The sequence below is a fragment of the Oxyura jamaicensis genome, chromosome 1 (genome assembly GCF_011077185.1).
Source record: "Oxyura jamaicensis isolate SHBP4307 breed ruddy duck chromosome 1, BPBGC_Ojam_1.0, whole genome shotgun sequence".
Classification (NCBI taxonomy): Eukaryota; Metazoa; Chordata; class Aves; order Anseriformes; family Anatidae; genus Oxyura; species Oxyura jamaicensis.
In genome coordinates, this window is record NC_048893.1 from 109,152,250 (window position 1) to 109,396,694 (window position 244,445).

General features: G+C 43.8%; 5 protein-coding genes and 2 long non-coding RNA genes across 16 annotated transcripts; 4 read left to right on the forward strand and 3 right to left on the reverse strand.

Moving 5' to 3' along the window:
- Positions 1-5,984: 5,984 nt before the first annotated feature.
- On the forward strand, positions 5,985-22,272 carry SLC5A3 (solute carrier family 5 member 3). 2 transcript variants are annotated; one of them, XM_035315704.1, is made up of 3 exons: positions 5,985-6,064; positions 15,353-15,486; positions 19,297-22,272. In XM_035315704.1, the coding sequence occupies exon 3, from the start codon at positions 19,599-19,601 to the stop codon at positions 21,738-21,740; it is 2,142 nt and encodes a 713-aa protein (XP_035171595.1). In that variant the 5' UTR covers positions 5,985-6,064; positions 15,353-15,486; positions 19,297-19,598; the 3' UTR covers positions 21,741-22,272. The 2 variants fall into 2 exon arrangements, with proteins under 2 accessions (XP_035171595.1, XP_035171594.1); XM_035315703.1 differs by lacking the exon at positions 15,353-15,486.
- Positions 22,273-28,973: 6,701 nt separating this feature from the next.
- On the forward strand, positions 28,974-52,169 carry MRPS6 (mitochondrial ribosomal protein S6). 2 transcript variants are annotated; one of them, XM_035315706.1, is made up of 4 exons: positions 30,473-30,563; positions 35,958-36,067; positions 39,794-39,933; positions 51,540-52,169. In XM_035315706.1, exons 1-4 carry the CDS (start codon positions 30,488-30,490, stop codon positions 51,718-51,720), a joined length of 507 nt encoding a protein of 168 aa, XP_035171597.1. In that variant the 5' UTR covers positions 30,473-30,487; the 3' UTR covers positions 51,721-52,169. The 2 variants fall into 2 exon arrangements, with proteins under 2 accessions (XP_035171598.1, XP_035171597.1); XM_035315707.1 differs by lacking the exons at positions 30,473-30,563; positions 35,958-36,067 and adding an exon at positions 28,974-29,084.
- A 16,038-nt stretch (positions 52,170-68,207) lies between these two features.
- LOC118157266 lies at positions 68,208-85,120 on the reverse strand. The gene is made up of 3 exons (XR_004746598.1): positions 84,570-85,120; positions 75,105-75,108; positions 68,208-68,217 (listed from the first exon to the last, which is right to left on the reverse strand). It is a non-coding gene; the product is annotated as an uncharacterized LOC118157266 (long non-coding RNA).
- Positions 85,121-97,399: 12,279 nt separating this feature from the next.
- KCNE2 (potassium voltage-gated channel subfamily E regulatory subunit 2) lies at positions 97,400-204,841 on the forward strand. 7 transcript variants are annotated; one of them, XM_035315709.1, is made up of 5 exons: positions 149,517-149,834; positions 151,787-151,831; positions 154,627-155,465; positions 156,956-157,018; positions 202,998-204,841. In XM_035315709.1, the coding sequence occupies exon 5, from the start codon at positions 203,016-203,018 to the stop codon at positions 203,391-203,393; it is 378 nt and encodes a 125-aa protein (XP_035171600.1). In that variant the 5' UTR covers positions 149,517-149,834; positions 151,787-151,831; positions 154,627-155,465; positions 156,956-157,018; positions 202,998-203,015; the 3' UTR covers positions 203,394-204,841. The 7 variants fall into 7 exon arrangements, 5 of the variants coding, with proteins under 5 accessions (XP_035171599.1, XP_035171600.1, XP_035171601.1 ...); XM_035315708.1 differs by lacking the exons at positions 149,517-149,834; positions 151,787-151,831; positions 154,627-155,465; positions 156,956-157,018 and adding exons at positions 97,400-97,681; positions 101,801-101,931; XR_004747652.1 differs by lacking the exons at positions 149,517-149,834; positions 151,787-151,831; positions 156,956-157,018; positions 202,998-204,841 and adding an exon at positions 186,200-191,234 and having other exon boundaries at positions 154,317-155,465.
- A 418-nt stretch (positions 204,842-205,259) lies between these two features.
- On the forward strand, positions 205,260-213,816 carry SMIM11A (small integral membrane protein 11A). Of its 2 annotated transcripts, XM_035315714.1 has the most exons (5): positions 205,260-205,347; positions 205,779-205,840; positions 209,990-210,086; positions 211,681-211,856; positions 213,621-213,816. In XM_035315714.1, the coding sequence occupies exons 3-4, from the start codon at positions 210,066-210,068 to the stop codon at positions 211,846-211,848; spliced, it is 189 nt and encodes a 62-aa protein (XP_035171605.1). In that variant the 5' UTR covers positions 205,260-205,347; positions 205,779-205,840; positions 209,990-210,065; the 3' UTR covers positions 211,849-211,856; positions 213,621-213,816. The 2 variants fall into 2 exon arrangements, with proteins under 2 accessions (XP_035171605.1, XP_035171606.1); XM_035315715.1 differs by lacking the exons at positions 205,260-205,347; positions 205,779-205,840 and adding an exon at positions 209,884-209,902.
- A 6,929-nt stretch (positions 213,817-220,745) lies between these two features.
- On the reverse strand, positions 220,746-222,171 carry FAM243A (family with sequence similarity 243 member A). Its single transcript, XM_035315052.1, has one exon. The coding sequence runs from the start codon at positions 221,773-221,775 to the stop codon at positions 221,014-221,016; it is 762 nt and encodes a 253-aa protein (XP_035170943.1). The 5' UTR covers positions 221,776-222,171; the 3' UTR covers positions 220,746-221,013.
- Positions 222,172-226,189: 4,018 nt separating this feature from the next.
- On the reverse strand, positions 226,190-232,086 carry LOC118160745. The gene is made up of 2 exons (XR_004747654.1): positions 231,973-232,086; positions 226,190-228,299 (listed from the first exon to the last, which is right to left on the reverse strand). It is a non-coding gene; the product is annotated as an uncharacterized LOC118160745 (long non-coding RNA).
- Positions 232,087-244,445: the final 12,359 nt, after the last annotated feature.

Genomic DNA, 244,445 nt, shown 5'->3' on the forward strand with positions numbered 1-244,445 from the left:
ATTTATAGAGGTGTTTCCTTGTCATCTTTTATCCCTGGTAAGCTACCATTTGCAACCTGAGTGCTCCTCCTCCCCAACCACATCTTGATTTCCACAGCGCCAGAGCCAGTGCCTTCGTCTGGAAAAACTGGACACTGTCAGAGCCCCCTGACCCTCCACCACCACTCCCATCTCCATGTAACCGTGTTTGACCTGTTCACGGTCCTGCCTGGCAGAGCCATTAACACACGTGCAAATGAACAGTGGTGGAGGGTCCCTGTGAGAGGGCCAGGTGAGTCACAGCAGCCTTCCCACGCCACCTGGGATTTGGGATTTTGGTGGGCAGGACACTTCCTGGGACATCAGGCTGGACAGCAGGACACCTCTTCCTCCTCTTTCTGCAGAAAAGAATTCCCAGCCTTAAATACTTTTTGTTACCTCTTGGGTGCAATGGTTTCGGGATGGGCTTGGGTTGGAAGTATCTGTAGTTTAAGGTTTTGTAGATTTTGACAACGCAGTTTGAGACAGTTAATATTTCAACTGAATATTTCAAGACATTGCTATGCTCTCCATTCAGAGCACTTTATACATCCAGCACCAACTGAATTCAGTTTCAGCTGGGATCATTCGTCACTTCTGCAAATTAGACCACAAAATCTCAATTCAGATACCCAGAAACTAGGAGCATGAAATTTATGGCCACCTGCAACAAGTGTGGTTTAACCGACTTATCCAGCATTACAGAAGAACTGTGCAGCAAAGGAGGGATTGAATCCATCCCTAAGGCAAAGCTCAGCTGTTTTAACCAGGAGTTCATCCTTCTTCTTCACATGGTCCTTTACCGTCACTTTACTGCACATCTTCCATTTTCTGAAATAAATGTGAAAAAAATCATACAGATAGCGGCCTTTTCAACTAGGTAGCTCCTGACATAGCTCCAGAGCAGCTCCACCCTGAGAAGTAAATGCAGAATAGATCCCATGGAAAGAATAGTATGCAAGTATATTATTTGCAATTATCTGAAAATGCATATGCAAGTGAGAGGAAGGATAAAATTACACACATTATGTGGTATTGATTTTGCAACCTAATCCTCATTTAAAGAAGATTTTATATGTCCAATTAGCTAGCTTTTAAAAAAGCAAACAGTAAAAAAAAAAAAAAAAAAGGAAAACCCCTTCCATCATGTGGCATCATATTGTTGTAAATGTCATTAGGGCTGGAGCCTTTAGATCTATGGCAGGGAGCCCTGCCACTCTGAACTAACAGGGAAGCTGATAAGAGCAGTCGCTTGTCATCCATGTGTGGACAGGGGCAATATTAGACAAATTACTTTGTCAGGAGATTCACGGGTATTTGCTGACAGAGGATTGGTGGCTGTGGGTAGGTGGGGAATCCAGATGTGCATTTTTATTAGAAGCTCTGAAGTGCATGATTCTGCCTGTTCACTTCTGGCACGGTCCATTCAACTTCTTACTGCCCCATCTTTCTCTTAGTCTTCTTCAAGACTGCCCTTTCTGAATCCTAGTTTTACTCCATCCATGCTTACTTCCCCTCTCCTTTCCCCCCTTTTATATCCTCTCCTTAAACCCTACTCCCAGTTTGAGAGCATCACATCCCAATCTCCACATTCCTTCCTCCTTGTTCCAGTCATCTCTGCTCTGGGCTCTTTGCCCCAGACTTTGTCCTTTTTCTTCCTTGACTTTTCCTTCATTTCTTTCTCAGCTCTGTTTCCTTTTAATCCTCCCTCCAGGGAAAACCCTGCCCATGTCTCTAAGAGCTACGTTCCCACAGCTCCATCTATTACTATCATCTCCTTCTCTTCAGCCTGGCTTGCTCATCTTCTCCCTCGGATCAGATGACTTCTGGCATTTCAAAGCTCTGATCCAGCTCCACCCATCACTTCTTTGGAGTAGGTCTAGACCACAATCACTACCATGCTGCAGAGCCACGCAGGTATTCCCACGATGGCTTTGTATGAGCTAGTTCACCTCCTGTTACTGCAGGTATTCAGTGCTCGGCTACAAACCCTGCCAAGAAGGTGAGCAGATATTAGGGAGAAGAGGCATGTATCTGTATTTGTATCCAGATCTGTATTTGTGTTTGTATCTGTATCTACATCCCTGTCTGTGTCTATAGACAAACATGAGTACAAGCAAACAAAAATACACTTGGCAGTGTATCAGTGTATGGCAGATCTCTTTCTACAGGCAATTCCTGTTTTCTACTAACGCCTCTGAAAGTCTGCTCTGATTTGGAGTTCAAGATGGGCAACATCCTAGTACTAAACCTGTGATAAATTTTGATTTTGGGTTGATACTGTGTGAAGTATCACAGCCAGAAATTAAAGCTTTGATTAAGAGGAGAGTATTGGCTTTTCTGTGGTGCACAGAGTCCGTGTTTCACAATGAGGTATACTCCATCATAAGCAAGAAATCACAGAAGCACAATATAGTTATGCTCAGGCTATTAAAGATCATCTTCAGGTTTTAAAAACACACAACACATTTTCTTTTATTTTTTCCCTTAATTCCTACCATACTGGAGCAGCTTCTTCATCAGAAGTCTATGAGATATACGCATGACATTTTTGAATTCCCAAAAACATTTCCAAAAGCTTTTTCAGAAGATAGGTTTTGTATTTACATATGCATACAGAATGCATGAGGACGTATTTTTATCCTGTGCTCTATTAGAAAGAGTGATGTTACTCATTAATGCTCTCCGTGCTGCTGTTTGGCACAGGGATGGGCATGAAGGACGCTAATGGGTAGAAAGGACAGCTTGCCTTTGTAGCACCCTCAACCTCCAGCATGAAAAAGCCATGACTCAGGCCTCTCAAGTCACATATTTACACTTATTACTTAAAAAAAAAAAAAAAAGAATATCGGGGGGTGGGAACGGTTCGCGTTTGCTTTCTGAGTACTCAGGGCACGGTCACTACATGTTTCTTGGACCTTCCTCTACAACTGTGTGCTTTGAAACGGTAAATGAGAGTTCCCTACAGTCCTTGGATACTTGTGGTTAGTGCTCTGAGGACCAAACCAACCTGTGAGATTCAAGGTAGCGTGGACACACTGCATCAGCAGTGAGAAAGTCAGAAAGCGTGAGGAACTCTCACAAAGATATGGGATGTCGCATATACACGCAGTAGCCAGCTCATGAGTGAGTGTGCACAGCTGGATGTGGGCATGGTGCCTGAGACCAGAGGCCCATATACGCATGGTATTCAGACACAAATTGCTAATCACAGTACCTGTGTTGCTAATATGCATATCAAGAGAATCCTCAAGCACTGAGATCTCTCTATACATGGGAGCACATATCTGGGAGTGTGTTTGTGAGATCTCATGCACAACCATGCTGTGTGCATAAACAGATCTCAGGCCCAGATGTAAATGGACTCAGGCTGTCTTCTGTTGGTGGGGTCTTGGGATGTTGTGGTGAAGGACATGTGTGGGTGAGGTTCACGAAAAGGGAAGGGGGGCTTGTTGGCCACATGCAGAGGTGTATTGGTGGGGCTTGGATGTGGAATGTAGCTAAAAGTGCATGTGAATGGTGAATATAAATGTATATCCAACTGAGATTAAATACTGACATTTGAGTGGTACTAGAAATTTCAGTATATAGACTTGGGGAGTTGCATGAAGTTCTGTGTGAGAAGAGAAGTTGAATGTGTTTCTTTTTTTTTTTTTTTTTTTTTCTGGAAGATGGGTGTTTTAAGCAGGTAGAGCACAGGTAAGAGCAGCAGGGGATAGGGGTTCCATTCCATGGGACGAGAACAGTGTGTTCATGTGTGACTACACCATCAACAGCAGGGTGGGAACTGCTATCTGTTCGTGTCCATGTGGCAGGGGTGCCTGGACACTCTCCCCTCCACTGGGGACCACCATTTGCAGACTATGTGGATTTCCTCTGGAATAACTCAGGCAGCTGTTCAGGACAACAAGGAAGCTCACTCCACGCAATGCCATATAAAAAACAACCAACCACCACCAGCAACAAAGAAAACACAAAGCAAAATGACCCAGGGAAGGCTTGTATGTGGTAAGCACCAACAGGCAGTAAATTATACCTGTCAGCTGGCAGATTGGCAACTACTGCCAAAGCACAGGTGTTTACCTGAGCTGGGGGCTGTGGGTTGGGAGTATGTGCAAAGACTTGTGCACAGGCAATTTATCCTGAACAGCTGACATCTTGTAGTGGTGCACAAAAGTGTCTCCTAAAACAAAGCCCCTGTGGGTGCTGCCCCACAGCACCTGTAGGGAATGACCTAGAACTCGAGTTTGGAGAAGAGGAACGCCCGCAACATTACCAGTGCTGGCTGTGCTGCAAGTCGTTGTGGGAAAAGTTTTCATTTAGCAGTGCTTGCATCTTGGGTTCGTTTTACCAGCTACTATGTCATCACTGTGCAAACAGAGCAAAAGCCAGTTGATGGAATTTTTTTTTTTTTTTTTTTTGGGGGGGGGGGGGTCGAGACAGGCAGGGATGGGCAGCTGAGGCCTCTCTGACTGGGGTGGGGCTGTAGGCAGGTAGTCTGAGTTTGTGAGAGTACACGTCAATTCAGAGCGAGGTATGAATTCCCCTTTCATTTTAAGAGGAGGTTAAAGATGTACGTAAACAATGAGGAAGAGGTTAGGCACCGTTGAAGGGCAGGGGGCATGGGATTTCCAGCAAGTTTTGGAGAGAATATGGACATGGTGTACAAGGGGACAAGGGTATACAGAAAGAAGCCGGGGTTCTGGGATATTTCATTAAAGTTTTTTCAACTGGAGATCTGCCTTCTTCCCTGCCTCCTCATCACCTTGAGTCATGGCCGTCAGGAGAGGTGAGATGTGCCACCTGGTGAGCATAGGCAGGGCCAGGCCAAGAGAGCTTCAAAATCCAGGGCAGAAACTCAGCACGAGGTCTCTCTTCAGAGCCAGCTCTGTGCTGTATTTCTGGGATGTTCTTAAACGCATGTGTGGGATTAGGTGGTACCCCTGAGGCACATTTCTATGCTGTGGAGAACAGAAATCTTTCTCAAGCCCGCCTGACCATGCCGTGAGGCTCTTCCAAGGTGCCTCTTCTGGGGCTGTGGGTGCTTGTTGACTGGCAGCACGGTCAGGGCTGGAAGCTGGTGTCTGGTGACCCTCCACTGGGGTCACCTCCATTGGCTTGACCTCAGCTTAGGTGTCCCTCAGGCACCCAAGCACAACCACAGCAGTCACCAAGTGCATCAAGAAAAAAATAAATAAAAAAGGACAAAAAAAAAAAGAAAAAAAAAAGCTAACATTCACTGGGAGTGACCCCAACTCTGCGGGCATGAGGACACCACAACTCAAGGGCAGTGAGTTTCCCGCGAGGAGCACCGCGGCCACGTCAGAAGGTTCTGGAAAGGCACCTGGGGGACCCACCCGCGGGCACCCTTCGCCGTGCCCCCACCCGTGAGCGTGGGGCCGTGGCCGCAGCCGCCCGGCCGTGGGCTGCGAGGCATCGCCGCGCGGTCCCGGGTGCCGAGAGGGGGGAAGAGGGGGGCGGTCACAGTGGAAATTTCCACTCCCTGCAGCAGCAGCGGCGGCGGCGGCAAGGAGGAAGGCGGGCGCAAGCCCGGAGCCGCCGCAGGGGGGAGGCGCGGCTCGGGGGCCCCCCTTCTCCGGCGTCCCCCCCCGCGTCCCTCCGCCCCGCTGGGGGCCGGGGCAGCCCCCGGGCAGGAGGAGGAGAGGGAGGAGGAGGAGAGGGAGGAGGCGGGCGGGAGCCAGCGGCCCCCCGGGCGGGCGCGTGCGGGACCGCGGCGGCCGTGGAGGCGGCGCCATCGGCGGGCAGGGGGCGGAACGGCGGAGCCTGCGCAGCTGCCGGCGCCCTTTAAGCCGCGCCGCCCGCCCGCCCGCCCCGGTGTCTGTGCAGCCTGGGAGCCGCGCGGGCAGGAGTCGCTGCCGGGGACGCGCCTTCCTCTTCCTCCTCATCTTTCCCCCCTTCTCAGGCACCGCCGCCCCTTTCCTCCCCGCTCGCTCTCCGCATCCCCACTCCTCCTCCTCCTCCCGCCGCCGCCAGCCCTGCGATGCCCCGCTATGAACTGGCTTTGATCCTGAAAGCCATGCAACGGGTGAGTGAGGGAGGGGAGGCGGGCGGGAGGGAGGGAGCCAGCGGCGCCCGGCGGCCCCCCGGCACCTTACAGCCTCCCGGGGGCTCCTCGCGTCCCCCCCCCCCCGTCTCCCTGCCCCGGCCCCTTCCCCCGGGGCGCCCCCCCGGCCCTCCTCCTCCTCCTCCTCCCCCCCCGTATTTTGAAGCGGAGTTGCGCAGCGTGCCACAGCCTCCCGCGTGCGCCTCTGTCTGCCCTCTCCCCCCCTTTTTTACCTCTTTATTTTTGTCTTATTTCCCCCCCAAATGAGTTGGTAGCCGTGCACCTAGCAGCATAGCCCACGCAGGTCTCAAGCCCGAGCACCAGGGTCTTACTCCCTTATATCGCCCTCCGTACCCCTCCCCAGCCCCGTTGACCCTCGCCCACCCCTCAGCCTCCCCCGTGGGGTGCCGTGGGGTGTCTGGCTGACAGCCTCCCCAGCGGGCCTGACCTCGCCTCAGCGGAGGCAACACTGCGGGCATCCCCTTGGTGCGGGCAGGAGGCTGCCAGCCCTGCGCCCCTCCGGCCCTCGGAAGCCTCCAGACACCATTTTTTAATATATCTTTTTTATTATTATTATTTTTTTTTAGCGTAGTTAGTTTATTTAACGTGCTTATTTTCCGTTGGTGACACCAGTTGAGCTCTGCTGATAGGGCTGGCCGTATCGCCCCTCCGAAGGGCTGCTGGCCGCCGCTGCCTTCGGTGGCGCGGCGATAAGCCGGGGCGCGAGGGAGCGGGGTGACGCGATGCTCTTCCTCGGGCAGGAGCTGGGCCAAGGGTGTGCGTGTGGACCTGAGCGTGAATATTAATAAAATGGAAGCATCTCCGTCTAGGTAGGACCCTCTTTTTTTTTTTTGGAAAACAATAGCTGGTGCTGGTCCTTCGCCAGTCCTTCTGCAGCCTTTTGTTTATCTGCCACCTTCCCGCTTAATATGCGGTGCTGGTGTGGGGATGTAGCAGCACTTCTGCTAGCCTGCAGCCCTTCTGATCTCACCCGATGTGAACATGCTTGCTCCTGCGTTTAACCTTTGTTTACATGAACACCTCTATCCGCAGTAGCATATCAGGAAGCTAAATAGCATTGCTCAGTTTCTCCCGTAGTTACGGGGGCACGTCTTCATGCTTTACATGTGCTGCATATACTAGTACATTTCCATTCATTTTACATGTAGCATCCACATGTCAGGGTTGGCTTTTTTTTTTTTTTTTTAACTTGGCTTAACTGCAGAAGCTGTAGTAGACTTCTCAGGTGAGTCCCCTAGTGGAGAAATACGGCAACTGGAGCAAATCTGGTGGCATCGCTGCACCACCTCATGGAGCAGCGTTCAGCCTGGCAAAACGCACTTCTCTTGGTGGGCATGTGTCACAGGGTGACTTCCATCCCCGTCCCCCCAGTCCACGTGTAAGCCGTAGGTAAAGTGATGAGATGCTTTCTGTATACACGCTGCTCATGTGGGAGGTGCACTGTGCTGTGCAGACCCTATAAATGCAGAACAGGGCAGAAGGTGTAGCAAATCTGACATACTGAGACACCAATAAACTGACTGCTCTGAAAGAATGCCACTGAGTGATATGCTGGTGAAAAGCATCTTTGATTCCAAGTGTTTGAGCACTGAGATGCAGGGATAAGCTTTTAGTTGTAAAATGCTTCTAAAGAGCCATTGATGCACTCAGGATTTAACATCTGCAACCTTTTTCTCTTTGACTCTCTAGTACACTCTTTCCTAGTAGTAGATGTATCTTAATGTGTCCTTTGTGGCAGTGGTAATACACTAAGTTTTTCTTCAGGAATACTGCTGTTTCTAACCTACCTTTGGCATAGTTCTAAAGTCTAGGGAGTTAATCTCTCTGTTTTTTTTTTTTTTTTTTAAGTATCTTACTACTGTTGCCTTTCTTGAGTAATGAAAACACTTGAGGAAAATTTCTGTACTGGTTATATTCTGCGCAGTGTTGCTGCATCCTGACAAATGATCCTAATGATCCTATAACAACGCACAAATTGAAGCATAATGCTAATTTTAATTAGTCAAAACCTGCATTCAGTCTGAAATTACAGTGCCTACATACTTCTTTCCTATAGAAGCTGGAGCTACCCTATGCAGTCCTGAATAAATTACATTGCTTCTTAACGCTAGTGCTCTCCGATACCACGACCCCAGGCAGATGTTCACCATACTAGCGTGTCGGTCCCTCTGTGCTGTGGCTGCATGCTCTAATACCTCCTTCAGTCTGAGACTGGAGCGAGTGCTGGCTCTTTGCTTGGTGTCTGCGGTATTCCTCCTCATCTGACAGCTCCCCTGCCCTGCAGAAAAAATAAGCCCCTGCAGCCTGTCTTTCTTACGCTTTTAGCACTGTTGTTAACTCCTGCGGGCACCCCAGCAGCTTGAGCGCAAACCTTTGCAGAGCTACAGTCTGGTAGGCTTTCACAGCTCTTTCTTGGGAGGCAAACATCGTGATTCTACGGGGTTTCCCCCGCCCACAATTGTTTTTAATAGTTGCCTTGGCATTTTCGTAGATCTAGGCAGAATAAACTCCCCCCCAAATCATTTTTGTTGCTTTAAACTCCCTTGCTCCCTAGTACTACCTGTGTCTGAGGCGGGTTCAAGTCATTCTTCTCTTGCACGTGGCTTCTGCTGGGACTGCCGGAGTCTGTTGTGCAGCAGCAAGGCTCCTCCGTATCCAGCTAGCCTCGGTGTTGTTGCAGAGCCCTCTGCTAGGAGGGCCCCATCATGACTCCACAGTCCTACCTGATGCTCGTGTTTCCATTTCTTGGCAGATTTCCTCAGTCTCTTCAGCTTTCCTTTTGTTGTCTTAAAAAAAGCAGTACCCAAAAGCCTGGGGGGCAAGGGGAAAAACTTAGACTTTTCAAACTTTATCACTGGTAGCCTGCATATACTCATATCAAAAGATGACGACTTTATTCTGAAGTCAAAGCTGAGCAACCATTCTCTGCCCTGTTTTGTAGGTAGTGTATGATCAGGTACTTTTACTACAAGTCTCATTTGTAGATTGCTCGTGCACAGAGTTCTCAGTCAGTAAAGACCCTGGTCTGACTCTCAAGAAAAAACTAAATAATAGAAATCCCTAAAAGTGCCCCCAAAATAAATAACTTAAAACGTGCAAAGCCCTACAGCATTTCTTTGTGGCTTCACTGTCTTTGAGAAGCAGCTGCAGTGGGAGATCTGGATTGTATTGCTGTGTGTTTGAGTACGAGGAGATGCTTTTGGAAAAAGAAGGATGTGAAGCCAGTGAAGTGAAATAAGTGTAACTTATGGTGGAAATAAGGAATTCTGCCTATGTCTGTGGCTTTTTACACTCAAAATGCCAGTGACAAATAGCATGATGAGCTTGGAGAGGTTGATGGCAGGCTTGTTACTGGTTATCAGCAGCACACAGGCGTGTGTAAAGACACACTGCCAACCTTCTAGAGCCGAAGTCAACACTGCAGTTGCGGGGAGGGTAGAGATACGAAGTGAGGACATAGCTGTTCATGTTCCAAACTTCACTCTCCGTAGCCAGAGATGATTTTCTAATTATTTCTAACTTTCTCCCAGGAGAGCAGCTTTCAGCGGGGGGGTTCTGGCAGGACAGGGCCGCCAGCAGGAAGGGGCAGTGACCTGATAGCAAATTTGCAGGAGCTCTCCCTTTGGGGAACGGGTTGTTTTCCAGGCAGGCTTCCTCTTGCTGCCCTCCTGATCCAGCCAAAACTCCCTTGGGAGCCTGGGGAAGGAAGGGAAAGGGAAGGAAGAGCTGGAAATGGCTTCCTCGTGCTCTGCTGCTGTTGAGCAGCCTGACAGGTGGGCGGCAATGCAAGGAACCTTGCTCCGAGCCTCGGCCACCAGGGACCACGGGGCAGAGTGGACAGGGACCCCCTCACTGCTCTCATTGCTGCTCAGCTCTTGGAGTTTGGGTGCCTGTCCTTGGCCAGACAGCACTGCAACTGCAGCTGAAGTGTCTGGGCAGTTTGAAGACTCTCCTTATAGAAGAGTATACTCACTGAAAGTGAGAAAGTGTGTTGAGATTTCACAGGCATTGTGGTCTTCACCCGCAGCAAAGGACAAATCCACAGTACATACCTCAGTCTGATCACCTTGTTTCAGCAAAGCCCTGGGCTTGGGGACCCTTCATGCCCCTCTGTAACATGATGGTGAATCCAGCTCTCAGTCTGGCTAGCGGGTTCACACAGTGTGGCTGGTGTTCAGCACCTGTTTGTTGCCTTCTGAGCAGGTTGCCTCGTTTCAGAAATGCCCTACCTGCCTTGGAGATCATTCAGCTATTTTAAGAAAGCCAAAGTAATGGGCAGTAGTGTTGCTTGACATCTTGACTGTTATGCTTAATTGCTGTGTAGGCAGCTGCAGCCATTGGGCTTTTGATTTCTGCTAGGAGGAAGGTGGGGGAAGCGGAGAGGGCAGTAAGCAGGCTGGTACTGTTTTTATTTTCTTGCCTCTTTGGTGAGCCTACCTGTTCCTGCAGCTGAATTATGAGTGCAGATTTTCCTGCACACTCTTCCTCCCCTTCCTGTGCTTGGCTGGGGAGGATTTGTGTGCTGGGGGAGGTGCTGGAAAGAAGACCAAATAGTTGGAACCAAAAGAAGATTGGAAAGCCACAGGGTCTGCAGTTGACTGTCCTGTAGTGGTCAGCCTTTTGTTTCCTGCCCTTAGCGTTTCTGTCAGAATTGCTGGAGTTGACCTGTTGGGAGAACGATACCCTCTTGGCTGACATTTCCCGTTTTTCTGTCTTAAGACCCAAGAATAGCCTGTCTTTTAAGTTTCTGCCAAGTGTGGGATATGTGCCTGGCTTGGATATGGGGGAGGTAGAGGATTATTCTCTTCTACGACGTAGTTTAAACCTTTTTATAGCCGATAGTTGTTAGCAAGATGAATTTGGCAAAGTTGTCCAAAGCGAGTACTAAGCTGATGGCAGGAATAAAATAGCCAAAAGCCTCTTGGTTTAGACAGGCTTCTTCAGCGACTGAACGTGTGTACTGGGATGCCCCGGCTAACTCTGCACCTCTTGTTCCCTAAGCTTTCAAGCCATGAGCCTGAGTGTTGAGGTAGGATGGTGGGCAGGACCTTGTGCCTGTGCTGGGACAGACAGACTTTGGTGGGATTTGGCTAGCTGCTCTTCAGCAGGCAGAAACGGCGGCTTAAACTTTAAGAGTTCCTCTCTTTGCCCCTGCTACCTATTCAGCACTGTGCTGTTTCCTCTTGGCTGTGCATCTCTTCGTTTGCTCACTGTGTGTATGGATTTACGTACACTTAGTGCATATGATCAGGGAGGTGCTTGTAAAATGAACGAAGGAGAACCTGGTGTGTTGATAAAACCATGTCATTGCGCTTTTTTGTTGTAAAAACCCTCAAAAGTGACTCTTTTAAAGATGTCCATTATATCAGTTTGACTTACCTGCTAAACTAACTCGAGTCTGAATGTATGTATACACTTACTTTCTTATCTGTAACGATGAGAGTTCTTGCTGCCTTACAAATTCTTTCAGGAGCTGATTTCTCAGAGTCCCTTGTTCCAGAGCCGTAATGCCGGCGGTTTCCACCGGAAACTTGCTTCAGGGGTTGTTGTCTATTGATCAAGTCACTTGTCTTGTTTTTGTCAGACTCCAACCAGAGCAGGTTGTCAATTTTTTTGATCCACAGCTGCTCAGAGCTCCTCTGCTACAAATCTCTGGTAGTGTAAATGTTGATTATGTGCAAACGGTTGTCTGATAGTGCTGCCTGTATCAGCGTCTGTGCTGTTTAACTGAGAGCATAAAGAAGCACCAGGTTATTCCCTTCAAAGCTGCCTACCTGCCGGACCAGCAGGGCTGTCTCTGGTGTGCATCCTGCAGACGAGGCAAGAATGAGGTGAAAGGGGGATTCAACGAGGGGGAGGACAGATGGGTGAAATATACCTCGTCATGAAGAAGTGGGACAGGAAAAAATGAGAAGTAAAAATTCAGAAAGCAGAGCAAGGTTTTTGCAAGCTAAGGACCTGTGCTGTGGGAACACCAGTTCAAATACTGGCGCTGGAAATGAGAGACTATGGAAATGCATTGCTCCTGGTGCGGAGACGGAACAGAAACAAGCATGGGGCAGCAGATGGTGCAGAGTGTCATGAACTCTGGAAATTTGAATGGGAGGAACTACACAAGAACTGATGTTCTGCTATTTCTTGCCTTTTTTTTTTTTAATAAATTTGTCCTGGTTTGTCCTCTTGCAAGCCGGGCTTTGTGCTTCAGTTACACAAACGTTTAAGGAATAATAAGTAAAAGCAGAGGTATATGCAGAGCATGGATGGAGGAAGGGGAATGTTTTAAATGATGCTCTTGTGTTGAGATTGTCTTAAAAGAAATTCACTGTAGGTAATTACAAAGAATAGTACTAGTTGTTCTTTAATGCCTCATTTTGGTGTCTTGAAATGCCTTAGAAGGATCAGAAATCTAGCAAGACCATCAGCAGACTAGGAAGCTTGGTGGAAGGCCCCTAACTTGAATGCTAGGATATATGCCCATGAAACTTCAGTTTCACCTATCAATTAAACTTGTGATGCTTCATGTTGTTGGAAAGATGGTGGGCAACCATAAATGTGATAGGAATATGGCAAAGTCCTGAGTAAGCTTAATGAGTGTGTGTTTCTTTTTAGTCTGGGAAACTCTAGGAAGAGTCAGCTTCCTCTTCTGCCCAGTTGCATGGTGACTCTCACTTCCAGTGCTCCCTTCTCTTTCTTCAAGTAGATTCTGAAGTCCCTACTCTCCTAGTCTAAATCCTCTTCAAATGGGGTGAACCAAGACATTTTTCTATTTGAGTTATGTCAGGTACTTCCGTTCCTGGTGAGTGCTGGTAACCACCAACTGGATTGCATCTTTGTGCCTTGCAGCTGAAGAAAGTTATCTTGAGTAGTGGTAGAGAGAAACATTTGCATTCTGATGGTGTGCTTTTTATAGGATGGTAGCATCTGTCCTATGCCCCTTATTATGTGGTCCCAAGTCCTCTGTGGAAGTCAAATACTCGCATCTATTCTGTTGGTTTTGGTCTTAATCAATAACTACTTCATTAAACTAATTTATCCACAGATAAGTAGTGCTCGCCAGTGAAAATGTTGGCACTGCTGAATGTCGATAGGCCACCACAAGAAGGAGTTTGAGTTTTCAGGCTCTGTGTTCCTCCACAGCTGCCAACATAGTATATCAGCTGACATCTTTACAAACTTACCTGGCATGGCAAATTCTGCGTGGTGCCAGAACCTTCTCCCTTTTGCCGTTTCCTGGAGGAGGCACCCTTCCCACCCCAGTAAAAATGGCTTGCGTTCCCTGTTTGCCCTACTGTGCTCTTTACCTAGTTACTGTTGACCATGTGCATTCTCTGTACCCTCCTTCCTCTTTTGCTTCCAGTTCCTGTGTAGGAGGAAGAAGGTCATGTGTCTATCCGGAGTTGCAAAGGAAAGCGTGGTTTTCTTGCTGAGGGAAGGAGCTGCCTGCTCATAGTGACAACCCATCTGTGGGCATCTGAGCCTCGTGTCCATCTGCTGGAGTTTTGGTGAAGGCATGAACGATTCTGCTAATTTGCCAGAGAAGCATGGTCCAGTCCCTCAGCGGTGCTGAGCAGCTGTACTTTCTACTCTCTTCAGGAACTGATTGATAATATCTGTCACCTGTGTAAACATCAACCAGTTCTTTGATGCGATAAGCAGAAGAGGAAGTCCCTACCTACGTGTTTTCATTAAACTAGTAGTCAGTTTAACGTAAGCTGATGGACTAGTCTTCTTTAAGACATGAGTTAGCAGACTACAGTATGCTTAGGTAGGCATGGAGCAGATGGTCTTTCTTTCTGGTAGCCCTCTGTTTTAATAAAAAGGAAATTTCTCCTTCCTTTCTTCTTTCCTTGCCTTCCTCCCCCAAGGTGTGTGGAGTTTTGAGAAGAACAGTAGAAACAAATAATATATTACTCCTGGCACAGTGCTGGGGATTTATGAGGAAAGAAGCCATCCAAATGTGAAAGCCACAGGCAGTGGCATGAAGTGGCTTGCTGAGGCACTGCTAGTGATGTAGGTTTCAGAAAATAAACCATCTTCCTCTTGCTTTGTCATTCTTTAGTAGCCTTGTAGCTTCTGCTGTGCTTAGAAGTGCTGCATAAGCACTACAGTAATGCTGCATCCTCTTCTACTCATTTTTTCCCCCTTAATTTGTGACTTGGTGGGGGAACTAAAGTTATATGCTTTGAGGACAGAAGGTTGGGAGAGAATATAATGTGTAAGTATATAATATAAATTTTAAAATAAAAACAACAACTTGATCTACTGTGCTCATGCTGTCAGTCATACTGGCCTTCAGCTTCAGCTGGCCTCACGATACTCCAGTTACAACTTCTGTAAGAGACTGCAGTAGCATTTCATTCCTGACAGGCAAGTGCAGCACACCTCTCTGTAGAAAGATGCATTTCTCTGTTTCTTCTGCTGAACTGTGTGCTGTCAGGTTACTTATTTCTCTCGTGTTTCCTTCAGTCCTTTAGAAAAGAATGTATTATGGAGCAAGCTTCTTTTTCTGATGCTGCTGTAAAATGATGAAGAACAGCATTGGAGTGATTCCTGAGACCCCAGACATAAAAGCACATTGTGTTTGTGGTAACTCCTTTGAGTGGCCGACTAACCTGAACTTTGCTCCTGGAATTAGACTTTTATGGTGGCAGTGATTTACACAGGTGCTACAGAGAGGCACCTGTGTTCTCCAAGGCAGCAGAAGTGTTAATGTAGGCTCTGCAGCCCCAGACTGGAACTATGTGGCAAACAGGCTGAGCCAGGCAGCTGCTGATTTGGGTAACTGTAAGGCAGTACTCCTCCACTCCAGCACGTTGAGTAGAAGTGATGTTGCAGACTTTAACTCATTTATTAGATGCTAGGGGTCCACTGCTGCCTCTGAGTTTGCCTTCTTCCTGTGAGGTACTGTGTCTGTGGGTGTGATCTCGCCTGGCCCGTCTGACCCAGTTCCTCATTTTTTAGGGCAAGTCCTGAAACTCAGTTCCTGGATGTTTAGGGTTGCATTGAGCAGCCCCTGCTTTCTCAAGGGCATGTGCTACATTAAGAATAAGTTGATGCATATCAATTTTCAATGAAGAACATTTTGTTATCCTTTTTTGTATTTTAGAGTTCTGTAATAAACTGTAATAAATGGAATAGAGGCTTTCGGTTTTTTTTTTTTTTTTTTCTTTTTCCTGAGAGGCTGCCTCAGACAACCTTGTGTTTACTATGGAGCACTGAACAGGTAGGAACTTACTTGCGTTTCTGTAGCAGGTAGCCTGCAGTTTGAAAAGGACAGACAACACGCTCGAGGGGTTGAATGTTGTGCAGGCCTGCTCAAGGTGTGAAATCGTGGAGAAATCAGGTGTTGAGCCTGGCAATCTGGGTACGTTCTGCTTATGCAGGTGAGTTGTTCCATGGGTAAAATGCTGCTAGAATGAGTTGCATACCCCTGGTTAAACAGGTGGGAATAGAGAAATGCTATTTCTGAGAAAGACACTCAAAGCTACTCTGTAGTCTATGTACAAAGTTAAGTACATCATTTGCTAACAAGTGAGAGTGGAGGCTACTGTGTGTGATACATGGCCATCTGTATCCTCAAATTAACCCTTACAGCTTTGATCATTAAGACTACCTCTTTAGCTGCCAGCGGAAAGGGAAGTAAACTGGGAAGCTTCCCATCTGTAGAGAAGAGAAATAGACTAAGCACAAACCAAATGGTTGCTTCAGGGCTAGAGCAGCTTGATTCTGGCATATTTAAAGGCCCATCTTATTAGAAAAGCACTGTGGAGAAAGTTTTCCTTTAAAGCAATCATATGAATTTCTCCTAAAAATCCCACCCTCAATCTGCTTCGCATTATCTAGTATCTCTTAAGGGAATTGAGACTCTTCTTTTCTTATAGCATGGACTGCCTGTTGGAGAGACATGAGCATTGTTTCACCAGAGTTGTAGCCTTCTATCTTCACACAAGAGGGAAAAACATTGTTTTGCGTCTTTGATACGATCCAGCCAGAAAACAGCTCTAGGGAAAAAAATCACAGTCCTTGGCAGCAATGCTGTCTTTCTGTCCTTTTTTTTTTCTTTTTTTTTTTTTTTTTTCCTGTCAGTGCCACAGTGTATGCTGCTCTAATAACTTGAGATTAAACTCACATGGGGTGTCTCAAAAGTCCTTCTCAAGACTTGAGGTCATAACTTGCTGAAAGTTCAGAGGGACGAGTCTCATTTTCATAATGAAAAAAAAAAGTTCCAGGGTTATTTTAGAATTAGGTCTAATAAGAAACTGGTACAAGAGGCTACTTTAGTACAGTAATTTAGTGACAGTGCAGCAAATTTGTAGGGGCTACTGAAAATTTTCTACCTTCCTCCTAGAGCAAGCTGAACCCTGCAGATTTCAGATGTTGATTACAAAGGTGATGGTACAAAGCCTCTGTAGACTGCTTGTTTAAAATGCATGATTTGGCTGTACCTTCCAGTGGAAAATACTCCAGAAACCTCACGTATTGTTTATTTTGGTTAGAACTAGCCCGTAGTAGTTTGGCGAGTATCCTAATTGAGAAATGTCACAATTTATTCAAGGGCAGCTGCATCTTCTACTTACGCATTTTTCAGAGGGATTGAATGTGCTTGTAATAGCCATACTGTGAGCTGGGTACCTCTTCTATCAGATGGATGTAGTTTCATGGAACATTTTCATGATTTATATATGTCACAATATAGTATAGTTATGCAAGGTCATTGATTAACCTACAGGGAAAATGCTGGGAAGTGAACTAAAGTTCAAGTCCAACATTTTTTGGTAACAGAGCAGGACAGTAGAAGAAGGAGAGTATAACTTCTTACAATTTCTTTAGCTTGCCCATTATTCTGACTCTGTGTAGTAGTTTTTCTTGTTTTCTACCATGTCTCGGTTATATCTCTCCTTCCACTTCCCTTGAAACGCTTGCATCGTTGGCGTAAATGTTAGAATGTGGTTGCACTTGAAAACTTAAGGAAATGTAGCAAAAGAAGCAACACTATTAAAGTGTTACCTGAAAGTGCTTAAGAGCAGGAATAGTGTGCACCACTTATATCTGATGGCACCATACGATCTGAAGTGTCTAGAATTTTATGTTGGGTTAAACTAAACCGTGGAATAGACCATTTAACTTCTGCTGCAATTGTGGGTGGGGATAAATATGAATTCTTCTATGGAAGAATTTAAAATACATCTGTGGCTTGAGGCTTATGAGCACGATAAATTTAGCACACTACTGTAATCAGTCCATTTTGTGCCATGTCTCTGTAGTCTCTCATTATTGGCTATAGCTCCCACAGAATGAATATCTGTATTCTCATGTGGGTTTGTGGTGGTGGTGGGGAACCCTTATTATCTTGTTCTGATTCTGAGCTACTGCTGAAAAACAGCCAGCTCATACAAGTAACATGATTGTGAATTTCTCCTTAAGGCTGAAGTTGTGGTTTGCTGTAAGCTCTTTTTAAAATACATCTGCCTTAATGAGAAGTGTGCGTTCCTATGTCAGCACCTTTACTGCCATCAGTAAGACATGAAGTAAGGCAGAGGGTGTGTGAATGCATGTTTTTCAACCTTAACTACAGCTTAGTATGGTCTATTTGAGAATGTGTACTGTTTTTATTTAGTTTTAACAAATGAATATACTACAAGGGTGCTGAACAGGAAACTGCCCAAATACTGGTACGTTATCTCGGTGTTTGTATTAATCAGAGATGAATTAAAGGGGAAATGAGAGCTTCAGTGATTCTGCAAGTGAGATGGAAGGGGGAGTATCTAAAACTGATGCTTGTAGGACTTAGAAGGCTGACAGACGTTATGGTCAGAACAGCAGCTGGTGATTTGTATACCTAGCTTTGTCAGTGTGTGGGAAAGAGGAATGGGGTCAGGCCCTGTTCTTAATAAGCTTGAATACCAAGGCTGTGCCTGTTAGGTAATGGGAGCAGAAAAACTTCGTTCAACCCTTTGTAAACCCATTAAATGGTTTTGGATGGGCATAGGTAAATGATATTTTCCAACATGAAAATAGAAGATAGGAACATCCTTTCTCCATGGGAGAGACAGGAATCATAGTGCAGCTCTTTAATCCCCTCTTCCTTTCCCACCTTCTTGGTTATTTGCCAGCAAACCTTTTTATTATTCCCTTCCCTCCACTTTGAGTGCTGCAGTCCTGGTAGTTTGAGTTCCTATGTTCACTGACGTGCCTTGGTGGAATGAGGTATGACTGGGGGGTTCAGGAATAGAACAGCAGGGTGTGCTTGGCTTCCAAACTTTTTGCCCCTGAGGTTAATGGGATCCTCTTCATGCTTGGGTGCAAAGGGGTGTTGCTGGGAACACCACTTCCTGGTATCCGAGCAACTGGAAGCTGCCAAAATCCATCTGGTTCTTCCTCCTGGTGCCTAGAGTGCTCCCAGAGGATCCCAAAACCATGCAGGTGCAGGTATCAAAAGGCATGTGGAAGGCAGAAATACCCTAAAGCTGGATGTCAGGCACAGTTTTGCTTTTGTCATCTTGCTGAATGGGACTTTCTTCACTCTGTGTGTGTGGTATGCATGAAGAGCTTTCAGAATAAAATGTAACCCTGTTGTGATAATCTGTACCCCAGACAGGTGCAAACTTGCTTGAATCCTGCAGAATAACCTCGATTCTCCAGGGGATTTTAAGTGTATGTTGTTTTTTGACAGCATTATGTCCTCACTTTGATACTAGTTCTAGCAGCCAGCTGGTGTTTCCAGTGCATGCATTGACATCAGGATCTATCAGGATTTGTGGGGAGAAGTGCTAGAGAAATGCAGGAAATGATGAGCCAGGTTAAAGTTCCTTTGTGTTTTTCTCTTTCCTAAGATTGTCTGCAAGGAGAAGGCATTTTTAGTGGCTTGAGAAATAGACTTGAGAGACTGTAAAGTAACGAAATAATAAAAATGCATTTGTTTCTTGCCTTGTTCTGGGGAATTTGGGTCATTTCATAGTCTGGAATTGCCGCGCCTCTTAACGTACTTGTTAAAGTTGACTTATAAAAGGAATTCTTAGTTTTACAAGTATTTAATTTATGTGTATTATGGATTGCATAAATGCAGCAGGGAATATAAGGGGGAAAATCTGTGGTGTTCAGTGATTGTTTTGCTAGACTTCAAATTTTTTCTCATTACTTCATGAAATTCTTCTCTAATTCAATCTTTGTCTTTTGTCTTTGCTGCCTTGCAGGGTTGGTACAGTAGGCCTCACTAAACTTAGCTGCAACTAAGAATTTCTCCTACATCAACTGAGTTAAGGCTGATGCTCTTGTGGAATGTGGATTAAAAGTGCGTGCTAAGTTCCAAATTTCCATTTGAGAAGCGGAGAAAGTAAATGTACCACAACCACCAGCATCAGGACAGCAAACCAAGGGACAAAGAATTTGATCCGCAGTGTTGATATATGTTAACTGGTTCACGTGTTGCTTAAGAGACGTTTGCTGGGGGGCGAGAAGTGGACGTCAGCTGTGCGAAGTCATTTTGTTTACAAAAATGAGGGCTTCTTTGGAAACAGCAGACATTGCCATTGTGGCTCTGTACTTCGTGCTTGTAATGTGCATAGGTTTTTTTGCCATGTGGAAATACAATCGAAGCACCGTAAGTGGCTACTTCTTGGCAGGGCGTTCTATGACCTGGGTAGCTATCGGTGCATCTTTGTTTGTGAGCAATATTGGAAGTGAACATTTCATTGGGCTCGCAGGATCTGGAGCGGCGAGTGGATTTGCAGTAGGTGCATGGGAATTCAACGCCTTAATGCTTTTGCAGCTTTTAGGATGGGTCTTCGTCCCCGTCTACATCCGGTCAGGAGTGTACACCATGCCTGAATACTTGTCCAAGCGTTTTGGAGGGCATAGAATTCAGATCTATTTTGCAGCGTTGTCTCTAATTCTTTATATCTTCACCAAACTTTCAGTTGACTTGTATTCAGGGGCACTTTTTATTCAAGAATCGCTAGGTTGGAACCTCTATTTGTCAGTAATCCTCCTTATTGGAATGACTGCGCTGTTGACTGTGACTGGAGGTCTTGTGGCTGTCATCTACACAGACACCCTTCAAGCTCTGCTTATGATTATCGGTGCCCTCACACTTATGATCATAAGTATTCTGGAGGTTGGTGGGTTTGAAGAAGTTAAAAGAAGGTACATGTTAGCATCACCAAATATTACGTCTATCTTGTTAACCTACAACATTTCCACTACTGATTCCTGCAATGTGGACCCAAAGCCTGATGCTCTTAAAATGTTGCGCGAGCCAACAGATGAAGATATTCCCTGGCCTGGATTTCTGTTGGGACAGACCCCAGCTTCTGTCTGGTACTGGTGTGCTGACCAAGTCATAGTTCAGAGAGTTTTAGCTGCAAAAAACATTGCTCATGCCAAAGGATCCACTCTGATGGCAGGCTTCTTAAAGTTGCTGCCGATGTTTATTATAGTTGTCCCAGGGATGATTTCACGAATACTGTTTGCAGATGATATCGCCTGCATTAATCCAGAACACTGCTTTCAAGTCTGCGGGAGCAGAGCTGGATGCTCTAACATTGCCTACCCACGGTTGGTGATGAAACTTGTACCAGTTGGTCTGCGGGGACTGATGATGGCTGTGATGATTGCTGCACTGATGAGTGACTTGGACTCTATATTCAACAGTGCTAGCACCATATTCACGCTTGATGTCTACAAACTCATTCGGAAGAGCGCGACGTCTAGAGAACTGATGATTGTAGGAAGAGTCTTTGTGGCGTTCATGGTAGTTATAAGCATTGCCTGGGTCCCGATAATCGTAGAAATGCAAGGCGGTCAGATGTACCTTTATATTCAAGAGGTAGCAGACTATCTGACCCCACCAGTGGCTGCTCTGTTTCTTATGGGTATATTTTGGAAGCGTTGCAATGAACAGGGGGCGTTCTATGGTGGAATGGCTGGGTTTGTCCTCGGCGCGATACGGTTGGTACTGGCGTTTATCTATCGTGCTCCGGAGTGTAACCAGCCGGATACTAGGCCAAGCTTTATCAAAAACATCCATTACATGTATGTCGCTACAGCTCTGTTCTGGATCACTGGGATTGTGACCTTTATAGTGAGCCTGCTTACGCCTCCGCCTACAAAGGAACAGGTTCGGACAACCACTTTCTGGGCTGTGAGAAACAGGAATGTAAAAGAGAATACTGCAAAGGGGGAGCTGTACAAAGTGCAAGAAAAGAACATCTTGAGGTGCAATGAAAACGCTAATCATATCATTCCAAATGGCAAATCTGAAGAAAACATTAAAAATATTAAGCCTGAGGATATCAATCTTCTGGTCACTTGCAGAGATGACAGCAACCCAGTGATTTCTGTAAGTCACTCTGAAGTTGAGACACCAGTTGATTGCTATTCGAACGGACAAGCAGCTTTGATGGGTGAGAAAAAGCACGAGGAAGAAACTGATGATAGAGAGAGACATTTGAAATTCATAGATTGGTTCTGTGGCTTTAAAAGTAAAAACATGAACAAGAGAGCTGTTCGGGAGATCGAGGAAGAGACTGTTTGTTTACAAATGCTGGAAGAGACTCCAAAAGTTAAGCTATTACTAAATACTGGACTGGTCTGTGTCTGTTCGCTTGGAATATTCATGTTTGTCTATTTCTCTTTGTGAGTGAACAGTGAACTTTTAAGGGTATGGCTAAACATACAGAAGTTGATACAGGTCTCTGGAATTTTTTTTTTTTTCCAAATAACATAACCGCAACCCAGGCATTGTTTACGCTATAATTGTAAAATCAACTCAACTTTAGCCTATTTAGAGACCATTTGAGACATGTTGTCCTATCTCTGCTGAAGGCAGAATGTGTTGTGTGGTGTCTTTTCCTTTTCCCCGTTGTCTTTTTTCTTCTCTTTTCCCTATTTGCAGTATTAACCTTTTCTTTTTCCACGAATACATGTATAAATATACCAAAGGCAGGCAGGTGGCTGTGTTTGAAGTCAGGCAGCCCTAGAGTTCAGTCAACATGAAGGTGAAGATAACAAGTAATCATTTACCTATGTGTAAAATCTGAAACGATTAAAGCTGTGTTGAAAGATTTTTAAATGTAAGGCTGTGATACACATTATTGTATAGTTGTTCTTTGTAACGTAACTGTGTTACCTTGGCCAACTTAATACATATGAATTTTGCTCACAGCTTCTAGTTATTTCAGTTTCTCAGTTCTCTTCTGGCAACAACAGGATGATATTTTTCTCATCTTGTAGTATTTAAAATGTGATACCTGTCAATAGCTTTCTGTCATTTTTCCCTGTAAGAAAATGTTTGTCTTTTTTTTTTTAATTTACTGTTAATTCCATTACTGAAAAATTAGTATATTTAAAAACAACACCCTGGAGATAACAAACTGTCAATGGGAGGAGGGAAGGAATTATCTTTATTGGACATCTGTAGTATGTTGAAAGATTATATATTCAACCTTGTCTGTCCCCAAACCTTCAGCCTTGTATTGTCATTGACCTAATTCGGGTTAGCCTCTTTGTGGAGAAAAACCTACACGTAGGTTCTACCACAAGGGAGAAAGAGAAATGGGAGGCTTGCATGTCTTCAGTTTGGTAAACATGCCAAAAAATAACTCTTCTTCTGTGATGTATGTCTAAAAGAAAATATTCCACAGCCCTACCACTGCTGAGTCTGTAAGGACAAAAAGAAGTGGGAAGGGAGGAGGAGGCTGGGGGAAGAGGTGTAAGGGGTCCTTATTTTCCAGAGTCCTTTTACCTAATGCCTTCCCCCACTTCTCCTTTCGCTCCCAGACCTTTTTTGAGGAATGAGTCACAAGGGATTCTGTGTCAGGAGATGAGGAGTGACTGCAGTAGTAATCTGTGCTGGCATTTGAGGACTCCTCAAAAACAAACAAACAAACAAACAAAAAACCAACAACCCAAAAACCTGAACCTTTTCCTGGGCAGTCTCAGGTGGCTAGTAGGTGTTGAGGCAGCAAGGGTCTCTCCTCCCAGAGGACAGTGACGAAGTCCTCCAGTTCTGTGGGGTACATGTGCTGGCGAGTCGAGGGGGTCCAGCAGACCAAAAGGCAGCAGAGTGAGGGTTTCGTACACTGCCCCCTCAGTAAAACAGGAGGACCTGTTCCTAACCTGGGTGCTTTTGCCCTTACTGGAAACCAGCAGCAGTCAGCTTGGTAGCCATTGCTTAGCCAGGCTGCGGCCTGGTTATGTGCTTAGTTGCAGACTGGACAAAGTCAGGGGCTGGTGTCAGGCCCTGGGGCCTGCTGACAGAGCGTGGCCGTACACCTATTACCCCACAAAACTGCCTCCAAAATTAATTCCTGCAGCTGTCTTTGCTCCTGAGCTTGTCTGGGGAATTGTATGGGAGAGCAGTAACTGGCCAGGCCAAAAACAGCCCAAGGCATTGTGCCGACTGTGTAACGGTATAGATTCAAGAGTCCAGAAACATCTCCTTGGCAGTCTAATTTAATAATGTAAACTTTAGAAGAAGTTCTGTAGAGATGAAATTTGAGTTAATCTTGCCATTGACTGCTGGAGAAAGTTTGTTTTCCATTACAGTGGTCCTGTAAGCTGCAGGCTGTGTAAATAGCTTATAGGAGTATGATGTATATAATGCACGTTTTCAGGTAAACTGATCAGTGTCCAGTTTCGTGGGAGATTTTTTGTTTTGAAATCAGTTGAATCCAATTAGTTCTAAGCCTTTAATTAGAGGATGAGATGTCTGACTTCTGTCTTCTTTTAGTTGTTGCCACTGGAAAGTAGAGTAACTGGAAATAAGGTAATAAGTGTCAGGGCTGCGTTGGAATATATGGAGAAGAGGAGAGTTACCGTACCTGAGTCTTGATGTTAATACCAGTGTGACAAGACGTGTTTTCTTAGTTTGTGTGGCTGCCTTCATTCAGAAAAAAAATTAAAATTCTTTTTAATAGTACTAGGTAAAGTCCTAGTATTTGAAGTATGTTAATGGAATCTCAGTTCATTATTGGGGGGAACTGGGAAGGATGATATATGTAAAGTAAGATATAAAACATAATTGTTTCTGTGCAGGATAAAGTAGTCTAGGATGAAACTTTACTGATCATAGTGGAGTGAAAGATGAATTTGGAGGGTAAGGATAAGCCTCAGATCAGCAGTATCTCCTTGAAAAGCCTAGGATCCAGAATGTCAGATTTGACACAGGGAAAGAGGTTCACATGCCAGGCACTGTCCCTTACTAACTCGGCATGTCTTTCCATCAGCGGCTGGTACTTGGGTTTTCCAGACCAGTCCTCTTGGCTCTAGTACTAACAAATGCATTACCACCTAACCTGTGAAGTCAGGTTAGCTCAGGGACCCTGTTGCTTCATCCTTGCTTATTTTTCCAGGGTGCCTTATGTGGTTATGAAGCTGAAGGCATAGCTTTTATTGCCACCTGAATAGCGGCTTGCTTATAATGTCTTTTCCCTGGTTGTTTTTCCTCATTTCTTCCCCCAGGCCATTTGCTGTTTAAACAGAACTCTGTTTAAATAGTTAATGCATAGGATGCATGTACCCTGGGCAGTATAACTACAATCAGATCCATGATGAAATTGATTCTTTGACCATCATATGGAGTCACAATCCTTCCCAAATGTACAGTGCAACATTTGACTGTTGAATCTGAGATACTCTGTATTCAAGTTAATATATTCTTTCTTTTGCTAAACTAACAAGTTGCTGAATTAATCACAGTGATAATTGGCAGGCAGTCAGAATCTCTAAGAAGTAATACTTTGCATCCCCCCACCTTTCAAACTGTTATTGTGAAGAAGCTTTTAAGCAAATTGTTTCTCCAGTGTTTTTTCTCTTATTTGAAAACGTTTCTATGCTACTCTCTGCCTAACATCAGCTTCTTCAACTGTGTTCTGTTTGTAAGTCTTAGAGGTCGTAAAACTTTCTAATATTCTTTGCTGTATGTAACCACTTAATGAAAACCCTTTACCCAAAAAATAAATTAAAAAAATAATTAAAAAGGCTTCAAGCAAACTGTTGGTGAGCAAATACCTCACCTTGAGTTACAGACTACAGCGTAAGAAGCTGCTTGAGGGTTTTTTTTATAGCGTAAACATGCCTTTGCTAATTTTCTGGTCATGATCTTCCTAAAACCCCGGTTAATATGTTTTGGTTCGAGCACCAACTTTTCAGTCTGGTAAAACCACATAGTGTCTCCCATAATGGACAATCGGTTCCATAAATTTTAATGACTGGCCTCCTCCGAGGTGAGACTGGCTAGCTGCGCAGGGGTAGAGCCAGGAGGACACTAGGCTTCTGTCTCTGCCGCGAGGGGTTTATTTATTGCCTTGAACTTAGAATGACAGTCTTGAAAAAGTTGTTTTGGAATGACACCTTTTTTGTTGTTATTCCCCTTAACTTATTTTTCTGTTAAGATATTTGAATCTTCTCCCAGAAATTTGTTAGAAGCCTTTTATTTAAATAAGAAAAAAAAAAGTCAAAAAAAGAAGGCTTCTTGAGCACTTAATAGTACATTCTGGGAGACTGTTCTTATTTAATTTTTTTAAATGAATGATTTGAAGCTATTTTCTGCCAAAGGTTTTTTTTAACTGTTGTTTTGTTTTTGTTTTTCCTGTTAGCTTTTGCTAATACCTGAAAGGAAATGGTGAGAGTTTTGTAAGAAACTAAAATGGCCTACAGTATACCCTTTGTGTATTTTTTTACTTCTCCAAATCTGTGTTTCCCTTTTCACCCTTATCCCAGAAGGGCCAGCATGAGACTTCTGATGCAAGTCATGAAAGTACTGTAATTGAGTAGTGGAAAGCATTTCCCACAAGGTTACAGTGAAGTGGGCAGAGCCATCAAAGGATCTCTGCATGAACACTTAAAGCAGAAGATGCTTACAACTTTAAAACATACAGCTTTATTTTTTTATATATATATTTTTTTTAAATCCTAAGATAAAGGAGGTGTTGGGAGATGCTCCCTTTCAGAGAACAGGATTCGTGGAAGAAGTTGGAGTTTATAAGCTCCAACTCTTTTGAGGAAATCTTTGGATTTAGCATGTATAGCAAAGCAAAAATACTCATCTGTTAATTTGGTATTCTGTATGTTCTGTGCCCTTAAATGTAATTGTTTTGAAAATAAAACTAACCTTGTTACGTGATGTTAAAAAGCAAACTCGTGTGCAATGTTTTAAATTTTTTTTAAGAAAATGTTTGTATATAATTAAATGGTTTAATGTGCTTTAATTGGCCTAAGGTAAAGAGTAGTCCTAGAATGTAAACATATATAATTAGGATTTCTGATTTCACTGTGAGATCTCTGAACTCTCTCTCTCTTGTTTTGCAAAGTGGTTTGTTTTGTTTACAAAACACTTCCTATGATTTCTTTTATGGTGTTGGTTCAAAGGCATTTGCTTCACTTCTGTTCTAATATTGAATTCATGGTATAGTGACATCTGGTGACACTTAGCATTATCAGTTTCACTGTGTAAAGTCAGACACTTTGAGCAAAAATGGTAATGATATGACAATTCTCTGTGTCTATGAATACACGTTTTTAAATGAGGTGGTTATAAAAATAGTTGCTGTGCAAAATGTTAGTAGTCTTCTTCAAGAAGAAAGCAAATTTTCTAATATCACTAGAGCAGTCTCTTCATTCATCTTATTTTTGAAGCACAGTGTCAAAGTGATGCTGCTTTACCTTGTATCTCTGATATGTTTTTTTAAATATCTGTGAAGTATTTTTTTGTTGCTGTTGTATTTTTCTGCAGATTTTATATAAAATACCAGTTAATGAACTGCCTTTTTTTTAAACTATTCAACTAAAATACATTTCAGACCAAAACCAAATGATATCATATAGCATTTGAAACCTGCCTTTTTTCCTTGTCCCTTTTTTTTTGTTTGTTTTGTTTTGTTTTGAAATAAGCCAAATGGGCATGTAGATAAGATCGCTATAATGGATCCAGGTCTCTCTTTTGGTAAAGTGTTATTTAAAGGTCTATTAAGATCTTATAAGACAATATACTGAAAAAATTATTGTAGTAGGAATATAGTTTTAGAAGTGTTAATGAGATTAATACAGCTTAATTATACTTGTAAGTTGCTACTGTCCATAATGACAAGCTTTTTGTCATAGAAACGATGTATGATAAATTAATTTTGGTCTAGTGTATAGAATTATCATATTGCTATAAATCTTTGAAGTAAATCTGATGCAAATTTTCATAGTTAGCATTGCTGGCCCTGTGTATACTGTTCTTTGTATACTGTATGCATATTATTTTGCCTACTGCATTAGTCTTCAAACTAAAACTCTTGTTAGAGAGTATTTGGATACTTCAGACTGTGTTTCTTGCAGTTTACATTCCTTTACCATGGCATTTTGTCCTGTCTAAAAGTATTGTATGGAAATGTTTAAAACTTCTGTACAAAGTTTCAATAAAAATAGAGGAAAAACCAGAATAGATACTTGTGAAGCTATTTTGGAGAACCTGTACATAATTGTGTCTCACAGATTCTTGCCTGTGATAAGCCTTCCATCCCTAGGTAAGAATACCTCCCCTGCTGCTGAAAGGCAAAACCCTTGAAGCAGGGCATGGGCATTTGGTTGGAGGAGTAAAACAAAGAGAACAACCACAACAAAACCCAAGTCCTTTAAAACTTCAGCAAGAACTTAAGGATCCAAAATATGGTTACAGAATTTGGCTGCCAAACGTAAGGCCAACTCATGCTGTGAGATGGGTGGGTGGTCTGATCTGCTCTTGCAACCAGGAGGTCAGGATGCTAGCAGGGGAAGGCTAGCCGCCTGACGTACCTTGCAGAGCAGCAGCTTACGTGCAAAACAACTTATGGGTGAGCCCTAATTTAGCAGCTCAGTCTTGCTGGACATAGTGTAAAACCACATTTTTTCTCCTATAGGCCAGCTGTTGCTGCGTTAACCAGTTCTTGAATGGGACAGGCACCTTTAGTCTTGGTACTGGAGTATACTTAAATACCTGCAGTTGTGCTGCCAGTACCCCTCTGGGACAACACCAGCCTGTTTTCCTTGGTGGCTTTCTTCTGTTCTACTTCTGCCTGTGATCTAGAATCAGTCCTGGTGCCTGAGCCCTCCAAGGAACCTGTGCTGATGGTCATGCTCTGAGAACGATGAGCATGATGCTGTTTACTGCCTCAGAGGAAGCAGTTACAGCTTGTAAGAGTCAGTGCTTATATCTTTGCCTTGGAGCTAGGAGGGATATCTACTCATGATTTTTACTTGAAAAAGATTAAAATAGCAACAGCTCTGGAAGAAGAGACCAAATGTGGGTCTTATACTTCTCTCCCAGTCCTCCATAATGACATATTTGAGCTAACAGACATGGAAAGTGTGGTGTGAATCATGACTTCATAGCCCAGGGAAGAAAATTCAGCAAGAAAGGGGGGCAAGCCTGGTGATTAAACACATGTGGAATGGTGTCCAAGGGAGCTGGAAAAACTAAGGACACCAATCACAGATTTTCAGCTGTGCAATAAGTGTTGCATCCATCAACATTATTCTTGATATACTCTTTTGCTGCCATGTTTTAAAATAAAAGTGGAAGCTTGGCTGTTGTTTGTTAAAGGAAGGAGTCTGAAACATCACTGGAGAGGAAGGTTTGGGCACAGAATGAAAGATAAGTAGAGCTTCATGCCTGCAGACTTAGTGTAGATTTGTGATTTCCATGAGGGAGTGGAACCCTCACGTTTTTATTAGCTAGCTGTTAATTAATTGGTTATCTAATTAGCTTATTAGGTGATTATTCAGTGAGCAGCTTTCCATTTCATTGATTTTAAAGGAGGTTCAAGAAGCCTTTGTCACCAGCTGGTTCTATTTGTGTTAATTAGCAATCACTCTCTCAACCCCCAATTTATGGATGCTTGTAGACCTTAATACTTCTTTGGGCATGGAGTCCTGGCCCAGGCAAGTTGTGGGCGCATTTTGCAAATGCTGCAGCAGCATTTATTTTGAGGGTGCACTGGAAAAACTCAAGGAGATGGTGGTAATGAGTACTCTTTGCCTATTGGCACTAAAGTGAATTCTCCCTCCTTGGATGTGGTTGCCCTAGTTTGCGCTATGTGTGCGTTGTGCCAGGAAAGTCAGCGAGGCAGAAAGTTTGAATTTGGTGCTTTTTTTCCCCTGCCTGCCTAGTAAGTGTGTTTAATCAGGGTGTAATTTGCAATTTTTTTTTTGATGTTTTTTGAGGAGTATGTAGACTGATAGGGATAAGGTGATGCTTTGATTTCATGGCTGTCATGCTTATAACCCCTCAGCCGGTCAATTATTTTTAATACTTACCTAAACCATGAAACTAGTTTTGCAAATTAGCTTTGAATATCTCTATATACATAAGTGTATATATAAATATACATGTTGCGCATAGGAGAATTTCACCAAGAAATTGCCAAGGTTTCAGTTTCACTTATGCATACCAACTGGTCGAAACAGTGTGATTTCCACCCTACGTGCTATTCTGGTTCACAGTCAGGGACAGTTAATTTTCTGCAAAAGCAGGAGTATTTTAAACCTACAGCCATGGCCCCACACACTTTGTAAAGTTTGTTACTTATTCAGTGTTTTTCTTAGCCCTGACACTCATCGTTATATAGCACTAAGGATGACTACGATGGGTATAACAGCTAAGTATTAGGAATCAGATCTCCAGTTCTAGTCCTTAAGATTTCTTTCATTTAAGGGCTTAGACTAGTCTGGTGCTAACAGCACACCCTCAGCCTGGAGTATTTGGGGCTTCATGGGAATATATCCTAAGACTTGATGGCTACAACGGATGCTTTGGGTGGTTGTGTGTAATTCTCCAAGGACTGGGCTCTTGCTGGAGCTCTAAGGCTGGAAGCCTTTGACCAGGAAATGTTGAAATTAACTGTCTGCTGCCTTTTGCAGCTGTGACTCTATCAAACTAGCATTTGTCTTCTGTATGGTGTGCAGTACCAGCCTCCTTCGCTGCTGTGCATGTTTCCCCCAATTACAGAAGTGTGAAAGCTGACTTGAAAAATACCTAGCGTGCTGAAAGTGTCCAGTGCAATTATGCTGAAAAACCCTGTGGGTTTTGAGCTGCCTGCGTGTGTGTTGTGTCAGACAGCGAGCTGGTCCCTGCAGGGAAAAGTACCAGGCTCGATGTCACCTACCCCAGGCTGGACAGGGAGGCCTGCATTGTAAATGTGATGTTGCATGCTGTTTGCAACACAGCGAAGCCCTTCTTGTTCACGATACCTCTGACTTTGGACCTGAAGTGTCCCGGACAGCAAAGTCACAGCAGCAACGTGACAGTGGTTTGATTCACCTCCCTCCCCTGACTTGCACAGAAGCTAAGGAATCAAGGTGATGGGCAGCTGAAGGAATTGCTTAGCTGTGCGTGTTCAGGCAGTCTTTTCCTTTCAAACACTGATGGTAAGGGGGATAAATGGTTTTGGCTTACCTTGGAATAGAAGCCATTGCTTTTGGACCCCTTCTGTCAGTATCTGTAAGTCTTCCAAGCTGTAGTTAAATAAATGTAAAGAAGAAAATGAGAGAAAATACTAGGGGAGCGAGATATGGACACATACATGCAGTGGAAAGTAAGGAGATGGAAACAAGGATGAGAGAAGTGATATTGGAAGAAAGTGCTTTTCTGAGAATAGATAGCTTAAGTCAGAATTAAAATTCTTACTTGAAATTAGTCTTGTCTTGAGAAATTTGATAATGTGGATGACATTCTTGGGAGGTATGTAAGTCCTGACTTAAGTCTGCTGATTGTATGAATGGCCAGTTATGTAAGCAGCAGCCTATTTTTGTAGGAATCAGGTCTTATTAAGCATCATAGTAAGTAAAATTGCACCAAAGGACCTCTTATTCAGGGGAGCCATAACCAGCTTTCTCAAGAAAGCAGTAATGTTGGAAGATGGGGAGGAAGAAAGAGCAAAACTTTTCTCTGTGGTGTTTAAAATCCTGATCTAAAAATACTGTTGTGAATTGGATTTCTTTTTCACATTTGTCTAAGAATGACTTGATACAGATCTTTATTAGATTAGGCTGGGCAGTTTAGTTTGGCTTTACATTTTGCTTGTCTCAAGGTTTTTTAAAGTGGAGGCTGGGCAATTCCAACCCAAAAGCTTGAGGAATCAAAAGGAAAGTTTGTGAAGTCAGAAGTAGTTTCAGTTTTGTATTATTATTATTTTAATTGGCAGTTGATAGCTCTGGGGACAAGAATTGATTACCCAAATTGGCAAATTGTGCAACCACGTATCTACTCTTAATGTACTCTGGTGGAGGTTTACCAATGAGAAGTACTGGGATGGTAGAAGAAGCTTCTTGACTGAGGTTTCAGCTTTTGTATCACAAGATCGGAGAAAACTTCTGTTCTTCTCACTTCCCCCATTTTCTGTTCTTACTGTTATCTTTTTGTTCTGTTCATTAGAATGCATTTGCTTTTTCATCTTAAACCTGACAAATATGGAAACAATTGAAGTTGTAGGTGAATGTGTGCTTTTTTCCTTCTTTTTATTTTCATTTTTTATTGTTACTATTTGAGCTTATTTAAGCTTAATGAATATATAAAGTAAACCTGATGAAACGTGCTCCATATCTAAAAGTCATGAAGAACAAAGCTTACTTGTAATTTCTGGTAAGTAGACTTTAGCTGATCAGGAGCATTAGATTGAAATCTATGTTGTAATTTATTGTGGTTGAGAAGAAGAGGCTAAGTTTCTAAGTGGCATTGTAAAAAACATGGTGCTCAAGTAGTATCCAAATATTAAATTCAATGGTTTCTAATAATAAACCACTGAAATGGCCCTGCATCACTGGGGATTTGGTTGTAGTTGGCAAAGTTGTTCAGTTCAGACTTACAAGACACCTTCTGGAGTTCATTTAAGAAATGATAAGAGCTGACACTTTCTAAAATGACCTAATTGTAAGCTAAGTTCATTGGTGAGACTAAACTGTTGAATTAACTTTGATCTCAAACATTGAGTTAAAAAATATTATGGAATTTAGATTCTTTGAAGAAGAAAGGTGGATTTGGGGACAGAGGACAGATATACAGCACTTTGACTTTAAAAGTTGCTTCCTTTGCATCCAGGTCCCAGGGCTTCACATTTGTATCAGGTGAAGTAGATAATGCCTTGGTTTACTCTCCGTTACGATGCAGTGAAAGAGCTGTTTTTTGGAGAGATGCAGTGTTGCATTTAATTCAGACAGAGCTAATTTTGGTCACTCCCCCAAACTTACTTTTAGAGACTTGCCATCTATAACTTCACTACTTTCCAAATCCATTTCTAGAATAGTATCATGCCTTCTTGACCAACAAATGTTTGGTGAAAATATTGTTCTCGGTTCTGTCATTTGTTCCTTACTCTATGTCTGGAAAATCATACTGTCATCGTTAGAGAAATCTGTTCCTACCTACTGCTGCTGTATGCCCGGCTTTCCCTAGACAGTTCCCTCCTCACCCCTGCCTGGCTCAGAACTTCCAGTGAGGTGTCTGGAGTCATGGTTCTTGTTGCTTGCTTTCCAGAGACCCTACCTATTATGCTCAGAAGTCACGTGCAGGTCATTTTTAGGATGGGTGCAGTACGGCTAGCATGCTTTCTGTTCACTTGATGTACCGCTTTGATCTTTTCTGAAGAGTACATGTCCTTCAATGGTTGTGCTCTACTCGCTGCTGCTGTTCTGTGTTGTTTATGCTTTTACGGTAATTACAGCTTTGCATCTTGCACCGGGACTTCAAGTTTGATCCCTAGGCAGATAAAGAACTAACCTGTCATGAGCTGGCTTGTATGCCTGGTACGTTTTTTGCTAATATTAGCGCTATTTTGTTCTTTGCTGTCCATTCTTAATCCGCTGATTGGTTTTTCATCTGACTGCTGCCTCCTGTTGTGTACTAAAGGAGGGTGCGAGAGTTGAATGACTCTCCAGCTTCCCCTTGTTCCTCATTGTAAAGTTCATCATCTTTCTTTCTTGTTGGTTTTGGCAAGTTCACAAATGAATGTGTTTTTATCATTTTCGCTAATAAGTTTTTAGTATTTAATTACGTATTCAGTAATGATATGGACATGTTTTTCAGTTTTACTGCTTTTGAATTGCAGTTTTTAAACAAAATTTTTGCATTCTTTAATTTCCGCCTCAATGAATAAGCTCAGAATAACTTTAACTGTTTGATAACCAAAAAGACACAATTTTATGCTACTACTACTACACTGAAGGGAATTTGAGGACTGATGGATTCGTTTTTGTTTGTAATTTAAGGAGGTGTGCCCACCGGTTTTTAGATGCTTTTTATTAACTGAGTGAGTAGTCAGAAGAACTTGAGTATTGTCCTAACTGACCCTAAAACTAGGCATTTGGTGTCTGTTTCCTGTTCTACCTCTGAAGACTTTTTTTAGGAGAGCCATGGTAGCTTGAGAAAACTTTTTTAGCCAGTTCTGTTTATTTCCATCCTTTTGACTTTGTCTCTTGAGCTCCCTCTGGCCAGCTCACTAGGTGGGACATTGAACAGTGGTGCGATCTTTTTAGATGGCTCTAATTCCAGCTACAGTTGTCCTTTCCTTTAGGATTGAGTGGATGGGTCCTTGGTTTTTAGGAGACATCAGCATTACAAAAGCTTTTTTTCAAGCTCTTACCAAGTTTCTGGTCTATCTCAGAGATGCTTCTTGTAGCTTCATAGCTGATGAGTTCATTCGGCGTGCAATAGAACAAAGGATACTTTCCCATCAGTATGTTGCCCAGTTTTTCAGTTTGCCATTTTTTTTCCTTGCTGGCTGCCACGTGAGTTCTTTACAACTGATGGAAACCATACTATAGTTTTTACTCCTGCTGGTGGTGTATAATAACTGTTATTATACTGGTGTATAATAACAAAAAGGTTGTTGATGCGGTGCTTTGGTACTCGCTGGTTATTGCTGTGCGTTTGTGGCTTTGCTCTTGGGTTACAATTGCCTGGGTACCCCCCATCTGTTCCCATTTTTGCAATTTCTTGAGATCTTGAAGAAGTCTGTGCATTAAATAGCTTTCTGTTCCCTCATGACATTTATGATACGCTGAAAAGAGCTACAAATTTGGTTGAGCTACCTGAACCAATCTTTGACCTGGGGTGGCTTTGGGGTGCGTGGAAGAAGCGGTGCAGCGTAGACAGGCCTGACTGACCTGGAGAGCAGTCAGCTCAGGTTTGCATGGAGGCTATCTGCATTTGCAGGTGGTGGTGGCAGTGCTCTATGAATGTGACCGTATGGCTTTCAGAGCTGGGTTTGTCCATTTGTTTGGTGTGATGCCATGTTGTGCTATAGGGATTTACCAGAGAAGGGCACTTGATGTTACTGCCTACCCCCAAAGACTGGACAGAAGAAAGACTGGTGAGGAGAAAGGGACAAGCTGTAGGTATGGGGAAATGCCTAGGGCATGGTATGCGGCTGTGGTTTGTGTGATATATGGGGCTGTGCATATCCTCTGGGCCCATGGGAGTAGCAGCTTTTCAAATAAACTTAGCTGGATTATTTATGGAAAGGCGCCCGCTGATCTTGTGGCATTGGCAGCAGCAGCACCAGGTTCATCCTGGTAAATGTGGCCACAGCATTCCTCATCTCTGGAGACAGCCAGCCCTCTGCAGAAAGTGTCCTTTGTAACGTGCCTCTGCTGTTTTTGCTTGGTCAGCCAGCTTGACTTGCTAGTTGACACGCTTCCTCTGGGCAGCTCTGAGTTTAAAAAGTGCAGGGATAGAGGGGTGAGGGAGGTAGATAATGGTCCTTCAGTTACGTTTTCCAGGGGCAATTTTCCAAGTAAATGCACTTGGAAAGTCCACAGCAACTTCCTCCATCTCCATTTCACAGCTTTGGTAGGCTCAGTAGATCTGTACCTCTGGGAATAAGGTAGCTCACTCATGACCAAATGATGGGGAACTGAGTTCACTAACAAAGTTCATCAAGTTCACTTAGGGTGAACCCATTTGAAAGGGCTTGATTATGCACCCAGGAGGGTGAACAAGAGCTAGAATTACATACCAGGGCTTACACACTCTATCTAGCACTTCCTGCTCTCCAACATGGGTATTCTGGCACCGACTGCCATTTTTCTTTTTTTTTTCTTTTTTTTTTTTTTTTTTTGTTTTTCCCTCCGTGTTTCTCCATATCTGTGGTACTGGAATTACTGCTGGCTGTTCAGGAAAAAAACGTTGTGGCTCCTGGGTTGGGAGCCAGGCAATACCATTTCCTATGTCCTCAGCTGGTCTGGCTCTGAGGCAAACCAAGGAACCTGTGTCTGTGGATATTATGGTTAGCAAAGGCTAGCCTATATATAGTTTGGTTGATGGCTTTAGGCAAGCTATGATAAACCATGATCTTTTTTGGAGAGGAGGAATGAGAGGGATTACAGTGACAAGCTTTCAAAACCAACAGTTTGTTTTCAAAGTACTTCCACAAATGGGGAGGTTGCAAAAAAGCGTAATATTTTACAATCCCGAATGTAGAAATCTGTGGCTTTCTTTTCTTGTTCTTTTTGTTTTGTTTTGTTTTTAAATATATAGGACTTTGTCTTAGACTTCATTGTGTTTAGAAACAGCACATCATGTTGGACATGCTGCCACTCAGGGAATGTGCTGATCTGTTGGCATGTATAAAAGAGACAAAAAGCTTATGTGCCATTTGAGGGTAGGAGGGATGCAGAAGAATAAGCTTATCCAACACCGTTTAACTCAAGTATGCACGGTTGTTACAGCAGGGTATGTCAAACAAGTCCACAGCTGGACATACAGCTGCTTCTATGAAGGTCTCAATCAATTACGGTCTGTTTCGAACAGAGCTCTTTTTATGGATCAGCATTTTTTATTTGAGTGGGAGACAAGCAGCAACAGTAAACTTAACGGTATTTTTATTCATTGACCTGACAGATTTCTCCTGTGATAATTGCCTGAGCACCACGAAGGCTTCTGCAACCGAAGCATGCACAGCAGGCACAGCAGGAGAAGAGTTGAATGGCAGATCCCGTTGCTTTCCAAGTGTCTGTTTCCCAGCCTAGCGCTGGAAGCTCTACAGGTGTGCTGCAGCGCACAAAATACTAAAGCTATTAGATTAGCTGCCCTTTCTCTCCTAAAACTGCTTTTTTCATTGTTAATATGGGTAAGTAAAACCCTAATGATCAGTGTCAGATTCTCGTTTTGAAGTCAGAACCTTCTAGAAAGAAATATTTGCATTGGTGCTTGTTTCACAAAGGCAGCACTTCTTGTTTTTTCTCTTCTTTCTTGAAGCCAGGTTTCTTGTATGATTCTTAGAGCATGAAACTGTGGCTAGCACTAGCACCTCTGTTACCCTACTTTTTGGCTTGTCTGCAACACTGTGAAGCTGCTGCTGTTGCAAACAAGGGAGTCTCACCTGCAGCTCCTGGTTTAGATGGGTTTGAGTGCCGAGACTGTGTGGTGATGGAACCAGCATAAAACTGTGTCTAGAGGATGACAGTGTTTGGACTAGCTTCTCACACCTTTGTGCCCCGTAAGTTGAGCCAAAAGAGGCATAAGGAGCTTGGAAAAACAGTTCTTCATGGGGAAAGTCTTGAGAGGAGCCTCAGCTCCTCTGCTCATACCCCTTTCTTAGACCATTTGTGGAGAATGGGTCCAAGTAAAGCAACGCTGTTACCTTTCTGTAGCTGTCATTTATGTTTCTTCAATAACAGAAATAGTAACAAACACTTTCTGCTGTGGTAAAACAAAAGATGGGTGTGGTGGAAAGTAAGAGGTTTATGGTCGTTGTTGAAGATACTGTGAAAACGCCACTTGATCTACTTACTTGGCTTTCTAGAGGGCATGACTTGTACATAGTCTTCTACCTCATGTCAATTTTTTTAAGGACTCTTAAAATAACGAAAATATCAAGGAAGATATCCAGCATTCAAAAAATATCAAGTTACTGTCCCTTGTTACTCTCTGCTGTTTCAAGTAAGTACCTTCAAAGAGAACCCTAGCTGGGCAAGCTGCTGCAGCTTTTGGTTGCTAATATGCCACGATAACACGAGGAGGGATAGAACAGACCTTGAAAACTGTGTCTCTGGCAGGCTCTGTACCTCATTAGCAAAATTCTGAACTTATTTTTAAGAATGATCCTATTGTGGAGTTCAGTATTTTAAATTAAAAATTAAAAAAAAAATAAATCTGTTCCTCACTTTCAGTCCTGTCAGCCAACAGGTGTCACAGTGACCCTTCCTTCCTAGTTCTTGAGTATCATTCAAAGAAATGAGGCAGTAACATCCTGTAGCTGTTGCTTTCCAATGCTTCTCTGATAGTATTTGCTTGTCCTTCTAGGGTTTGCAGAGAGAGAAGTCTGTGTGTGACTGGTTGGTGGTCATTGTCAGACGTACAGAGAATGGAAAACAATGCAAAACACAAGCATATGGAGAAGACTAAGAATCCAGCCTTGGAGGATAATGCTTGTTTTGGTGGGATACTCGTATTTGAATATAGTTTTGCAGTAAGCAACAGTATTTGAGAGATGAGGGAGATTTAAAGGAGGAAGAGAAAGTATTAGTGTGGTCACCATCAGCTGTCAGTCAGCATCATCAACTGCAGCACGAATGTGTAAATGCCTACATAACTTCACAGAATTTATTTGATCCTATTTTTTTTTAGCAAAGTAAGCCCTGTATAGTTGTGGTCTACCTATCCATCTGTCAGTCTCTCTTCGATAAGTTTTGAACACCCTGGTTTTGTTCCAGACAAGCTTGAAGGAGGAGCTGAAGTCGCATTCAGACACCTGTAACATCTGTGGAACAGCTTGCTTTGTGGCAAGAGGGCAAAAAAGAGCTGTATGGAAACCAAGAGGGTTCTCCATTTGGGGAAGGAGGTCCTAAGCACGAGAGGTGCTTTCTTGGAAATTTAATGAGTACTGATGGATGCAACAATATGAAGTCAACTGAAAAATAATGTTATTCCTGTTTTTTGAGCTAAAGCATTATTTAAATTAATATAGTGTAATCCAAAGCTCTCTTAATAATCTCCTCATCCTAATTTTTCACACTGTGACAAGAGATCCTTTAGTATTTCTCTGTTGTGAGAAACAATAGTTTTAATGCCTCGAACTTTGGCAAGGTAGTGACATTTCTTCAGATGTGAATGTCTGGTCTCTGTGATGGTTTTACAACACAACCTAAACATACATTGGGGAAAAAAATCCCAGGCATTTTTGCAGACCTCATAACTTTAGGCTCTTTGTGTTGAAAATAAATTTCCCAAACAGGTGAGGGGGAAATAAAATTTCTGATTGATAGGAGCAGTGAAGTGCAGACTCTTGACTGCCACACGGCAATTAACTCATGGAAATAAGGAATCATTTCAGACCATCTGTGTGTAGGGTCTTTCAAAGAGCAGTCAACATTGCAGCATGTAATATGTTGAACATCTTTGCTCTGCATCTGGAGGCTCTTCCATATCACCTTGCATCCTCAGCAAAAGGAAAGAAATTCCATGTGCCACAGGACAGACTGCACTGCATAGAATGAGATTCTGGTACCACCTTTTTCACCAATTTCCATTAAGGGATCTGGACATTAAACAACCCTTAGGTGTGCATCTCTACTTTAGACTCAGGAGACTAATTTTCAGTCATCTTCTTCATGAAATGATCGAAGGATTACACAAGCTTTCTCCTGGCTGAGAAAAGACAGTGTAATTATTATGGTGGCGTGATTTCACAAAATACAAACTACTCAGAAAATCATCTCTTTCATTACTTTTTCATTTACAGCAATTACCATCTTACCAAACGGGAGTATATGTTGAGGTGAAATGTTGCAGGGAGCAGAGAAGGAAGCTGTGTGGTTTTTGTTTAGATGGATGTCCATTTATTTTCCTTTCTTTGTAGGATATCTGTTTCTTAAAATGCTTCATATCACTGAGACTGTACCAAGTTTGTAGTTGTTTTCAAAACATTCCAATTTATACTTTATTAATATTTTTCATAGATATTACTGAGTGTTGTTACAGAAATGATTCGGCACTCTAGAGCTCTGTTATGCAATAAGCAAGAAAATATTTCATCTGCTTTACCTACTGCATTTTGGCTGCCTGTCCCTCAAACTTGTTTTTCTCAGGAGTAAAATCTCTGCGTGTTAGTCTAATTACTGCATGTCAGTTCTTTAACTCTTAAAAAGGCTCGTATGTCAGCTGTGCAAAAGCAATGAGAGGTGCAGTGACTTAACCAAGGGTCCAAATATCTATTACACGTGTGCAGTAGAAATGACAATGCAAAATGAATGTGGTGCTGATTGTTGTCCCTATAGCAAGCCACAGATTGGTGTTCACCCCAAACTCTTCACTTTAAATGCTGTGGTGAACAATATTAACTAGCATCAATGATCCAGGGACCTTAAATTGCTCTTTGCCACGTGTATTTACTCATACCTGTGCAAGGGTCAGGCAAGGTGATACCAGGTGAGTTAAAGCCATTAACGATTTCCTTTTTCCTGTTGTTTGTTGTTGGGGCCTGCCTCTGAAATCGGTGGAAATTTTGCTGTTGCCGTAATTCACAGAGGAATTGGCTGTTTGTCAGCAGTTTGTTGTTTAAAAAATAATAAGAAATAAATGTTTTCCTTGGGAGCAAGTACTTCCATTTTGCCATCTCAGGTTACTACATGCTCCCTTCCAGCACTTAGCCAGGCAAGTGCATGCGTTGATTGTAATTGCATAATAAGAATAACCAGATTTGTGTATATTTCCTGCTTTCTTTTTTTCTTTTCAAGCCTGAGACTGCAGCTGTGCTGAAGCGCACTGTTGAGGCTCTCATGGAGAAAGGAGCCGTTGTGAGGAACCTCGAAAACCTGGGAGAAAGGGCTCTGCCATACAAAATCTCCAAGCACAAGCAGCGCCACAGAAGAGGAGGGTATGCACGATGCGTTTTTCCTTAAAACCCTTTCAGTGCTCATTTAAAATGTCCACAAGCCACTGTCATTGTTTGGTCTTCCTCATGCTTTTGGGGAGCAGATGTGCAACGTGTGTCGCCTCAGCAAGGCAGATCGTGCTCCACTTGAAGTGTTTCGTGCTGTTTCATTTCGAGTGCTGGTAGCTCCTTGTTCATGTGCAGATGTCTTGTGAGCTCAGGCCTCGGGACTGCTTTCCCCAATGTACACAATGTTATTTTATTAGGCCGTTTTTACGTAACTGTTTTTCCAGGCTATTTACTGATAAAAGTCTCACTTAATCTGCTGGTTGCTAATTGGCAAGATTGACTCTTTTTCTCTAATGCATCTGAACTAAATGTTGATTACCATACGCATCCCGTAAGACTCACTCGTGATTTTGGTACGGCTTTAGCTAGAGATGACCACATAAGCACGACTGGCTTGTTTAGAGGAGAAACATCTCCGTTTGTCCCCACAGAGGAGAACTGGGACATGGGATGTTGGCCTTCTCCTGCGAGGCAGAGCAGAGGTGCCACGGCCTTCTCCCCTGACCGCCAGTGCTGGCGTTTTGTTGCTCCTTGAGGCTACCTCCGAAATGGAAATGGATGCTGGCTCTCCGCGAGGGTTGAGAAATGTTGCTAAGCAACCCGTGCTGCGCCGGGGCTGCCTGCAGTAATCAAAATAACAATTAGCCGCACGCTTCTCCTCGTCCCCGTAGCACAACTGGGCGTAAGTGGACCTGCTGCCTTCCTGGACGGGCCTTCTGGCACCGGCTGGCGTGAGGTGACTCCAAGGAGTGCATTTTAGGAAGCCTCCCGAGGGTGCCCCACGGCTTTGCTCTCTTTGCTGAAGACTCCTTCCTTCTCCTGCAAAGTGGGAGCTGGCAGCTGGCAGATAGAGCAGACGGACAGTAAGAGGAGGGAAGGGAATCTCCACGGTGTGCCTGTTACTTACCCAAAAGCAATGTCACCGTGGCCACGGCTGTCTTGTGCTCTTGCTTCATGGTGTCTGTGATTGTCTTCAAAACATGGCTTGATCCCCAATAGTTTTGCATTTTAGGATGAAGTCTGTTCTGCATGTGGGAGTTAATCAAAGCCTTGCCTCAAGACAGAAATATTAATTACTTCATCCATACAACATTAAATTATTTTCAGGCTGATTCAGCAGGACAAGGAGTTGGTGTAACTGGTACTACAGGTGGGGAGCAAAGGCAGAGGGACTAGATTCCACTCATTTGGGAAGCTCAAGTTGAGACTTAGCTTCTAGTTTCTTTTTTCTACAGCACTAAGCCCTTTGAAACACTTCACCACTTTGGATCACAGTTTCCACTTGGCTTGGGTGGCAATACTTCACCGTCAGGGCTTGGGTTTTTCAGCAGGGAAAACAGAAAAAGGAGAAAACCATAATCAGGCGTCACAAGAATTATGTAGAGGTGAATACAAGCCATTTCTTGAGGGTATCTTTCAGGCATGTAAGCTAGCTAAACTCATTTATTACAACAGATTACCTGTTTAATAAGCAGAAGGAGGGGATCAGTAGACTATAATAATCATCTTCGTTGCAGTGCTGAGAGCACACACATTTTGTTTTCTGCTTGAGGTGGGGTTTTAGTGACAACTAATTGCCATCATGTTTTGCAACATGGGTGTGAAGCCATCAGATTTATGTCACCATAACTGTTGTTTCTCCACCTCCCAGTTCAAGTGTCTCTAAATTAATTTAGCAGTCGTTTTGCTTGCCCTGGATTTGGATTCTCTGTATATGAATATGGCAGCTCCCTGCTCTAAATTGTTTGACTTCCTAAAAGGAAGTGATTAAAAGTAGGTACTACAGGAAAGGATAAGGCTGTTGTTCAGAGAGTTCAAATTCAGGAGAAACAAGATATTACAATGGGAAGCAGCAGGCAGTTTCAGTACTTGGTAATGTGGGAGAATGCATTTGTGTAGATATCCCAGAGAGGCTGCAGTTTGGTGTACAGCTATGGTGGATTCCTGATTTGATATTTTGTGAGGTTCAGAGAGTAACTTACTCAGAATATGAAGCAATCTAGGAATAGGAAGTGAGAAGTCAGTTCTTTATCCACCTCGTAAAATCAGTCAGTTATGTTTTACAGCATCTGTAAAAGTAATCTCTTTTTTAACAGGACAATATTAAAAAGAAAGGGGAAAAAAAAGCTCTTCAAGATGGTTCAGTAAATGCACTTGTGAAAAAATCCTAACATCTTTTCTCCTTCATAATGAATTTTTAATTCTGCCTGTTTCCCCTTTAGTACCAAGGTGGTGTATTAAATAGTATAGTCTCTCACCTTTTCCTTATTCTGGGCCTTTTCTGAAGTAACTGAAAGGGCTTCTGTGGGAGTGCAAATGAGGCTGTGTCTATGGGGAGAGAGTGGTGAACCTTTCAGAGCTTTTCATTTTTTGGGGGTGGGGAGACTTTTTTTTTTTTTTTTAGGTTGGTGATTCTCAGCAGAGCTTCAGCTAGTTTATTTTCTGAGAACATGGAGATGCTTGTGGGCTTAGGATGCACGCTGAATCCATTACTTCCTTTGACCTCCTGGCTGGTTTTACTGTGTGAAAATTAAGGCAGTACAATATTCATAGCATAGGTCACAGCTTAATAGAGTGCATCTCTTGCCCTAGCGATCACTACTTGAACCATCTTCCTGTCACTCAGAATGGCACTGAATTCCCTCAGCTGCATGGGAAAACAAAGTGATTTTCCTAAACAGCCTGGTTCCTTTACAAACGCCCAGGGTTATCTCGGCTGTTCCCCTTACCTTGACTCAAGGGCCATCAGCCTGGCACTGCCAGCTGCTCACAGCTCTGCTGAGACGTGCTCTGTGGCATGTGTAGTATCTATCATCCCTCTCCCAGCCTTTTGCTGTGCATCTTTTCATTTAGTTAATTTTACCTGCAGTTCAAGTCTTTACAGTGTATCATAAAACCGAGTGATTGACGGAGAAAGAGGTGCAGTGCACACGGCAAACCTGCCACTGGGCTCCACTAGGTTTCTGTAGTGTCTTTAGTAAATAGTAAGGAATTAACCTAGAAAATGCATGGTTTTAAGTCCACAAGCAGGTACTCTGTATCTTCAATACAGATTATTTTCCTCCGAGTTCTATGGTGTTTTCAGCATCATCTGTCTCGGGTATACAGCGTTACAGGCACATTACAAATTTACGAGTATCCAGGACGCTTTGCAGATCGATTGGCAGCAAAGTTCTCATTCTCTGTAAAGCTGAGATTTTTCAAAGGCTGCCATAGGGGGGACTGTGGCCCACAGCTGTCACTGGAATGAACGGTTTTACTCCACCAGCAGCTTTGGAGGCCTCGGATCACATGTATAATTGACTTGTTTCTTCTCTGGAAATGGTATTCACTGAGCAGGTGGTGCATGTGCATTGAGAGTATATTAAAACAAATTTAGGTCTTTCTCTTAAATGCATCTTTCTTTTGACAGAAAACACCTTCCTTTTTTAGAGACCTAATGTTGACAAGCTTTGAATTTAGATAATTATGAAAATAGTATGTTTCAAGAACCGTATGGGTACATCTGAAGAGCAAAACTTTTAAATTGTTGGTGTACTGATATTTTAAACTGAATTAAAGTAGCTGCTAACTCACAGTACTAATTGCTGTAGCAGAATGTTGTTTTGGTTTTAAAATATTTAAGAGCATGATTCAAGCACATTCTGTAGCATATCACAAAACTGTAACAAATGCAAATTCACCTGATGGATGAGTGAAATGCAACACAAGGACACATTGGTTCCAGTGTGGGTTAGGTATGGAAGTGTACTTGAGGCACTGAGCCTGAGTGACTTGCCCGTGGCAGTCACATCTCTGGAAAAAAACAGCTGAAGAATGTAAATAAGGATTCCTGGCTGTATCTCCTAATGGGCAATAGATTTGTGCCAAATATTTGTTCTGCTAGCCACTACTTGTTTCTACTTGTTTATCATTTTTAATGAGGTGTACTGAAATTGCTTTTAACACAGTGGCACGTTTTTTAATACTGTATCACACGTATCAGGAGGTGCTTATTTCTGGAATAAACAAAAGTGAACTGATTTAAATAAGGTGTGTATTAGGATATGAATTCAAGGAATGTTAAACTTTGAATTTGTTTGTTGTTTAAAAGGATACAGAAGCAATGAATCCCTCAAAGCTGCTTTCAGATAAAGGGTCTAGACCAGGGCTTGGTGGTGGCGTTACCGAGCCATTGCTGCATATTTGGGCAGTGCTGAACTGGAGGATATTGCAACTGCTTGTAAAATGATAGATCTCAGTGGCACAGTCTGTGGGTTTGCACTTTGTGGCGTACCTGTTTTCTTTGGCCTCACCAGGCTATGCCTTAATGATACGCTTGTGGCACTCTGTGCTTCAAGGCATCAAACTGAGGAGCTGGTCTGGGGGAGGCAGTTGGTATGCCAGATATTTTTACTTTAGGGGAGCTGGTACATGGGAGGCTGCGAAACAGATCTTTACAAAATGATTCAGGCACTCCTTTGGGAAGGTAGTGGCTCAAACTTTTTGCAGACCAGGTTTCTATTCAACTGGAAGGAGATGTGACAGGGACTCCAGGGAAAAGAAAGTGGTCCAGTGTAATTGGGGTTTGATTTTGCCTTCCATTTGGTATCTTGGTATCCACTAGAGATTTGTTGTGAGAGTTAGTGTGTGTTTTTTTTTTAGTTTGTTTTTGTTGTGCATCAGCCTGGTCAGTGCTCAGATATAGTGCCATTTCATAAATCAGTACAGCACCGTGGTCTTCCCCTTCCACTTTGTTCTCTGTATGTGTGTGCTTTTCCCTACTAATCTACCCGTAACATGGTAATATTTTTAGACCTATCTCCCTACACTTTTGACTGTTTAATTTTCTTGATTTGTGAATTCTCTAGCTAAACTGAATAATTCTGGTTGTTCCTAACGATTTCTGTGTTCTGTTTGCCTGTTTTCCATTGCCTTGTTTTCTTTTTCTCTTTTAAACTTTGGTTTTTGAAAAGACAGCAGTGTTCTTTTGTCATTTGCTTGCTTGTATCTTGATCTTTTTGTTTTGCTGTTCGCTCCCAGTTATCTCATCAACCCACTTGTTCTCCGAAACAGCAAGCTCAGGTCTTACTTCTGTACGTGCTGAGTTGTATTTTGGGAGCTTACCTTAACAAGTGCATGGGGAATTTTCAGTTGGAGGTGTGCAAGGATCCTAATGATTGCTGGGATCTGTGAAGTAGCACGGAATGCGTATATACAAACGTATATACCTGCAGCACCTGACCAGATCAGACATCAGGAAATTGAGGTTGCAGTTTGAGTTGCATGGTGGACATGTTTGTGTGACAATGGGAAAACTGCAAAGCAAAAGAAAGTAGATGCTTTCCTAAGGATGCGTGAGGTTTTTAGGCTCTGCAGTGCTGTGATTGCTCTCCAGGAACTGGGAGCAGCTCACCAGGCTTCAGTACCAGCATCCCCTCTGCGATGGAGAGGAAGGCTGCGTGCCTCCCGCAGGCTGTCCTGGCCTTCCCACAGCTCACTCCCAGCTTCTCTTGGTGGCTAAGGGTCTGAAGCAGTTTCCCCTCCTGTTGAAGCACCTTGCGTTTTGACTCTATTTTGTGGCACGTGACTTAATGGTCAGTGCCAAAGCTTGGGCTTGGGAAAGAAGGAGCATGAGTATGCCTAATTTCTTTGTGCCTCAGTGGCCTAATACACGAGAAATAGATAGTTATTAAGATGAGTCTTTCAGTAATGGAGCATAATGCTCTTTAAGAGATCTGAACATTTTCAAAACGTATCTGTGTAAATTGTTACATGTTCAAACTTTGACTCTTTCTGTAAAGTATCTAAGTTCGGGAACTGTACTTACACAACTTCATTTTAAACAAGCAGCTTGTGACAGAGTAGTATTCTTTGAGGACAAGAGATGCTAAATTGTCATCCAGTAACCCATGCTGTCAGGATACAGTTTTACAAGTAAAATAATAGTTACCCATCAGAGTCATTCTCAGGAATGTTCTCACGTTTTAACACACCATCTCTTCCCCAATAAAATATAAGCTATCATGTAGTGAAGGACTTCATCCTGCAGGTAATATACCAACATGTGTAGCTTCGCTCAGGTAGACCCACTTGATTTTCATGGCTTCTGAAGGCCAAACAGGGGCAAAGAAAAACAGAGGAAGGAGGATGCAAACTTTCCTTTTATAACACTGCCAGACTAAATTTATAGTTAATGTACAACCTTTGTGTGATTTTTGTTCAGATTTTAGAACATTTTAATGTGTTTCAGCAAAAAGGAGTTCTGGATCTGTGATGTACTGGGATGAGAACAATGAATGTTTGAGTATTAGGCATGTTTGTAGTATTTTCTACTAAATTGATTGTCTTCTTCCACTAGATGGGGCTTTCTCCATTGATGAGTTGAACCATTACTTTTCCTTCAAATGCTTTTGTCCACATTCATGTGTAAATGTGCAACTGCCTTGGGTACCAGAGTCCTGAAATGTTGTTTTTTTGTTTTTTGTTTTTTTCTCCTCACCTTATCCTTGAGGGTGCGATTTGCAGTTTTGAAGCTTTTTAGCAGAAATGGCACAGTACAGTAGTTTGTGATGCTGAGGTGCCAGCATCAATTATGCTGAGGTGCCAGCATCCATTTCTCGTGTGTAGCATCTTTATGCAAGCATGTTTATTAAATGTGATGGCTGCACTAAATAGTGGTCTTGGTCAGGTGGGAAGCAGTCATTTTTTTTAAAAAAAAAACACTATGAATTAATACTTGCTGTGTAACTGCAGCTGTGCTCATAGCAAATCTGCAGACTTTTCAAATGCTGCCCAGTGAGCGTGACTTTTCAAATGCTCTGAGTAGGTCAGGCCTGTTTCTCTTTAGCAGTGAAACAGAATTTTTCTGCAACATTGCAAAATGTCTTTCTGTTATTTAATTAGCCTAATAACAGGTGTCTGGGTATAGAATTTGGCAAATGAAAGTTCTGAAGAATGTGCACAGTTTTTTTTAAACAAACAAACAAACAAAAAACAGTATTCCCACCCTCCCCCCCAGTAATGGTTGATTGTGAATTATTTGTGTCATTGCTGTGGCACAATCTAATTACTAAGGCACTAGCTTTTGGTCTTGATCTGGAACTTCCCAGTTGCTGTCCTTGTGATTTTCAGAGGACTTCCATCTATTCCGTAGGTGTGTTTTATCAGCTGGAAGTAGTAACACATGTTTTAGTCCTTCCAGCTACAAAATGATAGTCCTTCAGAGCATAAACTCACCTACCTGCCCTGCTGAGGAAGAATAGTGACCACAAGAGCCACGAAGAAAAGCAAACTAGCTCTCTTGAAGAGCAACGCAGTGGTTCCAAAGATGAAGTGGGCATTCTGGTAGGAGAGCAATTTCATTAACAAAGGATTACTCTAGTGAGAACGACTGTCCAGCTACTTCCATGAGAGTGCTGCAGCTTGCTTTCCTCCAGACGGTTTCTTGTTTCCTTCTGGGATGCTTTAGTTGTACGTTTTCTTGCCTTTGTATCTTCCACCCTCCTACTGGGGAAGCTTACTTAGACTTTGTGTTGCTGTGTAAAGGAAAAATTTAAAGGAAAGATAGCTAATGGAGTTTGAGCTTATCACCTTTAAGCATACAGATGTTTTCTGGGCACAACAATGGGAGCACACAGCCTCTTCCAAGTCCACTGCAAGTGTGCTTTTTCCCTCTGTTCCGCAGGCACACTGAGCATAGCCTCAGAGTCCATGTTCCAGGAGGATTTAAAAGTGAGTGTTGATCCAGGTGCCTTTCAGGGTTCTTTGAAGTCACAGACTGTCCATGTGAAGGCAAAATATACAAGCATCCATAGGACTTTAGGATTCAAATTCAAATGATTTCTGGCTTGGATATATTAAAAAGGATACATGAAACCAGGCATTTTTTCATATGCAAAGGCATGCCCTTCTTTTCCTGAAATCCTATGATTTTTCTCTTTTTTTTTTTCAGTTAACGCATTGTTTCAGTACCTTTCAGTGGTTAGGCTGCTCTCCTGTATTTAAATCATCCTTCTATTTACAGTGGAGCATGATGACAAAAATAACTGTGGTCTCATAGTGAATCAGTGGAATTTTCCTGCATTTCTCCCCCGATGACTTGGCTGACTCCTAGACAGCCTGAACGCTTCTGCATTTTTGCTTGCAGGAATGAGGTAGTTTCCCTCCTGCATTCCTGTATTTTTCCTCATCTTTAAGTCTCGCTGGGATTTGCTTTTGTTTACTACGCAAACGGTAGCGGCAGCGTGGCGTATCAGGTCAGAGATGGCCGGCTGAAATTAAGGTTACCGCATGCTTTATGGAGAGTGGGCTTAAAAAAAATCTCACAGCCTGATGGCAGCTAATTTAAATGCGTGTATTTGGAGGGAAGGTGCTCCAGATCTCCTCAGAAATTGCATCGACAATTGCATTTGGTTGTTTTGCTTGCAGCAGTCAGTTTCGTCTCTTTCTTTAATGAAAGAATAATATATATATATATATTTTATGCTGGCCCTGTTTTCCTTCCCTCTTTTTTTTGGCACAGGGAGGCAATCACTGCTTGTTACGCTGAGGAACGGGTGTTGTTTTAAGAAGTGGCATTGTCGCCAGTGACTGCAGTTCTGTACCCTCAGATAAAATACCTATTCTGCGAGGAGTCATATAAAGATATGCTGCAACAGCTCATCCTCCCTTCCCCCACTTCTCCTTCAGCTATCAACAGTGCGTCAGTGGAAATTTCCACCCTTTGCTAATGTGAGAGAAGGCACAAAGTTGCAAAGCAGCCTTTTGAGAGGAGGAAAAAAAAATATTGCCGTTTTAGGAACACAATGAAAAGCAGCATATGACTTGAAAGCAGAAATGAAATGAAATTCTGGAGAAGTGGGAATAAAAAGGGACGGCGAAGAGCACGGGTTGCAATCCGAACAAATGCTCTCGTGAACCAACTGCTCGGGGAAGGGGGCAGGAGAGTGGTGGTGTATCATCAGCTTGAATTTCTCCCCCCATCGTCCTTCTTATTAGTTGCAACTGATTGAGAATTTGGAAGGGTTCTTCCAAAGGAGAAGATTTAAGTGGCATCTGTTAAATTTACCAGTGGCTTTTAATGGCTTTAACAGATGATGCAACTTTCCCTTTTCAAGGGGTGTGCATCCTTCAGAAGTTGCTATGCCACAGTTTTACTGAATTGTCCAAGATTAAAGCTCGTTTCTCTCCCTAAACTTTTAACCAGGTGACAAATCCCATTTTCTGGTCTCCAGAAAATAACAGGCAGCTCAGCTTTCCACGTAAATTAAGCTGATTCCTGCTCCATGTGTGAGGATTTGCAAGGGCGACCAAGCCCACCGTATTTCCTCCAAATCCTTGTTAAGGTGAGCTTTTTCTGCGTCTCGTAGCAGCCTTCCTGCTGCAGTCAGAGGAGCAGCACCTTAGCTGATGTGAACTGGCACTGGTCCCTCAGCTTCTGTGATGCTCAGCCACAGCCCGTGCCAGCCGGGCACCTCTTCTGGAGGACTGGTTCCTTCCAGGCAGGCTACAGGGAGATTTCTTGCCGTCGGGCCCCTCACACGTGAGAACTCGGTGCTTCGATCTCCTTTTTCTGAAAAAGACTTCAGACCTGAATTGCGGCTATTAATATACACGCCTGCGTAAGAGGTTCGGGATTGGGATGTCTGGCTGAAGGGAAGCTTCTTTGCAGCGTTTTCCACGTGTGAATTCCATCCCTGTGCAGCAATCCAGCACACAGTGCTTAAATCATTCCTGACCTGGTGGGACTCGTCTGTGTGTAGTATATCTTGGTGTTACTTGTGCAACGCATTTAGTTGGGTGAAAAAGAGCTTCACGTGGGATAAGCAGTGTGAAAAACATGAATCTGTCTGTGGTTGGTGACCCCACCTCCTGTATTTCCTTTTCAGCTTCTTGTTTTGGGGACTTAATCCTCAAAGATTGCCTTTATGAAGGGGGACTGTGCGGTGTGATGTTCGCCCTACAGGTGTCTTTATAAGAATCCGTACCTCCAGCAGGACAAAGTCCCGCTAGGCACAGTTTTTAAATGAAACCGTGATGCTTGATCCTGCTTGGGTATAAGTGATTTAGAAAACGGGGTCCTTGGCAAATGTGTAGTATGACTTTGTTTAGAGGATATCACTTTGAAGTTATACTGATGCTTCATGGGGAAGTGTGTTTGCGTGGACTAGAAGGAAAGATTCAACAGGAGGATGCATAACAATTAAAATGAAACATCTGAGTGGTGAGTTCTGTCCTGCACACCTAGCCTTCAGATTACTGCTCGTCTTCGAAACAAGGTGGATGGTTAGATGCCTTTCATGAGATTCCTGAGGCAGTTGTGGTGTCTTTTTACAATAGTTTAGTTAGTGCCACGCCCAACACAGACTGGCTTACTAAAATGTTTTTGGGTTATGGCTCTATTGACAATGGTAGTTTATTCACAAAATTTCAAGGGAGGACGGATGGCCAATGACATGGCTTATGCACCAGGATGATAGCTGGCACTGGGTCACTCATAACTTGGAGGAGTGGTAGACGTAATGTTGCAATGAATTTGAGGTATATTTCATTTTAAGAAATGGGATATGAATTTGTGTGTCTGAGATTGTCAGTGTGCCATATTAGTTGTGCCCCATACCTGAGGTTGCATTGCTCATGAAATACAGCAGGCCTCTTCACTTGTTTGAGGATACTGGAGTTCTAAAAGCCTCTTGCAAATTAAAATGGAGCTCACGAAGAAGGTGCAGTTCTTCAAAGCAATTTATTGCAGAAATAATCTTGGCGACCTAAGATATTAATGGGGAGCAGCGTTCTCCTTTCTGTTCGAAGAGGTAGTTTTTTCCTTTGCAGATGTCAAAGGTAGTCGTGTGGTGGACACAAAGCGCTTACCTGGTGTGCTGCATTTTGTACAGCCGTGTATGTGTGGAAGACCTTTTCAGTCCTGCCAAGATCAGCAAGACAGTATGCTTGTCAAGTGCCAACTGTGCAAGCTGGCATGTGTCTTCAGCTCCTGCCCTCAGATTGAAAATTTAAGCCACGCTCGCATTGGAGAGGTGCCTAATTTGGCATAAGTCCATCTCTTTGAGTTTGTTTTGCTGTTTTTTTAAACGTTTATTCAGCTCCAAAACAGAACTTTAAAGAAATGTGTCCATATACACGTAAGCTTGAGGTGCTTCATGCTGACATCTGTTCCCCAAAGAAACAATGCCATGAATTCAAAGGAGATTAAGTGTTATAACTGAAGTGAATGTGCTACTTTACCTTTTTTTTCCCCAACTATTCAAATCAAGATGCATAGATGAATGGAGCAGGTACAAGAAGAGTAAGGTCTCTTTAATGTCCTTGCGTAATAAGTGCTGTGCAACAAAGAAAAGTTCAGGCTGAAGCTGCTTGAGCTGAACTCTTCACATGTGAAATCAAAACAATACCGAGCTTTTATTTAAATCAATTCTGGTAGAAAAAAAAATAAGAAAAAAAAATAGAACTTTTCATTTAAGAAGTCCCACAGAACAGCTATTTGGATTACAGTTGTAGTACAGGTATTTTGTTTTATTGTGTGTATGTGTTTCTCATTACAGGTATTTTTTGGTAGACTTAGAGGGCCCACCTTCCATTGTATCGACCATGATGGACCATTTAGGACGTGATATTGATGTGATTAGACGTGCTTTTATAAAGCATCCTGTATCAAAGACAGAAGAATGCAGTGGCATAATCCCAGTCAACACTGAAGACAAACTAACTGCCAAGAAGAAATGAATATTTTAAATCGCATATTTGAAACTTTTAAAAGATTTTTTAGTCCTGCTTTTGAATACAATTGTGATAATTAGTGTCCATCAAAAATTATCACTTTTAGCCATATTATGTGTGTGGTATAGTACACTATCTTAAGTTATTGTAACATTTGAGGTTTCTTTTTTGTTTAAAATAACTTGAGTAGACTTGATCTGTTTGCTTATTTTGATATACGACAACTCTGAAAATTGATTTTCTTTTCCCTTAGAGCATTACATTGATAAGATTTATCCATCATCAGAATGCTCAACATAGCATTCTTTTCCAAAGACAGATTACTTAAGAATGTGTATTTACATAAGAGATTAAGAAGTCTACGGTGTAATGTAGCGGTATAGTATGTGATCTGTTTGAGGATTTTTCTGCTTGCTTTTGGAAAAAAGGTAATAAAAGTGTGCTTAAAAATAAAACTTGACTCCTTTTCTGGTCTTCAAAAAAAAAAGTATAAGAAAAAATTGCTTACACTGCCAAAAGACATGCCAAACTCCTCTTTAAGGTTGTATCAGAACTCTGTTCAAAGTACAGGTAAAGAATTATTCAAATAATTATACAAAATTATACAAAAAGCCAAGAATTTCCAAGTGGCATGTGAAAGAATAACCATGCATCTATATGAACAGAAGAATAAAAAATGTTTTATTTCACTGTCAGCCAGGCCCAGGCTGAACATTCAAACTGAGAAAAATGTCAGGAAAAAAGTCTTGACATATATTTTGCCTTTTTTTTTTTCCTCCCCTAAAAACAGGAGAAACAGCAATGCATATGAAAGGTTATGTTACTGTCATATGACCTCCTCCTGGTCTGACATACAAATTCAGTAGTTTCTAGAGGATCTCCAGATTTCCCCCATGTTTCTGAAGGAATGCACTCACCCTTTATCATGCTGAAGGAGCGTGTGTCTTTATGGTAATTTTTGTAGAAAAATGAAGTTGACATCAATCCGTTGTTATGCACAGAGGGTGTTCTCTACCTGAATGAGCTTCATCAAGAAACCTTCTCTGGCACTCCAATGCTAAATGATGCCAAAGGGAGGGCCAGTCCAGCAGCTGAGGTCAGATTCCCAGGGAACCGTGATGGGTCTCGTTGGTGTGACTGCTCTCTGGTGTGCATGGCTCTTTTTCATGGATGATGATTTTTCTTTTTTTTTTTTTTTTTTCCTTGGATAAAGGACTTCAGGGGGAAATGAAACTAGCTTTTCTTCAGAGTTTTTTCTTTTAAGGAAAACGTAAGGTAGCAAAATGAAAGGAAATTTTCTGTGTGTCCATTTTTAGGAGATGTGAACGTGTGGTTTTTTTTTTTGTTGATTTTTTTTTTCTTCTGTTTTTAAACCTGCTTTTCTTTTAAGAGCAGACTGTCACATTTTGTCTCTTTCCTGGAAAAAGGCACACTTTTAGTAGAGGAGGTACGCTTTTTTTTTTTTTTGCTGTTGCCAGTATTGATCATGTGGCTGCTGTGCACCAGTGCTTGTTCCAGACAGAGCTGCTCGTATCAATAACTTTTGCTTGTAGGGCAGACCTTCCTTCTATACAGGTGTGAGCTTAGCTGGGAGGAGCTGTAGGATTGAACATCTGTGCTATGAATTGGGATCCCTGAGCTGCCCTTTTTTTTGGCCCGCTGAAAATTCAGACTGACAGCTTAGAAAGCACAAACTACAAATAGGGAAATATGTAATGCTTTAAAGAATGTGATTTACGTGAGTTTATCAAGTTTTTCTTAACAGAACGCAAATGAAAACCTATAGCTTCAAGTCTCACCAAGATTCCCATCCTCCTTCATGGTTTCAGTGTTTTGTGGCATCAGTGCTTCATTATTTTTATCACATATTCACATAACAAATTATGGATGTTCTTTATGTAAAACAAGACAGGTTCTCTTGTGTCACCACCTATGCAAGCTATTCACCTACACCTCTCCCCACCTTTTTTAATTTTTTCTTTTTGGTTTGGTGACCAAATTGGGTATTAGTTTGTTACTCTAATGCTTTATTCCTTTTAAAAAAAATGCTTTCAAATCTAGCTTACACCAATTTCCCTCTGACATTTATTTGAATAGAAGGAGTATATAAGCTTTCAGCCTCACAAAATGAAGATTGGAAACAGAGGCTGTACAGCTACAGATGTTGTATGTTTGTCTTTATTCAATTCCCTATAGCGTAGTATTAAATCTTGCATTTAATTTGTTCCAATTTTGATGTAGGTGCCCACATTCAGTAGGAAAACCCTAGCTGCTCATTAGGGGTGAGCCTGTCAGCTTATTACCTACGGGACATGGGATGTTATTTTTTGTGAAACAGGACATTAGGTCAGCCAGGCTTTCATGTCCCTGTGGGTCCCATTTCTGATCTGAACAGAGGATGCCAAGAGCAGAAGACTTGGGTGCCTGAGCCCGGCTAATCCCAAGAACGGATCGGCAGCAGTGAATCTCCTGGAGCCTCAGCTGACCCCAAAGAAACACAGCAGTGCCCGCTCAGAGGGACAGCAGTCTCCGACAAGCCACAAAAAGCACGTGGAGATGTTACCAATCCAGTTCTCTGGTGTTCTGAAGTACTGAACGTGCAAAGGGGGAAGACTGAAAATCTTTGCCTTTGGGATGGAAATAGTGACCACTGAATTCAGCGGCCACAAGCACTGCAGCTCTTGCAGGGCTGGTGCGTGGTTACACAAGCACTCGTGCTTTCTCAGCAGCAGGATTTATTTATAAAAGGTCTGCTGAATAGCTGGCTCTTAACTGGGTGTACTATTTTCTTCATAATTGATAGTTTCTAATATGAAGAGATTTTTTTTTTTTTTTTTTTTTTTTTTTTTAATAGGGATTGGGTGGGGGAGGATGAGGAAGGAGTCTTGGGTTGCAATTTGTTTAGCCCAGTCAGCCACCCAGACTGGTAGTTAGCTATTTCAGGAAAGTAATGCAGAACAGTGCGTGCATTCTCTCTTGGTAGCTATAAATGCCAGAATGGGCATTGGATTATGTCAGAAGATTTGAGCAGTTTTGGTTTTGGGCAGCCCGAGTTGTCCCTAACTATACCTTGAGCAGTCACAAATTCTCCCTACAGAGAGAGGGGAGATCTCAGCACGTCTTTGAGATGTGGTGGGGGTTCATTTTGCCTTTCTGATAGCTGTTCTGTCCCACTGGACTCTTTATCTCCAAGAATAAAATTTCAGGATGCTATGTGGTGTCAGTGGAGAGCCAGGAGGTCAGTGCAGCTGGACCGTGGCAAAATAATAAAATGTCAGCCTCCACTTTTGGCATTCCCAAAGGCGTAAACAATTTTAATACCAGTACCTTAAATTTTATTTATCTGATAATGAAGCTCTTCCTGCCTTTGATCGTGTTCCCAAGTGAATAAATGAGTAGTTTTATACTCCTAAATGCTCTGTTTTTCTTGTGGACTGTGGAGATGCACTGAGGTTGGTAAGTATTAAAGTAACAACTGGCAGTTCTCCTGCCTCAGAAATGTTTTCTGTTCTCTCTCCTACCTTCAGCAAACAAACGAGCACAAGTGGTTTCATGGTGAAGATCTTAGGCACATCTTCAGTCACTCATTTTTCCCGATTTTCTCTCTCTCACTCAGCTGCATCTTGCACTGTGCTGGTTTCTTCAGCAGGCGGAGGGCACTGCAGTGTCAAAGCACTTAGCACTCTGCTTGCAAAACCCTTGGAGTGGCTTGACCCTAGGAAGTTTGTGCATGCAGCCATTTGCTCCCACTGACCCAGAGATCAGTTTCTGTTCAGTAAGTCGCTACATGGTTGTGAAGGAAGACTTCAAAATTTAAAGCAGTCCTGTTAAAGTCACAGATTTATTTTTATTTTTTTTCCCGAGACTTAACCCATCTGCCACATTTCGTTCCTTCTCAGAGTAGCATTTAGGATCTGTCCAGCACTGCCAGTGTTTCCAGCACAAATGTTCAAAAATCATGAGGCAATCCCCACAGATATTTTGAAGTCATGGCATGTAATCATGGGCTTAAAAATAATGAGCACTGATTCAAATGCGAGGTTCTTTTTATTGGCCTTTTAGACTTTTGAGCTTTTATGATTCACTTTCTTCAAACTTTTTGGCTGGCATGATTTTCACATAACATCTGACTGAAGAGCATTTAGAATAACACAGCTATAGCAAATGAGATTCTTGATAAATTCATTGGGACTGGTGCTATGTCCCTACACCCACTGAAACAGAACAAGGGAAATTAAAAAGGGGATTGTTATTTTGTCCTTCCTACAATTCTGAGCTTCAGATAACCATAGAAGTGCGAATTGATGCGGAGCCAAAACATGCATTTTCCCAACTGCTGCACAAAGGGAAGATTAAAAATGTGTTATTTTCTGTGACCTACGTAATGTGTCGCTTTCTTAGTGCTGCTCCAACAGACCTTTAAGCACAGGCAGGCTGCAGCTGGTGGACTCCGTTAGGCTAACGCCGCTCCTCTGTGCACAGCTATTTGTGCAATGCTGCGGAGGAGGGGGAGAGTCACCACTTATTGAGTGCTGGTTAAGAGGGGGAGTGATGCATTGACAGATTCCAGTGCTGGAGTATTCAAGGTTGCCTCCTAAAAGCATTTTTTAAGGGGAGGTAATGTTCGCTGTAAACCTGGGAGAGTTTTCATCCCTGTTATTTTTGCATTGTGCTCAGGCTGCCTAGCCAACCTTGTCTGGAGAGTGCTAACTTGCACACAGAAATGCTGGCTTACTAAAAGCTTCAATGTGTTGACACTGGGGACAGTTTTGGGGGTTGCGCAGTTCCACTGCGTCGGTAAGAGGCCTCTCGCTGAGTTCTGTAGGAACAGAGGAATCCTGACCGTAAGATTTACTTTCTCCTAAGGGCAAGCCACCTTGGTAGGGCTGGCTTCACCTTGAGTGCAGCCATGGGGTGAGGCAGGGTGGAGAAGGCTTTTGTGGCGTCCTCTGATCTCTCAGGCTGTCTGCTCCAGTGCTTTTTGAGTGCGACAGGCAGAATGAAAATGTCACACGTAATCTGTGTCATCCGTATGCATTTGTACCTGAGACAGAGATGACTGGGGAAAATGTAAAGAGCAGGATGTTTATTATCTTATTAACGCATGGGCATCGTTCCCGTTCTCTTGCTCAGCGAGTGGGAATGTCATGCAAGAAATACACGCACTGCTTAAATGTCAAGGAGGTAGGCACCTCAGAAATGCTAGGATCCATAGCGGTGTCATGGAGGGGTGAATGGGGCTGAGTATCTCATTCAGAAGCAGTGGTCATAGCGGACCACACCGGGTGAAAGGGGGAAAGGTGGCAAAGGAGCAAAGGGTCTGAGTGGAGAAGCCGAAGGGACCTGTGCTAAGTACAGGCCACAGCAGCACGTAGGAATGCTGGGGGGAAGACACCAAGCGCATCCCTGCCTCCTGCCCTGAAGCAATCCGTGTGTTTGCACAGAGGAGCACTGGAAGCAGCTGGTGGGTATGGGTCTGTGCCCAGCTTGTTCAAAGTGTAGACACAAGACTTGTGCTGCATCAGCACGCTGGAGGAGAATCAAACCAAAATTGTTTGATCCTCCAACTTGCTAACTACGAGGCAGGGTAGGATATTGCCAGTTGTACCAGCCGCTGGAAAGTGCAAATGATTTGCTTTAGTAATCCCTGTAATCCCCTATAAATAATGCCCTCCCCTATATTGATGAAAAAAATTACATAACAGCTACACCCAGCCAAGGGGGAAAAAATAAACGAATAAAAAAAAAATCATCCAGTGCACTCGTGATACTGGTCAGCTTCATCTGAGCCGCATTAGGAGAGCTTAGGATCGCAGCCAGAGAAAGAGGGACTATCATCAGGAAGGAAAATCTGCGTAATCTTCGGCTGGAAAAGCAGTTTTTAAGAAATTCCAGACCCTGAGGCTCTGTTTGTTGTGCCGTATGCAGGCCACGCTGGAAGGTGGGGCATTGGCATGCTGGGTCATGTTCAGCTACTTGTTCGTAGGGACTTTGAACCTGGGGTTCCCGCTCTGGTCTCTAGATCAGCTGCACCAGCTGTGGCGTGGTGGCTCTTCCATCTTCCGTGTGCTGGAGGCGTGGGCCATAGGGTTATGCTTTATGTGTATACCATAGGGTTATGGAGTGTGTAGAGAGGCAGTGCCTACAAGGGCTGGAGCTACACCTTCCTTTGTCCTCCACCTCCCAGGAAATGCTCCCCCACCATCCTCTGCTACCCCTGCTTGGACAAAAAGATCATCTTGTCCAACTTTCCCCCTACCACCAATGTTACCCACTAAACCATGTCCCTAAGCACCACGTCCAACATTTCCTTCAGCCTGGCTTTGTAGCTTAGGATTCAGGGAGGTGGAGAGGGCTTGCGTGGGATGGGGAGCAATGGCCTTGCGTGTGACAAAATGGTGTCAGGACCGTGTGTGTGGTGCCTGGAGGGGCTTGCTGTGCAGCCAGCACTGCCTGGGCTCCACATGGGTGGAGGAAAGCCATTGGCCTGGTGGCTGGTGTGGTCTTTGCTGAGGACGAGCAGCAAGTGGGACTCGTCCCTGGTACCAGTACGGTCCCCATGCACTGGTGCACGGGGACACGTGGGACCTTGGAGGAGCCATGCTGTCTGTGGTGGGACAGCGAGCAGTTTGGGTGTGCAGTGGTTTGGCCTGTGCTGTGTTATCCTGCGGGTGTAAGGGATTTGAGCAGCTCTGGGACAGCCACTTAAGAGGTTCCCAGCCTGTCATGCCAGCAGAGGGGCTCTCATCATATCCCTGCAGACAGCCCGAGGCCAGGACAGCATGGAGGGTCAGGGAAGGGGCACCAAGCAGGCAGCGCAGACGCAGCCTGTCCTTCCAGTTGAGGAAGGCTGTAGAGGGTTTCTCTGAAGGCTTTCTGTGCGCAGTGGGTGAATCACCGTTGAGAAGTGCAGCAGTTCTTCTTGTGTAGGTCTGTGCTTCTGGCTTCTCCACAGCCTCCGCTGGCACTGAGTAATCGCTCTGAGACGAGCGGGGCCGATGACTGTGAAGAGGATTGTAAATCACAGCGTTGCAATCACTCCTGCATGTGACATTCCTGTTGACCTCTGGGGACTCTAAAAACAGCTGTGGTCTAAAACCCCCGGTTAATTGCATTGTGAAAATGAATTGGTAAGAGCAAGAGCCCCCTCTGAGTGTTATTATGATTTGAATTACATGGTCTTTAAATGCTGGCATTTAAAAAAGTACAATAGTGGTCTTCCTCATGTGAGAATCCACAGAAATGTTATGGGTTCTTTTAATGGTAAATGTGGCCAACCCACTGAAGCCAGTTGGAGTCCATGGTATATGGCTTTACCAAAAGTATTTGCTAAGGTATTTTTGTAACGATGAAAATTAAGAAGTCCAGATGGCCAGCAAGGTATCTCATTCCTGGAAACACATGCATATGCTTTGTTTTATCCCTATGCCACTGATTTTTTCTTGGATCTGGGGGAAAAACATCTATTTCCTTTGGATTCCCCTATTGATTTCAGTCTGACTGCTTACTTGCACAAAGCTAAGCACATACCTGAAAATTTCCAGGCCCAGCAACTTGCGTCATGGCATCCAGGACTGAAAATCAGAGCTTTATGTAGAGTTCTTCCAAAAAGACTTCTACCAAATATTCATTGAAAAATACTCATTTTTTGTTTGTTTGTTTTTTTAAATCCTGGAAATAAAGTCTAGCAGGTCACTGCGTAGCACTTATGTGCTCCAGATGTCAGTTTCTCCTTAGGCCTAGGTGAAAATAAAAATCTTAGAAATTCTCACTGAGAGTTCGCCTGCTTTGATACCTATCAGTACTAGCAATAGAGTTCTTAAAAAAAAAAAAAAAAAAGAAAGAAAAGAAAAGAAGAAGTTGGCATAGAAAAGGCTCTCTGGGTGGGCCAATTAAGTTTAATGAGTTTTCTCCTCTTTGCTATGTGTGTCCACTATCTGAAATTAACTTGTAGAGTTCATTTGAGAGCCTTCTGAGGTTTATGGAAAGCCTGCTGGTTTCTCTAGGCTTGTGTGTTTGTAGGCATGCTTAGGGGAGGATGAAGACTTTTTCTGATTTCTAGTAACCCAGTACCATTTGTTTCTGACACCTTTTCTACATTTTATTGTAAAGAAGTTCAATTATACCTTTTTTAGTTTGAGGTTTATTGTCAGGAAACAAACCGCTTCAAACAGGATATATCACTCCTCTTGCTGTTGTAGGAAACTGCAATTCAAAGGTATTGCACTTACTTGATTTTCAAGCTGTTCCAGGTGTCTTCCTATAATAAGATTAATTTTCCCATATTCTTCTACACTTCTCTCTTCGTCATGCATTCCTGAATTAATTTCTTCTCTTTTGACTTCTTCTAATTGAGCTCTTCTATCACCATCCGTGGCCACTGAGCTGTCTGAGGAACTTTCTGTCTTAACACTGCTAAGATGTCCTCTGCAGAAATTATGGTGGATCAGGTAAGCTGCACAGCAAGTCTTTGAAACATTAAAACTGAACTCTCCTGGCATCATAGAGTCACAGACAGCTCAAGGGCCAGAAAGTGCCTTAGAGCATTTAGTTTAATCTACTGGTTATCACAGGCTCTACTTACTGCCATACTCCAAACAGTTATGAGTTGGCCCAACAAGTTCGGTTTGGCATAGATTCTCTCTCTGAATGGCAGCCAGACTTGAAATGAAGATTTCAAGTGAAAGCTAATCTAGTCCCTCCCCTGGAGAGTCTCTTCCACTGGTTAATCACTCACACTGTAAAATATGAGGGTTGTTTTTGCCCAGCTTCCTACAACTTGCCATCTGTTTGAAAAAGGCAGGTTCCCACTCTGGGGTTTGAGAAATACATAGATTTACTTTCTAAAATGCATATTCTCCTTGTCCCATTGACCTTAAAAAAAAAAAAAAGGTTAAAAAAAAAAAGGGGGGGGGGGGGAGATGAGATGTTGTTGATGTCTTGATTTTTAGGTACTGGGTTTTTCCAGATCTGCCCACGGTCTTTGATACCCTTCATACTGTCTCTGGTGTTGTTCTTGTTGACAAGATTCTCCACATCCTCCACTGGTAGAAGAGTGGAAGAAACACAAAGTGGAAGGCATAAGCCCAGAACAAAGGAAGCCCAGGGCACTGTGCCTGTCCCTTCAGCAACAGAAGTCAAATTGTGATCGTAAGAACGCTTGCTTCTAAGTCTTACACAGCTGATGATTATATTTTTCTGATGTACAGCTTCCCATTAGAGTGAACAGTTTTATTAGACACTTTTCAGAAGTCATCTATATTTATACAGATACTAAGTTTATTTGTAGCTTTGTACATATATACGGCAGATAAGTATATACGTTCCAAGAGTCTTTCCCTGGAGGATCAGTAGAAGGCAACACATCTTATTTAACAAGAGAAAAAGGGAGAGAATCTGGGAAAGTAAAAAAAAAGATGCAAAGACTGGACTAAGGGAAAAAGTGATGGCCAAACTTGACATTTTTCAAAGGAAAAAATGGGAAGACTTGAAGCAAAGGAAAATAATAAAATAGTATGAGGAAACACTTGACTAAAACAACCAAGTACTCCAATCAGAGAAACGAAAATTCAAGAGCGACTGAGGAAAGAAATTATAGAAAACAATCATCCAAATTATGGCCTTCATCACTCTTCGATTTGATTTCCTAAGGTATCCATAAATTGTTTGAGATTAAAGCATAAAACACAGAAAACATATGCAGTGTCTGGTTATTTCAGGCCTTACGTTCACACTTGAGCTTCACATTCTGTGTGTTGACTTTCTCTGGCTCTTACCTGGACTGCAGCAATTTGCTCTCTGGGCAGGAAAGGTTAGGAGCAGGGAATGATTAGCTTACACTCAAGCTCTGCTTCTATGGGCACATCTGATGCTGCCAATTCACACTACTTACGCCTCCAAGTTCATGTCTGAACTCCAGGCTAGCCACCTTGCCTGTGTGGACAAATCCAGGTGACTAGAGATGAGTATTTACTACTACAGCTGAGAGATCTGCCTAAGAAGTTCCTTGTGTGTGCTGCTACCTTCAGTTTGCTGGCAAAGAACTTTGTCAGCCTCCAGGACAGGCTTCTGCATTCCGGCTGGTGTGGCCAAGAAGACCCCATCCTCTGCAGATGCTGCCAGTTGGACAAAAGAAGGTAAGGACACAGAGTAAAGTGTGATGGCAAGAACCTGAATGGTGATAGAAGGCTAGGCTCTTGATTTTATACCTAATGACCAGGTATCTGAATCTAGGTCAACCTCTCCTGCCACAGATTGCTCCCCTTTACACTGGAAACTCTTTCCTTAGACTGAAATCCTGGTACTTTTTTGGAAAGCTTAGGCTTGCTCACTTGGCTGGGGACAGATACTAGAGCTTTAGGTTCACTGTAAAGCAAAATGTTTTCAAATGCTTGTCCAGCAGTACGAAGTTAACCAAAATCTGGGCACCAAGGCCTGTAAGCCAGGTTCTGATGGTCTTCTGAGGCCTTTCCACAGCAACATGTCTGTGTTTTCTGGCTTTTATACTTACTGCCCATCCACTGTCTATATGCCTAAAGCTGCTTGCTGGCTTATGCACACCTGCCTAGCATTTTGTTCTTGATATTGTGATATTCCATTTCTGCATTGGTCTGCTTTCTTCAGCCAGTTGTAGAAGATGCTGTCCCAGTCTACTGACAATTGACCAGAGGATCACGCTTTGTCTTGTAGCTAACTACAACAGGGAATGTGCTTTGGGAAGGGTCACTCAGCTCCCATACTTTGTGTGGAAAATTGGCTGGAGAGGGACTGGCATCGGGGTGGTCTGAGAAGCTCTTAAGGTTGAGGAATGCCCACTGCAAAGCAGGCAATAGTAACTGTGGTTATGCCTATTAGTCTTTCTTCAGAGAGTTCATTCAACTCCGAGTTTGTAAGTTGTTCAGCCTGAGATATCTGGAATTTAGAGCCTCGCAGGCATGCAGATACATGGCTTCACTGGAAATGGCTTTCTACAAATCTTACAGAGCCAGGACATGAGCGCCCTGCATGAAGTCTGGGTCAGTATGGTTCCAGTATGACTATGCATGTTCAGATAAGCCTTACATGTGGCTCTGTAGGATGAATACTGAAAAGCTACTGTGTCCCAGCAAGGGCAATGAAGATGCACAAAGGCATGTTGTTATTTTCCTTAAATTATCTACTGACTTGCACTGATGCTTAAAAAAAAAGGTTTTATTTCCTCTACAGGGCACCTGCACTTCAGGAACAGGCAGAAATGAGCTAACGTGTATGTGTGCATATACAGATTGGCAGAACCAGCTAAGTTTGTAAAACTGAAAAACACTTGAGGTGAAAGGCTGTATCTGAGCATGTGCCATCATAACCTGTATGAGCTTTATAAACACACACATATAAAATTAACTGCTTATTTTGAAAGCAGGTGCCAGACCTTCCCTCCATGTAATGCTCTGTCATTCTCAGGTTGTGAAACAAAGTCCCCATCATTACTGTATGTCCACAGCTGCACTTAGGGTAAGATTTGTTGCACTGATGGGAGATGTTACAACATACGCAACCCTTCTCCCATAAAGCCACCAGCTATTAATGAGATGCTTTCCTGTTAAATCAGACATAATATTAAGATACAGATCTTTATATCCTCCAGCTTCCAACATTTATTTCCCCTGAGAAGTTGTGGGGTTTTGTTTTCACTGCCAGACACCAGCTCCAACATCAGCCCACTGCAATGTCTATCTGGAGCAGACTCTCCAAATCCAATCTCAAGCACAGCAGGGGTCTCCTTCTGGTGATGAAGCTATTTTCTCTCTTCCACTCTTCATTAGGAGAATTTCTTTACTTTATGTAAATGAGCTTCTTAACATCTCAAGCTGTCAGCAAAGGGGAGAAAGAAAGAAAACAAGCACCCAACCAACTCTGACTTGCTCCCTGCCAGTACCCTACACCATTCACGAAGGGTAGTAACAGCCATGTCCAAAACCCTGATGTTCACTCCAACATGGGGCTGGACAGCCAGCAGCAGGAGGGTGTCCTGGTTGTATGGTGGTTTCAGAGCACACAGAGATACGGGGAAGGTGGCCATGATGTGACTGAGGCCTGGTTGGCCGCTTCCCAACAGTGGGGACTCTGGGAACTTTGGGATCTACTGGCCACCCATTTGGACCTGAAGTTTTAAATAACCCCAATTTAAAACATGTTTATTTTTATTTATTTATTTATTTTAGTTGCTTAGGACACCAGTTAAATAAGTTCTGGCAGGCCCTGAGGGACAGGTGGGGGCCTGATGGTCCTGGAGGACGTAATGGCTGCCACGTGCCACTGTGTATATTGCAAATGGCAAATGTTGAGGTCCTGCACAGAAACCCGGGCCTTTTTCTTTGAAACTCACCTGAAAGAAATCTGCCGAGTGGTTCAGGCAACAGAAATGCTTGAGCACTCTTTGAAAAATGCCGATATTTGAACGCGTTACTTAGTCACGGGCCTGGGACTGATTTTGAGGAGCTGCTGGTGGCCTTATCTTCAGTGAGGAATGTGCTTCTGTGTGACTGTTACTCACAGGTGGATTTGCCTCTTTTGCATGCTTCACAGCTGCGAATTCCAGCTTTATGTTTTCTTGGAGTTTTGGCAGGTCCCTGATGGGTCGCTGTGTGCAAATTGGAGTGGGTGCACACCATGTCGGCATTTCTTCTTCCGTTGCACAGGCACCAGCAAAGCTACAGAAGTTGCAGAAAAATGTTTACCTGCAAACACAAAAAGTCAGGTAGAAACTGTTCACTGAATTGAGTTACTTTGTGCATTTTAAGTACTTGGGCAAATTACTCGGGTATACGCCCAGTATATTCCAGATCACCTGAAGGTTATTAGAGAAAAAGTAAAGATAAGGTATGATTGTTAATTAGTAGTGACACAGAAGTGTTTAAAAAAAAGAGAAGTTTGACATATATATATATTTTTTAATCCCTTTCTTCTCTTTGTGAAAGACATCTTCTGAGCCTTTGTTTTTTTGCTATTCTCACAGAAGTGATTCTATCAATTTCAAAGAAAAATGCTTTCATCAGTAAGATGGAGCCAGATTTGGGCTCAAAAATTGCAGCAGAATGAAATAGATTGCTACTCTCTTCCTCCTGCTGCACATTTTGTTTTGGAAAAATAACATAATTTTGTATACTTGTAATGTTATTTTTATTTCAAAGTATTTTTATTGTTTTATTTTGTATTTTTCATTGTTTTAAACTATTTCTAGATATTGTATATGCTGTTAGCATTGATGTAGTGCATACAGTATGACATGCAGTTCAAACATTCTATCACTTAGATTTTATTTTTTATTTTATTTTAAATGTAATTTAGAGTAGCTTCTTCTTAGTGCTGACTGAAATATTTCATCTTCCTTTCTTTCTGTGTCAAAGCATCAAACTATCCTATGAGAGAAAAAAAGTTGTTTTGATCAGTACTAGGCAGCAACTGCCCTTAATGGTTTTAAAAATAACACTTTTTGGTTGAATAGAAGGATATTTACATTATGATATGTCATATTATGACATGTCAGTATTAGTCAGTGCATAATTCTATTGATTAGTCATGGAATATCAGGAAAATATGAAGTGAGAAAACTTCTATAAAATAGAATATGTTTTAAAATTAAAATTCTAAGTCCTGAAATTGACTCTGGAAACAACATGCCTTTTTTTTTTTTTTTTTTTCCCTCTAGGTTGTCCATTTATTGAGAAATTGCTGAAACATTTGGTTTCATGCTTGGATCAAAACCAAATTTCAAAATGTCAGACTTCAATGAGAAATGATCTGAGTTTCAATCAGCTCTGAAATGAATGCATGTTGTTGGAACTACAGTCACAAGATGATCTCAGGTCATGTTCGTGTTCGTATTTTATGACTTTATACCGCTACAACAATATTGCATAATATTAGAAGCCATCATACATGGAGAATTTTACTTTTTTGAAACTTGCTTGTAGAGATTTTATGAGTACAATAGAGTTTTATTTATGGTAGAATTTAAAACCACTACAAAGCTCTATTCAGCATCTGAGACACAAGGCCAGTTTTAAATATGTGCCTAAGTTCCTTTTGACTAAAGGAATTCAAATATGAGCCTACACATAAGAGGCTGATTCTGCTGAAAAAGCAACCACAATCCCCTGTCCTCTCCTTTCCAGTGAATACTCATGGTATTAATGCCAGTGTAGCTGTACACCGTGCCAAGCTGATCTGTCTGAAAACCAACCTGACAAGAAAGAAGATCTGTTTACAGATAAATCAGTTCCCTCATCTGTACCACTATCTGACTTCTTGAGTTCTTGGTGCACGAAGGCCCCAGGCAGAGCGAGCAAAAGTGTGCTGATGTGCTGTGGGGTAAACACAAGAGCCAAGCAGACTCAGTCAGTGGCAGCATAGACTTGTATTGATTCAAGTAACCATGTAAGCACAGCCTAAGTAACTTCAAGCTTTGTTTACTTGTGTTCATAAGACTGTTTGGGCATACTGGTTCCTGGCTAAAAGAACAAGTACATACACGCTGTGTGAGAGCGATGGTTACAGATAAACATAACACCCATTTCCTCCACCCCCAAACAAACAATTTCAACGTACGTATCCTTTTGTGGCCAAAAAATGTGCACATTGAGAACGGAAAAACTGGAGTATCATGTGATAGCCAACGTCTATCTACATTTAACTCTTTCTCCGTCCCTCTCCAGTGGCAGTGCCTGGTGAACTCGAACTGCTCTCTGCCTGTCCGTTAGATAGCTCCCATGCAGCATAAGCAAATGAGAGTGCTGATGTTTGCAGGCCCTCTTCGTACATGGGAAATAAGATATTGATCTCAACAGATAAGGCCTTGAAACTGCTGGAATGTCCCCAAAGATTGCTTAGCTTCACCTCTGAGTGGTGGGGCCTCTACTTGTCTGCTGCCCGTTGAGTGGTGAGAGGAGGTGAACGTGAGCGTCACCTCGGCAGCCATTAACCTTAGCCACATTTTGGAGTTTCTGGTGACTGTCAGCATTTTTACCCTTGGGTCCTTTAAAGCTGGGACAAGTCACTAATGCTTTGCAGAATGTCCAAGAAGAGATTTCAATGAGAACATGCTCTCAGTTTACTCTTCTGGATCCTCTTGGCTTAGCATTTAGCACAGTGGGCCTGGAAAGATTGATTCATAAGACCAGAACTCAAAACATTTTGTCCACCATCACATTAGAAAGCATTAACAGTACTTACAGTTATTGGTGTTAGATAATTGAACAGCTATATTAGAATTGCCTTGCAATTTTTGTGTACAGTCAATCTGTCCTATTTATGGTGCAGAGAAATGCTGTCTTGACCCCTTCCCACTCTTCTAAGCCTGTCTCCAGCTATTTCTCAAGCCTCACTACATAAAGAAGTTATTTTTCCTTGATTTGATGGCATAGTTGCCTGTGTGAATACCCCTTAACCTGTTCCAATTAGAGTACGTCTGCTGTGGCAACAAAACCCTACTGCATAAACTGTTTAAATTAACTTAGCTTGTTCTGACTGAATTTGGCAGATGGAAGGGGACAACAGGAGGGCAGTGACCTGTAGTGGCTTCTGTGATGCTGCCTCTGAAATGAGGTGATCAGGGCCTTTTTGCTGCTGTTCTTGTACCTCTGCTTAGGTAGGAAGCTGGGATGATAATCTCTCTGTGTTGTTCTGCAGGCCATTTCTTCTACATCTACAGGCCGAACATCTTAGTATTTTGACTGCTCTCAAACCCTGAGTCAGGGTAGCCTGGACTCATCTGAAGTGGCATGCATAGCCCTTTGCTGAGCTGATGCAGTTCTGGCAGTTTTCCCTGCAACAAGGAAAGACAGTTTTCTCTACACTGTTCATTATTCATGAGCATTACATTTTACTTGGCATCATATAACTGTTGTCTATCCTTCTGGAAAATCTTATTGCCTGACTAACCTAGATGACTGTACGCTGTTTGGAAATGTTGCTGCTTCCCTGCATATGTACCTTTCCAGGTCATCAGCACTTGTCTTTAAAGACAACAGCCCTAGTATGGCACCAGAACACTCTCATTGTCACCTTTGGCCATGAGAAAAATTGACTACTGATTTTCGTCATTGTTTCCTGCTTTTAGATGCAGTTTTTTCTGCATGGGAGTACCTCTTCTTACAGCCTAGGATCATTTTGTGACTGCAGACCATGGGCACCTGAGAGACAGTTGCTGTGTTACAATGGCATGGAGATGCTTTGCAGATCAGCTGATGAGAACTGCCTTATTAAACTGGAGCAATTCTGCCACATCTGTCCCACACCTGTGGTGACTTCGTCAGGGCTTTTCTTGGCAGTCTTTTGAGTACCTGCAAAACTTTGTCAGTCAGTTCTCCAGTACCTTTACTTCTACATTCCAGAAAACAGATGACCCAGGAGTTTTGTACGACAGAAACCAATTCTGTTAGAAATGATCATGTCTAAGTGATATTCCTGGGGACATCTTGCCCCCTTTTTACACTGTTTTAAGCTGTGAGGCCTAGTGGTCTGTAACTCCGCACCAAAGCTTTCTTTAAAAAAGGTACAAACCTGTGTTGTCTCCCCAGCTGTTGAAACAGGGAATGTTTCCAATTAATTTACTTCTTTAAGAACCTGACTTGACTCACACAGAAGTTTCCCCTAGACAAGAGGGTAAACATAGAAAGTGGGTGCTCTTTAAACCCATTCTTGTGCCCTAGCACAAGTCACTACTATTGATGCATTCATCACTTAGTCAGCTGGAACCTGTATTGAAAAATGCAGATTTTGGATAGTTACCTGCCTCCTCAACATCTTTAGTGCTAAAGATTGGTGCAAAGGAGTCTTTTAGCTTTTCAGAAATTGAGTGTTTACCTTAATTGTTTTGCTAAAGGCTCCCCAGCTGAGTGAGTGCTCAGGTTACTTCACACATTTCTCAGTTCAGATTTCATTTCAAGATTTGGAGTAACATTTGTGTAAATGTTAGCACAAAGTGATGTCCAGTAGGAGCAGACCTGCAAAGCAGAACAGCTGGTGCTGATGAAGATGCAGGATCCACACACACTACAAATTTCAAGGGGATTTTATTTTAGATTTGTTCTAGCCTGGTCCTGTAAAGTGACCTCAACCTAGCAACTGCAGCACATTCATTGCTCTCCCTGTGTACAACTTATGGTTTAATTTCATCCAACAGGAATCCAGTTTGTCTGCTCTGAGATGTGAACGAAACATATTAAGTGAAAATGATGAGATTTCCTTCAAAAGCATGCTGCTGATCTGAACTGAAGCGCTAATGCAGACAAAGCCTTAAAGGACCTCTAGCTGATTTGTTTTAATACCTCAGGCTATTTATTTTTCAAACTCAATTTTGGCTGTTCTGATTTCTCTCTTGTTTTTTCGCTCACAGTCATTTATCTTTGCCTTCATTATGAGTGGTTTTCCAAACATGCAACTGCATGTTAGCCTGGCCTGAATAGCCTCTTGAATCTTCCCATTTAGCCATATGTTGTTTCCTTAGGGCCTTTTATTAATGAACTCTCATTGGTGATGATTCTGTGTTGGCCCCAGGTGGCTTGTTACTTTTCCTTCTCTAATTTCAATGATTTGTGAGTCTGAACACAGTACCTCTCCAGTCCCACCCCCTCCCCCTTGCACTCCGTGTAACAATTATACATTTATGAATGCATTTGTCATAGTTGATTATCTAGGACTTACAACATGCTTGTTTCACAAGTGTCATTTCTACTCTATTGTTCCTTAGGTCCTTGTTCTCATTTGCTTAGAAGCAAGACAGAACAAGCAATTACTGTCAGCTGCTTTGCGACTGAAACGAGGTGACCAGCTTTCTGAACTAGTCCAGGAGACGGAGCGGAGCTAGTGCTCTTACCTTGATGAAGAACTTTACTGAAGCCCCATTTTACACGCAGTCTCACAGCAGCATGAAGGATGAGTGTTGGGAAGGCAGTTTAGTAGGTAGGAAAAGTCACCTCAAAGTCAAGTGGCCAGAAGTGGATTGAGAACTCCTGAACTAAGTGCTATTTATTCTCATGGTAAGGTCATAGAAGATATTTGGAGCTAGACCTTACTGTCTCCCTGTTGCCACAATACTTTTAAAGTTCACTTTGAAGACTGCACATATTCATTTTGCAGGTATATTTGCATATTCCAGCCTGGCAGTTGCACGCACAATTAGATGGCTGATTATATGTGAATAATCCACTGAGTTATTATCTCATTTGTGCTCAGCAATGGGGAAACTTAGGCAGGTATTATTATAAGAACTGGATTCTTTACTAAAAAATTGTTTTAGTTCTGGCATTTTTCCTGTCATCTTTTGCAGCCTGTGAAATCAAGAAGTGCATCAGCTGTCTAAAAGAAGCCTAAATTTTGACTCCCCAATACAGCCATGTTTAACATCAAAACAAAATTGGCTAATTATGAACCTGCCTGCTGGAGCAGCTTAGCCGAAACCCTGTTTGTGTGCATGAGAACTTTTTTTGTGAGCACATGTGACCTGGTTCTCAAGGGTACAGGGCACCAAAAAGACAGTTCACAAAATTCTGGTTTTGGCCTGACTCAGAAATTTTCTGCAGTGAAGACACCCTTTGGCAACAAACGTGGTCTGGCACTTCTTCCTGGTGAGTTTGCCAGGGATGAGGTGTCTCTCAAAAGGAGTCACTCCATCAGATCCTTTGCCCCCTCTGCACATTTTTGCTGATGCCAGGGCTTTTTGCAGCTTTGTGGTGGAGGTGAGCCTTGCTGATGTAGATTATTTGTGTATCAGAGGGGCTGCAGGACAAAGTGGATAATTTTGGCTCCTGCTCTTCCTCCTTGGCCCTCCTTAGGTACCACTGTGTCTTTTGATCTAATTCCTGGGAATGCGGTCTGAGATAATTGATCCCAGCTTTGTTGAATATGCTCAGCTGCTAATTAAGGCTCAGCAGGCAGAGAGATCTAGTGCAAATAAGGTGTACCTTGTTTACTCCTTAGCCAAATGGGTGTAGTAAAGGGAAGTAATGCTGATTCAGGTACTGCAATCTGCTCCTCAGACCACCGGCTTCGCACCCCTGTCCATCTTGTCTGAACGTTTCACGTTGTTCAGTAGGAAACCTATGGCAACCTCAGATTTCCCTTACAGCAGAGACTTTACTAAGGCAAAATTGAATTAGTCTGTCCCTTGCTTCTTTATGGCCTGATTAATAGCTCTCATGGCAAATGGATTATGGCTTGCTAATGTTGAATTTTTTTTCCCTTTTAATTTTTTTTTTTAATGTGAGAAATTTCAGGCCTTATATCCCCTCTCTTAGCTGGGGGGTTTCTAAATGAATGAGATATCACTTGAGGTTGAAACCTAAACTACTTCTCCCCTCCCTTACCCCCAAGGAGGGAGGGCTAGTTGGATTAAGCTAATCCTCTTGACTTGAAACCTCATTGACTTGGATATTAAAGGACATTCCAGATGGGACCACACTAGGAGCTCTGTGCTCTGTTCTGGGCGTCGCAATACCAGAAAGGGCCTCTTCTCACTTCAATTTTTCTTGTAATGTGGGCTGTGCGGTGCTGTAGGGCAATGTTTGACCTAAAAATGAAGGAATTATTTTCATATGTCCCCAATAGTGGCACTTTCAGCCATTGGTGAAGTAGTGTCATCTTAAAACAATTGATTAGAAGAAGTGGTGGCATCTTTCCCAGAAACTGCACTCCCTGGCATGAAACCATAGGACGTTTCCTTGATGTAATAGACTGCATGTGGGAACTGCAAGGGTACAGCGGGTAAGTTGAGTCTGGATTCTTTTCAACTAGCTGAACCTAGGAAATTAGCTGGGAACTGACTGCATATGACTCGGTCAATGCACTGAGTAGGAATGAATGGAGAAGGACTACAAACTTGCCGTGGCCTTTTTTTTTTTTTTTTTTTCCTCCCCCAAGCGCTTTTCTGAGCTAACCCAGCTACATGCTCGGGACATCCAGCCAGCCAGGTGACCTACTGTGGGCTAATGGAAGGGGCCGTGAGGGTTTTAGCTCAGTAGCTGGTGTTTGTCTGAGTAGCCTAGGCTAAAACACCACAGGGCAGACTCAAGGCTGTAAGGTGCGCAGGGCAGGGGTGTGGGCTGAAGCTGGGTCTACTGGGCACAACAGTTTTGTGGTTGAAATCATTGGGGCTCTGCTGCGTTGTGATGAGTATTTCCCGCAGCAGAGCAGCAGACCTTCCCTTGTTTCACAAAGTGCCATCCACATTTATGTTGTTAAGCAAATAATGCAGAACAACCCCTTGAGGTGTTTTCTTGGGGCTTATGAGTAATGGAGGAGCTGCAAGCGGACAACACAAACAGTTATTCTTCTCTCTGCACCCACCACAAGTTGGTGTGAACTTATGCCAGTGCATCTGGGCTGCTGCTGAGCAGGGATAGTGTTCTTGGCTGGGACAGCGCGGTACGTGTAATCTTATTTTAAGATTTGCTCTGCTAAACATTTAGATTCCCTTATTGGGACTACTGAGAAAACAGAAGCTTAATCTCCAGGGAAGTGCAACATTTCCACGGGGCTGAACCACCTTCCCTCGTTCCCTCCTTCTTTCTTTCCTCCCTCCTCCCTTGTCTGCTTCGCAGCATGCTGTGGAGCGAGTTCAAAAACACACACTGCGTGGAGAAAGTGAAACTGTCAGTGCATTAAAATGGGTAGCCCAGTGTAGAAAAACGTGGTAAAGTCTAGCTGCAGGCAGCAAGGCAGGGAATTAGCCTCGTGCTGCTAAGAAGTAGATGTGTTTTCCAACAGAAAAGAAAATTGTAAATCTCTGTGATATGACAGAAATCCTCTCTGGGATGGAGATGCATTTACGAGGGCAGCACAGCATCTCTGTCCCTCCTTGGCCCTGGCTCATACACAACGTGATGATTAAACCAGGTTGTGAAAAACAGATGTGTCAGGGTGCAGGAGGTCTGTGGGCTCTGGGAAGTCCTGTTCAGTTTGCAGGGGATGCAACTGCCTTTCCTGGGGGGCCTCGGCACTGCACCCGTGTGTGGGGAAGCTCCCCGCTGAGCTTTGTTTGCTTTTGCTCCGCGTGGTGGGGCGGCTGAGCAGCGAGGAGTTGGAGGGAGCTGCGTTTAGGGAGCAGGGCTAGCTGATATTCTGCCTGCGTGTGATACCTAGCTAGGGGCTGACAAACCTCTGGTGGGCTGTGCAGAGGGTGTTGTGACTGTTTTGCAGGTGCTGAGGTGAATGCGCGTGAATATCATGCTTTTTGGCTCCCCTTCTTCCTCCTCCTTTTGCCTGGCCAAAGTGACCTGGCCTCTGCTACATGAGCTAGGCTCAGTCTTGCCCCTCTGGTCACGAGCAGCAGTGTCAAGCTGAGTAACACTTCCTAGTACCAGACTTGGCCCACTGGCTTTTGGGTTGCATTGTATTCAGAAGTTTTCTGTTGAAGCCATTTTCATGCCATCGCAGCCCAAGAAGGCACCGAGCTTATCAGAGAGCTGATCTCATAAGATTCAAGATTTACATGAACTCTCATCCGACTGTTTGTGGGATTTGCAGTCCCTGAACTCCATAAACACTTTGCTTCTGATTCAGTCTTGACCTAGAGCTTATCTAGAGGCCTGAATCCTGCCAGAGGCTAGCTCTCTGCCAAGCTCAGACAGTGGAAACTTTAGGTTACTTAGAGACATGAATATGGACTTAACCACAGCAGCAGACCAGTGCTTTATTTCTGGAGCTTCCTCTTTTCACTGAAGGCCACAGACAAGACTGAAAAAATAAGGCTGTCCTTGGAAAGGATGTGTGTGTTTCTATTTGTCCTTATCTTCACTAGCATAGCTGTTTAGTGTCCAGAGAATGATCCTGTTCTTTTCAAAGAGATGCTTGTGCTATTTATCGCAATGGCTTTCTGTTGCAGAAAATTCCCCAGATTGGCTCTGGAGCTCTTTGAGAATTATTTCCTTTTACCGGTTCCAAATGTATGGAACTGTAATCTCATCAAGTGTGTGCTTGTTGCTCTTGTGTGGTATTACGGTGCTTGGTAATGTGGATATTAATGTGGGTATTACTGTCTTCTGATCAGCAGCAAAGCACAAATCTGTTGACTAGCAAATTACTTTCTCCAGTTGAATGGAGTTTTTCAATCTTTCTGTAATCCTGCTTTAAAATCTCATCAACTCGAATGATTTTTTTAATATCATTTATATCTAGAAAATTGAAATCTAGAAAATAACATTTTTTACAGAGAGTAGTAAGTTAGAAAAGTGCCATTAGTTTGCTATGTGAAGTGTGACCATATCATCATACACGAATGGGCATATTCGTGCTGTATTTTTCAAACAAAGTATCAGAATGGAAGTCCTTCATTAAATTACTCTTGAAGTTTAAACTTGCAGCTAAATCTCTTTCTGACCAATCTCTAACAATAGAGCACAGTGTAATCCATGTCAGCTAGAGGCAAGCTCTTTGAGGATGCTTTGCACTTCAAAAAGGCCATCGAGCAAATCTCAATTTTTGATGCAATTGGCTACAAAGTTTAAGTGTGGGTTAAGCATCATTGCAGTTTTGTTTTAATGGCAGAATAAGTCAAACAAAGAAAAAGCTTCTGAACCCAAAGGCTTAAGCTAGTTTTCTGTTTACATTGAGAGCTCGCTCTCCCTGCTTTGTACACCAGACTTGTTGGCTCAGATGTGTCACATAAAATAACTGTGAAAAAGCTATCCTGACATCTAGATCAGTTATGCACACAGCTTGTTTGCTGACTAAGAACAGGTCCTGTGTAATTTCAACCATGGTGTAAGCTTCAGGTCAGTAGTGGGTAGGAGCTGGCAAAACTAGCATGGTGAGCATGATACACTCATTTTTGTTGCACTACTCTATGCCCTTCCATTGGTAGTTGCTGTTCTAACTCATGCTCTCATCTTCATCATATGGTAGTTATAGCCCACTAGGGACTGAAGCATAAACTCATGTCATACATCTGTGGCCTCAGGCCCCTGAATCATGATGATGAGCTGCCTGAAAACCTGGATCTGGGATTTACCCAAACAGTGCTCTGTTTAGCCTGGTGTGTTGCCTCCAGCAGCCATTTAAAATGCATGTATGTATGGCTTGCACACCAAACCTGCTATGCACGATGTCAGTGATAATGCCTAACTCTCTTAGCATCTTTCCTCAATAGTTCTCAAAATGCTTACAAATGACGCCAATATTGATGTCCCTATTCCACAAAAGAGGAAAGGGAGACCTGGGGAACTAGAAAACCTAGCCGCAGTTGCTGTGCAGTTTGGTGGTACAGCTGGCAACAGAACCAGCTGTCTGGGATCTCTACCCTGCATCCAGTCTGTGAGGTGCACAGCTCTGAAACAAAAGCTGGTTTAAACACACAGGCTCCTGTTCACTCAGAAGTTAGGCATGGCCAGATTCAGTGCAGCGTTATCTGCCTTGACGTGCCTATCTTGTGCAAATATACAGTGCCATACAATGGGATCACACAGGGTTTTTGAACAGAATACCATCTGTAGAATGGGATTATTCCTCCAGAGATGAATAATAATGGTGTAGCGAAGGAGACTGCTGCCTGGAGTCTCATCGCTTGTTGCTGAAGTAGGAATACCTGGAAGGTACAAAAAATGGGCTTGTGGGTGCTGGAAGGGCAGCTGCCTGGTAAAGAAAAGAAAGCCTCATGCTGGCCTACTCTGGGCTAGGCCATTGTCCACGTTCGCTGCCACAAAGCCTCTGTGTGATCCTGGGACAATCATTCATGCAGCCACAGGTGGTCATGAATGGCGTGTTCCTTATTTCCTGAATTACTTGCAAGCCTAGGGGCTCATTTGAGGCGCATGCAGAGCTGCTGCCAATAGTATGCTACAGAAAGCAATTCCTGCCTATTTCAAATTGGGCATCCACTCTGACCAGACACTTTCATTGCTTCAATTTCCTAACGAGGGAATAATATTGTCTGCCCTGCCCTCCGGGAAGCGTTGTGAAAATAAATGAATTGATGTTGTGCAAGCACAGAGAGCCAGTTTTTCAAAGGTGTTTATTCAAATACAGTCAAATATTTAGGGCAGTATACCAAACACTCCCAGCAATGCTGGTCCTAATTATTTAAAACTCTATTTAAACATCTGTCTGCATTCTTGGGCTCCTGAAAAAAACACTATTGAGTCTCTAGGCCTTGGAAATGCTAACACTGTGAGTGCCACCGAGAAGGAAATAAGTAAGGAAATGAATGAGGCTATATTTAAGGATATAAGCTAAAGGAAATTTACAGTGAGAAGTAATGGCTTTCTTCACAGACTGAGGGATGTAGATAATGTTTGTCAGTGAAGTTAGGGGAAAACAAACTATTGAATAAGTGTTTGCTAAGAGGTCGTGGCCCATTCCATGTGTGGAATGAGACACGGGGCTGAAATAACCCGTTAAAACCCCAGTTAAAATGACTGTCATTAAAAGCTGGATTGGAGCACAGAGTTGTAAGAGGCAACAACAAGCTGTAAGTTTCAACAGAGTCATTTTATCTGCAAATGCTTTGGTTGCTTAGAAAGTCAAGGAAAGTGATCCTGTGTCCAGTCCTCCGAATGCCGAGGCTGGGACGTTGAGCTGCGCAGGTATCTTTGCAGCATGTGTACTTACACTAGCAAAGAGTAGTATACAGCTGCTATTCCCGGTCTGCCCTGCTCAGTGCTCAGCTACACGCTGACCCTTTCTTTGGTGCTGCTTCATGTTCCTCACCTTTCCCTTGTCCTTCCTCAGGCCCTCTCTTTGCCGACCCACTGTCCTGCACAGTCCCAGTCTCTGCTTCTCAAAGGCCTTACCTCGATCCTGTGGCTCTGCTCGTTCTCCTTAGTAAATTTATAATCCACTCTTCCCTCAGGAATTACTTTCGATGCACAGCACACGCCAGTTTTCTGTCTGATATGCCTCTCCCATGATTTCTATTTGTGTCCTGCCTTAACACTACAGGCCTGTCGGCCACCCACTGTGTTTTGTAAATGGTAGTCTCGTTCCTTGGGCTTCTGCTTTATTCTTGGTCTCCTCCTGTCCCCAAACCTTTCTTATCTCAGTTTCTTTGCCTGAACAGGCTCACGTTTCTCTGTGTTGCATATGACACCAGTAAGATCTGACTCCCCTCACTTCCTTTTCCTTCTCTGTCCTCTTTCCCTCCCCAGCTGCTCCCCTCCCAGTGTCTCTGTCCAGTCCTTCAACTCCAGCGTCTTTCTCCTTGCCTCTAAACTCCACGTCCATTCCTGTGTCTCCCCTTCCACTGTTTCTGTTGCCTTCAATGGCTCCAACTCCTGCCCCTGCCAGGCCCAGACCCTGTCCCCCTCACCCTCGTGGCTGCCAGTCACAAGCTCTTTGCCTTGTGGCCCCAGCTCCCCTTTCCCATGTTGGCTCCAGCTCCTAATCCAAACAGCTCCTTTCCTGATGTGCTCCAGTCCTTTCCTCCAACTCCATGTCATAATTTCTCTCATATGTCCTCCAAGCCCTGTCTCTGAATGTGAGTGTTCTCTTTTTTCTTCTCCCTAGGCCTTTTTCCTGAGTCCCTCTACTGATGGACGCCAGCAGGGGCAGCATCAGAGTACAGCAGAGCTGTCTCCTGCTCTCAAGTCTGGTGCCCTGCCTCTTGCCAGCCTGGAAACGCTAAAAGCAGCCTTTGCAAGCTTTTCTTGGTGTTATCTACAGTCTGAACAGCATTAAGAGCTGTGGAAGGAAAAGGTTCAGAGGGAGCAGAGCTGCCAGAAGCATTAGCTGCCAAAATTGAGGAAGTCTCTTCTAAGGGTGTGTGAAGTGTGGTTTCTCTTGAGATTTATGATTAGTCCAAATTCACTTGGATTTTTATGGCAGAAGGTACAGCCATAACAGAAATAGGCTAAATTTTAAGCTTCTGCTAAATTTTAACATTTTCTCCAGTGGTATGAGAGTAATAACGTTCTTCAGAGGAAAGTTTATCAGATTTTTTTGCTTTCAGTGGTGAGGAATTTATCACCTCCAAATCTCATTCTGGGAAAGAACGCAATGATTTTGGCTAAGCATTTTTAAAACAAACAGCAGAGAGAATCCCACCTTGGTTTAGTGCTTGTCATATAAACTTTCATCCCAAATTGTTAAAGTTCGTCTAGGTGATGTGTGCACAAAAGCAAGGTGTTATCACAGATATGCTTTGCTGTGTCACTAGCTGGCCGTTCCTGCTAACCCCGGTTGGAATTTGTTAATATTGTTTCATTTCCTAGCTTTCCCCTTTGCAAAGCTATTAGCATTAGAAATGCATTTTAGAATTTGGCCTTCAAAAATCATGGCACCGAGTGGTACTGGCTGCCTACCAGGCTATGTGTGTGAGATTTTTTTTTTTTTTTTTTTTTTTATCCTGTTTGGAATTTGGTAACTTTATAAGATCTCCCCACACCCTTTCTCTGCAGGAGTCACTTAATTTCTTTGTGAGCTTTGCTGCTAAACTGTGCATAATTTGGGGTTTTCATTGTTCTTACCCTGCTTTTGAAGTTGCTTTGTGATTTTTGAAAAGATGTTAATTTTCCTTTTGTTGTTTTCTGTTGGCCACTTAATCCTTTCCCATTCTAATTGTTATTCTTATTGGTCTCCTCAAACTTTTCTGTTGTTTGAAATGTCTGTCATCTAAAACTTGCCTTTGTTCTTCCAACAATGATTTTGGGAGCCTCCCTGCTGAGCTGCATTCCAAATGTGTGTGTGGCAGTGGATGGGGGGATTTTGGCCTTCCTTGCTCTTTGACGCCTCTCTTTCCTATATCTGGGCTATCAACAAATAAAAGCAACTCCAGAGAAAACTCTCCAGTTCTGCTTTCTTGGACACTGATTGCCAGACAGCCCAGGATCGCGAAAGCTGAACATCACTTTCCAAATCCTATTGCTATTTTGTTAGACTCTACCTTGGTGTATTTATCAGATCTAATTCAGCAGTTGTGGGCTGACAAGTCTGACTGAACCTTTGTTCAGAAAATCCTGTTAGAAAATGATTTTTTTTTTAAGTCTCTTGAGTCTCCCAGCTGCTGCTCTGCAGCTCTGCAAACATATAAAAGCTTATCCTTGCTATAAAGTGGTAGCAAACCAAAATTATGAATTATTTCTTTCAAAAGTAGATTAGGGGATGGGATATCTGAAGGTGTCCCTGAAGGTATACCCCGATCAGAGGGGAAATCTAGTTGTTTGTCTTGGACTAAATATTTTCATTTCAGTTCAGCAGACCTTGGGCCCTAATAACCATCTTCTAAGTGGATGTAGGAATCATAGTTCTGTTGACTTCTGAGAAAGTTGGAATTTTAGGGTCCAGATTTTAAAGCTATTTGAGTACCAAGGGTTAAAATCAGCCATATAAAAGGAATATTAGCTATCTGGGTCTAAAATAGAGATCTCTGACTCTGCTACCTCCTGGAGGTGTGCAATAACCAAATGATGAAAATGGGATGTGGACACTTGCATTCTTGGCAGTTTTTGTTTCTTTTTATTTCCAGATGAATGGGCATAAGTGCCAAATATTAGGAGAGGATTTAGGGCTATGAATTCTGTGGGGAGAGATGCCTCATTGCTGCCCTCTGTAAAGTGTCAGCTTTCTAGGGGGTGGCGTGGGATTTAAGGAACCAACTACTTTGTGGGTCTGCACTGTTGGCTGACTTAAGCAGCTCCTTGCTTGTTGCATTAGTTTCTGTGGATATTGAAGCAGCTCTTTCCTGAAGTCCTCAGTGCTCACCCCAACCTCAAGGCTTTCAGTCAGTGGCTTAGGAGGTCTGCACTCAGCACTGCAGTGTGAAAGTACTGTCCTGGGTTCTGACCCTGAAATGGATGTGCTCTGTTACATTTTTACATCTTTTGTCCTGGGCAGAAGGTTTTTTTTAGGAACCTGAGTCACGGAAGTGCCCCGAAATGTGTTCCTTTAGGGGAATTTGCCCCTTGATGAACTGCTGGTGATAGGATACGGTGGAACTGTGGCAGTCTAGTAGCTGTGTTGTGTCCTTGCATAAACTGATTTGGTCTGAAGTGTCTGTGCCTGCAAAGCCCACTTAAAATTATCGCAGTTTTTATCAAAGAGAGGGCAACAATGTAAGGAAATGGGCTTTGTGTATCACAACAGGTGGCTTTCTTGGTCAATGCTAAATGCTTCCTCTTTCTTTTTACACAGTAAAAACTGAGTCTTGAAAGCTTTATTCATAATTTTTTTAAGGTATTACAGCACAAAGTGGTAGCATGAATATAGCCATAAGTCCTGCTTTGTTTTGCTAGCTACAGTCACACATAGACTTCTCAATGGCTTCTGCAGGTCTCTTTGAAGCCTTGAAGACTGAGACAGCCTCTTCACTGCTTCCACTCTGCTACTGTAAAGCCTCACCTCTTGGTTTCCTTGTGGTCTCATACTAGTGACAAGAACTAGCTTTGAGTTTGCTGAAGGTGCTAGTGTCTTGAACTGGCTTGTTTCCTGGCTGGCTGATGGCCTAAGGCAACACTTGCTGGGCTTAAAACGGTTTGCAGGGCAGAAAATACCATACTGGCGGCCTGATGGCACACAGATTTGCAATTTACATCCAGAATGTTTTAGTTCCTCAGAAAGAAAGCTTGGGATTGACTGTGCAGTGTTGTAAACGTATGCCTTTTGACCAAACTGTCTTGGACAGGAAAAATCCTGACCCTGAAGGAATTCTGCAGAACATCAAACACTTCCTTCAGGGACTATCTGAATATGGCTGGCTATAACTCTGCTAGGTGTTAAAGGAACAAGCTTCTCTCCCTCGCCAAGGGCAACTAGAAATCTTGGGAGAAGTTCAGTTCTGCCAGGGTAATTATGCCAACAGTTGGGCTTGCAGCAACTGAGACTGTGTTGTTGGAGTTCACATCCCCTCACCATCCTGACCAATTCAGCAGGCCCACTGCAAGTCTGCAGTGTCAATGTAGTCATACTTCAGCACTCCATCCCCCTCACAGCTTCAGACAAATAGCTGATGAACCAAAATCCGCCCCATCCTACCTGCCAGAGAATGGTCATCCTGCTCTCAGAAAGTGTGCCAATTCCCTAATGAATCTCCCAGCCCTGATTTGGGCAACAGTCTGTATTCTGTTCCAAGTGAGGAGCAACTTTCTTCCCTGTATGAAACACTGACATCTTTTTAACTTGACAGTGTCTCTTAAGCTAGTGACAAACTCTGCTTTCATGAAAACTAACCAGTAAATTCCCAGTGATGTTAGTCTGACTGGAGGTGATTTGCCCAGAACATGTTGCTGAGAATCAGTAAACTGCTGTAGTTCAGTAGTCTTTCTTCATCAGATATGATCTTTACTTCAGTAAATTCATTAGCTTTACAGAGCTTTAGCAACACAGAGACTCCCTCTTGACAATTAGGACCACAAGGGAGGGCTTGGGAAGATGATTGCTCCCTCCCGGGAAGAGATGAAAGACTACAGTTGCAAAGAGAAGAGATTTTTCATTATAGATCTTAAGATTAAACCCCAGGGACTGCTTGTGCTGGAAGTCTGCCTTATGTTTTGTATCAATAAGTGAATTTCAAATGCTTGGCTCCTGGTCATGTTTTTAGGTAATGGTTCTCTAGTTTAGCTCACTCTGATTTCTTGGAGGTGGATTAGTACATAATTAAATATGTGGAACAGTGTAACAAAAAACATGATTCTATCAAAGCAAATTAATTGCTAGGCCTGTTTTTGAACTTAGTAGAATCACTGCAAACAATGAGTTTGCTTCATCTTCCCTAAGTACTCTCCTACTGCCCTGTCTATTTACATTATTGTCCTTGGCGGTTACTGCAAGCAAACATAAAAGTAAAAAATTTCTTGTGCAAATAAAGAAAAGGGGGGGGGAGGATGGGGACCTGCAGACCTGCTTCTCATGTATATTAAAACTTCTGTGTCATCTGATGGAAATTAGTTGGTGTAAACTATATTTAAGTCCCTATTAGGCAACAACAGAAATCTATAAAGGAGCCTCCTTGGAAATGAAAACCAGGTCATTTATCTTCTGTAAACAGAGTTTTTCTTAAATGGCAAAGAAACTACTAGTTCCTGTCTAATAGTGCATCACAAAATATTTGTTTTCATGATAAAGAGTTCATGTGGAGATGGAGATTTAGCAGAAATTTTGGCCAGATAATCAGTCTTTTTGGTCTGTGGTTCCACAGAAAACTCCATCCTCTAGAATGCTTAACCTGGCACTTCTCAAGCCTGCTAAATAGGGAGGAAATGCTGTCACTTTTTAGTGCAGGGTAGGGAGAAGTATCTGCTAAAGTCATGCTTTTAAGTGTGAGAAAAGCTAAAACTTCAAGCACCGCTGTTATTGCTCTTTATGCTAAGAGGCTGATTTGAAGGTAGATGAATCTCTGTCTGTCCCACACACTCTTACCGTGTCATCAGCCTCAGAGTATTCTGTTAAGATTGCTACATCTTCCACAGAGGCTGAAGAGTAGACAGAACAGGAGATAAAAGAGGGTCTGGCTACCCAAAAGCTAATGCTCCTCTCTTCCTTTGATTGCTGGAATTGTGTGTGTACTGATGTACAGTTTTTAAGCATGAGGTACTTGTATTAATGCAGTTCTTTGGATTTGGTTCAATATACTTTTTGCTCATTTCAGTTGTTTTAAGCAGGAGGAAAATGCTTGACTACAGCAGCGTAGTAGCTCTGTAACAGACCTGTTTAATCTCCTGTACCTTGTCCAGCACTGCTGTGAACAAGAAAGAGCAGAGAGCCATCCACCTCGGTTGTAGCTGCAGTTCGACAGTTTTTGGCATGGCTGGCTCTCCCAGAGGAGCAGCAGCCCAAGTATTTACACTGTGGTTGAGTCTACAGTAGCATATTTGAGGAAATCTCCCATGGTTAGACTGCTGGCAAAGACAGTAATAGTGGGAGAACTAACATTGGCAGGGTGTTGTAGCCTTTAACCATCAAACTGGCTAATCCTCTGGCTATTCTTTATGCCTCTCTAAGTAAAAATTAGGACAAGCAATCCAATCCTGAATGTGGCTTTACTTTTCTTGACTTGTTTGCTTGGTCTGCTTTACAGGTTCACTGAACACAAGTACATAAGCCTTACTGAGTTCTCAAGGTTTCCTCTTGCTTCATTCAAACAGAGACTTGCTCCTGAATTTTGTGAGAGCAGAATCAGATTTTAGTACTACATCATTAGCCATTTAAGCAGAAGAGAATACAATTCTATTGATTATTTGCCCATTGGCATAGCCTTCCTTTATGTTAAAAGCATATAGAGTTGTTTAACCCAGTTTTCAGAGCTGTGATGTGTCCTACAGCAAGGAAAGAAAGAGTACTGCAGTGTTATTTTTTTTCCTGTTTGCAGTCAGAGTCTGTTGTTTTTCTGCTCTGTGAGATGCAGGCTGAGGGATTGAAGAGCAGGAAGTATGGTGTCATAAGAAAGAGACTCAGACATCAAGTCACTCTTACTAAAAATGCTGTCATGGCTTTTCCATTCATTTGATATTTCAGGCTTGATGACGTTTACTTAATAGTTTAAAAATTTAGAAACCAGCTTCTTCTGCAGTAATATCTGAAAACAATTCTAAAAACTCCTTGGATGTCCCAGGATGTCTTACTTTGAGTTGACTTCCATTATTTCAGAGCCTCTCAGTCTGAACTGCAGGCACAGACAGGCACCCTTGGGTGAATACTCACCAGTCTTCTCCTTTAGACCCCTCTGGGCTAGTTGTGTCCATCTAAGTTGTATCCAGCACCACTTTTTCTGTGGGATGTCTCTTTGTCTCTAGCCTTGCAGTCTAGCTTTATCTAGGCCCTTCTTCCTCATTCTCCCTAGATACTACACCTATCTAGACACCCACTTTCCAAGGGCTGTTCCTCCTTCCTGCCTCTCTCCTCAGAATGTGTCTTCCTGGGCAGCCATTTGTTGATCCCGATGCTCTGATCTACCTTCAGCAGAGTGTCTGCAGAAAAGCTACACAGATGCAAAAAGTGCCTGCCTAAGCACAGACTTCATCAGGCAGCCTGTGTCCTGGAAGAGTGATGATTTGTGGGCTCAGAGTCCTGTGTGTCAGATGTTCTTCTCAGTTTGTTTTATAAAATACCTTATAATGTTATTCTGCATTTGGAAGCCTTTCAGATTTTGTAACTTCCCCTTCAATATATTTCAAAAAGTTACTTCTATTTGATGCCAGCTTGCTGGCCCTGATGGATTATTTCTTTCTCTATTTCAGGTTGCTTAAATCACCTATTATTTGACTGTGAGCAAAACTCTTCAGGCTAGGTCTAAGATGTGGCCGGTATCCTTGGTCACACCACCTGAGGTGCTTTCAAGTCTGATTTTCATAGAATCATTGAATGGTTTGGGTTGGAAGGGACCTGAAAGACCATTTAATTCCAACCCTGCCGTGGGCAGGGAGGCCTTCCACCAGACCAGGTTGCCCAAAGCCCCATCCAGCCTGGCCTTGAACACTTCCAGAGATGGGGCAACCACTGCTTCTCTGGGAAACCTGTGCCAGTGCCTCACAACCCTCATAGTAAAGAATTTCTTCCTTATATCTGATCTTTTAGTTTAAAACCATTAATCCTTGTCCTATCACCGCACTCCCTAACAAAAAGTCCCTCCCCAGCTTTCCTGCAGGCCTCCTTTGCGTACTAGAAGGCCGGTGTCAGGTCTCCCCAGATCCTTCTCTTCTCCAGGCTGAACAACCCCAGCTCCCTTAGCCCGTCTTCATAGGAGAGATGCTCCAGCCCTCTGAGCATCCTCATGGCCCTCCTCTGGACTCATTCTAACAGGTCCATGTCCTTCTTGTGCTGGGCCCCCAGAGCTGAAGGCAGTGCTCCAGGTGGGGTCTCACGAGAGCAGAGGAGGGGGACAATCACCTCCCCCGCCCTGCTGGCCACGCTGCTTTTGATGCAGCCCAAGACATGGTTGTTTTCTGGGCTGCCAGCACATATTGCCAGCTCATGCTGAGCTCCTCATCAACCAACACCCCCAGGTTCTTCTCCTCAGAGCTGCTCGCAATCCATTCTCCACCCAGCCTGTATTTGTGCTTGGGATTGCCCTGGCCCAGCTGCAGGACCTTGCACTTGGCCCTGTTGAACCTCATGAGTTTCACACAGGCCCACCTCTCAAGCCTACCCAGGTCCCTCTGGATGGCATCCCTTCCCTCCAGCGTGCCGACGACACCACAGAGCTTGGTGTCACGGGTAAACTTGCTGAAGGTGCACTCGATCCCACTGTCAATAGTTACTGAGCATCCTGAATTACTTTTCTCACAGTTTTTGTCTGTGCTATTCAAAACCCTGTCTTTCACTGACAGCAACAGAGAAGCCTTGCTTCTTGACTGTTAGGAGCCCCATACCACAGCCTTCAGAGAGCAGAGAGGAAGGAAAGCCCTATTGTACCTCAGAGGCTGGAGGGAGAGGGCTCCACACCAGTCCCAGTGCTCTGCTGTGGGACTGGGCTATGGCTGAACCAATTCCATTGTTCCACCAATTTACTTATCCCTGAAGAGGCCAATCCATACATCTGGATAAATTTGCCTGGTAGCTAGTATGCTCATGTGGGAGAGGTAGGTCAGAATCTCACCAGAAAGGGGGGGGAACAGGCCCCATATCCCTTGATGAAAGCTCCATCTGTTTCCCATACTGTCTGGGATAGCATTAGGACCCTGTGCAAGAAAGGGGTGACTTAGACATGCTCTTTCTGAAAGAAAATGCCAAGGTGCTTCAGTACAGTGGGAGGAGTCAGAGTGGAGTAGTTTGAAGGCAAGTACTTCATACAAACTGAAATAAGGCATCTGAGCCTTGGGGTTGGATGTAGGATTTAAATGTATGTCCTTGGCATTTCCTCTGAGCCATCTAGAGCATCTGTTATCCATTGAATGAACTCTTGTGAATCCTTTTGTGAGGGCAGATCCCTAGGCACCCTGTAAAGAGCCTGGCTGCCTAGCCCAGCACTGGGATCCTACTGTGGAGACCAGCACCCAAACCTTAAACATCTGCAGTGTTGAGTGCTGTGGGTCCAAGTCCCTTTGTAGCTAGGCACCGTGTTGGTAACCTAGTTTAGACAAACATAAGGCTCACATTGACATCAGGTTGATTTGTGGGTCTTCAGGATACCTTAGCATGTTATTATACGTCCATAGCCCTGACTACACCATAATTATGTGGGCAATTATATTATAACTGATGTGATATGTATCAATTACAGCTGATAAAATAAGATATATATTTATAAGATATATATCTAATATAATTAAATGGGAGCAAAACTATCACAGAGTGAAGAACAACATGCACTTTTTGCAACACCCCTAAGCCTCTGTGTGGACTTTAACAAATTGCAAAGACTAGCTCTTAAGTATTTTCATCTCTTTTGTAATACTGATTAATCCAGAGCTCGACTGGCCTTTCTGCCTGCAGTAGTCATAGTTCATGTGAAATACAGCAGAACAGAGAATGGGACTAACTTATCTAAAAAATACCTTTAACCAAGTAGCTACTTAGCTTTTATTATTCAAGAACTAAAGTTAGAATTGCTGAAACTTTGCCTATTTATATGCACATGATGTTCTTACTAGCTACAAAAACATCTCTATTCAGACTCAAAACATCTTTACTGATGAAAATTATGTGAATTATCCTAATTTGGTCTTCCATCATGACAATAAAGTTATTTTTCACCAATGAATTGGTTACGAATTCCCATTGCAAAGCAATTAATTGACCTTCTTAATGCTCTCCAAATGTTAGCTGGGTTTGTCTATCCAGTAAACTAAATGTGCATTTTTTACAGAAGGCTCCTCATTCATTCAGCAGATTAATCTGTTTTAAGAAACTGTGTCACTAAATGACAGAATAAATCTGTGCTTATCCTCTTCTCAGGTCTTAAAGGAGATTCAGCATCTTAGACGAGTAAGTGGCTGCCAGATGAGCCAGCCTGAAACTGTAAGCCATACCAGCATTTTAAACACGTTAATTGTCAATTTCCAAGGGCAGCAAACACAAAGGTGTTTGTGCCAGGACTTTTTATATTATGATTAGCTAGTGTAACTACAATGTCCTGCAGTGTGTATTCTCAGCAGAACTACTTGTATGGTCAGAGTTTGCTCATGCTTAAGTATATTGCCAAAACAAAGCATCTACTTCTTCCTCTCCTGTCCAGTCTAGATATTTATACTGCACCATTACCTGCAGTATAAACCTTTTCAGAGTGTTTTTTCAGTGGAATTTTTAACCTGAAATGCTTTTTATTTATTTTTTCTACTTTTAAATGAGTACCATCATGTTAGCCAAAATGGAAATGTCCTTGGTTAAAATATCTGGGTTTAATTATATTTTTATGTTTTACATTAGGAAAACTGAGAACTAAAAATCTTCTTGTGTATGGCAACCTTAACTTAAACAAGCGGCTAGCTGTCATCTGACTAGCTGAATTTTTGGAGTTATATTTTTTGATTGTAGAAAATTAGAAAATAGTTTGGGGAGGGGTTTCAGTTTCATGGTGAAAGTTTTAAAAGATTCTGTGGAAGAATGTGGATGTATTAAAGTATTTTTTTAACACATATATTTTCTTTATTAAAACGACCTGAACTTCCAAGTGGGTTCTTAAACCAATAACATTGTTGTATTCACAGAATCACAGAATAGTCTAGGTTGGAAGAGACCTCCAAGATCACCGAGTCCAACCTCTGACCTAATGCTAACAACTCCTCCACTAAACCATATCCCTAAGCTCTACATCTAAACGTCTTTTAAAGACCTCCAGGGATGGTGACTCAACCACTTCCCTGGGCAGCCTATTCCAGTGACTAACAACCCGTTCAGTAAAGAAGTTCTTCCTAATATCCAAACTAAACCTCCCCTGGCGCAACTTTAGCCCATTCCCCCTCGTCCTGTCACCAGGCACGTGGGAGAATAGACCAACCCCCACCTCGCTACAGCCTCCTTTCAGGTACCTGTAGAGTGCAATAAGGTCACCCCTGAGCCTCCTCTTCTCCAGGCTGAACAGTCCCAGCACCCTCAGCCGCTCCTCATAAGACTTGTTCTCCAGACCCTTCACCAGCTTCGTAGCCCTTCTCTGGACTCGCTCGAGCACCTCCACGTCCTTCTTGTAGCGAGGGGCCCAAAACTGAATGCAGTACTCAAGGTGCAGAGGTATTGAAACACATCATTTCATAGTTGCACTAATTTTAGGTATCTAATTCAGAAGGCTGGCTCCTAGGCTGTCTGTGTAATCCAGAGAGAAAATCTGCTCCACAGCATGATTCTGGACATGTAAATCAGACTTTTGCTCACAATTTCCTCTTGTGGCAACCTCTCTCTGTCCATTGACCATATGGTATGCCCAGGGAGACCAGCTTCAAAGTGAAATGCTTTAAGATATCCTATGTTGCTATCACCCTTTAAGGGAAAATTGATTGGGTAAAAAAAACATAATTCAGATAGTTTATGGGAGCATTGTGATATATGAAATTAGCTGCATGTGTTTATTTACATGAGAAGGTTGGATAAGATTGTTATGTGTGCACCACACGTGTATTTTTCTGTGTGTATGAGAGAAAAAAAAGGAAACTTTGTGTGAATAGCTAAATAAGGTTTCCAAAAATATTCCGTCCCCAGGAATGTGTGTCTGCTGGCTGTCTTCCTTACCCATCCCCTTGAATTCTCTATCATTTCTGGCATTTTTGTCTCTCACAAGCCATCCTCATCCCACAGCATCATCATTCCTCCCTTAGACCCTCTTCCTTTTGTCTAAGAGCCCCATGCTTCTCTTGGCGTAGTCAGAATCTTTCCTTCTCACTTTCATAGTATCTTTCTCCACGTCCCTTCAAATCCTTATAGTGTCTTTCACCGTTTCCCTTCAAGCCTTCTTTAAGTAATTCCCAACTCCCCTGCTGTAGAAGCAAGGCGGTGTAAGGACCTAGAAGGCTGTCTGTCTTCTAACTCAACTGCCTGTCTGGCTCTGGTCTGTTGCTGAGAGTAACCTGAGCCAATGCAACACGAAGAGGAACACAGAGACCACTGCATGTGGGTGATAAAGAAAATACTTAGCTGTAGAAAGTCTAAGTGGCTCCATAACACTAGAGGAAAAACAAGAAGAACAAAAAAAAGGTGGGAACCTTGAACCACATCTTGGGAGATGTTTTAGTCTCCTCCTTGTTCTGCAACAGGGAATAAATATATAAATAATTATATTCTCATCATCTTTACTCCCTATTCTGCTTTCCTTCCTTAAGCAGAGGGGTTGTTCAACCCAACTGAGGCAGTTGAATCCTGCTGTTGGATGGTGGTTACATTTAGGTGTCCTGGTTTCAGCTAGGACAGAGTTAATTTTTCTCCTATTACCTGGTAGGGTGCTATGTTTTGGATTAGGATGAGAAGAGTGCTGATAACATGCTGATGTTTAAATTGCTGCAGAGCAATGCTTACACTAAGCCAAGGACGTCATGCTGAAAAATATATATAGGGGTGGATAGCCGGGTTGGGGGGCCGGCTGCTTGGGGATAGTCTGGGCATCAGTCAGCGGGTGGTGAGCAATTGCATTGTGCATCACTTGTTTCATACACACTATTATTATTATTATTTTCTATCTTAATAAACTGTCTTTATCTCAGCTCACAGGCTTCACTTTCCCGTTTCTCTCCCCCATCCCAGAGAGGGAGGGGAGAGGGTGAGCGAACGGCTGTGTGGTGCTTAGCTGCCGGCTGGGTTAAACCACAACACTAGGAAAGGACATTCCAGTCCTCATAGTATGCAGATCCAGGACATAACTCCTTCCTATAATATTGCTATAATATGAGCCTTCCTATAATATTGCCTCTGCTGTGTTTTCCTTTAAAAAAAGAAAAACAAAACAAAACACAAGTGTTTCCATGAGGTCAGAGTCAGAGGACTGTGGACTTCAACAGCACCCCTGAGCAAGTGTAGATTCATAGCATGCAGCAGACAGTTGTCTCATCCCTTGTCACAACCCATGCAAGGTTCAGAAGGGTCCTGAGGCTTCCTCCCCACCAGACCTAGAGTTAGACCTAAACCATACCACCTCTACTTGTTGGGAAGAATGTGAGACAGCGTCCAGCAGCCAAACAATGCCTTGTATTATTATGTCCCTCAATCCATTGTGTCAGTCATCCTTTACAAGGAGGAAATTATATTAGCTCAACAAAATTTGTTCTTGACAAGTGCAGCATAATTGTTATGATCTTCTAGGTACTTGGAAAATGGTGGTTCTATAAAATAAGAGTTTCTGGATTTCAGAGAACCCAGTTTAGCTGACTGGTGTGTAATTCCCCCATCCTTTTTGAAAGACAAATACTGTGTTCTCCATCTACCAGCCATTCAAGGTGATCACTAGACTCAGGTTACTGCAGCTAGTCGCTTAGCACATGAGGGAGGATTTCCTCAGACCCTGATGATTTGAACATGCTTAATTTTTCTAAATATTTTTCACCTGTGTTTTCTACACCGTGACCTACCTTGCTATTTCCACGTTTAATACTAAGTCATAGTTAACATTTTTCATGAATACTGAAAGAAACATGTTCATGTTATCATATATTTTACATCTCTGGCATCTCTTTTCTGCTTGGAAAAGTACTACTTTTACTCTTCTAATTTATTTCTTATCGCCTTTATATCCTTTGTCACTTGCCATTCATTTTTATTCATACGTGCTTTATGCTGTTCCACTTCACTTATTTATGTGCTTTTGCTTTCATTATTTGCACAAGCTCTTTTTGATATTCTGGTCACTGAGGATCTCTGCATTGCAGGCTCATAGGTGGCATCAAGACATTTCTTTTGAAATAGAAACCTTCTCTTGTGGTTTGCCCCTGCACATTCAATACAGTATCCTTTGCTAACTCACAGCAATCCCCAATTATCTTCCCAGAAGACGCTACCAGCCCCTTGCTTGACTAGTGAAGCTTGTTCTCCTGAGATCTATTATTCCTTTTCTGCTGCTCTCATGTTTCCTTTTTTTAATAGAATACTGAACTCTGTCACTTCATTCAAACTATCTCTCAATTTGTCACTTGTCAATCAATTGGAATTGGACAAAAGGCATAGCCAAGCCTTAGCATCTTCCTCCACCTTAAAAAAAAAAAAAAAAGGCTACAGTCAGCATTTTGCAGGTACTTGTCCCACTGAACTGCTCGTCCAAGAGAAAACCATGTACTTTAGGATACTGTCTTCAGGTCCTTCTGATATTTGCTCAAGAAAAAGATAATTCGTCTCTCTCTCCCTTATTTAAGTGGCCGTTAGTAACTTTCTAAGATTATATTGGTGCCTGTTTTTTCATCTCTATTTTTAACCTGGTGTTCAACAAAGCCATCTTTTCCCTTCCTTGAGACTTACCTGATAGAGGACAGATGAATCTCTGTGTTTATTCCTGCCTTTTCTTCCAATAGTGGTATTCTAATGCAGAAATTTGTCCTACCAGTGAGGTTTATATGACTGAAATTAGGTACACATTAGGTTGACATCACCTTTAAGAGATGATCACTTCACTGGGTTGTCTAAATCCTGCCCTACAGCATTTCCCTGTGATATCCATCTCACTAGGGCTGCACACACAAAGCTGGAAATGACATTTAGATAAATTAATTTCCAAAACTTTTCTCTCTCTTGTAACCAACAATAATGCAAGGCTAATAGTAGACTATTCCACCACATTTTCTTCACTTAAGGGTATTTTCTACCAGTTCTATGCTACTCCTTATTTAGTAAGCAGATTCCTAATTTTGGGGAAATTTGTTTCTTTTTCTTCTGGGTGAATAAGTTCTTGGATGCTTAAAAATGAAATCTGATTCCCAGTTGAAATGGTTTGCTTCCATTGTGAGTTTGCCAGTGCGTTATTACAGAGTTGCACATGATTGCTAGGCTGTGGCACAGCTTTGCACAGTGAGGATGGGGGGAAAATCTCTGAAGTACTTAGTCTGAGGGTAGTAGTCCTGCAAATAAACATCATGGGCCTTGCAAATGGCAAAGGAGGCTCAGCCTGCTCCACTAGATTGTCCTCAAGAGAAATTACATCCTGCTCAGGGTTATAGATTTGGACCAAGTAGTTTTTCTACTGCCCAGTTAAGAAATCAGGTGTTTTTTTATGTATTTGTCTCTGTTAAACAATTAGAGCAAAAACATGTACAGACCCAGGCTGATTTGGTGCTTTGTCACATCTCTCTCTGTGCGAAGATTTTTGACTTCTTTTCCATTTATACACTGATTGTAAACAATGTTGCTTTTTAAATATACTTTTATTGTGCCAATTCTGGGAGAGATTCAGAGGGAGTCAGGGACTCTTTCACTCCCTTTTCAAACTTTTTTATTTATTTCCCAGTCTTCCAGATTCTTGGAGACAGGGTGAGAGAATATACCACCTTCATTTCTGTACTGAGGCTGTATTTAGTCCTGCTCTTCATAGTCACCTAAGAAATATTCCAAACAAAGCATCCCTCATTTGGGGATTACACTTACTGCATTTACTATATGTTTTTTCTATTAGCTTTAAGTGCTGTTGCAGAAGAATGACCTGTCTTCTGTCCCAAACAGGATATTGATGCTTTTTTTAAGGACTATACCACCAGGCCAAATAAGCTATGTGCTGCTGACATCTTCCCTGTTTGAATCAGGGATAAGGAACAGGGGAGTGAGGGAGGGTTTTGGTGACAACACTTTTGCAAGCCAGGGGAAAGGCTGTTTTGGGAATAAAGGTGCTCCTACACTGTCAGAAAACTTTAGAGCCTTCTCAGCTTTTCCTTTTTGGGAGATGTGAAGAGACACCTCCCCTGGTATGTGTTTGAAATCCAGGGGCTGTAGATGGATCTGCCTAGAAAGAAGTGAAATACGTGCAAATGGCAGCATTCTCTATTGCAGTGTAGAGATATCCTTTTTCTATGTGAAGGCTAAACTTGGTAACTGTAGATGTAAAAGAAGAACCTCATGGCTACAGACGACCCCAATTCCATGTGCAAGCTAAGATGAAAGAAAAATTTGGAGTAAGAAGGCAAGCGCTTGCACATCATGTGCTCAGAGTGAAGGTGAAAGTTCAGACTTCTCTCTATGTCCTACTTAGGAGCTTCCAAGTGTAATCTAATTTGGTACTTCTTGTTTCCCCCCACATGCTTCCTTAACGTGTTCTGAATGGAAATTTCAAGTCACAACACCTAAACTTGGAGGCATTACACAACTGTGGCTCCTGGATACAACCCCAGAGGCTGTCCTGGCAGGCTTTGGGCATGATGGTGATTCTTATCGGTTGCTGTGTTGCAAGAGTGTCTGGAGATCCTGGTGTGCCAAGTGTTGTACAAACACTTTGGAGGAAGCAGTCCCTGGCTGAATGAGTGCACAGCCCAAACAGCCAAGGCTATTTGCCAGAGATGTGGAGGTGTGGGGAAACATAATGATTTTCCCAGCTCTGCAGTTTGGTAGCAATGATGTTTCAGGAGGACCTGCCATCTCCGTTGAAGGGGGGTAATGTTTCTGCTCCACCAGCCTTTAGATTTGTACATCTGGGAGAGAACCCTGCAAAAGGGGAATTTCTTCTCCCCTCATTCTCCTGCATTCCCACAGCCAAGCAAACACAGTGTAGCCTGCTTAATATTTGGGGAATTTCATGAGAAGATGAGAGCCAGACTGATGTATAACACTATAAATGAAGATCCTTGCTTGGCAGTGTAGACCTTATCATGCAGCGTCCTGTGGCTGTCCTATGTACTCAGACACACATCATAAACTGTGGGACTATTGTTACAATCAACAACAGTTTTATTGTGTGTTAAAAGCTGTATATTCATTCATAGTTTCCTGAGATGCAGAAGGCTCCTTTCTGTGTAGTGGAGAGTATCTCATGAAGAATTCTGCTTTAGGCCATAGGACATCAAAGTTATTATTATTGTTATTTTCTTTTTCTCTCCCAGAAACCATGATCTATGAAGTAGAATTTTTTAACATAGAGTTGCCTTCAGGGCCATACATGTTGGTCATAAAATATTGGAACACGAAAGAACAAAAATATTGTCTGATTGTAAAACACATTTTTTTTTTTTTTTTTTTTTTGGCCGATCGAATTTTAAAATGGAACAAAGTAATGGTCAAACCCAAATGTGCTAAGAACCACTTGTTTCAAAGTACATAGCTCTCCTGCCTGCCCACTCTTAATCCAGTTTAGATCACTTTGTATCTCTTCTGGAGCAAAGACATCAGCTGCAGAAATTTTCTCTTGGTTTCACTGGACTTTGGGCTGGAATATGGAGAGCAGACCCTGCGGAGGCCAAGACAAGTGGCAAAACACCGACAACGTGGTAGGGGTATGAGGGCACCTTAATGAACCTTTACCCTATAGGTACTTCTAGTTTCTGAATACATCGGGACAACCAGAGTTCATACCATGCTATGAGAATGACCTCCGCAGCATGCTCTATTTTTATGGATGAGCAGAGGCTAACAGAAAATATGTGAAACTGCTGTCTGAGGGACGTCTGTAAAGAAAGGATTATTCTTGAGGCTGACTTGAGCAATCTTCACCTGCTCTGCCATACAGCCTCGATTCATGCCTGAGTGTATCTTGAATATGCTGTGGCCTAAGACTTGTGCTCAAGCATAGTATGATGCTTTTCTGAGTTCTTTGGAATTACATGGGATATTAAAACAAGATTATTGGAAAGAAAATGTATAGAAAAGTATCACAGAAACATCTGGAAAGGGACTGCTAGATGAGGAAAGAGCCATATCCCTCGTGGGCAGCAGTAAAAGCCATTGTCAGACTTCATGATACGAGCCGCAAGTATTTAGCAAAGAATAAATTCATCTGTAATTCTCACTGGGGTTTCCCTCTCTAGGTGTTTGCAGCACCTGTGTGTGTGAGTGTTGGCCACCTGCTTGTATGCATTGCCACCACGGTGTGAGCTTCAGCTGCCAACACAATGACAGAGCCTCACTGCTGCTTCTTCTGAGGGTCTCCTGAAGAACGAACAGTTGCAGTAGACAGTGGAAATTTTGCCATCACCTTAAGAAGGAGCAGATCAGGGCCTCTAAATTGCACATATTTATATATAGCGTCCGGTGCTATTTTGCCTGGCAAACATTCGGAGCAAGTGTGGTTCCACATGGCTCCTCCCACTGTGTTGCAGGACAGGGCTCTTCATGTGCATGTGAATATCCCAGATGTTGTGTGTTGGACAAATTTAGCACTCGAGATGGGATGTGGCATCATAGCACGTAGACAGGATTTTCCTGGAGGGAATGGAGAAGCTTGTACTATACTTGAAAGAGGAGGTTGCTACGCAATTCACTTCACTTCGGTTTGTGCTGTGAGAAATATTTCTTTTTGCGTGACCTCCGGCGTGGTCATGACAGCCAAGCAGGAGTACACAACGTCTAAATTTGGCACAGTCCTTGAAAATGTATCCCATTTTGTTTGACAGATGTCCACTGAGATGGGAAAGACCTTTCCCCTGCCCCTTAGGCTGGCTGGGGACTTCAGCAAGCCTCCTCCTCTCAGGGAATCCTGATGTTGTTATTCTTCAGCACTAACATCAGGTGGTTTTATTTCAGTTCTCTGTTGAGAATTTCAGGAGTTTTTCCACGCACTCAAACGATGTGTTGACACTTTCATCGTTTGCCGTTATATTTTTAATGTGTGTATCCTTGAGAGCTAATATGGAGATCATATCTTAACAACCTACCAAAATAATTCCTTTGAAGTTGCACCTGGTATTTCTGAGTCATCATAGTAATGAAGGATTAAGTTGGGAAAGAGCTGGAATGTACATCTCATTAGATTAATACAAATGTTTTTGTATAGTGTGAAGGAGGCAATGGAGGGAAATGCTTTTGAGTGCACACAGGTAACCAACATTGGAATCTGACTTAGAATCATGGAATCATCTAGCTTGGAAAAGACCTTCAGGATCCAAACATCAACCTGACCTACTGAGTCCCATTGCTAAAACATGTCCCGTAGTGCCAGGTCCACACATCTCTTAAATACCTCCAGGGGTGGGGACTCCACCACTGCTCTGGGCAGCCTGCTCCAATGCTTGATCACCCTCTCTGGAAAGAAATCTTTCCCGATATACAATCTAAACCTCCCCTGGCACAATTTGATGACATTTCCTTTTGTCCTACCACTTGTTACCTACGAAGAGAGACTGACACTACCCTGGCTGCAACCTTTTTTCAGGTAGCTGTAGAGGGCAATAAGGTTTCCCCTCAGCCTCCACTTCTCCAGACTAAACAACCCCAATTCCCTTGGTTGCTCCTCATAAGTCTTATTTGCCAGTGCCTTCACCAGCTTCATTGCTATTTTCTGCACACGCTCAAGCACCTCAGTATCCTTCCTGTAGTGAGGGCCCCAAAAATGGGTGCGGTCTCAAGGTGCAGTCTCACTGGTGCTGCATACAATGGGATGATCACTCCTCCCTGGTCCTGCTGGCCACAGTATTTCTGAGACGGGCCAGGATGCCCTTGGCCTTCTTGGCCACCTGGGCACATTGCTGGCTCATATCAGCTGGTTGTTGTCCAGCACCTTCAGGTCCTTTTCTGCCAGGTAACTTCCCAGGCACTCTTTTCCAACCCTTGTTGAATGTCGTGCAACTGGACTTGGCCCATGGATCTAGCCTTTCCAGATCCCTCTGCAAAGCCTTCCTACCCTCAAGCAGTCCTACATAGCTTGGTAATGTCTGCAAACTTACTGAGGGTGTGCTCGATCCCCTCATCCAGATAACTGATAAAAATGTTTAACAAAACTGGCCCCAATACTGAGCCCTGGGGAACACTACTGATAACTGGCCACCGACTGGACTGAGTTCCATTCCCTGTGATTCCCTGAGCCTGGCCAACCAGCCTGTACACCTGTCCAGCCATACACCTGTCCTAAACCATAAGAAGCCAGTTTCTCCGGAATACTGTAGGTAATGGTGTTATATATTTCACTAAACTTCAAGTAAACAACAGCCACAGCCTTTTCTTCATCTACTATGTGAAGATGTAGAAGGAGATCAGTTTGGTCAGGTGGGGCTTGCCTTTCATAAACCTGAGCTGGCTGCATCCGATCACTCAATTGTCCTGTACGTGCTGTGGGTCTTGCTGGGTCAAGGATTTTGCTTTCTCATGTCATTAGTGTACTCCACAAGCATCTTTGGCTGCTTCATTTCCACTTTTTTGGCTTTGTATGGGAGCAGGGCTTTGCCCAGTAAAACCTGCCTTTTCCAGCTCATCCCTGACTTCGTGCATGGCCACCTCTTTGGAGATAGGCCACTCCAGCAACAAATGAGACACTGCTTTGTTGAAGCCATTAGTTATTTCTATATTAGTAAAATAAGGACTACAAAAATAAGGGGCCTGGGCCCAGGCACTGCAACTTGATTGAACCTACTCTTTAATTGTGAAGTTAATAATAGTTCATAGGGTGGTGGTGGCAGGGGGCAGCCAGTGCTCACCTAAACATTAGCAGCACATGGTGTTAACTTCCTGTTGGGGATAGTCCTTGCACTGAGGCAGCTTGAATGCATTCACCCTGATTTGTTGTTTAATAGCACAGATGTGGCCAGTCTGTGCCAGTTGACCTCAGGGTCGATGCGTGAGCCTTGCCACCATGCAGTTTGCTTGTACAGGTGTAGCCAGAGATGCAGTGTCCGTTTCCATAGGTGAGGTCATGATACTGAGCCCGTCAGTTACTGCAATGATCAGGTTTTTCAGGCTCTTTTGATGACTGTCTCCTCCATCACAACAGGGTCGTCTACCACTCCCTTCAACCAGCCTGCTCCCCTGGCAGTGTGGAAGACTAGGGCTGCTGGTTACTTCTGTGTAAGATCTCTTTTGGCCCCAGGGAACCAGGAATGTGCATATAACTTGTTAGCTCTGAAACACTTATCTCCCCAGCAATATATATGGAGCTTTACGCAGGCTGGCCAGTTACCTGCAGGGCTGCAGGGATACTGCCCTGTCCTAGATTGTGCTTCTGCTCTCACTGAAATCATCAGTGACTTCAGCAGTTCAGGGCTGGACCACAAGCTGTAGCATTTCTGGGATCCTTTAAGATGAAAGGCACTCCACATGGGTAAGTTATCATTATTTGTTATTATCCTCTCACTGATCCACTTTGGAAGACAGATGTGCATTCTTTCCCCCCCTGAGAACTGATGAAACATGAAAATCAGTTCTTAGATAAGAAACCCCCACAAAGTCAACACAATACATTGTGAGCTATTTGGTTTCTAATCTCTGAAAATGAGCCAGGTCAAACAGACACAGCTTCTCTGATAAATTGTTATTCTTAGAGATTTCGTCCTTCCATGGAAAAGTACTGAGCTGGCTCTCTGATCTCCTCTTACACTGTCATCAGCATACAGCAGCGGGCCAGTGGAAAGTTGGAGAAAACCAGCTGCATGTAGAGTGTTAAGGGCATTATTTTTAGATGCTTCGTTTCTTTCTGACTACACACACTTCCCCGTGGAAAACAAGGCTGTCTATGCTAGTGACTTATTGGCAGCTGCTGCATTATGCACGGTGAAGCTGCTCTTTAGAAATGGGATGCTAAACCAAACAAATGGGAGAAAACCAGATCTATAAATTTGTGTAGTGCACAACATGAGAGGTGCGGAAGATTTGGGAGCAAATGCACAGGAGTCTTTGGAAAGCATGCAAACCCTTCCTTCAGCGGAGATATGAGTTTGAGGGGGTAACTCCAGTTCAATCTCCCTTTTCCCCTGACTGGGGAATTTCCTTTCTTATTTCCACTAGCTGTTGTGACATTTGACAAGTATCAAAGCTGAATGCTGACTTTCCTCAGAAATACTGATCTGCTGTCACCACAGGGCTGCTAAAGAGAGGAATCCCCACTCCAGCTCTGCTGAAAACTGTGTTAATACCTGAATGCATGAGGACTCTGTTGCAGTTTGAAACACGTGCACACGTGGATTGCTCCACTGCCTCCTGCTGCCAGCCTGCCCGTTATCTCCAAAGGGTGACTTGCTGCTTAAGCTGCATGCAGTTAGGTATGCTATCTGCCAGCACGCTGAAAAGCTCAGTCTTTCCTTTTCTTCTGGCTGTACGCAACCTCACCTGGGTGTGAGAAGGAGGCATCTCTGGGAGTGCAGCAAAACTTGCACCTCCGAGTGTCAGGTCACCCTCTGTATCCCGGGGGCAACACCTCATGAAGAAAGGACAAGTGTGAAATCTGTGGGAGGAGGACAGCAGCAGGAATCTCTCCCCCACTCAGAATCTCTATCTTAAACACTCACACCAGTCACACCAGTCATAAACCTTTCCTCTTTCAGATTTCTTAAGGGAAATGGGAAAGAAGAGTGTAGCGGGGACTCCACAGGCACGTAGCTGTGGTGGCTCCAGGTTTGTGGGGCATCGTGTAGATTCTGGACGGGAGTGAAAGAGGCTCTAGTTGAATTTTCACTTGTGCAAGTGTTTCACATTTGGGATGCAGCTGGATACAGCTTAGATAGCTCGTCAGAGGCCTATTGTTAATTATAGTGCCTGGGAAAAATTGGGTGTAAGGCAATGTGTTCTCTTTGCCCTAGAAGCTGTTACTGTCCTCAAGAAAAACGTTACTTTTCTGCCTGACTTTAAAGAAAACCAACAGTGTGTTAACCCTCTCTGTTTTTCAAGACAGTCCATCCTCCTAGCTTTTGGGGCACTTCAGCTACTTCTAAATTGTGTGCATTGGCAGCATGCCTTACCTCTGAGTGTGCATCTTTGTGAGCATCCTGACAGCCACTGGGGGTGAAACCTGGACATGCTCCAACCTTGCTGGCTACCCCAGGAGGCAGTTTGGATGCCAGGCAAACTAGGGAAGAACCTAATGGTGCCAGAGCAGGATGATGCCTGCTACTGAAAAATGAATTATTCTCTCTCGTGGCATCTTGTGTATATGCACATGTACTGTACAGGTAGGTCTCCTAGCAAAGTTTAGACGTACCAATTTTTTTTTTTTTTTTTACTTTGCCAGTCTTGAACCATTTTAGTAGGTATTTCCTGGGACAAGTATCCACTTCAGACTGATGTATTTGGGAAAGATTTGCCTAGATTAGCTCAGTCATTTCCAGGAATAAAGATAGAGAAAATTGTTGTTTTGTCCACACTGCATTAAAAAAAAAAAAAAATCTTCCAGAGTTTTTGCTGAGATTCTTTGGTGTTTCCATGCTTGCAATTTCGCAATGGGATGCCACAGTGTCAGGGGCATGCCTTTTGCTCTTTTTTCCAAGATAAATTGCCTTTATTTGGCCTGCTTAGCAGCTCTTGAGATTTGACGGTCACATGTAGTCAGTAGATGGATTTAGAAAACTCGGCACTCAGGCATGCTTCAGACCAAGACCTCGGAAGCTGAGCAGAACTTTATAGGTAGCTGCCTGGGAATGCTGTAGTGCTAGGCACAGAAACTGAGACAGCAAGGCTGTTCTGTGGGCTCTTAGTGCTCCAGAAAGCATGCCAAAGAGCAAGACGGGGGAAGTTTTCTGAATTATTACAAGGGGTATTAATACATGCTGGGGGGTGGTGGGGAGCTGAAAAGGAAGAGACACAGACTGGATCGGTAGAGCTCAGCAAGCAGTGGAGATCTGTTTTCACAAACTATGTACAGACTGCATTTGGCTATGACAGTCAGCCTCAGCATGGGAGACGGTGAGGATTAGAGATAAAGCAGCAACTTCAGCTTAATCCCTGTTGCTTTGTGTGAGCATTGCTGAGCACTTATATTTACATGGGCTGCTTGAGCATGCTGATCTCCAGATCTCAGCCTCCGATTGCACACGAGTTGTGCATAGACCAAGGCTAGTGCTGGCTGCAGCTTTGCTTGGAGAGTTGCTGAGATGAGGAGGTTCATTGCCAGTGTTGCAGAGGGTAGGAGGCAAAGGAAAAACAGCCTGGGTCTCAGCAGATGAACGCTGGCTTGGCAATACAAGTTCTCTCCCTGCCTCCTGGGGGAAGTGGCCAAGATTCACAAAGTGATGTAGTTTTTGGATGGGGAAAAGTAACACTGGATGAGTTTTATGCTACCAGGGGTGAAAGCGACTGGCCTTGGTGGCAGAAGCCAGCAGCACCATCCCCTTGTTCCCTCTTCACAGTGTGTCCAAGAGGCCCGAGCTGTGCCCAGCTCCCTTCCCCAGCCTGCAGCAGGTGGGATAGACGGACAGACAGAGCCAGTGTGCAGAGTGCCCTCCTGACTGGGAGGGCAGTCATGGCATACAGTACAGGCTTGGCCAAAACATGCATAAACACAAATATTTCTAGTGCTTTTTGCCTGCCTGTTTCATTCTTGTAGAGGCATCCCTTCATTCCTCTTGACTTTCTCATCTGAGCATGGGTCTGCAATGGAAGTCTTGATGCACACGGAAACATCGCCCACTTTTTGTCCCTCAGTGACAAAACCATGGCCTTGAACTTATTCCCAAACCAGCCAAAAGCATCCTTCCTCTACAGTGCTGACCAAATAAGCCTTGTGAACATCATCTCGAGTTTGTAGAGGACAAAAAAAAAAAACACACATACAAATCTCTGGGGAAAAAGTAAAAAGCGTCTTATTTATGTAAATGTCGTATCCATGCCCTAGTATCCTAGATAGCAGTGTTTTGACCAACTACTAACTGGAATGGTTCTAGTTCTCTCCACCTCCAAAAAGGACTCAAAAATGTAAAGAAAATCAGTCAACTTACTGAAGTTGAGGCATAGAGGAGATTGGTTTTGTTTTTGATCTTATAGTGGCCAATGAGATTAAGCCTGAGCAACGTTTTTGCGGTTCTATCTCTGTGGTAAACACTAGAATCAGCTCTTGCTGATAGGATACCTGGAAGCCACTTTGTTGTTGAAGTGCTTCAGAGCCTTCGTTTCATTATTTACGGCTTTGCAAGTGGAACGTGGGCAGCTGCGAAGCTGAGAAAGATCAGGGAGGCCTGCATGCCTCAAGGTTATTCTGATTTGTTTAGTACCCTGGTTTGTACACGCCGGGGACTGATAGCATTTCCCTTCCCTTTTTGGTTATTTTCTGTTCCTTCATCAAATCTCAGGAGCCTCTACCATTGTGTCCTAAGGGCAGCCTCCTGCCAAGAGTCTGTTTATTGTGCATGTGTCATTATTTACAGGCCTAATGTCTGCCTAATGTGTCTCAGGCCTGATTTATACTTCCAACTAATGTAAATTTACACCCCAGTCTTTAATCCTCTCCTGCCAGGCTCACACACTTGATTGCCTAGCCACGGAACAGATCCTTTCCTATTCGATTGCAATGTCAGACTCTCCAGATTCAGAGCTCTGCCCTGTTCAACACTTTCTAACTGCAGAGGCAGAGAGCTGGCTGGATAGGTAGGTGCTAAATGGCTTGATGTCATGATCTGGTAACTTGTTTTGTTTATAATTCTGGGTTTGTGCAACAGTGTGTTGAGTACAAGCTCTCATATGACGTCTCTACTAATCAACAGAGGCAGCAATGTGATTTAGCACACTTTGAGGAGCAATAGAGGGCATTGTACATGTGAAAAAGTGATGGGCTGTGTCTTCACAGGAGATAATAAAACCTGGGAGATGCATCTAAATGATTCTTCTTTTACTGAGGCTGGCAGCTTTGCCTGTACAGTCCAGACAGAGCTACCATCACAGTATTTATGTCCCGTTTCTCAAGGTGAACTGGAAAGAACAGGCAATAATAATGCTTCTTTACTGTGAACTGCCTCTGCAGATCCTCACTCTTGGGAACATGCCTCAGCACAGTCTATAGAATATCTCTGGCACAACACCGGGGATCGGTTCATGCATATTTATCAAGCACTTAGATATCTTCCAAGCAAAGGCGCGAGGCATGCATTGCATTATTTTTAAAATCTGGTGAATGCACTGCTCCTTGCACTGCTAGGCTGGGCTTTAAGACTCCACTGGCTCAAAGCAGGCAGTAACAGGCAGCGCTCAGAGGCTTTGGAAATGACTGAGGCAGAGCAGAGCAGAGCCATGGCCATGCACACACATAAATGTCCACATGGATCATCCATCAGCAGCGTACTCCCAGGGTTGCTCAACTCTGCTCTTTGGGGATTGTCACCTGAAATGAAGTCTCTGGCTATTTCTCTTCCTTCCTTCCTTTGCATAATTTGGAAAATGCTGTCTCAGCCACTGGGAAAGTGCTAGTAATGGATGGCTTCCTCTGAACATGTATTTTGGGCAATGGCACCATTCCTAAAGCCAGGTGTGGTAGCAGAGATGGGCCCTTGTTTTTTTTTTTTTTTTTTTTTTTTTTTTTTTGACTGTTATGCTATGAGGGGTGCCTCTGCCTGGTTAAAAACCACCTTGAAGCTGGTCCCACCTCCGGCTATGTGATAACCCAGATGTTCTGCCTGCTCTGCACTCCGTGTTGAAATACCAAGTGGTTCTGTGGGCCTTCCTCGATGCTGAGGGCTCTCACCTACTCCTGTGCTACTGAGCCCTTCTGGCCCAGGAACAGCTTACACACAGCAGGGCAGCTTCAGCAACAAGAGGGCTGTTGCCCAACATGAATCTGAGCTATCTCTGTCAAGACTCCCCTTTTTCTGAACCTGCTGAGATGTTCCACCCTAGGGGAGCCCCCACACCCATGTGGCCACTGGTGAGCCACTGAAGAAGGGCTGATCGGACTGGAAAACTAACCTGGAGATGGGATCATAGGCAGGTCTGAGCTCAGGAAGCTCCCTGAGCTCTCTGCTTGGTTGTTAGTGCTGACAGAAGAGGTGAGAAATCGAGACTCTGTAGGGAAAAGAGAAGACTTGGGCAGCTTGGATTTAGATTGTGTTGCTTAATTTCTCCTTTTGAATTTGCAGTGGGACATAAGGCCAGGTTTCAGTCTAATAGTTCAAGTGGTGTGCTTTTGCTTTTCCCTCACTAAAGCTAAACATCAGTGTCTAAACTGAGCAAAGTGGTGCTTGGTGGCCTAACCTGGAGTAAAATGGAAAAGGAAATATTTATAACCAAGCATTGTAACTGATGTGACACTGAACTGCTGATTTTTGCAAAGAGCTCACTACGCCTTGTGGGGCAGGGCTTTTTTTGAAATATGGCTTATAGTGTAACTGCTTAGAAAGAAAGTCTGTATATGTGCATGTGAGTATACATATGCACATGTGTATTTATATAGATGTATATGAAATATATATATATATACACTCATAAACTTTTTAAAAAGGGGGTCAGCTAGTAGAGTTGTAAATTGCCTGCTTAGCTATGTTTACCTTTTATTTATAGTGGTACTGTTACATGTACTTGCTGGTTTTAGTGACGATAGGAGAAAAAATAAAGCCACAGTTGCTTAGAAAATAATTTCCAAGCCTTGGGGGACACATGTTGGTGGCATGTTGCTCAGTGTAACTTGCTGAGGTACCACAGGCCTGACAAGTCCCCTTCTTTGCTGCTGAGAGCACCTCTGCAACCGCCAAGATTTGCCTGGTTTTAGGCAGCTGAAGGGAGAGCTAAAACCCGAGCTGCTCACTTGCGTTTTGCCATTGACAAAATTTGTTTGGTCTGTTGGTCTCTGAGTTTAGTGTTGATGCTTGCTGCTGTTTTTCTGTCGCCGTCTTTATTCTGTTTTAGGAGAGAATTTTGCAGAATGTTTATGTCCTGGAGGATGAGATTTCGTTTTGAAGTCAATTAGGAGCAAAGGGCTACTTCAGCACTGTCCTCAATAAACTCTTGTTCGGCTAGCAGAAAGCTCTGCTTGCTCTGAGCCAAAGGGCTGACGTAGGAGTTGTGTCAGTGGAGGACTGACAAGGCACAGCAGGAGCCAAAGAGGGGAACATTCAGTTAGGGCAGCACTGGGGAAGGTTTAGAGCAGGGTGCGTGTTTGGCGCAGGGGACAAGCTGAAAACCTGGTAGGCCTTTTCTCTGCCTCAGGGTGGAGCAAAGTTCTCTCTCCTTTTCAGATCTTCCAAAGAAAAAGGGCTGAGGAGGAAGGGCTGGTCAGCTCAGCCCGGACCCCAGTCAACATCTCCTCACTGCACTGCTCTGTGTGAAGGACGCAGGTCAGCCTGGGTGACTTCTGGCATTGCAGCAGCTACAGCAGGCCCCTCTCTGAGAGCAGAAACGCACTTGGGGAAACTGGTGCTTCATGCCCTAACCTGCAGGAAAATGGAAAAGGGAATATTTATAACCAAGCATTGTAACTGATGTGACACCAAACTGCTGATTTTTGCAAAGATCTCACTATGCCTTGTGGGGCAGGGCTTATTTTCATATTCCTTTTACACTAGCAGAAACCAGCAACCAAAACAACCATGCATCATCACTTACTTCATTTCCCACAGCACTCCTCCCTCAGAGACACTGGCACGAGGGTTTTCAAGGCTATAGAGAGAAGTGGATTGGCTACTGGTCCAACTAAGTCTCCCTCTCCAAAAGGAAAGATAAATGTTCTCATTTGATTCTCCATGACATTGCAAGCACATGGGATAATGGGAAGAAGTGAGCAGCATGGGATAAGAATAAGCAGCTGGGGGCTAAGGGCAAAGCCCCTTTTTTGGGGGTCCATTTTGGCTGCTGCTGATGGTAAAACAATGCCCAAGCCCAACCTAGTTCCATCATTTCTTTTGAAACCTGAATAAAACCTCTTAGAAGTGTGTTCTATCTCAGCCAGGTGGACCAATTTGGGGAAAATCACTGTGTTTCTGTGGTAACCAGTGACAAGCCTCATGCTGCTTTTCAAAAGGTGCCTTTCCCAGCGGATTCATGCATGATTCACGAGCAGCCACCCAGCAGCTGACTGGTGACGGTTTCCACCTCATCCTGTGGAAGAGTAAGTAAGAGATCACTGCTTCCCATAACGGGTAGAGGAAGCCACCCTGGTTTGAAATGTTTAAAATGACCCAAGGTAGAATGCTTGAGAATTTACCATCTTCTGCCAAGCAGAGTGTAACTGAATTTATCAGTCCATTTTTGTCTGGTAGTCTGAAGAATGATTTCTGATATATTAATTTGTAGATAATTGAAAATATTAATCTAGTCTGATATTTGCCTTTTTCTTTTATTTGGATTACATTTTTAGGAACAGAGGTGGATATTGCTTACAAATACAAAATACAAAAACAAATATAAAAGAAAGTTGAGCCAACTAAAAAACAAACCAAACTGTAATCTTCTGCAAACTAAAAGTTTTTGAATAATGCTTTTATGCTCAATAACAATAAACTAGGAAGATTTTAAGAGGTTGGGGAATCAACATTTTCTATGCTTTCTTATTCTTTTCAATAAAGTCAGTTGTAAAAAAAATGCTTGGGTAATGAATGGTAAGTTATTCATTACTTTTTTGAAGAAGAAATAACAATGTGCCTTCTGTGAATATTAAGTAAAAGTAACCTTAGGGGGATGGGTTGGGCAGTGTGAGTCATACATAGGTTTTGAATTATTGATGTTCTACAATGTCAGCCTTTAAAAGCTCGCACTGTATATCTTAGTTCCTTTGAGGCAGGTGGAATAAGTTTCTGCAGATCCATATATGTTTCCACAATAAGGTACTATGGCAGCACATGAAGGAATTTAGAGTTGTGCTGATTTTTGAACTACCTCTCTGCAGAGCGCAGCCTCTCTTGCAACACAGCGTGTAACTGTGCTTTCCCCAGGGGCTGTGCAGGCACACTTTGTGTGCTCCAGCCCAGTACATTTCCATGAGCTACTTCCCATGCGCCTATTTTGAATACTCTGTGATTGCTTTAGGAGTGCGGTTTCATTAACTGCTTCTGAGAGCTGAGTTTTTGATGAAGGTAATTTTGATGGTTAACAAGTCTCTGCCCTATCACTTTATTGGTATCTTCAATCTAAGAAACCAGAAAATGTGAAGATTGGGCCGTAAAGCACTCAGAAGTTATGAAGAAGAATTGAATTGCTTGTGTGTTGTCCATTCCAGCTGCTTGCATGTATGCAAGTGCAATATGGTTTCCAATTACATGCTCACGTGCTCTATTTTCTGTGACATGATGTACCCTTTCAGTGTGCTGGCCGGATGGTCCTCATTGACTGGGTCGCAATTCATTATTACTGGTTCATTCTCAGCATTCAGCGTGTGGCCCCAGGCCTTATTTACTGCAAACCATCTAAATCCTGCAGAGACTCCACTCTAATTGATTTCCTCAGCTCCACTTTGATTTAATTTATGCCACTCTACAGCATGCAAGCACTAGAGATAAAATTCACCCTCCTGCAACGAGTGGAAAAAGCTGACGTTCTCTTGATGGCTCCCCTGCAATCTCCCTAAAGAGAGGTTGAGGGGATGTCCAGTGGTCAACAGTCCTCGGACTACAGAGGACCTTCATCCCTGTGTTTTATGGGTGGCAGCAGTGGGCAGGCACTACAAGGCTTTGACCATCATTAGCACAATCAGTGGGACTGCCTGAAGCGTGCAGATGGCAGAGGTCCTGGTGGGTGTTTTGGCCCTGCGGATGGTGTTCAGAGGGACCCCTTCCACTGCATGTTAAGTCCTTCAGAAGAGGCACTGCTGGGCATGAGCTGAAGGGCACACAGGCATGGAAAGGGCACAGGGGAAAGCAGAGGGACTGTCACCCTACCGTGCATGTGTGTGGCAATGTATACACAAAGGCTGTCTGATAGGTGTGGTATCATTTAATCCTAACTGCTTTAGTGGGCCTACATTCAGGATTTAGCATAAGGTGATATAGGAAGTAACATATAATTACTATTAGAGACAGATTGGGGTGAGAATAAGAGTAGTAATTTAGCATCGATGAATAGCTGTTGCAGGCAGCGTGTGTCAGCGTAGAATTAGACATGCAAAACAGAGGTTAGCTATCGGGAAATATTGGAGGTGCAGAGAGGAGACAGGCGAACTGGGCCAAAATGGCAGAAGACTTTTCTGCTAGTCAAGCAGCCAATAAACATATTTTTTACCTTGCTTATATTAGAACAAGATCATACAATCATATCCAGGCTGCAGCCACCCACCCCATCCGTTCAGAGGTCTGGGGCCAGGAGGCAGCATGACCTCTTCCCCATCTCATTCCTCTCATCCCCAGTTTTGCCCAGAGGTCTGGGATCAGCCTGTAGGGTTACAGGGAGAGAGACACAGCCTTGGTGTGAGTGGTCCTCCTTCTCCTCCATGCTAGGTCCGTGCGAGCTGTGGTGGTGCAGAGAGAGGTAGAGGTGCGCACATCTGCATGCCCCACTGAGGTTCGGCTGCATCCAGCAAGGCAGCTCCGGGCTTCCTTTGTGCCTGTCCCGAGCAGTAAATGAGGTGCCAGATTGCTGTGTCTTGTGTGCAGGAGCTCAGCAGGCAGAGGAGCTCTTCCCACCTCCTGTCCTCCTCAGAGTGGGGTCTTCCAAGGAAGGCTGCTGCTCAACGCGCCACAGGAGATGACCTGAGAGGAGCCTGTGGTCAGTACTCCCTGCCTGTTAGCAGGGTGGAGGCAGCCCCTAATAGTCTGAACACTCAAGTACACTGATAGTCTGCTTAAAATAGGGCGGCGGGGAGCTTTACGACAATCCTGCAGTCTCTTGGGAAACTCTGATGAAGCAAATGGTTCAATGCAAATAAAACCAGACAGGTCAGGAAGAAGCTTTTCAAGCATAAAATACCAGGCCCAGAAATATCAACTGAAAAATGTGCAAACTTTTTTTTTTTTTTTTTTAATGTGAAGTCTATACGAAGTTAGCCCTGCTGGTAGTAACCATTTCCTCAGCCCCCACACAGCACTCTGTCTTCATTTGCTGCTATGTTTTGTTTAGAATCAGAGCTTTCACAGGCTGCAATCTATCTGCTTTATGTGTTTATAAAGCTCCATATATGTCTTGGGAGTTGTTTGAACAGTAATATTAAGTAAATAGAAGGTAGTTTGGGCTGAAATGTTGTAAAATATATACTTCAGAGTCCTGTAAGGTTCTTGATTAAGTATATATTTGATTTGGGACTGCACCTGTGTGTGAAATCAGATGACAGAGGTCCAGGTGAGCTCTCAAACTGGAAGCCAGATGTGTTGTGAAGCTGTTTTCATTCTTATAAAGCCCCTGGTGCAGTGTGAAGGGCTAGTCTTTCCCAGACTTCTGTGGTACAAGCCTGGAGTTTTCAATAAAAGTAGAGAAATGAAAGTATAGATCAGTGTCTGCTTTCTTTTTTGCTGAGATAAGTGACAGTTGTTGATAAACTGGGTCATCTGAAGAGTGTCTGGAGGTGGGAATGATGTTACTGAACTTTAGAAGTCTGGGGGTAGGTGTCTACATCAGAGCTGCTCCCCTGAGGACGTTATTGCCCTAATTTCGGTAGCTGCTTGAGGGTGGGATGAATCACGCCCAGCAAAGCACCTCAGCTGGCTGACTACAAAGGAAGACAAGCTCAGCAGCTGGCAACTGCATTGGGGGAAGCCTGTATCTGGGGTAGATGAATCCTGAATCAGAGGTTTTTATGCACAACAACAAGCTGATTGATATCGTGAAGGAAAATTTTGTTTCCTTTTGCCTTTCGCAACAGGATGGAGGTGATGGGATCTCTGGGAAATCTAGCATATTGTTTTTTCCTAGGATGCTTTTGCTTTTCTGGAGTTGGTCCTGGAAACGGTACTAAGTAGAACTGTGCAAGGTAGACCTTATTTTTCCAGGCTTGTATTTGGGAGTATCATAAAAGCTGTCAGAGGGCTTACCTTCATGGGCAGGTACAGGCTAACTTCTACCCAGAAGTCAAATAGCTGCACTAGCACACCAAGAAGCCATCCTGGAGAGCAGAGAAGACCCGTGCTCTGTCTGTACATGTCCATACAGGCATGATCCGAAGAGGTTGTCTAAGAAGGACAGCAAAAACCTACTGCTAGAATTGAGAAAGGTCTGGATCCAGCTTCTCTAAGGTACATACAAAAGGTTACACACAGTGAAATACCGGGCAACCAGAAGCGCCCTTGATGTAGCCTGAGCAGCTACATTACAGGAAATATTTTAGTGATGAGGGAGTAAGAGTAGTTAGGGATGGAAGGGCTGTGGAAATAGCAGAGAAGCAATATTGAGAAGCTGTCATGATTCATAATAGCTGGGCATTACAGGGTAGCCAGAGTCAGAGCACTCCAAGCAGGTACAAAGCCAGCACCAAGCCCTCAGTCTCTCTGTCTCACTGTTGTTCATAAAAGCAAGCGAGGAGCTGAGGCACATGAGGCACTCTGGGACACTTCTGGCAGCGTGTCCATGGCACAAAATCGCTGTTGTGTGATCTAGCTAGCAGCAGCGACCGTTCACAGCCTGCCCACACAACCATGCCTTCAGCTGCTACGTGACCTGGCAGTGCCGAGCGTTCACATGACTGAGGGCTGAACTATGGCCTCAGAAGATGCAAACAGAATATAGCATGTGATATCGAGCTGTTTATAGCAAGGTGTTACTAGTTGCCTTGAAGCAAAATCTTTGCTCTGTAGTAAGCTCCTTGCACAGTGAAAGGGGAGGAAAAAAATAGATGAGGCCTAGTCAGAAGGTAAGAAATGTGGGCTGAGACGTTCTCTAATTGCAAAATTACAATACAATCACAGGCAGCCTCTGTACACGTGAGAAAAAGAAAGCCAACAGACAGAAATGGTTATGCGTGTCATCATGAGAAAAAGCAGAACTGACAGAAGGGGGAGACTTAGTAACTGTGAGCAAGAAAATATTCTGTCATTTGTTTCTACTTTTTTTTTTTTTTTTTTTTTTTTTTTCTGGGAAATGGGACTTTGTGGGCATACTTTGTAAACAGGATCTCACCAAAGAATCTCTCTGATGCTGTCATTAATTTTTTCCTCCTTCCATAAACAAGCCTAATAGAAATTAGCTCTAATAGCGTGGTAGAATGTGCCCTCAGGAAAAAAAAAAAGAAAAAAAAGAAAAAAAGAAAAAAAAAAAAGACAAGTTGCTTGAAGAGAAAAATCTTGGAAATATGATTTGTGGCACAGTTTTTATTTAGATCCGGATGTAGGATAAGATATATCCACATTTGGCTCAAACTCTTGACATGAGATTTAGAAGAGAAAAAAAAGGGGCCCCATCTGAAGTGAGGACCTGAGAAAACTTAGGTTCCAGGCATATCCACATGAGGCTGTCCAAGATAAATTAACAGCAGGCCAATTTGTAGATGTTCAGCTGGACTTCTTTCTACAGACAGAGATGTGAAAGAAGGCTAAGAACACTTCACACAGCTGTGTGATTTGCCAGTGGAAGTGAACCTCCATTTGTACCAGCCCACCAGGAGAGCAAGCAGACAAAAAGGTAGAATTCAATTGCTAGGAACCCTATTAGTCAAGATTTGCTTCTGGTAGGCATCAAAGACAAAAGGCAATTATAGGTTGGTCTATGATATTTTTCAACTCTGGCAAATGTTGTATTTGATTTAGAAAACAAGAGGATAACGCTGAAATTTGTGAAGGCTGTTCAGCTAATTGCTGCTGTGGTGATCAAGAAAAATTGGCTAGCAAAGGGTTGCCATCTCTTTAAAGCTGTCCAGGAGAGAGACTCACAGGAGCCTAGGGAAAGGTCCTTGGAACCAAGCTGCTGAAGTTCAGCTCTTGTGTCCAAAGGTGGCTTTGGGTCTGGGAACTGGGCAAGAACAGAGGACATTTGTCTACTGAACAGGCAGTAAGGCTATGAAATGCCCAGCTGTGACAGACAGCAGTTACATATAGTTATTTCTTAGAGCTGTTAGCAGTCAAGAGAGCACTGTTCTTCAGGGCCTTGAGTTCCTGCCTGCATCTTAGACTGTGGGAGACAACAGAGCCAGTGAGAAAGAGAGGGAAGGGTGTTTAAAGTTCCCTGATAAAGCTTCAGGCTGGAAGAGCTTTTTATTAATCCGATATTCGCTGTGAGTGCTGCTTATTGGCACACAGATGAAACACCTAAGATTTGGCGGGGCGGGGGGAATCCTGAAAGCTCTGCTTTCTCCCAGGGTATGCAGTTCATTTCTGCACATAATTGAAAATTGGCCATGACATCTGCTGTATCTGTCAGACGCTAGCACAGACACTGACAATTAGCAAACTTTCTCATGCAGTAGCTGAACACGCTGGTCGTTACCACAGCTGAGATTAGAACCAGGAACCACATGCTTCAGAGAAGCAACTCCACCACTGTGTGATGTATGAACCAAGAGGAGGCTTCCTTCTAACCTTGCCAGTGCTCAGCTCGCCGTAGACGAACTTCGGCTATTTTCTCACATTCAGAAATCCCCATGTTCTTGTAGGAAGTGGGAGGTCTAGACAAATGAAAGATTTGAGGCACTCCTATTTGGGGAGCACCCGAGGGAAGGACTGTTTGAGTAATTTGTTTGTATAGTGCCTAAAATAAAGGGGCCCTGATCTGTAGTGTTAAGGGAATAGAAATAATAACAACAGTAGTCCTTCCTTTTTCAGTGGGGGCTCCTTACAGGATGAACGTAGAATGCAGTAGGCTGGATTTGGCCTGCAACGGACTTGTAAAATTGTTTTTCTTTTTATTCTTTTTATTATTATTTTTAAGCTCTGTGTGGATAGACTCTTTCTGACATCTGAATATGACTTATGCTCTATCAGTGTGACAAGTGAGGAGGAATGTGAGAGCTGGCTCTGCCTTTGGGTATAGGCAGATAGGTTTCTGTTGAAGACGGAGGGTTGGACAAATGCATCCAAGTGTGGAATTTGAAGTACCAAAATTACATCCTGTGAGTTCTGAGTACACAGTGACCACACTACAGGTTGTTGATTTCCAGACCTGTTTTATAGCTGGTGGTTTTCTCCGTGTGACAGAGAGGAGAAAGCCCTTCTCCAGGACTCTGACAGCCCTGGCTTTGTACAAATGCTTTATCTTCAGAGGATGCCCACATGTTGTGGGGCATTTACTGAGATGTGAAGGCACTGCCTTGAATAAGAGCTGAGCACTCAGTGTTCCCAGCTCAGCTTGGCTCCCCTCTGGTGGATTTGAGGCACAGAGAAGGAGGGAATTGAGCTGTTTGGATCTTCCTTTTTGTTCAGATATAACTGCATAGAAAAGTAAATGAGTGCTTTCAAACCGAGTCCTCTCACTCCTCAGTAATGAAGATGCTGGTATGTGCATTGCTGTGTTTTCCTCCTTTAGCCTTTTAGCAGTTCATGCTACAGTGGAACTGCTCCCTGCTGAATTTCACCTGAGAGGCAGCTGCTCTTCATGTGGCAGGGTCACCAGGAGCAGAAGCTATCAAAGTGAGCTGGACTTCTGGGGGTTACAAGTTGCTTTTGACATGTTGCTTTGATCACATCCTCTTCATCAAAGTTCTTGGGTAATGGCCTTATAAACACCTTGCCTCAGGGGCTTGTGGAGCCCCGTCTTCATCTTGTATGGAAGGTGGTAGGTGGTACTGTGGGCTAATGCTAAGACAAGCTGCTTAACCAAGATGTTGGAAAGGTCAGTGCTGCCTTCAGCAAGGAAAAGTTGCTTTATCCTCATCCTTGCTGTACCCTGATCCTTGCTGTTTTACCCTGCAGTTTATTGAGTGCTGATTCCACAGAGGACGTCTCTTGCTTTTTTTTCTGATTGTTCTGTCACTGAATTGTGTAATTAATGACTTTAATATGGCAATCATAACGTGAGGCAGTAACAGAGACACTCTGGCAACCAAAACAAGTGAAAACCCCTGTAAGATTAATGCTCTTGTTCTTTCTCTCATGGTAAAATGTCAGTATTTTAGGAGAGAAAATGTTTTCAGCTGTGCACAGAAGGGTTTTTATTTAAGTGACCACAATTTCAGAGTTTCCATTGTGTTCTCATTCTCCCTCTCTCTTTCTTTATGAACATGCTAGTATCATTTATTTAAAATTCTCCCTGTTTTCATTGGAATGTAGTTAATTGACTTGGAAGGAGTATAATCTCTTGAAGAAAAACATGCTTACCATGTAAATAGCTCCCTCTGAAAAGGTTTGCAAAAAAGCAGATTATGTACAAATTCTTAGAATGCTCAGTTGTGCCAAACACTGTTGAATTTGTTTGTATTGGTCAAGTTCTGGCACCAAAATATGACATTTGTATGATTATTCACGTTTATTAACTAACGTATAGCTGTAATAGTCTAATTGCTAATGATCTTAGTATGGCCATGTAAGCTGTTCACAGCAATAGCACAAACCACATGCAATTTGGCTGGTTTCAAGTTTAAGCAGGGAAGTAAAAATTACTGGGTTTCATGCAGAACTGTTTGGCCCATGAACCTTTCATCAAATCTGCAAGAATAACTTATTTGTTTTTGGTTCCCCCCTCCCCTTCTCCCTACACACACCCCTATATTATGGAAAAGCTTAAATGAATGCTGTGTTTTTGTTATGTAACTTCAGGCCAGGGGCTGAAAATCGGCCGTATGGTAGGTTTCCTGGTTGCTGATTGACCCAAACCAACGTCCTTGTGTATATATAGGCACAGCAATGTATCTCACTGTTGTGGGCCATCCGTCGTGAAGTGCTGAGAGAGTCCTCGACTCTGTCCCAGGTGGGACACAGCTGCCTCAGCTTTGGTGTAGATGTTTGCATTCAAAATTTAGCTCCCCTGCTGAGTTGCCACAGAGGCAGCTGAACTCTGTGGTCATCTGCATCTCTGATAAGAAAGCAGTTAAGATGCCATTTGGAGCCGTGTCTGGGGCTCAGCATCAGCAAAGTTAGCCAGACTGGGCAGGAAGGGTGAGGGGCAGCGTGGGTCTGTATGCCTGTGTCGGCAGGGGAGGACAGTGCCATGCCAGCTCCATGCTGGCACCAAGCTGGCGGGACCTGAGCCAGTCCTACGAGGCATTTCTACGTGGTGGATCAGAGCTGTGCTGGCAGTAGGGAGGCCTGCTCTGCCCTTGGATGTGCGAGGAAGGTGCAGTCCCATGATCATTGGTGGCACAGGGCTGGGACTGGCACCGGTTTGCACTCTCCTGGCTTGGGCAGAGCTCACAAGCGGTCACTTTCTACATTTGACAGTACAGACATGCCCTGTAAGCCCCCAGCCCAGCTGTTCAGGCCATAATTAGAGGAGAGGAAGCTGGCTGCAAGCTGTGATATTACCGTATATTGAATAGAAAGACCAGGCACAGGCAGAGGTATGTACGGCAGCAGCCTATGTGGGAGGAAGGAGAGGGCAAAACCACCCTGCTGTCTTCTTTGTCAGCCTTGGAAAGTCTGGGCATGGATGCTGCTGCTGCTCTCCAGGGAGGATTCTGGGTTTTTGGGACCGTAACAACTGCCCATTTGTCTTCCTCAGAAGCAGGACCAGCAAACCCTGAATTTCCACTAGCACTGCCACTTTATCTGCCCCTAACCTCTGCATGTTCCTTAGTTTTGGGGCAGCAAAATTCAGTTTTGCTGACACTACTGAGCTTTTATCTGGCCTTGGGAGGGAGAGGACTTTTCTGTAAACTGCTGATGGCATCCGAGTCCTGGGGAGGAACAAGGCTGAGACATACCCGTGTTTTTGGCATTTCCCATGGCTGGCTCAGCAAATTGCTCTTTGTGGCTCTTGCTTGAAGGCGTGCTGCTCTCATGCCTCGTTTTGGGAACTGAGGCCCCTGTATCTTGGATGCTGTGAATTCCCCATGGCAACCCAGCATCTAAAAATTAGGCATGGCCTCACAAAGTGTAGCAATGCCCTGGAAAACCTCACTCTAAGACAAAGAATAATGGACAAAGGCAGGTCAGGGAAAGAAATTTGTGGTGTTGGACTTACTCAGCTTTGACAGATATTTGACAGACGGTCATTCCAATTTTTGTTCTCTGTTTCTTCAAAACAGGTTTACTCTACCGTTCTTTGAACATTTCATTACTTTTAAGCAACAGCGTAGCCTCAGGGAAATGAATGGATGGCTCAGAAGGGGAAGTTTGTCCAAAGAGATGGCTGAGGGGGGAAATGAGAACACTGGTGCTTCGTTTCTCACAGATCAGGGGTGTATTTAGCTGAATTCTGCAGCTCCACTGTCCAAAAGCACACAAACAAACATGTTTTATTCACACACAGAATTACTGTTTTTGTGCACTTAGGGAGGGAGGCAGGCAGGGAGTGGCCGGACAGAGAAGGGCTTTTTGTTCTCATTTTGCCTTTGGCAAACGCTCCGCCACTCCACTCCAGCAGTGTTTGGAGAAGAGCTGAGATTCTCTGCTGAAAGGTGCAGAGCGCTGGGGCACTGCAGCCAGTCCTGCAGGCACGGAGCTGGCACGTCTGCAGCGTGGGCCTAGCTGCATTGCAGGCAGATTACCACCGCTTTCTGCCTAACGTGAGGTTTTCCAAAAAAGAAAAGGTGCCACCAAAAAAAAAAAAAAAAAAGACATCTTTTTTTTCCCCCCAAGCAGCAGCATTTCTAAACAAATCATTTTTAACCAGCTCGAGAAAAGGCAAATTAATCCTACATGTTCTCAGTCCATTGCCTTCCACCATCCGTCATTCAGGAGAGAGAGAGATTTTGGGTTTATAACCCAGTCAGTGTTTGTTGACAATTCCCTCTAATTTGCTTGAAGTACCTTCTGGATCTTTGGTTCTTTACAATTGCTCAGCACAGAGAAAAGTAGGGGAGTGAGACAGTTTCCAGATGCCTGGTGGGATTTGTGAGCATGGAAGAAATAGAAAGCTGTTGCAGATACATCAGGCAACCATACAACCTGCTACTTCACAAGCAGTCTCTCCCACCATTAATCAGCCATGTGGGCAAGCCACCCCCAGCCTCCTGTGCTGGAGTCTTCATGCTGTTCCAGTTTTGAGACCCCTACTGCTTTGCAGTGGAGGTGCTGACCTGTGGATCTGCAGCTGTCGTATAGGGAGTGTAAAGTGTCCTTTTGTGGATCCCCTTAAAGGTAGGTGGGAAGGCTTCTGTCCACAGACAAACCTCTCAACAGGCTCTGCAAACCACAGTTGGAAAACTGCTACCTGTAACAGACCTGCACCAAAAACACTGAGTGCAATGTGTCGCAGAACAGCATCACGTCTGGCCAAGTGGACTATCAGCGTTCTCAATTCCTGCAGTAGTAGGGTTTTGACAGGGTAAAAATACCCAGATTTCACCGAGAAGGGGACAGCCTTTGTTGGGACAGAGGAATGGAAAATAACCCAAAGATTTCTGATTTCTGCGGAGAAAATTCCTTACTGACCTCAAGTCTAGGCATTGGGAGCAGATGTGCTAGGTATGCTGAGCAAGCAATGCTGAGGTGGACTTCACTTGTCACCCAATCCTAACATGAGCAGGTCACTGTGAGGATGAGCTGAATGGACAGAGGGGAGCATGTGAGAAAGGGATGTGAGCAGAAATGGCAGAGGAGAAGGGGGACAGAGACTGAGGGCATAAGGCTGATGTTTTCTTACAGAGCAGTGGGAAACAGGGCCTGGGGAGAAAGATGGGCATAGCTGAGCTAGCCAGGTTGTTATGGGGACTGTAAGGTTGCTGTGGAGGGAGAACTTGGGAGAGTTCCTGGGACCCGAATTTGAGTTCAGCAATATGCTCAAGATTATTTATTAGTAGTATTACAGGCATGCCCCGGAGTCCTAGGCTGGGACCAGGACTCCTCTGTGCTAGCTGTTGTCTTTCGCTTCCAGAACTAACAAATTATAAGGGCGGCCTTTTCTACTGCACAGTAATTGTGCGCCTCTCTCCTTCAAAATCCAGTTTCCATGTGAATCATTTTGAATGTACCTAATATTTTATTATTAGTATTTGGAAGCAGGCAAACCAAGCAGCAGTACCCTGACTTAGCTTTTCTCTTAACGCACTACTGAGAATGTGACTTACATTTGTTATTGATGTACAGCAAGGCGCTGGGAGGCTGTGTGGTCTGACTTCATGAACCATTTTTTGTGCAGGTCTGTAACACCAGTACTGGCATGCTGAGACGCCGTGCCAGGAAGAGGAGGTCAGACAGGAGGAAGAGGGATGGACTGGCCAGGCAACTGCCAGTGAGGCCTGAAGTTTTCTGGAGAGAAAGGGTGTTAGCATGGATCCAGCTCCATCCTTGGATTGCTAAATTCTGGCTTTTGTAACAGGAACCTATAGGTGGGCTGTGACAAAACACTAAAGGTTTTTGTTTGTGAGGTAACTGGAGTGTGAAAAAACCTTCACAGACGTGGTTTCCAGCTCATCATGTGCTCTGGAGCTTTCCAACTGCTCCACCTGCTTTTTTTTTCTCTCCCTGGGAGTCACCTGTGTGCTACAGCCTGGAGAGGTAGGACCATCACCCTCTTGTAGCAAAGGGTTGAACTGAACCCAGGGTAAGACATCAGGCCAGGCAGTGGGCAATGCCTGATTTGTCCAGTGATAAGAAAGCAGGTCGATGCTACCAGCAGCCCTTCCAGTTGTTTATCTTGGTCATAGTCACCAACTTCCGTGTTCACTTTATTTTATTTATTTATTTATTTATTTATTTTGTGACAATCACAGGGAGACACTGCTTTTTGGGATGCCTTATTCCAGCTGCTCCTTGGCAAAAGCTCTTCTCTGAGAAGGAAGGAGCCTGGTTTTGCCAGATCATTCTGAATGAAGGGCACACTGGTCTATGAGGAGTGCCAGCAAGGGAAAGTCTCTACCTACAGCTTACAGTGCAAAGCTGAAATTGAGAAAAATGCTGAGATGCCACAAATCTTTATTAATCATTAAAATATTCAGAGCAGAAATGCCTATGAAAGAAGTGAATTGTTATTATCACAATGACAGAGCTCTGAAACATCTCTGCTTTGCTAGTCTCTGTTTGAGAATATAGGATGCATATGGCTTGCAAAAAATAAAAAATAAATAAAAGGAGAAACTCAACCACATTTGTTGCTGGCGTACAATGAAAATTTCATCTGGTGCCAGCCTTGTGGGACTGGAATTGGCTTCTCCTAAAGGAGGGTAACTTCTGATGCTCAACTGGGTGAGAAAGAGAAGATGGAGCATCTTACAAAGGTGCATGGGTTCTTTGAGGACTTGAAGCTCACTGTCCTCTGTCTGATGCTTCTGTCTGATCCAAGAGGAGAGAGACTCTCTTGACTATCTCCTGTGAAACCCTCACACGGTCCTTGGAGGATGCTGTGCAGCTGGACACCATGTGGGGCTGCTGCAGGTAGCCACAGCAGGCGGTGAGCAGGCACTGGGGAGTTTGCCAGGGCATTGGAGGGCTGCAGCTGTGCAAGTGCAGGGCTCCATGGGGGTTAATTTAGTGAGCAGAGCAGGCAGCCACCTGGGGTGCCAGCTGGGTGGGGAAGCAGCAAAATGGCTATTCCCTGCTGTCTGTGCCTGTGCCCGAGTGCTGGAGAAGTGAGGTGGGAGCTGGATTACAGGGAACGGGTGGTTCCCACTTCAGGGCAGAAGGGGGAGGGAGAGGACACAGAGGACATCCTCCTTTCTGCCCTCTAGCAATGTAAGATCTTATCCCCTTGGCAGCAGCAGGAAGAACTTGGAGAGCATTATTGCTCAATCCTTGTGCCTACAGTCTGGGAGCTTGTCCACCCTTTCCCACAGGAAAGCCATAGGTTCTTCCAGCTCTCTGGAACAAGAACAAGTAAGTCTTAATTCCTGTGGGTGCAACATTCACTTTAGCCCATTGTGCTGGGAGGCCTTGAATGTTTAATGCCCAACTAGACATCTCTGTAGTGCAGACAGGGCCTGAAGAGAATCTGTGAAATCTGCAGGCAGAAATCACCAGGCTTGGTTGGGATAGCAGGTCCCTGCTGTGGACCTCAGCACCCATCCCAGGTCCCTTAGGTCCCTTGGTACCGACCAGCCTCAACAGCATCCCAGTAACAGAAATTTCATGGCTCCATAAAAGTCTGGAAGCCTGTGCTGGCACAGTGAGACTCAGGTTCCCCTGTGACAAAATCCCTCCTCTGCTAAAAGCTGCCATTTGCTAAGTGGAGAGAGGCTGCAGCGATGCAAGTGAAAAGAAGCATGTTCCCTGTGCCTTCTGGAGGTGCTGTGCCCTGACTGTGCCTGGCCTGTGGGCAAGCGTGTCAACCAGAGTGTATGCTCAAGGGCTTTGCTGAAGTCCTGCTCAGTCTTATGCCTGGGTGTAAAAGAATTCTGTATGCTTAAGTGCTTTTCTGAAGCTAAGGCTTAGATGCCACAAACCTATCGGTTGGGAAGTGGCATGTTTTTCTTGCTAGGGATGTGCTTTGTCCCTCGCAGCATGAAGTTTTAAAGCTCCATAATTCCCCTAATAGGCCTAATGCAGTAGGGCAGGCTGTGCTCTTGAAGCACGTACGTGATTCCCCTGAAAGCTAATGGAAAGTATATGCAAGTTCAGTAGCTGGCCTAGACTCTAAAGTCAGCTTCTTCATATCAGCCTAGTCAAGTATTTTATTCTGTCTTGCTGATTGGTTTGCAAAGTACAAGCCAGCTTGGCTTCACTCAGAAAAGACTGTCCCCAAATTATGATTTATAATAATCTAGATTTATTTCATTTCATCTTTAAATTCATGTCAAATCAGAGGAGGGTGGTAGTAAAAAACAAACATTTTTCTGAAACAATAACAAGGACATCGTTATGATAATTGCAACATAATTTACTCCATCAATCACATAGTTGTGTGGGTTTTCTTTTTTTTTTTTCTAAAAAAAAAGAGGATAAATGGTTAGAAAGCCATGCAAAAACAAAACAAAATAAATAAACAAACAAACAAAAAACCTCATGAATTTTTAGCCAAATGTTTGTCTGTTGTTAATTATAAGAATCTGAATTTGCTGGCTGACTTACGGCTATCTTTCCACAGAGAATAGCAAACCATATGCCCCTTAACTAGTACTAACCTGCCAAAGTTATGTTTTTTGCTGAAAGCAATCTGGAGTGGCTAGTGCACTCACTGCATCTGTTTTGCAGATTAAGAGAGAGGAGCACAAAGAAAACCATTGTACTCCTGCTTTTTTATTGGTATGTCAAATACTAGCCAGGAGGAATATCACAATGGTTAAAAACTGAGATGAAAGTGATGGAAACCTGGGAAGATTAGTTTTGTTAAGTAAGTATACTAATTATAAGCCTATTAGATCAGGTAGTAATGTCAAGAAATATGAGACTCTTAGATTCATTTTAGTGTTTTCTCTAGTATGATTTTGTACCTTAATGAAATTCATAGGACATGCTATATATTTATATGCACAACTGAACGTATGTTAAGTTCCAGACCTTGAATCTGTGGCCCTTATGAAGACCAAGAGCGTAGTTTTTACACATTTTGTTGCTTCACTGGTTCCTCAGCTGCCTTGTATAGGGCTATTGGCTTGACCTTTAATCTGTAACAAAATTATTGCAAGAAATTTTACTGTCTCACTAAGAAATATTTCTTAGCCTGTTAAATTTGACCAAGGGGAAATTGCAACATCACTTAAAAAATAAAATAAAAATCTGTTAACTTCATTTTCTAAAACTGCTGCTAAGCATCATCAGTTCATGACAACACACAGAGAACAGCCCTGGAAGCGACGCCTGCACCTCTATTCATGTGAATGGTCTTCCCTCATGTATCAATGAGACAGAAGAGCTCTGCCTATTTGAACAGTGAGATTTGCAGGACTATGTGTGGGTCCTCACTCTTACACCAGACTGGTCTTTATTTTGCACAAGCAGCTCTATGAAAGCCAATGACCCCCTCAGGTAAATGAGCTCTTCACAGAAATGAAGGGCTGTACCTTTGTCTGGTCCAGGGACGTACCCTGTGTATGTGCCAGCAGTTGTGCTAATCCAAATTTCAATCAGCAATGTTTTGCTGAAAACTGAATTCCACTTTTGATTAGTAATCAATCTTCTTTTCTAGGCAACCAGCACTGGTCTGCTTTTAAGCTTTTTTGCATCTTGGACTCCTCTATCATCCCATGTAAGTTAGGGGAACACTTACCATTTGTGTACTTTAAGCATTCAGACATATTGATCCTTAGATTGTGGTAATATGCATGGTTGGATTTTTTTTTTATGCTTGTATCAGTGAAAGGAGAGTGAAAACTAAATTTTGTCTGACAGGATTCAAACAAAAGGTTAGCTCTTTGACAGTAGGCATTTTCTTTACTATAGTGTCATCTTTCTAAGATATTTGTGGACCTTCTTGTATTGATACTTAAACACTGCAAGAATTTATATAATTGAAACAACAGACTAAAAAGAGTTTTTCCACTTCTTGCACTTCATTGAGACAGTAAGAGGACTGGACACACACTTTTGAAAAGCTCTTTTAATTTTAGTGAAACCCTTCTTTACTGTTACTTGCCTCTGGATGGTAGGCCCAAAGGGTATCTTGCTTAGAGGTATTCTCCACACATTTCACAGAATCACAGAATATCTTAAACTGGAAGGGACCTTAAAGATCATCTGGTTTGAACCCCCTTGCCATGGGCAGGGATACCTCCCACCAGACCAGGTTGCCGAAAGCCTGGCCTTGAACACTTCCAGGGATGGGGCATCCACAGCTTCTCTGGGCAACCTGGTCCAGTGCCTCACCACCCTCAGAGTAAATAATTTCTTCTTTATATCTAATCTAAATCTCCCCTCCTTTATTTAAAGCCATTCCCCCTTGTCCTATCCCTACAGTTCCTCACAAAGAGTCCTTCCCCAGCTTTCCTGCAGGCCCCCTCTAGGCACTGGAAGGCCGCTGTAAGGTCTCCCTGGAGCCTTCTTCTCTCCAGGCTGCACAATCCCAACTCCCTCAGCCTGTCTTCACAGGAGAGGTGCTCCAGCTCCTCGATCATCCTTGTGACCCTCCTCTGGACTCATTCTAATATGTCTGTGATGTATTAGATACTTTATGCTGCTGCAGAAATTAGCATTTCTCCATCTCTAACCATTAATTTTTGAGGAACAACCTTCCTTTTTTACATTGTTTTCTCCAGGGATGAGCAGGGTGGCAAGAATTTCTTTGGATGCCTCTGCAAAAAGTGGTCACTGTCCTGGGAGTCCCAGCTTCCTACAGACTTGTGACTGAATCAAGGGGATACCTGCCCTTATCCAGTGTGCTACATCAACCTCACATCCTTCTTCTGTGGTCTCTCATGGCCTCCCTCATCTGGTCGTTCATGATCTTTCCCTTATAATTCCCTCTGTCCTGTAAATACTGTGTTTTGGTTTTAAGAGGGATATTGCAGGGCAAGGGTTAGTTCTGCTGTTGTTGTTATTATTAGCTGGCGAGCATCCTCTCAAGGACCAGCTTTGCAGTGTATAAACACAAACACCCCACCAAACATAACAAGAAGCCTCTTGTCCCAAAGAGTTAATACACAAAAGCAATACTAGAAACTCCAAGTGGCAACCGAAGCAACTGGCCAAAGGAGCTCAAGGTTGCACTAAGGTAGTGTTAAACAATATTGAAGGTGGATGACCTTTGAATCTGTTGGTTGTTCTTAGCAGCCCAACTAAAGCAGATGCACAACCCTCTCCTGTGCTCGTAAGCTCGCAGACTCTTATGTTAGTTTACCTGTTGTTAAGAGCTCATCACATTCACAAGCTCCCCTGGGGAAGTATCCTTAAACACCACTTGAGAAGATTCCCATCATTATGATAAGCATGCTTGCAGCACACCATGAACCTAAATGCTGTCATGTGTTAATCAAGGACTTTTTAATTCAGAGGATGTTGGAACTGGGCCTGATTTTTTATTTTTCTTTTTAACCAGAATTTCATCCACTGACCCATGCTGAACAACTGCATTGCCCTGTCCAGGGTGCCTCAGCAAGCCCAGGGAAAGGGGCAAAGTGAGTACTAGGGAGGTGGCCTGGTAAGGAGGGTAGCTCATGCCATTCCTGCATTTGCCCAGGTCCCGTGGTCTAATGGGAATAATTTCATTTCCTTCTCACTCTAAGAGAAATATTGTAATACTTCGATATGTTGGTGGTGGAGCACAGAAACGTACTTTTTAAACACAGGCATGCACAAAGAGGTTAGGGAATGATTCTCTGTTTAAAAAAAAAGAAAAAGAATTGTGGTGGGACAAACAAGTGGTTATTTGACCTACTAAACACAGGAAGAATTGTTTTCTCTGAGGCATCTTTTGTGTGTGTGTGGTTTCTCTGGTGTCTAATAATACCTTGTAGTAATTCACGCTAATATAAGTGACTCCTTCACTAGTCTACCCATTTTCATGAAATACTGTGTGAAATTATTATCTTTGAAACTTCTGTCAAGTTTTGCAAATTGGCCAATTGCTTCAAAAAACACCAGTGAAAATGGGTAGTTTGTGTGAATACATAAGCTTGATTTCCTTGAAAAATCATGATAAAAATCTTGTGTGTTGGGGGGGAGGGGGGGGTAATCATCACCTGTAGCAGAGAAATTGCAGCTAAGGTCATCTACCAGTTTAGAATTGGGTCTGATATAAACACAGTGTTTCCTGGTTGATGTATTAACCACACTTCTCTACAAGGTTTTTCTCCTGTCTTGAGATCCTAGAATATTTTTTCCTAGCTGCAAATTGATAGCTGTAATCTTTTTAAGAAAATATAACAATACTTTATAAAACAAGGTGACATTTACATATAAGATACATCTTGGATTTCCTCCCCAAAGGAGAAAAGAAAAAGTGTAGTCCAAGAAATCTGCAAAATCATGAACTTGATGTTTGTCCAATCTTTGCAGAATGTCTCAATTGTTTTGAGTATAAGCCAGATGGTCTCAACCTCTGCTTGAAACTAGTTTACAGTAACATTTCACACACACACACACATACACACACGCAAATCATTACAAAGGTATATTTAAAAAGATTTTTAGTAGGTGGGGAAGGATCAGGTTTAAAAATGTGATTTTTTTATTGAATCAACTGATTCAGTTTATTCCAATTAATACTTATCACGGGTAAGAAATAACTGCTTTATTTTTTTGCTGTAGACTACAAATAGCCCTTCTAAATCCAAGTTCAGCTGGATATGTACATGTATGTCTGGCTCTGAGCAAGTGATGATTTTTAAACTGTGTCTTTATAATTACAAAAACAAACAAACAAAAAAACCCAAGCCACAGTTAGACCACATAAAACTAATAAAAATGTGATATTCTTGATAGCAGCCATGCTATAGAAGCAGTTAGCAAATAAATGGCCAAATTGAACAATATATATATAATTTGGTTTTATGAACTATCTCAGACAGAAGAAGCAGGATCTGTCTTCCAGATTTTGACTTATGTCCCAGCATGGCTCCCTTTCACTGAAGACGCTGTGTACTGCTCACATCTTTCATTCCACCTTGATTATTATTTTAAATGGGGGTTGTATCCATACAGATTATTTCAGATTCAGAAAACGAAAATGTACCACCTAATACTCATATAAGCAGAGAACATTAGAGTGATTTTTATTTTTATTTTTGGTTAGGGGTGAAATTTTTGCCTGTCAGGATTCATGTTTTGCAACTTTTATGACAAGCTTGTTCAAGCAACTTGCATGAACTGCATGAGTTGTCCAAATACCTACTGAATAATAGGAGGACTGTCTGTGAGCAAATGTGGCATGGGGGTAGGTCTGCACAGGGGATGAGTCTCAGCCTCGCTCTTAAGGAACTTGCTCGAGTCAGGAAGATTTGCATTGCTGCTGAGCCAATAGTGCTTTGGGTGCTACATTTACACGCTGGCAAGGCCACTGTTCAGGGACTGAAACCTAACTCGGCTTTTATACCATGAAAGCTTTTCATGAGCATGATTCCTCCCAAGGCCCTTGCAACTGCATCACCGACCGTATCGCAGGAACATTTTGTTCTTTGTCCATCGCTGGGGGAACACATGTATTGTGTGCTGCAGCTGGTCACACCGAGCTGTGGCCAGCACCACTTGCTGCGCACAGGGCTCATGGTGGCTCCTCTCCCATCTCTCCCCCTCACACATTGATGTCAGGCTACCTAACACAAGGTGCACTGGCTGAATAAACCGGGGTTGCTGCAGCTGCATTGTCTTAGCTGACAAATTGTTTAGGAAACTGGGAAGCCCTCAGAGAAATCCATCCTGAGAGGTGTAGGCGTGAAGGGAGATTTTTGGCAGTTGGTGTGTGGGATGTGAGCAGCTTTTCAGGCAGCCACCTCTGTCAGTGTTGTGGCCTCCTTCCTTTGGAGAGGCCATGGCTGGGGAAACTGGTGTGGCAGTTTGGCTAGCAGGACCTGCTACGTGGCCTTAGGGTGCCACCACAGCTCTGTCCCTCCTTTTCCACATGCTGTCCCTTGGCAGTACTGGTATTGTGACCTCGCTGAAGCTGGCCTGGCTGGTTGTCCAGTGCCTGGCACAAGTCCTTAAAAGAGGAGAAAGATTTTGGTACGTACCTAGAGGGAACAAAAAACAGCTGGAAACATTAAAAAGATCATTACGGTTTTACACAAAATCATGAACTTAATTTAGCCTTAATTTAACTTAGAAGTACAGTTGTAGCTGTGTGTTGAACTGAAGGATGAAGTAATGTGCAATGCAGATGAAAGCTCGCAATGCTGGGCCTGATAAAGCCCAGCAAGCTGTAAGCAGAGGGACTGCGGTTACACTTCCAGAGACGCGGATCCTGCAGACACCTCATTGCCTTGCATTACACAATTGTCCAGAGACAGATGCTAGAAGACAAACATAGTGCCGCAGGGGGATAAGGGATGTGCTGTCACATGATATCTTCATCTGCCTTAACCCTGGGGCCCTGGGTATGAGGTCAGAGCTTGCTGGCATGTTTTGCACAGAACTTTAGGCTGTATTTTTTTTTTTTTTTTTGTATCCTCATGAGTTTTCTCGTACAAATACTTTTGTCAAAGAAAAAAAAATAGCTTTACTTAAAGCCAGAGGAACTGTAGCTAAAGGACTATTAAAAACCCCAATTGTTGTCTGTTAAAGTGGCATTTTGTGACCTCAAAACAACCTTTTGAGTCCCCATAGAAATAAGGTCCTAAAAAGCTGATTGAAAACAAGGGAGATCCTCCTGGAAGAGCATGAGATGGAAGGTGAATCTGTTTAGTATGGATCCAAGGAAAGTTAGCAATGGTTAAGCTCTGTATTATGCTCATGTGCATGTGCTCATATATGTAGGCTTTTTTTTTTTTTTTTTCTTTTTTTAATATGCTGGGTTAGCAATTGCCCAGCATGCAGAAAACGATAGAAGAGAACAAAGATATCCTTCTGTACTGTGAATGGGAAGGGTTTAATGGTACGAGGAGTATTACTTTACAAATAACAGAGGCAAAAATGGACTGAATTAAAATAATCATAAAAAAGGACAGGTTACTTAGCATGTAATTATGTTTCTACAGCTGCAACTTGAGAGTCACAGGACATGGACCTTTTCCTGCTAAAGAGGGCAGAGGGCTTCAGTAGTGTAAAACTGAATATGGGGCAGAGCTAATCCCACTGCAGTATGAGTTGCCTACTGCACACGTTTCGTTGTTTCTGTTAGTGCGAAAGTATAGCTCTATCATATTTACTCTGCCTCTCTTGGGGACTAGAAGAAACCTCTCACATGGCAGAGAGAAAATCTGTATGAACCGTATCTGAAAGAACAGGGTATGTACTGGTGTGTGATTAACACCAGAAGAACCTCTGAGAGGTATGGTGCTCATTAGCTGGAGGCTGCAGTTTCTCAGCAAGATTTCCTATTAGTTCAGAGAAAAAAATCAGGTTCATGCAGTACAATTACAAACAAAGAAGATAAAAACATCAGTTTTGTGATTTTTGGCTTCTTTTCTTTCCTTCTTCTGCCTCTTCCCAATTCTCAGATATGTTTCTGGTCATTGTCCAGCAATTCATTCTTTCTTTGCATCTGTTCATTGTTCATTTGCTTGCTTTGTGATTCTGCATTCACTTACCTTTCTTTATTCTCTTACACTCCTTTCATTTTTAGTTTTTGCTGCTTTTTTTTTCCCCCTCAATTTCTGATTTGTCTTAGGTTTAGTTGCCTTTTTGTCTCTGTATTCCTCTTTCCTTTTTTCTAGTCCTCTTTCTGCCGTCTGTATGATTTCCTTGTGCGTTAACTGAAGCTGAGTTTCAGATGGTAGAAGTTGTCATAGCTGTCCTTCCTATGACATAAATCTTCGCACACCCTTCCTGAGAAGTCAGCTATTCAAATTTCTTAGGGACTTCTAGGAAATTCTGCATTACTGATATGTTCAGACACCTCACTAGAAAATGTAATCTGTCATTGTTGGACCCACTGGAAATCCAGCACCTCATGCTCATGAGGAATGCCTCATACTTCATGAGATTATGAATCACTGTTTTGCAAATAATAATTTTGGAAGATGCTATTATTTTATAAATCCATCCAATAAATCTGCAGTTGTAGTGCTGTTTACTGTGACTTCAACCGCTTTCATAATCCAAGGATCCAGGCTATCTGCCCTTCTTGTCTGTTTTCATGCTATCTTTCACCTGACCACTTGAAGGCCAAAGGATATGGCTCAGTAGGAAATCATATTTCTGCAGGGTATGTGAGTGGACATGAAAAATGCCACACTGTTTGTTAGAGATCTCACTGTGATGTGGGAAGTGGTAACTTTCTCTGTAACTCAGTACGTGGCTGGCATGTGCTGATTCTACCCGACATTTCAGAGAAAAAATCAAGCAGGAGGCAGTTTGCACTGGTTTCTTGCTCTGTGTAATATTAGCAGCATAAACTCTGATAAATTTATGGCAACATTTTGCTGCCACATTTTGCTTCATAGAAATTTCAAAGAGAAAAAATTGCAGTACTTCAGGTAGTGTTTACCTCAGCTCTGCATCACCACTTAAATATTAGTCACCTAGCCTGAGCTAGCTGATTAGAAACTCTCTGGGGGTAAACATAGCGATACAACTCTCTCCTTGGGTATGTTCGACTGCCTTTTGGACTGTTCTCTTTCTGTACAAATTGCATGGGAATGTAACAGTCTAAATTGCAGTGTTGTGCTTCCTGTAGATGACCCAAGTGAGGTAAGGTGAATCTCACTTTTCCCAAGTAGTCTCCAGTGCTATTTCCCGCTCATCCCATACAGATTTGTATGTAAGCAGACTCACTTCTATGGCATGTGAATTGATGCCTATGCACGGGTTGAATCAGTTAGACAAATGTTGTCACCAGGGTTATGGTTATTATAGTATTATAAGTGTAAGATTGTTTTTATCTGATTTTCTTTAGCACCTGATTGAACTACAAATTTGCTGCTCCTCAGTTCTGAAATAAATGATTTCTCAAGAACAAACAAACCATAGAATCATAGAATATCCCGAGTTGGAAGGGACCCATAAGGATCATCAAGTCCAACTCCTGGCACTGCACAGGTCTACCCAAAAGTTTAGACCATGTCACTAAGTGCACAGTCCAATCTCTTCTTAAATTCAGACAGGCTTGGTGCAGTGACTACTTCCCTGGGGAGCCTGTTCCAGTGCGCAACCACTCTCTCGGTGAAGAACCTCCTCCTGATGTCTAGTCTAAACTTCCCTGCCTCAGCTTAACCCTGTTCCCACGGGTCCTATCACTGGTGTTTATGGAGAATAGGTCACCCATCTCTCCACTCTCCCTCACGAGGAAGTTGTAGACCGCGATGAGGTCCCCCCTCAGCCTCCTCTTCTCCAGGCTGAACAGGCCCAGTGACCTCAGCCGCTCCTCATATGTTTTCCTTTCCAGGCCCTTCACCATCTTCATTGCCCTCCTCTGGACACTGTCCAACAGCTGAATGTCCTTTTTGTACTGTGGTGCCCAGAACTGCACACAGTGCTCGAGGTGAGGCCGCACCAGCACAGAGTAGAGCGGGACGATCCCTTCCCTCGACCAGCTAGCGATGCCGTCCTTGATGCACCCCAGGACACGGTTGGCCCTCCTGGCTGCCAGGGCACACTGCTGGCTCATATTCAACTTGCTGTCAACCACAACCCCCAGATCCCTCTCTGCGGGGCTGCTCTCCAGCGTCTCATCACCCAGTCTGTACGTACAGCCAGGGTTGCCCCGTCCCAGGTGCAGGACCTGGCAGTTGCTGTTGTTAAACTTCATGTGGTTGGTGATCGCCCAGCTCTCCAACCTGTCCAGATCTCTCTGCAAGGCCTTTCCACCCTCATCTGAGTCCACAACTCCTCCAAGTTTGGTGTCATCAGCAGATTTGCTCAAAACACCTTCTAGTCCTACATCTAATCATTTATATAAAAACATTGAAGAGGACTGGCCCTAAAATGGAGCCTTGAGGAACCCCACTAGTGACCATCTGCTAGCCTGATGTGGCCCCATTTACCACAACCCTTTGAGCCCTGCCTGTCAGCCAATTGCTCACCCATCGTATGGTGTTTTTGTTAAGTTGTATGCTGGACATTTTGTCCAGTAGGATCCTATGGGAAACCGTGTCAAAAGCCTTGCTGAAGTCCAAAAAGATCACATCAGCTGGTTTCTCTTGGTCGACTAGACGGGTGTTCTTATCATAAAAGGAAATCAAATTTGTTAGGCAGGACCTACCCCTCATGAACCCATGTTGGCTGGGACCAATGACTGCATTGTCTCCCAGGTGCGCTTCAATAACTTCAAGAATCACCTTCTCCATATTTTTACCAGGCACTGACGTGAGACTGACAGGCCTGTAGTTGCCAGGGTCTTCTTTCTTACCCTTCTTGAAAATTGGCATAACATTTGCCAGCTTCCTGTCTACCAGGACCTCTCCAGATTCCCAAGATCATTGAAAAATAATTGAGAGAGGTCCCACAATGATGTCAACCTCTGATAGAAGACAGTTCAGTGTTACATCAACCTTTAATTGGACTTCAGGTCCTTTCAGTTTTACAGAACTTTCCAGTTATTTCCAGTTGCAGAGTTATATTTGTCAAAATACATAGTTAACAAAATGACTGGTGATATCATCTGTATTTTGGACCCATTGTCCTTCAGTGTTATATGTGGCTTTCTTCAGGCCATTTTCTTGAATGAATTATTTTGGGGCAAAATAAGAGTTCTTCTGGCAGTTCAGTTCTTGGATGGTACAAAAGCTGTAGGAATACCACTCTTTGCCTTTTTTACTGGTCTCACAAAGTGTTCCCAGAGGTATTGTGTAGGTTTGAAAAAAGCATCAGCCCAGATGTAGTTTCTGAATAAAAACAAAGCCAACATACCAAGGTATTACACTAGAAGGCAATTGTTCTCTGCAGTATGGACAATCAATTTCTCCATATTTCTTTCACCGGAACGTAAAGTTAATGGCACATTGTACAATGGTGAATTCACACGATGATATCACCAAGCTTTCTTGCAGTTAATGACATACTTTTCCAAACACATTTAAATGTAATTCCAGTGGAAGTTTTGGAAGCTTTCTGGACATTGTCTGAAAGGCCATTCTGCTGACACGTATGCTGACTGCAAACCAGCCTCCTGGCTGCTGTCCCACCTGGGGAGGCAGAGCGGTGCCTTACCAGCAGCTGTCCTGCACGGGTGGCTTTAGGCAGCTCCCTGCAACAGCGAGGCTGTGCTTCTTTCACCTGGTCCTCTCCACTGCAAGGATTTGCCCCTTTCAATTTTGCAAACTGGCATTCAGCAAGCGCTAAGGTTTACTGATTTTACTGCTTGGGAATCCACTAGATTGTAATGCAATAGCTTCCGTTCACTCAGCACTCATCTGCAGGCCTGTGTCCATGTTTGACAACAATATCAAGCCATCCTTACCTGCTCAAGGCTCAGCCTAAACCAGTTTTTCTGATCTTCTCCTTATATATAAATCAGAGGATCCTAGACTCTGAGATGAAATAGTTGGCACTCAAGTAGGTGGAGATAGTCTGATGCACACAAATTTAAAAAGCCTTGATTGAGGAACACTGCTTGCTGAAACAAGAAATGCCCATGTTTGTGGAAAAGCCTGGACCTCAGTCTGTTCCCAAAAGAGTTATCTTGAGGATGGATGCTTTGGAAGAGGAATCTGAATACAGAGTTAGATTTTGCCTTCCTATCTGGGTGTGGGAGTGCAGCTCTTGGTGCTTCCTAGGATAGCACATTGAAGGTTTGTTGCCGTGGTCCCAAATGTTGTCATCTGAGTCCCCCCTGTCTCCAATGATTGCACATTGTACAGATCAAAAATGTTACTTAAGCAAACAAGCAAAAGGTCACATGAATGTCATCATTTTATAACACATCTGCTGTCACCAGGAAAGCAAAGAGCCCTGAATACTGATGCCATACACATCCTCTTGCTGCAAGCTCTTTGGCAGGGGCTGGTTTATTCAGACTAAGCCTTATCACTGTATATTTTGTATGCAGGAAACAACAAATGTTATCCTGTAACTGCAGGTTTTCTTTGGTTTTGTTGTATTGAAAGGTGGACTTCCAATAGTTAATGAATATCTGTTTGTGTCATCGAGGATAAAACTCCTTCTTTGGAAATGAATAATTTTTTTTGTTGAATTCAGATTGTGCCAATTAAGACTGTAAAGGGTTTCCATCTATTTCCCGTTCACACAATCTAGACTCAGCATGTGTGCTTTTTTCTAGGTGCATCTGAATGGTTTTTGAAACATAGGTGAACAAAGTCTAACATAGGTGAACAAAGTCTAGATTTTGCTCTTTTATTTTGCTCTTTTTTTTTTTTTTTTTTTAGCAGCCTTTAGCGCTGCTGAAGTTAACGGGGTTACTCTTGTGTAACTCAGAGCAGAATCTGGCCTCGCGGATGGGCGTAGCTGTGTTATAAATTAGAACATGATACAATATGTAACCATGACAAATGCTCTATTAGGAGACCAAACCAGGCTTTGGTGCCAAACTGGTAATAATTTACCATCTGGCTGGTCACCTCAGGCTTCTCTGCAGCAAATTAAAAAAAGGAAGGACTGAGATTGTACATTTAATGCTAGGCACTGGCCTGCTCTATTTGCATAGAAATGTATGTGCTGGGCGAGCTGCAAGCTGACCGACTGACAGCTGGGGCCTTGCTCTGTAAACATCAAGGCAGCCTTTTCATGGTGCCTCTATTCTGTGATGACTGAGGGGAAAGAATAACCTTGCAGTGTTAAAGTCTGTTTTAAAGCCCTTGTCCTTACCTGCTGACCATTCCTTCTGCTGTGGAAAGGAGGGTGCCTCTAGTGAAGGGTGAACTTAGGAGAACAAGACTCTGTTCATGTAGGCATCCATTTTAAAGCCTGAACACCACCCCTGTTTGGTCTGGAGGATATTCCTGGAAATTCCAGAGCATCAATGCCATAAGAAAAACAACTTATGTCTACGGGTAAACTGGGAATAAACCTATCCCACCTACCATACAGGTGATTTCACCTGCCTCTGATTTATTCCTTATGGTCTGTTCAGCTGATCATAATGCACCCATTTGCTAACAGGGATTTGTGTTCCCTGCAAAACTGAGAACTTTTGAGAGCAAGTGATGAGAGAAATAAAAAGCATTATTTTGGCAAATGAAAGGACAAAATAACCCTGGCATCGCATGTGGCCTGGCTAAAGCTCTCTGTGCACTCCCAGCAATCCTGTGGAGGTCTGGAGGAACTGCTGAGCTCTATCCCACAGCTAGAGCAGGAGCGAGGGTACTTCCAAAGGTAAGAATTGTTATTTCATGGGAAAGCTTTACATGTTTTTCACACAGAAAATGAAGTCTCAGCAGTTTCAGCTGTGTGTTACAGATTGTTGCTATGAACATTATCCCGTGTTAGAATAGTGTGTGCATACAGGAGAAAGGAAAAAGGAAAAAAGAAAGTTAGAGGAGATGTTATCAGGTGTCCAGTGTGAGGCTTCTTTCTGATCTTAAGCTGCTCTGCAATAAAGAGAGGGTGGTTCTCTAGCGGCAGCTTACCTGCCTAACGAGACATTTCTTGCAGCGAAGCACAAAGTACCCTGGGTGCTGGTTGTGTGGGGTTTGGGTTTGGTGGCCTGTAGGTGTGAGCAACTGGGTGCTGCTGTGGGTACATGCAGGAGCTCACTGAACTGGGTGTGCGCTGGTATGGGCCTTGAGTCTGGACAGGAGTAAAGCAGAAAACATGTTTCAGCCTCATTCAGGTGCAATCAGGGGAGATACAGAATTAAAATATGTTTTCTGCTATGCTGAATTGGCTGTTATCTCCAAATAAATGCCCTTTTTTTAAATTATTTTTTTTAATTATTTTTTTAATATAAACTCAGGAGTTCTTCTTGATGAGGTCCAGTAGTGTCACGTCTGGAGCAGAAAGGTAGTGAAACACCTGAAACACTCATCTCAAGGTGGCAAGTAACAATTTGTTCACATACTTAATAACAGTGCCTGAGTTCTCAAAGGCAATGAGGCACCAGAATTTCTGTACATCATCAGGGCATTGCTCTGCTTTATAATGCTGCACTGACCCTTGTTCTAGGTGTCTGGTGTTTTTTTCTCTCTCTCTTTTTTTTTTTTTTTTGTATGTGTTTTCATTTAAAAAGCATTAAGAGCAACTTGGCAAAGTGATTTGGCTCGGCTACAAGCTACAATAGCTTAATCCAGGTTTTATTATACTGAGACTTTGTTATACAAAGTGAGTCACTCTGCAGTAAGAAGTGAACTTCAAGGAGTTTGAGGTTTTGCAAATCACAAACTAGTTTGGGATTTGTGAGTAGTGAGCCTTTTACCACTGTGGTATTCATCCATTCCTTTCTTCAAGGCAGTGGTGAATTAAATACCCTGTGGCTAAAGGAACCCCAATGTGTGAGGGAGAAAACACTTCCTCAGAGCTATGCTGGCAGAAATGCATGCCCTACATACGGTAGGTACGCTGTGTTTTTAGATGATAAGTTCTGTCTTGCTGCCTCATCTTTTTTTCTTTCATGTTCAAAAAAGACATGGACAGACGGGGGAGGGTCCAAAGGAGGGCCATGTAGGTGATCAAATGGTTGGAGAACCTGCTGTATTGAGGAAAGACTGAAGGAGTTGGGTCTTTTCACCCTGGAGAGGAGAAGGCTTGGGGGGACCTCATCACAGTTCTCCAGTGCTTAAAAAGTGGCTACAAAGGGGATAACCAGTTTTCTCTTCTCAAGGAGAGGACACCTCCACATCCACATCTCCACATCCTCTTCCACATGGAGAGGACAAGGGGCAACAGGTACAAGTTGCAGTGGGAGAGGTTTCACCTTAATATAATAAATAATTCTTTTGGAGTAAGAAGAGTTGATCACTGGAACACCTTCCCCAGTGGGAAGTGGGGGAGTCCCCATCACTGGAGGTTTTCAAGATGTGACTGGACAGAGTGCTAGATAATCTCATCTGGACTCCCTTTTCCAGAAAAGGTTGGACCTGATGATCTTTTGAGGTCCTTTCCAACCTGGGCTGTTCTATCATTCTGATCTGTGTGTGCTGATTCTTGTTATACTCACTGCTTGCTCCATTTTTGTCTTTTTTGTCATGTGTTACCAGTGTGCTCACATGGATTCCAACAGAAGGGGAGTGTCAGTGTCTGACATCAGAGAAGGGACATGAGGAAGGAGCCAGTTAAGTGAAATGGTCATGCACATGGCTCATGGCTACAGGAACAGAAGCTGGGCAGAAGCTTAAATGTGTTACCTAACCATACGGCCACTTCTAACTTGGTGTAAACCCACAAAACAAGCTGTTCCAGCAGATGCGGCAGTGCATCCTTGCTTTTGCAAGGGTGACACCAACATGAAGGAAGGGATGCTGATGAGTTTGGGTAGGGACCCTAGCAGGGCAAGCACCAGAATGCTGTGGGCAAGTGGGAGCTGTCTTAGCACTGGGGCTGAAGACATCCTGACTGCCTCTGGCCAAGCCCCAGCTTGGGCTGTTGTGGAACACCTGCTTGGGGATCCTTGAATCCCAGGTATCCTCGGGTGCTGCTGTGTTTCTCTTCTTCCTGAACCGCTCCTGACCATCTTGGTCTGTCCCCCAGACACTGGATGTTGCTGTGTCTGTGGTGATGGGGATTAAAAGACTGTTATTTTCCATGGCTTATCCATCTTTTCCTTCTGTGAGCTGAATACCATGAGGTCCCTAAGCCTGCCACTGCAAGAGTTTTTTGCCAAACGCAGGATCATTCTCAGGCCCTCTTTTTACTTCTGTTTAGCATTCCCACATCCGTCATGAAGTGTCATGTCAAATTCACCCAATTCCTTTAGCCAAAAACACAAACAAACCCCAAATAGAAAAAAGAGAAACATTTCACTTCAACTGTCCTAAACTGAAACATTCCCGTATTTGAAATTCAGAGCAACAAATAGTTCAGAGTGCGCTTGAATTTTATTTAAAAGAAAATTGAGTTGTTTCCCTTTTGGTCAAATTAAACATCTCACTTGGCCTACAATGTTTTTCATCCTCAGTCTTTAGGTTTACTACAAATAAATACTAGAAAAGATTACTATTTCAGATTCATTTGAAATGATATGAGGATTTTATTATGATCTGCTAGTTAACTGAAGTGTCAAGAATATATTGCCATTCTTGCTTTGAGTCCCATGGATAAGCCACTGATGTATTTGTAAGAAGCCAACAAAAATCTCCTTTATTTCAGTCAGCTGCCAAAGCAGCCTAACATGCCTAGCCACCCTGACAGTATCTCTTTAAGTTTACAGGGAATATTTTTCATTTTCTATGTTGCTACCAAATGACCTTACATTTTTGTTTTTCACCAGCTACCCATCTTAGTTTGGTAAAAAGCAAATAATTATCCCTGTGGAGCAGAGTGGTTTACATTATTGCCAATAGTCTGATGAATTTCACATACTACAGAATAATTAAAGAGTCACTTTCAAGTTTCCACATGAGAAAGAAAGCCATTGGGCACTGGTCAGTCATAAGTTTTGGTACTTTCTTTATTTTTAGAAACTCCCATAAATCAAATTATTAATAAATAGAGGAAAAACAGACACAGCTTTTCTTTTTTGAATGCTTTATCATAGTGGGATTCACATACCACTTTTTCCCTTCAGGGAAAGAAGATACTTTGGCTTGGTGTAGCCTTTTGTGGAAGGTTTTCTTTCTCAAGTTGTAAAAGATAGCTCAGCCTGGATGGCACACTGTCCACATCTTTGAAGACTCTAATTCCAGGTCAGTGTAAGGATGGGTTGTTCTTTACAGTGCAATTACTGCAGTTTAGTCTCACCTATTTTTAAATAATCCCAATTCCTCTCAGTGGTTACTTGCAAAATCCACATCAACGCTTTCTCTCTCTCATAGGTGATAGATGTTTTGACACCTTCTCTTGTGACCTTGCAGAGAGGAGAGAGTTCTCAGTAGCTAATGCAACCTGTTGATATCAAAAGGCCTCCAAGAGTAACTGCAATTACTTAAGGTCAGTGACTACTGGCTGTACCAACAGCTGAACATATGCACAAGTGTTTTGCCGTGTTGTGGGCTAGCTCTGGATGGATTTATAGCTGGTAATTTGAGGAAGGCAATGTAAGTGTGAGGTAAGGTAATACCAGCTTGAATTCCTCATTTCTGAATCTCTCTTTCCAGGTCATGATTAAAAAGTGCTAAGCATTATGCAAAAATTCAGAAGCTATTTGAATTTATAGAGTGAAAGAATAAATAGCTTCCTCCCTTCTGAACCTCAGCTGCAGACAATGGAAATATCAACACAGAGCAATATATTTCAGGCAAATCTCAATTGGTATTACAAGGAGAGTGAAGGAAAGATCTAAATGGCACAAAATGAAATGCATTGTTAAACAGCACATGCTCTAACACTGACCTCTTAGGCATTGCTAGCCCTATATTTTACATGATGCTAGCTTTTATTACTTTTTCTTTCCTATCCTTTAGCATCTCTGATCTTAAAATTATTTATTGCCCCCCAAAATAATTTTTGATTCAATTTCTGTGAAAAAAAACAACAACATACAAAATACATTTGGCACTGGAAGTAATGCTTTACTGAGAAGCTAATAGAGCTGTAATACTTGTATTGCTTAAAGAATATTGCAGTCGTTTTTTTTTTTTTTTTTTTTTATTGTGTCAAAAAAGGCAGCCATATCTTTCTTGACCAGATTTATTGTGCCATTTATTGCTCAATAATCTGCTATTTTCCAGATGTTCAGTAATTTATTTTTCTTGATATTTGTTCAATAATCTGCTAGATACAGTAGTCAGACTTATGAGGGGGTAATTCTGGGGACCATTCAATTTGTTGTTAATTGCTAGTCATTTCTGTTGTTTTATTTTTAAGGCATCTGAAAGCCCCACCACGATCAGGGCCCATTGTAGAAAGCACAATATGTACATTTAGGGGGAGACAAGATTAAGCTGGCCATTGTAATAATAGAACCTCCCCTTTTATTGAAAATCCAAATTTTGCTTTCTTCTAGCACTGCAGTTCCTCCAGTCCCGCACAATGAAGGAAAAATTATTGGCATGGCAAATTCATTGAGTAACTCCTTTGATACACTAGCATGAACACCATGCGGCTAAGAAAATGTGTTTGTATCTCACATAATCCCTCTCACATTCTTTCACAACAGTTTTTGCTGCTTGGTGAGCATATAAAATGGATTTTCTTACTGTTCTTAGTTAAATGTGAATTTTAGAAAGGGAATTAGCACCTTTTGGGGCATTTGTGAATTCAGACCTACCCCTTCAGCTGTCAGTAGCTGTATTTCCCATAGTATTTCCTTACCTCTCTTAAGCTGTCAGTTCTGTTCGTGTCTGACTTGACACGAATGAATAGTGAGGGGGTGTGGTGGTTTTACCGTGCTAGGCAGCTGAACACCACAACCGCTCTCTCACTCCCCCTCCTCAGATGAGGAGGGGAAGAAGTAAAGGAAAGAACAACTCACGGGTTGAGATAAGGAAAATTTAATTAAAGGGAAAAAAAATATTAAGGAAATATTATTATTAATTAAACAATTCAACTAAAGGGAGAAAAGGGAAAGGGGAAAAGGGAGGGGGAAAGGGGAAAAACAAAACAAAACAAAACAAGTAAAGGCTATGTGGAAGTGCAGAGGAAAGAAATTACTCTCTAATTCCCACAAATGAGCGATGCTTGACAACGTCCTTGAAGTAGGGCCTCAATGCACATAGCCAGTGTTCGGGAGGAGGACAGACGTTTTCGCAACGAGAGCCCACCCCTCCCCTCTTCTTCCTTTTTCCACCTTTTATTGCTGAGTGTGACATCTATGGTATGGAATATCCCTTTGGTTGGTTTAGGTCAGCTGCCCTGGTGATGTTTCTTTCCCATTTTTTTGCCCACCCCCTAGGAGGGTCAGAGAGAGTCCTGATGCTGTGCCAGCACTGCTCAGCAGCAGACACAATGCCGGTGTGATACCACTGCTGTTCTAGCTACAAGTGCAGAGCGCAGCACTGTATGGGCTGCTGCAGGGAAAGTTAACATCCCAGCCAGACCCAGTACAGGGGGTCTTGCTTCTGACAGCTTGTTTGAGACCCTCTAAAAGCTTGAAATGGAGGGCAGTGAAGGATAACTTAGTTGTCCTAGTTGTGAGCCATAAGGTGATCATGAAAAATGAAAGGCAGTGAAACACTGAAGTTAGCTCTGGTTGAGCTTTGTTCTGTCAGACCCAATGCCTGATTGTTTAGGGTTATTCAGGCACCATCACAGCTGCTTGTGATGTGCAGGGCAGATATACCCCTTGTCTCTAACACCTGTCTGTAATTTTGCCTTTGTTTTTGCTTGATATTATGCCACTTCCATAAGCTGCTGGTGTCACCTGCTTGAGGAACATCCCCAGGTGACCACAGCTGAGACCGAAGCTAGACCCTGAGTAAATTTCTCAGACATATAAAAGTGGAGTGTGACCTTCTGTGCCCTAATTTAGAGCTAGGAAGGACCTAGGGATCCCACATAGAAGCCATTTGGAGTAAAAATGCGATTGTCTTTTTCTCTCAAACTCATGTTTTGAAGCTATCACCCATTCTGAGATGCAGAGGAAGGAGGTCAGGACGGTGGCTTCCCAGCCAACCACATTGTAGGAGATGCCAGTTTGCTCAGACTTGTTCAGAACATCAGGTAGACAACAAGAGCTTCATGCTTGCTCCTTTGATCGGTGCTCTTTAAGCTCTAAATGTGGCACGCACACTTTTCAGCCTCCCAGGCTGAAATGACCTTAAGCTGCTCAGTAAGGTGTAGCTTGCAATATCCAGAACAATCCCTAATACTCATGGAGAGCTGTTGGGCTGCTCATGCATTACTCAGCCTGTGCATCTGGGCATGTCCATGTGTCCCAAGCAGTGTCCAGAAAAGGAGGAAGCTGCCATGAAATATCTGCCTTTGGTCTACTTCTGCTGGAGCAGACTATGAGAAGTATTCTCATGGCAGAGGCCTGTGTTGGCTTCCCTCTTTCTCCTGAGAGCCTCTTGGAGTCAGCACCCGGGTGCATTGTAAGCCAGATTAATTTCTCTGGCAGTGGTGGTAGCCCAAGAGATTTCCTGGAGGCTCTGTGCCCCATGTGTCCCCAGTAAGATGTGGTGGGAGAGGCTAGCAAATACCCCAGAAAGGAGCCATGTAAATCTCCCAGGAGCTGGCCGTGAATGTTAAGAATTGTTCTGGCAGGCCATAGATCTTCATGTTCCTCTACTGATACCCTTGGTTGCCTTGGATTTCAAACCTGCAATGCCAACAATGTGGGCGAAAAAATACTCCTGGATAAATTTGGTGTGTGTTGACTATTGCTCGGCAATATTTGCCAGTGGGACAATCACCAAAAAGTAATGCCTGTCTCGACATCCCAGTTCTGAGGCAATTTCCTTAGAGGCAGCATAACAACCTCCTCCAGTAAAGTGTCTCACTCCACCTCTGTTCATGCAGTTTGACCCAACTTTAAGCCCATTCTGGCATGGCACCTGGAGAGTCTTTGAAAAATGTCTTGACTTGAAATCACATTTAGTATCTACATTAACCATGTTAAACAAGATGGCAAATGTTTGGGTCTTCTCAAGTTTCTTTTTCTGAAAGGAACCCAGAACTGAGAATTTCTTGTGGTCCAAGGAACATATTTTCCACATCTATAAATTTCACACAAGAAGTGTAGCAGTCATGTAGCAGCACAAGTTTTGTTCCCCACAAGTTCCCAGTGGTGGTTTTGCATCCATAATTAAGATGTCTGCTGCTACCACATAACTTGTTATATTATCTGCTAATGACCCAAATGTTTCATTTTTCTGACATAGAGCTCAAGGATATCAGCATTATTCCTTACAGAAAGCAAGAAACCGCGTGTGGGGCCTCAGAAATATGTGGGATTTGCCTCTCAGTAAGGCCTGTATTCAAAAGCTAAGATGGGCTAGAAATGGGGAAGGAAAAAAACGCTTTCCTGTGTTGTTGTTAGGACCATAAATCAGAGTGACTGAATCATAGGGCTGAGAAAAGCTGCTGTACCTTATTGACCCGGGTGGGTGTTAGCCTGAGATTTGGGTGAGACTGGCCAAGGTGCTTCCTTTGGTGACAAAGCTGTGAACAGATTCACGGTGCCCATGAGCAGTGGGGTTGAATCTCAGTTAGCAGTAGTCAAAAAGGACAGAAGGAAATACTAAAACTAATAAATAAGTATTTAACTAATAAATAAGTAATTAGCTAATATGTAAGTATTTCTTTGTCTATTTCTTCCAGGTCCTGGAAACATTTATCACAGGGAAATATGTGCATCTAACTTCACAAAGCAGACTTGCTTTCTGCTATATTGCCTCTGACATAGTCTGTGAGCATTTAGGTACCATTCCTGTTGTAATGTTGTGAGTAGGACCTGCTCCCAGGGTTACCTCTTGCATTTTCAAGAGTTGGGTGTTGGCTAACGGCTTTCTCTGGGAAATGTGTCTTGCAGTCTGGGAACCTTTCAGCTAACCCACTCTGGGCAATAGGTATTTTTGTTGTGTGGAGATCTGGAAATGTGTTCAAGTGTATGTTCCTTGTTTTGTAGCACAATGCTCAGTGCCAAGTTCTGCATGCTTTTCTTGTCTCAAGCTGTTACATGTTGCTCTCTAAGGGTTTGGACTAATGTTAGTTTTTAATTCCCCCTCCTTATTTGTTCTCTCTCTCTCTCTCTCTCTAACCTGGAAGCACAACAAAATGGTTAGAAGTATTCCAGACCTTTTCGTTGTTGTTTAGTTACAAAGTCTCTGCACATACAGTTTTAATACAAAAGGTTTTCAAATAATTGGTGATTAAGTCAAGAGCTGATTTATACATTTAGCCACCTGGGCTAGATATTGGCAGCAGCAGCTAACTGGGAGATTGCAAGGATATGACAAACACTATAGAGAGGTCATCTGCCTACTAAAGTCAACTCAATTTATAGTAACAGCAAATAATTAAATCATAGCTTGCTTTCTAGACATGAATCCTACTCTGGCTTGGTATTCATGTACTATTTGCCTGCCTTTTTACTTTCAATGGTTTATAAACTTTATTTTCCTTCCTTGAATTATCTGCTGTTTTTCCAGGACTCTTAAAGCAACCAAAAACCTGTAAGGACTTTTCTGTTTGTTTCCTTGCTTGTTTGTTTGTTATTTTACATTTTTAGGCCTGTCTGACTGTAGCTGAAGAATCCAGAGACAGTCTTTTTTTTCTGGGATGCTACACCCCTTTGATGAAACCTGTTATGGGTAATTCAACCTACTATATAGGAACAAGGACAAATTAATTACTTGAAGTTATACTAAAGTAGAGCAACTTATCAAGCCCTGCCCATGTGTTCTTTCTTCCCTGATAAACAGGGGGTGGTTTCCCTGTACCTCAGTGGAGATGGGGCTAACTGACCTATGCTGGCTGTGGAGGAAGCTTGGTGTGTGTGCACAATGTGTTACCAGACCAGCTGGAGATGCACACCTGAGTTTACATCTTGGTGACTGTTCCTGTTCATGTACCCCCAGGTATTTTAGGGACCATCCTTTTCCCTGTTTCCTGCTCCTTCTTCCCATGCAGGCATCATGTGGCTGGGATCAGTGTCTTGGCCAGCTGCAGAGATCTTGTTTCTGGGCTGAGCCTTCCCTCCTCCCACCCCCTTTCCTCTTCACCACCACCTCATCTGTGTTGGCATCCTCAGGCTTTTCTGTGTCTCCTGTGTCTGAGGAGCTGACTTTCCTTTGTTTCCTTCCCACTCAGACCACTGGCTACCTCCTTTGTCTTCCCTGCAGAGCAGTGCTTTTGGGTTTGCTCTGACATCTCCCCTTCTCCCTGCCCAGGAGGGTGGGTGCTCTCTGAGGAAACGTGGTGGATGTCCTGGCTCAGCCGGGACAGTGCCCTACTGATATGCTGCTGCCGCCTCAGGAAAATCCACGCATCGCTCCGTCTCCTTCCTTTGTTCAAGGGCTTTTCTTTTACAGCCATCCTGACAGAAAAGCAACAGCTTTCTCTCTGCTGTAAACCCACTGAACTAGCAATAAGTCTTTTATAGTTTTGCTGCCCTTGCTGTTAACAGAGAAGTGTTAAGTGTCTGTGTATTCTTACTTGGCTGCTGGCCACCTTTCAATTTCTGGTGCAGTTTTTCTCCTGATACCAGAGCTTCTCACTGTAAAAACAGACCAGGTATGTTGCGATAGCCCAGGTGTCTTGGAATAGCCTTAAATTTTGTAATCACTATGACTTTTTAGGGTACTTCAGCCATTTTTAATAGATTTATTGTTTCTTTCCATTGCAGCTTTTTCTCTTTAATACCTGCCAGTTGTCAGTCAGCCCTGTGCATCTCTCCAGCACTGACAGGAATTTGTTAGGTATTTGCTGGATAGGACTGAGAGAAATAAACAGGAATGGGTGGCAAGAGGGATATGCAGGATGCAAGGGACAGGCAGGAGAACCTGAAGTAGGTGGGTGTCCTGGAAGCTGCCTCTGACGGGGTAGGAGCCTAGCGTGGGAGAGAAAATATTTTGCTTGATTGTTTGTCTGTGCTGCCTGCTGATATTTTGGACGTGTCACTGAATATCTTCTCATGGTAGCAGTACGGTATGTGGGCCTACATGCGGCAAAGAGTGTGGGGAGGCAACTGAACTCTGAAATTGAGAAGGTCAGCCAGTGGAGGAAAAACAAGACCACTGTACTCTCTTCTAACATGGACATAGAGCCATGTGGGCCAACCTAGCCTTAGATCTCTCTGAGACTATCAGGTGATCCCAGTGCTGCCTTCTGTCACTGAGAATATGGTTAGTAGTACAGATACAGGCTAGTACTACTACTATGGATAGTACTACAGGTTTGGCAAGGCCACTGGGAATAGCTCAATAACCCCATTTTTTGTGAGAAAAGCCCAGGCAATTTCTGAACCTTTTGGCATCGAGGTGGCCTGTTCACAACCTTAGGGGAAGGACAGACATTTTCAAAAGCCTGGAGGTAACTTCTGGATATGTATTATCAAGTGGATGGGGTGATTCCATGGAGATCATGACAAGTCCAGCTGGACATGAGGCCCACCCCTATTTCCAAAGCTTATGACCAGGGACTCAAGGAGAGGTAGGGCTTAAAGGGAAGAGGATCATGCTGGCTCAGTAAAAGTGATAACTCTGCCTTCCATATCCAGATAAGTTTGAAATTCCAGGGTCTTCATTTCAGGGTCTTCATTTCAAAAGTGACACTGCTTGACTACCCTGCTGCAGAGCTTTAATGAGATTGTAGGTGGGATTTGGAGTCTCTGGTGACTCACTTTGCAGAATAAACAGAAGAAAGGATCCATCAATGTACTGCTGACAGCACTGTCCACTTCCCCTTGACTTACACCTTGTACAAGGAGCTTGTGGCAAGCAAGAACCAAGTTGGCTTTGGCATGTTCCCTGTATCTTAGTGGGCTGAATCAAAGCACCCCCAGTGCTGCTGTGTAGGGGCTGTTGTGAGGTTGGGTGAAGTAGTGCTTGGTTTTCATTAGCCAGCCACTTTGTCAGCCATTTATACTGTCTTGTTTCTTTTGTGTATTAGCTGATGGTTTAGCTGGTCTGGCAGATAAACAGGAAATAAATGAGTAGTGACACTCTCTCATGCACAAAGTATTGATCCATCTGTCCCATTCAACATAGCACAGAAGATGACTAACATTATAGCAGCTCACCTAATGCTATTCATTCTTAGATAGCAAAGGGATATTTCTGCTTATCCGGTGATGCAAAATATCTCAGGAGATAAATATTTATTCTTATGATCAGGGTTCGCTGTTAAAAATTGATATTGCTTGAAATAAACTAAACTCTTTATTCTTTTGCTTGAGTTTCATGTACTTATTTTAGGCCTTTGTTATTGAGACATCGACAATTTTAGTAGCGTTGAATATGCTCGGTTGACACTAACTACGTATGAATGCGAGTATCTCATGCTTTCAAAATTCAGTTCTTAAAGGAACGTGTACATAAACAAATGCATACAACGGAAAACAGTGAAAAAGAAGTATGTGAAAACTAGCTTCACTTCTGTTGCGAAGATCTGTACGCAGCAGAAGTGTTGGCCACTCTAATTTATTTGTAACTGGAAATCTCATGCAAGAGATTATCTGTGTGACTTTCATGATCTCTCCTATTCCAAAATAGATGCACTGGACTGTTGCAATGCAACTAGAAGTGATAAATTTGTGCGTCATTCTGACTAATTCTTCGGCCAGAAGGACAAAGGGACTTAGGATGGAAGCACTTCAAAACATGAGTCACCCAGAAATGGTGATGATTTTCTCTTCATTCCATGCAGGATCTACTTTCTACTAGAAAGCACAGATGTGGAACCCATAGACCTGTGTCTACAAGAATTCATCTTTGCTGGTTCTAATGGCTGTGTTTTTCCAATACCAGGTGTTCCAATATTACTGTATTTTATCCGGTGTTTTTGGAATATTTGAAAACCTAAGTAAATTTCCATCATACTGAAATAATTGTGATATAACTGAAATTCATTGATTTGGTTAACCAGCTCTAACAACAACAACAACAAAAATCTTGTTTCTACCTGGGTAGTCCAAGTTAATCTGATGGAAGCCATGCAGTGAACATGTTATAAGACAAGAAAAAAATAGTACTAATATTCCTCATCTCTGTCAGGATTCGAGGGAGAAATCACTTAAGTGATCCAGGCCCTCAATTGAAGAAGCTTGTATTGGAATAGCTCGTAAGGAGACAAGGTTGTAGAGCCAGATATCATGAAAGCCAAAGTCGTTTTGCTCCCAGTTGCAGTGAGTAGAACAGGACTGGAAGTTTCTTCCCACAGTTGCTTTCAGGGTTGGCTGGCCCATGGACAAGACCTGTGTGATCCAAAGCCTGATGGTTGAGTTACTGGCTTGGCATGCAGGAAATCTGGTTTCAAGTCCATGCTTTGCATGAAGCAGCGCTGACGTTTTTCATTCCAGACCTTTACTGCGCTTCAATCTGGGTGACTTGAATTTAGGACTCCATGTGCCAAACACAGTACCACAACCATCAGGGTATGGAACATTTGTCTTGAAATGGAAACATTTCCATTAAAACTGTAGCATTGCTGACAAAGCGACCTACTTAGATGAAATGGCATTTGCTTGTTGAAGGTCATTCCTTAGACAAAATGACTTTCTTGAGAACAGTACCATTCAGGAGCTGGTGCTTGCTAAAATACAAATGCACTCTGGTCATACCCTTTGCCCTGCTGGAAGCTGTGAAGGGAGTGAAGACCCAGGTGTGAAGAGCTCTTTACACTGAGACATTCATGGCCCAGGATAATTTTTTAAGAGGAGAAGCACCAAGCAACTATGAGTCGAGTGATCATTTGTTTCTAGATCCAGTTCATTAACAAAGCTTTCCCTTTGAACAAAGGGCAAGCCGCCTCACTGTTTATAGCTGTAGAGGCTGGCCAACCTGCAATAGGGTAGCCTACTAAAATGGCAGATAAATTAAATAGAAATAAAGCTATTTTGTGGTGAAATCCATTAGTACAACTTGTCTGTCCTAAGAGTAAATCATCTTTGGACAGATCCTGAAGTCCTGTCTCAGTGTGTTTTGGTTCAGCACTTAATGAGGCAAAACTGCTGTAGAAGCCAAGATCACTTTCTTCTCTCAATGGAAAACTGCAATGATGTCAGGACTTGGCCTGATAAAATAATGATGATTCTCCGCATCAAACCTTTTATAAGCACTGTTTATATGATGATCTCAATCTATTAAAAGATGTTAATCAAGCTTCAGTACCTGTGTTTGAGCTGGATGGCAAGCAGAGGTTTTTGCAAACTAAGGTAGAAGGAAGCAAAGGGATACATCTGTGGCCACGTTGTATGCTGATGACATTTCAGTCATTTTTTGCCAATGGTTGGTCTATTGGCTTCAGCTGGCTCTTCTCAATATTGGAAAGCCAAGGAAAAAATGTGAGAAGGTGTATATATGTATTTATATATAAAGTGGTGGCTCAGCATATCCACGTACAGATGGGTTTCAGAGAAAAAATGTAATGATTCAAAGGGCCAATTTTAACTTTGCTAAAAGCAGCTAAATGATGCCCCTGCCCTACATTAAACTATGCTGCGATCAAAGAGGGCAGATGCCAAGTACTTGTGGTTTTACAGTTTTCAAATAAATATTGCTCAACCTCATAAAAAAGAACATGAGAACAGTGAGTGGATTTTTCCTTTTTTTTTTTTAAAAAAAAAATTTATTTCTTTATTTTCAGTATGCTCTACAGGTATAGGGGATATTGCTGCTGTTCCTTCTCAGGGTTTCTGTACCGTATTCAGCTGTGAATGCCACTTGACCTCAAATCCAGTTAATTTAGATTGGCATACTCAATCACAAAATGTTTTATGGGCTGGCAGAGAGAGCCCTGGCAGATCTGCCATGGAGCTGCAAAGTTCCATACCCAGCTGAAACTTTTTTTAATTCAACACTGTCATTTTTAAATAACAGTGCAATTGCAAAACAAATTGGCAGGTACTTATGAACTGAATGTTGCCTGGGGCTCTGTCTTTTCATTTTGCTGACCAGTGTGTCTGGTCTTCAATTTAGAAAAGCATACAGTAGTTAAAAAGCACTGGTGAAACCTTGTAATGCAGAGCTAACCACATTGTTCATGGAGCAGGAGATGTCTTCTCCGACTTGTTGATCCTTACAAACTGCTTAGCTTCATGCTGGTGGAGGGCCACGTTTAAAAATAAAAACACTCCAAAGTGTCTATCTATTACAGTAACCAGCTGAGCATGAACTTTTTGTGAAAGTTTAAGCTTTCTGTCCCAGGTCCTTCATGGAGCTTCAAGGAATTTTGGAATATTGGAACTGGAAGGGCGTTATTGGGTCATTGACTCCGAGTGCTCTGCTGTCTTGGGCAACTACCTAATATGATCTCTTTCCTAGACAGTAGACTGCATTACATATATGTGGGCCATCTCCTACAAATCAACATGGCTCTACTGAAGCTGATCGTTGAAGTTCCAGTTTTTTATGTATGGCTTTGTTAAACTCCTTGCTTCTTTACCTATGCATTTTCATTGCTGTCTCCTTAAGCATTATAACTAGAGGTTGAATAGGATGTTTAAAACAAATAGAGACATTCAAGTTATCTCACAACATCCTGCATCACCACTGCATGAAGCCCTAAAATTGTCAATCTACTAGCAATCTGTCTACAAACTGGTCAGTTTATCTGCCTGTAAAGCAAAGTTACGTGTAATGATACAACCCAACTGCCAAAAATTGTGCGCAAGGTATGCTTTGATAACCCAGTGGAGGATACAGCTTTCACAGATGGATGTCTTCAGGTTTTTTTTTTTTTTATTTTTAGGTAAGACAGAACCTAGGAAGGACCAATAGTAGCATCTTTGAAGGCATTTCAGTTGCCTTAAACCAGGATGATCCAGGTATCGGTCTACCGAAAAACAGAATACCTCAAAAGGAGGTAATCTCCAGTCATTAAGCCTGAGCTACTTTCACACACATTGTGGTCATGTGTCATATGCTGTGGGCCTGAACTGTTTAGTGTGCATCTGCCATTCACACCATTTTACCATGGGGCCACCGAACAGAGAGTGCATTACAGACTCCATGAGCATCTCCAGTTGCAAGATTGTGTGAGTTACACTACTGACATTGAGCTAGCTGATATCGTTGATTGCTTAGATAATTCAGCCACTTCTTTAAGGGAGATCTACCCAGGACATTTACCAACACCTGTCTTTCCTAGTTAAAACTGAAGTAAAAGCTGTTTTAGTCTTTGGTCCACTGATGTTATAAGTGATTGATTTCTGAAGGTTATCTGGAAACTTGAGTCTGCCACTCTGCTGAATGGAGAGGGGAACATAAGGATGTTTTCCTCAAAAATGTTTCAAATACAGCACTGGGTACTCTACCAAGGACAGCAGAGTCGAGGATAACAGACAGAGTCTGCCATCTAAGAGCAGCCAAGCACATTTAGACTCTCGCTGTGAAAGTCCCCTCTTCCCAATTCACAGAACTTCTACAAGCAGTGAGGAATCTAATCAGAATACAGGATACTTCAGCATGTTTGAAAGTCCCTAGTACTTGCTGTTGGTGTCTATATTTATTCATAAAAAATCAGCGGGATATCTCCTCCAAAAAATCTCTTTGTACATCCAGCTGGAGGGTATATGTCTCCAAGACTACTGATTTCTCAGAAGGGCCTTGCTTACTCTAAAAGTTCATTACAATTAAAATATAAATTGAGACAAGCAGAATCATTAGTTCTGCATCAGAAAAATGGCCTCCATAGTCATGAGAAAAGTAACTCATTTTGAAAGGAGACAAATATAGAGTTTCGTGACATAAAAATCCATGGGAATAGGAGATATAGCAGACAAAAAGATTCTAGTCTTTATCTTTTAGCAGAATGAAAGAGTTTATGAGAATATTTGTGCAAGATTTTTTTGGCTAAGTGTGTAGGATGTTGAGGTTTTGGTCACCTGGTGTGTACTTGTCATTTTGCCAGCATGGAAAGAAATATCTGCATATTCTTCAAAGTAGCTTTTTCATTAATACAGCTATGCTGGTCCCTGTAATCGTGAAAGTTCATGCAGTATGTTATGACTCTAAGAAAAGTTAAGGAACCCATTGCTTTTTAAGGCAAAATCTTTTGTTTCATGGCTTTCTCAGAAATGTGAATCATCTAGCATTGGGTGAGTCTTTTGGTCAGTTGTCTCTGCACATTGACCGGTTTAGTTGATTTATGGCCACATGAACTCTTTTTGAAATTTCTGGCTAAGTGCCATAAAAGTTCTAAAACAATCTTAGAGGTTTTGAGTCCTTCTCCTTCTCCTCTAGGGAAGGGAAGCTTGTGTATATGTGGTTATTCTGGGAAAGCCTATGGTTTTCTTTTCTCTCTCAAGAGGGTAGAGATGTCTTCCAAACCTAGTATTGAGACAAAGGGCCAAAAGACTACCTCAGGAAAGAAGATGCAGCTTGGAGGCTGATCTGCATTTTCTCTCTCCAAAGCTTTTTGAAGGAGAAGATACGAAGCTGTGAATATATGGAGCTCCGTCACCTGGGCAGTCTTTCATTTACAAGGATCTTTCTTGCAAGAGAAATAACAGAAGCTAGCAAAGTCATTCCAGTGCACCCACACTGAGTGGGAGGAAGAGGTATGTGAATATTAAATGTATTATTTGGAAGCTTCTCTGGATGCTTCTTTCTTTCCTGTGGAGAGGAAGGCCCTAGCACTGTTTGGTCCTATCTATTTTTTCCCCTTAATTGGCTTCAAGAAGATTTATCAATCATTTCTGGCCAAGCAACATGCTAACACATATTTAAAACCAGTTCTGTTCTGAGAGCAGGAAGGTGCTTGCTGGCAAGGTAGAATATAGAAATGATCCACAGTTCTCATTTTTTTTTTTTTCCACATTATTCTGGTGTTCCCAACAACCCCCTCACTCTTCTCTCTAGTGCACCTCACATGTCAAGCATATTGGCATACACTAGAATTCTAGTTTTTATGAGTGTCTCCCTCAAAAGCCTAGACATCACATGCATTCATTACGTTCCCCATCGGACACAGGGTGTAGCTCTCAAGAAGGCCCAGTTTTGCAGCAGTGGGGTTCTGTTGCCCTGTCCAATCATGCAATGAAGCAGTTTCTTCCCTGTGCTTTGAAAATAGCAATCAAAATGTTCTTGTGGCTGCTCCCCTAATAGGCTCAAATTACCTCATACTGTAAAGAACTGTTTCTCCTGCTTTGTTGATGCTTTGACAGCAAGTGATGTGCTGAAAAAGAGTGAAACTACTTGTGCTTTTGAGAACATTTCTCAGAAAGTGAATTGCTTTGCTGATCTGGGGCTTTAGGGATAATGCAAAGACAGGGACTATCCTGTAAACAAGGGATCAGATTGCTCTTATGGAATCTCTTTTATGAACTGGAAAGCTTGGCCGCAGATGAAAAAAGTGAGAAACATAAGAAAAGCAACAAATACCCAGACCTTAGCAAAGTGCTGTTGTAACTGAGGTTGATACACTTAGCTGTAGGTTGGGTCAGTGGTTCCCTTCTGGCCAGTGCTAGTACTAAATCACTAGTATACAAGACACAAGTGTTAGTCTCATGCAATCTTAATGCTGAAAGAAGTTTGTATGTCCTGTGTAACACAGACTAAATGATCCTGATCTTCTCTTCCATTCTTAAAATCCAAGGCACTGACCTTCTCAAATGCATGACTCATCTATTGCCAGGAAGGTGAAAGTCCAGCTATTAATGAGTTGCTTTATTGTATACTGCCTTCAAAGCCAGGCCTCTGCAATCAGCTCAGCTGAACACTTTGGATCTCTTCCCATCACTTGATCCTAATCATGAGCCTGCACCTGGTCCAGCTTTCTGTTTGGGACAATATGTTAAAAATTCATTGTTGCACTTTTTTTTTTTTTTTCCTTTTAATTGACTTTTTCTTCCCCTCTAAGTTAAATGAATGTTTTATAGGATGAGAACTGAACAACGTCAATGGAATGAATTGTGGGGAGAGCCAGAGGAACCACTCATATTCAGGAGAAAGTAGGAGTATCCAGCTGTATCCTGCTTGCCTACTTTGATGTCTTTGGCTGAGAGAGTGATGCATAGTTCAGACCACCTACTCTCCAGGCCCCAGCTCCCAAAGCAGTCAAAGGAGAGAAGAAATTGTGAAGCCAGAACAGCACACCTGTAGCGTGCCTCCTGCATCCTTCTTCACTCACTGCACAGGGAGCTGGTGTCTGGCAGCCCTGAGCACTGTGTGGTTTCATGTGTTTGTCCCTTGCTTGATCTTAAGCACTGTAGTGTGGGCCTGCGTCCACCTGAGGCACCACAGGATGCAGTTTGAGTGCATCTTGATGTGAGAACGCTGTTTGTGTTTGTCTCACCATTTCTGAATAGGAAAAAATGCTGTGTTTGCTTTGTCTACAAGCATTAGGCAGTGTCAGGACACTCTCCATCTGGCCCAGAGGGACCAGCTGTGGAGATGAATATGTCTGAGTTAAATCCAGCACTTCAACTTTCTGTAGACTGTCTTAGGGTGTTCATGTTGCTTTGTATTAAACACTTATCAACACTTTTTTCACTCTTTTTTTTTTTTTTTTTTTCCCCAAATGGAAAGGCATTAGGAGGCATGGGGAGGCTCAGAAAGCACAGTACTTTAGAGGTGATGCTCACTTTATTTATTCCTTAGACTTTGGAAGTCAATGGGGACTTACACTTCTGTCTTAAGCACCTCCATGTAAGTGACAGAGAAGCTGCTGTAACAACGGTGGGCATGAAGGAAACCCATAGTCAAAGGCAACTTATCTGCTAGGGCCTGCCCAGCTGCTGGTTATCATCCATGTTGCATCTGGATTTTCACAGTACATCTGTTTAGCATAAATAACCTTTTTTATTGGTGTCCTATGGTACATCCAAACAATGAACAGAAGAAAAAAGAGAAACTGTAAATAAATTTTACAATGTCAGTAAGAGCATTCACATTAAGGGAAACTATTTTGAGTGAATGCCAGTTCTTAATAAATTGCTATTATTCTGGTGTTTTTACAAAGACCACAAAGAAAAAATAAAAAATAAAAAAAAAAAAGTTGAAAAATGGAAACACTGAATGTCACTGCTCAATCACTCCTTTTAATCATAAATATTTCTAGGCTGTTCTCCTAGCAAATGAGGTGCCAATATATTTCTTTCTCTCTCTTTCTCTTTTTTTTTTTCTTTTTTTTTTTTTTCTTTTGGTGTCTATCTGAAAGCCAGTGGCATAAAACAAGACCATGAGTCACCTGGCTGAGTTCCCTTTTCCTGAATGCTCCCTGGGCGGATGTGTTTCAACCCACGTTACCAGCCCTTGGTCTGAGCAGGCTTCCTGGCATCCTGGGGCTCACCTGCACAGCCCAGTGCTCTGCGGAGCTGCCTGCAGTGATTCCAAACCCTCAAGCCCAGGCCCCAGTAGCAGGTGAACCCTCGTCACCCCCACTTAATGGGCCGTGCTGAAGAGCAGCAACACTTCTTAAGACTACATGTTTTGCAAAGAAGGGTGTCCACAGTCTTCATTCATAGTTATTGATTCATTTTCTGGTGTAATTTCTCAGAAATGGGTCCTTAAAGTACACTTAGCCTCTGAAGAACACTGCTTATTTGCTTCTGCAGCCATCAGGCTATTTTATGTGTGTGCATTTTACAGCCCCTCCGTGTGTCACTTGGTAAATTCCTTTCTGCAGAGATTCTGGGAAGCTGCTGCTTTTGCCTGGGATTTCCACACCTGGAGGATCCCTTTGCTGATAAAAGCCATGGGCACCACAGGAGTAGGATATGTAGCATGTGTTTGTCCTGGAAATCTTACATGAGGAATATCGACACCCCACCTGGTGTTGGAAAATCAAGTGTTAGGCTGACCGTGAGGGATGCTGATTGAGGGCTGTGTTTCAGCAGGCAGGAGAAGGAACATACTGGAAATAATGGCAGAGGATAGGGCTCTCAAGTGGCAGAGGTGCCCTCGCTTGTCCTTCAAAGACTTACAAATGCACTTATCCCCTTCCTCGTGGGGGAGGATTTGCAGGGCAATGCGGCTGTGGGGCTGCATGGTGGTGTGGATGGCACTGAGGTCTGGGAGACCGGGCACCTACCAGCCAGGAGGAGCTGGGCCTTATCCCAGTGACACAGGCACTGGTAGGCTGAGGCAGCTGGAGGGCAGCCACGCTATTCTCTCTCTTTCTAACACAGCATTTGGAGCTGCACCTAGGAAATCTGAGGCCTGTGCAGAAGAGGCAGTTTCGCCGATGGTAGAGGCTGGCAGGAGAGAGGGCTTAGCCCCCAGGAGCATTAAGGGAGCCAGCGCTCGCGGCTGTGGCTGGCTGTGCCCACCACAAAGTCTCCCAGCCAAGGAAGTGGGCCCTGGGCCCGGACCAATTCTTTTGCCTTCTCGCACACCCCAGAAGTGCTTTTATAACGAAATCAGGCCAGAGCCCAGTGAGCCAAAGGGAATTAGAGATGTTGTATGTGCTCACATGCTTGCTTCGTGGGGCAATTTTAATGAGTAATTGATTGCTAATTATATGTGCTGCTTTGTGGTGAAACATCATGGTACTTTGATATGGACCAGGAACTGAAAGTTGCAGTTGTGCTTATTTTTGAAAAACATTTGGCCTGCTGATCTGTATGGGCTATTTTGTGCCTGATTAATTTAATGTATTGTCTTGGGTGAGTGTTGATTTACTTGCTGAATTCAAGATCAATTTTAATGAAGCTCTTAGTGCGTGCTGGTTTGGGGACACAGGGTGCCATATTATTGGTTTGTCTAGATTGCTCACTGTTTTGTTAGACTTCAATAAGAAAAATTCTGGCATAGTGACAGCTTCCCACTTCCCTACAATTGAGTAGACAACAACAGAGCTTAAACAGACAACAAACTTTATTAAACTCACATGTACGTACATAACTAGTACAAACTTTGGAGCAAGCAAGTCTGACCTAAGGGCCAATACAAACAAAAAGTATATTCTTTTTTAACTCCCAAACCAGGTGCAATCTGGGAAACAGCAACTGCAGCTGAAGTGCCAGGTTGTAAATTAAAAGGGAAAATAAAGTGCATCTTTATTTTAAAGTGTATCACCAAGGTTATTAATACCTGCTCTGTTCTTTGCCATCGCTGTCTCCCTCCAACCTTTCTCTTTTCCTACATCTGGGGTAGATCATAAAAGTCTTGCTGGGAGACAGATGGGGCAGCAGGTCAGAGTGCCGGGAAATGCCTTGTAGAGCGCCAAGTAACAAGGGCATGGAGCTGGGATGCTGCTGGACTTCAGTGTGCAGCTAGCCTTGGTTCTTCAAGGTGCTGAGGCTTGCCCAGGCACTACGAACCTGCTGTGGAAATGCTTAAACCTGGAGGGCTTGCAATGGCGTTGCAAACACAACTACCTTTATTGATGCAGCTGAAACTCTGGCGTCCGTTTTTCTCCTCTTCAGCAGGATATGCTGTGCCCCCTGGATCAGCTCCTGCATGTTTGGAAGAACATCCTGCTTCGACAGAGCAGCAGAAGTTAACTAGGACTTTGGAGCTGGTAGTGGTTATGCTGGGAGCAGACCAAGGGGAATATTTGCTTTCCAATTCCAAACAGAGGAAACTACAAGTGGATCCAGCTTGCAGGGAGTGTGGTGTGGGAGGACGCGCAGAGACGTGGGAACAGGGAGACGCAGGAATGCTGGTGGAGTACTTTTCCACCCTTGAAATGCATGGCCATGGTTAGCTGTGGTTAGCTGTGAGGCAAATCATGTCTCAGTTCCCAGGACTGGAGAGCACCTGTGAGCTGCCCTCACCTTGGGAAATGGCACTTTGACCTTCCAGGGTGTTCTCACCTTGGGAAATGGCACTTGGACCTTCCAGGGTAGACAAGTGGGTGGTGCTGGCAAGAACGTGAGCACCAGTTCTTTCTTATTCTTTAGAGAAGACACACACTAACTTGTCATGCTCTCTTTAATTTGATCTTGTATGACAAACAAGTCCAACTGTTTAATGTCCTGTGCACAAAAAGGAGAAAGCAATTATTATGTTATTTGAGAGGAAAAAGCCATTTTCTTGCTTCTGTAAGCAAAACATGAATTGGCACTTATGGGGTCCAAAGGACCACAGAATTTTCTACAGAATCAGCTTCCAGAATGCTGATGTTTCTTTTCCAGAGAGATTTAATAGCAGGACGAGACAAAAGGAAACGCAGCAGGCCTGAAAAGTTCTTCCTCTCCTGAGTAGTCCCTGTCAAGGCAATGGGTAAATGCCTGCAGAAGAGGACCACACTGGAGTTCTGTTGGTAGGTGAACAGCAATGCTTGCCAAACAAGGCACCCCATTCAATCTGTTTTCAATGATTTAATACTGAGCTAGAAAATGTGAATCCAGGCAGGAACTTGGCATTTAAATTATCCACTGATTGAGATGACTGAGCTTTTTTTTTTTTTTTTTTTTTTTTTTTTTTTTTAAATACAATTTAAAAAATGATAATCCTGAGGGATGTGAAAGGAGTTAGGGCATGGAGATGACATGGAAACAGAGTCCTTTCATATGCTGCTTGACATTTCAGTAATTCTTCAAGCAGCATTTTTGATTTCTTTTTAAATGTAGAGTATTCTTAGCCAAGTTTGCTGCAGGAGAAGACTGAAGTTTGATCTTTTCAACATACACAGTCTTGGTGTACAGATAACTCTTTCCTATATGTTTGTGCTACTGCATGAGTACACGTATATAGAGTACACATATACTCACCTGGCATCAAGCCTAGGAGATACTAGCATTAGAAATGTTAGAGATGATGCAGTAACTAAGACATTTGGCTAAGTCATGCACTTACACGATCTTGAATGAAAGAGATGTATATAGATACAAAATTAAAGTTTAATATACATTGGATATATTCATATTATAGGATATATACATAACTTATAAAATTAAAAGTAAGTGTACTTAAAAGTGTTTATAGTAATAACCTGCTTCATGGTTAACAGGATGAGAAAAAAATTGGTGCAAATTTTATTGTTAATCAGTAGTGCTAGGAAATAATAATTAATGTAATGAATATATATAAATAGCAGAAAGCTGATTTAGGATTAAGGTGATCAGCCTGGGCCTCAGGAGGTCTGTCTTCATTTCCCTGCACTTTTAAGACTCTTCCCGTTTGACTGCTGATTGTATCTCTTCAGTATTTGGGTGTCTGACTGCTGGTAAAATCCATGGCAGGTAGTGTCATTTGAGGGTACTGCCGGGGGGCATGGGAGTGAAGAGCGTGGAAGTGGTTCCCCAGAACTGTGGGCTGAGATAACTACAGGGCATCTAGCCTAGAGAATTTGATGTTTCTGATCTTCAGGCACCTAAATCTATTTCTTTGGTTCTGGTAACAAGATAGCCAGCACTCTACCACTGCCTGACCATTGTACATGCACCAGGGTGCTGTACCTCTCCCCTGTGCTGTGGCTCAGGGCAGCTCAGCTCCCCAGCCAAAGTCAAAGCTCCTCAATAGGAGTCCCAGTTTCAGTACTGCAAAGGGCTATCATACATCTGCTATTATTTGTGCTTGTTTTTCCAACCTGGATATGCCTCCTTTCTGTTCCCACCTGAAAATGCTGATTTGGCAGGCTTTGAGTCTTCCTGAGAGCTTCCAGCTGCTTGGTTGTCAGCCTTGACATCCAAAAGGTGCTACCCTGTTTTGACAGTGTGATCATAAGATAGATCTGCACAAGAGCTCCTTCTGTTATTAGTTAAAATCATGTTTTGTTTTGTTTTTCCTCCTGCACTGACTCCAGGAAAGATGTGCGGCACATCTCAATCACTTCAGGGTGCACTGAATGGATCTACTGCTTACGTCTCACATGTATGTGCTAAGTTCAGCACTCCCTGCTGTTAAGCACAGAGTGGGTGATGAGGCATCTTTGTCTCACGTTGACAGTTCCAGTATTGGTCAGTGGCTCTGGGACCATGTTCAAAGCACACAGCACAGAAAACATCTAGGGTGGGGGTGCAGATGTCCTGCTCATGTTTTGCTCTGTTGCTTGGGCCCAGGCACTTAGCTCTGTTCCTCTGAGTCTCAGTTAATTTGCTTTCAAGACCACCTCCCGGAGCCATCTAATTGTCCCCAGGCTCTCTGTGAGAAGCCTGTATGCCCAGGCACTGGGGTCTCAGCATGGGGGAGCCCACAAGCTGTCAGGGCCTCTCAGAGCTAGATGTGACCACAGGGAGTGGCAAAATGCCAGGGTTTTGCCATATGAACAGCACTCACGCACTGTGCTGAGTGTCCCAAGTGATCAAGGATGAGCATGCCCCCATCCTTGGCTTTCTCCTTTCCTCCACACTGGAGTGCCCTTTTATCTGGGAGGCTATAGCTTCAAGTAGCCCACCCAAAGGTCCCACCAGTGAGCTGGGTGGTCAGAGCCACTTGTGAGAGTCATTGTCTGGTTCTGCTCACATGTTTTAACTCCAAGTCTATTCTTCTTCTTCTTATCTGAGCACAGTCCCCTAACTGTGCAGTTCATGACACATATAAATTTAGAGAAAATAAATAATATGCTTTGTTGAAAAGCAACCCACGGTATACTCATTGCCTCTTCCTCTTTCAATCTGCACTTGCTCACAGTGCCCCCCTGGCCCCTCAATGCTTTCTGCTCCCTCAGCATGAGCATGCATCTTCATTTTTATCAGTGTTTAGAACCCACTGATAACCCTCTCACCAGTGCACCATCAATGCACTGGAGGAGAGCAAAAGACTCGTAATTCAGGGCCGTGATGCAGCAGTATGTTGGGAGGGGATGCTCAGATCACTGTGGCATGCCAGCAAGCTGCTGGCAGCTGTGCACCATCCACCAAAAGCAAGTAGCCCTGCTGGCATTCAGCTGTGCTGCCAGTGCTTTAGAACAAGGATATTGTCTCAAAGTGGTGGTTTGCAGGCTTCCGTCACGGGAAGGTATCAGCTGCACCGCGGGCATTTGCCACTTGAAACAGGATGGCAGTCTCAGGTACGCTGGTGTCCCAGCTTTATGCTAACGTTGCTGTGTTTTTGTCAGCCATTGGATGCGGCTGATGGGAGCTTTTGTGAGAAATTACACCTGTGGGGTATCATCTTGTAACTCAGCTACTGTTGTCTGAGGAAAGCGGTTTGAATTGAAGCTTCAGGAGGACTTGACAGTGAGCAGAAAACAAGAGACTCGAACACCTGGCAATTAACTGTGACAAAGTCATTGAATTGCTGTTTTTCAGCATTTTGTTGGTAAGAGTAAAATTACCTCCCACCTAAAATATCTTTTTAGGCGATGAAAGTAGTGAGAGGCTTGACTGGAATTTGGATTGGGCCCTTAGAAAAGACAACACTCATAGTAGCTATCTGCACTTAGATTCAGCTTCCCAACCTACTCACCTCTCTGCTTTTTATACAAGACTTATGTTCCCTCATGCATGGCAGGATGGATAGATGTGGCTCAGCTGTTCAGCTCCCATGGACACCTGCCTTGAATGCTGTCCGTGTGAGCTTGAAACATCAGTGGGGTTTGTTTAATAGGGGAACAAGAGCAGGGACTGACAAGAGTATTTTTTACCCCCTGTTTGTAAATGCACATGCACTGGTGAGTGTGAAACTGGCCTGGGGTGGATTGGCTCCTCCTTGTCTTTGTCCTCACCCATGTCTCCTACCTGCCCCTGACTGCTATAGTAAATCCTCTTTGTTGACATGCCAACCATTGTTTCCTAGCACGCTTACCCTACAAATCCCTGCTAAGTGTATATTGTTGTCTCTCCAAGAAGGCATGGGTCCGGCAGGGTGCAGTTATGGGGATTGCATATGTGTGCAGCAACTCGTTACCCACGGCTTTTTTCAAAGAGTTTTCAACTTAATCTTTGGTTGCCTCATCTGAAGGAAAGGTCAAAGGAAGGTGCAGAGAAAGCGAAAAGCATGTAAAAGGTGGAGTGGCTTTTTGCTGCATTGAGGAATCTTCTGTGCCCTGCTCGTTGTGTAAAGCCCGTCAGAAGGAGGGGGAAATAAACAAAAGAATTTTCTTCTCAGCATGTGCTGGGACCCAGCACTGCACATAAATGCATTGTTAGTTGAAATCAGTGTTTTGGTTTCTCCCTTCCTTTGTGAGATGCTGTAGAGGAAGCAGATTAAAGATTGCCAGCTTTCTGGCAAAATATACTGGTGGCATCATAATGACTTCATTATGGTCTCTAAATGAGCTAACAGACTAATAATGTGTTCAGGAAAAAATACACATTATGAACATGCACACAGGTGTAGGGTTAACCCTTTCTTTGGTGCCCCTTGCTTTGAATCCAGCATAAACCACAATTCTGTGCTCTGCTATCTGGGCAGTAAAAGATTTAATTCAACAGCTGCGTGCCAACTAATTGCAGCTGTATTTTCTTCTGAGTTCATCTACAATGCAAAGAACATGGCAGCTGTTTGTTTGTTTGCTTGCTTGCTTGCCTGGTGGTGGCTGGGATTGCTGCTGCTAGGTGGTAATGCCAGCAGAGTGGTGAGTAGGCTCTGTGAGTCCCTACAACTCAAATCTTTTATTGAAAAGGCTTATAGAGGTGGCTTATATCACATAGCCCTGTTTTGATTATGCCTTATTGCTGTATTGCTGCATAAAACTTTTTTCACTGGAGGAAATGGAGAACAGGCAGTAGGCCAGATCCTTCTGCCCCAAATAATTCTCTGCCTGTGTTTCTGATCCTTAGATATAAGGAAGAAATTCTTTACCATGAGGGTGGTGAGGCACTGGAACAGGTTGCCCAGAGAAGCTGTGGATGATACGTTACTGGAGGTGTTTCAAGGCCAGGCTGGATGGGGCTTTGGGTGACCTGGTCAGGTGGGAGGTGCCCCTGCCCATAGCAGGGGGTTGGAACTGGATGGTCTTTAAGGTGCCTCCCATCCCAAACCATTCTGTGATTCTGTGTCTCCTCATGAATGGCTCTGAGCCACCTCACGTTTGGCATCACTGGGCCCGGACTCTTAATGTCCTCATCACAACTCCTAGAGGCCTCCTAGCCACCTCATCTCTGCCTTCAACACTTCCAGCCCCTACTCATCTGTTGCTTAAGTCTCTACATTTTTCTTTCCAGATTAAGTAAAAATCTTCCAGAATCAGTTTGACAGACATGTTTAGCTCTCACATATTTGCTCTTGAGGTTTTCTGTGTGTAGTAATATGGATATTGTGGTTTCAGAACTAGCCCATAGAAACTTTGCTGTATAGTGGAATGTGCCCATATAGTGAGGATATTTGTTATATGCAAAAGTCTGTCAGTTTTGCTACCCAGGTCTCACTGCATCTGCCAGAGGTCCAGAAATCCAAACATAGGAAGTTCTAAAAATGTCCCAAAATGTCCTAAAGTAGGAAGAATTTCTAGGTGGAAGAAGTGCATTTAGGACTAGGGAGGTTCAAGAAAATGTGAACAATTGTAACTTAATGTAATGCAAACCATCCTTAATATACAGACATGGCTGTCCTATGCCATGAAGTTTTGAACTTATGTATCCTGCTTTCTGATGGGTTTGAATCCAAAGGCTGACTTCGGTATTTAGGAATATGCAGTATCTGATGGAAGCTCTTAGGCCATTGGCATCATGTATATGGCCTCTTTCTTTCCCATGTGATGTTTATACAAGGTGAATTCATACTGCAGCCAGTGGATGGTGTGATCAAGGCAAATGATCTCCTAGGGTCTCAGTCTTCTGCCTGCCAGATGTGGCTGAACGTAGTCATTGGACAAAAAAATTATGAAAGGAGGACAAGAGATGGACACTTACACATGGATAATATGATCATACTGTAATTCTTTCTTTGGGAAATGAGGCCATGTCAATGTGCCCAATATGTCCATGTCAATGTGCCCAATGTGCCCATGTCAATGTGCCCAATAACTTTCTGTCAATAAATCTAGGGAATATTGTGTTCAGTGTGGCAATCCTATCTGTTCAACCCATACACTGGGCCTTATTCTCTACTACTTGTAATGTACTTATCCATGCTGTTCTGATGGAGAGTTATCTTTTTCTCATATTCTTGTGGCGTCGTGTTTGGTAATGTCATCTCTCATCTGCCTTGTTGTCTAATGGCAATGTTAGAGCTTTAATGAGAGCTCCTTCTGCTTTCCCACACAGTGCTTCTCTAGAGGAAGAGTGTCCCAGGAAAACCTGTGAAGTCACTTCATTATTCCCTTTCAGATTCTCCTCCCTGGGCTTCTGCAACCGAAGCTTGGCAGCGACAATTGCAGTATGCTATGCTCACCGTGGTGAGCACGTTGAAGACATCTCCTTTGAAGAGACAGACTGCAGAGCCCAGGAGTCTAGTTGGCATGCTTCAAAATGGATGAAACTTTTTATATATCAGGAGCATTACTTTGGTCTTTTTATCAGTCAAAACCATGTAAAAGCCCTCTGCAATTATAAATTTCAGTAAGATAGTCTGTGAGCCTCTGATTTACCATGCTCTGTGCTGTCCTTGCCAGAACTGATGACTATATGCAGATGTATGTGTAAGAAAAGACGTCTGGGATTGGTTTATGAACAGTATATAACGAGAAGTTCTTCTGTAAAACAAGCTATTGTTTTTGTATGACTGCATCACCACTGCATCTTATTTTTAGGGTTTCTGTAAGAAGTGGGCAGTTGCCTTCAGCAAGCACATAAGGAGCTTGGCTCTTTGGTGAAAAATGGAAAACAGATAGAGAAGTTTTTTGATCGAGGGCAAAATATAAGCTATGAGTGGCCATTATCCATGTCTTCTACTCCTCTGAGTCTGCAAGAAAGCAGACCCAGGAGTAATAAAAGCTGTTGAGCTGGCATGAGTGATTCTTTAGATAGTGTTCTGTTTAAGCCTTCACTCCTTTCAAGCTATTTTCTTGCTTTTAAACTGCTTTTTAATATATGTAGCTTAGGAGCTCTTTGTAACAGACAGAAAACTCTGGCTGCACACAAGTGCCATTCATGAACGGCACCTTAGAAGAAGCATATATGGATTTTCTTTGGTGACACAGGGGGATTCTTTTGTAGGAACTCTGTTTATTAAAACAGATAATGTGCATAGAAAGCAGAGAGTCATTTTCTGTTCCCATTGAACATAATCGAGCCAGGATTTGCAGACAGATTCAGGTATCTGGCAACTTTAGGTCTCTGGGAAAGCGGTGGCCTGTGTGCTTTGTTAATCACTAAAATGACGTGGAGTGAGCCTGAACGTAAGAAACCTATAGCCTGGCCTGATTTTACTGGAGTAGCCCAAACACATAGCAGATGGAGGTCTGGCCATGAAGTCTCAGTCCATAGCCATTGATCTTTTATTTATTTTTCCTGTGTACTGTCAGGTCTTGAAGAAGCTGGTGATCAGCTCTTGTTCTCAGTTCATGACTGCAACATGGTTGCACTGTAGACTTAATGGCTCACATCTTCCTTCTTTTCTAATACTTTTCTCTGGAATGTAAAGGAAAAAATATAGCACACAATGCATCAGCTTCCTGTTCCAATACTGTGAATGTTCTATGGAGACAAGCCAGCTTTGTTCCCAGCAGCATGTTTGCGTGGGATTTGGATGCAGTGTTCCTATAGGGACAATGAACATGTCACCTGGAAGAGCAGCTGGTTTGCATACGATCTCAGCTACTGAGCTGTTTGGTGCCAGGAGTGAACACTGTGACACTCATAAAAATGCCTTTCATTCATGCTAGCATAAAGCTTAGCAGCAGTTGAGTTTGCAAGGTCTCACCACCTTTCTGTTTGTCTGCTCTAAAGGTGAAATCTGTCACCAGCATGGAGAACATATTCATCAGTGAACGTTTATTGATAGGAAAACAATTGAAGGAACTGAGCACTTTCCAAAAACAATAAGTGGGCTTTAAGGAAGGTATATTTGATGTCTAAAATTCTTCTTGTTACCGTGTAACACCCCTTGTGAGGATACAACACCCTGTACAAATATGTAGGAGTTAGTGAGAACAAGACTGTTCATGTAGGAGAAAACAAAAATTTTCTTGTAACAAGATATAATGCAATCCTAACTCCTTTGATGGTGATGGAAAACTTCCACTAAAACTGAACGAGCTTTGGATGGGGCCTGTAGCAAGTGCAAGAAAGCATTTACAGGGAATCCTGGTCCTATCAATGGAATCATCTACTTTCTCTCCAAAAATGATTTGGAAGTGGTATTAATTTTGGGAAAGGCTTTTTGTGGTTTTGTGGGTTTAACACCAAGGGGCATTGGTTGGAAATTATTTCATCCTTGTTGGATTCCCATAGAAATGAAAACTGTTATTCATACAGATGAAGATAGTACAGTTTTTTAAACACAATGACATGCTTACGCTGAGATGAAAAAATGAAGTAACCTGAATTAATACTGTGAAGGTTAAGATGATGGTATGAAGGAAAGTGAGAAAGGTGAAAGGAGACCTAGATGTATTAAAGGGGATATGTGTAACAGGGTGTGGTTAAAAGAGGAAACAAAGACCCCAGGGAAACCTAGCAGAGGACTGATGAGAAAGCTGGTGAGGGGGACTCTTGGAAAAGATTGGAAGGGAAAGAGAAACTGAAACATGGTTTGGAGAATGTAGGACATCTGTGACAGTTTCCTGCTGATTATACACTGTTAAAAATGGCAAGTCACTAGCTGCTTTCTGTGTTTGATATTTAGAGGACATTCTGCATTTCGTCTCTCAACATTCTTTTTCTGCCTCCCTTGGACTGGCATAACTCTGTAATAGAGTCACAAGACATCGTTTGAAAAAAAAAACAAAGACTGAGGGCTTTTTGTTGGTTTTGCTGGGTTATTTTTTTATTTTTTTTTTTCCAGAAAGAGCCTAGCATTGACCTAAGGCTGTTCCCAATGAAGTCAGTGGTAAAGTTCCCACTGACATTTCATTAGAGAACAGTTGTAGTGTCACGGAGGCTTTTTGAAAAGACTGCCCTCTGCATGCCAAACAAATCAAGAGCAAACAATACAAAACAGATCCTGCAAATGAATTAGTTTCTGTCCCCTTTTCTAGGCCAGAAGTGACAGGAAGTGCGTGCAACCAAGTGAAGACTCCGAAAGTGATGGGGTATGGAGGTGTGCAGTGGATGTATTTTAGGATCTCAGGGGGAATTCCTTCCAGCAGAGGTGAAAAATAGTCAAATTCTGAGTTACATGGGGTTGTCATGCAAAGTGTGGTTGATACATGCATCTTTCAGGTTTCTTTGTCCCTGTCTTCTAATTAGGGTAGTGAAGTTCAGATCATCCTAGGGTAACCTCTTTCACCTTCTGCTTTTGGTGATTTAGATATCCATAACTCACTATGATCTACCAGACATTTCTTTCATAGTAGTTTTGTTTGCGTTATGAGAAGCAAAGCCTGTGAGGAGATTTTGTATCCTTTAGTAGGTCAGCTGATATTTTGATGGGTTTCATTACCTCATTTACAGCAGTGTTTTCAAGCATTTTCTGACAGTGGACACGGACGATTTTTTTAACAGAGGTGAAACAGAATAAGCATACTGACAGCTGTTCTCAGTCACTTTTCCCAGATCCCTTTAAGCATTTCAAATGGACCTGTATGGACCTGTAGGCCAGATGGCTGGCACTAATTCAGAGTCTCTTTTAAGGCTTTTAACCTTCCTTTAGGTAAAAGCACAATGAAAGAGACAGCCACTGCCCCAGAAAAGTGACAAGTTAAACAGGGAAGACACTAAGAAAAAAAAGAGGTACAAAGAGGGGATGGGCTTTGAACCCTTTTACTTTCTAATGATTTATTGATTTGTCATTTTAAAAATTAATTTACAAAGAACAGTGCCGCTAGTTTCTGTTAGTCCCTCAGTCCACCTCTATCATTATTTGCCTCTAGGAAAGGGATGAGGCCCATCTGTGGATATTAAAAATAGCTCACACTTTATCAAAAGCTTTCTTGTATTCAAAAGCTTTCTTGTATGCAAAAGCTTTTTCTATATGCATGGCATCTGTGTGCTGATTCAAGTTCTTTGGTGCATAACCCTAGCTTCCTCCTTCCAGAATTGTTGGGGTAAATACTTGGAAATATTTGAAGCAATGCCACAACAGTATGTCTGTAGTTCAATGACTCATAAATTGTGCCACATCTAAAAACTGTCATCAGGCAAGAATGCAGTCTAACATGCCTGAATGTAAATTGGTCACTATAAATATGCTCTGAGTGGGGTCTTGGTTACTCTATTTGTGTGAATATGTACCTATCTCACGTTAGTGTTGGTGAGAAGTCATTAATTTATGCTGATAGAACACTCTGAAGGTCTGAAACATTGTGCATGCCTCATATTACTATTATAAGTGGTCAGATCATTAAGATTTGGTACAGCTGGCTTTGAACAGACATGGCAATGCTATGTATCCTGTTTTTAAGTGTTCTGCCCCGTCCCAGGTGCAAAATCCAGCACTTGTTAAATTTCATGTTGGTGATTGCCCAGCCCTCTAGTCTGTCAAGATCTCTCTGGAATGCCTCTGTTCTTGAGGGAGTCAATGGCTCCTCCTAATTTAGTATCATCTGCAAACAGTATACATTTGAGTCCTGCATCCAGGTAATTTATGAAAGCATTGAAATGCACTGGCCCTAAAATGGAGCCCTGCAGAACCTCACTAGTGACTGGCCACCATTTAATATAACACTTTGAGCTCAGTCTACCAATTGTTCACCCACTGTATCATGTATTTCTCTAGCTGCATGCTGGACATTTTGTCTAGAAGGACACTTGCTTCTTTAAGGTCTAATTCAAGAGCTTTTATGTGGTAAGATGAAAGGCATTTGTCCTAGAACAGTTGTAAGGATTTCGGCTCAAACAGTAAGACATGCTGCTCTCGTCCACTATCCTACTTCCATCCACCCCATATATTTCTATTACTGTGTGATTTTCTCATGGCTTGGTCCAGGAATTTTCAAGTCTGTTAATCTCCAGAATGACAAATTTTCTAGTTCAAATACTTTGGGCTGAAGTGACCATGACGCCCATGTCTTCTTTTGTTTTACCTCACATTTTCTTACACAGTACCATTTTTCCCTTTTCTTGCTGTCTTCTGCACCTTCTGTCTTCTACTTAGACCCAGGGCTTGGCAGCTTCAAGGTGCTCTGCTAGGCTGGGAAGTTCTTCCCCCAATTACACTTCAGCTAAGTTTGGCAGCTGCCTCCTCCTATAAAGTCAAGATGCCACCTATTAGCCAAGTGATGGCAACTTCTTTCCATGTGAGGCCAGAGGGTGTTGCTGGCTGAGCTCAGGGTTTGCTGGCAGCCATGAGATTGGGTGCAGTCTTTTCACCTAAGAACCAGCAACTTCCCATTTACAGGAGCCTGGTGAATCCAGAATTTGTCCCCCCAACCAGATGTGGTAACCCTCCCATGGCTTTCTCCCTGATGCTGCATGCCCCTCATTTTTCAGACAGGCTCCCCAGTTGTTTTGCCAGGAGCCAGACATTTCAGATCACCCCAGAAATGGATACCTTGTTTAAAGTCTACCAGGACCCTACTGTGGGATTCCTTTGGCCAAACTCTAGGAACCAGAGATCAGGCACTTAGAGAGGACAAAAATATATCCATCAATTTTTGGGGGGAGGTGTCTGTTTGGAGGGTAGGGTGCTGCTGGCTTCATTTCCCCTTGAAGTCTTCAGGTTAGTGCTTGCACAGGGTGAGAGGCTTGAGATGAGATCTCATCCAGAGTTGTTCATTTTACAGTTCTATTAAAAAAAAAAAAATAACACGGGGGAATTTTCTAGATTCCGTCCAATCCATAATAACTTTTGAAAAGTTAATTTGCTGCAGCTGCTTTATAACTTCTCCTAAGGCCGCAACTCAACATGATTACACAACCGCAGTAACTTTTATGGCTGAGTGGAAACACTATCCTGGTTTTGTTGTTCTACAAAAGCCAATATTTGGTTTAAAGATTCCCTTGGATTTTTAATCCACTTTGCTAGGAAATCTCACTCACCACCACTATTTTGAGAAACTTCACCTGCTTTTGTACTTGCTTCTTACCGCATATTCACCAGGTCTAATGCATGTTGGAAAAAATGACTGCCCTCCATCCTCCAGGGGAAGTTTCCAAATGTGAAATACGTCATATCGGTGTCTTCTATTAGGCTGTACTGTGCAGGTCTTAATGGGGATTCAGCTTAGGTTCCTTCTTCCTGATAACCCCCTTCTGTGTGAGAACAGTGTTGAACACAACATCCAGCTGGCCCCTGGGTATGCTAATAAAAGTTCTCCTTCTCCAATCATCCAGCTTTGCCTAAGGAGTCTGTCAGCGAAAATAAAAAGGATATTTCTATTTAAATACCATACAGTGTCTGCACATTGAAAATATTTTTACCGTGGTAGCATACATGCCACTGCCAATAAGGGTGTATTGTTGTTATAAGTTGGCTGTTAAATTCAGCCAAGACTAAAAATTGCCATAGCAAGTCCCAGCCTAGAAGGTATTTGTTTATTTTGACAGGTTATTTAAAACAGGGGATGAAAAATAATTAGTGGTTTTGGACTTCTACCTTGCATTTTTCTGTTTAAAAAGGTCTTAGATTATATTTGCTGGTGATTGGATCCTAACAGAAGGCTTATCTCTTGGGGAGTTGTGGGACTGAAAACCTAGCAGGAGAATTCTGGGGTTCCTTTTTTTAGGAAAAAGCCTCTAGTTAATTTTCAGGGTGAGAACAACTGCTAGACCTTTCTGCCCAGCAAGTGCTGAGTTTTTCACCACTGAAAACACAAAAGGGATATTCAATGACAGCTGAAAATCAAGTGTAATTACAGAGGCATAATAAACATCAGTAGGAACAATCATTTTTGCATTTCTCTGTTTGGATAAGGGATTAGAGCATTTCCACCTATTACACGCTGAGTCTCTCTGCAAGGCCTGAAGCAATAAAAGTGAGCTCCTGGGTCCTCTTCATTCGTAGGTGGAAAGTTATTGGCTCAGAGAGATCAGTCCCCATGTGATCAGCCTTATTAACTGAGGACAGGTACCTAAGTTTATGCACAGATTATTGGCCTGACAGCCAGGGAACACGGTGCTCTCCCCAAAATTCGGTGGGATGCTTGCCTTGCTGTGTAACATGGCCATATAGGTGTTGAGCCAGAGACATATAGGTCAAAGATTTTTAAGAAGTGGTTGCTGAAAATAAGGGTCCTAAATCTATACTTAGACAAACAAACAAACACCTGATTTTCAAGCTGCTGAGCACCCAGTGGCTTGGCCACAGGTTTGAATATTTTGGCTTACGTGACTTGTCCAAAGCCACACAGGAAATCTGCTGCAATTCCAGGAATAGAGCAAAGATCCTGTGCTTTAACCGCAAGTTGGCTATGTTTTATTTGTCAGCAGTCATTCCCACAAGGAGACTAAACCAGGGATCTCACAGTTTCTCAAGTCAGCAGGGTTACCTACTGGTAATGAAGCTAAAAGATGTTCCTTGTTCTCTGAGCACTAAGTTATGCAGAGGACCCTGGAGCATCAGCTGGATGCTTTGAAGAGTCTGTCTCCTTTAGGACATGCAGGATTAGACATCAGAGCTAAAGGACAGTATGACCACATCTGCTTCATCTGCATTTCAGGCTGCTGCACGGGTAGTAACTGTGCAGGAGAAGGGAAGGGCATGCCCTTTGGTTTCTCTAACAAGCTGCTTCTGGGCTGTCCAGCAGGACAGAAGCTCCACTGCACACAGTTGATATTTTTTTCTACTGCCAGCCATGTGAAGGTGGGCAGTCTAAGGCTACTTGTGCCAGATCTGACCGTGAGGATATCACTCACGGTCCTCTGTCTGACATTGCTCATATGGCCGCAGGGCCAGCATCAGCTTCTGTGTGGCTCTCTGGCTCTGAACCTGCTCTTGCCCCCTGCCCACATGTTTGCATGCACGTGGCTTCAGGGGTGGACTTTTGACTCTCTAAAGCAGAAGAGTTTGAAGGTCAATGGCCAGAGCTGGAGCCCAGGTTTTTCTTTCAGTGGGCTGCATGCAGGAGTGACAAAGCACGCCACAGGCCAGGTGTCCAACAGGCAACACAAGCGTTGTTTCTCCAAGGAGTCCATGTAATGTGGACAAGAAGTGTGCTTTAAGCCAGCTCTTAAGCCCACCAGTGCAATGCAAAGGTGTCCTTTGAATGTTTTTAGGAGATCTATGCATAAACATAACTTCCATCATGCCACCAGGTTGTGAATGCTGTATAATATCAAGCATATTGAGACCAGTTGAATCCTAAGACCAGGCTTAAACTGATAGAACTAGTTGTTCATTTATGCTATATAGTTTTATGCTAGCAGGGATCAAACTTTTATTTTGTTTGTTTTTATGAAAGAATCAATTGTTGTCTCTCAAATTGCATTTAACTACACTTCCCATAAACACCAGAATGGATTTGAAAATCTGTTATTGCACATTGCAGTTTGTGCCTATTATCTTGAACTGTTTTATATGGAGATGTTGTGCAGGTAAGAATGGTACAGGAAAAAGGCACTGAGCCATGGCTTCTATAAAGAAAATGTTGAGACTCTCTTCAGGGTATATGCATTTGATATTGTATAATGCTAGACAGTGGTTTCCAAATGACATCTTATGTAACTCCTGAGTCAAGTAAGATAACAAAAAGGTCTGTGTTGCAGTCAAATTACCATAACTAAGAAATTTCTGAACATATACTTATATACTTATTGCTAAACGAGTAAGGACAATTACAAATTACAAAGTAGAAAATGTTTGAACATTCATTACCATATTTCTTCTATCAAGGCAAACCACACATTCCTCTTAAACATGTGCCAAATGTGAGGCTTTAAGCAAAATGTTTCTTGAGTTATCCAAGTACAAGGAGCATCCGAGTGATTTTCTTAATTGTTCTGATTCTTTGGTTCTATCTGAACAGTTTTTCTTTTCTCTTAAAACGAAATACATTGAACTCTGGACAGACAAAACACAGAAAATTTCAGGCTACTCAGTAATATGAAGAGGGGCAGGGGAATTGCAAGTGACAAGTGGGTTATATTGGAAATCACATCTTGGTTTCAACAATAGGACTGATATCTTGATACTTGCATTTAAGAAATGTGGATTTCCACATACTAAGCATCTTTCATGAATTACTGCAGATCTGACAAATCTGAGTTATTGTGCTCCCCCTGGGAGATTTTTAAAGCCAGTTGTAACAACAGATTATATGAAACAGCTGGCCAAACAGAATGAGGAACCAGTTCACTGGCATTTGATGAATTAATAAAAACAGGCACAATACAAATTTCAGCAATAGCTAGCAATTCTCCGGGAGAATAGGAACCAAAAAGAAAAAAAGCAGAAATCAAATTACAGCAGCTGTTTGGCCAACAGGTAGGGGGTAGCAATTTTTTCATGGCTAAGGTTTAGTTCTTGCATCTTATGCAGATGATAACAAGAGTGCAGTACTTAAATAAGTTTATGACTGTTCTTTGGAGAAAAGCCAGTGAAAGAGACAGAGGTTGTACATCAGATTGCCTGCTAATGCAGGGACAGAGAAGAACAGCCTTGGGTGTCCTGTGGGGAATGAGTGGCCTTAGGGACAGCAATCCTTTCGCTGTTGATTTTACATTCCAGTGGCAAGAGGAGGGCTTTCAGAATCCATCTGTATGACTATCTGAAGAAATGGGGAGAGGTGTTTCACAACACCAATAGCACTGAACTTTATGGTGCTCATGTTTTCTGTAGAGGATCATATGGAAGTTCCCATGCAGGATGCTATCTTAACCTGAGAAAACACATGAAGTTGAAACATCAAGAGAAGGAGCTGAACAAGCAACTGACAAAATGAATATTAATGAATTACCAGGGTTAGATGGCTTTTACCATGGAGTGCAAAGGCAAAACAAATGGAAACAGTGGAAATGGTGCTTACAGTGTGTTCTCTGTCACCACCACACCTGGTAGAATAAAGAACCATGGTGCGTATGGATAATGGAGATTTCTGAAAAGCTTTTGATGAGGCCACTCACCATACACCGTTAACAAACAAACAAAAAAGACACAAATGGTTCATTGGATAAAATGGAAAGATAGAAAAAAAGGTAAGAAAAAATTGTCAGATTTCCCTGTGGAGGGAGCAGGCCAGAGGAATCCTATTGGGATGTCAGCTGGGACCTGTGCTACCCATCACAACTATTCATGACTTGTGAAATTTTAAAGACTTTCCTATACATGTGGTATTACTTTACGGCTTTACACAATCCAAAGTAAACTGCAAAGAATTTCAGAAGGCCCTGACAATGCTGCATGATCAAGTGATAAAATGGCATATGAAAAACACTATTGACATACGCAAGATAGTACATATGAGGGGTGAAAAACACCCTAGCTCTGAACAGAGTGGGATCTTACTGAGCTACTGCAATTCAGAAATTTGGGCTGGGAGTCACTGATAATTCCATGAAAAGCCAAGTCGGTGTTCAGTGACGGTCAAAAAGAGAGACTGGAAGAAAGGAATGAAAACAAAACAAGAAATGCATTATGCCTCTGTTCAAATACTTTATGTGCAGTTCTGGTTACCATAGCTAGCAAAAAAAAAGAGTGGGCAATAAAACTGATCAGAAATATAGGATGGTTTCTCTAGTAGAAAAGACTAATGGATTAGAGAAGTGATGGATAGTAATCTAGGTCCATAAAACCATGAAGAATGAGGAAAAGGGAAAGATTACTCATTGTTTCTTGTAATAAAAGCAGTAAGGAGAAGCTAATAAAAGTATCAAGCAGAGGTTTTAAAACAGACCAGAGGAAACACTTTTTAATGCAATGTATGTAATTAAGTTGTGAAAGTCTTCATCACAATGTACTGTGGAGGGCAAATGTTTAAATCAGTTAGAAGACAGATTAAACAAATACACGTAGGACAGGTTTGTTTGTAGCTAATAAACACTGGCTACAGCCCCAGCCCAAACAGTAAGTCACCGATTGCCAGACATGCAGGTGTGTTAGGGAAAGGACTGTGCTGTATGTGCTGATTCCTACACTCTTTCCACGCAATGATCGCTGTTAGAGGCAGTCACAGATCCAGCAAGCCGTCTGTGCTGATTAAATTTGCCCTTTGTAGAGGCAAGAGAAGTGGTCAGTGTTAGGGTGTTTTAGGAGGTGGCACTGTCCTTTTCCAGCTCTTCCAGGTACTTATTTGACCCTCAGTATAAATTTGAGTAGGTGGAAGATATATGTAACTGAAGCAGAAAATGAATGGCTTTCAGCAGCTGCAGATAGTCCGTATATGTGCCTTCCTGGAGTATCACCTGTCCCATGTCATGGGGACATCCTCATGACACATAATGTGTGTCAGAAAAAGTAGTTGCAAGTCATGAGCAAATATCTTCAGCTTTTTGAGGAGGGATCCTTTCCTAAGGATATCCTCAGGCTGTAGATGTCTAGCGAGGAGATGGATCTTGAACCCTACCCCTGTGTCAAATTGTGGCATGGCAGCTGCATAAGAGGAAGCAGCCTGGCATTTGAAAGGTAGGTGTTTGAAAGGACGGCTCAGTTCAATCCCTGAGACAAACTTGCCATTCTTGAGTGCTCCACTATTCTTTGAGCAGTCGTATACCTCGCTGCATTTTATATATATATATATATAATATATATATTGATTTTCATTATCTTAGAACAGGTAATCCTGTGTCCACAACCCATGTCCTGGGCTGTGTAGCTGGGAAGATCAGTGCTCTGCTGTGTTTGGTGTGCGTGAAGGCAGCATGGAGTGAGCTGAGCAATCATCACAATCTTTTACCAGTTTTAGTATTAGACAAGGTGAGCATTGATTAAAGCTTTATCTGCTTGCTCTACAGGAAATACTTCTTGAGGGCATGCAAACAGAGATGGGATTGTAACTGAATCCCTCTGTTAGGACAAAAGCAGCCTGGCATTGCTACTGTGGAGGTAGCCCTCATTGACAGTGAGGCTGGTATTAAGACCTCACCAGAGACTTAACTGCAGTGTATATCTTTATTACATATAAGATTTTCTACCAACACTTGCTCTTGCTGTCATTTTTCCTTGCACTGAAGAAATGTCTGAGTCCACAAGGAGCTCTACCTCAGCCTGGGGTAAGACAATATTACTTGCTGAATGCTGAAGGATCCTTAAGGGATCACAGTGCTGAGGCTGAATGATGACTGAAGGTTCTGTGTTTGTTTGTGTGTGTTTCTGCCTTGTTCAGCACTGTGCAGATCTAGCCCTAACTCTAGACATATTCTTGTTTTCTGATAGTGATTTGTTACAATTATTCTGGAACCCTGTTGCTATCATAGCCTCCACGTCTTAAACACACAAGGCTATGGAGAAGCACCGTGGAATTTCTATCGTTTTGCTGAAGTGCATTTAAAGGTAAGATGTGTTTGATAATACTGAAATACTTGAAAATATTGCAAACTTCTCCACAGCCATTCAGCATGGTTAGCTCTGACCTAAAGCAATCCAGAATACTGCATTGCCCATGACCTTTTGGGGCATGAGGTTCTACCAGAAGAAATCACTACAGACTCAACTCAGTCTTCTGCAGTGGGGTGCATTATCATTATAGCCTAGATGGGAATAATATGTGAAGGAGAAGAGAAAGACGTGCAGGGCTTGAAGCAAATCAACTTCAGGCTACTGGCTCATTTGAACTCTGTCCTTCAGCTCTTTTAGACAGGAGTTATTTTCAGGAGTGACCTACAAGTTTTTTGTTTGCTATCTCAGTGGAATAGCACTTCATCTTCCACCAGCAAATACTGAATAGTTTATATGTTCTGCACTCACGCAACTAAGATTTTTAAGCCAAGTTTTCAATGATTCTTTCACATATTATTGTTTAATTTTGGGGAAAATTTGCTTTATAATTTTCAGAAGGTGTAAAAGATTTTTTTTTTTTTCCACAGGGCTTTCGTAGACATTTTTTGCCTCACCAAGTGTGAATGACCTATTGTAATCTATTTGATGGGACTCAGTTGTGACGTTGTCCATTTCTCAGTGTCAATTTATCTAGGATAGAAAATATTACTTGTCCCTGGAGCCTGAACTCAGTTAACAATAAACACTCCATTGAAATATCCACAAGAATTTTTTCAACAGGCAGAAGCCCAATAAATTCTCAGCTGTTAAAAATGTGTAAGAATGAGTAAGAAAATGCTGCATAAAGGTTTTGGATGAAAACCTAAGTATTCAGTTATCATGCAGAATGTCAATCAAGGATTTTCCATGGGGGACTGAGCCGTTTGGCTGGTTTACTGAATAGCAGTCAAATACTTCAGGCCTTGAGCCTTTTCTAAAGTTATTTTAACAGATTAAATAAGAATCAGGGAAGCTATTAATTTTTCAATCATATGATCTTATATTTACTCTTGCAATCGAATCACATTCCCACCCCCACAATTTCACTGAAGAAATGTGAATCTCATACTCTGCCTACAGTTCAAAAAATTAAATTACAGTGAGTTTACTTTATATGGAATTGCTTAATCAGAATACAGAGTTCCACTAATCATATTTAAATATAGTCATTGTAAGCCAAATATTGACCTTAGGTTAAAAGATTTTTATGGCTTACTTAATGGAGACCCATTTACAGAGCACCACAAAGAATTCTAAATCATATACATGCAGGGCAAAATGAGATGATTAGAAATGCAGTAATGAACTCGCATAGACACTCTCATTCTTTGGAAATGGTATTATTTTACATTGCAACAGCTGTAGAGCTTTCCCAATAAAAGTAGTGGGAAAAAAGCAGGGAAAGAATGATTTTTGTCTTTAGAACAGTAGAGAATTCAAGAAAGTAAACATAAGGTGCAATCCTTTTGCACCTCAGACATTTATATCTTCAATATACTCTTCTGGGCCACCAACACAAAGTAGATGTACGAAGGTGAAGATGCATGTGCAAAGGTACGTACCCATCTCTGTCTTAATTTTTCTTCTTGTGATAGTAATGGTGTCAGCGATGATTTTCAAAGGCACAAACAGATGTTTTGCTGCCTAGCTTTCACTAAAATGTGAGGGAATTAAACATTTACCTGGCAGTCATGCCATAGAAAATTTCTCCTTAAGGTGCTAGCATTTCATGGTTGCCATTGTTCAGATGATTTTATCTACTCTTACTCATGGTAGGTGTAGTGTCAGTATAATTTTAACTATAAGGAAGGTAGAACAATAGTGATTACTGGTACCCACAATGTAAAGTTGCAGTAAAGAGCAATTCAGGTGAGGCTCTGGCCAGGACATACAGGTTCGTTGGATGATGAGGCTGCAAGTGCACAAACCTGAATTTAGTGGACTTGCTACTCTTGCATGGTGGGTTTCTTATAATGGCCTTATTTCCATTGCTTTCCCTTATCAAAGAATCATAGAATGGTTTGAACTAGAAGGGACCTTAAAGATCATCTGGTTCCAAACCCTCGGGTTCCAACACCTTCTTCTAGACCAGGTTGCTCAAAGCCCCATCCAATCTGGCCTTAAACACTGCAGGGTTGAGGCATCCACAGCTTCTCTGGGCAGACTGTGTCAGTGCCTCACCATCCTCTGAATGATTACCTGTGCAAAATTTCTCTGGACTTCAGTGACAGGCAATTGGCACCATAAGTTACTGTGTCAGAATTTTTATTTACCTGCCATTATAATCTTAAAGCTCATACATTTTCACATGCAGTTTTTATAATAAACATAGACACATAAAAGTCAAGCTTTCTTTGCCTCGTATCCTATTAGCAACAACAAGCTCCTTTCCCTGCTCGGTTCTGTTTTCGTTTTGCTCTCAATTTAATGCTCTCTGAGTCTTGTTTAGCTAACATTTCTGAGAACTGGAGACAGAGGTAGGTTGGCACTTTCCTGGGCTTAGAAATGGCTGAGCTAACGAGTGAGTGAATGTGGGCCAGACAGCTTCAGAAGAACTTTAGTGTTGATGGGCCAAAGTTGATGTGCTGCATCCCAGCAGTCCCTTGCAGATGGGCTTGCAGGAAAATAGCATTTAAATTCTCATCTGGCTTCAGTCAAGTCATTACAAGCCATGTAAGTTCTCCACCGTTTTATCTTTCAGTGCAGTGGCCAACTTTTCTACGTTCAGACTGGCTCCTTAGGGAAGCTCATGTTGCAGCACTGAAACTAAGTGCAAACCCTCTCTCTGTCTGTCTGCCTTCCCAGTCCTAAACCAAGATATTTATATCCTGCGCCTCACCGAAGCAGAGCACTGTGCCGAATTTCACAGATCCCACAAACTTGCATGGATGTGAGTAGGCAGAATTTGGCCTTGACCAACATACTGTGAAGCTGAATCAGCCCTTTTTCTTTCCAGTCCTTCACAAGTTTGTCCATGGGAATGGCTTCCACTGTTCTGCTCCTTTTCCAACCAACACAGCTTTCTTGAGGCCTTGGGTAGTTATCCCTTCATGGAAACAAGGGGCTAAGTTCCTTGAGGGCCTTAGGGAATGCAAATTTGCAGTTGGCAGCTAGTCAGCACAGAGAGGCTTGGCCACAAGAGAGGGAAAAGGTGAGAGAGAATCATACTGTGTCTGATCCTGGTTTCTGTTCCGTACAGCCTATCTGTCCACTGATCTGAAGAACAGTGACCTGTTAAAGCTACACTCAACTGAGAGGCAAGATGTCCTTTGCCTTTGCAGGGGAAGAAGCATGCATCTTAAACCCAGGCGAAGACTAGAAGGGAAAATGCCACTTCCAGCCATTATTACCTCTCTGCTCTGCTCCGGGAACCAGGAGAAAAGAGCTTTCCACCACTAAAATGGCAGATACCCTGTATGAAGGGAGCAGTAGCAACACAGAAAGAAGAGACAGTGACCGGGGATGTGAAAAGACTGTTGTAAAGTAGACTGTAACTGAGAGCAATACATGCACATGAGCATGATCAGGCCAGAAAACATCAGAGTGTGCAAATACGAAGCAAAGGGGTAAAGGTGTGAAAAGGAGAATAGCCTGGGGGCAGAGTCCTATGTTCCCAGGGAACAAAAGAAGGAAGGAGTGGAAACAGGCAGTTGTAAAGGCAGATCCCCAGGTGACCCATTCTTTAATAATGGGGATTCTGAATTCTTGGAAACAGGGAAGAATAAAATATTTTGGACATACCTGTAAGCCTGATGGCCAGACCTGTGAGGGTTCAAGGAAGCTACCTACTGAGGTGAGAAATGAAGCGTCGACTCTCCTTCTGTCAGGAAGGGGTTGGAGAGTTAAGCATTGTGTAGGACAAGGGAATCCACTGTAGCATTGTGTTCAAAGTCTGATAGCTTTTGGGACCCACAAAGTGCAGAAGAAAATTACAAAAACAGATAAAATAGGAAGAAGGAGCTCTACTGGGCACAGTGAGAAGAAAAGAAGGTCATCTGGATCTCAAAAAACATTGACGTCCCATGTGGCTGATAAAGACATTCAAGACCAGCAGCAAATGTGGAACCCTCTGGTCTCTGATGACAGTACTACACGCTAGGAGCACGCTGCCATTTTCCTCACACAGATTGTGAGATTTCTGCTCCTGGAAACGAGATTTCTTAAACTAGGGAAGGCTTAGTTGGAGACACACCTTTCATGTTTCTTTGTGGTTTTCTGTCTTATATCTGGGTTTATTTACTCTCATATATGTTTTTTTTTTTTTTTCCTCCCTCTGTCTTTCTATGTTCTGTACAAATTCTCTCAAATTCTCTCTCTCACTTTTTTTTTTTTTTCCTTTTCTTCCTGAGCTCAGAGTCTTACCTACTCAGAGCTCAAGAGTCCATGTTCCCACAGCAATGAATGCAGTCATTTTAACAGGTTATGCTGATTCTTGTTTTTCTGAAGAAATCATCAAGAAATCATTTTGAAATGTCCCATAGTTTTATATAAAAACTTACAGGTTTTACTTAGCCAACACAGCCTTCTTTTGCTTCATAGTTTTTTTCTAGCATTCAAGCAAGGGACATAAGTTGGAGATAGTAACATGCTGGTTGGTAATACCGACAATCAGGACCTTGTCTGTTCGATGCGGTCAGTGTCCCCATTTCCACCAGAAAGCAGCACTAGGATCCATCTGATCACGTGCTGATATTGACAATGCAGGCATTTAAAGCAGGACTAGTCACCCTTTGAAGTCAATAAAGACAAATAAGCACTTGCAGAGCACATTTCATCTTATCCTAAATCAATCATCTACTTTAGGCCAGATGAGTCACACCCTAAAAGCATTTGTTTCTTGCCTAGTGTGAGAAGTTTAATGCAGGTGTCCATACCGTATTTGCTCAAGTTAGTGGGATTTCTCTCTCCATGTCCCTTTCTCATGTATGAGCCCCAAAGTACTGGCTACAAGTATCTCTATGACTACTCATCATATGGCTGTTCATGCTGTGAAGTAAAAAAAATACTGCAAAGCAGAAAAGAACATGTAACAGAAGAATCAGGAGCGCTCAGCCCAAGGAAAGACAAAATTTCTCTGTCCAGCTGTGCAACTAAAAAGGATTTGTGATTTGAATTAACATTTTGGCCAGTGCTTATGGATCTTTACAGTCCTTCCCCCTTCATTTCCTCTCCTGTGAAGGAGGGTATCATGAAAGGCACATAAACAAATTGCAGTGAACGTGGTTTAAAACAAAACAAGACAAACAAACAACAACAACAACAACAAAAAATGAACAAGACAAAGCAAACACGCAAACAAAAACCCAGCAAACAAAAAGCTTACAAGATAGGGAGCTTGTTAAAAAGGTGGAATGGGGAGCACTTCTCAACCAACACCTTCTTCTGGAAGGTCTATCTATGTGAGTCTCATCAGGGACCTTGACTCAGAGGTACAGGAGTCTTTTAAACTTTTCAGTTCTGCCTCAGATAGTAATTTTATCTTAACATTGGTACTCTACTGAGTTCCCTATGGAATATCTTGAAGCTACACAAACACAAATCCTGGAGAAACAATATTTAGTTTTCGAAGACAATTGAAATATTTTTAAGACCAACCACTGTTTTGGCCCAGGGTATGCACTTTGTGCATGGCAATCTCCAATTTGTACCAGATGCAAAGGCAAAGATATTTACTACACATACCCCAAACTGCGCAAATTCCTTTGTCTTTGTGTTCACTTAACCTCAACTTCCATTCCACATAACTTACTTCACCTCAACTATGTTTCTTGGAATAACATTGAATTTTGGTCAGTTCATTATTGGCTCTGTTTGTCTTTGGTGCACTGTGCGTTTCAGGGTTGGCTTGAAACACAAAATAGCGTGGAGAAGAAATCCAGTATGGTAATACAATCATTTGCCTACTATTGAAGGAATAGTTTCCATTATAGCCTCTATTTTTCACACTCTCTTAATTTTCCAAAACACCTTTGGAGGTGAAGTTTTCCCTGCTTGAAGTTTGCCTGGAGGTTAAATTTGCCTTTTTCAATGGAAGTTTTAGCAAAGACTTCTAATCACTTACATTATGGGAGAATGGAAAAAAAATAATGCATTTTTCCAGCTTGGGAAGAAAAATGTCTAACCACATTTCTAAGAAGGGTGAGAGTAAATCTGCTGAGGGATGAAATTTGACAGGCACAATCAGTTGAGTCCAGTCATATGTTACAGACCATGCTTTTTGAACTCTTCTCAATGGCTCCTGGTGTCTACAGAGGACTATTTTGGTTCAATAGCCTGTGGGATCAGAGCAGAAGTGACCAGTCACCCCAACTACTAGCAACTAATTTTTGTCCCTTCTTTCCCATGCAAGCACAAAATTAGGAGCTGTATTAACAACCCTGTCCCTGAGAGTCCGGAAATGCTAAATTTCTAATTGTGTTAACTCAGTCTCTTGGAATGCATATAAGTTTGTGTGTAAAGGAGTTGTTTGCCCAGTTAAACAAGGAGAACTGAGTGGTATTAAAATATTTTGTATCTTTCTTCTGTCATTTAAAAACATTTATTTCCTTAAGATGGGGCTTGGAGCTGGCCTGTAATAGTTTGTGAATCCTACATGAAGCCTGGCTATAGATAAAATTATTGTGTGACTATATCTGTTTATTGATTATTACCTGCATGAATAAGTTGCCTTAGCTTAGTTCCAGAAGAGCAAATTCTTAGTTGACTTACCAGAATACCTACAAATAATGCCTGAGCTGCAAGCTGTAAAGAAGCTACATCCACACAACGCACAAGTCAAAAAAGCCGGTAAGATTGTCATCATTGCTAAAAGGGCAGGTTGCAGTCACAGAGACATCACTGACAGACACTGCCTGGGTGGCTGAGGAAGCCAAGTTTACTCAGGACCAAGAGATAAAGATTAGGTGAGATAAAGGTACAAGTTTCTTCATAGTTTTGGGGATGCAGACATGCATGGAGACTGTTGGAAGCTTTAAAATTCAATATCATGTTTCTACTGCAGAGAAGACACTTTTAAGTCACCTGCATTAATGGACAGTCATTAGCAATTAGCTGAAAACTTGTAGCTTCCGATTGCAGTTGAAGTGCTAGGACGTTGTAGCTGGGAATTCTGGTAGAAGGTTTGCCACTAGGCACGTGCTTGGTGAAAGCAGAGTGGGAAAGAGACAGAGGTAGTCCTGCAGCCATGAAACAATGTATTTTCAGTAAGGCTAAGTCATTCCTGCACTAATTTCAGAGCAGGAGCAGTGAATGAAGAAATGTAGCTTACTCTGGCTGTACCTACACTGCTTTTAAGGGGCTCCAGTGAAGGGCTAGAACACCATATCTATCCCCAGGTACCAGAGTCCATAGCATATGGCATTTCTTCTACAAACCCCTACAGCATTTCATGCAAGCCCCCTTTAATACGTATCCTCAGTCCCAACATACCTGCCCAATGCACACACTTTTTAGCTGGCCATGCTTGAGTGCAAGGCAGAACTAGAGGGTCTCCTGAGGTCACTTTCAGACTAAATTATCCTATGATCCCACGACCATATTGCAGAGTAGGCCTGCTGTCTGATTTTTCAATGGAGCTTGGTAAGGAGAACAATGCTGCCACATTTGTGTGCCACAGCAGGTCACTGCAGTGTGGCCAGTGTCAGTGTGGAGGTCAGCAGCACCATACACTGGGTGGATTATTCTTCTGTTCCTGCTGCCCTGGACATGGGAAAGCATCTTCCCCTTTTTGAGCTCATAGGCAGGACATGCGTTACCCTATAGCATCCCTGAATATGGCAGTCACAAAAGGTTTTCTTGTATCAGGGCTCCTCTGGTCACTGCAGGTGGCCCTGGCACACGCCAGGCAGAAGCACCAGCTGTGTGCATTGTGCCTGTGCTTCTGGGAAGTCCTCGATCTGCCACCTGTGCCAAATGTTGACTCTCAACTATTGACATGAGATATCGGTCTCCACAGTGTGATTATCTCTGCTTTCATCTTTATCAGAGCTATGTGACCCTCCACGGCCTCCACCCGGATGACCATGGGGAGTTCAGTCACATCCAGAGCTCCTGCCAAATGTGTCTTTGGGTGCCTGTGAGCTGCTGGGGAGCTCAGTTGTACACCAAGACAGTGAGTGCTGCCATGCCTGGTGGCGTGGCTGCAAGCTAAGACATGGCTGCTCTCAGCTTCTGTGGGTCTGGTCAGGCTGTGTTACTCCTAAGAGCTCTCCTCCTGCCTTGTCCACGGCCATGATCTTGACCAAGGCCTGCCTTGACCTTGGCCATGATCTGGGGGGAGAGGCACCTATGGAGAAAAGTGCTGTACTGCCCTCCATGGCACCCAAAACCCCCGGCTTCTTCATATCCCCAGGCCATGAGGGATGAGTGCTTTGGAGAGGCCACAGCGCACACATCCTGCTGTCCTTGCTGGGTTTTGCTGCCTGTGTGCAGGCCTGGCTTGTGGTCCCATGAGGGTGGATGGAGTGAGGTGGGTGAGCCAGGGCCCATGCCAAGCAGTGTCCCCACCCATGTGCTGGTTCCCAAGAGCTGGCCCCACAGGATGCCACCCATGTGCTTCTTGAACCATGAACCTGCTGACAACCCGCTCCACCGGCTCTGGGGCCACCTCTCTGCCTGCTCGTTCATCTTCTTCCCTGTCCCTCTCCTGTGTGTGAAAGCTTGCACCCTGAGGTGAAAGCCTCTTCACCAGCCTGCTCCAGGATGAGCAGCAGTCCTGCTCAGCCAGAGGCAGGGATGGGACATGGCAGGGACACATTGCCCAGGGGGTGAGGCAGCAAGGAGCTGAGGTAAGGGCCCTTCTACAGGTCAGCAAGTCCAGAGAAGGGTGTGTGCTATAAAAATGCTTTCTGATTGTCAAGTGTAAAGCTTTTTCCTGTGGTCATGGACCAGCAAAATGCATTGGCCTCACACAGAGAAGCTCCTGGCAAGAAATCATTCCTGAAAGCCAGCTCGCATTATACAGGGCTCTTGGGACCGCTGGCTCCGTGGAGACAGCGCATGGCCAGGGGAAATGTGCAGGCTGGTCAGCCCTCTTCCCACTGCACCTCCCTGCACACTGGGGACCAGCTCAGAGTGGTGAGCGACTCCAGCTGTCGTAACCCAGGCTTGGTATGGGGAGGGAGAAGGTAAGGAGAGGACATATAGCAGTGACAGGCTTGGCAGAGAGATCTCCCCACTTCCTTTCTCTCTCCCCCCCTTCCCCTTCCCTCACACCACATATGTCTTGCTTAATCAGAAGGGAAGGGATCAAGACAGCTCAAATTAGGCACCAAATGGAGAAAAAAGTTCCTCGTTGATCACTGGAGCAATTTGCAATCCCTGAGATCATTCATCTTCATTGTACCCATAAGAGATGGGTCACGATACTGGCAGAAAGGCTGGGAGCATAATCACAAGCCACATGCTCGCCTGGCTTTTTTTCTTAACCAAAATAAAAGTTAGGCCTGAAAATCCTCTGCTCATGGCAGTGACTCCAGGCTAAGAGCTATTTGCCCTTTTACACGTTAAACGATCGGTAGTATCAGAACCTGTAAAAGAAAGTACAGGAGGCATCCTTCTCTAAATATTACAAAAATTGAGAGGGTTATAAAACAATGGAGCTGAAACAGAGCCCTGGGGCCCGTATGGAGCACAGAGCCTTTCTGTCTCCATTTCAAGGACTTCCCAGACCCTGATGGCCTGATTGCTTCTGTCTCAGCCTTGACGTTGAGAACATAGGGTTGAGCCTCTTGACACTTTGCCTGGCTTGAATTCCCGAAGCCATTGACATGGGGCCTCAAGGAGCACACTGATAGAGTGACCTGACCAAAACAGAAATATGCTGATCCATCCAGGAATGAGATAACCTGAAAGAAGAAATCCCACTGAACGTGGTAGCTACAGTCCACTCTTTGCTCTCTTCCAGGAAGGACTTTCAGTGCTGCTGTTCAACAGCAGTGCAGCCATTTCCTGTGGTATCAGTCCTCCAGCCCTGTGTAGTCAATGTGTAGACTCTGCTGCTGCATGGGGTCCCACTTCACTTCAGAGCCACTTGCTGTCCCTCATGCACTCCATGGCCTGTATGAAGCTTCCAGTGGCCAAGCTTTTGCCTGGTGGTCATCTGGGGATGGCAGGACACGGAGTGCCTCTTTAATTCAGGTCTGGATGGACATAAATTGCCCACAGCAAACAGGTTATGCCATTAGGGGTAAAACTGAAGCAACTTGCTTGCACGAGATGAGGTAGGTAGGGCAACTGTGATACTCCCAAGTAAGACAGTTTTTTTTTCCATTAGGATGGCATGTGCGGGGTAGGAGTCTGTGTTTTGCTGTGACTCTAAGCTGAAGGCCTATGTGGGAATGGAGAGAGTGAACATTTGTGTTTGGATATGATCCTAGGAGCTTATCCTCTGGCTTTCCACTTTTGCAGCTGTGGGGCAGTGTCCCATGGCTTTCCGTTGGGCCCCTCCACCATGAGCCATCAACATACAATTACATTGCTCCAAACCAGACTCACTGGTTCCCTTCTTTTGCTGCTTAGGTCGTACCTTGGGGAATAGGGGAATTCCCAGCAAGTTTTTCTGGAGCAACAAAGATGGCAGCATCATTGGATGACTCCTTAGCAGAAGAATTCTTGATGCCAAATGGACTGATGCAAGAGCTGGTGGTGTGCCCTCAGTAGGTGGAAGCGTGGCATGAGTGATGGTGCTAGTGGTCTGGCCCTAGATCTTGCTGCCCAGAAATGATGATCTGAGCCAGAGTGACTATCACTGGTTGGTGGTGTACCTGTAGTGAGATAAGGCCTACTGTCACAGGGATGTACTGACATGCCACTCTGAGAGCTGTGAGTTTCCCTTCAAATGTGCTGCAACCTGCTGGTGGGTGAGCAGTTATCTTTCTCTCATCTAAGGACTTTCCTGTCTGTGGGCTTCCTGAAAGTCTTCATAATCAAGGCAGAAGTATCTTTCCCTATGGAAAGTTGTTGCTCTTGCTTTTGGCTTTGAAGGTGTCCTTCAACTTTTTCTCTTTTGCCTGTCACTGCTCTCAGATTTGCCTTTCTCCCAGTGAATAGTCTGTCCAGGGATCTTTGCGTACCTGATGGCTGTTGATGGTCCTCGCTGTGAAACCCTGGTCCTGCATGTACTTCTTCCCACTTTTCTCCCAACCCCTTTCCCCATTTAGCAAGATGATATGGGCGTCATCTGACCCTAGTGCTCCCACCCTTGAATATCAGGTGGGTGGCAGGCCTGGCTGCAGATCAGAGGATCCCATGTCCTCCCTGAATTGCCCAACTTTGAAGAGACATGCTGTGGTTGAAAGGGCAAGGGAAGGAGGTAAGGTGTCACGGCCCATGTTGCTCTGCCCTTTCAGATACACGATGGTAAACTCTAGTGTTCCAGAGTTAGGGAAAACAAAGCCCCCACATTGTCTCCTTATCGCACAGGCTTGGGAGTGTGGTCCAGCGCAGCAATACGAGACAGCCCGGAGCCTAATCTGGTTCAGGTCTGCTGCATGCCTGCTGTGTGGTCTTGGCAATCGGCTCGCTTTTCCATCTGTGAAATGGGGCTAGTGGTGCTTACCTTTGTTTTCAGGACGTTTCAGATCTCGGCATGAAATGTTTTATGCAAATGAGGAGGGTTTCTGGTGCTATTTCTTAGTAATGAGCAGCAGACCTTGAATTTTGACCTTTACATGTTGTTGTTTTTTTATGTACTCGCCTCACCGGGCCTGGACTGAGTGGACTGGTAGCAATTGAAGGTCAGAACTATTTTCCTGCCAGCTCTAACCATATAAGTAGGGGTTACAGCAGCGCTGGAGGGGGGTGTATTTATGGGCATGCAGATGAGCTACCACTTGGAAGCCTTTCTGCGGGTGGATGGAGGGATGGAAGTGCAGCTCTGTGGGGACACGGTGTGGTCACTCCCGAAAATGGCACCTGACGTGAAAGCTGAGCCTCTGGCTTTCTCCTTTGCTCTCTGGATATAGGCAGAGAACAAGAGTGAAGGTGAATCTGTGGCTTCCCAAAGGCGAATAGGTAGAAGTGCCAGCTCGTTGGGTTTCCCAGCCGTCGGCTCCAGCCTTTTGGGTGGCCAAACTTTGACGCCGACCAGGTTGCAAACAGGAAGAATATCGATGCAGTTTTCTGCACTTTGATTCCTGATAACTTTGCCCCCGGTCTTCTCAGCCAGACTCAGAGGAAAGGCTAAGTGCATTTCAGCCAGCCTAAAGCATGCCTCCCTCCTTCTGCCTGGATCCATTTGTAAATGGTACTGGATTCATCTCGGGGTTTGCCTGCCCAGTAACCCCACGTGTGCAAGTGTCTCTCTGTGAGCACTAACCTAACTGGCAGAGTTATTCCCATAAAAGTTGGCCTCCTCCAATACACGTCAGTGTCCTCAGCGTGCTTACAGTTGCAGCTGCCCTTCCACATCTAATGCAGCCTCTCCTAGATTCAGGCCCCATCTTCAGTAGATCACTCATACTTAATACATACCTCAAACCTGAAGCTGAGCAACAGATCCCTCACTCCCTATGGTTTATCATCTACCCAGAGGGATGCTCACATGGTTACTGTGTCAGCAAATAATTCTTCATTAACTCCAATGGGCCAAGCCCAGACCTATCCCTATCGACTGTGGGTGCCACCGTCTGCGTTTCTGAATCAGAGCAAGTCCTGAGGAGACACATGGTTTTGATGACCATGGGCTAACCTTTCTTTGAACTTGTTCATATGTGCACCCAGGAACTACTGTCAAGCCCCTTGCAGCAACTGGCAGCAGCAGCAGAGGGAGAATGCCACACTGGAGCACTCAGTGCTCTCCAGAATACAGTAGCGGTATTGTGTTGGCACCCCCTCTGTGGACTGGGTCCATCACCATGGCAGCTGGCTGAAGAAACAGCAACAAAACAAGGAAATCACCAACTTGTTGAAACTTAAGGGCTTTAGGTTTGGATGAGATTCTGACAGACCCATCTCACAGCTCCTCAGTGGCCCAGGCATCATGCAGACTGCACCTGTGCTTCATCCTCCCCCTTCCTGCACACCAACCTGAGACTCCATTCCCTTTCTGAGAGGAAGATGAACTATTAGAGTTCTGTCTGGGGTGGAAGGCAACTGTATTTAATAATAATAATAATAATCTGTGAAATGGGATTTCTATGTTCTGCCTACTTGTCATTGTGATGCTGTACATGCTGTGATTCTAGACCCTATTTTGCATATGCAGATCATTTCCTTGATTACAGTTGATGATACCATAAAAATTACCAGGGACATTGTTCTGGGATTATGGTTAGCCTAGGAAGAGCTCAGGTACACGGTGATATGAATGAGGATCAGGTTCTATCACAAAGATGGCTCTGAGCTCCTGAATTCCTCCTGTTAAATGGGAGAGTTGGTTTCAATCCATTATTAATGATTCCTGACACAGTATCTGATCTCCAGTTCCACAAAGTTCAGGACGGTTCAGATGAGCCTTTGGTCCTCACTCATCTCATGAAGTGAACTTCAGCTACCTGTGATGTGCTATTAATGATCAATTTAAAATGCTGCTTACGTGTGAATATAGGGACCCTTGTTTGAAAGAGCAATGACAAATCTAGGACTCTGCCAGATTTCTGGGGTCTCTCAGGCAGACTTTTATCATTGAAGTAGCATGGATGTTAGGTATAAGGTAGGGCATTATGTAAGAATGAGAACTCTGGTGCAGGTTATGTGGAGGACAAGGTTTATAAATCCCTCTACAGCAAAGTTATCAGGTGTCAGTGGGTGAGCACAGACAGCCACAGCTGAGAAGATCTAGGCTCAGACCCCTGTCCCATCAGAGTCACTCAGTGACCATACAAACCACTCACTCAATTTCTCAAAGCAATTGGGTTTCCTAGCTCCCATTGATTTTAATTGTATTACACACCTCATTTTCCTTGAAAGTCTATGTTTTCAGTTCCTTTCCTGAAACGCAGTTAGCAAATTAATGTTTTAATATGAGCTGCTCAAGTCCATGGTGGTCCTGTTACCTGAAAAAGTCCCACAGACAGCAAGAGAGAGCACAGAGTGCAGTCCTGCAGATGTGGACCTCCTGGGATGGCATACCTAGAGGCTGCTCCATGTGGGTAGCCGGGCTCTGTCTCTGGGTGGTGTGTCTGTGTCCTTCAGAAGTGATGTTCTCACCCTTCCTCAGACTCGTATCAGCTGTGAGATGCTGCAGGGTACGGCTCATGCTGTTCCTGCCTGGTGAGATAAAGCTCCCTTCAAAGTTCCAACTTGTTAAAGAAAATCTCACACCACATGCAGTGCGTCTGGAAGCTTCCAGATTGTTTAGTGTTACATGAGCAAAACTGTATCTGTATTTTCAGCAAATATCTTCTAAAAAGATAGAGCTTTAAAATACATTGAGTTTGTCAAAAGATTCCAGGAAAAAGAGTGTTCGCTCTAAGACTGAGCTGGTCCTGTGCTTAAAGCAACTTTGAGACTTCCAGACAGAAGTGTATCTATCAGTGCAAGAAAAATAAGCAAATGCCTGTAGCTTAATCCTGGTAGGGCATCACTTTTTCTTCTGTGGCCATTTCTTCACAGCCATTTCTTCATGGTCTGCTTCTTTGTCTCTTAGTTTTCAGAGGCATACAGAAAGAAATATGAGGAACCCATTCTGGGTCACTATAGAGTGCTGACCCTGACTTTTGCTACTGGCCTGATATCTGAAGGGAAAGATGAAGGTGTTTGCTACCTTAATAAGACTGCAATTGGCCCTTCAAATAGGTAATGGTATTTAGAGCAACAATGCCAGCTGGGGTCGGAGGGGCCTGCGTCATCTCTGGTATTCCATGTTCTCTGAGAGAAAAAGCAAGGGACATCTCATTGTTCTGCTCTGTGGAAAAACACGTCTCTGGAAGAGATTAAATCCACTTTTGCTTCACTGGCAGGCATTCCAAAGACACAGATATTTTTATATCTAATCAGCTTCCTTGTCTTCTATGATGACATTTAGCCACAGATCCAGGTTAGGCACATGGCTTTGAGATGTGTGCCAAATGCAGTCTGATATGGAGCCTTTGAAGTAAGAAATGTGAGTGATCTTCTCCCCACAGGTTTGGTCCTCCTGATAAGTGAGCACACAGCTGACACACCACTGTCTTCAACCCATTACGGAGCACTTCTCTAGTGTGTTAGTTTTAGGGTAGTTCTTAACTATAATGGGAAGGCTTACTTATCAAAACTAAAATCTGACTAGAGAAAGCAGAAAAACAAACAAACAAACAACAACAAAAAAAAACACAAAACAACAACAACAAAAACCCACAAGTTTTGCAGATCAGTTTTAAGAGTCTCCTTGCTGAAAGGTTGGAGGCTTCCCCTCCAAGACAATGAAATTAATCTAGGTGAGCCTCAAGCTACGGAAACCATGTTTTTACTTTAATTGTGCAGATGATGATCTTTCTGAGTGTGGGCTGGCAAAACCAAAAATCGCAGAGATAGGAACCCCTCTGATTCAAGACTTTCTCCAGCCAGTCCCTGTACATTATTACATTTGGATCTGGAATATTTGGGGTCCTTCTGGAGAAGGAGCAGTTTACTCTGAGGAACCTCTCAATTTTTCACTGAAGGCCAGGGGCAGGGGTGACTTTGTGATGCTGCATTGAGATCTCAGGTCTCATTTTACCCAATGGAGTAATTTTTTAAGGAAGGAACGTATGAAATTAACTCAAAATAGTGCCTCTGTAAGCACACTAGCCATTTTCTGTATAAGATACAGCATAGTGTTTTTCACCTTTCCTTTGGACTGAAATGTAAGGAAATTTTTCATCATTCAGTATATCCACTGGGCAAAACATAGCCCAGTATCTTAACCTTTTCTTGAAAGCTTGTAAGGTACTTTCCCCTTACTCCATGTTTCTGGGCAGAGAGCAATTTCCGTTTGTTGAAAAAAACTCTATAGACAAATGGGGAGACATACAGCCTTTGTATCCCAAGGCTAAGAAATATCTCCTGCTGTCACTGAAGAAACACTTGTGGTACTCGGGAGGCAGTGAAAGATCTCATATTGACTTAAGTGAGAAGAGACTGAAAACCTGATCCTTTTCCAAATGTAAGAAACCTTTTGCTTCTGTCAAAGCAAATACCTGCTTGTGGAGCTTCCCAGCTAGAGGCTGGAGTAACACAGTGCCATGAGGGATTTGATGTGAAAAGTGGGTAAATATCACATTTAGGACTTGGATTAAGGTCTCAAAGACAGCTCCTAGGCACCTCTAACAATCTCTGAGGTAGTTGCTTAAAATGGTTTTACTGTAAACTTCCCAAGTGAAGTAATAAAATTGGTGTCCACCAGCAGATGGTGCTTCTGCCTGAGAATTGTTTTCTTTCATGACCATTGAAAGACAGTTTCCTCACATCATTATTGTGAATGAGGCATTACATGGCAAAACATTTGCTATTATATCATATGGATTCTGTAATTGCCATAGTTCCTGTGTATGCTTTTCCATCTGCTCTTCCCTGACCTCCAGTGCTGCATTTCTTTAAAGCGCCTTTGATTATCAGCCAGTAACAACTTTTAAAAGTATCCCATAAAAGCTCCTTGTTTAGCAGCTGTAATACCAGGCTGCAGAATGTCAGTGGTAGGAAAGACAGAGATGGGTCATTTTTATTTATTTCTTTAACCTGGGATGCCTTTCATGCTAAGTTGAGTGGTAGTATGTGTGCTCAAAACCAGGCAGGCAGTCTGTCCCTTGCATCCTACTGATTCCCAGCTCTCCAGGACAATAAGCTGAAGATTGTCAGCTCTGAAATGGAGCAGATGAGGAGGTGGCTAGCAGACAAATAAACACCCACTTGACTCCAGACTATTCACTCTAGTGTTTGTGGGAAGAAACTGCCAACTTTTGTCTGAAATTTGCATTAGAAACCTTTTCCTCCTATTACAATAGCACTAAGCACTTTAAAATGAAGATCTAGGATGCCACTTAGACAATACATTGTCATCTTAAGACTCCTCTCCTCCAGCGTATAGATACCTCGGTGGCTGATATATTTAGTCCCATAGTTCACATGCTACTGCAGGTACGTAGTGCATTGTTGCACATGTCAGGGTACAAGCTCAGGTTAAGCCAGTACGGTGCTGCTCTGGGGCTGGAGGGTTGCAGATAACACTGAGCTCGTAGCTAGCCCTGGTGGTTGAGGAGGAGTAATGGTAAAGGTAAATCTCTGCATGCACTGCAGATGCATGAGGTATGGCTCTCCCTGCAGAATAGCATAACACAGGAGTTTTATTCAACATTTTGCCCTGGATTATGAAGCTATTCCTTATCCTAGAGACCTCATGGGATTGAGACCCAAGCCTTCCCTCGGCAGTCTGCACACTGCCTCCTGTGTCCTGGTGCCTTCCATGCTGCTGTGGGCAGGTTCATCCCCATCCAGGAGATACCAGCATCAGGGCTGTGGTCATCCCAATGAGAAGATGAGACCTCTAAATGATCTGTGTCAAGGTAAAACCAGGATATGATATCAACATAAGATGGAAATTTTGTGAACACGTTCTTAACCGTAACAATCACACACCACAGAAAAAGGTATGCATACTTCAGTAATGCAGGTCTGCAGATGTTCTTGGGCACTGTGAAAAATATAATTTATTTTTAAAGTGATGGGAGTTTTTATGAAAACGGTTATTTCTTCTTTCCCCCATCTCAGAAAAGGTGAGTGAAGCCCAGCAGTGGAAATGTTAAACTCAGCCTTCTCGAAGAAAGCACGTTGAGGAAATGCATGCTACGTAGGGCCAAAACTAAAAGAAAGCAGGACAAAAAAGCACTTCCATTATTTTGATGGGATAAATGCACATGCCATGCCACAATGATTTCAGCATATTTTCCCTGACACCATAGTCACATTATTTTTGAAATCTAAAATGAAGAAACATTTCATGGCTCTCTATTGAAGCTTTTACCATAGCCTTTGATGGAGATGCCAGAATATGGTTTCTAGAGCACTGGACATTAGCAGCTCCAAGAGGGCAATTAATCAGGTGGAATCCAATTAAAAGATTACTTCCTTGTTCTCCAGATAGGGTGCTACATGGACACACAAATTATCTGCTGAAATCCCTTAGGCAGCTCACCCAGAATAACCTTCTTTGGACCCACTCCAGCTTCTGGCGGAGGCTCAGCTTCAAGAATTTTTCTTTATCCAGAGCAGCGGAATGGGCTTAGCGTTAGACATGTATGTAAGAGCCACTTCCAACAAGGCTGCACTTAACTGCACCCTACCTGCCTCCCTAAATTGAGATTGATGGCAAGGGAAAGGCTCCAGCTGATTTCAGAAAGCTGGAACGAGGCTGCTGCCATTTCTGTAGCTGCTGCATAGCTCCTTCATCCTGGGAGTGTCCATGGAGCTAAGCAGTACATGGTCTGAAACCATGTCTGAAACCACACTTGCACTGCTTCTCAAATGTGTTGTCTGGGGACCGGGCCCTGTGTGGTCACCGGGGGGATGGCTGCTGGTGTTTGCATGGCTAGAGCTGCCCTGGGCATCCCTGCACCAGGCAGCCACAGGAATACATCCAGCCAGAGGAGCTGCTGGGCCCATGCTGATTGTGCTTCTGCTGTAGGAAAGTTACTGGAGGGCCTGCTTGGGAGGAAAGGAGGCTCTTGATGATGGCTCCCATGGCAACAAGATAAGGCCTCACTGAGTAAGCGTGTGCTGCTCCCACTGAGGGGAGAACCCTAAACTGAAAGCAGATGAGTGAAGCAGGTGATAAAACAGATGAAACCAGTGCCACAGAGAGGCTGGGGAGCCACGGAGAGGATGTGGAGCAACTGGATGCCACATATTTGGGTACTGAGGTTACACAGGGCAGCTGCATGCTTGTTCTTATACCTAAGGCAGTGGTAATGTAGATTTGCACCCAGAAGCCATCCTTGGGGCTCTGCCACCCCACAGAAACACAGAGTCACAGAACAGTTGGGGCTGGAAGGGACCTGTGGAGGTCACCTGGCCCAATCTCCCTGCTCAAGCAAGGCCACCAGGATCAGGGAGCCCAGAACCATGTCCGGGCATCTCTTGGGTATCTCTAAGGAGGGAAACTTCACAACCTCTCTGGGCATCCTGTGCCAGTGCTCGGTCACCTGCACAGCACAGAAGGGCTTCCTGAGGTTCAGACAGAACCTCCTTTGTTCCAGTTTGTTCCCACTGCCTCTTGTCCTGGTACTGGGCACCACAGAAAGGAGCCTGGCTCTGCCCTCTCTGCACCCTCCTTTCAGGTATTTGTATACATTGATGAGATCCCCCTGAGCCTCCTCTTCTCCAGGCTGAGTAGTCCCAGCCCTCTCAGCCTTTCCTCACAGAAAGGGTGCTCCAGTCCCTTCATCATTTTTGTGGCCCTTCACTGGTGTCTCTCCACCATGCCCATGTCCCTCTTGGTCTGAGAACCCCAGAACCGGACTCAGTACTCCAGGGGTACTTGGTATGAAGATGTGTGGCCCAGCACAAAGCGCTTGTGGTGCCACATCCCCATGCCTGCCACCTTCCTGGCAGCCCTGCCCTGCACCCCTAGACAGCCCAGGACATCCCTGCTTGTCTGATGGCTGTAACATGATGGTGCAGGCAACACTATGCAGCCAGAAGTGCCTGGATCCCAGCACCGTGCAGACGTGTGCACGTGGGTTTCCTCTGCTTGCTGTGCTGGTGGTGAGGGTTTTTTCTTGGAGTCCGAGCTGATGGTGGACAGATTGTGCAGCCAGTTTGTATAGCTGGACTGCAGCCATATAAGCAAATGGGCCCAAGGTCAAGGAAGGCCGAGGGAACAAGAAACGTGCCTATATGTGTGCAACATGCACCAGGTTAAATAAGCAATCATTTCTTGCCTCATGTGCTGACTCACTTGTTTTCCTTCCCTGCCACTGGACTTGCAACGATCGCTTCCCTTTACTTTATAAGAGCTCTTGGGGTGATGCGGGCCTTGAGATATGTTTTGGTCTCAGCGACCTCTATGGACTGTTGTAAAAGAGAGAAATTTATGCAGAAATAAATGCCAGTTTAATGTACTCTGACAGGGGAGTTAGGCTCATGAGATTATACCATTGCATGGGGTTATGTAGGGTGCTCACTGTTTTTCTATTTCAGTAAAATCTCTTGGCTTGGCCTTTGCTTCCCTTTTCATTATCCCTGTGTAAGCAGTATCAACTGTTTCCATGCTCACAGAGCTTTATTAAGGTCCCAAGCATAACCAACGAGCATCTCTACTAGGTTATATCCAGGCCAATAGGTTGGGAAAAATAAACAACACTTTTTTAGCATGCAAAGGTGGAGTTAAAATAAACAAAAAATACACAGTAGTTCTAGATCTAACTTGACATTTCTGTGAAACATTGAGCTTGTCAGCAAGCTGTACCCAGCTGCAGTAACTATGGGATGCTAGCAGCTCATACTGGTGTGACCTGTGCTGGGTGCTCTCCACTTCCCACCTGTGCAGGGTAACATGGTGCAGGCACTTGGCATGGGGTGCTGGTGCTTGGACCCTGCCAGTAACGAAGGTGCTCAAGTGTCATGGGACAAGAAGCAAAGTTCTCAGATCTCATCTTCAGCCTTCCTTGGCTGCTCCTGCATTAAATTAAGTATTGTGCTGCGCTCAAGGTAGAGGGGAAACAGGCATGCTATTGGGCAAGCACTTTAATTCCCACTTTCTTCTCCTGATCACTGTCTGGTATGGGCGAGATCAACTGTGAGGCGGGGTAGAGTCTTTTACACATGGCTGCAAACTAGTTTAAAGTTGGCTTTAGCTCTAGAGGTGAAGTTCTCTGCGCAGATATGTCCACTGGATGTATAACAGATTGGCTGTGGGGATCTGCAGTGCTTGGTAATGCAAAGAAATGCTTCCAGCAAGGCTTGAGAGGCCCTGAAGTGTCTTGTAATTTTTCAAAGGCTGGAGGGAAGGCTCAAATTTAATCCCTCACTTCAGTCCTCTCCCTTCTGAACAGCATCATTTAAAAATGTGCCTTGAAAAGCATTCCTGCTAAGGAGTCTCAGCAACCCTTCTGGAGAAATGGTTGAACTCTCCTGACCGTGTGAATCAGACCATTTGTTTTGCTGAGGAGTTATGAAAACAGATGATTCACTCATATGTGCCACTTTTCAGCAACGAGTCCATAAGTCTGTAGACATGTGAGTTAACGACATCGAGCCCTGCAAAAGTGAGTATCAGCAGTAACTCCAGCTGGAGTTCAGACTCTCTTTTCTTTGTTCTGTTCAAATTCCCCTCCAAATTCTGTGGATTTCACTTGAGCCAGGAGTACAGAACCAGCCCAGTTATGACCCGGGCTGTGCTGGAGGGGCAGCCCATGGGAGAGCTGGTGCCAAAGCTGGGCAAAGCACCCATGCACATCTGTCCTGATCCACCTCTCTGCTATGACTCTGGTGTCATCAAACCCATGGCTGAAGCCCACTCCAATGCATCAGGAGGCTACAGCTTCTTAAGGATGGCTATCCTGCGTCACCCAAAATACCATCTAGCAGTAGGTTGTTAATCCTCTTCTGACCCTTCCAGAGCCTCCTAGCAAGGCTCTGAATGATCCCTGCCCTCCCCTTTTTATTTACCTTGTATCATCTGAAGATCCACCAAGTCATAGCACCCTTGCCCCATGAGGAGGAGGTTTGATGGGAGCATCCTGGTGGCCTTGCCTTTGTTTTCTGCGTTGTCCACTGGACAGGTTGTTTTCTGCATGCTTACTTACTTTTCTCATTATCCACTTTCCTGCTTCTCCCTCCATTTCAACAGACAGGGTGGGGAGGTTTTGTTAAATGGAGAAATCAGTCAAGAGAATGAAAAAACCTAAGAACATAAAAGTGGGGCACAAAAGACAGTAGAGGCTCCATACCACCAGTGGCGCTAGTTCAGTGCGAACAAACTGGAACACAAGAAGCTCTGTGTGAACATCATGAAGCAGTTTGCTGTGCAGGTGACTGAGCACTGGCATGGGTTGCCCAAAGGGGTGGTGGGATCTCCCTCCTTGGAGATCTTCAAAAGTCATCTGGACGTGGTCCTGGGTACCCTGATCCTGGTGGCCTTGCTTGAGTAGGGAAATTGGACCAGGTAACCTCCAGAGGTCCCTTCCAGCCCCAGCCATTTCATGATTATGTGATAATCTTTGCTTTTAAACCTCACCATGGCTGGGGTTTGAACCTTTGGCCAGCCTGTAAGATATCCTGAATCTTGTTGTCCTGAATCACTTAGCAGCTTCACCAAGGCTAAGGTGGGCATACTGATGAGGAATAACAAAAAGCACTTTGAATTTAGCATCTGCTCTCCAACATGTTGGATTATACTTCTCTCAGAGCTCTTACCCTCATTGTGAGGGTGCAAAAGCTGTCCTGGTGGTCATTGTTCGGAAAGGTTTTTATTTTCCATCCTCCTTTCAGAAAGGTGACCTCAAAGAGGCTGAGGAGCGAATCTTCCGAAGTCAATAGAAGCTAAGCATCGGACAGGGTGAAATATTAGTGTTTGCTTTTTCATTTAAACGCTATGTGCAGGCAACACCCTTATTTATCATCTAAAGCTTTTGGAACAGCAACACGTAAAACCATAGCAACAAAGCTGAATGATTGCAGTCTCTGCCTGGCCATGATTTCTCCATCCCTGCAGCCTGGGCTGAGGGAAGCAATGCGTTTCTTGGCAGGGTGGAAGGTGCGTGTATCTCGGCTGCTCTGCAGTCCCAGCACCAGACACAGACAGCATTCAGGACCCGGCTTATTCTGCCTGGTTGTTTTTTCAAGCTTTCAGGGCTGGAGAAACTGCTTATGCTCGAGTCCCTCACTGTTGAATGCATCCTGATGAGATATGCTCTTATCTCACAGACACAAAGGGTTTTCCTCACAGCCTTGCTTACGCCTGTACTGCCTAGCAAAATTTATTTAAAATTCACTTTCCTCCTGAATACTTTTCCTCTCTCTTCAGTTATGACTGGAAAATGTTAGTTTGCCAAGCATATTTTCCTTCAGTCACAAAAGACCATTCCAGGTGGCCCTCTCCACTGTCCACGCTGTTTTGGTTGTTTCTATACAAGACATTACGGACAGCACACCCTGATGTAGTCTCTGATGTGAAGAGGGAGTGATCTTCAGACACAGAGTTTGTCTCATATTTAGAGATTTTTTAAATTTTATTTTACCATCTGTGGACATTCTGGGGGCATCAGACCTCTCTTAGTGGACTCTGTGTAAAACTTGGCTCCAGAATCTTTGGGCCTGGTTCAGCTGTTACTACTCAAGGCCCCTCCGTGCATGTGCATGAACAGATTGCCCAGAGTTTGGCACACAGAAACACAGAATGGTTGAGGCAGGAGGGAACCTCTGGGGGTGAGGGCACACTGCTGACTCATTTGTTGTCCACAAGGACCCCCCAGGTCCTTTTCTTCAAAGCTGCTCACCAGCTGTTGGCCGTGAGCCTGTACACTGGAGCATGGGTTTGCACCTCCCCAGGAGCATCTGTTGAACTTGACGACGTTTCTGTCCGTCCATGTCACCAGCCTGTCAAGATCCCTCTGAAGAGCAGCCAGCCCACCAGCAGACGGGCCGCTCCCCTCAGCTTGGCCCATTGGGTGAGGGAGCACTCTGTCCCATCGCCCAGGTCATGAAGGAAGCCATCAGACAGGACTGACACCGGTATCCATCACTGAGGAACGCCGCGAGTAATTCTCTGCCAGCTGGACTTAAAACCGGTGATCGCTGTTCCTTGAGGCTGCTGGTTGTCAGAGGTGGAAAAATGGCTTAAACTGTGACTGCGAACTGGCAGCAGATAATTGGTTGTATGTGTGTAAGTGGGTGAATATCTGAAACCGGATTTTTGCCTCTTAGCCAGAACCCTGCTAGTTGCTTGCTGCAACTGGTATGATGTGGACAAATACCTGAAGGGAGGCTGCAGAGAGGATGGAGTCAGGCTCTTTCAGTGGTGCCCAGTACCTGGACAAGAGGAAATGGGCACAAAATGGAGCACGGGAGGTTTTGTCTGGACATCAGGAAGCACTTTTTTACCGTGCGGGTGACTGAGCACTGGCAGACGTTGCCCAGAGGGGTGGTGGGATCTCCCTTCCTGGAGATCTTCAAAAGTAAGCTGGTTGTGGTCCTGGGCACCCTGATCCTGGTGGCCTTGCTTGAGTAGGGAGATTGGACCAAGTGACCTCCAGAGGTGCCTTCCAGCCCCAACCATTTCACGAGTCTTTGATAACCTTTTGTTTTAAATCTCACCATGGCTGGGGTTTGAACCTTTGGCCTCTCTGGTGAACTGTCAGGGACAGAAATACTGTGTGAAGGGATGGGAGTTAATGCCTTTCCAAATGTACCCAAAGTGCTAAAACAGGTATAACAAGCAACTAAGTCTTGAAAAGCAGAATAACACAATTGTTAAACCAGAAAATGTATTTGCCCTAGAGCAAACAAAGGCCCAAGAAAATAGGCTAAGTATGAAAACTGCAAACACTGCTCCCTGAAAGATGGAAGAACAGTTACATAAAAAATAAACAATTGCAAAAGGATTTCCTTGCTTACAAAGAAAATCCAACCTATACAGGGCAAGACATCAAAATGCTTAGTTGTGCTGAAAACAACCATTTTTTGGAGGAGAGGATGTACAAATTCCTACTCCCTTGCACCAGGCAAGAAAATAGCATCCACCACGCATCGGGTGAATGCAGAAAGAAAATGAAGTGATAATGAGTTGCTTATGGGAATGGGAAGCAGAGGCAGAAGTGTTAAATGTTTAAGAGGTGGAAGTCTGAGTTCCAGCAGAGGTGGTAGCTTGCACACGCTGGCCCACTGCAGAGGCTCCTCCTAAGAATGCGGGAAACAGATAAGAGACTTAGAAAAACAGATGCAAAATAAAATGTAAGGTAAGGAGGCAGCATCTTTAATTGCCAACGCTGTTAAGATAAACCAGAAGAGCTGGAAAATGTCCCAGGATGTAGTAAAAAAAACAGCTTATAAAGAAAAATCACCATGAAAAAATAGTTCAAATGCAAGTGGTAGATGTAATCTTAGGAGATAAGACTTTGGCAGTCACAGTTAAGGACAAGCTATAATAACTGAATGGCTTTGGTAGGCCTCTTTGTTTTACTGGGAGATCCTCTGCAGAACAACAGCTTGATAAGAAACAGCCAGAGCGAGGGACAGAATTGCCAATTTCACTAATGTTCTATTAAGCAAATGTGTAAATAGCAGAAGGAAACTAGGAGGGCTATCAGGAAGGTAAAAAGTGAAGCAGTGGGGAAACTAATTAAATGCTATCAGCACTTTATGTATCAGTAGTTAGCAGTATAGCATATCAGTAGTTAAAGGCTGAAAAGACGGTGGGTTAAGCCTGTGTATACAAAGGTCTGAGGTCTGAGAGGCACCGTGAATAGGTACAATATTATGAGTTAACCAGAACAGAAGAAATACTGAAAAAAATGCATAGATAAGTATTAGAGAATACTCCTACCTCTCTGATAATAATGCTTAAGAGCTATATTATTTTGTTTCTAAGAATTAAGCCTTTATAATTAATTATCTTAAATTATAATTCATTAATCGTATATGGTTAACATGAAGGGAAGGGAAGGGAAGGGAAGGGAAGGGAAGGGAAGGGAAGGGAAAATTTGTGTATAAATATATCAGCTGCTGATTTAAACTAAAGTGTAAAGTTTGTTTATTTTGAAGAATACAGGGAAAGAATTAATGAAAAATTGTCAAAAAAGTGACAGAGCGTACTGGAAGCTCCTGTGGAGGGAAATGTTTCAGTTTGTGTGACAAAGGTCAATATTAATAATCTTCTGTAAATCTCATTTTCTATAGGAAACAGAGAAAATTGAGCATCCCATTCCAATCCTATAGATGGTAAACACCACCCCTCTGCCTTCATCCACTGAAACCATCCTCCCATCTTCCCATAATAGATAAAAATCAGCTTGGTCAGTCAGAGTGTGCCCTTGCTAAATCGATGATGTTGTTCCCAATCACATTTTGTTCTTCACATGCCTGGTGATGGCTTCCAGCAAGATTTGCCCCTTAAACCTCCCAAAGTCTGAGGTGTGGTCGAGCGTCCTGCAGCTCCCTGGGTCGTCATGGCCCTTCTCAAGCATAAAGATGGCATTTGGCTTTTTCCAGTCATCAGGGCCCTTACATGATTGTCATGACCTAGCTGCCATGACCTAGCCATTCTTGGGGTGGACACAGGAGACTCAACCTGCCATTCCCACTTCTGTCCATTGAGGACAGGACCATTTTATTACTGCTGTCCCAAAGAGAGACCAGTATTAAAGCAGTTTTGTTTCTTAACCAAGACATTTGGCTGCCCCTCCTTTTCACACAGTTTCACACTGCCTGTCCTTGGTCACCTCATTGCTGTAGAGACTAAACAAACCCCGAGCAAATGTGACCTTCAGGGGGACACGTAGCAGAGTGGGATTATTCAAGGACTCTTCTTGCTTGGTTGAGAACAGAGCAGGCAGTTAAACTCCATGTCTGCTTCACAACATGCATCTTTTATATACGTATATATGGCTGTGTGTGTGAGCGCATGTCTGCAAGTCTTGGCCAAGCAGGACTGGCCAGGAACAGACCTCAGAAAAAGCTGGTTGAAGAAGTGATAAATCCTTTCACCTGGTTATTGGCAGCCCAGGGCAGCAGTTTCCAAGCTACTCTGCTTGCAGCCTAACCTCCAGGGCTGTGCCTCCTCTCACACTCCCACGTCCCAGCTCATGGCCCTGCATCTGGGAGGCTCCCACTGCCTTCAAACATCTAGGACGAAGTAGGGTTTATCTCTGGCTGCACATGCAGGAGGCTGGACTTGCAGTGGCTCCTCTGGATAACGGGTTTCACCAAAGCAAACAGGAGCAGTTCGCCAGCTATTTCAACTTCGAGGGCCCTCGTTGAGGGCATGTGTGAAACCGCCAGAGAGAAGCGGGGGATCAGAGAGGAAATGCTGCCAGCAGCTCACCCCCATGCTGGGAGGTGTTTGTGCACAGAAAATCATCCGGAAGAAATGATAGCAGTAACCATGACGACGTCAGCAGCACGGCACTAGCGGGGCTTCCTCAGGGATTAGCACTTTTCAGCACCAGGAGCGTATCTCCCTTTTTCTGAGGTACGCTGTTGATTCAGTGGTAGTCCATGTTTGCTTTATTTTCCGCAAAGCAGAGCTACCGGCAAAACCGTTTTCTCTGCAAATTGCTTAGGCAGGGCTACCTGGAAAATGAAGATATTTTTTACAAAGAGTCTGTCCCTGCCCATGTGCCTGTGGAGCACTTTGCGGATGTCTGCATCTCCACCCTAATCCCCTTCTGCTGAATCTCCCCATCACAGCCAGGAACCACTGCTGACTAAAACCGAAGCTGTCTCATTTCACTAAGGTGTGACGCTGTGGCTTTCAGTGAGGTGTCAGCATATTTGCTGAGAAATAAAATCAACACTAATTAATTAATTCTGCCTTTTTTTTTTTTTTTTTTTTTTTTTTAATGTGGGTTTTTGTCTTTTCATGCTCCCAATCACGAGTGAGGTACACAAAAAGCACAGCTCAGAGAGGCTTGTCCTGGCTGTGCCGGGGGAGCAGCTTCTCACAGGTTTCATGGAGGGGTTGGTCACTGACAACCACGTCCCTGGTGAAAGAAATGGAAAAGCAAAACATGTGGGGGATCCAGCAAAAAGGGAGAGAAAGGCCATGTTCTTGGTTATGGCAAAGGACAGGTGAAGATGAAACAAATGAAGGAGAAAGAGACCAGAAAAAAAAAAATAATAATAAAGACCCAATTCTGAGCTCCCTATGGAAGTGAAGGAGTACAAAATTCTTTCCTTTGGGTGCTAACAGCCCTGCAAGCCTTTTACAGTGCCTGATCAGTGCTCAGTATCTTGTGTCCATTTCAGTGAAAGGAATTATCATTATTTTATAGGCCATATCTATACTCTTTTGTTTGGGTCAGAAAAGACCAAGTCATAAACCCCTAGAGTTACCCCTAGAAAGCACAACAGTGCTCTTTTACAATATATGAAATTGAAGTAATAAGCATAAAGAGTAGTACTCGGCATCTGACAGGATGACTGATGTAAGCTGTCAGCCAATATTTGACTTTCCAGGTGAGATTAGATTTAGCATTTAATTTAATATAAACATAAAGTGTGCAGTACAAAGCACTTACTTAGTGCTTAAAGCCCTGTGGCAGGCTGGAGGCTACTCGAAGTTTAAGACACCTCTATTCCTTTTGTGAGTATCACTATATTATCCAGTGGAGTTTGCAAATCCTGGTTGTTACCGTGAGTCTTATTAGTGAAGGACACAATAAAGGTAAGTTTCTGTTGGTAATTCTTTATTTCCTATTGAAAAGCACAGTGTTTTTTGTTCTGAATGAAAGAACAAGCAGAGAGATTTTGTACAAAAAAAGAAAAAAAAAAGTTTCAAGACAGCTTGGGCTTGGATTTCCTTATATCTGGCTTCCTTTCATTAGGTTGCCTTTATCCTGCGTGTTTGAGAGTGTGTGTGTTTAATCGTACAGAGATATACATGCATGTGTATAAGTGTGCTTCTCTGCATGTGCACGCCTGTTCTGTGCATGAGGATATCGCAAGGCTAGTCCAAGAAGCAGAGGAGGGTAGACTGCTGAACTCAAGTTGAAAAGACACGATAAATTTGTACTAGTGAGGAAAATTCATCACCCCTTACCATAGGCTGTAGTAAACTCGTCATTGCTTAAAGACTACAATGAGATTGAGAGACTTTTTGTGGAAGCCCTACATGTTGCGGGGCTTGGCTGGGCTGAAGCAGTGAAGCACAGGTGTTATACAGGAGGATCAGACTGAAATGCTACACCAAACCCTTTGCTTTTTGCAAAGACCATTGAATACAGATCCGAACAGGCCCTGGTGTGGGGGTATCTGCCCCGTGTCCATACAAAACTGGGACAACCTTGCCCCTGTGCAGAAGGGAGATATCTCATGTGGGATGGAGACCTGGTTCATGGCTTTCTTAGCAGCAGCTAGGTCAGGCTGGGCAAGTTTGGGGGGCTGGGAGAGGGGCAGGAGAGATGTGGCTTTGCAGCACTACTCAGCCTTCACACCAGATTTAACATGTGAGACCAAAGAGGAAAAGGAGAAGGTCACATCCTTTGCGGAGAGATCCTGGGCAACTGCTTGGGGTGGCACTGTACTACCCCTTAGAAGACCCGATATGTATCTCGTCTTTTCCTGGGTGAAATGCATTTTCTTCTCACAGTGTTTCACTTCAGTAGGGGAGCCAGCAAGCCTGAGCCCCTGTAATGTGGGTGATGTGAACCCAGGCTCACTGCACTTCACCAAGGCATCTTTGGATTCCAACTGACTGAAAATGACTTGAGTGAGAAGTAAGACCTCCTTGGGTCTCTGAACATGTTGAATCACTCAGAGATGGGGATTCTAGCTGGTCTAAAATTGGTACTACATTTTCAGCAGCAAGTGGCAGGTGCTATTATTTAATATACATAATGAAGACAAAACAAACCACTGTAATTGTTATGTTATAGATCTTTGATTAAAATAAATATCATGTTGTCTTTAGTACCTGTAACTTGGAAGGATGGCTGAAATACGGAACTTCACCTGGGCGGTGGAAGATATTTTCAAGGAAACTTTTCTCACTTACATGAACGGCTGGAGGAAAAACATGACAAAAGCAGCAGATGAACTGCAAGCCAAGGTTGATGCTGAAAACTTTGACTATGTTATCCTTTATCTGATGGTTATGATTGGTATGTTCTCCTTTATTATTGTGGCAATCTTAGTGAGTACTGTGAAATCTAAGAGGCGAGAGCACTCCCATGACCCTTATCATCAGTACATCGTTGAGGACTGGGGTGAGAAGTATAAAAGCCAGGTTCTGAATCGAGAAGACCTCAAGTGTGTGATCCATGAAAACTTCGGTGCAAGGGACAAAACAAGCCCCGGATCACCCTGACATTTTGGAAACATCAGCAATGAGGAAATCATTAAGCCACATGTAGGGAACTCACTGAAATTATACATAGCTGTGAAACTGGTTATTAGCTTAACACAGGTCAAGCTGGAACAGACTGCTGAGGAAATCAACGTGACTGCTTTCTGTGAGAAATTTGGTATGGCTGCTCTGGGGAACACCCAAGAAAAATGCATAATTGTGCTTTGCTTTGATATTCTGTTCTTCAGGAAAATAAAGCCAAGAGAAAGAATAACTTGATTTTTTTTTTAGCATTTTTTTCAAATCTAGAAGCAGATCTGGATTACTGAATAACAGGCCACAAAATAACTATGAATTTTCAAGTGGTCAAAAGTGCTGATTTAGATCCAAAGTGTATGACTTAAGCCCATCTTAAAAATAACATGAAACTGTAAAATAAAATATCAAAACCTCTATATTCATTGAACAATATGTTGTGGTATGAATCATGGGAGGTAACCTATATCTACACACATTCATGCCAAACAATTATTTTAATGATCTGGCTCCTATTTTGATGTTGTTATTCATTAGTTGCAAAGATTGACTCAAGGCCTTCTGAGGAGGCCTGGTTTATAGCAAAAGTGCAGCTAGACTAGCAGTCTCATCTAGGAGCATGTCCTGGTTGTGCAGGCCAGCTTCTAGAGGTTCACCATCTTTCTTCAAGTCCATAGCTGGCCAAGCTCACTCTTCTGCTGCTCCTTGGCTCTCCAGAGCGGTCTGTCGATCTGGGATGCAAGCTGGGTGATGGCGGCTCTGGTCACATCCCTATTAGTGGGATGCAACCCCTTTTTTGCATTAGTGCAAACCACTGGGCTCCTGCTGTGTGGTTTTCAGAGGAGGGATTTCTATGGCCAGCTATCAGGGCTGTCCCATTGATGTGTTTTCTAAGGGCTTCCCATGTTGGGTACTGCTTTGCACTGGCTGAGAATTGGATTTTCAAGATGGTTTATCTTCTCCTGTGCTGCTAAAGTACCACAGTGTTGGCTCTTGGAATAATTAGAAGCAGAGCTGGTAACACTTCTGGTATTAAAACACGTTTCCTTTTGTAAGGCTCTGGGTTCAGCTCCTACTCATGTTGCCAGGCTTAAACCGCATAAGCTTAAAGCTTCCTTGCTGGCTGTTGATTGTGTGGGTTTGTTGTATGTTTTTAGAAAGTTTTGGCTGAAACGCTTCAGCCATGCCTGCCACTGCATTCCTGACAATTTTGCCTCGCTCAAATTAAGAAGAAATGAAAAAGAAAAGGGCTTCTTTTGTTGGGAAGCTTTGGCTTGTTTGGGTGACTGGTCTTGAAATTTGGCACAGCATATGCTGTCGTGCTCCAGATGTGCCTTTAGCTGGCATAATAATAACAACAAGCCTTTTAACTATCTGGGACCATGAGTGCTAGTGAAGGTTTGTCAGGTCCTAGCGCAGACTGTTGGTGAGTCTCTCCCCACCAAGCATGCCCCTGCTCCTCCTGTCTCCCCTGGGTGACCCGTGTGCACCAGCTCTGTGTGGAAGCACTTTCCTTACTGCTTATCCTTGTGGCCTGCAGGCTGTCAGGGTGCAGTTATTATGCTCGATGAGCAGGTGGAAGGACCCTGGTGGCCATCTGGCTACACATGTGGTGTGGTTGGGGAAAGGATGTGGCTTTTGGCCGGGTATGACAGCAAGGAAGTGCCCAGAGACAGTGTCCGGGTGTAACAACATTTTCAGCAGCAGCTACACCCGCTCAGGCCCTGCTCGCCCCAGGCTGTGAAGAACAGCCCACAGGAAAACGAAGGCAAAGCCTCGTCCCTCGGAGAGCTCAGGGTCTGGAAGAGCACACCGCTCCCTCACAAACTACACATCCTCACCCCTCGGCGGCGCTTCCCCATCAGGGCCGGCCGTGCCGGGCGCTGCCGCTGCTGGGAGATGTAGTCCCTCCCTCCCACAGCCATGGCCGCCCGCTGAGGTACGAGCAGCGGGGCCGGGGCCTTCCCCGCCGCCCTCCCTCGCTCGCCCGGCGCCGGGCACGGGGTGGCCGCGGCCGGGCGGGACCCGCCGATGGCCGGGCCGGGCCCCCGCGGGGCGGCCTGGTCTACCCCAGCGCTGCTAACGGCCCCGCGGCCTGCCCGGCGTCCTGCCCTCCCCGGGGTCGTCCTCGTAAAAGGAGCTGGAGGAAATAAGTAGATGGCAGAGGGATCTGAAGCGATCGCTTGTTGAAAATGCCACTCCGGTCGGGGGGCTGTGTGGGGAGGGGTGGCAGCAAGCGACACGGCTGGAGTGACGGCCGGCGAGCTGAGGTGCAGATGTGCCACCGATGGTTTTGGGTGTTGGTTCGGATTTATTTTTATCCAGGTGCCATCACTGACACCTCCAGTCTGCTCTGTTCTTACTTTACAGCGGCTGGAGCATGTGAGGAGCTGCCTGAGGAATCACTCGTATTTTCATTTCAGCTTCTTCAGGTATGAAGGTCTTATATGGCTTTGTGTTTGTGATGTTCCTAGAGTTGGAGACAGGTTAGGAATTTCTGTGTTAAACTGAGCGATTACACAGGCCTTTTTATGGAGTGGTGTCTTTATCTATATGTACTCATACAGGCTGTAAATGTACACAGGTTTGTGATGGATTCTTAGTGTAGCACCTCTGGCTTCCGCTTGCCTCCACTGTATTTCTCAGTAGCCTTTGGCCAAGCCATATTACTGCTTTTTTCCTCTACCCAGCAGTGTCCCTTTTTTGAGGAGGCTCGATCCTGACTTCCAGATGCTAAGCCTGATGCATGTTGCAGCAGGTAGTGGTAGATCCTCCAGTGACTGTCCAGGTGGGAAGAGTTCATTTTGTTTCCTGCAAAACGTGCATTAAAGAAAGCAGCAACAAGAGACAGGTGTAATGAAATGTCCCTTTTCAAGCTCAGGGAATATTCACCCATCACTCTGTTTTAAATGCATCAATTACCTTAAGTAGCTCGCTGCTTTCTGAGGCCTTCTGGCTGGTGACTTTTACAGCTTTCCACTGAGTTGATAAGAAGGTGCTCAGAAACCCCCAGCAGACAGAGGAATATCTCAAGTCCCATTCTGTTGAGTAGATGGAGTTACTGGCAGGCAGAGAGAGACATTCAGCCAAGACAGCTCAAGTGGGATTGTGAGCACCCGGATGCCTGTGTGGAAGTTTTCTGGAGCATGCAGGCCAGTCGATATTCTGCTGCTGCGTAAGAAAACAATGGTGTGAGTGGCTGGGCTGTGATGTGGTTGCTGCGGTGGAGTGAAGCTATAATTCAGTGGCTGAGAGATCTGGATTCAATTCTGTGCTCCACCACAGACTTCCCATCAGACTGGAACCCAAGTCAGTCTGTCAGGGGTGGTCTGCGTTGCACAACACAGCACTGGGCAGAGATCCTGGGGCTGGCATCAGCTAAAAGCTAGCTCAGGGAATTGGTGCAGCCCTCCCTGGGAGCTCTTTAGCCCTGCTGAGGACACGAGCCTCTAGTGCTGCATTGGTGACCCTGTCTGCCGGCTCTGGACCCAGTAGACCTCACAGCATTTGGAGCTGATGGAGGATTGCCAGTACAGCGCTGGGATGTGTGGCACAGGCAGACTCTCTCTATCTTTTCCTGTTTGCAGTAGTTTGATCTGCTTCACAGAGATCTGAGTGTAATTAGGCTGGTGATAGTGAGGTGCAGTCACAGGGAAGAAGGCCACAGACACGTGTGAGAGTGATGTTGTTTTATCCTTGCCCTGCATAGGAGCATATGAGTATTTGATGAATAGATTATGAAGTCTCTGGCTGAGCTTCAGGCAGAGCCTAGTGCTCCCAGTTCTTTCTCACATGGCTCGGCATGAGACCTCCTTGCTTCTGAATGAAGGTAATAGTGACCTTCCATGGGGCCCGCTCTCCGTTCCCGGTAGTGCTGTGTTTGTTAAGGGAGCCTGTATTTTCTTGGGGAACGAACAATGCCTGACTGTAGATGTGTTCTGAACTCCTATCTTTGCCTTATCTGCCTCTGAAAAGGCAAACACGAAATTTCAGCAGTTTATTTGCCTGCTTGCTTTTAAGATATCACAACCTTGAAAGTACAGTGTCTGAGCTTTTTGCTTCTGAATTAACGGCGTCAGTGGTGACAAACGTTATTTTTCATCGTGAAGTGAATCTGGCCATTTTCTCTTCCACTTTCTCCTTTCCACCCCATGTCTCAGCTCCACCCATTTTTTTCTGTCTTGGGGCCTCAGCTATAGTTAATAAGGCCTGAATCAAGATGGAGACCAGAAGAGTCAAGAGGAGAACTGGGGAGAAGTGTGTGACCACTGGAGGCTGGTGGCACAGGATGTGGGAATGCAACAGGGAGAGAGCAGTGGCTTCGCCACTCAGTTCCAACCGCAGATGACGCTGTAAGGACAGCCCACCAAAAGTGTCAGCTCTCACAGAAAGCATTTTAGACTAAATACCGCAGTTCAGAACAAAGGGAGAATTTCTTTACTTCCCTTGCTGTGTGACTTCAGTGCAGCTACTCCTAGTAGATATACAATCAAGGCTTGTGTCTCAGCAGAGCGGAAGTATTAAAATGTTGTGCTGAATGTTTAGATAATCGACTTGCAAACGAGCATTTGCAGGAGTGCACACTGGGATACGCGTTATATGCTGCTTCTCACCAGTGGGACAGTACCCTGCAATCAGACCCCGCAGATGGGCTCGCATAACGTTTGCTGAGTCAAAACCTCTTTCTGTACGTAAAAATCACCAGGACTCCGTTTTCAGCATCATATGCCAGATGCTGGCTTGTGTTTGAATGGCTGAATTCATGCCTCTTTACAACGTGTTGCAAAATTGATTCCAACTGAATCACAGAATTTAAAGCGATTTAGGAGAAGAGTGAAGGCAGTGGCTGATAATGAAGACCCCACCGAAGTCAGGGTTTTGAGATGAGGACACACCACTTGGGCAGTTCAGTCTCTTCACATCAGGCCGGGCTTGTATACCTTGGGCTTCCCTGAGAAGCGTGTAGCAATCTGGACCATGCGCTGAGAACCAAGTTCTGCTCTGATGGGTGATTTTGGCTGTGACCGTCTGGCAGGGGACTTGAAATTTCATTGACCGCTGAAATTCTGGAGGAAACATGAGAAGTTTTAATGCCCGTTTTTTTTGTTGTTGTTGTTTTGTTTTTTTGTTTTTTTTTGTAAGTGAAATACTACTGACTTGCAACTTCATGGCTACCCTGACGTTTTATCAACAGGAGAAGGGAGCTGCACAACTCAGGGTCTGCACAGTAAATCCAGAATGACAAATAAGATGACTACACTACTGCTGAGATATAGTTAGATCCTGGTAACAGTGGCTGACCTCACAGCTTCTGATAATCCTGACTTGAATCTGCCCTGGTGGGATATAATCCTGGAACACCCCAGGATGTGCACTGAGCCATGTGGTGTGAGATGGGCTACCGCCTCCACGCTTGGGAATGCTTCTCTCAGGGCTTTGGAATAAACAGAAGGGCTTTCCTCTGCTCCCTGAGCAGCGTGGCAGCTAAGGATGACCAGCTCTTGTGGGACTAGTGGGGAAAAAGAAAATACACTTTTTCAAGTGTGGGCAGCGGCCAGGAGAGAAGCGCAGGAGCATGGGGAGAGCACACCGATGTGTGGAGCGAGTCTGTTCTGACAGACCTCCACCTCTGCTCAGGGTCCCCTGTGGCTGCACAGGAGCTGCAAGAGCATTTCCTCGACTCCCTGTTCATGAAGATGGGTCAGAAGCAGCTGTTGAGGTGTGGTGGTGATTTGCTCAGCCCAGCTACCAGTAGAGGTTTGGACTAAGCCTTCCTCCAGCCTTCCAACAGTGACTCTGCTGTTCCACTTACAGGAAATCCCCTGGGGTGCTCAGGCAGGAAAGTGTGCTTAATTTGAAATCCAGCAGCTGAAACCGCATCAGCACTGCTGGAGCAGCAGCAGAGACCAGAGGGCAATGTTGCAGCTGTGTACTGCAGCCTTTGGCATCCCCTCGGGCATTTCTCAGTCCCAAAGTTCAGCTCTGAAATGTCCATTGCCCACCTGAGGGGCCTGCTGACTGGCTGGTTCTCTGAGGTGTTGCCATGGGCTGTACTGAAAAATTAATTAATGAGCAAACAAGAGAGAATTGGGAAATGGTACCATATACCAGGATCCATCAGGCATCCAGGCTTCGAACAGGGCAGATGGGCTTAAAAAGCACAAGAAGCAGTTCTGGGTGTGCTTCTGTCCTCTACACCACAGCCATCAGTGAGGCAGCTCGATGTGCACAGGCGCCAGGCTTTTGAAAGCAGGCAGTGTTGTGCTTTCGGTTGGGCAGCTGCCGGGATGTGCTGTGCAGAATGGAAGCTCAGCCTCCCCTGTGCACAAGTGTGGCACTTGCCCAGTGCCCATCAACCCCCTGTCCTTCAGCAGCACCCCACACAGACGTTGCTCCTGTCACTCAGCCCCAAAAAGGCCCACAAAGGTCATTCCTGAGCCACGTGGCACAGATACCCTGCCAGGCGCTGTGCTGTGGACGAGCCCCTCAGAGAGGTGCTGGGTGGACATGCCGAGTAGAAACAGATGGGCTAATTCTTTTTTCTTTTTATAATAATTTCTTTTAATTTCCATTTCTTCAAGATGCTTCTGCCCTGGTCTGTGCCTTTAGAAGTGTGACGCTCGTTGGTGCTGGGCGCAGGATCGGTCTGCAGCCAGGATGGTGGCGTTTAACTGGAAGGTGAGGATGTTTCACGTTCATAAAGCAGTGAACTTCTGCTTTTTCAAGGAAATGGATCTGAAATGTGATTGGGTAGGTCTTGTGTTTAAAGATGCTTCCCTTGCCTAGGTGAAGGTGGCTTAACCACTGTGTTCTCTGTGCCTCGGGTTCAGAGGGCTTGATGTTGGTGTCCTTTCATGCCAGACATACTTGCAGATTCGGGCATCACACTTTGTAGGCAAGCTCTGCTCTTCTCACCTCTCCTCCTCCTGGCCTTCCTCTTTCTAGGCTTTTCTCTGTTCTTTCCTCAGCTCTTTTTGTTACCAGGGAGTGGTTTTTCCACTGTATCTTTTAGTACATTGGGGCCATAAGCACTCCGCAGGGTATGCATGTAAGGCACAGAAATGTTTGAGCGAGTACCTCGTGAACTACCGATTTTAACATGTTCAATTAGACCATTTGTCATAAAAGCAAAGCTAACCACAAGCCTTGGCTCTACCTCTCTGGTGTTGGAGAGCTACATTTTAAAGAGATTGCCACTAAAAATTACTTTTTTTGCAAAATTAGAGTGGAGTGGCCTGATGTCAAAGGTAGCATGCAGCTTGCGTTCTAAGAGTCTCTCATTTGCAGACTTTAAAGGCACATGCTAATGGAGTGTGGATGCAAGGCTTTTTAAAATTCAGTATTTGACAGTGGCCAAACAGCTTTATGAGGTGCTGGAAGGCCTTCTAAGGGTATGGGGGGGATAATGGGAGGCTTGCCAAGGGAGGACTTAACACTGTGAACCTGCTGTGCATCACTAAAAAGCTGGACTGATCCTGCTGGCCAGTGTGCCTTGAACCAGTGTGCTGGCAAGTTCATGTACCTTCAATATCCTTCTGGAACTGACATCTTTCACTGAGTGCCTGTGCAGCTCTTGTTGTATTCCGAGTTCAGAGTTCCTATTTGCATCTTATTTTCCACTCCATATGCACTTACAATAGCATGCTTTTATTATATAGAAATATGTTGTGCAATTTCTTTGGTTCCAGGCATTAAAAACTCTTGAAACTGGATAATTGGAGGCTGTGTCTTTTTTACTTCTTCTGTGGTTAGAAGGGATTTATCTGTACCTTTTATATCTGGGCAAGTTAATTGCAAAACTCCCATGGATTAAAATTTATAGGAGGACAGAAGTATGTTCAGGAACCTTATTTGACAGCTGGTATGCATGGTTCCATCACTCATATCAGAATTATTCAGAAGCATTTTATCTTTTACAAGCATCCTAAGATACCTAATTCTCTCCCTTTGTCAGCTCCAGGTTTTGCCAGTATTTATATATGCCAATATATTTGCCAGTATATATATATAAAGAAAACAAAAGCAACGAAGACCTATTCAAAAGAGTTCCATATACAAACTCAAGTAAAGTGAACCTGTTTTTGCCCTTCCTCCTGGACTATATACCTAGTTTAAAATTCCCTACAGAAAAAAAAAAAGTGTCAGCAGAGGAACATTACCATTGCTTTGAATACTGCCATTGCTGTAGGAAGCTATATAGCAACCCTGTAGAATAATTTTTAGTTGTACAAGTGTTCCAGTAACTGCTTAAATATATTGTTTTGTATTTCAGGCTTTGGAGAATTTCCCACTGCTGATGTACATTTTGGCAGCTAAAACATTGATTCTTTGCTTAGCGTTTGCTGGTGTAAAAATGTACCAGAGCAAAAAAATTGAAGAAAAATTGAAGAGGGAACGTGAAGAGAAATTGAAAAGAGAAGCAGAGAAGAAGGATGATTGAAGAGTCAGGTATAGGATTTATTTGAAATCCTGGTGTTTGATAATGACATCGCTATATTAATCCCATTATGTTTTTGCTTGGATACATTTGGATTGTGCAGTTAGAACTATTACAGTTATCTGAGTCCTTCTAATGCTTCATGTGATGCTTCAGTGTATTTACACACCCATATCATGCCCCATCTTTGTAAGAAATGCAGTAACTACCAAACAACTTGTCAGCCATTGTTTGTGGCTTAGGGGATCTTAGCACAATAGTCGTTTTCTGTTCTTAATCTCCTTGAATTTTTATGCCTGACCAATTGCACAGGAAGTCCTGATCCATAAAGAGATGGTTAAATTGGGGCAAAAATTGCATGAGAGGCTATGCCAGACAGAATGATGTATTAAGACCTCTCGGCCTTAAGTCACATAGTTAGGATAGAAAAGAATCAGCCATTCCATGTTAGTTGAATAATTGACAAATTGTTGGCAGTTCAGCTTAAAGGGCCAAATCTAATTCCATGAAGCTTCGCAAGGTAACGGAAGTGCTGCAGGTTATACAATGTAACACCCATCATCCGTACTTTCCTCTGAAAAATGGACATTTTCTGCATAAAATGCTAAATGGACATAACTATATTTCTAAAGTTTTGCATTTTCATTCCCTATGTTGGATTCCTTCCCGCTATTCTCAAAGTTTAAGCAATCATTGCCTGATTGGATCAAATCCATTAGCAAAATGAGTGTGGTTTAGTTCTAAGATTATGTTCCCAGACTTGCTTGATATGTGACTTTTGTATCAATTAATTTCATACTTCTCTGTTCTGAAGCAAAATGGGAATTCTATTCCTGCCTGCCCTTTGTAAACTCAGTGGGAGTTTGATATAATGTTACTCTTTACTAAGCCAGAAAACTTAATTTCCCCTTTTGAGGTCATCACCTGACATATGAAGAGAGTTTCAGTTTTTAGAATGTTTACTAGTTTTGATTTCAAACCTATCACTGTCTTACTTTGTGCAACAGGGATTGGAAATTGTGACTAGAAATGGGGCCTGGAAATAACCATGGGAACAGAGCGGTTCACTCACATAGCAAAAAACAACAAATACAAAGGTGTTTTTCAGTCCCCTGTTTACATCATGGAGGACTCGTGTCTGGGCAGACTTGCCATTTTAAATTCTTACTTAAATCAGTTTAGCTAGCCACAGGAAAATGTTGTGAGAACATTTTACTTTCAGCTTATGCTGAATTAAGTCGGACAGTGTAAGTTATATGGAGTTTTAGTCATAAACAAATGGGAGATGGGCACAAGGGCGCGCTGCCCTGTGAATGAGCAAGCCTGCTGCTTTTAATGAGGAGACCTTACTGTGCTCTGTGTGCAGCGCTGGGCTGCAGAGAGTTCTGCCTGGCAGAGGCCATAGCCTGAAGGATTTGCTGCACCAGGGTAAGGAGCTCATTCTGCAAGGCCTGTGGGTCTGGCGTGTTTCGTTGACCTTGTTGATGACTGGCATTAAAGCATCTCTGACCAAAGTCCTCTTGGTCACCCAGAATGGCCCACCAGAGGCCCAGTCTTTCCTAAATTCTGCTGTCTCTAGGACAGTCAGCGTGTCTTTCTATAATGGGTTTGTGAGAAGGGGTGAATGCTCCTGCCCTAAAAATGTTCTCCTGTGTCAGCACTGCGGAGCTGTGATTAGCTCCGATTGCAGCGTGCCACGTGGGCAGGCAGATTTAGCCCATGTGCCGCTAGCATATCATGCCTGCTGTTCTCACTGCTGTTTCCCCATCCTGCAGATTTTCTGACACTTGGCAGCTTGCTTGGATTCCTTTCCTGGGAGAACGAAGGCTTCCCGTAGATGAAGGATGTGTCAAAGGAATAAAACCCTCAAGAGTAACATTCACTTAAACTGTATCTCAACTTTTTATACGTACAGCAAAATATCTAAGCCTCTATTTATGCAATAAAAAACTTTGTAAAAAAAAAAAAAAAGTAATGGCCTGGGTTATTGCTTACTCAAATGCTACAGTTTGGAGCTGCAGGGGAGGCAGTTTTTAAAGATTAGCTGAAAGCAGGAGGCTGGTTTTAAAAAGATAACAGTCTGAGTACAGCATGGATGTGTGCAGGGTTCATGCACAGACAGAAGGAAATGGGGATGTCTCTGTGCAGCTTCTTCAGAGCAACTGCTTCCTGCAGGGGTGTAAATCTGGGACTTGTGGGCCCTTTATTAAATCTGGATGAACAAACCCAACACAGAAGATTTTCGGGGCAGGTCTTTTTCAAAACACTTTCCATACCTAGGATTTACCTTAGAATAATGCAGATCACAATGTCAGTATAAAAACCTTTGGTGAAGTTTAATAATAGGAGGTATCTTATATGATTTTGCTTTGTATAGTGACTGGAAACTGTGTATGGCTCTCTATTTGCTGCTCAGCTTAGGAAATAGAGGCAGTTTTTATTGCCATTACTAGCCATTCCTGCGTGTTCAGTAACACCAAATCTTGGAGGGTAAGCTAACTTGGTCAGAGTAAGTTAATCAACAGAACAGGTTTTTTGCAAAGAAATAAAGTTTTAGGCACGTGCAGCAGTGGCAACTGATAAGTTCGCCTTCACGTTTCCATTATAAAGCACTTCCCAGATCCTTGTATCTTCTGGAAGCGGAGATGAATCTGAAATCTGACAGTGGAAAGTGAGGAGGAGGGAAGAGCAGAGGTGGAGGGTCCTTGGAGAAGCCTTGGGACCCTAGCAGGATGTGGGAGGCCTCTGGTATAGCTCGCTCCTGCCCTCTCCCTGTGACTGCAGGCTGAGGTGCCTGGTGTGGTCATGCAAGGATGCTCTGCACAGTGCCCGTTTCACAAGCGTTATCTGACTACGTGTGCAGCTGATAAGACTAGTGCTCAGAGAGCTCTTGGTGTGCTTGGCTACTCACCGTCAGCTGCAGTGACTGTTAAAATCTCACTGTTCATGCAGTAACCTTGGTGACCAGGGAATGTAAGCATTGCAGAAACCTGTTCCTGGGATAGATACAGCAGTATCTTTCCTAGGGCAGTGTCAGGACTGTCTGGCAGGGGAATTCTCAGTACCATTGTAAAGCAGCTGCTTTCCTCCACTGTCTCAGCAGTCGTCTGTGTATGCAAACATGGAACTGAGTGGTAATTTAATTAAATGGCTCTGCGGTGTTCAGTGAGGACAGACTCTCCTAACCACTTCCATTAAACAGCTTTGAGGGAAATTGTTCAAGGAAACACACCAAGAAGTTTAGCTAAACCACATGCCCAAACCTTAAGAGGAAATTGTCAGGCCTGTGTAGTGTCTTCCAGTCTCAAAATTAAGCAGCGTGTTGGTTCCGTGCAGTCATGGGTTGCCTTTGAATATTGGCCTCACTAGATTTTTTTAGAATCTCAACCAAGAGTAGATTTTTCTAGACCAATAGCAAGAATATATATATATATTTAAACTGAAAGCAGAGCTATTATCCCCTTCAATACAGCTACCCTAAAAGCAGAACCAAAGGCACACAATCTCCCTGTAAAGCAAGTCAAAGTCATTTAGCATCAAAACAATTGAGCTCCCTTTAAAACCCAAAGAACTGAAGACTGGCATTAAAGTCTGGGGGGAAATAGCATGCTAAACATATGCAGGAATGGTATTAACACAAGGAGCCCCTCTTTGTTCCTGGATTGAACATGGAAAAAAGCAGTTACGAGGAGTCTCCTCAGAAGTGCTCCATATCACCACCTCTTTGCATCTACAGCCATATCAGAAAACCTGTTTGTGTATTTAAGACTTCAGGTCTGTTTTTTTCCCTAAGTGTTTTTTCCTTAACTTCATAGTAGCTCCACAGTATAGGCCACCCTAGGCTGATAATCCTCGAGGTTCAAAAATCAGAAGAGATCTTATCTGTTCCCAAATCTGAACCAATTTTTCTTCCGGTGCCAGCCTTGAACAAGAAAATATGCTGACACTGGGGGGAGACAGCAGCTCAGATTTGTTTGTTTCCTGTTCAGAAACCAGCTGGGGATCTGGAAGCCTGGTGTCTTACTGAAAGAAGCATTATATGATTAGTCTAGGCAAGTTTAAAAGCGGAATAGAGAATTAATTTGAGTTTCTGCAAGCAAAAGGAGGCAGCAAGAAGAGAGAGTCTTGAAGTGCACAGTGTGCATGAGTTTGCAGCTTGTTAGCAGGTAGTCTACACAGGCTTCCTTTGTAGATCTTCCCAACTCAGAAAGCGAGATAGGTCACACTCTTTTGGTGACTCCAGAAGAACAAATTCTTTCCTTCACCCACCCTGTTCCCCAAAATAATTCTCTTCAAAAAGAGCACTCATGTTGTACAGATAGGCAACTTCATCTTAGGCATCACCTCACTTGCACGGGTCTTTGACTGTTGGATGTTGTCATTGTCACTACTGCCAAGTTGAAGAAGGCTGACACAATAATTGTTTAAAGCTTTTAGTGTTTGCATCTTTAGGCTTTCTTCTGCTTACGTGAAGGCCGTGTGGTTCTAAACAAAAGACAAAATCCTCGTGTATTAATAAATTAGCTGTTGGAATTTTAAGGAAACCACTAAATATTGCACAGGCTCTGAGAGAGAGGGCTGAAGCGGCTGCTGGGACAGGGCTCTTCCAGCACGAAGGAGCTCAGCATTGTGGGGTCAGTCAGAATCTCTGCCAGCCTGCTGACTTTCAACCTGCCCTGGCCTAGAGGATCACTGTGACATGCCCTCAGAGCATCCATTCCAGCTCCATTGTGGGAGAAACCAGTAGACTAGGCTGACACATACCTCTCTTGTTTTGGCCTTGATCAGGCCCAGTTGTCCAGAGTCTCCCCAGAACTGCTTCCAAAGACACATCTACTTGCTGCATCCTCTCCCTGTTCATTATCTACTTACTAACCTCAGCCTTCAAGTCAAGTTTAGGGAGAAGCTGACAGACCTCACTTGAAGAACCTGACTGCTCTGTGACAGTCTCGTCTGATCACACGGAAAATGAACCAAGCTATATGGATGTGCAAGTGTAAAACCCACATGAGTGGGTGGAGACATATCAAATAAAATTTCTGAAACCTGTGTTTACACCCCCTCTACCCCCCAGCATGTGCCAGAACCCTTTTCCAGGTAGGATGGCTGTACGTGGCCACCTGGTTAAGGGACTCAGAGGTGGCTGCGTGTTTGTACACAACCTACATCACTGCACAGCTTGACTTTAGCTATTCGTGCTGGTTCGTTTTGGCTACCGGAGCAAGCTCAGCATATCGTTTAGGCTCAGCTGGACCTTGACTGGCATATGTGTGAATCAAACTTCTATCATGGGTATAATCAGAGCACCAGCTGCCTCTTTTCCACTTGATAACAGGAGTAGCTGCCAGAATAGTTATCCCCATAGCGATGGGCTTCTCATATGTTCCTGTAGAGAAAAAGTTTGGGCACAAATAAGTGATTAGGCATGTATTCATGTGTATCTCCATATGGCATCAATTTCTCCCACTTTGAATCTGATAAAAGAGCTATTGAAAATGTCTGTTTGTAATGGCATCAAAGGCTGTGCCTCACTGGGAGACTGTTTCCAGTCTATCCGAAAGCTCTTGAGATGGCTCTCACAGAGCAAAGAACGTGTATGGCTGCTCCAATTCAATCACTAGGAACATAACATGGGTGTCACTTTTTTTTGGCCTTTTTTCTCTTCCTCCATTTCTTCATACTGGTTGGTTTTGCTCTGCAGTGCCTCATCTTCTGTTTGTGTAGCACTTTTCAAGTCCTATGGCTCTTTTGATTTGGTGTGACTCATATTCCTTTGGCACTGTCACTGACTTGAGGAGGCTTAGAGCTAGCCAACAAGAAAGGTCAGACACTGGCAGATAAGTGGCATTTAAGTCATATTAATGAGTCTGGCCCTTTGGTGTATTTGTTTTCTAAAGCGTTTTTCTTCTTTTGCATTTCTTGCATGGAATGTTTTCCCTGTCTTCCTTCTTCTTTCTTCTGTGCCTTTCTGTCTTCGTGTGATCACTTCAGCAGGAGGTTTCAAGGAATAGGATCACAGGGGCAGAGGCTGAGCTTTGAAAGTTGTTGTCTTTCCACTGCCTGGCCAGCCTTCTCCCAGTTCTCATGCATCGCCTGAAGTGTGCTCCACTCTGCCTGCTCTGTCAATGAAGTTCCAATCTTGTGTCCCCCCATTACATCCTCGACTTGGCCCCATCTGTGCTCTGGGTTGCAGCATACTGTTAGGACAGTAGACTTGAAAATGGGGAAAAAAAATGTGTTTTGAGCCAATCATTACAGGTCTGCTTCATGGACTGGAGGAAAATAAAAGTGTTTTTTTTTTTTTTTTTTTTTTCCCCATGAAGAAGAGGCTTGGAAAAGCATTTAGAAGTAATTAGTCAATGAGACATCGTGAAAATTCAGGTGATTTGCATTCCAGCTAGCTTAGAAGAGAGGGACATCTGTTATAGCTGCCTCATCAACATACGCATTTGCATCTGCCTCTCTTCTTTATGCAAAGATACTTTAATCGTTTTATTCTAGTGGTGCGTTCCAGTCACAGAGTTGGGAATGGGAACAAAGATGTTTGCTTCGACATCCTGCAATGGTCAAACACTCTGGGCCTCAATACAAGAGCTACCTAATAAAATAATAGCTATTTAAAATCCTACCAAGAAGATATTAGACTCATGCATGCTATTTCAAGTGCTCTTGAATGAGGTGCATGCTATTTGGTAACATCCTCCTATTAGATTGTTTAGTCATATGTTAAAGGAATTGCTTGTCATCCTAAATTACCAGTTGAGTCAGAACTGCATGAGGCACAATATTTTTCTTCAGTACAAAGCACTACAAAGTTTTTTAGAAAACATGGGCTGTAATTACCCTTATGCAGCAGCAAAGGGGGAGGGAGGAAGAAAGAAGAGGACTCATCTCAGAGGATTTCATACAAAATACCAAAGTTCATTTGGTTTCAAACTTAGTTCTTTTCCTGCCCACAGGTTTCCATTCACTTTAAATACGACTGGGTAGAAAAGTTTCACCAACCCTCAGCTTCCCAGGAGAAGGCTGGGAAGAGTGAAGGTGGTTGGCGAGGCCTTCTCAACCCTTCACGGTCCTTGGCAGGGTAAGGATGTTTTTCCCTCACTCTCTGGATGATGTGCCATCAAACCCTTCTTTCCTCATGCTTGTTTTCATGAAGGCTTCACCCTCATTTTACTAAAGAATATGAAATAGGGAAGACTGATAAATTCCTGTCAAGAAGTTACTTCCTTATGGTTCTTCCTCGTTGCTGAAACATCTGGAAAGCCGGTGATTCTGCACCTGGTCCCGTGGTCCCCACTGTGAATTACAGATGGCAGCAGACACACCCTAGCAGCAAATAAGTGTTGCAACGTAGCCCTGAACCCACAGTTGTGTAAGGCAGTGGCAGCAGAGACCCACAGGGCCAAGCTGTGGTGGGGAAGCAGTCTGTAACTCTGCTCTGTTCATGTTTGGTCTCGCTGCTTCTCGTGTAAATCCAGAATAGAGCAGTGAAGTCATCGGGTTTTTGCTGATTTGGCAATGTCTGGAGTTAGCACCCTGTTCTCCGCAGCTTCCTGCCAACGTTATAGTGCAGTGTCATCGTGTGAAGGTAAACAAAGTCATTGTGAAAATGAGTTGTGCATCCTATGTTTCTTAAGAAAACCAAGCTAGTGTGCAATTACTGCCTGTCCTTGTTGTAAAAAAGTATTGGACCTATTTATTTTCTCCTGTTGATTTCACACCACTTCATATTCATTGATATTTAGTGGCAAAATTCCTGTTTCAAGCCAACATGAAATTATGTTCAGGGATGTGATACCATGACAATTGAAACTTTCCTGCCTCTCTCCAATCTTTTCCCTTTTCTCCCCCACTGCTCTGAATTTGAAGCACTTAATTTTCCATTCTCTGCTACTTCCGTGTTTATAAAAACGAACAGATGTTTTTGCTGATGAATATGATGCTGAGCAAAGATGGTTATTTTCCCCTGTATATTCATATTTCAGCTTTCGAGAATGATATGTGTAGATTCTTCTGAAGGTAAATGAGACTCCCTGTTCAGATATCTCTCTGCCACACCAAATTACAATGCTCATTTAGATAGTTTCCACACACTGTAGAAAAACTGCCCAGATTTTCCTCAGTGTATTGAAATGTTTTAGCAAACCTGTGAATCATCTTGTAACTTATTTATGTTTTCATGGTTTTAGTTTTCTGTCTTAAACCTACGCAGTAAACACATGCAAAGTAATTGGCTACATGGAGAACGTAAATTGGGTGCCACTTTACAAAAACAAGAAAGCATTCAATGAACTTGAAAAGCAACACATTTAAAACTGATGTTAAGAAGCACTACTTTTCATCACTCATAAATAATCTTTTGAACTCAGTTCTGTGAGAAATCATTGCATCTCAGGGCCCAGTAGGATTCAAACAACAGTGAACTGATGTCATGGATAAGGAAAATCTGCAATGATGAATGCCATATTTTATCCTGAGAGACCGAACTACTCTGCATGCGTTAAAGCCTGAACCGACTACTAATTACAAGGCTTGAGAAAAGAACTTCCCTTTTAAAAAAAGATTTACCTGACATTGAAATGTTTATTGCAGAGCATTTCTAGAAGCAAGGCACTAGGCTTAATGAACTACAGGGCATAATGAGCCAATAACAGATATTAATGCATATATTACAGGCAAGTCGCAATAAATTCTTCTGGCTTCCTTAAGCTGTGGTCTCTGGCATCAGTCATGGTCCAGCATATTCCCTGTTCAGGAGCAGATCTTCCATGGAGGTCAGAGATGGGCCTGACCTACAGATTTCATTTTGCAGCCCAGTCTTTCTCAAAATTGAGGACATTTCCACCTGTGGCATGGTCTCAAGCCTCCCATGACAGAGGAATGTATCCAGAAGGCAGGCTAACCTGGGCCTTAGGCATGCTTTAGTCCATTTTGCAATAACGCAAATTAACTGTCCCTTCTCAGTGCAAGTATGGAACTTATCAGCCTAGTCCTGGAATATATCTGAAATGTAACATTCAAATTTAAAATTATCTCTTTTATTAGTGCTATTGGCATGGTTGTTTTCTTTTGCTTCATTTTAAGTTTATGTCCTTTGAAGGGAAGGGTTCAACAGAGCTCGAACCACTATCAAAACAAATGAGGCATGACTGTAAGAAGAACTATTTAAGAAAATGTGTCAAGGTAGTAGTTTTCCCATTTCTTCACTTTGTTAATCGCTACCTTCCATTTGTTTGGGGTCATCTTCTCTATTCCTTTAATAATCAAGTCATTGAAGAGGATGCACCTATAGGAGTGGGTCGTCTCAACAGACTTCAGGGCAAAGTCCTTCCTGTTGTTTATAATAAACCATTTCAAAGAAGACCAAGCAACATCCATTGGAGAGAGATAGCTATAAGATGGAGGTGAGACAAGAAGCTCATGGCCATTGGCTCTAGCAATCTCAGGGCAACACTTAATGCCAGACATGTAGATCACTGGTGGAACTGGAGGCAGAGTTTCCGTCTCCTGTTCCTTGCCATCTTTCGCCTCAACATGCGTCGGCTGCCTTTTGTCTCTTGTCACAATTACGCATTTCCCATAGGACATGGTCAGAGAATCACACAACTCCTGGAAGACACCGTTCTGCTGATGGATGGGCAGGTCATGTCTTAGTAGCAGTTTGTACCTCCAGGGAACCCACCCTTGGCTGCTGCCAGCATGAATGAGTGTCCATACTGGCCAGCGCAGGCTGGCCTCCTCGGTGAATTTTTCTCCTGTAATAAGACTTTCTGGAATATCTGTTTCCCCTAAAAAAACAGTGTTGAAACCATTAAGCTGCAGCGCCCTCAGAGCTCTTAAATACTGCAAGCACTGTTTCTTTGAAGCAGCATCAAAGCAGCCCCTGGAAATTATGTGCCTGAGAAGCGGGTTTGTGAAGCGCTGCATGTTGGCATCTCAAGGGACAGAGAGATGGGGTAGGAAGCCGCCGAGCTCACAATGAACCCGGTTGCCCTGGTGGTACCTGCGGTGTCACACCCAACCAGCAGCAGCCCTGGGGCTTCCAGGGGGCTGATCAGAAATAACCCAATCTTGGAAATCAATGGTCCTATCAGGCTGAGCAGGATGCAACTTAGCAGCGAGCCTGGATCCCAACACCAAAGCCATGTGCATGATGTCCACCATGTTCAGCCTGCCCAGTTTCAGGCCTTGGAGGGGGAAGAAATCAGTGATGCCTTGGACATTGCTTCAGGGTGATGTATTTTCAGAACTAATCTGTTTTTCAGAGACCTTTAGCTTTCCACATTGTACACCCATTTTTCCATTTCTACAGATGGACACCTGAGGGACCTGTGTTGAGCCTGACACCAACACTATCCAAAGGTGAGCAACCCCTTCAGAGAAAGGGAAGTGATGGCAGGGGGAAAAGAAAAATTGCTCGTGCTGTGTTATTGAACATGCAAATGAAGGCTATTTTGACCTGCTTGGTTTCTTACCCCTCCTTTCTCCTCCCTTCGATGCTCACACAGACTTTTACCACAGGAACAAGCTTGTCAGTAGCAAGACTGGTAAATTGCTCACACTTAGCTGTACCTACAAGGCTGAGAGTGAAAGGTGGCAGCAAATGAAGATACCCCACGGTACAGGTCATTCTCTCCAGAACATTTCTCCTCTTAACACCTTTCCCCTAAAGCAGTGGGAAACTGTGAATTCAAAATATGTGTGAGCAGGGATGTGGGGGATAACTCAGCTGCCTACATGCTCTCCTTGCTGAGGCAGATGAGTGGTGGGTCACATCATGTTAGCACCATCATGTGGAGATCAGAACCCTGGAAATTTGATATAAGATTGTTCTGGCTTCAACTGGGATAGAGTTATTTCCTTCCTAGTAGCTGGTGTGGTGCCGTGCTATGGATTTAGAGGGAAAATAATGCGGATAACACACCTATGTTTTACTTTACATTAAGCCTTACATTAAGTAATTTACATTACCTTACGTTAAGTCAAGGACTTTTCAGCTTCTCCTGCCAGCAAGGAGGCTGGAGCTGGGCGGGGACACAGCCAGCACAGCTGGCCCAGGCTGACCAGAGGGATGTCCCATACCACATGGCATCGTGCTGAATAATGAAACGGGGGGGAGTTGGCTGGGTGGAGGGTGTTGGCAGTGCTTGGGGACTGGCTGGACATAATTGGCTGGTGGTGAGCAATTGTGTTGTGCATCACTTGTTTTGTTTATCTTTTTTTTTTTTTTTTTTTTTTTTGTCAAGGTGGATTAAGGAGGTTCAAACCAGCCTTTCTGCTTGTGAGGCCTGAGGCATGGGCGAGGTCTCTTCCACCGTGTTTTGGTGCTGCCCCAGGAAGACAGCGTCCCTCCTAGCCTGTCAGGTGGCATCACTGTGCCCTGTCTCCTTCAGCCCCTAATAAAATTGGTCTGAACCTAAGTGGTTACAAAAACACTATGATGCTAGCTGCTGATACCTAGTGAGACCAGAGGGATGAACTGTTCTCATTGCCTTTTCGGAGGATTTATTTGAGAATTGGATTCCCCTCCGTTCCAGCCATGTATATGGCAGACAACCATCTGTTAACCTGCTTTAGAAACAATTATTTATGGTTCCAGCATCTCAATACTATTAAAAAACAAACAAACAAACAAAAAACACCTGGGCAGCAGACATAAGGCAGTAGGCTAAGACATAAAACCACATATTTTATTTTCCATACTACGTTTAGTCTGCTCCGTTACTTTTTGCCTCTTTTCCCTCCCAGTCCTTGTCTACATAGACAGTGAGCACTTTGGGCCAGGGACCTTTTTTCCTTTTGCAGTTTCAGACTTGAGACATTCCCTAACGTGGCCGCACAGTGCAAAATGCATGGGCATAGCCCCTGCCTCGCAAGTGCATCTAGGAGTTAGGTCTTTAGGAAAAGACACCTCTGATTATTACCTCATCCTTCCACCACTGAACCAGAGCCTTCTCCTCTCGCCCTGCTGCCCCACCTGTGAGCTCTGCCTCTGGCAGCAAGGCAGTGCCCCGCAGGCTGTGGTTGGGACCACCATCCTCCTTGTGCACAGCCATCGCACCTGACACCCCGAGCACACTGCACCAGATGGGGGTGGCTGCCCCCCAGGTGCCTGTGGTCATGGGTGGTGGGCTCAGTGCCATGTGGAGCGCTCCCCATGGATGCCCAGGAAGGACAGTGAGGCCTGAACCCCCCTTAATGAGTTTTTTTTTTGTGTTTTACGGGATTCCAGTGTACCACTTAGCTAAATGGCAAATTTACCAATTACCCATGAACAAAGTCCCTATTAATGAAGCAATTAGGATACCAATTATCAGTACATACCAATTACCCATTTCAGCAGTAATTATGTTATTAGGTTACCATTCACCACGTTTACACGAGCTAAAAATCATCACAAACCCTTTATTTTAAAATACAAAATGAAAACATAATGAAATATGGAACATAATGAAATACACATAGACAGTAGGCAAACAGTGGATGTTTCTGCTGATGTATTAAGTACAGCAGCTTAAATTAAGTTGATCATTTTGAAATATAACATTTTATATTTATCTATATAAAATGTCTTGTATTTTGATTTTTTTTCCCAAAACCAATACTTGAGAATATTATTCTGCAGGAAATCTGAGGTGGCTTTTTTTCCAGTCTTACATGGAATGAGGAAAAATAAGATTATTTTTTTTTCTGACAAATACCATGCCAAATTTAAATAATCCATTTTCCCTCCTAGCTGTCTGATGAAGTCCTGAACACTAGCTAAAGTCTCACTCCAAAGTAGTTTTCTGGTGTCAAAAGAGAATTTCCAAAAGTGTGTAATTTTAGCTCTCAATCCACGATGGAACCAATAAGAGAAGCACTTGCCAAAATCAAAGATGTCCTAAGGGTGGAAACACAGAAAAAAGTGGAAACTTCAGAAAATAAATTAAGCTCATATCTCAAGTAACAGTGCCGAACTTCTCAGAACAGAATTAGCACAACTGCCAGCGGTTGCCCACAAAGATCTGTGTTGCACCTTGTGAAAACTGATGAAATTTGTTTTCCAGCATTAGGAATTCTCTGCAAAAGCTGACTTTAGCAGCTTTCTTGTTGTTGGTATCAGAAACACTGCTAAGCTGAAATACACAGCCACCCTTGCCTGGAATGTGTATGAATGGGGCATCTTTAGGAGCAGAAGCTCGTATATTTCATGGTGGAAATTGTATGTACACACTTTGCATCTCCTTGAAGTGGGGAAGGGAAAAGAAAAGGAGAAGTGTTTCCAGGTCCACTTGACCACCTGGATGAAAAACAGAGGAGCTCTGCAGGGCAGGGCACTGTTTGTAGCACTTAGAAACTTTCCAGGACCACCAGGAAGAAGGAAATATGCTGCCCCTGCTCAGCCAGACCAAGGGGACAGCACCCCATCCCTATTGACCCACCATGACCCAAAAACGTTTGGGAAGACTGCCTCCCTCATGAGTATGGCCCAGGCCAGTGGTGATGCAGAAGCTCCCTCAGCGCAGAGGCTGAGCTGCAGTCAGGTGGCACTTTGAGCTCACGGTCCCACAGACATCCAGACAGAAGGAACCTGGTAAAACATCCCTCACGGAGAGCTTTCCTTTGCAGAGAACAGGGAGAGGTTCACTCATCTGATCTCACCCTGGTATGGGGCTGGCATAGAGCTGATGGGTGTGCCTGGGTCTGGGAAGGGGACAGAGACATTGGGTCCATTACCAATGGTTAAATATGACTCAAGCTCTCAGTACACAGTGCAGAGACCCTGGTGCACGGTGAGCAAGGGGAGGGGAAAGGCTCACCTCACTCCCAGCCCCAGACAGGCAGAGTTGATTACTGGAATGGGCTCTCCCCAAGAGGACACCGAAGGGGGTATCGATCAAAATTTCTGTCACACATTAGCAGTGACTTGGTTTTCAGAAGCTGAGTTTGCAGGGAGGCAAATGGTACTTCTCAGGGCTTTAGAGTTTACCCCCTAGCCTGGTGCTTCCTTTGCATCATCCTGTCAAGAAAAGGAGCAGCCACTGCTAAAGGAGGTGAATTTTCACTGCACAGAACCTCATGGGTGTGATGGATGTCTGAAGCCTGTTTCTAACACTCGTGATGGAAAAAGAGATTTGACTGGACTGTTGAATATCTATAAAATTGATGAACTGAGTCCACAAAGCAGGAGGAATTGTCACCACTGCAAAGAGACAGGCTAAAGTCTCTTCTCAGCACTGGCAGAAATTGATCCTTCTTCAACATGGACTGCAATATTTGCCTTCTTGTGGAAAATACCCACACTGAGCAGAAGGAACAAATGGAACTGCAAATGTTTTTTCCACCTTCAAAACACATATTTTTTTTAAGATCTGAATAGCTGAGCTGCAGTAATGGGAGCATGGCTACCAAGCGCAGTCAGGAGCAGTGAGCATAAATAGTGGATCCTGGCTCAAGCCAAGCAGTTATTAAACCAGACACAGTGATGAAGCCAAAGGTAATGGGGTCCAAAACTATCTGAACTGCCTAATTGGTCTCTGCTGGAGACAGTGTCTGGGGAATATTCACCTGTCCAAAAAAGGACACGCCTGTGTTGGAAAGCTGAATCTCTGGAATTCAAGCAAGGAGTGTGGAAAGCCAAGACAGCAGTGTGGATTTCATCTTGGCTATCAGCTGGGAGTATCAGCCTTGGAACGTGTCTTATGAGATCAGGCTATGGAAAATCCCTTTAAAGAGATGGACCACACGAAGTAAATCATTTCCAGGCAATTGGACTGGACCAAACAGTGGCAAAACCCATGATAACAACACTATATCATGGCAGCAAAGGATACATTTAAAAAAGAGCAAAACGAAGCTACAGGTTTAGTAACGCCCTGTTTAAGAAAAAAATAGAGGAGAAAAGGGAAGGAATGTTTTTTAGGGTACTAAATTGTTGAGAGCTTTCTTCCTGTCAATAGCAAAAAGCTAATGCAGCAACACAAAGCTGAGTGGAATCAGCAACACCACCCCACAGGCATGAAATTTTATAGGGTTTTATAGGAATTTTGCAGCTATAACAAAATGTCTTCATGTTCTCAGAGTACCTGCACCAGCAGTTTCTGATCGTTTTGATTTGCAGACTCCAGAGATTTTTCCAATGCATACACCGATAATAGAAAGCTGAAGCTCACTGCTGACATTTGTCTCCCCATTGCTGCTGTCCTGAACCCCTGTGTGCCAGGGCTCTGCAGGACATGGGTTGAACAACTCTGAGCCACTCCTTCTTGTGTTTGCTGAGGCCTGGAAGGCCTTGACGGTGGCCAGGTAGGCCCTGTGATGGACCCTGGAGAGACATCCGGATGTCTTGGACCACCTCATTGTTGTCCTGAGCTTTTGTAAATGTCCAGCATGCAGGAAGAGAGCTGCTGAGAAATGCACGACCACTGTCCAAAACCCGCTGCAGACCAAGCCTGCCAAGCGAGCACACAAGTTCAAGTCTCACGGGCCCTCCATGGGTCAGCCTGTCACCACCTCTGGGTGCCCAGCATGGTGGGGAGTGCGGATGTGGAGGTAGCTCCTGCTCCTTCTGCTTGCAGAGCACACACCCAGTGGGCTCACGCGTAGCTCCAACACCCCCCCCAAGATAAATAAACAGACAAAAATTACTAACAGCAAACAGGCACAACAACAATGCCCCAGCTGGAAGCCTACTGGCCCTGCTTGAAGCAACAGCATGAAAAGGAAGAGCTTCCATTCTCCCGAGAGGCAGGTTATAAAAATGCATGATACACGCAGCCATGAAGGAGATAGACCAGTAAGGACTTGATTCCCAGCCTCTTCTCCAAAGGCCTAGGGCTGAAATAACACGGGTTGCACGTTGCACTTGGGGACCTTCACAGCATTCATGTGGGAAGCTTGCACGAGACCAGTCTGCATCTTTCCTGGCACAGCTCCTCCTTTCTTGCTTTCATGAATGAAAAAAATTATCCCTGTTTGAGCCCCTTACACACAACATAATACTAATGATAATAAAAAAGAAACAATTTTTATACATTACTCAGAACTGCATCTGTGCTTGGTGCCTCAGGCCCAGTGTTGTATTTACCGTCCTGCCTTTGCAGCTCCCGTAAGGCAGTGCTGTTAATGATAACAAAAGTGTCTTTGCTCTCCTTTCCTGGAAGCTCCACCTTGCTTCTCTGGGGGTTAAACTTCCCAGAATAGAGATAGTCAATGTAATTTTCAGGCTTGCTGGAAACGATGTTGCTGAGCATCATGACAAACAGAAGAAAGCCGAAAAAGCCAACGATGATGAGGATGTAAAAAGAGGCCATTATCTCCTCTTGCATCTCTAAGGCTGGGTTGCTGTAATTATTGAAGCGAGGGGTCTTCTTTTGTTCTACGAGCATGTGGACTAACTCCGGCACGGCCGAACTGCTGTTTGTGTGGTTGCTGAAAGCCATCTTCTGCTTCCGCTCTGGCTGCAAAAGCTAAACAAAACAGAGCAAAAGAATCAACTTAGCAGGCTAACGCACTCCTGTCCTTCATGTCTTCTAGCTCAGGCCTCATACGCTTTCCTTTGCTGTGTAACTATCTGCATTTGGCTGTCCTCTAGCTGCAGGGCTTGCATGCATGGAGCTGCTGTGAAAGCCAGCAGGAAGACAATGCAGGAACCAAGGGAATTAAACACTGCTGCCACCCGCACGAAAGACGTGCACGCACACGCACACGCACATGCTACTCCTGCACGCTGGCTTTGTTTTGCTGGTGACGTAGCATCAAAATCAGGACGTGTCAATGCATAACACTGACAATTCCAGTGACTATCCCAGAGGACAATGGGACAGCTCACTCCGAGGTACCACCGCAATGCAAACACCACCACCACCAAGGCGAGAGGAGGGCAGTACTGGTGTTAAGCTCTGGGTCCTGAGTGGAGGGGCCGTCAGCACTAAATCACCCTCAGTAAAACATGCTGAATTGAAAAAGAGCTGTTGGGAGGAAATAAATAAATCCAAATTTATGTAAGTTTGTTATCTTGCTGGGAAGGAAATGAGAGAGAAACAATTTACTGCCAAATTACATTTTGTGGGGTTGTCTTCTTTTTCTTTATGAGCTATTTTTAAAGTATTTTTTAGAACAAGAAAATCTTAACACCTTGCCTGTAAGCAAACCACAAAGTCATTCTATTTTCAAAAACCTCAAGATAAAAAAGTTTTGACTCCTTCTCCCAATTCCACATCCAAATAGTAAGCTTTTTCTTTTGGCAGCTAGAATTTTCCATTTTTGATACAAATCTATGGGTAATTTTTGATTCTCTGAAATCCCCTTCTTTGGGAAGTACGCGTTAATCTCAGAAAAGCTTTGTGTAAATCTGCCCGTCTTGCCCAGCTGTAAATAGAAGCAAAGAGTTTTATCCTGAACGTGTAACCCCCACTAATTTAAAGTCATTCACTCTCCATGTTGCTCTTCTTTGCTTTGCAGCTAGCACTGGTTATCCTGGGGAGCTCTCCTGTTGGAAAGGCTCTGTACAAACTGAGGATGCAACCCCACGTATTGCAGTAAAGAGCTCTGGGAATTAACAACACCTGATGATCTGACCGCTTCCAGAAATCATTTCAGTAAACTATTTAAAGAGCTAATTATGAATAACATTTTCTGATAGACACTATAGCAAGCTCCCTCAGAGCAACTCTGCCTGTCAGTCACCTGAGAGACATTTGATAGGATTAAAATGAGCATAACCCTTGGAAAAGCTCATGGCCTGGGTCAGGGCACCCATCATCCCCAGCTGGCAGCCTCCACCCCTTCTCTCTCTGGAGCAGGCACTGGTGGTGATGGATCTTTCCTGCTTGTGCTTGCACCAGGACGAGCACTGCTGCTGACCCAGGGAAGGCAGGCATTTCCTCTCTGTCCAGCTAAGATGAGCCGGTCACCTGAGCGCTGAACCACTGATCCAGTGTCTGAAATTGCCTGAACATCCTGGATAATTAAGGCTAGCTATTCCTGGTTAGGTTTCCTCCTTCTTGCAACTATTATCTTCTAATGAAGGTGTTTACTCTGCTGGCTGGGTGGTGACTGGTGTGCCTGGCATCTATTAATAGCCAGATCACCACTGCAAGCGGTTACATCAGTTGAGCACAGAGTTTATGTGGGGCCCATTCACAGAGACACACTGAGATTTACAACCACAGTACAGGAACTGGAGATGTGCCCGGGGAACATCAGGAACTGCAACAAAAGTGGGTGTTTGGGACCACACGGTTCGTGTAGAGTACAGCCCTTAGCTAATTAAGATCTTTCGGTCTGCACAAAAAAACAGAAAGGCAACACTCACTCCAGATTCCAAGACAGATGCAAGAAAACTCCCCATAGATTGCAAAAGTGTGTCTGGCTACATCTGCTTGCCTGTGGTAGAAATTGGTGATCATGATGCATGTGCCCTGGTGTTCCCCTTCCAGAGGGGGAATGGGGGCACGATGTGAAGAAAAGTGATCTATGCCTCAACAGTAGCTAATTTTACTATGAAAAAAAAAATATATTTACTGAAAGTAGATTGACTTTCTGATAAGATTTTCTCTGTTGCTCCCACAGCCCACATATCAATTTTGTGGCTACTGCCATGATGAGCTGCAGTACCCGGAGAGGAGCAAAGTTCAGGGTTATACCATTTGCCCTTATTCTTTTTCACAGGCAAGACTTTTTAACTTGCTGCAGTAAGGGGAAGGACAGGCTGGATGGACCTTCCCTCTCACCTTCTGGAAGATGACCTCAGGTTGGGAACCACAGCCTTGCACTGCCCTCCCAGTCCCTTGGCACAGGCTCCCATGACTCCTGCCACCACAGGAGCAGGGCTGATCCTTTCATGATACATACAAATTGCTGGGGTTCAAAAATTTAATACAAAAGCACAGTGCTTTTCCCACACAGTTCCTCAGGCACTGCCTTTGAAAGGATACAGTGCTTTGTGCTCTAAAAAAGTGCAACTAGCTAAACATCATTGGACTGGCACTTAGAAGGTCTGCAGGCATGGGTATTGCTGAGCCATGTGCCACCTCACCACAGTAAAATCTTGCACATACAGAAAATTAGGGGGGGAAAGATGCATTTATGAATTTTTAATGCTTTTCTGTACAAAATACAACAGAAAAAAACAACGGTGTGGGTACTGATCCTCAGAAAACAGTAATGAAAGGCTTGAGGCAAATGACATAACAAGCTGAAAGGGCAGATTATCACTTGCTAACTTGAACAGCCACCACATTCCCCTTAGGCCAGGCAGCAGTACAGTGGGAATTTTTAACCAGCAGGTAGTGGGGGCCAAGTGCGAGTACCACATCATGGAAAGGCAGAACCTGAGTTCACCCAAGAGTGAGAAGGAAGAAGCCTAGGGTAAGGTCTTTGGTGGCAACTAGGGAAGGATTAGTGACCGCGGTTGTGCCACACCAGGCCTCTAGAAAAGAGAAAAGAGGTCTCAGGTGGTTTTGTATAAAGAGGGCTGTGTGTCGCAGGTCTATGGACACATGTACCCTCACATCCCCCGCACATCAACACTCCTCAAGACTTCAGCCGTCTGCATGGTTACCTCTTCCACACCCCTGTGTTGGGTGTATAGGTTGGAAATCAAACTTTCTTTCCATGGTGGGACTCATCCCCTTTCTACCCATTTCCCTCTCCACTTTTCCACAGCCTAAAGACTGTTTTTTTTTTTTTTTTTTTTTTTTTTTTCATTGTTGTTGCTGTTTTTTTCCCCATTTCAACTGTTTTCTATATATGTACAAAGTTGTGTTCCACACACACCAAACATAAATACAAATTATCATCTGTCTCATAAGTCCATGAACAAAAATGCACATGCACAGATGTGCGTCCACATACTTCTCTCCCTACACACACAAACACACACTAAGATATAAAAACATCCACAAAGCTACATGTATAATGCCACAACTAGATAATTTCCAAAAAATGACTGGTAGCTTGAGTGATAAACAGGGCTGCTTTTCAGAGGACAGCACCTGTGACAAAAAATGATCCAGTGGATGTATCCAAAACATTGGAAAAAGTGAAATGAAAATTTAAAACAATGCCTACTTATCACTACGTAGACGAAGACATAACAAGAGCTATGAAATGTTGTACCTGCTCGAACAGCTTACTTACATGCAGACTTGGCTGTGTCCTGGGAGCAGCACCTCGTTCAGCTGTCAGGCTTGCGCCCAGCTGACCAAAGCATTTAACTATTTAAGGAGCATAGGAGAGGAGTGGCTTCTGCTTCTCGCCTCTAGCAAGTAATCACGGGCACATTATGCATGAGGGAGTGTCGCCAAAATAATGTGGTAACAGGATAATATGGGCATATGAGGCTTGTAGGACACGGGGGCTCCAGGCAAGTGGCCATTTGTGTTCCCTCATCTTGTAGGGGATGGGATAATATTGACCAGGACTCAATTGCCCCAATACCAGGCAAAATAAAGCAGGAATGCTGTTCCAGGCAGGTGCTTGCTGCTGGACAGAGCCCGTGTAAGAGAAGATGTGAGCCTGGGGTGATTTTTGGTTATTTGTCCAAGATCTGTCATTTGAAAAGCCAACAGGCCTCAAAAGTGGGAAAGTGTCTGTGTCCCTGTTCCCCCCCAATGTGTTTGGCTGATGCCACTTCATTGTGACAGAGGGATGAGGCTAGGCAGTTATGTCTGCTCGTAGTGCACACCCACAGCCCTGCTCTTCCTGCTCTACCCTTCTGGTGAAAGGATGGGGAAAGAAAGTAGACGGGAATAGGAAAGAGGATGTCAGATGAAGCAACCTCGTTATCTTTCATCTTGCATCGTCCTGCCACAATGTCTTATATCCTGTTCTGCCAGCTGGGCATGGGTGTTTTATTCCATTCATACACCCTCCACATGGCAAAACAGCACACATTACACCCCTTCACAATTAAGTCTCTTTTTAGGATCAACATATAACACCAGCCACGGCTTGCAACACTTCAGATTTAACTCAAGCCTTGTGATGGGAGTTGCAAATGACTGCTGCCCTGGGGTTGCTTTGTGCAACCAGAACAAAACTCTAGGCACCTCAGGGAAGAGGAAAGCTCATGTTAATGTGGGCTTGGTTTCCTTCCATGCCAAAAGCCAAAAGACAGGAGGGAGCAGGACTGTTAAGTTGAGGGTAACCAGGGCCCCATGACAGCAGGGTATGTCTGCAAGCAGCAGCTATTGCTATTAAATTGCAGTCAGACAGATTCATAAATCTTTATCTGGGACTCAGTTCAAACCTACTCTTTTTTTTTTTTTTTTTTTTTTTCTTCCAAGTTTAATCTTCACTGGATAGCACACACTGCTTTGAAAGCATCAGCAGCTCATTAGATGAGCTGCACTTCTGGCTAACAAATGCAGAGCCACAAATAGGACGAAAATCAGAAGCAGAGAGCTACTGGTTGGAGAAGAGCAGATCTGAGGGCTCCCAGGCAGGAAGGCTGATGGAGAAAGAGAGTTTGGGGTGAGCTCTCTCATGTGCTTCCCCCCACCCATGCATAACCTGCTCTGCTGCCAGACTGCAGGGATGTTGCACAGCTAACTGCCATCTCCAGGAGCGAAACATGGTACAGAGAGCATTACTGGTCTAAAGTCACGAGCCATCCATGAGACAAAAGCCTGTGGAGAACACAAAACACCCACGGGCCTGTCTGTATTGCCTTGCACCAGGCTGAGCCAGAGACACAGGCTGGCTGTGTCCCAACCTCTAGCTTGGTGAAGCAAAAGTCTCCTTTCTTTCCTCTTCCCTAGATTTGATGGCCCTTTTTCTTGAAAACAGAATCAAATGGAAACTTATAAGTATAAACACGGATAGTAAGTCCATCTGATGCCCTGAACAACATGGGAGTATGAGTGGGACAGCCTCAAGCATACAGCAAAGTTTGCTGTTTGGGGTTTGCTTCACTGCCTGGGACTCTGGAGCTTCCTTGCTCAATAGGGAGAGACAGGTAGCCCCAAAGGCTGATGAGTCCATCTCTCAGCACAACTTGCCCTCTAGAAGGTCTTGCTTTCTAATGACTGTGATTAGTGTCAGCCTCTGATGTGACAACAGTAAAAGTGCTGTAAGATGGACTCCCCCATCAGTCATACCAGGGCAAAAGGATGTGGGATCCCTTCTTGTCCTTCCCAAAGCAGGACTGCAATGATCCCACATCACCTGGAGGAAGCATTCAAATACAATTATCTATAAAGATAATAAAGGGGCTGGGGTAGCCTAAATGTTTAGGTAAGGGGAAGGACGGAAGTTGAGGGAGTGCTCGATCCCATTGTGGTGTGGATGGCAAGAGGTGGGCAGCCACAGCCCTGTCCCTTGAGCAGGAACAAGCACTCAGCACCTGCCTAATGGTGACAACCTCCTTCCTCCACCCACAGCCGTAGAAGTCTGTGCTGGGGCCAGGCAGCACCTTCCTTTTTGAAAGGTATGAAGGAAGAGGGAATGGGTTTGGAGCAGAAACACAGCTAAAGGGCCTGAAAAATTCTGACAGTCTTTCAGCGAAGGTACATGGACCCTCGAATAAGATGGGATATTTCCATCATCTGTATAGGAGGTAGGCTAAGGCATATCAGCTGAGGATGTTATCCTCTTACTATCATAGAATGATAGAATCATAGAATGGCTTGGGGTGGAAGAGACATTAAAGTCCATCCAGTTCTACCCACCCTGCAGTAGGCAGGGATGGCACCCACTAGATCAGGTTGTCCAGGACCTTGTCCAACCTGGCCTTGAACACCTCCAGGGATGGAGCATCCACAGCTTCTCTGGGCAACCTGTGTGAGGACCTCACCACCCTCTGAGTGAAGAATTTTCTCCTAACATATAATCTATATCTCCTCTCTTTTAGTTTAAAGCCATTCCCCTTGTCCTGTTATTGCCTGAGCCAAAAGTTGCTCTCCATCTTTTTCATAAGCCCCCTTCAAGTATTGAAAAGGTACAATAAGGTCACCCCTGAGCCTTCTCTTCTCCAGGCTAAACAGCCCCAAATCTCTCAGCCTGTCTTCACAGGAGAGGTGCTCCTCTGATCATCTCTGATCATCCTCACGGCCCTCCTCTGGACCCGCTCTAACAGGTCCACATTCTCCTTGTGCTGGGGGCTCCAGATCTGGATGCAGCACTCCAGGTGGGGTCTCACGAGGGCTTAGCAGAGGGGAACAATCACCTCCCTTGCCCTGCTGGTCACCCCTCTGTTGATGCAGCCCAGTACGCAGCTGGCCTTCTGGGCTGCAAGCGCACACTGCTGGCTCGTGTTGAGCTTTTCATCCACCAGAACCCCCAAGTCCTTCTCTGCAGAGCTGCTCTCAATGAGTTCCTCTCCCGGTCTGTGCTCATGTCTGGGATTGCTCTGACCCAGGTGCAGCACCTTGCACTTGGCCTTGTTGAACCTCATTAGGTTCACATGGGCCCAATTTAATTATTGAAGTTTCATTTTTCTTTAAAGACAATAAAAGGAAACAATACAAATTAGCAAAGCTATTTTAATCATATTTTTGCACTGTTCTTGAATTTTAGTGTCATCATCTCTACAGTGAGAATCAAAACCCTGGAGGGAGATTCAGGGGCTGGTGGAAATTGAACCAGTTTCTGTGCTCTCTGCTTCCAGGAGCCACGGACACCTGGAAGTACATTACCAAGACAGGCAGACGTGTCCTTAAAATCCTACAGGTGGGAACAAGTCAGGAATGAAAGATTCAGCATGCTACTGAAGCACCTGGACGAGCCCAAATGAGCTTCAGACTCAAAGCATTTCCCTTGCACACTTTCCTCTGCAATGTGCAAGCTTGTTTTCCATGCTCTCATCCCCATTGGGGAAATAAAGTGGATCATGTCTTCAAGCAACATTTCCTGTTGAGCCAGAGTGACCTGCCTGCCTCGGAGGAAGTGGGATGAAGGAATGTCTGGATCTAAGATGAGCAACGGAGTCTTCCTCACGTGGCTGAGTCCTGCAGACAGACCACACTGGTCATCGAGGACAGCAGGGTACTGAGGATCTCAACTCCATGTGGTGCCTTGCATGCAAGCCTTGTGACTTCCTCAAAAAAAATCTGGGTCATGCCCTGGCAGGTATTTGCTCTAGGAATGAACCATCCCCAAGACTGGGAGGCCTAGGTGTGTGTCTTCCTCATCAGCCCTCCTTGGGGTTACTTGTTAGAGGACAGTGATAATTTATGTAGAAAAACCCTTCCAAGGACCCTGCTTGGGCAGGGCTATCATCTGCATGTCCTCCTCCCAGCTTCCTCCTGGTGGTGGCCAAGTCCTCCTGGCTTCCTGGGAGGTGCTGTCCAGGGGCCTTCCAGGCCCTTCTGCAGGCACAGCGCTGAGGGTGGGGGCTGCAGGCAATGGCCCCAGCACAAGGCAGCACACGCAGCCTCTCGCACGGGTCACAGCATGTCACGAATTGCATTGCCCAAGCCTCTGCTGCTGAGGATGAGCCAGAGCTTTCATTTTGCTATTGCAACAATAGGCCTTGGGCTAGTCCTGGCTCTCCAGTGACCTGTTTCTCTCTCGCCATGCCCAAGTGTAGGTGTGAGAAAAAGCTTGTCTGAACCCTTGAGTGTTGATGCAAAGCACTCTTGCAGCCCTGCTCATACACGGGCTAAGGGAAAGCAGCATGGTGCTGGCATGTGCGCTCAGGAGTTTCTGCTTTGTGCCCATGTACTATGTGGCAGTTGTGTGGCTCACTCCTTTAAAAGTGTTGTGTTTTTTGTTTGTTTGTTTGTTTGTTTGTTCTCCTGCAGGATCTTTAGATGTCCCTCCTCAGAAACAGGAGGAAACCCTGGATAGCTGTCTGCACAGTGAACACGTCAGGAGAAAGAAAGGGCCTTCTGCTGTCTATGAGATACACAGTGCTAGTCAGACTGCAAAAATGATGCTGTTAGACATATTTTTTATGAGTGATTCTGATGACAAAAGTCTCAGGCAGATAAGTTTAGATTCCCCTGTGTTTCTTTATTTTTTGTAGCTTTTCCAACATTTGTTGTCTGCTTGGTCTAAATGCCTTTAGCTTTCTCCACACTCCAACGCAGCAGGCCTCCACATCCTTTGTGGCTCCCTCACTTTTCTCAGACCCTTCCTCTGCCAGGAAATCTCAACTTCTAATGCTCTCTGAGCACCACACATCACCAGGAGGCAGCCATCACAGCCAGGGCCGCGGAGGCCCATCCTCTGACAACGGAGCGTGCTTCAGACAATGATGTTGCAAAGCACTGCTGACCTATCTGCTCTTCATCACTTGACTCACTTTGCATGCGGTCTCTGTGCAGTTGTAACCACTTCAGGAGCTGGTTGTCTCAGAACCACATCTAGGTTTTGCCACTTGTGACTCACCTACTGGCAGTAAAATTCTGGCTATTGCCCTATAATTGTGCCTGGGAAGCAAAAAGATCCACGTTTATTGTGGTCCAATGTTCACGTTTTTGGCTCCCATCCAAAACACATGGTAATATGATTTGAGTAGTATCACCTTCAGGACAGCAATAAAAGCAATTGCCACTCCCATCCTGTGCTTCACATCCTGTTTCCATCACGGTCTACACATTAAGGAGCTCTTGCTGAGACAACATCACCCTGGGACAACCTGAGCCAGCCCGCGGCGGTGGCTGCTGGCTGTTGGTGACACCAGAAGATAGCAGTGTCCTTCCCACAGGAGGAGAAGAGCAAGAGGAGGAAACCCAAGCACAGTGGGATGCTGAAGAGCAGCACCACCTCTGGACAATGCTGATAATGCCCATGAAATTTCACAAAGACATTTTTTTCTTCCATGCTTCACTCCTGATTGCACCCAACCATCAGGTTGCATGGAAGAGGAGGGGGCTTACAGTGTGGGGGGATAAGTCAGTTTTGCTGCCCTGTGAATGTGGCCAGCAGGAGAGATGTAGCTGTCGCTGTGGGGTTACCCTTTCTGCTGCATTACCAGCAGTCAGGGCTTTATTTCTGGACCATTGCTATGATGACCTTCTTGGATATTGACCTTGAGCTGGGCACTTCTAAAACCAATAGCTGGGAGCAACCATCCAAGCTCCGTCCATAATGTCCCAAAATGGAAGAAGGAGGTGTCAGCAGAGGAGCGTTTGTGTAGGGCCATGATTTAGTGAGGCACCCAGGGTGAGGGCACACACGATGGCAGAAGACCAGGCAGTTTGGCAGGTTGTCCCATGTTGTCCCAGCCGCTGTAATTGCTCATTTCCTCTTCCCCCTCCTCTGAAGATCTCCAGATAAAATGTGTCAGACTGAACAGCCTACCACAGAGTTTAATGTTTCCTCAGAAGAGACAGCGAGTAAGCACTTCTGCAGCAAGTTACCAACTGGTGCACGCTGGTCTGGTCCCTACTGTAGGTGTGTGCTTGCTTGCTTTGTTGAATGGAGACTGTAACATGTTATAAAACAACAAACAAATCCAATAAATCCACAGCCAGGTTACAACATCCCTTTTATCCCTTTTTAAAGTTTTCACAGACTGCTTAGCTCTCTGCAGGTTCCCCAAAGTGCCAACTGCTCCTGTGGATAACTAAAGAGGAAAAATGAAGAGGAGGCAGGGTAATGCATCACCTGTGAGTTCTCATTCAAGAAATCTTGAGGGGAAAGAGGGAAGTTGCCTGGAGCTGGAGGAAGGAAGCAAGATCTCTCAGTGCCTTGGGTCCTGGCTGTCTTAGGGGGGTAGCTGGGCAGCAGGTCTGGGGTTCCTGCATGGCTGCTGGTCCCTGTGAGCAACTATTGGGTGGGTTTACTGCCTTTTAACTTGCCCAACACTTGCCTCTGCTGTTAATGCAGTTTTGCCATGGCATCCAGGGGCTGTGCTGCAAAATGTGTAATGCACACAATGGCAAGGTAGTTCTGTTTGTTCCTTTGTACCACCAGATCGTGAGGTATCGCTCTTCATCATACACCTTTCTTCAGATCAGACCAGCTCCCTTGCAGGCCTGGTGACTGTAAGATAAGGTGATGCCCTTGTCTTTGACCCTGGTGAATCCAAATCGGAGGGTGACATCCCACTCCTGCTGCTGTCAATGACAGACAGCACTGCCACCAGCAGAGACATTGCTGTTAGCTCTACTCCCACCCAAGCCTAGCCAGGAGGGTCTCCATGGAAATGAGCTGCCCCACATAGCCACGACAGATGTAGTCATATTCCCCTGGAGGTACATGGGAAACAGGAAGAAAATAGGGCAGAAATCTGACCTGGGACAGTCTGTCCTTGAAATGAAGGGTGCTCTGTACAGACACAGTGAGAAAGAGGAAAAATATCCTCATCTGAAATCAGAAGATTTGCTCCAGAAGTCAGACCAAGTATCTACCTACCCCTGACGTCCCCTGGGCAGTTGTACTAGCGGGTGCTCAGGGAACACGTGAGAAGGGAAGCTGTGTGTTTACCACGCCAACCCTTGGTGCTCAGCAGCTGGTGCCCAACATGCAAAGAAGTGTCCTTTCACAGCAACACTTCTGGAAGTTTGGTTTCTAAAATGAACATCCAGAAAAAGGTCTATTGAAGCAAGTTTTGTGGCAAAGGACCTGACAGTATCTGCAGAAGTTTCTCTTTATGTCAGGGAACACACAGCAAATCTCATTTGAAGGCTGCCACTGCTCCAGCTTGTCCCCCTGAGCCCCAGCAAGCTCAGCTTGGCTATTTGACATTCTTTGTGCCTGGGCATAGCTTCAAGGGGGCTGACAATCTCTGCACATCGGTGATTTCTATGAACAGAGATCAGGAGAAAGAAATCGAAAAGAAAAGGTGCTATTGACTAATAATATATTACTATTATTATATTTAATAATATTAAATTAATTATTTTTGCACATATTTAATTAAATAATCTGCTATAAAGAAAGAAGGTCCTTTTGCTATTGCCCCTGTTCTGCAGTGAGCTTGTCATCACCACTGGAAACTTTGATTAGCATGAAGCAGTATGTTTCTTGTCTGCTTACTTTTATTCCACTTACATTTTTCATTCTGCTGCAATCCCTTTCTCAATGTCAGGATTTGGATGGACAGTCTATTGATTGGACTATTACTGCTAAAGTGAGAGATCTTACTTTTTTTTTTTTTTTAAGGAGGGGAGAGAAAATAAATCAAGGCAGAGCAGGCAGCTCATTTTAGGTGTAAACTCTACCATGGGCTGCCTGAAGGTAAATCTCTGTGGCTCCTTGGCTTGTAGAGCGTGGCTAACCAATGACTATGCCATCGCTGCACCACAACTCTTAAGGTGAAAAATGGTATAAGGATGGAAAGGATTTGATATTTTATTCCTCTGCTCTCTGCATGCAGCTCAGGGTCAGGGAACTGAACTTCTGGGAGTGGAGCTGCAGAGGCACCTGCGGGGTGAGTTTGGCTCAAGCAGGCTGGAGAAGGGATCTGGTCCGCAGGTGCAAACTTGGTATGAGACTATTGTTTGCACTCTTTTCCCAGATTTGTTTTACATTGTTAGGTGAGAAGCGGATAATAAATGCTTGAGAAAATATAGCTAGGGCAAAAAGTCCCATCAGATTGGAGGTCCCTACACCTGCTTTTGCCATGGGTCTGAATAAAAACCACAGGTTTGGGGTTTATGTGCACAACAATGAACCAGAACAGCTGCTGAATCAACTGTTCCCCTGACAAATTACCCTGCCACTTGAAGCTGGAGGCCATAAGGAAAAAGGAAATAGGAGCAAAGACTCTGGGAACAATGGGTTAGATTCTGTGCTGATATGGCCCCCTTTGCTCATTTCTGCTGAGCAAGGACTTGTGAGCTTTCGGGAGGCTGGAGAGAGAGGTCTGAAGGCCAGAGGTTGTGTTATGGAGGGAAACCCTGGAGAAGGGAGAGTAGTGCAGTGTGGGGAGGCAGAAGAAATAGTGCTGATGGGGCAGTGCCCCACAGAGGAGCACGACCTCCACGTCAGGTTACTGTGCTCTGCTGAATCCCTCCCTGATCCTTGGGATCAAATCAGAATGAATGCTTACATTCAGGCTAATGAGTCGTGTTTTGCTCATATAAAAGTATGAAAGCTACTGCATCTAAAAACAAAATCAGAACTATAACACACTGGGAATCCAGCTGGGCCTTGGCCAAAATCCAACAATGCATTTCGGTAAAGGTCAGCTGTGTTTAGGATTGTGTGGTGCACTTGCCATGTAACTGCTAACATATTCACCACGCCAATACTGAATTAAGCATTTTTTAGAGTAAGTGCTCTCACATTAAGGTGCCACATTTTATTTTGCTCGGCTCTTGGTCTTGGAAGGCTGGTAACCCCTGGCCCAATGTGTGGATTTTGTGGACTAAGTACTATTTCAGCAAGCCTGGGTGTGCGTTTGACAATAATGTGCTACGGCCCAAGCAGAAACTCTGGGCCTGCCAGAGAAAGTATTGCATTAGAGTCCTTGGCTTTTCTTGTGCTAAATCAGATCATATGGTCACTGTGCTCACTTCTGGATGTAGTATCATGCATTTTCCATTTATATTCATATGCATCTTCCCTTTTCTTTTATCTGAAGGACATTCATAAATGCTGTTGAAGGATGGCTTGAGAAAAAAAATGTCCTTGCAAGTCCTGCCCTAGAACAACTAAGAATTAAGTAATTTGCTTGAGTATTCTGGCATGGCATGGGCCTTTGCTTCTTGCCATGTGAAGGCAGTTGCCTAGGACTGTTCCTCTGCTTGAACCTGTCCATGAGGTCAGGTGAGAGGACAGGACATCTTTGGTCTCAGGGAACAGACTCTTGCGTGTGTCGCTGGTGAAACGCAGCGTGACCTTTCACAGCCTCCTCTGACAAGCAATCACATTTGTGCTGGTCCCTTGAGCAATTGCTTGAGAAAGGCTTCATGGAGGTTTCACAGGCGTAGCTGATGGCTCTGGCTGGATAAGGAGATTAGGGAGTGAGTTTGGCTTAGCGATAACGACGTGTAAAAATAAAACAGGATGCCATAGAAATATGATATAAGATAATTCCAGTTATCAGCTGTAAAGAACGTTCTGCTTACTTCTGATTGCTCATATCTTCTATTTTTATCGGCTTCCTCCTACTAGTCTTTGTGCATGTTTCCCGGTGTAGCAGGTCTGACCCAACCGACTGCAAATAAAGATAACACTGATAACTATAAAGTGAGGTGGGGGGAGCTCACTTCAAACTTGCACACTCAGGCTGCCTTTCACTGTGAAGTATTTTCCAGATGGAGTTCTTAGTACCAAGGGTCTGATCTCCCATACCGCCACTAAAGATTTCTGCTGGGTGTGATTGAAAGCTGCAGCAGTCACGGTCTTGACCAGAGTCTGAGCAACTTGGACAGGTTTCCAAGGCAGGCAGTAAAAGGGAGAAGAGGGACACCTTGGCCACCCACCATCCAGTGGCCACATAACCTTGTGAAAAACTGCCCTGGAGCTCCTCGAGTACTGTGTTCAGATTTGGGCCCCTCAGTACAAGAAGGACATTTTGGCCCTGGAACATGTCCAGAGAAGGTCTATGAAGCTGATGAAGGGAATGAAACACAAGTCCTATGATGAGCGGCTGAGGGAACTGGGTTTATTTAGTCTGGAGAAGAGGAGGCTTAGGGGAGACCTTATTGCTCTCTGCAACTACCTGAAAGGAAAGTGTGGGGAGCTGGGGATCGGCCTCTTCTCACAGGTAACTAGTGGTAGGACGAGAGGGAATGGCCTCCAGTTGCACCAGGGGAGGTTCAGGTTGGAAATGAGGAGACATTTCTTCTCAGGAAGAGTGGTCAGGCAATGGGACGGGTTGCCCAGGGAGGTGGTGGAGTCACCATCCCTGGGGGTGTTCAAGGAAAGGTTGGTGCTTAGGGACAGGGTTTAGGGGGTAATATTGGAGGTAGGGGGACGGTTGGACCAGATGATCCTGGAGGTCTTTTCCAACCTTAATGATTCTGTGATTCTTCCCCCGAGGCGTGAGGACTGACCTGCTCCTCCCAGAGGTACACTGCAGAATCTTGTCCACATGTGCTGTACCACAGTTAGTCATAAATATTTCATATGTGTAGCTTTTGTAAGACACAACTTCCAGATTAGTCTACAACTCTACAAAACTTCTAAAAATATCTTCATATTAAGGTTTTCACTTTGGCTGAGACCTGTGTGCATTACCATCACCCTCTGTTAACAATGTAGGGCTTAAATTGAGCATGCCTTTTTTCTATGTAATGTTGACATTTCTACATATTGCCATTTGTATAAAACTTAAGTAGCCAGAGAGCAATACCTGGAGCCGCCTGGAGGTGTGTTCATTAGGCCAACCAGCAGCAAAGCTACCCACTGGAATAAGCCACAGATGATGAAGCCAGGGATATTGAAGACTTGAGAAAAATGAACCTCTGACAGTTTCCCAAGGTATTTTATGTCCCCTTAGTAAAAATTTTTGAATTTGGGGCCAAAGAAAGTACAGTATTTACCTAATGACTTTAAGCTTCTTCCTTCTCCCCAACAAGCAGGAAATCAAAAAATGTGAAAAAACACTGATAATTATGCAACAGGTTTGCTGCTGGCCTTTTGAATATGACAAAGGTGATGAGTGAGTGAACTAATCAGACATTTCTAGGCACTCCTTGGCCAGCCGATGCTCTCTCTCCTGTTACATGAAGCTGGAGACAAGCCCTGTGTCTGCCCTCCAGCATTAGTCAGTTGTAACGACAGAGGAAGTGGCAATTGTGTAGAAGCCATGAAAAATGTTCTGTAGTTTGGTTCACACTTCACATCTCCAACACTGTTATTACATAACCGAGAAAGGGATTTTAGAGCCTTTTTCGAGGAGAGTACAGAAAGAGACCTGGCTGACTTGAACCCTTAAGATCTCATGATATGTACTCATATCTCTCCTGTGATCAAAATGATCCTTTCTAGCCTTAAAAATCTGCATCAACTCCGGCAGGGTGACGTACCCAACTAATGCCTTGTGCAGAGCCTCAAGACCTTTCTCCCTTGCTGGGAGGACTCATACCCCAGAGTTGTTTCTCCCGTTTTGCCAGGCTGGATGTAACTTCTGGGGGTGTACCTGAACTCAGGCTCCCCCTGGGACAGGTCACTGCCCCGAAGCTGTCCCTCATTTCTGCCCATGAGGTGCTCCCCCTGCAATGTGGAAGTGCTGCAGATAGAAGCTGTGTGCAATGCGGGACCAAGGGCTGGTGCCTGGATCGCTGCACCTAACACTGGAGTCGAGCTCGTCCTGGGTATAGCAAACCCTGGGAGTTCACTTGAGGTGAGGAATTTGTCCCTGACATTTTGGTGTTTCTCCAGATCTAGGTGTACTGGGAGATATTTCAGCACCCAGGTCTGGACGTTGTTAATAGGGTGTAGAAATGGGCTGGGTGAGTGGATGCCCAACAAGTAGTATTGGTGCTCTTTCTGTGAGCTTGTGAAACAGATCAGGATAAAAACATTGGAGGCCACAAGCACAGTTTGTAATTAATATTTTATTATTTTGTTCAAGTGGAAAACATATGGGAGAAAGGACAACTGAAAAGATTGAAAGGTAATGTGAAAGTCCATAGAAGGAGTCTGTAACTGGAACTGAAAGGTGATTCGTAATCTGGTTACACAGGAAAACTTCATGACTAAGGCATAATTGTTCCTCTCTTATTATAATAAATAAAATGGCAGAGAAGAAAAAAAGGAAAAGAAAAGAA

Coding starts and splice junctions, on each gene's coding strand:
- KCNE2 (XM_035315708.1), top strand. CDS start 203,016: ATGGCTGAAATACGGAACTTCACCTGGGCGGTGGAAGATATTTTCAAG.
- SLC5A3 (XM_035315704.1), top strand. CDS start 19,599: ATGAGGGCTTCTTTGGAAACAGCAGACATTGCCATTGTGGCTCTGTAC.
- SMIM11A (XM_035315714.1), top strand. CDS start 210,066: ATGGTGGCGTTTAACTGGAAG. Junction 210,087..211,680: donor TGGTGGCGTTTAACTGGAAG/GTGAGGATGTTT, acceptor TTTGTATTTCAG/GCTTTGGAGAATTTCCCACT.
- FAM243A (XM_035315052.1), bottom strand. CDS start 221,775: ATGCAGCGCTTCACAAACCCGCTTCTCAGGCACATAATTTCCAGGGGC.
- MRPS6 (XM_035315706.1), top strand. CDS start 30,488: ATGGTAAGGGGGATAAATGGTTTTGGCTTACCTTGGAATAGAAGCCAT. Junction 30,564..35,957: donor GACCCCTTCTGTCAGTATCT/GTAAGTCTTCCA, acceptor TTGACCTGACAG/ATTTCTCCTGTGATAATTGC. Junction 36,068..39,793: donor GATCCCGTTGCTTTCCAAGT/GTCTGTTTCCCA, acceptor TTTCTTTTCAAG/CCTGAGACTGCAGCTGTGCT.